General features: G+C 49.5%; 4 protein-coding genes and 1 long non-coding RNA gene across 10 annotated transcripts in view; 2 read left to right on the top strand and 3 right to left on the bottom strand.

Annotated features, from left to right (window-relative positions):
• Positions 1–95,181: 95,181 nt before the first annotated feature.
• On the top strand, positions 95,182–196,624 carry IGSF3 (immunoglobulin superfamily member 3). Of its 3 annotated transcripts, XM_052794369.1 has the most exons (10): positions 95,183–95,666; positions 123,836–124,213; positions 158,887–159,297; positions 160,183–160,572; positions 162,247–162,648; positions 166,294–166,698; positions 184,916–185,326; positions 187,095–187,502; positions 192,417–192,851; positions 193,627–196,624. In XM_052794369.1, the coding sequence occupies exons 1-10, from the start codon at positions 95,624–95,626 to the stop codon at positions 193,875–193,877; spliced, it is 3,534 nt and encodes a 1,177-aa protein (XP_052650329.1). In that variant the 5' UTR covers positions 95,183–95,623; the 3' UTR covers positions 193,878–196,624. The 3 variants fall into 3 exon arrangements, with proteins under 3 accessions (XP_052650330.1, XP_052650329.1, XP_052650331.1); XM_052794370.1 differs by lacking the exon at positions 162,247–162,648 and having other exon boundaries at positions 95,182–95,666; XM_052794371.1 differs by lacking the exon at positions 95,183–95,666 and having other exon boundaries at positions 124,070–124,175.
• A 257-nt stretch (positions 196,625–196,881) lies between these two features.
• On the bottom strand, positions 196,882–207,371 carry ADPRH (ADP-ribosylarginine hydrolase). 3 transcript variants are annotated; one of them, XM_052794374.1, is made up of 4 exons: positions 206,863–207,371; positions 205,918–206,264; positions 199,161–199,521; positions 196,882–198,392 (listed from the first exon to the last, which is right to left on the bottom strand). In XM_052794374.1, the coding sequence occupies exons 2-4, from the start codon at positions 206,213–206,215 to the stop codon at positions 198,005–198,007; spliced, it is 1,047 nt and encodes a 348-aa protein (XP_052650334.1). In that variant the 5' UTR covers positions 206,216–206,264; positions 206,863–207,371; the 3' UTR covers positions 196,882–198,004. The 3 variants fall into 3 exon arrangements, with proteins under 3 accessions (XP_052650334.1, XP_052650332.1, XP_052650333.1); XM_052794372.1 differs by having other exon boundaries at positions 207,019–207,370; XM_052794373.1 differs by lacking the exon at positions 206,863–207,371 and adding an exon at positions 206,666–206,836.
• A 17,606-nt stretch (positions 207,372–224,977) lies between these two features.
• Positions 224,978–251,979, top strand: LOC128144742 (T-lymphocyte activation antigen CD80-like). 2 transcript variants are annotated; one of them, XM_052793960.1, is made up of 7 exons: positions 224,978–225,135; positions 225,293–225,393; positions 238,855–239,193; positions 241,869–242,150; positions 244,168–244,293; positions 247,278–247,401; positions 249,355–251,979. In XM_052793960.1, exons 2-6 carry the CDS (start codon positions 225,306–225,308, stop codon positions 247,382–247,384), a joined length of 942 nt encoding a protein of 313 aa, XP_052649920.1. In that variant the 5' UTR covers positions 224,978–225,135; positions 225,293–225,305; the 3' UTR covers positions 247,385–247,401; positions 249,355–251,979. The 2 variants fall into 2 exon arrangements, with proteins under 2 accessions (XP_052649920.1, XP_052649919.1); XM_052793959.1 differs by having other exon boundaries at positions 224,990–225,135; positions 249,385–251,979.
• LOC128144744 (uncharacterized) lies at positions 239,187–241,872 on the bottom strand. Its single transcript, XR_008236181.1, has 3 exons — positions 241,576–241,872; positions 239,896–239,965; positions 239,187–239,305 (listed from the first exon to the last, which is right to left on the bottom strand). It is a non-coding gene; the product is annotated as an uncharacterized LOC128144744 (long non-coding RNA).
• Positions 251,980–253,713: 1,734 nt separating the features above from the next.
• TIMMDC1 (translocase of inner mitochondrial membrane domain containing 1) overlaps positions 253,714–257,363 on the bottom strand; it is a 7,952-nt gene continuing 4,302 nt past the window's right edge. The window contains exons 5-7 of the mRNA XM_052793961.1: positions 256,794–256,872; positions 255,272–255,382; positions 253,714–254,699 (exon numbers count right to left, since the gene is read on the bottom strand). Coding sequence (XP_052649921.1) covers positions 254,618–254,699; positions 255,272–255,382; positions 256,794–256,872 — 272 coding nt within the window. The 3' untranslated portion in view covers positions 253,714–254,617. The remainder of the gene's footprint in view (positions 254,700–255,271; positions 255,383–256,793; positions 256,873–257,363) is intronic.

The raw sequence follows: 257,363 nt of genomic DNA, 5'->3' as shown, positions 1-257,363 counted from the left end.
CACAGACATGCGGCTGGTGGAGCGGCTGCAATAGGATCACACCATGTCTTTGAGTGGTATGAATTCCTTGGTGTTTGCTTTCTTTAGCTCCCTTTTCATCTTTTCGTTTGTCTCTCAACACACATGCTCGCCTTCAGCTGTGTCATGCACATTTAATTTCACTGCCAGGGTAAATCTCTCATATCTTCTCTGCCAGGGTAAAGGTCCCATATCAGCCCTGCACAAACTCCTCTCCTTTCCCCCTCTCTTTCACACCCTGCATATGCTTGAAACACCTTTGTTTAAATATCAGCCTGGAAAGAGAGGTTTGCTGGTGATGAAGTTGGCCTCCTTATCAAGGACATCATTGCAGCGGGGCTGAAATCATCAAGGAGGAACAAAAACTTTTGGACAAAAGCATCCAGGAAAGGATTATTGTGAAGTGACCTCTGTCCCTTCAAAGGCCTGAGGTATGTGGAAAAGCCAATGAGCTACTGAATTTTTTTTCTTGCTTGTCATTGTTGTAGAAGTCTATCCAGCTTGAAGTCTCATAACTGCCTCATGCAACCCATCTGGAGATCCAGATAATATCTCCAGCACTTGTTATGTATGCACTGATGTTCATTGCTGCCTTTGCTTGCTCTAGAAATGTCAGGCTACACACGATGAGAGTCCCATGGTGTGATATCAAACCTCTACACAAACTGTGAGCAACTGAAACCACACTGCACCAGCACAGGCTGTTCGTGCGACACTTCCAGTCCTGCAGCAGTTTTCAGAATGGCTTTTTCTCACTTCTCTTAAAACCTTCCATGTCCCCACATCAAAGACTCATGGGCTAGACTTATAGCTGTCACCTGGTTAAAGTTGATGGGCGCATGCCAGATCGACTTCCGTTTATACACTGGTCTTCAGATTGAGTCCTCCCACAGCTCCTCAGATGTCTCTCACTGGTCCCATGGACATGTCCTTGGCTTCAGCATGGGGCAATTACCTGAACACCAAGGCAGGTATGGAATTAGATGTGGTTACATTGGCTCTTTCAGGGATGCAGGTTAGGCTCCCATAGCCCTAACTGTGTCCTTTGATGTCTGAGGGATGTGAAAAAACTTCAGTATTTGGAAAGGAGGAGGCTGGTAGGGAATACAAATGAGGTTTGCTAAACCACAGAGGCAGTGAACAGGGAGTTGTTGTTCACCCAGCCCTGCAACACAGCCACTGTGTGACACTCGCTGAAACTCCCTCACCTCTTTGGAAAAAGCATGTCTTCATGCAGCAGGTCCTGGAGGTCTGGCCTTTGCTGGCCCCGGGGAGGCAGGCAGCACCGACAGGCTCGGGCAGGGTGAGAGGCATTTGAGGACAGCAGGCTCTGGAGTGGGGTACTTGAAGGGATGGGAAGTGCCCTCTCCCACCCTTGGCTCTGCAACGATGGGCGCTGTGGGAGGATGGTGGGGACAGACCCCAGGAGTGGTCGACCTGGTGTGCTCTCTCCCATGGCCATGGTGGAAGACCAGGCTAGACTAGCGCATCGGTGTGTCCCGGACAGGCGTTTCCTGGGTGTCTAATCCCAAGAATTAAAACCTTGAGAGAAATCTGCCTCTCTCTGAGCAAAACTAAGGATTTAGAAGCTGAGAGGTAATACTGACAGAGGGAATTATCAGGAGGTTAAGTACATGAAATCACACCAGTGTCCTCGATTTTTCTGCTCCTGATTTCTCTGCAATGTTCAAACTCGAGCGTGTCCTGCTGGCTGACGTCTCATCTTTTCTTGCTGCAACATGGAGGTCATGGTTTGTCGCTGAGGGCCCCACTGGTGGCAGCGACCCAGCAAGAACTGAACAAGTTAAAGCTTCTGATTAAAAATGTCCCTGTGGGGAGGACATACCTAACCATGCCCCAGCGAGCCATAACTGTCTGGTGCCAGCCGAGCAACGGCCAGTGTGCTGACAGGGTCTCAATCCTCTATCTGCTCACCTACATTTGTGGAAATGTAGGATATAAGTGAAGGAGACCTTAATATAGCTGAGACTGCTACCCTCTCAATCAAATTTCATTGCAACTTGAAAAGAGGGCGGTGAGTGCACACCCATGGGGATGGGCAAAATGCTCTTAGGCCTCTTTGCTGTGGAAGCTGGTCTGGAAATAAACCTTGGCTGGAGCGAGGCTTCATCCAGGGATGATTTTGAGGCTGGCAGCTGCAGAGTGGCTGCTAACACCTCGCAGCACTGCTGGGGTGGCACTGCCTGCTGTCAGATCCCTGCCAGACAGGCTAGTGATTGCACTGACACACACACACGCATGCAGGCTGCAAGGAGCAGCACAGAGAGGATACTTTAGCTGCCGAGCACTTGGTTAGATGTGTCAGCTAGAGGAGGAGCATGGGGAGGAGAGCCCCAGCAGCCAGAGGCACCATTGGCCCAGCCCCAGCAGAGACACACAGATGTTTATAAAGCAAGGCTGAAACACCTTCAATCCTCAAATAAGCCGGAAAGTTATACATGCTTGTGCCTGTAGGTTGCAAGGCAGGGGCAGGGGAGACGTAAGGTGGCCACATCCTGAGGACATGGCTGGGGGGACTGGGAACACAGAGTTGGGCTGCCTGCTGGAGGAGGAGGTTGGGATGGTGCTGCTCAGGGAGTGCTTACAGGGAGGAGAGAGGGGCACAGCTCATATGTGTATGAGAGGGCCAGGGCTGTGCACTCCCTGGCCATTCAGGCAGCAGTAACAGCTCAGGAGTCAGACTGGGGAAGGTCTCCAGCATGCAAAGCCACCTGGTCCAGCTGACAGGCTTGGGAAAAGCCCTCAGACTAGAGGGCAGGGTTTGGTGATGCAATGCCCTGTATGAGCATCTGGACTGGAGGGAAGGTGAAGGCACTTGCTAGGTGGGGGGGAAGCAAAGCTGAGCGGGCAGCTCTCTGCCAGACAGCTCCCACATTCAGGCTCAAGCAGTAAGTCCACTCCTGGGGCGCTGGGCTGTTGGTCCCAGTCCTGCTTTCCAGAGGGGCTCTGCTCGCTCAGCTCTCCCAGGCTCCAGGTCACAGTGGTGTGCCTGGAACAGTGGTGTCATGGTTTTAAATAACGTGGATGAGCTCAGCTGTTGGGCATAGATGAGAAATGGGTGGGCTCTCTGCTCTGTAATTTAGAAGCTGACTTTTGTTTAGCTGTGACTGCATCACCACCAGCTGGGAGCACCAAAGCCTGTGTGGTTGTTTCTAGGTCAGCAGTTTTCTGTCCTTGCTGTGCGGCTCCCTGGGGATGCCTGTCCTGCTCTTTGGCGTCTGAGGTATGTGAGTCTGCTGGCAGTCCTGCTGACACAAGGGCATGTGCCCTCCACTGGAAAGCACTCTGGGTTCCCCAAGCAATTGGAAACCTTTAGCTTAGTGGGGAAATGCCTAGTGCTTGCTGTGTGGCATGGACCCACCCTCGGTGCGGGATGGACCCCATGTCACCCTGGGTCACACATCAATGTATTTTTACTTAGAAGGTCTACCCAGGTCAAGCGGACTCTCTTCTCTTTTGCCCGGTGCACTGCTTTCCCCCAGGGCACCGCTGCCCTTTGAGCCCCAACCCCGTCCAGCCCACAAGCCCTGCGAGGAGGAGGAGGATGGTTGAGCTGCCTGCTCCTCTGCCTGCCTGCCTGCCCACCTCTGCACCTTGGGATGCTGCTTTTCCAGGCCAGCCCAGCAGTGCTGGCTATTGAGTTACCCCCTCAGGCTGTTGCTGAAACACCTTGGTGTGGCTTCCCAGGCAGCTGGTCCTTGAGATGACACGGCCTCCTGCATCTTCACCAGCCTCTGGCACAGTCCTGCTTGGAGAGAGGTTTGAGAGAGGATAGCTGCTGTGGGGGCCCCAGGCATCTGTGGAGAGCCTGGGGAGCCCTGTGGTCAGCAGGAAGGGTCCATTATCCCTGTGCTTGAGCGCAGGAAAAAGTCTCCTAACTTGCTGAACGGCCATCAGCACTGAAACTCCCCTCCCCTGCTCTGGTGCTCCTCTGCTGGCATTCGACATGGAAATGATCCTGATTTATTCTGGAATAATAGGATGAAATGGTGCAAAGGAAAATTTTACACTGAGGATCGAGATAAATTGCCCAGAGCAAAGTCAGCCAAGAGAAGGGAGGGGGAAACTCCATTGCTGTGGTCACTCAGAGGACCAAACGTCACACTGGAAAATAAAATGTTGGAAACAATGGGATGCTGGCCAAGGAGCGTTGGCTGAATTAAAAGGGCTGGGTGCTGACCGTCTCACAGCCTCTGGGGTTTTACTAGCGGTTAATGCAGGGCCTCCCAAAATCTCACACCCCTACTTGTCCCCCTTGCCCCCAACTGCCAGCCAGGAGCGGGGAGGCAGGCGGCAGCTCCCGGGGCCCCCAGCGGACCTGGAGCCGGGGCCGGGCTCCCGGAGGGTTTCTGACAGTCTGGCACCATCTGCTGGGGTTTCCCGGGAAATAAACGGGTTTTGGGGAGGCGGCTGTGCCCCGGGGTAGCCGTCTGAGGGCTGGGGACAGCGAGGCAGCAGTGGTTCCCGGGGGCTTGCCTCCACGCTGGCTCTGCTGGGGAGACAGAGATCACCCTCTCCGCCTCCTCCTGGTCTCTGCTTTGCAGTCAATGTGTCCTTGGTAGCATGGTGGCAAAGGTGACTGATGGCCTATCTTTACAGACCCGGGGCCAGCTTCCAGCTTGGGCCAACCCAGTGACACATCACTGGTTAGCCTGGTTTAGCCAAGGGGCTGGGGCCCAGCCACATGTAGCCCCTTTTGGAGAACGATGCCTGCCTTTTCTTGGGCCTGGCAAGGTCAACTTTCTTGCTGCTGAGTTTCCCTTCTATCATTTCCCTTTCTCCTGTCCCTCCTTGCCCAAAGGTGGTGGTTGCGCCTGTCCCAGTACCTGGTTTGCTGCTCAAGCGCTTTTGATCTGTGCTCTGAGGCTGTGCTAGCGATGGGAAAGCGTCCCAGGGCCACTGGGAGGAGGGTCCTGGGATAGATGGAGGTGCGCAGAGGCAAGCGCTTCCTCTTCCAGATGAGCCCCTGTTGGGGAGTGCTGGGGCTTGCATTGCTCCCTCCAAGAGACCTGAGAAGGAGCAGCAGCGAAGCGAGCACATTTCGAGGCCCCTTGCTGGGCAGGTCCTGGGAGCAGCCCCCTGCCCGCCACTTGCAGGCAGGAGGAACCCAGCCCTGCCTGCACGATCTGGCAGCATGGGTCTGGGCATGGCTGTGTTTGCGGAAGCCACCGTCATCTCTGCTGCCTTCACCCTGAGGTAGCTGGGCAGCAGAGGCGGCTCCCTGTTGCAGCTACGCTGCCCCTTTCTGATTTTTGTCTACAGCTCTTGGATGAAGCTGTGCCCGGCGCCAGCCCCTGCCCCACGCAAGCAATAGGCAAGAGACGTCCCAGATTCACATGAGCTTCTCCTTATTAGGGGCTCCAGCGGAGGAGGGAGGGAGGGAGGGAGATGGAGAAAGGCAGAAATCTGCCTCCAGCAAGATGGTCTGCACAAATGGACTGGCTTATAAATGAATTTATAAGTTGAAATTGGCCTATAATGAGAGAGTTACTGAGAAAAAAGGACTGTGCACTGCAAACCACTTAGGAATCTGAGATCTCAGTGCATTAACGCAAAGCCAGAGGGGAAATGCTGGGTCCTGTGAGCAAAGGCATCACAGTTTGCTCCAAGTAGTGACGGGCAAGCTAAGGCCAGTTATGTTGCCTACCCCACAGTTCTTCACTGGCCCTGGGTGCCTTCCCCAAAAAGCATTCCCCTCCTCTGATAAAATTGCAAGAGTATTGGGCTCTTGAAACTGCCACTAAACGCTATCATGAGAAATGGTTTTATTATTTCAAGACAGCTTTTACTAGTAATGGTTCTAGAGTTAGTTATCCAGAAAAATATGGTAGTTTTGAGTTTTTTCTTTCCAAAAATCAAGCAGTCTCCCAAGCCCACTGCTGTGGTTGGGCTTTGTGCTTACAGGCTTCTGTTGACAGGTTGCTTAATAAATGAAGATGTGAGGGAAGAAAAGCTTTTCAATGAGGAAGCCATGTGTTCCAAGGGCTGGAACGGTAAACAAGACGTAAGCAGTGATTGAAAATATGACATCCTCCTCTCAGTACTCCCTAACACATGCAGAATTGGTTTCACCTTTAGAATTCCTTGAAACTGAAGAAGAAGTTGGTGTGCCTCCATGCATGTAACCCATGAGTTATCTGTTTGGGAAGCACACAAAGATTCAGGCTTGTCTGAGTTATGTACAGCCAGTAGGTGTTGGGAAAGTTCAGCCTATGATCTTCCTTCTTGTAACAGTAATCTGACCAACAAAACTGTCCAGAAACGTGTTACCTCTGATTTCATCCTCCCCCAGCAGCTAACATCCACCTTAGTGCTGCCTTTCTGAAGTGCAGGGAATAAACATTTCTCTCCAGGTACCATCCCCAGCTGTGAACACGAGGTTTCCATACTATCCTGTCACTAGTTGTGCCTCACTGGTACCTACAGCCAGAGGGATGAGGGATGGAGTCCAGCCAAGCTCACCAGGACGGTCTGTGGTTCCCCTGTGTCTCCCCACTGCCTCATTCCACGGTAAATCCACTCTTTGCATGAGGGAAAGCCAACCTTCTCTTGAAAAGCTCAGCAAGCCTGGCCCCTTCCTAGCCCGATGTGTCACTGACCTGCTCTCCTTGCCTGTGCAGAGCTACTTCTCCTTGCGGGGCTGCTGTCTCTGGGAAGCTGCTGCCTTTCCCACAGTCTGACCTGACGTTTCTCTTCCCGTATTGGGAGCATATTAGCATATTTTCTCTCCTTACTGTCACATGCAGCAATAAAATATGTTCTCAAACAATTGGCCTGGGAGCTTCCAGAGACCACTAATAGAGAGAGAAAAACAGCATCTATATAAAGAAAATCAGCCTCAATAGTCAGCTGGCATCGCTCAAAGCCAAAAGGCTTACAAATCTCCTCTACAATAGGGAAGAAAAATCTTTGGCAATGGGAAGAAATACCAAGCAAGGAGTAAAAGCCAGGAGGTACTGCTATAATGTCTGTGCTAGCGGTAGCCCGTGAAGATCCAGTGCAGCTCCTATGTGCAAGAGGCACTGAGTGCTCCTACTCCCCAGTACTCACTGGCACCGCTCCGGTCCCTCCACAGCACCAGGCTTGCAGGGCAGCAGCAAGCCTCCTGGCACATCTGCTGGGGTCCGTTTCCCCGGGGAGTACAGTGTACAGACAGAGATCAGCTTTCTGGAGTCAGTTTTAAATGAGTTCTCCCATCAGAAATGGTTCTCCAGCTCATGCAGGATAAAAGGGGACCTGGAGGACGTTGGTGTGCATTGACCCAAAAATGCACACCAAAGAGAATGCATTTGGTATCAGCCAGAAACCCAACAGAAATGTCTTTGTGGACACAAACCTCCTGTGGATAGATGTGAACAACCAAATTTCTTTGGCTATTACCTCTCCTGGGAATATCTGAGATAACACTGAGGCATGATTTTTTCTTTTTCCTAGAAGTGCAGCACATCTGTGTTTTCTGCTGAGGTCAATTAGAGCTATGGGAGAGCAGAGGTTGATGAAAAATGAGTGCCTTGCTATTGTCTTGCCTCCTGAAGTAGCAATTCTTTGATTTCTGGGTTATAGTAAAGCACTTACTTTGGAGTCACATGAAGAGCTCTTGTCTGCTCCTGCCTCTTCCCCAGGGCAAGGAGGCAACCAGCTGGCTAGAACCCCTCCTGCAGGAAGACAAAAGGATGGCAGCTGGTTTGGTTGGCCACCTTTCCTCCATCCCATTCCCTATGCAGCAGCATGTCCTAGAGGCCATGATCCTGTCAGTTGCCGGGGCTTGCTTGCCCCATGGGTGCTTGCCCCTTTCTTAGCATCTGCAGATGCAACTGTTCTTGAAGGATGCATTGGTGCAGAAAGCACTGGTGCTGCACTGGTGTCCTGGTTTCAGCTGGGATAGAGTTAATTTCCTTTCTAGTAGCTGGTATAGTGTTATGTTTTGGATTTAGGATGAGAAGAATGTTGATAACACACTGATGTTTTCAGTTGTTGCTGAGCAGTGTTCAGACTAAGTCAAGGATTTTTCAGCTTCTCATGCCCAGCCAGCAAGAAGACTGGAGGGGCACAAGAAGCTGGGAGGGGACGCAGCCAGGACAGCTGACCCAAACTGGCCAAAGGGGTATTCCATACCATGTGACATCATGCCCAGTATATAAACTGGGGGTAGTTGGCAGGAGGGGGCGAATCACTGCTTGGGAACTAACTGGGCATTGGTCAGTGAGTGGTGAGCAAGTGCATTGTGCATCACTTGTTTTGTATATTCCAGTTCTTTTATTATTATCATTGTCATTTTAGTATTGTTATTATTATCATTATTATTTTCTTCCTTTCTGTCCTATTTAACTGTCTTTATCTCAACCCATGAGTTCTACTTTTTTTCAATTCTCTCCCCCATCCCACTGGGTGGGGGGGGAAGTGAGTGAGCAGCTGCGTGGTGCTTAGCTGCTGGCTGGGGTTAAACCACGACAACTGGTATTTCCACTGGGTTTTTTGTACAGGAGCTAATGCCCAGGCTGACTTTCTCATTAAATGGCTTGACCCCCCCGGGAGCACTGCCCGCATCTCTTCTGACTATTCTCACAAGGGCTGCCTGCTTCTCTGCAAGGCTTGTCAGTGCCGTGGTGGGGGAGGAGGGAGGGAGGGATGGAGTTGCCTCACTGCTGATGTGACTCCGCTCTCAGGGATACAGCTAGGCACTGCTCCGATCTGCCTCCCGCTCTGTGGTGCAGCAGCACCTGGAAGCCTGGAAGAGCACGGTCCTCCTCCCCCCAAACACCAAGGACCAAGCAATGCTTGGCACTCAGCTGACGCCGCGTTCTCCTGCTCCTCATACTGAGGCTGCTGTGTTTTTGTCACTGGGGAGAGCCAGCCAGCTGTTTGCTGTACGACAGCGCCTGGCTGACATCCCAAAGTGTTTTGCTGCTATCTGTCCCCTCCCGACAGACAGATGAGTGGGATTATTTGGCTGAAGGAGGTTTTTCCCAGCACTGGCCTCTCTGGTGGCAGCCTTAGAAGGAGGTCGTCTGTTTGGCAGTGAAAGAAATGCACCATGTTCCCTAGCACTGGTACATCCAACAGGGCAGTCCCTTGGCTGGCACCGACCTCCCAAATTCCACCAAAATCAGAGAGGACCCTGGACTGATGCCAAGTCAGGAGCTGCCAGCTTTCTGCTCAAGGACGCATGTGGTGCGTGCTGAGGGCCTGTCATGGTGGTGCAGAGAGCTTGGTGCTCTGCCTCTGCCAGACAGGCAGGAGGTCTCCTGCGGGCAGCGGGGACCCCTGGCAGCCAGGGGCAGGTGGGACCCAGAACTTCTGGGGCACCCGAGAGAGGCAGTTCCCCTGCTGCTGTGCTCTGCCTCTGCCTGGCGTGAGAAAGCAAGTCACTGGGAGGTCACTCAAACCTCAGCGGAAAAGGGGTCCCTGAAATGCCAGAGTCAGCACTGGGGGAACTAAACACTCGCTAAGCATTTCTGAGAAGTTCTTCTGCTTGGTGTCATGCAAGAAAAAAGTCTGGAGGATGTGTAAGAGGGCTGGTTTGGCTAGAGCCATGTATGGAAAGCTGGAGCCGTGGGTGCTACAGTTAAACCCAAGAGACAGGAGAGAATGTCTGTGTGGTTTGGGGGCATTTTAGGCAGGTTTTGTCCTATTCTGTCTGCAAGTTTAGCGACTGCAGTATCTGCAGGCATGGAAGGAGAGCAAAGCCCTTTTCCTGTGCGTACAGTGCTGGCAGGGACCGCACTCCTCTGCGCTGGCCCCGTGAATCGTGCCCACACCCCTCTCCGGAGAGAAAGGGGCCCCTGCGAGCCAAGAAAGAACTGACGGCATCTGCGAGCCGTTGGTGGTGCCTGGTCTCGGCTGGACCCCCCCTGCTGCACGGGGCGCCGGTAGGAAACTTAACGAATGACTCTGCCTGTGAGCTGGCTTGTGTCACCTCAGCATCGTGGCACGGGGGGGCTGCCAGGGCACCAGGGCTTGGCACCTTCCTCCTGCTTTTGCTTGCAGTGGCTGGAGGATGATACCAGCGTATGACAAGCTGATGCAAACGGCCGTAGATTGGACAGGTTTCAACACGTTTTCAATGCTTTGCAAATCCTCCCGTTCACCATGCTCTAGCCACAGCTGCCTGACAGGCTTCCCTTCTACAGATCCACTGAGACTTGCCCATCTCATCTTTGCCCGGGGAGCCCAAAGCATGTGACTAGAAGAAGCAGCAGACCAGGTTTTTTGCTCTCAAATGCAAATGAACAGCAGCAACACTATTAGTAGCAGGCAGTCTCTCTGTGGCTTAGCTCCCCCTCAAAATCCTCCAGCTGATGCATGAGACGAACACCTGGTGAGGGATGCTGGAGGTTGGACACCTGCTTGGCCCTGCTGCAGCCTGCTCCTCTGCAGCCTTTCCCTTGCACCACCGCTCCACAGCTTGCACCCAGAAATGGCCATAAAAATGGGTAAAGATGTATTGTTTCTGTGCTTGGGGCAAGAGGCAGGGCCATTTCCAGGGAGCACGCGGCACGGTCTGTCACACGTTGCTGTCTCCCCGTGCCGCGCTAGCCACGTGTCAGCCCGGTTTCCTTCTGAATGACAGTGTTCAGACAAGAGAAATCCAGAGGAGAATTTCACCTGCTGGCAGGGTCTTTCCGGGGCTTTTTGCACAGGGTTTAGGGGCTGTACCTGCTCCTGGCTGGCCAGGGAGCCTGTTAATCTCTGGAGATGTGTCCCCTTTATCTATGTTCTGCTGGCACGGTGGCAGCGTGGCTGGGCTGGGCCGTGGTGCTGTGCAGTGCTGTGATGTGGGGTAAGGGCAGTGCTCTGTGTTTGCTTGTGGGGTAAAAGCAGGAAAGGGGGAAATACTGTGAAATACTGACCGCTCAAGGTTAGTTAGTAGGACAAAGGAATCCCTACCTCAGCTGTGGGTACTGGGTGTGGCAGCATCCCAGCCCTTTTTTCAAAACCCCTGACCTCTCCAGCAGCCTCCAATCAAGCTAAAGGGTATTTGGGCTTGCAGCCTGATTGGGGGCAAAGCATGTGCCTGCTGATGGTTTAAAGCTGCACCAGGGGAGGTTAGGAAGCATTTCTTTACTGAGAAGGTGGTCAAACACTGGAACCGGCTTCCTAGGGAGATGGTTGATGCCCCAAGCCTGTCAGTGTTTAAGAGGCATTTGGACAATGCCCTTAATAAAGTGCTTTAACTTTTGGTCAGCCCTGAATTGGTCAGGCAGTTGAACTAGATGATTGTCATAGGTCCCTTTCAACTGAAATATTCTATTCTATTCTGCTCATGCACAGAGCGAGCAATGGCTCCCTCCTGGCAGAAGGCACTCTTTTCCTGCAGTGGTCTGGGGGGCGCTCCCTGTATGCCCGATAATTAAAATAGCACCCCTGAGCTGGTGCAAGGGCTTGCTTGCTGGCCATCTCACTGGCATCCACCCCTCTCCATGGGACAGCGCCTGAGCCAGAGCTGGTGCAGAAGTGGGGCTGTGACAAGGTAAGTCATACTGCTTTTGGCTTACTGGTGTTGGAGTTCATCCTCTTTCGGTTTTGTTGATAGGTACTGTGGTTACCAAATGCTTGCTGTGGGTGCTTGGAAAGGTGCCTTGCCCACTCCAGCAGGTCTGGAGTGGGTAGGAAGATGCTCAAGGATGAGAAAGAAAGCTTTAGCTAATCCAGTGGGTCTGCCCTAAAAAAGAGCAGGTACTCTGAATACTACACAATGGGTATCGACAGGGTGAGTAAGGGAAAAGGAGTTTTATTACATTTGTCACTCGCCATCTTATAAATGTTTCTCACTGCCCTGCTGTTCAGGCAACTCACGGGGTGCTCTAAGCAGGGCAGTCAGAGTACAGGGGAACTTCCTCCTTGTGCTAGATGGGTTGCTTATCAGCCCCAGCTACTTCTCATCCTTCTTGTGTTGCTGTTTCTTCCCCACCTCTTTTCCTTTGGAGGAGACCAGAATTAAGGGTAGGGTTTATCAGAGCATGCCTTTGGGAATGGTAGATTTGCAGGAAGATTCCTTATGCTGTAAAAGGTAATCACATCTAAATAGCAAAAGAAGAAGATTTAGTTCTTCCCAGCTGTCACCAGGTTGAGGTCTAGGAGAGCTGACAGCCTGAGGTGAGAAAGGTGTGGAGAGGAAAAGATGGCTTCTGGAAGGAGGAATGGCCTCCTGTCTTATTTTGGCATGGCTATTATGCTAGTGTAGAAGAGCAGGCCTTGCAGCCCCAAATCTTGACCTTGTTATTAAAGCCTAATGTACACAGCACTTCACAAGATAAGAGGATGCCCATGCTGCGTTGTCAGGGATGAGGTTCGGAGGCTCCCATAGCACTGCTCCCAGGGGAGGAAGGTCTCTGTGCTTCTCTTTGCCCTTGTCCTCTGCTGAGCCCCAGAAAAAAAAAAACCTCCAGCAGTGGGGAAAGGCTTTCTTGCAACAGTCCTTATCTGTGGGGACCAGGATTAAGCTACAGTACTCTGCGACTCATTTACCACACTCCACCAAACAGCCTTTGGTGGGTAATAATTTTCACTTGCTGCCGTTTTGTGTTTGGAGAATTAATTGCTTTAATAAGGAGCTTAATTAGAAGTGCAAAAGTAGGATAAACAGCAGAAATGTTGGATAAGTGCTGAAGACCATTTCCATAAGGAGAGGTGCTGCCCTACCGCCCTCCCGGTAGGAAGGGGTATTGGGGCAGGGGGATTGCATCGCCATACCCTGCAGCCGTGTTTCACACTTTGCTGCTGCTTCTCCTAACAAAAGCTGCCCAGCTGAGTACTATGGTGTTGTACAGGGGGCCTGTGCCAAGGCAAGCTCTGATGAGATATTCTGTGCTGAGGCGAGATCTGATGAGATATTCTGTTTGGAAACAGCATGTTTTTGCAATGCTTGTGGCAAAACAGCATTGCCAGGGAGCTCCAGCTCCCCAGAGGCTTTCCCGACAGGTCTCCATGTGCAGTCCCAAATTTTGTAATGTTCTGGGATGTTAGGACACTGGAGCAAAAGCAGGGGCTGCAGCCCTCCCCGTGCCAGAGTGTAGTGCAAGGAGCCACATTGGGGAGATGCACCTTTGTCACCCCTTGCCTCCAGGCTGATTTTGCAGCCTGGTCATTCCCACAGTGAAGATGAACATTTCTGACTCCAGCTGAGTTAAAGAGTTTCAAGAACAAATGAACTCCAAGGCAGAAATAGGCTATTTTCTCTCCGCCCCCTGAAGCAGCTATCAGCAAGGAAAAAAAACCCTCAATTTTCAGGGCAACTGAATCCATTTGCAAATGCATGTCAAGTTCGACAAATAGTTTGGGCTTAAAATAAGGGAGGGTGGCTTTTTTTCAATCTAAATGTTTTATTCCCACAGTTTCTAAACAAAACATTTCACTTTTTCATTTTGAAATAATGTTCCGTTGTGAAATACGATTTTTTTTAAAAAAGCATAAAGCAAAACACAAGCCCTGAAAATGAAGTAAATGGCACTGAATTTTTGTATCAAAAGCAAGGACTTAGCCAACCCACAGTGTTTATTTTATCCATGGTAGGTGTCAGCAAGCAAACTGGAAAATCTGCATTTCTGGACAACCTGAAATTATTCTTTTTTTCCACCCCTAACAGCGAGCTTAGAAATCAATTTTCACAGGTCCATTTCCTGAGCAATCTCATTGCCGCTGTCAAAATGATCTCTCTACTCTTATTTGTACCCAAAACGGACAGATAAAGAAGATTCCCAAAGTAGAGGTATAGAGGTGCAATTCCTCTTCCTGCGCCAGTCAAGCCCATTGGCATCGCTCTGATCTAAATAAGATGAATCTTTTTCTCCCCTTCCCCCCAGGGCAGCTCACGTTGCACGTGGTGGTGGTTGCAGGATCACTGCCATCGCCTTGCTCTCCTGTAGCACCTGAACTTCCCAGGGCCCTTATTGATTAATTAAGCCTTGCAGTGATGCCGTGAGGTACGTGTAGCTCACACAGCGATTGCTTTCCCTGCTGTCAAAACTCTCATCTGTCAACTCGACGTCTTTTCTCCATTCTTTTTCTTTCTCTGCCTCACTCTGCACTTGGGCTTTTCCAGCCATGGCTGCCTGGCTCCTTTCCGCCTCCTTGGGCAAATCGGCTGATGGCATATCTATCCTGTGCAGTCAGACAAATCACACTGGTGCAATTTATTAGGTCCCCTAAGCATTCCTTGATTAACTTGGTTGGCTGGCGCTATGGGGTCGTCTCACCAGCAGACAGAGGGAGCTGATGACCCAAGTTACTTTAATTTGTGGTATCCCTTGCAAGCCTGGGGTAGCTCCTGTGGAAAACTGCCCAGGATAAATCTCTGATGGAAACCCAGCCACCAGTGAGCTGCTCTACAGCTCTCGATCCAGTCGCCAGCAGGTCCCAGCCTGAGTGGTAGCAGGGCTTTGCTTGGACAGCCTGGGGTTTTAATTGTAGCACGCAGACCATTCCAGCCGGGTAAGTGTCAGCCGGTACCATGGTGCACTAGCCCTGCTTTACAGGGGAAGCAGCTTATGAAACCCTTTGCTGACTTCAGAATGAACGAGAGCCCTTCCCCTTTCTCAACATTTTCGTCAGAGGCTCCCTAGCCAGCTGCGAGGGTCTAATCCTTCGCTATCGAGCACCCGCCGCACAGCTCCTCTGCCTGCTGCTGGGGGGTGTCCACCGCCCTGCGCACTGTACAAGTGTAAATGTCCTGTCCCACGCGCAGAGGAGGGGAAAACGCAGGTCCATGTCCTCTTCTCTTTGTTACTGACACTTAGCCATCAGCTGTCAGAAAAGGGCCCCGCATCTTCCCACCCTCTGCCTGGCCGGTTTTGTATTTGTTTCTCTTCTCCGTGGTCCTCGCTGCTGGTCCCGGCAAGCATCCCTGCCCGTCTCTTACAGTAAGAGCCGTTGGTTCCCACAGGCAGAGGAGCTGAAACGGTGGAAATGCAAATGCAGCTGCCAAGAGAGGGCGTTGAGGCACTGTCAGTGGCGAGGCCGGCTGTGGCCGAGCCGGAGGTCCTCCATGGGCAGCCCCGGCCGGTGGCCCTGCCAGCACAGGGGCTGCTGGCCGCTGCGCTCTGAGCTGCTCCAGCACATGTGGCTCTTAGTTTTGCCTGTAATTTCTGCTCTGGAGACACAGAGAAAGAGTTGGTGCTTTTGTGAAGGGCTCAGCAGCGCTTCACAGCTAAGACAGCTGCACAGCCTGGTCTGCTGCAGCATCCCACCCGAGCGGGCTATGAGAGGACCCACCTGGGCGCCTGCCTACCTGCAGCTGAAATGGTGGGGAAACAAGTGCTCTCTTTCTCCATACACCCCAAACACACGTGGGTGCTCCCTGAATGCCTGCGTGGAGCAGGCTGCTGGTGGAGGGGCAGGAAGGGTGGTTGTCCTCCCATACTCCCTGCTCCCCGCCGGCTTTCTAACACTTGCAGGGAGAGTGCGGAGCGGGGTCCGGGGACAGCAGACCCAGTATGTAGGTTGATGATGATAGGTCTGGGTTCTCCTTGCCTTTCTCTCCTCCAGCCTCAGAGTCAGGGGATGTCCATGTCCTAAATTGCTCTCTGCCTGTGAGCCATGCGAGTGAATGCCGGAGGCAGCTCCCTTTCTGTGGAGCTGGGCCTCACGCCAGCTCCACCTGCACCTTCAAGGCGGAGGGCAGGAGCTGTCACCAGCCGAAGCGCCCATCCACCTCCTAGGCTCTCGTCAGCCATGCTGGTGTTGCTTCCTAATGGAGCAAAACCAGCCAACAGCTCTTTAAGCAGCTATCTGCACCACTGAGATGAACAGCAACATTTATGGAAATGTATATATTATTTAAGGTGAAGCCAAGGTCAGTGTGTACCTCAGAGGAGAATCTCAGCCAGAGCATGAAAAGCATTTCCTGTTGATTTCTGAAATCTTTAACTGTCTTTTCCTCAAGAGAGATGCCGTATTTGAAAGTGCACATTCAAAAGTAGAAAGGCAGGCTTTGCATTTGGGGAAAGTAAGGGCCAGGGTTTGCAAAACCAGCTTGTTCTGCATCCCCCAGAAAGCCACTGAGCTCTGGGGCTCTGCCTTCCTCTTTGGTAAGGGGTGACATTAATACTGACCTAGATGCTGGGTAAGAATGGTAGAGCAGGCAAATCTCTGGACTCTTGTCAGTAAATGACAATAGGCAATCACATGGTAGTATCATTTCAAATGCCAGAGCAAGGAATTTATGTTGGGAAAACTGTTCTGAGCTCATTCTTTGGATATAAGCTCTTGCTGGTTTGTAAATGGGTTTTGACCAGTGGCATATACCCACGGTGATGTGATGTCCCCTGTGTTTGGGTGACAGCATCTGGATGTACATTTGCCTGGTGAAAATTTACTGCTTTGTTTTTTGGCCTGGTTTTCACATTTTGGAGGCTACAGGTGCCTGTGGGACAGAGGGAGAGAAATGTGAGCTAGACCAATGCAATGAGGAAGGAGTCAAAACCAAGGCAGCTGTATTTGTTGCAAGGAAAATGGATGGAGTCTGCGGAAAGCAATCACTGTTAGGAGCAAGAGAGTGATGGTATCCAATCAGGAGACAAGGAAAGAGCACATTTCGGAGCAGTAACTGGTGTTAGCTTCCCGTTAACCATAATAATAACTATATCCTGGAGTGATCGCTGAGTTCATTTAGACCCAGATACAATTATTGCATTGTGTGCAACAAGCACCCTCAATTTGCTGTGCAATATTGAGCTGGAGTCAGCTCCCTTATGGGCTCTGGTTTCCAGAGGCTGGGCTGCTAACAAAGTGTCCTCTCGCTCTCACGCGCCATCACTCACCACGCATTCACACACATCTATATTCTCTGATAAAATCAGGGTCTTTGCAGCTAAATGCCAGGCAGTATTTCTTTCAGAAAATTCTCCGTCTTCCTGGCAGCAGCCTGGGAGTCCCTCATTGTGGACTCAAAGCGCTCTGTGCTTGGGAAAAAAAGCAGCCTGTTTGTCCAGTCCCCAGCTCACCAGTCCCTGGCTTGGGACTGGGGCAGCTGGGCTCTGTTGCAGGTGCATTTTGGCCAGAGAGTCTCAGAAAGCATGATGCAGGGTGCTCATCAGCCATTGGAAATGCTCTCATTAACCTCAGCAGCCTTGGTGTTGGCTCTGCCAGACACAACAGAAGCCTTTGGGAGTAATAAGGCTGACACACCCCAAACTTAAATTTGGGCAAGCTTTTTAATACCCAGCTGAAGAGATTACAGGAATGACCTACTTGTTTATATGTGGCAGATCTGTGAAACATGCAGAAGGCTTTGCTCATTAGGAGAAGTGGTCTGCAGGGTGGAGTTGCCCCAGCAGTGCCAGGGCTGCAGCCAAGTGTGCAGATTAGACGGTGCCTCCAAGGAGCTGGGCTCTTGTGTGTGTTTGGAAATTCCCCATGCTGCCCCTAATTCTTAGACAAAATGCTTTGTGCTGTGAGTCAGGGGTGGCTAATCCCAGCCTCTAAGGCCACTAGAGGTTTGCAAGCAGTTCAGGCTCATCTGCAAAGCCAGTGCTACCTTGTGCAGTGGGCCTGGGATGTACAGGCCAGGCAATGGCATGCCGTGCCCTACAAGTCACTCTGAGTGGGTTTTGTGAGTGCCGAGGCATGCACTGTAATCTGGGATCCACCACTCCTGCATCCTGATCTTCCATATTGGCATTCATTAAAAGTGTTTTGGACACATGCAACATCCTCTCTTTTCTACTACACAGTAACTTCTGTGCGCCCTGACTCACAGCCTCAAGGTGCTCGAGTTCTGGACGATTGAATTCCTGCCCATCGCATGGCTCCTTGGAGATGGGAAAATGCAACTTGGTACAAAGGCAACTTCCTTAAAAGAAGAGTTTGTCCGATCTTCTGGCTGAAGGTACAAACACCTCAGGAGCATTACTATTACCCAGGGACTTACCCATATCTGGATTTTGAGGACTTCCTAAAATTGGATCCAGTGAAGGAGCTGGAAGGTGTGTTATAACTTGATGAATACGATAACTGAGGTTTTCTGTGCAGTGATCAGCCTCTCTCACAGATGCCAGGCTGGAAGGTGCAGGAAAAGGGCATCTGTGGCTCAGCTGATGGGAGCAGGTTGCCCAGCTCATCCTGAGAGCCTTGAATATCCAGAGCCTCTTTGACAAGCAGAGCAGAGTCAGAGGTGTGATTTCCCTCTACATTCACCATTTGCTGGGGTGCCACAAAGTGCGCTGTTCATGGCTACTGCAGTGACTCTCAAACCTCTCATGGTCTTGTGACTTTAAGGAGGATGGAGACATGCAGCTGGGACCTGTCTGGAGACATAAGTGTTCAGCTTGGTGAGTCTCTCAGCAGGGAAGGAAGGTCGGTGTGAACCCTTCATGGTGTTAGTCACCCAAAGCACGCAACTATCTGCATGACTGTATTGACACTTGGTCCTGGTGTCACCCAAGACATGACCCCTGTGCTGTCCCTGTTTGGGGCAGCCTGACCCCAAATTCCGCTGTGCCTGCTCTCTGTCAGGGGTGGACCCCCGGCTGCCCTTTTGCTCCGATACCTCTGCGTGGGGAGATAGGACAGGCCTGCTGGTGCATAGGTGGCACCTACAAGGGTTCCTCCACTCTCACTGCTCCTCCTGCATCCCAGCCGAGTGAACCCAAAGCCAACCCGGCCAGCACTCAGCAGGCAGGGCAGGCGGCATGGGCAAGCAACAACCCGGGGGTCAGAGCAGTGCAGGTACAGCCGCTGCGTCCTTGCACCAGTGACAAGGAGAAAAAGTGTGTTGTTATAAATCTACAGCCTGGTCTTAATAGCTTTGGGCTACAGGCATGTAGATTAAATTTCCGCCCTATATTTCATGGAAGTCACACAGTGGCATGTCAAGGCGCTATAACTGAGTAGCCCTCTGATGTTGTGTTGGACATCTGGCAGGTGGACTAACTAGAGCAATGAAATAAAGCATAACAACATGTAGGCTGAAGAACAGGAGAATTTCTTAGTGGTGAGATCAGGGCTGAAAATGGCATCTTGGGGAAATGATGGAAGCTTCTCCATGATTGGGTTATTTAAAAAAAAAAAGATTGCTAGATGGTGTATATTAACCTAGTGTTGTGAAAATCGTGGCAATTTTGTCAGAAAAAAGGATGACAAAAGGGTATGCTGTTCCATTTTCAGCAACTTTACTCTGAATGCTGTTTACTTTTCTTTGGAGAGTTAGGAGGAAGGTTGGTTCGTTATTTTTTGTTCAGGAAGGGGAGGTTTCTTTTGTTGTTGATCCTATAGAAAAAGAGATATTTTCATTCTCAAGTTTTTGCTTGTGCACTTTCTTATAGACACACGAGGGACTGGAGGAAGGTCACTTGCACCCCGTAAGGATAACCTCCCACGACACAGGTTTAGACGCGCTCTGTGCTAGTTGTGCAAAAGGATGCCTCTCTGCAGTTGTCAGATGTGGGGAAGGTGAGAGGGAGAAGGGCACAGATCAGATACCCATCAGCTGGTGCATGGCACAAGAGCGGGTACCACCTTGCTGGATGCTGCTTGTGGCAGCTTCCTTTGAGGCTGCTGTTTTCTCCATGCATGGCCGTACTGGAAAGCTGCAGCACAGCAGCAGGGCTGTTCTCTGCAGCCGTGCACAGTGGACAAGGGAAGCGACAGCCCAGCAGTTAGGATTTCCCAGCCTTGTTCCCCTGTGAAGCCGTCCCTTATCGCATCAGCCCTACCCCTTCCTACCTGCCCGTGTTTCTCAGTCCCAGCATGGGGCTTCCCAGCCTGTGCACGGTGCTGCCTGCTGGCATCAGTTCAGCCAGGAGGAGAGGCCGGCAGCAAGTGTTTGGCCAGCGAGCAAAGGCAGCCCTTACCCTAGCGCTGGAAATGAAGGGTCTTTCTCTCCAGCAATAGCCTCCTTCGGTCCACAGCCTGTTGCAGACTCTCCTCCCCTGTGTGATGGCAGCAAGGCCCTATATTTTTGGACACCCTGCCACAGCAGCTGGCTCTGCCAAGCCCAGCAGCGGTGCTGTGCCCTCTGCGGCTGCAGGGAGCAGCCCCCGGCCCTACGTGCCTGCTTGCGCCTTACGTCAGCGGTGGGGCGCGAGACCTCTGGGGTGGCAGCTGGTCAGAACCAGGCGGGAAGGGGCCAGCCCCGCAGAACCTGCCGGGGCACACGCAGTGAGTGCAGTTTTGGCCCTCTCTTTTGGACAAATGCTTTTTCCCCTCTGTGAATCCAGGGGACTGCCTGTGGGGCCGCGGCAGGGCGGAGGAAGGCGCCCCTCACCCCAAGAAGCCTGTCTTGGTGTGCGTGTTGGGGGGAGCTCAGTCCTCGGTGCAAAATGATGAGCTGGTAATAAATATTCAACTTATTTAGAATTGCAAATACCAGGGGAAGGAAAACAGTAGACAAAGGGGGCCGCAATCAGCATCCTGGCTAAAAATCAGGAATGCTGAACTGCAGAAGGCAGCGAGTGGCCAGCCAGGCCTGTGTGCTAGCAATTAGACCAAATTCAAGTCTGAGAAAGCAAAAAATCAAAAGGAAGCTGCTTAAGTTAGGCTCTTAATGAGAGACAAATACACTAGAAAATACTGCCTACTAACAGTATTCATAAGCTGCTCCCAAGATGTTTTGATTAAACCACTGTTGTCTTTCTAGTGTACTAATGGTTTTTAATCTCTCCTGATGCCTTGGGGTGAAGGGGTCTACTGATTCACAGCAGCTTGGTGAGCTAAAACTTGTCCCTGGTGAATGCATCTCTCATGCCAGAATCACGGCTTTTAATTTTTAAAAATGTGAGGTTTTAGCAAAGGGAGAACCCTTAGCATGTGAGCAGGGTGTTACTGCTGTGGTGCCACGTGCCTGAATATGAAGGGAGCTCCTGTGGGAGAGAGACACGTACTTCTTCCCCTTCTCCTTGGAGTACACTGAATTACAATGCTGACACTATTTCACTGCTGGGCAAAATCTAATTGCACTCTCCTGCCTGGCTGATGTGGTGGGGAGGAGCAGGGTGCCATGTCACCTGCTGCTCCCGTGCTGACCTGCCAGAAGTGGGCACAGACCCGCAGGGGTTGCACAAGGCAAGTGGCAAAGGAAGGTCAAGCCTCATGTTGGGGGGGTTCACACCTCTCTGACAGCCATAGGGAGTGATGCTGGGGTGGTGGGTGGTGCTGGGGGACCACCGCTACCTCTTCCCTTGTGCAAGGCCTGTCCTAAGTGGAGGGGTTCCGCTTTGCTTGCCAAAGCATCGGGGGCAGAGGCACCGCACGGGGAAGTGTGGGGGCACAGTCGCAGCTATGCCACAGCCGGGATCACCATGGGAGTGAACTGCAGGTGTTTAGCACAGAGGCTTTGTGCCGATCTCTCCCCTTTATAATTCCCTTCTTGCCGACAGTTATGGGATGGACCCAAGCCTTAACAGGGCTTCTCATGTCTCAGAAGTTTGGCTTCATCTTCCCTGTGAGCATCATCTGGTTGCGCCACCCAGGTTCACAGGCAGTGTTCTGACTATTGCAGTTTTTAGTTAGGAGATGGGACATATAAGGGCTGATTTCTGGTGTTTGGTGGCCCTCATGTCACACAAGACTGCTGGGAGGTGAGGGCAGTGAGTTGGGTTTGATTCTTGAGGAACTGCTGTCCTTGAGCTGGGGAAGCAACCCCTTTTGTGCCCTAAAGCCGTGCTCTGGGCTTATACCAAATTCAGAGCACACCTACCTGCCTCCCAGTGGGCAGTGCCTTTTCAGTGCTCAGCCTTCTACAGGGGTGTCCATACACGCCTCCTTTTTACAGACACACCCCCCCCCCCCATTTCACATTCAGCATACCTGGCCACCCTCCCTGCCACATCGCTCTGCTGACAGTGGGCAGCCAGGGCTCGTCACCAGCTGTGACCCCTCTTTCCCAATTCATCCCAAAGCCCACAGCCAGCTCACCATTCCCCCTCCATGCAACTTTCTGGCTCCTCAGTTTCTTCCCCCAGCCTCACATTAGCGGCTTTTACAGAAAAATAGCCAGGATGGGCTGGGAAGGGAGGAAAGGCTTTTCCATCAGCAGGTATGAGGGGAAAGCTCTGCCTGGCAGGGGCTTGCCCAGCACACGGCGTGGGCTTGCCTCCTGTCTGGGCTGGGCACCAGGGAGCATCTCTGATGAGAGCAGACAGTTCCTCTGTCCTCTGGGTACAGTAGCTGCTTGTTGCTTGCGGAGGATGAAAACATATTAAAGTATGAAACTGCTGCACTAGTCATTTTCCAATTCCCCACTCGGAGAACTGGCTTCCCTGGAAAATAGGTCACTTACATAAAAAGCACCTTATTATCACACCACAGCGGTGAAGGAAAGAGATGGCTCGAGAGACACTTTCATTTTGAGCCCCTGTTCCTGGGTACTTAGATATTTCTGGAAAATTGACCCTTTGGGCTGCAATTTCTCATGCTTGTTTTCAGCACTTAAGGTGAATTTCAGGACCTTGTTCCCTCCACTGAGCTGGATGAAGCTAGGGAAGAAAATGTATTACATCGTAACCTGTGGGAGGGTGGTGCATCCAAACTCAATACTTTCCATGGGGATTGGGGTGAGCCATTATCCCTGATTTTTTTATCAAGGGTGGGGAAGACTCCCAAAGACAAGTAGACTTGTGTCCTCCCACCTCCTCCTGCAGTAACCCCCTGCCTCCCACCCTCCCCAGATATTGATTTGCTTTTCTCCTCTAACTCATAGTTGTGCTTTGCACTCCCCAGGTTGGGAAACAGTCAGTGAAGGGCAACTGGAGGAGGAGGGATGGGGAGAAGAGTTTATGCTGAGCCTGGGGGTGTTTGAGATGTGGAAGAGGTCAAAGGGACCATAGGGATGTGCCCTTGTGAGGAAGGGAGAAGGCATCCAGTTTTCAGTAAAGGCATCAGAGCTGAGAGAGGGTAAATGAGTGAGTGGAGAGAAAGGGGGGACTTAATGAGGGCATATGTGGTTGGCCTTGGAGTCAGGTCTTCTTGAGAGGGAAAGGGGAGGTCTTTGGTGAACAGCTTTGGCTTGGCTCGCTTCAAAGCAGTGACATCAGCAAAATGCTCAGCTCTCCTCTGAAAGAAAGAAGCTCTGGCTTTGGTGAACGGGCTGACTGAGAGAGTCCAAAAGGAAATACCCACCTCCTTGGTCCTGGGCTGGGTGCTATGTTTTGCCTCCATTTCAACTGGGAGATTCAAATGCTGTAAACCTGACAAGAGAAAGCAGAGAGGGTTCCCTCGGCCTCTCTGTTTTAATGTTGCTGACTCCAGCCTTGGCTAGCATCTGTTTCCCCTCATATGTTGTTCAGGCTATGGAGTAAGGCACCTTCCTGCCAGACTTGTACTCAGCTGGGCAGGTGGAAAGGGGCCAGGGTGTGAAGAAGCCCCCAGAAGAGGAGGATGAGGAGTGGGAAGTGGAAGGAGGAGCGGGATGGAGGTGGGCGGGAAGGAGAGGATGCAATAATGTGGGCAGACAGGGTGGGAGGACCGAGGGTAACAGCACAGTGAGAAGCTTGTGGAGAGTCTTGGAAGCCAGTGGGGGCAGATGGAAAATGGGCCAACCAAAGAGCAGGTTGCCAGCCTCCCACCCTTACCAGTGCAGCTGCCCCATCCCGAGGAGGAGCTCGCTGCACTGGCACGCTGTGGACAGCGTGGCTCCCATGCAGTGGGGGACATCCCTGCCACCAACACCGCTGCAAGAGGGGGGCAGAAGGCCTGGTGTCTTGGCACAGAGGAGGCGCTTCCAAAAAATATTAGTAATTACCTCCGCAGCAGCAGCAGCCAGTGAGCAGGAGTAATTTACATAGTAAGAGCTGGGAGATAGATGTGTCTTTAAACCAGATCTGTCATTCCCAGCTCTCTCCCTGTCTCTGGTGCTTTGATGTTCCTCTTTGAAGAGCTCTCCTCACTTGGTATTCCTCGCTCCCTTGGTGCCGCTCCAGCTCTCCAAATGCTTTTCTCTGTCTTTCTGCCTGTGTGCCTTTGCTGCTGCACTGGTACGCCTGTGTCTCAGCAGGAAGGATGCAGAGTGAGTGACAGCTGGCACCCTGAAAGCCAGTGCTGGCAGGGGGCTGCAGGGAGGGAAAGCCAGCTTCGGCAGGCACCGAGGCATTTGTTCAGCATGAGATCTAATGCGCCATCAAGGAGGGCAATGTGAAACAATAATAGCAATAACACCAAGCAGCTTTCAATCACTGCATTGGCATCTGACGGAGGATCCGAGCATTAAACCCAAAGGTACAAAAAGACGGAGGTGAGTGAAGGGCTGGAGCCCAGGAGTTCCTGGTTCTCCAGCCCTTCAAGGGCACCGTGGGCTTCCCAGTATTTCAGTGCGTACGGCATCTTTCACTCCACCTGTGTCCCTGGTAGGTTCAAGTCCCTGGAAAGTGAAGGAAAGGAAGAACAGACTCATGCGAGAAAAATGTTTTTGGGTTTTTTGGGTGGTTGACGTTTTAGGAGGGCTGGACACTTGGTGAAACAGGACAGAGGCTCTTCCAAGCAGCAGCAGACATCAAGAAGTCTGCCACAGCAACAAGGACCAGATCAGAGGAACCCTACCTGTGAATGAGGCATAGGGGAACAGAGAGGGGCAGATGGGTTAGAAGAGGTAGGTCTGGGATGGTTTTATATATGTCAAACTAGAGGCTAAGTGTGGCATGGGAGACCATGCAACTGGGGGGGATAAGCCTGTGCCGAAACTAAGTAGCAGTAGTTTTACCAGATACTAAGGTATAGCTACTCAGGTGGGGTTTTACCTTCCGGCAACCCATGTCCCTCCCTGAGCTTTTACATCCCAGGGTGCCAGTGACTGAGGGTTTGGGTTTCTTCAGTTTAGCAAAAATCCCTTCACAAGCTGCATAAGCTAAACCAAAAAAAGGCACTCTAATAACAGAATTAGTGTCTATTCAGGTTCTTATTAAGGGCTAAAAGTTGAAAGAGGTAACAGCAGTGCTTTAGTTTCACCGTTTACATTGGTGAAGGGGTAAAGGAGCCTCAGTATAACTCTTCTCATGTAAAGGAGATCCCTTGTGTGTTAACTTCGTAGCCCAATGGTGTGTTACACCTCAGGATCACCTAACAGGTAAAGCTGGAGAACAAACCACTGTCACAGAAACATGGGCACATACAAATGTCCTGCTGCTGGATATCTCACCTGTAAAATATTTTGAAAGGTTTGTGCTTTTGAAATAAAAATTATTGTGGTGTATGCCCTGTACCTGCAGAAATCCTGGTTCTGTCTGCTACCTGTAGAGATACTTAGGTCTATGTTGCCTTTGAGAGCTGCACTTGATTTGGGCTCAAGGTCCCAGGGCCAAGAGGTGTGAAGCCAGTGTTTTGACTGCAGGGACTAAGCAAGAGTTTCTGTTTCTAGTGCCGATTGGACAGTGCCAATCCAGCCCAAATACCCACCTGCCTAGGAGAATGCGTGTCTCCTTGCACCCCTGTCAAGAGCCTCAGTCTTTTTTGGCATCACAGCCCACATTTCCAAAAGTGGGCTCTGTCTTTCTAGGGCCACTTAGAAGTATGCTAAAGATCTGATTTTTTTTTTTTTTTTTAGTTCCTGAGACAGGACAGAGAGCTGCTTGGTAGCTTTCAAAAAATAAATGCATCCCTTGTAGACAAATTGCCCAGAACTGGAGACGGCCTTTGAAAACACTGGGCAGTGTCAGGTAATGTTGTGAGCAGCCTGTAGTTTATAAGCAAGGACCTCAGCCCTACACAGGGGACTTGGGAACCAAGTAGGATTTCTGTTTCTGCTCTCTGATATAAGCAGCTTGACTGGTTTCACTATACCCCTGGGTTCACCAGCTTGGAGGGATAAAACCCCAGTTGCACTCTGGATGCTCTGGCTGTATTCCCTGCTGTTAGCCATGCTGCAGGGTGCCATCGCTATTTCTCAGACCCAGGTTTGTGTAGTTTGCTGGCTAAGCTGTGCTTGAAAATGCAGCAGAAGGGCTGTTTCCCCTTCTGACTCTTTCTTCTGGCACAAAAACGTGCTGCTTGACCACACGTGGTTAGGCACAGTACAGCCAGTCACTGTGGAGGTCACTGTAGTGGTTTGTGGAGGTGGGTGAGGAGCACAGGCGCTAACAATCAGGAGGCTTTGAGTTCTTCAGGTTTCCTTTTTATTTTCTAAATAAGGACTGTTGCAAGAAAAGGGGGTGGCGGTTGTTTAAGTGTGTGGCTGTCATCATTAGCACAAAAACCTGCCATGCTCAGAGGCTGCTTCAATGAAAAACATGTCAGGTTTCACCTACAGGTTAGGGACCCCTCCGTCTGTTGCTGGCACTGCAAATTAACTCCAGACTGGTACCCAGGGTAACCTGTTCTCCAGCAGTATAGGTATGCGCATGGCAGAGCAGCCAGTAGCAGGGGAAGTGGCCCTTGGTTTATCTCGCACAAGCCATTAGCCTCAGGAACTTGATTTTCTCTGCTGCGGTGTTGGAGCATGACGAGGGCAGAATCTGGCCTCGTGGTTTCACCCTGGAGAGCAAAGGCAAGCTGCAGCATCGATAAAGCAGCATCTCCTATTTTCACCGTGACACCTCGAGGCCAAATAACATTGTCTATGTGCAGGTTTGTGTTAGGAGCAACGCTATGGCTCGTTCTCTCTTTCCTTTGGGTTGCAGAAGACTAGGGAGTTGTGCCCTTGGTGGGAAATGAACCTCTGTGTCCTGGACTCCTGGTGCCACCTGTGAAGCAGAAGGCTAGTCCCTTCCTGATGTGTGCCTGATGCTTCATGTGCCCACAGTCACTCACGCTCAGGTTAAGGAAAGGAGATGGCTTGCTATAAACAGGCTGGTGAGGGAAAAGGATTATCCTTCCTCTTGTGAGTATTAGTGAGTAAACGGGCTGTGAGGACTGCCAAGTAAATCTACAATTTTTAGAAAAACAAGCACTCAGACATTGTCACCTCGCTTTAATCTCCTCTTGCCTTTAGTGATTATTTTGTCCTTGGCCATTGCAGACTATCTGACTAGCAATAAGTATGGCTTACTCCACTGTTCTGGCTCAACATTAACTGTTAATGATGTAAAGCTGTATTAAGCCTGAGCTACTCTGATCATCTCATTCAAAACATCCCTTGAATGCCATGGAACAAATTTTTCTGTAACAAGCTGTTGGTCAGTGGATTCATGCCTGCTGTGTCTTGCTGGTTTTGTCTTGAAAAGAAATTTTTGAGCTGAAAACTGTAGCAGTGTATGTGTTGCAGGAACAGAAAATGCCCGAGACGCACAGTGACCTTCACTACACAAAGTGTTTTCACAAAGCTTGCCTAGTCTTTAGAGGTCATCCTGCATTTTCAGTAAGGACAGAGGGCCAGGACCCCAGTTGGCATAAATCAATTCGGCCTGCCCGAGAAGGGCTGAATTCTTCAGCTGAGTATTTGCTGAATAGTTTTTGATAGAAGTCTATATAATCAGAAGCGGCACAGGGAGGGCAAGCAAGGAACATCCATTCCCTAACCGTTGTCCTAAAAGAATAAAGGGGCACCAGCTGAAGCTAGCATGCTGGATGTTCAAAGCAACAGGGAGTGATTCCTAATACAAGGCACCAGTCATCTGGGGAACTCCTTGCCACAGTATGCTATGGGTTTATGTTTATGTGGTTCAAAAAGCATTTGGACAACCTTATGGGAAAAAAACCTCCTAGGGCTATTAAACACAAGAAAAACACCTTCTTGCTCAGAAAGCCCCCGAGCCACGGGTTATGAGAAACCAGGGAGGAATACATTAAAAGGGGGATCTTGGGCTAGCCAGAGCACAGAAAATCAGGTTAGCAAAACCAGTGTGGGCCTTCTAGTGTGTGGCAGAAAGTGACACAGTAGAATAATAACCTTCCTGCCCTTCCAAATTTTAGGATGATTTTAAGGAGACACTGGCACCATACAACTAAAGCAGCCAGAAATTTCTCTCCCACTCCCTGAGATGGATTACTCAGGCAAAGACCAGCTGTGTTATCAGGGGCTAGTCCATCACAGAGACCTAGGAGAGCATCCCTGGCCACAGCGAAGATTTCTTGCAGGCTTGCTGAGGAGGTGATGAAGTTCAAGCCATCCAGACTCCCTCACTTCCTTCTGGAAGAGGACAGCAGGAGGGAGTGTTGGTACAACAGTGGAGGAGAGAGGAACAGTAAGACAACAAGTGCAATGGCAAGGCAAAGTCATCCTAGGCAGGGACTGCAAAAGGGAATGAGCCACTGGCCTACCTGTGATCTCGCTCTCCTCCTGAGCGGAGTGTTGAGAAACCTTAGCACCCAGCGGACCAGAAAGCAGCAGCCTGATGTTAAGGGGTGAAGAGGCAGGGCTGTGTGCAAGGACAGGCTCTACACTTATTGTCACTCTGTCATGAACTATCCAGAAATGAAGCTTCTCCTGGGGCAAAAGAAAGGTGAGAAAACAGAGGTGTTCTCTCTTCCTGAGCAGGTCCGACCACCAGATGGTGGTGAGAATTATTGTCACTGTAATTAATTCCTTCTTGACATTGCTCTGGCAGATGTCCTCAGGTCTGCAGGAGCAGGGCTGTCTTAGCAGCTGCAAAGAAGTGGAGTAAGAAATAAGTGTCAGGGAGGTTTCCTTCTGTTTTGCAGGCTAGCTGAGCTTGCATGAGAAAGAAGCATCTCTCAGAGGCTGAACAGACTCTTCAGTCTCTGGCCCTGCAGGCTTTCTGAGGGACAGGGACTCACTTTACCCCTGCTGTCACTCCATCCTGGATTACCCCAAGATTGCTGAAGTTGACACTGTCATGTGAAGCAACTTATGCATTGCAAGAAGGAAAGTAAGCCAAAGCAGAGCACCGATCTCATGCAAACATGACCTTGGTGTCCAGCAGCCATTTGACACTCTCCATTAAAACAACTCTACCTGCAATTACAGTAATCTGAAGTGAGGGTTTTGAACTGCTGGGCCTTAGGATTACAGCTGTAGAGGGACTAGTAAATGCATATGTTTTTCCCTTCTTGCATTCTTTTGTGTCCCCCTATAAAGAAGGGTTCTGCATGAGATTGAAGGAGGGAATAAGAGGCACTTTTTGATAGTTTAACCTTTCTGTTTCTAGTGTAGCATAACCATCAACCCCCATCTCTGGATTTCTGTGTACTGCCGTGGTCCTTACTCCCTGTGCTGTGTAGTACAAGGGGAGCCAGAGAGGCACATGGGCTGCGACTATAGACATTTCTGCTGGGATTTCCATTCCATGGCTCTGGTACGTCATGGGGGCATGTTCTGTAATTGTGTGTTGATTTGGGGTTGGTTTCAGCTACAACCCAGACTTCTGATACCGCTGCTATAGGCCTGGAAATCCTGAGTGCACACAGCAAACTAACCTCTTCAAGGCACATACAGGAGACCAAGAGTAGTCTGGTGATCAGAGAGCCTGGCTTGGGATATGTTGGTCATCCCGTGGCAATGGCTTCTCCCTACATGTGGGCACAACTAGCTCTTGCTCTCTCTGCCGGCAGGTGCCCCTATCTGAGAGGGCTCCAATGGCTTCTGACATGCAGGAGATGTTAAGGGATGCTATGGGACTCTGAGTCTATCCAGAGTGATACTGCTCACCTTCCTGTATGTTGCCAATAGCAAAGTCTTGCCTTGGCTGAGCTGTCATTATATAGGATTTCTGAGAAATGATAGGTGAGATGGATTACCGATGCTTCTTAAAAACGGCCAGTTCTTTGAAAGGGTCCAGCTTTCTAATACAGAGGATTTCACTTTTATGAATTGAATTAGGGATTTTATTTTCCCTTCCCTTCATGTAATTCCTGTTTATTATACAACCTCTCCTTATTGACGTAGTATCTTAGCTCATGCATCATTTATTGTTATCTGAACAGTTACTGGAAAGTGTCCCTGGGTAAGCTCTAGGGAGGAACGGTTGCCTCACTAATGGAGGAAAAGCCTAACTACTTCCTAAATCAATTAACCTGAAAGGCCAGAAGACATGTCCAGGCTGCTCTAAGCACGTGCACATGCTCACACTCACACACCACAGTGGTCTCTGCTGTGGGTAGCGGCACAGTACCCACAGACGTGCTTGTTACTCCCCGTGTGGTCCCAGCCTGCTGAACAACATTTCCTACTCAGCACGTATACATTCACTCCATACATCCCTACTGCTGCATATGCGCTCGTAACTCACAGCTCAGCAGCTGCTGGTTCCCCGCCTGCAGCTGACCCACAGGGGATGTGTGCCTGTTCGCTAGCAGGCAGCCCAGCTTTCAGGCTCGAGCCATAAAAATTCATGCTGTTTGACTCTAGAAGTCCTCAAGGTAATGGTCACCTCATGCACGCACATATCCATATAATGTCTTTTTGTTCCTGCTCACTGCATGGAGGAAAAGGCTAACTGCCTGCTGACAGACACCACTGCCATTGAAAGTAAAGGGGAATTTGGCAGAAGTCATTATTGCTAATCACTGACATTCATCCTGGGGCGAGACAGGGGTGTTGTACTGCAAGGGGAGCACATCTGAATGTAGCGCTGCCCGTTGGCAAGCCATGAGAGCGTCCAGTACTGAGCACAGGCAGAGACCAGCACAACGCCTCCGCGCTTCGGGAAGAAGTGGGGCAGGACGCAGCGCGTTTGTCCCCCGAGACCCCCGTACATCCTGCGGGAGGGGGAGAGATGGCATGGATGCTGCGGTGGAAGGGGTTGAGAAAGACAAACGGACAACAGATGTAGAAGATGCAAGAGAGAATATGGTCTGGTAAGTGGGGTGAAGTACAAAGGAAAGAGATGTTGTGGGTTTTCAGAGCATAGGTTATGAACAAATTTGCAGTAAGACAGTACAGGCGCTGAGTGGAAAAGCAAGAGAAAGGGCTGAGCAGAGAAGCAGGTGGGAAAGAAGGTGACAAAATGAAGCCAAGACAGCATGCTCATCTAGAAAGGATGAAGACAAGCAGAAATTACTGGTTGGAGCTGGACTGCACAATCCTTCTTCCAGGAGAGTGTCAACACTGTGACTCCAAAGCTGGAACACCTGGAGGCTGATGAATGAAGGGGAGCAAAGTGTTGGTGGCACGAGAAATTCTCTGTTCAGGTGGAGGAACATTGCTTGGAAGGAAAGAAAGAAAGAAAGAAAAGAGTAGAGCAAGAGTGGGATGGTGGCAGAGAGGGTGTTTGGCAGATGTTTATTCCATAGAGAGTGCCGTGCTAGTGGGAGAGGGAAAGTGGTTAACAGGATGGAGGCAAACTGGGGATAGGAGTGTGAGGTCGGTGCAGCCTGGAGGTGAAGAGAGAGAAGGGGAAACATGGGGTTGCATGTCTGTTGGTGTGAAAGCCAAAAGAAAGAGGACCAGGGCAGGGCAGAGAGTGAGGTGTCAGGGGGCAGCCACGGGCATTGGGGGACAAGAAGGAAATTTCCTCATGACTTTGCAGCTCTGCCATTGTACTACAAAGAAGGAAATGTAGGCTGTAACCTGTGTGTAACCTGCAGAGGCTATGTTTTCAGAAGGCAAATCTTTGAGCTACAAGTCAATCCCTGATGGGGCCCTGAGAGCTTCTCAGGAGACAGGTCTAAGCATCAGCTTTGGGTGAGTCCCAGCCCTGACACAGCCAGTGCATGAGGCTTTGGGAAGGGGTCGGAGCACTGGGACTCCAGCTGGCACATCCCCTGTCACCTCCCAGGCTCTTCAGCTCAAACACCCTCCAGCAAATCCACATGCATGTGCCCAGCAAGGAATAACATGCTCTGCGCCTGGTGTGTTGTGTCCTGTGACTGTGCAGTGGGCCTTGGCCAGCCCCAGGAGCTCCTGGGGAAGTTCCTCTCCTTGCTACCTGTGATAGGAAGAAGGTCTCCAGCCTCATGGTGCGAGCAAAGAGGTTGCTGCAGACCAGACTGAGAAAACCAGCAAGCCCTATTTCCAGGCTTGCACCGCGGACTCTTGGCAGACATGAAAGGAAGCTGAATCACCGTATTATAATTTCAAGCTCCATTAAAGAAACATGGGCATGGGGATAGCAGAGGGAAGGAGAGGGCAGGGAGGGATGAAGAGAAAATTGAACAGAGCAGAGTAGCACTTGAAGGGGAAAGAAACGTTGCTCATAGGCTCAGAAGGGGGAATTGCAAACAGAGATGAGGTTAAAAGGGAACCCTTGAGACCATCTCTTTAAATACAGCAAGATTCACTTACTCCATGCTGAGCCAGGCTTGTTGAATGCTGGAGGCACGGTCCCCGCTGAGGTTTGCCAGCTGATCGAGTGGTGGAAACCTGTCTCTCCCCATATACCAGCAAGTTGCCCTCTTCCACCTATGTTAGCTAGGAAGTCCCATTGCTAATAAATTTACTGCTGAGTGAGCCTAGTGGGGAAGCTTTTTACTTGACTACCCTTCAGCACTGAGCATTTTAAATGATCTTTTATCCAGGGGCATACAGTCACATCAGACTTAGTACCATGTGTCTGGGAGTGCAGCAATGAGGGTAGCTGGGTGGAGCTTCTCTTGTGTAGGGAGGGCTGTGTTCACTTGCTGGCCCTAAAGGTAGGGAGGAGACCTTCAGGTGGAAGAGGAAAAAGAGAGTCTTGAGAGCACTGCCCATGGCAGCTGATCATGGAAGAAGTTACCTGCTCTCAGAGCCGGGGACAGAGTGCATGGGGCAGCTTTGGTGCAGAGGGAAGCAAAATGTCCAACCCCATTAGCTAGATCCTAACCACTTCAGTTTGCTCGGGGGCAGCTGCAAGGACGTTCACATTGCAAGTGTTGGTCTGACTGTGACCTGGAACCAGTCTGGAAAGTCTTTGCCAGGTTTAGCCCCTTATCTCCCATGGGTATAATTTCAGCAGATTTTTTAATAGCTCACAAGGGTTGGCCAGGCTCAGCATTTGGGTGGGAGGCAGATGCTGAATTGCTTGTTGCTGCAGTTGTCCCACAGGGGCTACAGGTTTCTTTCGTCTGCTCTGTACCCAGCTGAGGTCCTGTCTGCTGTGAGGAGTGGCAGTGCTACTGACTAAATGAAGGCTCTAATGGCGTACAGCTGGAGAAATGATGACCCAAATGAGACCTGGTCACCAGAGATGCTCTTGTCAGTTTGAAGCATAGTGGTGTTCAGTCTGATGTCCTAGTCAGATTTAGTGTGTGTAGTGACATTCACGTTACACCAGATCTCCTCACCCCATTCAGCTGTGATTTCAGCTCTTATCGCTACATCCCATACCTTGAATTTTTATGGCCTCACAATTGAAAGAGACTGAATTCCTTGGGACAGTGACCTGTTTCCATTTGCTCTGACAAATGCTAATGGGGCTGAATAAATAGCAAAAAGTGGTCATAATGTAACAAGGCAATCATTACTGCATTTCTTAAGCTGTTGCCTGGCGCTGCTATGTGCCGTTAGGTATCTGCCACATTATGCCTTAGGAGCTCCTGGGTCTTTGGGGTGTTTGCTTTGTGGAAATGAGAACAACTGTCGAGCTCTTCTGGCTTCGTTTTTGTCCGTACAGCCCACGTGGAGGCTCGGGAGATGGGCAGCAGCCAAGGCAGACCACGCTCTCTCCACGCTCTTCTCCTTCCCCACGGCCATGCTGAGAGCCAAGCAGTTTGGCCGGGAGCCCACGGGCTGACCTGCAAGAGAAGAGCTGTTCCCCACCAGCCATGCTCACTACCTTCCTTCTGCGGTGCCAGGGCAGAGAGGTGCTGCCAACCCGAGCATGAGTGCAGCTCTTCTTTGGGTTTGGGGGTCCTGGCAGACTTTATGAGGTGTCTCCTTGGTTTCTGGACTGCCTTTTAATCCTGGGGGTGGTGAGGGAACAGCCAGGATCTTCTGTTAATCAGAAATAAAAGCACTCCTGCTTGGCCTCTAAGGCTGGTGGATCTCAGGAGGTGCCATGTTGAGAAGTGGAAATGTTAAGGCAGTGGGAAAGACTAAAACCCACTGGGCTAGAGACTCTTTTGTATTCATAGCAGCGCTTTTCTAAGGGAGTTTAAGCACACACCTTGTTCCCAGCTGCGAGTCTCCGGCTCAGTATTCCCTGCACCCAGGACAACTGTGTCCTAATCCTAACAGAGGCCCCAGGGCACTATTGTAATGCAAATAATGATAAATAACAGTAATAATAAAACACCACCAGCACTTGTGCCAGCTCCCTAGCAATCCCAAGCCAGCCATAGCAAGTTTCATGTCACCCAGGTTATGTAAAGGAGCGTGAGCATTAAGACTGGAGCTGTCAGGGAGGCGACCAATTACCCGGCGTAGCTGCCTCCTGCAGGCAGTAAATCTGCCGGTGTGCGGGTCGCTGCGGAGGCCGGCATGCCTTCGGGCAAAGGGCTCGCCGCCCTGGCTCCCGGGGCTGCTCTGCAGGTGCCGGGTCATAACTCAGCCCAGCGCTAGGGACCACGCGTGGATGGATGGCCCCGTGCCGCCACGGTGGAGAGGAGTCTGGGGAGAGCCTGGGGGGTAACATGCCTCCCGGTGGTACCTGCACATAGGCAGAGGCGTGCGGTGTAATTAAGCCACCTGTGATGAAGCACCTGTTCAAAGAGCAGTAGTGCACGCTGATGTCATTTAAAATTACTTCAGATTAAAATCTTCTATTCCTGTTTCTTTGGACAGGCAGCTCTTCACGAGGGATGTGAAGGGGGCTGCTGATATACAGCCAGGGCTGGCAGCGGTGGCTGGGTGGGCGTGGGAGAATCGAGGGGGCCTCTCTGGTGCTAAGGTGAAGGCTGGAGTCAGCATGCAGCCTGGCACGGGAGCTGTGGGTGCTGTGACCCACGCTGGCCACCCGGGCTCGCCTTGGCCTTTGGCCAAGCACTCCTACCACACCGTGGTCTCTCTCGTTGGGCTGGTTGCATTTGCAGAAGGAAGCTTAGCGCAGCACCTGGTTGAGGTTGGAGGCGATGGTAGTGTCACGTGTGGAGAGCCACCTCCCAGGTATTTTCCAGGAGTTTATGACTGTCAGTGGAAATATCCCACTGTGCTGTCTTTTCTTCCCTGGAGTCCCAGATCCTGATCCTGTGCTCTTCAGAGCCAGTCTTTTATACTGAGCTGATGAGTATATGGAGGTCGGTGTTTTTATTTGGTAGCATTTTTATATTCTACTTATCTCTGTCGCTTTTAGCCGTTGCTCTGGCTTGGCTGTCAAGTATAAAGTAATAAGAAATTGTGCTTTGGAGTCTGAGTGCCTCCTTGAGAGAAAGGGGTAGATTAAGAGAAACTAGTATCCTAAAATTTTGCCCTTTGGCCACCGAAATCTACTCTTACAGCTTTAGGCAAGTTCAGCCTTCTTCCATCTATACAGTATAGAGCAGCAGAAGACCACAGAAGGGGGCAGACATGTGGAGGCAATTATTAATAATCAGGCTTCTTGCTTGCAGTTTGTTACAGCCCTACTTAAAAGAACATACAAATGGGCATACTGGGATCCACTAAACCAGCATCCTGCATTAGCTGTGGTGTACTGTCACGGACTAATACGAAATGCTTGAGGAAGGAGCATATGGAGAGGGCAAAAACAGACTGATGTGTCCTCAGCTAAACCTTCCCATCTTCGGGCAATAACCAGTGCAAAGGCTTCCTGAGCAAATGGATGTGCCTAGATGCTCTACTGGAATAGCTACACATAGGTTCAGCCTCCATGAATTTGTCTAGCACCTTTGAGCCCATTTGTATTTCAGAACAAGAAACTGGATTATTTCTGCAAGGTACTATAAAATCAAAACCTGAGAAGAAGTTTCCTGCCATGGAGTGCCTACATAGTATATGGGAGAAGTAAGAGAGGACTCCAGGCAGAGGAGGAAGAAGTGCAAGAAGGCAAGAGGACTGTACTGGTCAGCATGATATGTGGTAGCCTCAGCACAGCAGCAGCCTGGGGCTTGTGAAGTGTTTTGCAGTCCTCAGGTGTGCTATAGTAGGGATTTAGAGGAGAAGGAGGAGGCAATTTTTCAGATGTTTATGGGAAGTCTTCTTCAGTGTGAGGGACAACAAGGCAGAAAGCACCAGTAAGCGTGTCTGAAAATATGACACATGAGCTGATGGAGGTAGGAGTTGGTATCTCTCTGGCGAAAGAGATGAGACGTGGAACAGAGGAGGTGTAGATTCCCTCTTATCTCAGATACTCAGAGGAGAGGTTTTTGGAAACTGTGTGGATGTGAGTGTCTCTCCACTCTGGAAAAGAGTCAAGAGCTTTGGGGAGTGGGTAGGAGAGAACTAGAAAATCAAACTGCATCTCCTTCCACCACCACCACCCAAAATCATCACATCGAGGCCTCCCAGCAAAGGGAAGTGGGCTTCTGCTGTATTTTATTGTACATGATTAAACAGGACCCTTTAAGTCTGAAATCAGGATGAGGTGTGAAACTCATTCAAATAACTGGCAAAGGAGGTATCGCACATGTGGGCTCGAGCAACAACATGGCAGGGCCAAGGCGCTCGGGTGGCACGGCGGCAGGTTAAGGCTGGGTGGCTGGGAAGGCAGGGAGAGGTGTGAGCCAGGATGCCCCTGCTGAGACTCGGCTGACACCCATTATGGGTGAGAAGAGCATGTGCCCAGGGGGGTTGCTCTGACTCACCCCCAGCTGCTCAGCTGTGGCCTCTTTTGTGGTCCTCTCTTGCTCCCAGGCTGGGGATTTCATTCCTGGGACCTGCCCATCAGTACCGTCAGAAACCATAATGTAGTGTGATTGGTAAAATGTATCTCAGCCATCTTCCCATTCAAATGAAGAAAACACATGAAGACACAAACAAACTATATATAGAGATCTGCTGTTACCAAGATGTCTGGAAACAAGGTGCGCCCCGTGCACACCCTTGCACCAAGTGTGGTAATTGAGACGGGGAGGGCTGCGCCTATTAGAGGCAACAGGGTGAAGGCTTTTAAGTCTCCTCTTTGACTGGGTTTCCTCCCTAGGGGCAGCCCCACTTTGCGTGCTCGGCTCCACCACAGGCTGAGGTGTAGCTGTGTGCCTTTAGGATAAAGGTAAGAGAAGACTATCAGCCCCCCGACAGTTCGGTGTGGTTGCCCATAGGCTGCCTGGGCACCCACAGAGTGCATGTAGCAGAGACCTTGGGTCACTTCTTTTCCTATGGTCCCTGTTTCCTATTATTTAATTTTCCCCAGGGGCTAAAGTCCCTCTACTTATAAATAGGTGAGCCTTGCGAGGAATGTGAGTACTCAAAATACGCCTTTTATAACAACATTCCCAGAATTTTTGTTCTCTTACTTACCCTGGCCAAGCAATTCAGGCCCCAGAAAGGTGTCCCTCTGTTCCCAGATCTCTGCATTGCACCCCAGTCCTTTTTTTTCTGTCTGGTGAACAGCATTTTTGGGTCCCACTGGCACAGTGTGACTTGAGGAGACCTTGTGGGCTCAGGTACAGGTTTGTGCCTGGGAAGCTGTCAGCCCTGGTGAGGATCTTGGGAGCTGTGGGGGGCCCTGGGATGCCCACCTCAGACAGGAGAGCTCCTGTGCTCCCACCTGAATGCAGAGAGGGGTGGGCAGCCTCGCAGTCATGGGCCTCCTGTCACATGCTGAAGTTAAAATGCCTGGAAGGACAATATAGCTGTAGCTTTTCTTTATAGCTTTTTTTTTTTTTTTTCCTTTGCCACACTTCAAATAATTCGATGTGGAATATTTAAGACTGTTTTGTTGTCTTCAGTTCACCTCATCTGACCTCATGATCTTCAGGATAATAGCAGATGATGAGGAGGATGATAATATTCTGCAGTTTGACAGTGCCACTTTTCAAGGCTCTGTGAGCCCTTTAGCAACGGTTACTTGTTAATGCCTGCAAGCCATCTAAAGTACGTTAATTTATTACTCCCGCTCTGCGTATGGTGAGAAGTTGTGACTTGTTCAAGTAGCTGGAAGGAGATGCAGGACTTGTGGGCTTGAACCACCGGGCAGGCTTCCTCCCTGGGGCAGGAAAGGGACTCTGCACTCTCTCAGCATGTAGCGTGGTTTGTATAGCTACATGTCCTGAGAAAGCGCCCTGCCTGGAGTAATTGGCATGAGGGCACGCAGGAGGTTAGGCTAAACGGAGAGGACAGAAGGTCCCCGAGGGGCTGAAGAAAAAAGCTACAACTGTAATAGTAGATAACAAGCTCCCAGACTTTATCAACCAAAGATTTGTATCGACTGCTGTGAAAAGGATGGTGATGGAGTAGTATATGGATTAGGGATGAAAATGGTGAGTAGGAGGCTGGATGAGCTACCAGGGCTCCCACTTCAGGGGGCAAAATCCTCCACTCCTAAAATAAATGAGGTCTTCCAGTTACCAGCCTGGCCACCCCTCCAGCGCAGCCAGCTCTTGTCGGCTCCAAGGCTACAAACCCTTGACCGTGAGAGCCCCATCCCTGTGTGGGGCAAGAGGCAGGGACCACACGGCTGGGCAGGAGAGGATACCCCGGGGCTGCCAGCAGCCCGAAGGGAACGGCAAGGCTGCGGGGAGAGGGCAGGTCACTCGTATTTCCTCTGGGATGCTGGAGGTGAGAGGCGCTATGCCTGGGAAGAGAAGAGCAGCAAAATGGTTCCCATGACCGCGCATGGAGTGATCTGTTTCTGCCCCAGCTGCGTGGCAATGATGCCTGTGCTGCGGTGTCAGAGGCTGCTGCGTACCAGGCCGCTGGTGGGGACCGGGGGGCTGCCAGCCGCGTGGCTCTCGGGGGGGCTGTATACTTGTTTTTCTTCTCTGTGACATTACATAATGTGAGGTAGAAAATGTTTGCACAGTAGCTGTATCGGTCCTTGGGGCGAGGGGGGAAAGGAAGGAGGCGGCAGATAATTTGAGGTTCTTTATTAGACCAATAAATCATTTATAATGCACTAGCTTTCAGGCTGGTCCCTTATTGCTCATGTCAGCCACAGTATGCTACGTGGCGACTGAAGCTAGCAGAGCACGTGCCGCCTCCCCTAAATCAGGGGGGCAAAGCCAAGCTGCATGGGGCGGGCAAGGCACCAGAGCTGCAGGCAGGACCAGGGCTCTCTGTGCTGAGGCACGGGGGAGAGGATAGCTTGTCCTTCACAGGTCTGGGGGACAAATCCAGCACAGCTGGTGACAGGCACTTGGCCTTGCGTGAAGCATGTTGGAGTAGCCCTGGTCCCCCTGGGGTAAAGGTGAAGCATCAGGAACTAGTCATAACTGAGGGACCAAGTAGTGGCAGTGGGCACCTGAGGGCAGGCGGCATTGGGCACGTCACCTAGCCTTCCCCACGTTACCTGCAAGCAGAGATAGCTGGCACGATATAGGGGTAATATACCCTAACGCCCCTGAGCCTTGACTGGTGGGGAGCAGAGGGCAAGGCAGGTTCTCCTGGTGGCACTGCATTACAAAAGCAATGGGGGTGTTCTAGACCTGTTGTCTTTGTATTTGGGGTTTTGGTGGAGCTTAGTCCCCGAGGTGCTCTGGGTGCCGGTGAGGTTGCTGAGGAGGAATGTCACCCAGTTGGGAAGGACTGTGCACTCACCTAGTTACAAGTGGGTGGTTTTTTGGTGGTTTGGTGGTGGTGGTGGTAGTGGTGTTTTTTTGTGCGTGGAAGTCCCTCGTTTGCCACATTTCACAGTTGTGTCTCGTTCAGTTTGAAATCATCAAGTTCTGCAAAACAACACCTTTCAATAGCCTGCCTGCATTCCCAAGTGCTTCAGAAGGCATCAGTTGGCCTAATGTTTTGACAAATGATACCCGTATCGATTTCCCCCCCTCCTCCTCTTTTCCTCCTCTCTGTCCTCCCCCAGCAAAGAAACCCCTTTTGATAGCTTATCTCTGGAGCTAGGCAAACACAACAGAGGAGACAAATAAACTCTCCTTTCAGGTGAGTTCACACCAGGGTGGGCTCCCAGGGCATCTGAACAAACATGCTTCCCTGTTAAGCAACCAAATGCTTTTGAAAGGGGGACCACTGAATCGGCCAAGCACATATCCTGCCAGTGTGCTGGGATTTGAAACCACCCCCCCAAAAACTGAGCAGCTTCCAAGGAACCTAACGTGGAGAGGTAAATGTAAAAATCCTAACAAACACCATTCCCCGTTATGAAATACGTGTTTGGGGTGGAAGGGAATTGCATGGCATGACTGTTTCTGTGGGATCTGATTTAACTGGAAGCTCTTTAGTATGTTCTTTGCATCCTCGTGGACTGTCTGATGGAAGCAGTGCCTAAAAGCAAATCATAAGGTGAGAGGGTGAGTCTTGCTGGCAAAAATTAGTAGTGTCAGGAGAGAAATATCGCACACCTAACTGACTGAATTATGCATTATGCTGCAAAATCCCTGATGTCAATACGCAAATGCTATTCCTATTGTTTTGCCTGTGATGATTGGCAGCAAAAGAATTCAAATCACATCCACACAGCAATTGTCCTGCTGTAACTAAGTCTCTCCTATCCAGGCGGGTACACTTGTGCAGGCAAAATCTATGCAGTATACTAGGTGCTTTAGGAAGAGGTTAAAAAAGGATACTGAAAACATTTTCATATGTTCAACAATACAAAATGTTGTCAGGTTAGCGTGTACTCACTGTGGCACCTTCTCCTTTTTCTCATGGGCACTATAGGCTAGATGTTACCCCAGACCTTGGGAGCAGTAGGCGAAGAAGTCCATACCCAGGCAATGAAAGTGATTTGAGGCACACACCCCCATGGAAGGACTTTTGTCTCTCCAAACAAGACAGGAGGATGGGAAGCAGAGCCAAACAAAATGTCATCCCAATACAAAGGAGCAGTGGGGTCAGCAGTGTACCCTCTCCACGTTGCAGGACTAAGAGGATTGTGAAATTATCTGTAATAAATGGTAAGAAAATTATTATTTTAATGAACATAAGACTGTAAAAATTCCCTGCTATTAGATCATGCTAGTGTGTTTGCAGAAGAGCAGATAAAGCTAGCAAACAGAATCTGCTTTTATTTGCTGCCTAAGTTGCCTATGCCCTGCTACAAGAAGACATAAATCAGTTACTAATCGCATTCCCAGTTTGAGGTGCTGTGAGTGTTCATATGTTTAATCTGTCCTGAGTGCTTTTAGAAAGAATTGCACTAAGGTGAGGATGTGAGTTGCACAGAATTGTCTTGCCCCTGTTAATACCTTACCTTTCATAGAATAAGGCTGTGTGAAAATCTGATTTTTTGCTTCTTCTCTTTGGTGACCAAATTAAAAATTTGCATTGAAGAAGAGTTGGTATCTATGGTTTAAAATAACATTTTGTTTGCATTCTTTGGATGTCTCTCTCTTTCAGAACAGAACTTCATCTTGAAACACCACCTCCTCAAGATGTTTGGGAAACAACTAAACAAATCAGAAAATGTTTTACCAGTGAACTGCTGAATTAGAATAGTTGCTGCAAAATGGCTCCCCCCCCCCCCCCCTCAGTGGAATAACCTTTCTGCCTAAGGAATGTATCCCATCCCAGGTTATGAGCTCCTTAAAGGATAGTGTTACAGAAGACAAAACATGGATTTGATTAGATCGAGAGTGAGACCTCAGACCCTTGTGCCACCACCGCTGCCTGCCTCCCAGGCACCTGAGCCCGAGGGGACAGGGACGCCGGGGCTCATGGGGGAGCTGGGAGAAAACACGGCAGCCTTTCTCTTTGGGGATGGTGGGTCTGCCTCCCATCATCCCCACAGGGGTGGCGGGACCCCTCTGCCGCTCCAGACCTGCCTCGGTGTTGGCCCTGCTCCCCACAGAGGGGAATGGCTGCCAAGATGGGGCACAAGCTGGTCCATGGTGAGGGGGCTAGGGTGTAGACAAGGTGGGAGAGCAGGGAAGGTGAGGGAAAGGAGGACTGTAGGTCTGAAGAGGAAACTAAATGAAAAGGACAGGGAGAGTGGAAAAGATGCCCTCTTGTACCTATCCCCAGGTGCTGGGGGAGCCAAGCTAACAGAGGACAGGAGAGGATGCGTGCTGTCCAGAGGAGTTTGGGTACCATTAGCACTGTCACACAGGCAACTTAAAACGAGCCTTCTGTTGGGAAGAAAGAGTTAAAACAATTTTGAGCCTTGCAAGACTCCCAATCTCAAACCATAGCTGTTGAAGACCAGCAGCCGAGGATTATAAAGATAAGAGCAAGGAAAACACACAAGAAGGAGCTGGTGGAGGATCAGACCACAGAGGAATAACAACAACTCCTCCCAGGGCGAAAAAGTAGGAGATAATCCCTGGGCCAAGGAGCATGGAAATCACCTAGTGCCTTTGCTCGGACAGAGAGCATCGTCAGTCTCCTTTCTACCCTGAAGCTGTGAGTGTTAGCTGTTGGGTCGACGCCGGAGCTAGGAGAAGCCCCTTTGCGGCTGCCCTCGCAGGGCTTGGTGCAGAAGCGGCGGTGGAGTCACTGGCTCCCCTGGCATCAGGCAGCAGCTCGCCGCCGGCGCTGCACGGCGTGGTCGCTGCCCGCAGCACAGGCAGCTGCGACCTGGCAGCCTCTCACACGCACACGTGCTCCTCGGCTGCTCCGGGTCAGAGCTGTCTCCTCTCATTTCAGCTGCTTCGCTGCATGTCAGGCGCGCTGAAAGGCCAGGAAAAAATGGGGTAATCCAGGTTCACCTACCGGCTTCCCGCCTCAAACGCTCTCACTGGTCCTCAGCCATCGCTGCTTCGGTGAGTGCTCTGCCATGTCCCTGCCACTTGGCTGCCCTGGAGCTAACCAAGGGGTCCTGCTGGCTAGCAGGTCCTGCAAGTGGGCAGTGGTGAGCTGAGGGCATGCTTCAGGTCTGTGTAAGCAGGAGGTGACTACAAAAAGTGGAGCCCCGGACATGGTTGTTCCTGGGCAAAGCAACCTCTGTGTTCGTGCTGGCTTCTTCCAAAAGTGCCAGTGCTGCAGGTGTGCCACTGCAGACTTTCCAGCTCATTTTTCAGTCATTGAGCTGGACCCTGTCTTCACCTTTTGCAAGGCAGTTTTTGACTCTGTAGGCAGCCTGATCTCACTGTAAGGATTTGTGCAAGGAGTCCTGTGGCTTAAATAGGGCTGTAAAGTAACTGACTGCATTTAACCAGTCTAATTCGGGATCTGACTTCTGCTGTTAAAAGCTAAGGGGTTACACGGACATTCACATGGCCCAGTGAGAGAAACCTGTCAGGCTTCTCTCAGGATCTGGACTGACTTTCCTGTACCTTTCAGACACAACGTTAAAGACTCCATTATGGAAAGCTTGGAAGATGGCTCTGAGCAGAAGCAAATCTCCAGGTCTAATCCGGCCGTCTCCCACAGTCACAGTAAGGTGGAATCACTTCCCATTCCCCAGGACCTGACAGATTTGTGACTTTGATAGCACCTGGAAAGTAAAGGAAAGCCAGATCCAGACCTGTGCTCACAGGCAAAGGAAGAAACAACCAGAGCTGAGTTTTAGGCAGTTCAAGGATGGAGAAGGGATGAGTGGCATAAGCTGCCCTCTGCTGCGGGCTGGCATGCTCACACATGCTATTCCCTCTCCAAACTGCAGGGTGCTTGGTCCCCTTGTTTTCTCACCAGAAGAGACGAGCCCAAAGGGAGTGAGGCTTGCTGGGCTGCAAAAAGTGGGTAGTGCTGGCGGACCTGTCCTGCTGACCATGGAGACTTGTGAGACCTGGTGAGTCCGGGCCAGGAAGAGGGCCGGCACTCTGGGAAGAGGGTGCCTCATCCCTGCATCATACACCAGGAACAGCAAGGGATTTGTGCTCTAGTCCTGGAACATCCGAGGTCTGGAGCTTTCAAGCAAGCTTAGGGTAGCAGTCATTTGCCCCTCTGTTGCCTACTAGGCACTAGTGTAGATAGAATATGTCAAAATCATGGGGCAATCCCCTGGATTTCTGACTCCATCACTTCTTGTTAGGAGCGGTTTTTTTCTCTAGTGACAGTCACGCTACATCCAGAAATGTATGTTGTGTAGGTGAGTCAGGGGCATGGTAAATGCTGGAAGGGGCAATGTGGATGTGTTTGGGAAGAGCTGGAAAGGCCAGAATTGTGGACATAGCTGGGATGCTTTGATCCAGGTGTTTAGTGGAACAGCCCTCTGGGGCTGTCACACAAAACAGCACAGAACATGGATGCATATCGAGAGCCTTTTCCAGCAATCCCTTTGTGGAAAGGCTAAAACGATAAAATACTTCACCGTGACTGTGATCTTGCAGCAAGGATTTGCTCTACACCACTTCTCTTTTGCAATGTGCTTTTTTTGTCTTCACAAAAGGCTTCCTTGGCAAAAGGGAACTGCCAGCTGGCCAGATCTGGCCAAGGGGCTAATGGAAGTATTCAGCTCTACGCAGTTGCACCAGCAAAATTGTCTATTCAAAAAAAAAGTCATAGTTTTGACTCTGGTTTTTCATCAGGGTTTATTACTCTAGGACCACTGCCAATATAATTTTTTTTTTTTTTTAGCTAAAATGAAAAAAAAAATCCTAGTGTGTTCAAGTCATACACTTTGAAAGCATCCCTCATCCTGGCTGGGTACCACTGCTGATTCCCCTCTCTTCACTCTTTTTGGTCCAAGTGGTCACCATCTTCTCAGTGTCGCTTTCCTCCTTTCATCCCAGGAGTGGAGAGAAATGGTGACTTACTCATTTCATTAAATTCTTATTTTTAAATGATGAAAGCATTTTAATTCCTGATGGCTTTAATAACATCCCTGCCTCCCTTCCTCTTTCCTTTTTTAAACCACCTCTAAACCTTGGGGATGGAACTGGCTGACAGGATTCCTTTAATTATCCTCACTCCCAATGCTCATCTCTTCCACAGTGCCTTCAAGGGACACCACTATGAAAGGTGCTATACACACAAGCAGCACGTCCAAATTGAAGCAGAGAATAAAAACAAAATGTCAAAAATCCACCCTTAAAGAAATTAATAACAAATACAACTAGGCGCATTTCATAGGTCCCATTAGTCAGTAGTGCTTAGATACCATGGTGATGAGCCTCCTATAAATATTTCCACAGCAACAAAACTGTCTTAAAGGGACCACATAGCAGCTCATGTGCACCTGGACAGAGCGCTTCTCCAGAGGCACCTCTTGTCCTACCCAGACCGCATGGCTGGCAACTGAGCCACACGCCTAAGGAGGAAGCCAGCACCATCTGCTTTTCTTTTGCCTGTCACAAGCACCAAGAGCAGCACAGCCCTGCTATTATGCCCATAATTCTGCAATTTGACCCCAACACATTGCTGGGGACAAGGGTGGTCTACACTTCACTGCTCAGCACTCTCTCAAAGCCAAGGAGCCAGGTGAACGCTGTGTCCTTTAGGTGCACATCCTCAGCATCACCCAGCCTGAGCCCTCACACAGCACAACCACAGACGGCAGCTTGAAGATATGGCTCGTGTGGAGCCAGATGTATGCTTGTTTATCCTCCCAGAGGCAAATGTTTGCGAAGCAGAATAACACCTGATCAGGTCGTTAGGCATTTGGGAGCTCCTGTTCACAGATCCTCCAGAACAAAAAGGAGCAGAGCAAGACGGATGGGGAGGGAGGGGAAAGAAACACACGCTCAGATGTTTAGGTTGCAGCAGCCAACTTCTGCCCACGCTCCAGGAGAGCTTTGAGTTTCTTGCCCTTGATGTAACCACCACCAGAAGATTGTTTTCACAAACCGTTCTTGTCTTGAAAGCTACAACTCACACCTCAGTACCTCATCTGAGAAGAAACGCTTAACCCTGTTATTAAGCTGTGGGCAGCATCACCTGGAGGGTGATTCTTCACACACCTGCCACTGTTCAGAAATAGATGGGAAACTTCACATTGCAAAATAATTTTCAAAGGACAGCAGCTCCAGTGGAATATGGGGCATAAAAACAGAGAGAAATGACTCTGTGAAAAAAAAGCTGACCCAGCCTTGATGCTGAGGGCCCAATGCATGGTTGTGTTGAGGGCCCATACAAAGGAGCTGAAAACCACTTGGAGCTGCTACCTTACAAACATTCCCAGCAGAAAGGCTAGGGGTAGAAAGAAAAAAATGCTATTTCTTGCCTATTCTTTACTGCACCCCTTGCAGCCAGAATTGGAAAGGGGTGGGAGCATGAGTTGATTGGCCTTGTGCCCTCCCACGATAGCTGCAGTTAGTCACAAGATAAGGCAGAGAAGGGCAATGCAAAGGATATGTATATACACCTTGGTGCCTATCTTGACTTTGTTTCTGATATAGTCCTACAAGAGCACTTGGGGTGGGGATCAAACTCTTTTGGTGAAAGTATGGCAGTAGCTGGTTGGACTTGCTATAGGATGGGTGAAGATGCAGAGACCTTCAGCCCTAATCAAGGAACTGCTGCTCATTGATTCCATTGCTGCAGGCAAGTCTTCTTCCTCCCCTCCCACCTCCCCTACCGCATCCTGCACTCTTTCTGGCTTTCTAGCCTGGTGTTCGTATGGTAGCTCCTGAGTGTGTCCTGGGTGTATTTTGTTTCCCTTAATTACACTTTTTAAATGATGTCTTGAGGTCCTCAATAGATGGTGGCTGTCTGGGTGTGCAAGCAGTATGGAAACATAGTGCTAACCCCCAGGTGCTGGGGCATGTTGATAAGTTACTTGTCTGCCCTATTTACATAGAAGCTAATCAGCTCTCAGTGGAGTTTCTTTTTGATCCTTTGGCCTATCTCAAGGGAAGCACAGCACTAACTGACAAAATATGTATATTTTGGCTTTCAAAAACTATTACACTTTGCAACTGTCACCCAGACCTTGAGCTTTTTTGTTGCCAGGGAAACATTGCGGGAGATAACCTGATCGCAGCTGCAAACTGCATCCCTTCCTCTCTGGGTGCTCAACCTGCGCTTCCAGAAATGCTTGCTCTTAGCTTGGGGTATTTCATCTTTAAAAAGCAGGGGCTTGAAAAATAAGGTTATTTACAGCCCAGAAGATATTTCTTTCTGAAATGAAACTATCTGGGAGGTCTTGCTCTTTGGGCTCAAAGCACGTGCAAGGCAGTGGTTCAGCAGCAGAGGGTTTTGTTGTGCTTCAATAATATCGGTGGCTGCTGGAGCAACTGCGACCCTGTCCAGATAATGTGGGATACAGTCAATGAGGGTTTTGTACCATGTCAGCCCCAGTTTGAAAAACTCGGGCTCTCCAGGGCCATCAGCTCAGAGCATCACAAGCTTGAGTCAGTGCTGTCCCCTCCAGATAAGATAAATGGAGCCTCCTCTCTAAGACCCACCATAAGAAGGGGTGTGCTGAGTTGTCCCAGAGGGCTCTCAGGGATCCCGTACTACTTCTTGTCACAGGGGAGCCTCGTGCTGCTGTTCTCATCAGAAACATTTCTTATTCTCCCCTTATATGTTATGTGATGTGTCATCAGGTGGAGGTGGGATGTTGGAGAATCTCACTCCGATTTTCTCTCTGTGACAGCCAGGGCCAAGCGAGTAGGGAAGGCAAAAGCTCATGCTGCATTGTAAGCGATAGTAGCACCAAGCATCCCTGTTTGTTTCTCCATCCCTTGAATAGGTGCAGTGCCCCTGGATGCAGCTTGTGGTGAGCTTTCCGTTGGGGTCAGACCAAGGAGAAACAAGACAGCCTGGGGCTGAGCAGCCGGGGGGACGCAGGCCGTGGGTCTGCCATGTGCGCTGGTGAGGGAGAAGGGGGGACGGGCACGTGGCCCCAGGGAAGCCAGGTGTGTGTCTTCCCCTTCTGGTGTGGCAAAACAGCACTTTAAAGATGTGAGATGCAGCTCTTTTTCCTGACACTCAAAGAACAGGTTGACAAGCTGCTGTCAGGGAAATGCTGTCTAACTCCCTTTCCCCCAATAATTTCCCTGGTAAAACTGCAGTGCAGTGGAATCAAATGGTGACAGAAACCGAGGGGGAATAGATGTGTTTTTCATTTTCCTTTTCTGCCTGCCCCCCCCCCCCCCCCCCCCGCCTCAAGTGTGCTTCTTTATTGCCATGTGCACACCGGTAAATCTCACCAGTTCAAAGAAATGTTTTTAGCATTCAAATTCAACCTTTAGTGCTTCCCCCTCTGCTTATGAAACAACAAAGCCTTAAAGATGCTCCCAGCTTGCATAGTATTAAAAAGGCATCTTGGCTGAAGTGGAAAATAGCATCTCATGTTCTCCTTTGGGTTACATGTGCAGAAAGCCCCTTTGCTACTGTTTTAGGTGGTGTCATGAAAAGTCCCCCCTGCTGAGGAAAGGTAAACTGTAGGTAGAGGAGGGGGAGCGGGAGGGAGAAGAAGGCTAGGATTATAAAACTACCTCACACGCAGACAGCTTGTGTCCTGCGTTGTGCCAAAATAACTGGGAGCAGACCTGGGAGTGGGACTGGCAATGTTGGAGAGCTGCTGTGCACTTGGGCATGAGAGTGAAGCCTGGCCCTTGATGGACACATTACCATTGAAACCACCTGGGAACCTGCTTGCCCTAGTCATTTTCCTCAGGTGGTTGCCTGAGGTTCATTGATGGTTCCTCTCCTCATCTCCGTAAACAGGAGAGGATTTGCTGGGTGTGCAGGGAGAGGGAAGGGGCAAGAAGGCTGCAGCTTTCCATCAGCTCTGTGCCGTGCGGCTGGTGCCTCTCCTCATCACCTGATGCTGGAGTGGACTTGTGGCTCTTCCCCTCGTGCAGTACTTGCGCTGTCTTTCCTCTCTAAGGAAAGTTTTCATGATTTGATTTTTGTTTGAACCTTTTACTGTAAGAGCCCATGTTTGCCATCCTAACTCCTGCCAGGCTTCAATGAGGGTCCCAGTAGGAGTTTTTAAAAGGGGCTTTCCCCACTTCTCAGTCTTTAGTCTAAGCCCAGCAGAGCAGAGGAAGAGCTACTCGCATCCCTCAGAGCTGTAGCCATGACAGGCTGGCCAGCCCTTTGTTAATATTCAAAGCAGAGTGTTTTACTGTTAGGATGGATGTAAATAGTTTTAAGACAAATCCTTGGAGTTTCATTTTGCTTTCCAAAAATGTAACAGCTGCTCAGGCTATGTTTGCTCAAGAGCTGGAAACCCTACAAGGGTTTGTCCATGAGTTCTGGCTTGGGTCATTAGGATTAATCTAAGCAATTGCCTCACCCTTTACTTCAAAGGGCTTAGGTCCATTTCACTCAGAGATGACTTTGGCCCCAAAATTTATGTACCTGCTTCTTTTATACTTCCCATCCTCAAAGAAAAAAAAAAAGAAAAATCAGATGCCCTTTGGTAGAAGGGTGCCAGACTTTCTGCATAGAGGAAATAAAGCAGAGGGACTTAAAATACATTAAATGCTCCTGCTTTTTTTTTTTTTTTTTAATAAATAAGCTACAACAAATTCCTTATCACTCAGTCCTTAGGAGCTGCCTTAGCACAGTGGAAGAATTGATTGCATAAATGCCAGCTGTAACTCTCTTATTTTTGGTAACAAGGCATTACTAAAGGCAGATTAACTCAGTGCCATGCTCCAATGAGACCAGTGTCCTTTTGTCTGGGAGTGGCTTAGGAACCCTCTGCTACCTAGTTTTTGTTTTCAGTCATGTACATGGGGAGTCTAGTAGTGGTTCAAAACACACACCTGTATCGCAGCAAGAAGTCATGACGAGTGTGCACATATAGGTTAATTGTTAAGGGACACTGACTTCAAGTACCATCAGACTGTTTTCAAATGTAATTGTGACATCTAAGAGGATGATCTTTGGGAGATCAGAGAGAGGAAATTATTCTCTTGCTTTGCACATCTGAGTGCAGTTTGGCTACAGTCAAATTAGCTGTTTCAGCCTACACTGTCAGTTTGCTCTTATCTCTTTCCTCTTGTTGTATTATTAATAATAATAAAAAAAGCTAAAGGCAGCGGTAAAGACCTATCTGCGTGAGGCAGGGCTGGAGCCACCAATTGCCTGTAAGTAATTGTGGACAGTGACCAGCATTTGAGCATCCCTCAAAGGGACGTGGGGGCCCTGGGGATGGCAGGAAGCTCTTTGCCACGCTGCCTGGGGGTGTTTGAAAGGCACGACTGCTGGATTTAAGCTAACTCATTTGCTTTGTCTTCCCTGCCTGCCAACCATCCCTCTCTCCCCTTGCACAGCTGCATTTAGTAATGAAGCTGGCAGCAGTAGAAAGTCACTAGAAGTAACCCAGCTGCTTCCGTCGGTTCACGGGGAGAATGACTTTGTAGCTGCTCTCAGTCAGTCCGTTAATTGCACATAATAAGGCTTTTAGTGACAGAAGGATAGTTGATGGGCCTTAGCTGAAGTAACAAGGGCCTGCCAAGAGCTGCGTTTCCTTTGTCAGGGAGGAGTGTGGAGGGTCCTAGGGCTGAAGTGCGGAGTTCGAGTCGTGCAGCCATAAGAGCAGTGGGAACCTGCTGCTCCCTGATCCGGAGGGCGCACGGGTGGCCTGGTGCTGAGCAGGGGAGTGCAGCCCTGCACGCTGAAGCACTAGCGTGGCTGATCTGCCCGGGGTGAGCCCGTCCCTGCGTTTCCAGCTTATGCAGCAGTGCTCGCCTGGTGAAAGCCATGGGGAGCTGCCCCCCTGCCAGGGGGGGCAACCACTGGCTGCACTGCCAAGCACCTGACAAGAGATGAGTTGTTCAAAAAGGGCTGGACGCGGGACCTCCCTCCCTGTGTGAAGGAGCAGGGCAGGTTGCACAGAAATCAGTGTGGACTGGGAAACTCAGGCTCTCTAGTTACCATGATAGTCCTGTTGGGTTTGATGGGAAAATTAGTAATGGGTTGGGGTGGATGCTGGCCCCAGCTGTCAGACGGATTCTTCAAGTGCTGCCGGTAGCCCAGAGAGGAGGAGGAGAAGGAGGAGGAGGTGGGGGGATGCGCTTGGCGGCTGTCCCTGCAGGGAGGAGTGCGAGGAGCGTCTTTGCAAGGCAGGCAGGCTTGAGCGGGGCAGCTCAGCTCCCTCATTAATAAAGCAGCTGTTCCTGCAGCAGCAAGCCGTCTCGCCAGCCTCAGCTCCCGGTGTTATGGGGCTCCCTACACCTCATTGCCAGCTCAGGTCTGTGAGGAAGCAGGTCAAAGAGCTGTCACACGAGAGCCATGCAGCTCCTGTTGGTCTCAGTAGGGAAACAGATAGCGACAGCATCCATGCTGGCAGAAACCAGCCCGTGGAGGCACTGAGGAGCCCAGGGTGATCCCCCGCAGCCAGGGAGCAGGCGATGCGTATCTGAGCACACAAACTGCTGCTGCAGTGCCTCTCTTGCCTGCAGTGAGGGTCACCCTGCAAGGGAAGGTGTGTGTCTCCCCAAAACAGCCAGCCAGCCAAACTTCACGGTGGGCATGTGCAGGTGGTCCCTCAAGGCCCACAGCTGGAGCATCTGCCTTAGTTTTGGTCTGTGCAGCCACCTGACTGGTTGGCACGTCCCTCACCTGCAAGAAAGTCTGTGCTAATGGTTGGCAGGAGGTGTTTCTTTGTCTGAATGAGCACTTGGGAATGTCAACATTTCTCCAGGCTAGTTTACTGTTCTCCTTACCTATTTATTTTGTTTTAATGTCTCAGTCCTGAGCAGCACTACTTCTTCTAGAGGATCTGGATGTTTCACAAAGGGATGTAAATATTACCCCTGCATGGAGAAACAGACACACAGCACAAATGGTTTGAGCACGGGTTTTCCAGCCCCGAACTCTCACTCCGTCCAGCAAGGTCCAGAAGGAGCAGGAGGCAGGTCTGGCACAGAAGCCCACCTGCCGCCGGGAGGGAGGGTGGGTGGGCAGCGTGCAGCTGCACAGCAGTGTGAAGGAAGAGAGGGAACAACAGTTTTCTGGGTCAGGCTACAGAGGTGGATTTTGGCTTGCATGAAAGGTCCTGAGAAATGCGGAGGATTGGCAGCTCTGCTGGCTGTGAGACCCGCATAGGTCTTTCACGCACCCCTTTGCAGTGGTTGAAGGGGACATTACCTGTCCCTCTGCTCAGATGGGCGCATCCTGGGCAGATTGGGGTAGCTGCCCCATGAGCTGAGCGATGCCGTCCGCTCTGAGGAGCGGGTGTTACTGCTGCCACCTTTATTACTATTTTTAATTAACACCTTGTCATGACTTCGCAACCTTCCCACCAGCCCTACACCTCAGGATGTCTGGCCAAGAGCTGGCTCCCTTCCTCCCCAGGGCGTCCCTGGCAGGAAGCCCGGGGCTCGGAGGCAGACAGCTCCTCCATGCCACAATATCGAAGCACACTCTTAAACAGCTGCTCCTGCCTGTGCTCAGCTCTGGTGCTGGCCTTGTCCCCTCCTGTGTCCCCCCAAGGAGAGAGGCAAGGACCTGGGCACAGCTGGCACGTCCCGCTGCTGGCAGCAAGCCTTGTGCTGATGCTTTGGCAGGGAGGAGTGGGGCAGCCTTGCTTTGCTGGTATGCTGTGCTTGTTGTAAAACTGAAGTGAAGGGAGAGGACATGGGCTGATGTCAGGTCCTGACCACCTACCCACAGCTTTTATTTTTTGCTCTGCTTGCTTCCATCTGGAAGGAAGGCTGGAAATCTCTCCCTCTTTCTCTCTCCCCCCCTCTCCCTCCCTAAAGGCTTCCACCTCCCTCTTCTACTCACCTAGTCTAGACAGCCTTGCTTTTATAGGATTTTTGAGGTTTTGCCTTAAGCTTTTCAAAACCTGGAGACCTGAGGTATGCACCGCTCATAAGAGTGAGATGTTCTGTGGCTGGAGCCCATGAGTTTCGTTTCCTTTTTCCGCAGGGAAACATGCCTGCAAATCACCTCACAGCAAAAGGCCTGGGTAGATCTTAGCAGATCTTTGGTGGGATGCAGGGGAGAGGAATGTATTTATTCACAGAAAAATGCAACTTTAGCTGGCAAATTATTTTGGTCCCTTCCAAACAAAGTGTTGCATTTGGTTTGGGTTGGTTTGGGGGGGGGCTTTTTTTGAAAGTTTGGGTGAAAGAGGGAGATTTGTCACACTTCTGCTGGCTAGATTTAGAGGGATAGGTCTTGGCCTCACTTCCAATATGGGGAAAAAAAGAAACATCGAGCTGGCTCCTCCTAGTCTTGCACTTGACCCCCTTGACATCCTGCCTTGGCTGGATGCAGCATGTGTAGAGAGACCAGTTACATTGCAGCCATGCGGTTGGAAGCTTTGGCTTGGGAGGTAGAAATCCAGCTGGGTTTCTGTGCATGTACTGCCATCCTGGCTTTCCCACCTCTGCTGGGTAGAGGAAGAGCTCCCCCAAACACAGCAGTGGCTCAGTGAAGCCCTCGATCTCCAAACTTTGACCATGCTCCTCCCAAAAGGGAGACCAGACATGACTGTGAAGCACAGCCACATGGGTATCATTTAAAAAAAAAATAAACAAAACAAAACAAAAAACCCAGCATCCTGCCTTGGAAACCATTCCAAAAGGGCTTTGCCGCTCCTGCCCCCAGCAGCACAGACTGCTGAGCAAATGCCTGCCCCCAGGCATGCACAAGCAACCTCCTGGGTCCCCCTCACCGCTCCACCTCCTGCGTGCCCGGGAGGCAGGGGATGAGAGCACCGCACCCCCGGCTGCCACAGCTGTACACAGCATCCTCGCCCCCGGTGCTACAGGGCAATGTGCTCTCCCGCGCTGCTGTGTGCTACTGTAAAGTCTGGGTTTAAAAAGTGAAGACTGGCCAGAACAATGCTAAAAGCTCTGGAAATTCAGATCCTAATGCCTGCGTCTGGACTCCAGAAGTTCCTGGTGGGAGGCCCCTCACCATAGGATAGGTCCATTACGGAGAGCTAGCTCTTGGACAGGGATCACTGGAGCGAACTCCTCCAGGAAACGGCCTTAATCCAATAAGTAGCTCTTACCTCCCACACAATGCCAGACCTCTGCCCCCTTGCAGCCATGTTGCTGGAAATGCCATTATTCGGGCAGAAGGCAATGCCGATGCTCTGACAGCTCTGGTCTCAGCCAAGGGGCACAAAAGGGCAAGTGAGCCTCTGGGCTTGCAGCGGCCGCCCAGCCCTGGTGGCACTGAGCCGCTTCTCTGGGCAGGTCTGGGGGTGCCCCCATTAACGCCAGAGACAGACACTGCTGACCCAGGCCTTCCTTTCAGTCGCTCGTAGTATTGTCAGACCCTGAGTGTTGCAGCTGAATATTTCCAAGCCAAATGTCTGCCCCAGGCTAATTTTTTTTTTTTCCTTTAAACAGAAGCTTCAGCAAAATTGGTTCAGATGTTTCTCAGAGCGAGACTAAGGAAAAATATGTTCATAAAAATTCTTGCTATGCTTGAGAAATGTAAGCGCCTCCAGCCCCAGTGGAGACCTCCAGTCAGCCCTGCACCTACTTCCCACACGGACTCGTGAAGTGATGCCCAGCTGGCCACCTCTGCTGCATGTGCTGCATGTTCCTCATGTTTTGGATACTGTGAGGTGCTGGGGTCTCCTCTGGAGGAGTACAGAGCTGTCTGAGCATATCAAGTGTTAGGTAACAAAACTCATTACCTGGGCATTTTGTACTAAAAAACCTAGTAGATATCTCTGTGTCTTAGTCTCACCCCCTCTCCCTCTGCTCTATTTTACAGGGCTGCAGTGAAAATCAACTCATTAATATATGACGTGAATCCAGATGCTGTAAGCATGATATCAGGAGAATAGCCCATGAAGACATTATTCAGTCTTTGGGGAGACTACCGGGCAGCATGCAGAAGGCAAGGGATATGGCCTCACTCTTGTGAATAGCAAGGTTAAACCAATGTTATACCTGCACTTGTCAGGCAGTCCCATCCAGCCCAGCACTAAGTCAGGTAGGAAACCAGGGGGGTAAAAGCATGCTAAGGAGCCCAAGTCTCTCTCTCTCTCTTTTTTTTTTTTTTTTTTTTTCCTCCCACCTCCAGTTTCAGTTGCTATTCTTCTAGTGAGTGAGAGGAATTCAAGCTATTTGTTCCTGGCTGCCAGACCTTAGCTTCTGGGCTGTTGTCTCTTATTTGTTTTTAGTTGCCAGGCTCCTCACAGTGATCTATTCCTTCCTGCATATTTTAGTATTCCACCCTATGGGCAATGATCTCCCCTTTGTCACCAAAATATTGCATTAGCATACCCCTAGTTTTTCTGTGCTAAGGTTGTTTAAAAAAACACGAAAAAGGAGCTTCATCCTGTCCTCCTTTCAGCCTGCCTGCTACCAGCTCCTTTCTAGTCGGGCTGCTACTCATCTTCCAGTGCTTGCACTAATCCTCAGCTTTGCTGGCTTAACTGTTAATTTTCCACTAGCAGACGTGTTCTGTGAAGTCCAGCTAGATGAGATCTACTGCCATACCTTTGTCTAGGAAAGTATTTCACCAAAGCAGTGTCATTTGTGCAGAACACGACTTACCTGTTGTAAAATCCACCTTGTGTTTGATTTTTATTTACCTTTTTCTTCCATCTAGGCCTTCCCTTCACATGAGGTATGCAAAGCTTTAGCGATTATGTGCTGCCTGTGTGCACATGTCTGTGTACCCATCACAGGGTGTTCTTCAGTTTTCTAGTACCATACGTCTTCCTCCTCCCCCACTTGCTAAATCCTTTAGAAACCTCTGCTACCAGCCCCTTGTTTTATTCTGACAGCTCCCTCTGAATTTTGGTCTGGAGCTTGTCTGGGTGTCCCCTTCACCCAGCTAAGCCTTTCACTGGAAATGTTGATGTCCAGATTCTCAGCCCTATTAACCTTTGCACATTTCCTCTTTCATTCCCCATCTTCCTCCTCACTGAGAAGTCAACCTGGTATTTCTTTCCTTCAAGGTCAACTCTCTATTTTTGATAAACAAAATAATCTGAGTGCTTTACATGTCTGCTGGAAAGCTTTGGGTATTTTCCCCCGGAGCACTGAGATCATTTGGTTCCTTTCTATAACCTCTTCTTCTAGCAATCTTTTCAGTGTGTTGTCACCACACTAGAGGCAGTGAGCTGGGATTCGTCTTCCTAACGTGCATCAAAGGTGTATATGACTCGCTTACTCGTTATTCCCAGAGCGTACGTCCGTTATCACCCTCTTGCTACAGCTTTATGCTGTTAGTTCATATTCCACCATGATCTCCAAAACCCTTTGTAGAGCCTCTGCTTGCCAGACATGGCACCCTAGGAGTCTGCCTGGCATTCCTTATGACGGGAACATTTTTTTGTTATAAAATGCCATTTGTTTAAGTGGGCTTTGCTCACTGAGCTGTAGAGATTGCTTTGCATGCTTGCCCTGTGCTCCTCATTGTTCATCACTTTGAATCTCTTTGTCATTTGTGCACTGTAACAGCACTGAGATTTGCATTTTCTTCCCAGTGATGACAATTCTGGAAGGTCTCAGGCCTCAAGCAGCTCCCCGAAGAACCATGCTAGAAACACTCCCATCTGAAGATGATTCACTACTGACTATTAGTTGTTGAGATCTGCCAGCCAGTGCTTAATCCAGTTAACGTTTATTGATATTATATACTGCTGACTTTTTAATCAGAATGTTGTACAGTCACATGTCAAATGCCTTACAGCAGTCCTCCCTAAAGTTGACTTGGAGTCAGCCTTGGAGTCAAGTGGTAGGTGTGATATGTGTTAAGTAAGTGTGTCATCTCATCAGAGAAGGCCCACAAACTAGCAGAGCCAGTTGTTAAACATATTCCTAACGTCTGATTTGCCATCATTTGAGACCCACCATGAAATTCTCAGGAACTTCATTCCAGTCTCGCTGGGCTGCTTGTTGCCTCAGCGTGTGCCCTGCACGTCCTTTGGTGCAGAAGGAGCTTTGCTGCCCTCTGAATGAAGATTTCCCTTTCTGCAGCTTTCCTCCACACAGTATTAGTGTGTGGCCATCTTCAGTTAGGGAGCATACCTGATACTCAAGCCTGGGCAGTACCCAGGGAAAATTGGATGTGTGGCGCATGGTCCTCAATATCCTCTGTCTCCAAAGGCAGTCGAATGTCTAATTATTCATCTAATCCCCCTGCTCCTTCTGGTGTGTGCAAGGTGGAAACCTGGGCTCTGGGGGAGCAGAGAGGACACTGCAGAGCACTCAGTCCTACAGGAGATGTTCACTCATCCCCAGACTAAACCTCAGACTGATGCACCCAAGCAAACATTTCCCCTCTGAAAAGACCAGCGATGCCATGTGCTTCTCTGGACCATGGTGGAGCCTGGAGATACCATGCTCTGGGGGCCTGGTGATGCTCTGGGGGCTCTACATCGCCATCGAACTTGTCGTAACTATGACGCACTCGGCTTAAGTCGGCTGGTAATAGCATACAGTGATAAATAGTAACAGACAGGAGTTTGTCACAAACAAATGAGCCTCAACTAACCTCATTTCCTTTTTTGACAGGATAACAAGCTTAGAGGATAAATTCTCCTTTGCCAGAATTTGTTTCTCTGCTGCCAGCCACCTCGGCAATTAGCAAAACCCCATCCTTCCTCTTTGCTAACTTCCAGGCTGCTTAAAATAAAGGCAGGTTCAGACCACCCTCCTCAAGTTTTGGATTCAGTCCCACAAGCTTTTTCCCCACGGGCTGATGTAGTTGTTCCCTATCCTCCCACCCTCTCCTCTGGAGATGCTCAAACCTCCCCACAACCCGCAGCTTCCAGGAGCACCGGGATCCTGTGCTGCCAGGTACATCGGGCTCTCCTACTCATTACCGGACTGGCTGGGTAAACTTAGGCAGACAGCCTGAAGTTTGAAATCTCTTGGATTTCTCTCTGGGCACTGTAGGGTAAGGTGGGAATGCTGAGCTGAGTGGCGGTGCTAGGGAGGGGATAGCCTAAACTTTGTTCGGGGAAGGCTGCAGCAAAGGAGGAGGTCAGGTGTGCATGCTCCTAACCCGGGTAGCAATGAGCTGCTTCGGCTGGAGGTCACCTGCTGTCTCTCCTTGTGGCCCCTTGGGAATGCCTCTGCAAGGGTGCTTCATCCCATAGCTGTGGCCCCGCTTTTTGTCTGCATGTTCCTTCTATAGCTTATCCAAGAGGACAGCCCAAAGTCCCTCCAGCCCTGTCTAGGACAGCGTCATTTGAAAGTCCTTCCCGATAGCCTTGACTGCCTCTGCCAGCTTAAGAGCACTAACAGGGACAGAGCTGGGAGCAGACCCAGCGGCAGCCGCCTTTCTTCCCAGGGCCAAAAGAGCTCTAGAGAACTGAGCCCAGCTCGCCGATGGCACGAGGGGCCATGCCCTCAATCAAAGCTTTGCATTTCACATCGTCTGCTGCGGCCAGCCTGGTGCTTAGAGGTACTCCAAGGCGGTTTTTGCTGGGCCAGGAGCAGGCAGTTGTACAGCACAGTATGCAGCGCCAGGGTCACATTTCTACTCCTGGCAGCAGCTCCTCGCAGGGAGAGCAAGAACAGGGAAGTCCCTCGCTGACAGCTAAAACTGAGAAACCCTGTCTTAGCAGGTGAACCTGTTTGGGTTTCAACGAGGAGTCCGGGAGGGCTCTGGGGCAATGCCGGGGAAGGACAGCATGGAGCCCACATTTACCTGAGACCCCGTGGCAGAACTGCTGCCTGCTGGGGTGGGGAAAGCCAGTTGGGTACATCAGCAGCAAGGACGCTTTTTCTTATGAACCCTTGCAAGGTGTCTGAAGAGACTGCTCCCCGGGAGCTCAGCAGCACCGGTAAGTAAATTAGCAAGAGAATGATGGTGCTTGGGATCTTCATGTGTCTGTCGGGTGTCGCTTGGTTTTGAGACAGCTTGTTGGTGTTGGACACTTTGGAAGTGGCTTTCCTACCCCTCTGGAAGCCATGAAGGCTCTCAGTTGTGCGCTGTGCCTCTTGTTAAAGGAGCTTTCTCTCAGCAGAACTTAGGGGGCTACTGAGAGTCCAGAAATGCCCAGAAATATTTAACATACTTCACAAGAGAGGCCAGGTTTGCAGAAATCCAGGAAGACCTGTTGGTGGCTAAGGGGCTTGGGATGCTCTGCGTGTGACTCGGAGAGGTTCTTGAGTGCTCTGGACATCCAGCACCTCTAAAAAAATCCAGCCATGAGATGCAGAGCAGCAGGTACACCAGTGTAATGCTCCAGTAACAACATCCTGTTTAGCAACAGCCTGAAAAGACTTTCTTCTCCAGGCTTCAGGTGCTGGGCATGATGCTCATCTTCTCTGGTGGCCCTTTTCACGGTACCTTTGTGCAAATAAGAGCCTGGACCCTTACCGCTTTGGTGAAAGCACTATGTAAGAGGATATATTTAAATAATTTAAAAGTGCTTTTCTCCATTCATTGTCGTGTCGTGCCCTCGCTGAGCACAGTTATGTGTGCAGTGTTAAATGGAGCCCTTTGCCAATTTCTCCCAATTGGTCAAGGGCTTGAAGACTGAAATCAGCAGCATACAAAATGAAGCAAAACTCTGCCAGCATTAGGTTTTGTTACAAAGTCAAATTTGCCCATGGTTTATTTTGAGGATTTGTTAAGGTGCGCAGCCTGGGCCCAGAGCCAAGCGGTGCTGGCAGAACAAAAATCCTCCCTATGCCATGAAGGCATATGTTTCTGGGGCACCATTTGCAATGTGGTGGTCCCTCTGCATAAGGAAAATAGCTGGCCATTTCAACGTAGGCTGACCTACTGCCTGCTTAGAGACTTACACGGCCTGCCTGTCTTTCTCCAGAAGTCCTGAGCATGTACGATTCCTACTGACTCCTTTGTGGGCAAGCTGTGGGTTTGACAGGTTAGATCCATAGTTTGGGGGATTTTTATCACATTTAGTGACATCTGAAAAATGGCAGATTAAAACACAGTTCAACCTTAACCTTGTCTGCAGATTAGCATTTTAACCAAGTTCCCACTGTGCTGGATGAACTGCATCAGAGCGCCTTTCCTTATAAGAAACTACCGTTTGAGTGCAACTCTGATGCAAGAGCAGATCAATCTGCCCCTTTAGATTGTGTTTGCTCTGAAGTTTTGGACTTATCCTGAATACAAATTCAAAACAAAGCTTAAGAGCCTGAAAACCTGTGCAGACTGAGAATAAGGTTTGTGCAGACCCCTGCCAAGCGATAAGGCAGCTCCCCCTGGCTCTGAGAACTGAACTTTCCTCCCCGGCGATGCTCGGGTGTGAGGGGAAGATGGTGCTTCTGTGAAAATGCTCAGTTCTGCAGCTCTGGGTTAAGTGGAGGCTCTCGCAAAGTGCTGCGCTCGGTGTCTTTCACCTGCAGTTTTCCAGTGGGAGGGGAGGCAAATCAACAATTTGCTCAAGAAAATATCTTTACAGTTCAGCACATTGGTTATCAAATGTGTAACTACAAGATGCCGGGTCCACCGCTTGGCAGGTATCTGGGTTTTATGTATCTCGGTTTGGATTCTGGCTCCACAGACGCAATCTGGTTTTCCCAAAGCTTTTTCCTGCTGTGTGTTTGCCTCGGGCTTAGATGGGTCGCTAGTGCTTCGGATTGCAAAAATCAGATCGGATGCTCCTATCTTTGTTTTCAACAACAGGGACAAACTTTGCCCTTTGCAGTGCCTGCAGGGCAGCAAGTAATGAATGTTTGTGGGAATATCAGTTAGTTCTGATAATAACCTGCCCGACCTTGCTGGGGAGAATCCCTTCTGCCCTTGCAAGACAGAATTGAGTCCCCATCTCTGTAGCTGGGAGTCACCTGCCTTCAAGGCCTTTCACAGCAGAGAGCATGGGGAGATGGTGCAGGTGGGGGAGGCTCTTCCCTGCCTGCCTGCTCTGAGGGTACAGAGGTGTAAGCTCTGGCAGGCTTGCCTGCTGCTCACATGCTGCTAAGAGTATAGGCATGACACTCCACAGCCTGTTAGCCTTACAGAAGTTTACCTTAACCCAGGTAAACTTCCTTGTACGGCTAGGAAGTTGTGCTCTATCCTGCTGTACTGCTACCCGAGCTACCTGCTTTCAAATGTGCTCCTAGCTGGTGCCTATCTTGTTCCTTCTGCTCCCCTGCTCAGCCGAATGCTGCCCTTCTCCTGGCTTTGGTGGTGCTGTCCCTTCTGCAGTGAATAGCCTCTTGTCACCCCTGCAAACATGGACCTCAAGGCCCTCAGCTTCTGGGCACAGGCTCTCCACAACGGGTCTGAGGGACTGGGGACAGCTCAGCTCCTGCCTCCATATTCACTGCGCGTACCGAGGGCTTTTTCTGCAGGAGGGGTGGGGAAAGCCATACGTGACTGGCAAGCGTGCTCGGGCCTCACCAGCATTGGAAAGAGCATAGCACTTGCTGGGAGAAGAGAAAAATCCAGTGTGTGCTTCCTATTTGTCTCTCAAGGCAGGGCTGCCATCCCATCACCTCTGCTACCTCTCTGCCTCTTCCACCTTCTGCATCGAGTAGTGCCTTTATGTTCACAGGATGGGTACTTCAGCATATCTCCTCATCTTCAGAGGCTGTTGGGAGGCTCCCATGGAAGGAGAGGTGTTTGCACCTGGACCCCATTTTCTCATTCTGAGTTGCTCAACATCTCCCCACTGGCAGAGAAGGTAAGAACCGGTTTCTCAGACTGCACATGTTTATTTCCCACTAGCCCCTGGGCTTTAATTTTAGGATTCCCTTCAGGTACCTTGCTTTCCCTGTCCATCTCCACAGGACAATGTCACACTGCACCAGTAGCTAAGGCAAGATGTGTGACAACAGGCAACAGAGCTGGTGACCTCTCTTGTAGAGTCCCAGCCACTGGACTATCACAAAGAAGCAGTTAATCAGATAATCAGAGCTGACGCATGAACAAAATACTACCCTCCAAAAAATCCTCCCCTTGTCATCTTCCTGCATGTCTCGGTGCTTTTTGCGGTTTTCTGCCACCACACGCTGCTTGTGCGCAGCAGCCTGTATAACTGAGTACACTTCTTCTGGTATGGTTTGTCCTCTATTCTTCTTGATTAGCTCTCCCTCATTGAATCTGATTGACTCTGAGAACATTGATTTTAAATAAAGTCTTGGGGGAAGGTCTGACGGGTTTTGCTCTGGTTTTACGCAGCAGGTTTTGAGTTCTGGTTGGGAGCCATTGAGCATTACTGCTGTATTAAATGATGGTCAGTGATAGGAATGCAGTCACCACTTAATACCCCAAATTGCTGCTTTTAAGTGGGCAGGGTTTGGCTTTCGGCCAGATCTCTGTGCTCCTGGCAGAATGATTCATTACCTTGTTCTGGCAAATGTATTTTCATCTGCTAGTTTAAATCTGATTTCTAGTACTCTGTGTGGTTCTCACAGCTGAGGAGTTTCCTGCCCTTTATCCGTCTGTTTTCTTCCAATCTAGGCTAAAATCAATACACTTAAATAAATAAAGTCATTGGGCTTGCGAGTACCTCCTGCTGTGTCAGCAGCAGAAGTAAAGCTGAGTGACCAAAGATTAGTTAAGCCATTTTCTTCTTCTTTAAGTAAATTTGCTGTTGTTGAGGCACGCCGGACTGGCCTGGGAGAGGGCGTTTCTCTGTTTGACCACAGCAGGGAGAGTTTACCGGCCGACAGCACGCCTCGGCTTCCCGTCGGTGGCAGCTGCCTCCACGGGGAAGGGTAAGGGTCCCTGTCCTGGTCCATGGCCACCCCTGCCCCTTAGGTTTTGGGTTGGGCATGGTTTTCTGGCATGGATGCTTTGCGATGGGGATGTTCCACCACTGAGTTCAAGAGGATGGAGGCCACCGGGGCAGTCTTAAAGCACCTCCCTGTTGTCGGTTTCGCTTCTGCACTTCCCCAGCAGACATGCTTTTCAGGTCTGCTTCTTTCGAGAGAGTTACACAGTGTGTGGCAGAGGCTCCTTCCCACAGCTCCTGTCGTTCCTGCAGAGGGGTATGCTGGCAGGTGCATCCTCCACTAGGATTCACACATCCCTTCTGGGGCCAGGGGAGAAGGTGAGGGTGGCATGAAATGAGGTCTTCTCTTTCCTGCCCAATGCCAGGAGTTAACCCCCAAGCACTTTTAGTTCAAGAAGCAAGAAACAGATTTGGGATTTCTAGACCAAGCCTTAGGGTTTCTGTAGCCCTGCTCTTGTGCATGGGGTGTGGAGAAACAGGGGTCTTGTTGGTGAGCGATGGGGTATATTCCCTGCTCTGGATTCAGTGCACTGCCATGCCCTGGGCAGGGAAGACCTGGGTGCAGAGGAAGATGGATCCTCTCCTGCCTTCCTGGGCAGAGCCCCCAGTTCTCCACAGAGCCCAGTAACTCAGCTTTGCATTCATACAAAGAAGAGCAGTGTTGTTCTTTGGCCTCTGGTACCAGCTTCCAAATCACAATGTAAGCCCTGCTCCAAAGGTCCACCCTTGACTCAAGGCAATAGTTCAGACATGTCTCTGTTCAGTAGCTGTGGTAACATTTAGGGATAGAAGGAAACTTCCTTTCTACCGTTTTTTGTTCATGCTGGGGTTTTTGTGTTTGTTATTTTGAAAGGAAAACTATTTTGAACTAAATGGAAAATGTTAGTGACAAACATCAAACTTTTTTATTCCTCCCCCTGCCATTTGCTGCTTAGTTTTGTGAGGAAAAACTGTTTCATAAAAACACATCCCACTTTTTCTTCCCTTATCATCTACCCAGCTCTGGCTGCAATTCAGTCTGTGGGAGCAAGTAGGATGTGTTACAACCCAGCGGTTCAGCACAGGCAGGGGAATGAAAGTGCAATGCCTTCCCTCCCTCTTTGCCAATACTTGCAGGGTCTGGAGATGAAAGCAATGGGGCGTGCAGCATCGGCCTCTTGGCACAGAGGTAAGCGGGATGCCACATTGCCCCTGAGATCTTGCGATTCCCTGCCATGACAGTGGGTGACACTTCCAGAGCCTACCATCCCTTGGTCTCTCTGGGCTGGGTTGGGATGCCCTCAGATGCCCGGAGCAGTGAGGGCACTGTGCAGGGAGTCGTGCTGTCTTTGGCAGGGCTGCCCTGGGGAGTTCCTCTGAAGGTGAGTACGGGTATCGCAAGCTATGCCCCGAGCTGGAGAGATGCAACTGAGTGGAAAGGAGACAGGCTCTGTTTACACACAGATACCTGTGCAGCCAGCAGCGTTAGTGAGAGAAAACAGAAAAGGACATGACAGTTACACTGGGTTTTCATTAAATATTAAATGGAGTGAAGTTTTCCAGAGTGTGCTTGGGCTGTTTTCAGTTGCCTGTCTGACAGCAAGAGAGAGAAGACAAGTGGGTGAACCCCGGGTCTGGAGGTGCAGGACTTCCCACTCAGAAGCTGTGACGACAGGCATCGTTGCATGCTGGGCTGCCTGCGCAGCTCCTCTAGTTTCACCCAAAGCAGCAAGCGTCTCTGCCAGCTGTCCCAACACTGGTACGGCCCAAGGAGAAGAGTTAACTCTCGCAGGCATCCCCAGTGAGAGATCAGGGAAGGGAGACAACTGAGGTCCTAGGGCCAGAGCATCACTGGCCCAGGCTGGAGTGGCGATTGCAAGCAGCAGACACCTCCCTGCTTGCCAGCTGGGGAATTAACTGCTCATGTACCCCTTTCTGCCAGGTTTAACAGAGAGGAAATTTCCTGTGCATAGGTAATACTAAACAACTGCTGTAGCCCCTTTTGTGTGCTTCCTTTCCTCTGCTTTCCCCCTGCCGCAGGAGCTGTGCAGCCATGACCCAGCCTGGGCACAGCCCTCCCATCCTTCCCCATGCCCACCACTCCCCCCCCGTGTAGCCTTTCCTTTCCTTGTGCAGGAGCTTAGCAGGGCGGCAAGAGGAATTCTCCTAACTTGGATTGGGTTAATAAGTTAAAATGCAGAGCCTTAATCCCTGCTGCTAAATCGGAATGTAATTCAGCTTATAACCACAGCCCAATCCATGTGAATTACAATCACTTTAAATACAGCCAGGGCTAGCCGGGATTTAACATCTTCCCAAGAGATCCTGAAAATGGAAACTGGGACACAGTGCTGCTCTGGGTGAACCTGCCGTCAGAGGGAGCCGAGGCAGCAGGGCAGAGGGATTTTGTTACCTCCCAGGCTGCCTGGAGAGGAGGACCCTTGGGTGCACCCCTTGGTCAGGGCACATGGCAGGAAGATGGGTGTAAGACTCAGGCGAGAGCTTATCCCCAGGGAGGGGGATGGAGGCTGCCAGCAAACCCACAGCACTTTTATCTTTAATTTAGGATGTTTATCTCAAGAGATTCTTCAAGCTTTAAAACAAACGTAAGGAGATCTTTGTTTGCCTGGCAGCATCTGGCCTCTGAAAGCAGGCACGTACAGTCCCAGCGGCAGGGCTGGTAGCGAGGGCTTGTTCTCTGCCTCCTTCTGCCCAACTTTAACCTCTGTTGGGATGAATCTTGCTTTCCCTTCGCCTGCTCCAAGAAACCACTAGAGAAAATGGGTCTTTCCACAGCTTGAATCAACAGTGGACACCTGGCAAGTGGTCCCATAGGTGCCTAGGAAGGTCTCTTACCACTTTCACTATTATGTTATTCAGTCCTGGCTTTCACAGCTTCATTATTCAGTCCCTGTGGGGAAACAACAATTGTTCATTGTCTCCTTGGACAGCCCTGGCCTGGGAAAGCAGAGGTTTGGGAGCCTGCATGGGAGCAGCTGAGTCCTTCTGCCGCCACTGACCCAGAAGACTTCCCAGGGAGCCTCGGGCGGTGTCTGGGAACAGGCAAATTCAAAGACTATGTAGAAATTGAGGGTCTTGATGGTTGCTCTTCCAAGCATTGAACTGGAAAGTCCCTGTGGGAACAAGGCATTACTCTTGTGGGCTGCCAGGCACAGATACAGAGTTCAAGGAGTTCACGTTACTACATTGGTGGGGAGAGGTTGGAAAATAAGCCCTTCTTCCCAGACTGGTGCCTATGTTTGGACCTTTTCAGGAAGATTCTGATGGGCTTTTTTGCATCACTTTTTTTTGTGGTTTCCTTGTATTTCCTCTTTTTCCAATGGTGAAAGGCTAGTGCTGTTGTGCTAATACCTAGCCAAAATGAGAATTCATGGTAATTTCTCAAAGCCTGGCATGTAAAGTGCCTGGTGTACTGGGCTGGAGAGCTTGTGAGTTTTCTGTGGGTGTGATGAGGGAATGGAAATCATCTGAGTTCTTGGGAGCTTTCCCAAACCCAAGCTAGCCAGTTTTCTATGTTTAGATATGGTTTACTTAGCAGCAGTGGTAGAGCGGAGAGGAGGGCAGAGGGTTTTCAGGCGCTGGCAGAGCATAACCAGAGTATTGTGGACTGGGATAGATCAGCAGTGGTATAGCAAGGACCTCGGGGCCTCCTCCCTGAATGGCCATAGGGGCTTGGTGAGAGGTGAAAGGAATGATGGAAAGGGCTTTGAATGGACTCCGGGGCATGCAGCCCTTCCTCCCTCAAGTGCAGCAGCATGCCTTGAGGACACTGGGAGTCCCCCAGGCCTTTTTTTCAAAGCTCCCAGTTAAAAACTCCTGAAGCCTTTCTTCCATGCCATAAAGGAGGGCAGCCTACTGGGCACAGCAGGAGAAGCTGCAGAAGTGCTGAGATACCAGGATGCGTGTATGGACACCAGAGAGAGGAATCATGGACATCTGGATGACAGAGCAGAGATACTCCTTCGTTCGTCTGACCTGCCCAAGCAAGCAGTGGTGGGAGAGAGGCTGGAGCGCGGGGGTGGCTGGAGCAGACCAAGGCAGATATGAAGGGCTGCAGTGCCCACTCTCTGGAAGGCATTGTCTCCCAGCAGGAGCTGTCTGCAGCCACCTGCCTTAGCACAGACCCATGCCACATAGGGAAATGTGGATCTAAGATCAGTTTCCTTCCAGGCACTGAGATTTTTGGGGTCTTAGGCCAACAAAGCTTGCTGGTGCAGCCTGAGACTGCTTCTGCCCCAGCCAAGGCTGGAGCAGTGCTGGGGCCTTGGGCTAAAAGAGAGCGAACTTCCCAGCTCCTCAGGCAAACAGTGCGTATGGTTCCCATCTACACTGATCTTGGCTCCTTAGAGATATATGATCAGCTGATGAATCTCTTTGCCAGGCAGCTGGGCCAGCTTGGCCCCACAGTTGTTTTTCTGATGTCCTCCCTGTGTCCACCAAGATGTCCATGTGCATCATGGCTATTGCCCCTCTCAGCAGCAGGCTGGGTGTTAACCAGACTTAGAAGTAAGGACATTTTTTTTTTTTTTTTCAGTCATCACAATATTTTGAATTTTTCCAGGGCTTCACAATTGCACTGATAGTTTCCCCAGAGCTTTCAGAGTGCTGTGAGCATGCTTCCCCCTTCTTTTGGTGTTCTAACTGCAAAAGGGAGAGAGATACTCATCCGAGCAAGGCCAGGATGGCACTGCCTTCATTCCCAAGGCAGGGGATCACACCACTTGCCACTGGGTCTGCCTATCCATGCGCACTGCATATCTGAAAGGAAGGTCTCATCTCTCTATGGGTGAACCACCCAATGTGCTTTGAAATGAAGGTGGACCTTGTGCTGCATGAAGAGGCCAAGCTGAGCCTGAAACTGGATGTTTCTTGGCTTTGGCCCATGGTGTTCCCCTTTTTACACTGGTCCCATCAGCAGGGATGTGTCTGTGGCAGGGCAGGAGGTATGACAAAGTCCTAGATGGCAGGCTGATCCATGCAGCCATCTGTCGTCATCGCTCCATGTGATGATGGCTCACGGCAGAGGGATGCAATCTCTGTGCCGTTACCGGAGCAGGCACTGGGTAGCTTGAACCGACCATGCACACCTCCTGCATGCGAGCTGGCTGCTGTGCTGGGTGCCCATGGTAATTAGGGTAGATCACCTCTCCACCTCGGACAAGAAAGCCGTCCTCCCCCAGACGCACCCCAGCATGTGATGTCCCCGCAGCCGAGCCAGGAAGCGTAGCTGTTTCCACCTTCCAGGACAGGATGAGAGAGGGCACGCCGAGTCCTCCCGGGGTGGCGGTATCTTGCCTCAGTCAAAATATTTGCTTTTAATGGGCATGCTGCCCTGGCTGGAGGTTCACGCTTCATGGAGAACTCCACCGTACGGGCCCTGGCAATTATTTCTTCGTGAGATTGCTGCTTCTCTGCATGCCCAAGGATGCCTGGCTGGAGAACAGCTCACAGCGGCCAAAGGGCAGGTTTGGGGTTTGGTTTTTTTAATAGGCTGCTTTGCTAGGTTGCTTGCTTTAAAGCCTCTTCTTATTAGGTTTCCTCTCTGGGCAAATGTTAAAGGGCACCTTTTCCATCATGAACCTGCCCAGCCCCACCAGTGGCAGAACTCGCAGGCTGGCAGCAGGCAGGCTAGCCTTACCGAGGGCACGGTATGGCATTCCTATCATACAGCATGAAATTATCCCTTATCCCACGTGCTGCCATACACAAGTGGGTAATGACAAAATAAGACTTCCAAGCGATTCTAACAGGGAATTACAACATCCACTCCATCCTTCATGCAGGCTGCAATACTGGGAGGACCAAGCAATTTCATGCGAGAGTCTGGCCCCAGCTGCAGTTTCTCCTGTGCTGGCAGAGCTGTGAAGGCCACCACAAAGGCTCCAGGGAGATAATCCTAAAAGAGGAAGAGGTCAGAGATAGCAGGACCACTGTGTGCTAATCCCCTCTCCCTACAGTGGAGTGACTGGAGCAGAGGGTAATGCCAGGACAGACTGAACTCCACCCTTGCCTTCCCCAAAGACGACCTCAGGACCAGAGCTCTCTCATCAGCAACCACACTGGTCCCTGCTGATGCCAAGACATGGGTAGGTCCAAGACTGGCACAGGGCTGGCTTTGCTCTCCTCTGCTCTGGATGTACCTCTCAGCTCTGTCACCGCTCAGCACTGAGAAGCCTTTTGAGAATAACAAATAACCAAAATGCTTTGTCAGCATGGAAGCCCATCACGCCAGCAGTGGCTGTGTTTGAAATACAGAAGCAGCACGGTTTTTGCTGAGGAACTCCCCCAGAGACAAGCAGCTCCTGCATTATTAACAACGGTGCTGATGAATCCCTATTAATGAGACGTGCTCGCTCAGCCAGCCAGCAAAGTGGCCACAGCCCTGCTGCTATCAGCCCCACACTGCAGCGCGTGTATTTGAGAGCGAGATGACTGCTCTGGGGAGCAATTGGCAATGCTGTACTGTAGGATTTGGCTACTTTCCCTAAAATTTGCTCATGTCCTGCCAGACTTGAGCTAGGTAGACATGGAAATCCAGCGCTGGTTCTCTTCTGGCAGCTGTGAAAGGGGAAATAAAAGGCTGCCTTCGCAATGATACAGGCTTGTGACTAAAGAAAAAGATCTGTTCCTTGGCATGTACTCTCTGCTCTGCTCTGCTCCAGAGAGCAAGGTGGGCTGTGTCCTCTAGTCTACTCTTAAATGGCTCAAACAGGGGAGTTAGTTACTTCTTTTATGGCTCAACAGATTTTGCTGTTTGGAAAATCTTTATCCAATTTTTTTTTCTAACTCAAGTTCATCTTGCTCCATTTATCAATTCTCCTTTTGGTTTCTGGATGCAATTACTTTCCCACTGTGGTGATTATACCTCCTAGGATACTTGTACAATAGGATCTTATGCACCCTTAGCTGACGTCTGGCCGGGAAAGACATCTTAAACTCTTTCAGTTTTTGCTAACTCAAACCTCCTCTGAGCTTTCCTAGCAGTATAATACTTTTCTGACGGTATAGCACATCGGATGGTATTTAGCAGCCTATGTGGATATAGAAAGACTGGTCATCCCCCAGTGCATCACATAATGCCTTCGCAGTCCAGCACGTCATTGCCCATTGTTCTAATGTATTGCAAGCAGTGTAATTCCCCCAGCAGCGCTGCGAAGCTATTCGAAGCTATTTTGCTCTGCACTGCAGACACTCTGATGCTTTCCAGATGTCAGAGATGATGTCAAACTTCTGATGTCATTGCCTTATGCTGAATGAATCTGATAACCTAACACGTTCATGCTACAACTTTCCATCTGTTGGTGAGTTTCCCTAATGTGGACGGTGCCAACCTCCAATGTTTGTCTGTGCAAGCAGAGGGCAAAGCAAACCCCACAGGAGCTGAGGGCTGGTTAAGATTGCATAGGAGTAATTGGAGTAGCTTTATTTGTTGTTTTTAAAGCAGAACTTCTTGCAAATCTTCTGAGCTGTCTGTGGAGTAGTCAGGGCAGCAAAATGAGAGAGGCAATGCTGGGAGGGCACAAAGGCTCCTGACAAAGAATTTGCTCCCCTAGATGATTGGCAAAATGCAAAGATTGAAGTTCTCTCTCCTATACTTTCCATTTTTAGGGATGTGATGAGAAGGGATGCTAAAGTAGCCTTTAGGGCCTGATTTTGGCAGCAGAGTTTTGCAAATGTCCCTCTGAGCTCACATAAAAGACAAAGAAACCCTGACAAGACATTGGAGCAGATCTTGGAGATGCCTGCAGTGCTGGGGATCAAACCCAGAGGTGTGTAGGACTGAAACAGTGGGAGGTGAGAGGGTTTGGTTTGGCATCAAGGAAGGCAGAGCTGAACTTTTGGAAGGGATCACACAAGAAGAGGTTCACTGAATGGGCTATCTGCCACCTTAAAAAGGCAAAGTCTTATCTGCATGTGAAGTGCTGCAGCCTCAGGTAGAGCGTTACTAGTGTAGGAGTTGAATAGATCAGAAATGTAATAACTTAATGCAGAAACAGCATTGCTAATGCTCAGACTGCAAGAAGAGCACTGCACAGACCCTCCTGTGCTTGACCCCACCATACCGTGTGTCTCCCAAGCAGCAGTGAGTGCATCCTTAGAGCAGCCCTAGGCCAGGCAGGGACAGTCGCCTCGCAGCATGGGAGGAAGAGAGCCTGAAAAGGAGCTGGGAAGTCCCCAAGTGTGGGGTGGGGAGATGCGAGAAGCAGTCTCCCCCAAGCAGGAGACCAGCTTTCCTCCTTGCTTGCAGGCGTTGTACCTGTAATGATAGTCCATGAGACAGGTTGAGAGTCCTCTGCAGAAAGGAAAGATCTTGCTAATTGGTGGCAGCAGGTTACGCTGTCTAAATTTTGCAAGCCTAATGTAGCGTTGCACATTAATCGTCCTAAACCAGGAATAGGTTAAAGTAAGATGAGGCCTACCACTGATCTCTGTAGCACCCCACCAGACACCTCCTCCAGTACCCCAGCTTCCTAATTACCATGCCCTTTATGCTGTGGTCATCCTGCCAGCTTTTTTCAGTGTGGCAAAGCATCTTGAAAAGCCCCACTAAATTCCTCTTAAAAGTACCATTTCTCCAGAGGGAGCATGAGCATGGGCCCATGCTCAGGAGAGCTGGTATCTACTCCCAGCTTGGCTGCTGACCACCTGGGTAACCCAGGACATGGCCTTCACCTCTGTAACTTAGATATTGCTGCCCACAGCCTTGTGCGTCTTGTGCGGTGGGGCCGCCACCTGCCAAGGGTCACTGTCCCTCCGTCGTCCTCCCCTTCTTTTGGCCCTTATTCCCCGGGCTTTGCACTAGGATGGTCCCTCCCCATTGGGCCAGGTCATCTTGTGGGCAAGCAACCCTGGTCCCCGGCACATCATCTGCGAGGGATGCTGTGAGGAGGTTTTTGGGGCCCGCGAGCCAGGCTGGTGCTGCTGCAGCTTGCCAGAGAGCGAGCTCCGGTTGCGCCTTGCCAGCGAGGATGGCAAGCCTGCCGAAGCAAACCTTGAAGTGACAGTGCGGAGCCCCTGTTTTCAATTAGCGTTGCTATTTCGGAAGGGAGTATCTGCGGTGCAGAGGTAACCCATAGCAACCATCTGCTGAAACGCTGTTCCTGCTGCCGGGGCTGGCTGGGGAGGGGGAGTGCGGGTGAGATGAGGGCCGAGGGCGATGCGGGGGGAACGTCGCAAGTATTGGGAAGGCAACATCTCCTCCCTCCGGGTCCCTCCTGCGCAGGAACGGCATGTGGTGTCCGTGAGCCCCTCCGCATCCCACGCAGCTGGATAATTTATGGGCAGCAGCAGCTCACCGTCGCTTTGTTTGCAATTTGCCTCTAAATATAGCCGCGTTTTGAAGGAGGAAGGCGAGCTCCCGCCTGCCCGTCTGCCCGCATCTCCCACTCACTAATGAGGGGTCTCTCCTCGCTGAGGACAGAAGCGGCCGCGCAGGCTGCGGCTTGGCAGTGCCCACGCGGCGCCTTCTCCGTCCCGCGTCCCCCATTCGCCCTGCCTCGCTGGAAGAAGGCGGCGATGAGACCCAAGCCTCTTCGGCTGGTGGTTAAACCCCAGCCCAGCCTGGTGACAGTGTCCAGCCGAGGCTGGTGGCTTGCCTGGGTGCGCTGAGCCCAACCCCTTCCCAGGGAATCAGCTTTCTTGGGAGGATTCCCCCATCCTTTTTTTTTTAGCAAAAAGTGCACTAATTGCATTAGTCCTAACAGAGGTGTAACACCACGACTGCTGTAAAAGATGGCCTGTGGACATCACTTCAGCTAGTTAACGTGCTAAAAAAAAAATAGGTTCTCATTTATCCCTGTCACACATGCCAGCCTTGGCAGGGAGTGCAGCGTGGCCCAGGCCACCCACCATGGGCAGGGGCACAGGCTGCAGAGCACCCCGGCGGGGACAGCCAGCTGGGCACCTCCCAGCCCTGGGACGGGGCACCCTGCAGCATCCGTGGGGCCAGGTAAGAAAACCCAGCCAGGCACTGCTCATCTGCACTCGTGCAGGTAAATGCAGGGCTCGCCTTTCCAGGTTACAAGTTATACCGACCCTTGCGCTACAGGTGCCAGTGTCGCAAGCTGCAATTTTGACCAGGGCTAACACATCAAGGGTTGAACCCAACTCCAAGGCTGATGGGAAAGGAAAGGCACTGAAGTGCTGACGAGGCTTTATAATAAGTAGCAAGCAGAAATAAGAACCTACTTATGTTTTAAACATAACATTAATTAATAAAGAAAAAGGTACACTGTAGATAATAAAAGCCCTCAGATACTAAGGAGAAAAAAATCTCTTTCTCTTATAATTTAGAAACTGCCAGAACATGGTTCCCTAGACCTGGATAACAGCAGCTGCATGTCACATCTGGGGAGAAGACCCCTCTGCAGTGGCACGCAGACCAGCTCTGCCCCACAGAAGAGCTTCTGGAAAATAGTGCGAGGATAAAAGGAAAAGGTCATTTTCAGACCGCACCACTCCATCACATCAACATTAATTCAGGTTGGTCTGTTACTTTGGATGTAGCTGAATGCAATGAAAAATGACTCTGGCCCAATCTGGCAGTACACTTCAGCAAACCTATCTAATAGTTTTATTATAGTTTATTGAGCGAGTGTTAGACCAGAGTAGATCAGAACAACTGCCGAAATGCTAAACGGCCTCAGGAATGATGGCATTTGGGGAAGAATTATTGTGGCAGGATGGGTAACTCAGTGTCTAGGGCCCCATGCTACCTCCATCCCTGTCAGAAGAAATAATGGCCAAATTTCCTTCTGAGCCTCATGGCCCACTGGACTAATATATAGGGGCCAGCCTGTTCAGCACATACAGTACCTTCAGCTCCCCCAGCCTGGAGGATCCTTTCCTTTACAGCTGCTTTTTAGGAGCAGGTTATTCTCAGCATCAGAAGCCATGCTCCTGCCTCTCCTGCTACACACTGAAGGAAATTCCCTTCTCCTGGTGTAGCAACAAATGTTACTGGGCCCCAGCCCTTGCAGGAAGATGTAGAACCTGTGTCCAGCTCTTGGGAATGCCACGATTAGCTCTGGCTGGGAAAGACTTGGAAAATACTTTACTCTTCCTGAAAAAAGATCTCTAATCCCTATTAAAAAAAAAAGGGACTTGCAAATCTGCTTTATAGAGAGACCACATTTTATTACCAGAGTTAATAGCAAGGTTAGTTTACTATGCCAAAATAAAGTTAAACATCCAATTACTATCTCTGGAAACAAGGTTAGGGAAAGAGAAAACAGCAGAAGGCCCCACCAACATCCTGCCTGCCAGATCCAGATTTCTTTCTGTCAATGCCCAAACCGAGGGTTTATTCTTGCAACGCTCTCCCTGGCAGAGGGAAGTTTCAAGAAGCCACCCCTCCTTTCCTTACAGTCCATTATTTATGTTCCTATCTTTTCAGGAGAGTTGTAGAGTGAAAATAGAGTGCTGAAGGGTATCACTGGGGATTTTACAGGGACTTGTGATGTTTCAGTGCAGGTCTCCAGAATCCCCTTATTTTGTGCTAATTTAGGGTCTGTACAGAGTGGCGTTGCTTCAGCCATCCGGCATTTGTGAGACTACTAATGGAGTACTTGCCAGCTTATTTGAAAACAGATGGCTCTGCTGAGAAGAGGGACTCTGCACTCCTGATTCTTCAGCCTCTGCTTCCATCTCTTCTCAAAGTCAGTTAGTTGAAGGGTACTCATAAACTTCCATTGCACCATTCTCCAAATTACTCGTATACTGAGTTCTTCAGCATCCTACAGCAGTTTCTCTTTTGGATCCTCTGTTCCTCAGCAGAATGACTTGCAACATGCTCTCTTTAGTGGTTTCATAATAACCTGCAGAAAAATCCTGTACTTTTTTCCTGATTACAACCCCTTTCCCCCCCATAATTAATGCACTATTTCTGACACCTACAACCCGAGTTACCTTATGGCATTCCCACAGAGACAGCACCAGACACATTAATGATGCCTCTGACTAATTCAGCCCCCGGCATAGGACCATCTCCCCCTTCTGTCAGGTTATAAGGAACAGAGGTTTCCCTCACATAGCACTGATGGACCAGCTGTCAGCATCAGCCTGGCGTGAGCTTTAAACTCACGGTCCCCCTCTGTGGCTGCCTCCCTTTCGTGAAAGCTCTCTCTAGCATCATCCCACCTTCCCCTCTCCCCTCAGGTCCCATCTTTCTCCCAGCCTTTTCACAACTCACAGCCATGCCCCAAGTCCTCTCTAGTAGAGCATCCCAGCATTCAGTTTTCCGAAACCTAGCTGTCGTACCCTCCTCTGTGCCCCCACCCCAGCAGGAATGCAGCCCCTTTCTACAGCGCACGTTACAAACACCGCTGCTCTGCACCACAGCTCCCACACACCCCACGTTGCGTCCTGGGGGCAGTCAGACACAAAGGTGGCCCCTAATGATGTGCAATGCCACCATGATGTCAAATAGGACCATGTAATGTTCACCTTCAATGGGAGACCAACGTGTGTTGGTCCAGAGGATGGAGACAATGTTGGCACAACACCAATCTGGATCTTTCACCAACTGAACACCTGTGCATTTGGGAACTTCCTTCCTGGTTCTCCCAGTAGCAGGGATATGGTGTGCATGTGCTACCCAGGAGGATATCTCTCTGCCTTGAGAAGTTTCCACTTGAAATACACCAAGATCAGACATAGATGTACACTAGAAGAAATGCAGAGGATGGTAGCAGCATATACACAGCCCTATAAAAATCTGAGGTAACGAATTGGCAGGACAAATTCAAATGACATTTGTGCTCAATGATGTTTCTAAGGAGTGCTGCTTCTGCTGTTTGCAGAACTGGGGGTGCCAACGAGGGGTGTAACTGAAGTCTTTGCTTGGTGTGCCAGACCCTGGTGAGTAATTCCAGGGAAGCGAGGGAGAGGGAAGAAGGCAGGAAGAAATCAAATGTGACCATAATTTTTCCATATATGAGCATAATCGTTAATGTTACTTGAGTGATCCTTTGATAGCACAGGGCCTGATGACTTCTGGTGCAACTCTGTGTTAACAATTAAATTAAAGACCTTCCAACCTTGTCTCGTTATCCCTCATGTTAGCAGCCAAGGGTCTCTTTCCCCTCATCCCCATTTTTTTTCCTCTGGCTAAGCAGAGGAATTGCCTTTTCACCCTGTTTTAATTACATGACCCTTCCTGGAGCGGCTGTCAGAGACCATACAACTGGAATATCACCCGGCCAGCAGGCTCACGGAAAATATGTAAGTAGGTTACATGGGGGTGGGGGTAGACCACTAAACACAGCAGGACCCACTTAACAGAGCACCTGTTAGAGGAACAGAAAGTGGTAAGAGGATGAATCAGGCAGACAGAGCAATAACTGTGTATCTTTACCCTTTCTAACAAACCCTGGCTAGGCTCAAATAGGAGCGTGTGAAGCTGGGCAGTGAGGAAGGCTGGGAGAGAAGCAGCTGAGGGTGTTTTGATGCTCGCTGAGGCTACTGCTGCTAGTGACTGCTTACCAAATAAATAAATCGGAGAGCTCAGATATGCTCCTACAGTCATTGCTCTGGGCTTGCTGGCTGGCTGGCTGGTGGGCTCACACAGCTAATACCTTTTCTACTGTTGGTGGAAAGCCTTTGCTCTGCTCCAGAAGAGCGTGGAGCAGCTTGCCCCCGAGCCCATCCCTTCTGTGTGCAGAGGGGTGCTGTGCCTAGCTGGCTCCCATAGTCCCCAAAATGTTGGGGTGGAGGAACCCTGCCTGCATGTCCTGCTTCTGCACATACAGGGTGGCAGTGGATGTTGGGCCATGTGGCCCATCCATCCCCCCCCTCCTGGTGGACCTGGTCCTTGCAGCCCCAACCATGCTCTGGGCTCTGCGCTGTCTCAGTGTTTCCACTGCTGTGGCCAAACCAACCCACTTCTTCAAACAGCCTCACCTGTGTGCTGTGCCCATGGTCACTGCCTGCTCCGTCCCTCACTGCAGCCGTGACAGAGGCCAGGGCTACATACCCACCAGTCCTCCTCCCCTAGAGCCCACCAAGAGCACCCCTCCAGGCAGAGGCTTGCCTGGTGGCTAAACCAGCATAATGCTGCTGCTGAAACCCACTTGGCTTTCACCTGACCTGCTTGGGGCATTAGTCTAGCAGATAAAGACCCCCTCAAAAAGCAAGTGGACATTTTCCTGGGGGTTTCTTGTAGTGAAACAGGTCAAGGAAGGAGCCAAAGAGGTGCCTCTGCCAGGCAGACTGGGGAACCTGGACAGGCAACACGTGGGGGGCTTGGGCTGTTGCAGTTGCATATGCCAGAAACTGCAGCTGCTACTGGTGGCATGCAGGTGAGAACAGATTCGGGTTTTATTCATGGCGTTGTGCCCGCTTTGAGGAGAGTGTCCCCAGGGCAGGGGACAGTGGCAGCAAGGGAGGAACAACACACTGGTTTTAGATATAGTCTCCTTTGTGAAGGCTTTCAGGGAGTTCAGGCAGATTTAATCTTTCCTCACAAAATATATTTAAATTCTAAGTTATTAAGGGTGGTGTTTTGACGTTGCCCTAAACAGATTAAGGACTGCCTTATCTTTTGGAGACAGGTCCCTCTGGCCACCTGGAGAGCATCTCCAGCATTTGACTAGCCGAGTAATGTTTTCCTTTTCTTGACCCGGGGTAAAACTGCACTTGGTTATATTTCAGTTTGAGGATTTTTTCATCAAACCTTGTATTTATATAATCTGTCTGCTGACAGATATACCCAAATCAAACATCTAAATAGGATTAGTGCAGGCAGCTTATTACTGGCTCTTGAGGAGGACCAGGAATTACAGTTATCAACCATAACAGTGAAGTTGGGGTGTCTGACCCCTACAACTTATTCTTGAAAAATACTATACAAATAGCTTCTGAACCAGTGAAAAGTCATTTCATATTCACTGAATAATAGAGAAAAGTGCAAACTAAAATAGCCAGATCTGAATATCAGAATGTATTTTGGGTTCTTTCTTGGTGACAGGAGGACGAACATAATCATAAGCCAAATAAATGCCAATCTATATTTAACCCTCTCAGCACTCCAGTAAGACCAAACATAACTGTTTCAAGCTTTCCAAATGTAAAAAAATTGCCTTACTGCAGAAAACAATACACTCTGTTCAGTTTTGCGTCAACCTCCCCTATTGCAAGAGCAATATTCAGTGATGTCTCCTGCCCTTGGATGGGTTTTAGCTGCAAAGCCCAGTGAAAACTGTGCAAAAGCTGCCTAGATGGCTCCTGGTTTCCAAAGAGGCAGGTGGAGTGATGTGTCCAGGACTCTCCAGATCAGGCTTATGGATGGATGTGACGGTCCTGTACAATTTTGTTCCAGGGAATGTAGTGCACAAGGGCATGGTAACAGATATACATTTTTCCCCTCCAGATGGCTAATTCAAATTAATCCTATGGACACAGTGACTGAAAGTACAGTTCTTACCTCCTGGTGCTTACCAGCAGCCTGTCTGAACTGTGTTGATGAGTCCCAGGGGTGTTCTTGATGGGCAGTGTCTCCATCTTTTAAAATCATCCCTACAGACAGGTGATTAGTTCCCTTATTGGCACTTTCACCTACGGAAATGAGAACTGAATGGGCTGGATGATCATTTTGCACAGTAATTTATGCATATAGTCCAATATAGCTCGTACGGAGGATCTATTCCTCTCTTATAATTGGGGCAAACTCCATCTCTAGACGCTCTTCTTCCAAGAGAGGATGAATTATCTAAGCCATCACCTGTCTAACACCATTCAGCTGCTATTTATTTCTGACATGTTCATGTCAGTAGAAGGCTTTCCAACCTCACAGAGATATTGGGAGATTTCATTTATACAATACTGTGAGATTGTCTGATCAAAGGCATACAAGTGGAAGTCATTACTGTTATTTTCAGACATGTCTTTAATCATAGACTCTTCCTATTCATCGCAATCATTGCAATTGTAAATCAGAAGTGGGCTCCTTCACCACCTGGCCACTTGGTGCTCTTCTAGTCTCTGCCTGTTGCCTGCACAGTGAGATTTCTCCTGCATCCCCCGTCCACCTTTCCGTGATGCAAACATGTTCATTAAAATTTGCTAAAAATTTACTAAAAATTCACTAAAAAATATATTGCTATGATAGCTTCACTTTATGTGGATTTGTTTCTGCAAACAGAGATGATATTGAACTTTCTGAATCTCTCCCACTAGGAAATGAGGATAATATTTGGAGCTGTCAATGCAAGGACCATTCGTGGTGCCTGACAACCTTGCTGAAATGACTGAATTATATTCCTATCAGCAGAAAGTACAAAATGAGTTGCAGTTACTTAAACAAGGGAATAGAGGAATTTGCACTTCTAACTACAGAAAGGAATAAGCTTGTTAATGCCCTGTCTTCTTGACAAAGTACATCTTTTTTCTCTGATCATGCACTGAGTCCCAGTGCTGTAGTAGCTTCAGGCCAGAAGAACTGAGGTGTCTGCTTTCTGTTGTTTCCATGGGATTTGGGCACCTGATATCATGATAGAGCTGGTCTATAGTCTCTCCCAAAACCAATGCACATGCACTCCTTTTTTCTCCCATCTCTCTCTCATCTCTAAAGACTTTGGGAAGTGTGGCGAGTGAGGGTGGAGCACCTGCAGAAAGGCCTATGTGAAGGAGGCCCACTAGACTGAGATCTCTGCCGGGGATCCTAGATCCCCTAGGGCCAAGGAAGCCCATCTACCGCACTCCTGGGTCAATGTTTTATTCCCAAAAGGTTACAAGCACACCGGATGGGGGGCTTTGCCCAGTAGCTCAGGTCAATCCAGCTTGCAAATGGCAATGGAAATCTGGTTTTGGTTGGTTTTGAGCATAGCGATTTGGGGTGCTGGAAACCATGCAAGTGCCAAGAAAATGTTGGTGTTCCCGACTGCCTCAAGTGACAGCAAATCTCATACACCCCAACCAAGGAAGTGCTTTCATTCCAGCGGCTGCAGGTATTGACTCTGTTTCCATGTGTTTGTCTCATTTGGATTAAATCCCCTGTGTAGTAGCTGTTGCTGCTTTTATGAAGGCTAAGGTGTTTCCCAATTCCCATGCCAGGTATTCAATGGCTCGGGAGGACAGGAATGGGAGGTGGACCCTTCCCACGAGAAATCACAAATTCTAGTCTGGGCCCAGGTCATCTGAAAGTTGTTGCCACCTAGAATTTCAATCTACTTGTATTTGCCCTGCATGATTAAACATTCAAGCCAGGATATTTTGCCATGCACGATGAGAATATTCAATGTAACCTCACTGGAAAGACTATGTTGCAGATGTAGTCAATGTCCTGCTGCTTTCTGAAATGACTTCTGCATTTGTCAGTTGTCCAGCTTCCCTCTGGTGGATGTCAGGACTAGTCCCAGATATCCACATGATCATCCCATTCCCAGAGACTAATTTTTTTTACACACAAACACAAAAAAAAGCCCTCCTTATATTGCCTGATAAGGCGAAGAGTGTAACGTTAAACAGCCTTCTCACTCCCAGAGGTGGGTGATCCATCTGAGAACCAAGAGACTGCTGGGGAGCAAACCCTTTGCTAAGGACCACAGCAGAGCAGCTTCTAGAGCAACTAGCTGATGGCTAATTTGCTTGGGTCTGGCAGCCTGGTGCTTTCAACAGCCTGAACTTCACTTAAAAAAATTACAGTGATTAAGTAAACACAGCTATAATGGAAATCTTTACTCTGCATATTACAAACCAAAATGGCCATGAAGGGAGCAATTATGAAATCTCAGGACTGTGGTGAGGGGAGGAATCATTTGAGCTGTGCTGTTGTTTGTTTTTGTTCATCATTTATTTCCCCTGGGAAGCTTGGCTCTGAAGCAGTCTCTGCTGCATTGAGAGATTCTTTACATTTTTAACCCAGTTTTCCATCCAGTCTTGAGCAAGATGGGAGGAAATAGAAGGGTTTTACATAAAGTCACAAGACATGATGGACTACCTTGGGGAAGGATTCCTAGATCCAGTTTCCGATTCCCATTGTAAGCCCACAACACAAGTTGCGCATAGATTGCTCTCTCTCTTTCTCTGTTAGTCTTTAGTGACATGACTGATTTTACAAAGACTTGAGATAGTGGTGAAGATAATGTAGGAGTGGCAATGTTAAAGGTGTACTAATGGGAACTGCAATGATGATTGAGAGACATGGTCTTCTTCCCTTTCTGGAGATACACGTCAGTCCTAGTAGGTCTTTGGGACTTGCCTGATTCACGAAAATTATAGTGTAAAGCAGCACCAGCCTTCCAGCTTCAGCTGATTTTTGCTGATCTTTGTTCAAGACCAGAGGGAAATTAGCTGGTGGGCTGGTCGGCTGTTAGCAGAAAATTGAGAAATGGAGAACACAGCAGAGAAACAGTTGGTGAATGATGGGATGAGTGGTAATTCCTAGGTAGCAAAAAGGTTGATGCAATCCAAAAACCCAATATACTTCCCAAATGTACATAATAGTGCAAGTTCAGGAGCTGCTTCAAGGGCAGAAACCAACTCGGAGACCTTTTACTTGACTGAACAGGCTTAACCAGAGGGTCTAGCATTTCCTTTTGAGCCCTGCTAAAGCTGCAGATCTATCAGCACAGGCACTCAATGCTAGAGCGAAGTGATGTACAGACATGCTAGCTAAGCAAAGCAACTGGCTACCAAATGATGATTGTTCAAGATCCCCATATGAGGACAAATATTTCTGTTAATGGCTTAGCATGTTTCAGGAATGGAGAGCAACCCACATAGACTCGAAAGAAGGGAACAGAAATGTTTGGCAATTCCTATCACATGGCTGTGTATTAGCTAAGGAAGAAAACTGCCCTGGTAACCATCCAGACTTTCACCTGGTGCCATGGTGAGCACATCCCAGAGAGATGCTCTGTGAAACAAAGGACAAACTTCCAGGTGAAACACACTCAATTCAGGTACAAGTCCTCAGAGCTGAGCCAGCTGGCTGCCAAGGCAGTCTGAAACAGCAGCAGTGGGTGGTGTCTAGGGAAGAAGGGACAAAGTTTGGAGGAAGAGGGAAAGAGGGCTGAAAGAAAGGACTGACTTTGGAGGGATAGGAATAAGTATGGCAGTGTTTTGTCAGCAGGCTGCAGCTATTGCCTTGGTAAGCCAACTGAAGCAAGGGAACCTCAGCGCGCGCACACACAAAAGGAATTGTTACTATTACTCCTATTCCAGGGTGATAATCAAACACATACCTGCAGGTTGGTCTGAAACCACCTCCCCTGTTCATCCTCTCTTCTTCCAGAAGCCAATTAAGTGCTTCCCAAGGAGAGATGCTACATGAAACAGAAGCTTTTCTGAGATTGGTAATGGTTGTCACCCCAGCAATAATCATAATGAATCACACTTGGGCTCTTGTTGAGCTCATATTTTCAAAGAGATGTTGGTTCTAAATCCATTCATTATTATTAATTAGCACAGAGTCATGTTTCATTTCCCACTTATGCATCCAACCTGCAGAATCCTTGTGTGTCCTGTGCTAACTAACCAGATGCCTTTTATGGCTGGCACAAAATAATAATTAGCTAATAGTTGAGGAATACGTATCTCAAGTTAGTTAAATATTTATGCCAGACTTTTTCCATTTTGGCTCCCAGCCCTCATCTGGGGGTTGCAGTGCAATTTAGGGAAGATATGAGAAAGTTTTCACAGTTGTATGCAGCAAGCTTTAATTATATATTCTCCATATGTATGCAAATGTTTGATGTTATACAGGTGTTGGCAACGAATTGACCACCAGGTACCAGAGTAGAAATAGCAAACTTCAGCAAGCAGATCAAAATCTAATTCCCTTGTTGTGACTGGATGCTGCATAATGCAACAGTCACTCTTTTGCTTCTGATCCAGCCTCTTTTGCTCAGTCAGAGACCTCTGCTGCAAAATACTTCCAGGCAAATGAATAAAAAAAAAATGGCCAGGGCTGGAGAGAGGGCACATGTGGCTTGGAGGTAACTGAAAGTCACATCCTGCATCTTCCTTAGAGCTGACTTCTGGCAGTTGGAGAGGTGTCTGCCTTTCTGAGTCTTTGGATTTGTTTATAACATTCCCAGATCCCCAGGGTCCCCAGGTCTTTTGCTTTGTCTCCTGGGAGCCCTCTCTCACAGCGCTGTGCTGTAACATGCAAGAGCCAGGACTATGAGCCAGGACCATGTTATGAAAAGGAGAATAGCCATGCTCGGGGATGAGACAATAACTCCGAGCTGTTGCGTGGTGTGTTTCTGCCAAGCCACTCTTGTGCAGTAGATGTTTGGTACTGTGCTGCATGAAACTGCTGAGCAGAGAAGCATGCTGCCCTGAAAATTAGCTCCAGCAGAGACATTCACCACCCTGCTCCTGCTGGCCGCTGAAGGAGGCTGGGACCACAGAGAAGTTATCAGGAAGAATGAGGACATCCAGTGCTCCTCTGAGCTGTATGGGAGCTGGGACTCCTGGTGTTGTGCGAAATCGAGGAGCATATTCTCCCTTCTGACTCTCGGTGTCATGCAGAGATGTGTTTGTGCGTGTAATTCCTGGTGCACCTCCCACCGAAGGACCAGAGAATGAAGCTGGCAGACAGGGACAGAGCAGGGCTGTTAGCTGGATTTCTCCTTGAGGATATGCACAGAACATCCACTCTATTTACTACTTTATACATGAATGACATTGATATATGAGGTCCTGCTGAAGGCAGATTTTTGCTTAACTAACCTACCTCTCCCATGTCCTGACCTTCCACTCTTTCCAGTGTAGAGAGGCTTTGCTTTTGCCTGCACAGAAGCTCAGAACCCCCAAATTATCTGTAATGTCTTGAGCACATAATTATATTGAGCTAATCACTGTGATACCTAGGCACTTTCACCTTACTGTGCTCTCAGTCAGGCACAGTCCCTGAAGCAGCTTCCATGGGGATACAGTTCTGCTGAAGTTTTCATTTTCTGGAGCAGGTTTGGGCAGGGAAACTGGGGGGGGGGGGGGGGGGGAGGGTAGTGTGAGCTAATGCCTATGTTAGAAATAATACCAGGAGAAAAAGTGCTTGTGATCAGTTCTCACATGAGTATCACACCCTCTAATCAAGTAAGATGAGATGACTGCCTTGTGAGCTGCATCTGGGTCACGCAAAGGAGCAGTGACCCACACCTTTTCTATTTCACCTGCAACCCTTGTGCTCCTGCCTTTGAGCTTGCCCGGTTTCACAGGTAAGCAGAAATGGACTTACTCACTAGGTAGATGAAAAGACTTCTAAGAAACGTGTGGGTGCTCTAGTAGATAGTGTCGTACTTCACTAAACAGAGCCCTTCCCCTTGAGTCAAGGCCGTGCTTTGGCGATCCAGCTTTTACAGGCAGGCTTTTTTTTTCCTGTGGGCTAAATTATGAAAACCGTGAAGGATTTCTCAAGGTTCCAGTTAAATTGCAGTTTTTGCCATTCCAATCTGCTGTTCCATCTCTGCAGGCAAAAACAACTGCATTTTCCCTGCCACTCCTTCTGTGCTGTGAAATAGCTGTCATGCTCTACCCCAGAGTTAGCTGCATTGTTGCGGGGGAAGAAATGTTTTTTCTGTCCATGCACGAAAGTGAATAGATAAATCTCTTGAGATGAAGAGGCAGTTATTTTGTCCTAAAGAGTGGGAAGTGGATGAAGGAAACAGAGAGAAGTCTACAGTGAGCTACAGCTTAAGAATCAGCGTAAGATATTTTATTCCTTGCAGAGGCAAAAGAGAGCAGTCCCACAATTTTTCTTCTCCTAGGTCAGGAACACAGGAGTGACACCACAGTAACTCACTTCTTCCCTCTTGAGAGATGGCTGTAAAGGCAGCGGTTTTAACTTATTGTATTTAATAAGGAGGTGAGAGACAATAAAGCAACAAAATGAAACTTCTGCCCACAACATAGCACAAAGGGGAAAGAGGTTAGACAAAAGTCCAAATGCCGAGTCTGAAAAGTGGAAAGCAGGAGTGTACTGGTTACAAAGCACTTACTCCACAGAGCTGGCCCTGAACACGACAGATGCAGTCTTTCTTTCGTTACCTACAGCTAACATCTCTCCTATTGAAGTTTTCTGCCATGGCAAAAGTGCTCTGCTCTTCGCATTGCCATGCAGAACTGCTGGCACTAGGAAGGAGGAAACCAAAGTAATCTTGGCTCAGGGGTGAGATAGCCCTGCAGGGTTTAGTTCTTTGGAACCTCGTTTGTATACTTTAAGATGTCTGTCAGTAATTTGCAGTGCCTTACTTGAAAGGATGCTTGTGCTGGAACACTCACCAGGGCAGGAAAGCGATGCACAGGAAGGGCTCCTTGGGTCTCAAGAACTATTCTCTGGATAAAGAGGTAGTTAAAGAGTAGGGAGTGGAAAAGCCTGGGAATGCTGATAAGGCAGCTGCTTGTTTTTCCATTGCTCTATAAGCTTTTGTAAAGGTGCAATATAGGTGTTAGCCACACTGCCCACAGCATTAGAGGCCAGATTCTCGTTTGCACTGAGGCTGACTGGAGGCCTGTGCACATTTCTGCTATCCATGCTCTGCACTCAAGGGCAGAATACCTGATCTGCAGCCCCAGGATGCTAATGAAGAACTAGGAGGGGGTTTCAGTGGAGTATGTGCCTTCCCTTCTCTTCTGGAGAGTGCCTCCTCTGTTCTTTGTTAAGTTGGAAAGAGGAAAGCATGGAGGGCCAAAAAACGAGGTGAGCAAGCAGCTCTGTAGCAAAAGTTCCTAAGTAAAGGAAAAAATCCTCTCTTGCAGTTTGGTAAGAATAACACACGGTGCTCTAGTTACTGGGGGCACGGGTGAAGGGAGCTGGTGAGGATGCCAGAAAAAGAGTGCAGCAGGCGTCATTGCATGGTGGTGATCTACTTTTAAGTGATACCAGAAAAACCTATTAAATATATAACCTCAGCGCCCAGAAAAATGTGTTAAGAGGTTTATTTGTGTAGGAAAAGCTTCATCTTATAAATATAGATAAGGGCTTCTTTTTTCCTTCTTCTTTTGGATTTCCTATACAGAAAATGTATTTCGACTGTAATTTCCCTTCTGGGAAGCTCTACCTAGTTATGTTGCTTTCTGTCTGGCAGGACTGCAAGGTCCATGCTGCAAATGGGATAGCTCAGTGTGATGAGTCCTTCCTAACACGTATCCCACTACATCCTGTTCCAAGCCCCATTCTGCAAAACTTTATGCACCTGCTGCACTGCAAAAGGGCTGGTAGTTTCACCAAGAAGATGCAGGACCACTGTGTGCTGAAGGTGAAGGATAGCTGTTGTTCTTTTCAGGATGTACCTGCTGCGGGGCTGCTGCTGACTGACCTGCAAGGGAGGGAAAGATACACAAAACATAGAGCAGCGGATCCCACTCTTTTAGTTTTTCCTTCTCTCTCTCAACACAGGCACTTTCATCTCAGGCCCTGCAGAGCACCTCAGGTGGAAATACTGTCATGGGATTAAGTAAACCTGCTATCCTTCAGGCTGCCACTTTCCTTTCTCAACGACTTTCTTGCCTCTTTGAGAGGGTAGAACAGGACCTGTTTCAGCTCCCCAGCCTCATCTACCAACACAAGTCAACCTGTGTCTCATCTTTACATCCATCTTCTTCTAAATTAAAATTTAATTCTGTTTCTTTGTTGTTTCTTTATGGATGGCTGTCAAAAGCTCAAGCTCAGCAATGCTAACACCAGCCCACTCTTGCCCACAGCCCCCCCACTGATGCCTTCACAGTGTCCCCACACCACACCACATGACCTGCACTCAGGGCCACCATGCACCTGGTTGTTCCACCCTGGCTGCCTTGCTGTCTTCCCAGCCACACAACCTTGTCTTGTATTACATTGCTGATGTGCAGTCTTCCCTAGCCATCTGCATGCTGAACCACTCATCCAGACTCTTGACATCTCATAGCGGCCAGCACCCTTTCCTCTGTCCTCGTCAGGGGAGCTCTGGAGACACCCCTCAGAATGATGCTGGACTTGGTCATCCCCCTCATGCTTGGCTTTTTGCCTCCCCCTCATTTGCCTTGATTTCCCATGCCTTCACAGCTCTTCAGCTGTTCCTGGGCTGCTCTTTTCCAAATGACTTGGGAGGCGTGGAGGCCTGTGCCAGCCTTCCCTTCACAGTTCTTCAGACAAACATTGTTGGGTTGTACCTGTATGACCATTCTTGCCAGGGAGGAGCCCACTGTGGACATCCACAATACTCTGTTGTCATCCCTTTTCACATCTTCTCTAAGTTCCTGTTGTGTGTGTCTACAAACAAGCAAACTAAACTGCAAATGTAGACACTCTTGTGGCTTAATCACAATGACTAACATTGCCTCATGGCTTCTTTATGCTCCTCTATCCCCATCCATCTGCTGTTGCTTTGCTTACCAATCAATAAATGTGAACCAGGGCATGGGGGCCCCAGTCCATGCTTGTTGCTCCTAAGGGCTATGACAGCTTCCAAAATCACCCCATTCCCCAGAGACAGGACAACTCATGTCCTGCTGGCACAAGGAAGCTTCCTCTTATGAATGTTAAGGACCATCCCATCTGTGCGAGTTGTGAAATAACATGATGACACCATGCTTGCGTTATAATGCCATTGTATTTGACTGCTGAGGTGAAAGTGGAGCTAGCTTATAACCAGGTTGCAAAACTCCTGCCTTGCTCCTTCTCGGCGCTGTCACCAGTCTGTGACACGCTTGCAAAAATCCCATTTTGCTATATTTCTACCAGAGTGCTTTGGGTATTTTTTCTGATTGTTTTTTGCCTCAGGAGTATGATGATATCGAATCTGGTCTTTCTTGGCTTTGTCAAGGCCTCTAAAGTGAGGTCTGTCCCTGAGTCCATGCAGCCTGGTCCAAGTGCTAGTGCAGGTACTGGCAGCTCTTCCTCTTCTGGGATGGATGCTTGCCAGAAAATTCATAAAACACGGCAATGAACATTACTTTTTCCTACTGGGGTGGTAACTAAGGTAAAGAGGGGTGCTGATTATCCCAAAGCAAGCCAGGAGGAAAGCCGAGGTTAGAGCGCAGGGGTCAAGCTGACCTCTTCCCTGCTGCCGGGGCCGGCTGTTGTCCTCCCTGGGGTGGGGGCTGGCACTGGCAGACAGGCAGCAGATGACACTCCTTCCTCGGCTCCGGCTCCCCATTGCAGCGTTAGCTCCAGCTTGAAACATGCGTGCGTCTGCAGAGGAATTCATACAGTACTTGAAAGAAAACAAAGCAGAGCGAACGGCTCTTCTTGAAAAGCAGCTGGTGAACTCCACTGGCTGGAGCCAGAAGCCTTTTTAGGGCAAGTGAGGGTTCCCCTTCTCCCTTGGGGAAGAGAGCTCTGCTACAGCTTAGCTCTCAAGGGAGGTTAGCAAGGGAATTTGGCATATATTTTACCAGAGCAACGTTTCAGATTTTTGGTTTGCAGCCCTGTTCTAAATCACATTTCCATATGGACGGGTTGATCTGGACGGCTCCAGCGCTGCAGATGAAAACCTGTCCGCACTGGCCGGCCAAGGCGATTTGGCTGATAGCGAGCCAAAGTCGTCATCCCTTGGGTGTTTGTGAGGGGACCGTGACCAGGTCTTGCCTCAGGGGAACCCATGACCTCAGTTCTCTCCTGCTCTGTCCCTTGAGCTGTCTTTTCCATCGGGGTAAGGTGGGAGTAAGATAACATCCCTAGGATTTGGTAACTGGCTGTATCAGGGCCAGCTTTAGTCACAGCAGTTGCTTTCAGGCAGCAAATTGCTGAGGACAGCAAATCAGCCTAGCAATAAGCATCCTGCAAACCTGTTGCCTCTTCTCCCAGCTTTGCCCTGTGCCCGCCTCGTCTCCAGCAATGCAGCCGCTGCCCGGGCAGGAGGCAGAGCGTGGTGAGGACAGCAGCAGAAGGCTGCCTGGGCTCCCTCCTCCCCATGGCCAGGGCCTCTGTGAAGAAGTGACAGCGTGTGAGGGGGGCAGTGACACCAAGCAAGCTTTCAGACACTGGAAGTTATTTTTTCCTCATTCTTGAGCAGCAAATATCACATCACCTGTGTGGTGGAGGAGCTCTTCTCAGCACATGGGAGAACAGCATTGGGGAGTGAAGAATCATCACAAAACTGTGCCAGCTGTTGATGTTTCATGGGCACCTTGACCGCAGGCTCAGACGAGAGGGCTGAGGCAGCCCTGGAGCAGGGCCCCTTCACCTCCCCCAGGCATGATGGCTATGGGGGTGCAAGATATTGTCAGGTGGGCAAGATGGAAAACAGTGAACCAAGGTCACTGCTGCTCCATACTGAAACCAGTGGCTTTGTCCCTAACACGGCTTCTCATTTGCACAGAATTTAAGGGGGTGACGGTAAAGAGGAGGGAGAGAGAGGTATTCCTGGTTCTCCAGAAAGGGCTTTTGACTCCTTTTCACTCTGGCGGTGTAGGTTTGCTTTTCAATCTGCAAGCCTGCCTGTTCTATTGTTGTAAGGGCAGCACAGGGATGCTTGGGCAAGCTCCTACCTATAGCTCACCACAAGGAGAAGGGGCAGTGTTTGCTCTGCCAGTGCACTAATTTAAAATACCTGGCTGCAGTGCTAATGCACAAAACCTGTTGCCTCCTTCGGGAGACTCTGGGAGCTGAAAAGTCATAGGTGATGAGTCACTTGCACTGTAGTAGAGAAGCCATTCATTGCCTACTTACATTGCAGGCAGGTATCTGGCTGCCTGTGCTGTGTGCTTTCAGTTCAGGTTGGAAGAGAGATAGCAAAGCCTGCTGTGTTTGGGAACAGTGACCCCGTGGAGGTGAGCTCCTTGGACTGAGAGATGAAATGCTAAGGGAGAAAGAGAACAAGCTGGTGGAGGGGATGAACCAGGGAGCAAGTCTTGTAATTTAACGTTCAGTAACCTTGGTAGAAGGTGAGATTCCTGGGCTTTCGTTCCTGCTGTAATGAATATTTTAGGGTTTATATAATGATTCTTAAATGTAAAATGCAAACCTGGGAGTAAGGGCATGGCATCCTGGCCTTCTCCCTCCTAGATATGTCCCAAATCACTTGGCTATTACATAAAGGTGACTAACGCCCACAGCAAAATGCAAGCAGAATTGCTGCTATCTTCCAATATGGCTGCTATCTTGCTGTCAGGCCAATACTGAGAGAGGTATGAATTGGCTTCAGTCACAGAAATGAAGGTGTGTACTCTGAAAACTAATGATTACATATTTCTTTCAGAGTAACAATCAAAGTGCTTATCATAGCTAACTGGATGAAAGAAATGTTTTAAGATAAATGACAGCAGCTGAGAGACTGCTTTTTTTTTTTTTTTTTGTGCAGTTGCCCAGGACTGTTTAGAATTAATTCAGACACACCCAAAGAGTCTCACATTGTTAGATCAGGCCAGGAAGTAGATTTTCTTTCCTCAAAATGATTCTGTGGAAAAATGTGAAGTACAACCAGGTGCTGAAAGTCTTGTGGGATGGGAGGCTAAAAGTGTATTTGGCAAATGTGTGAGGGTTTTTTTTTTTCTTTTTACTGCTGAAACACCCATTTTTTTGTTGGTTGCCATTGAAAAAATTTGATAATGGAAATGCCCATTTGCCCATTTTTCTATGTCACTTTTCTTCCGGGGGGGGGAGAAAACAAAGATAAACTGCTGCTCCATCAGGAATCATGAGGCTTGGAGTCAACCTTTTAATCACTTGCCTTGCTCTGACACATGCTCAAAGCGTGGGGAGGTCTGAATTAACCAGCAAAACATCACAAAACTGGGACTTGAGCTTGGTTTTGGTAGGTAGGATGAGAAAGCAGAAAAGCAATGTGTTCATTCCTGCGTGCGCTTCAGACAGAGCCTACAGAAGCTTGGAAGGTCCCAGCAGCAGCTGCAGGTCTGGCTGGTCACAGAGCAGCCTACAGCAGCTTGCTGATGAGTATCTGGGGCCTTGCCTGTGTCATCCGTGCTTAATGAGCCCAGTCATCTTGGAACCGAAGGGCTCTCTGCCCCTGTAATTTGTGCATGCCCATGTCGGGACCAAGACATTTTACCACTGCAGTATAGAAGAATAGTCTTATGGACTGCTTTCTGCCTGCCCTTAGCAGATGAACGATGCAATAGCTGAACTCCACAAAACACAGTGTCTGAGAATTAAATCAGGAACAAATGAAGTTTTGCATTATTCTAGCTGTTAGCTCTCACGGATCCTGAAGTGTGCACCAAGTTGCACTGCTGCTCCAGCTGTGTCTGGAGGGGACATGCAGGAGGACTTCGCAGCTCTCTAGCAGGGGTTTGAAGCCAGAGCTGACCTGCAGCGCTAGCCCTCTCCCCTGCACTGGCTTTGCCCAGCCTGGAAGCGAGCTGGCAGCTGGCAGGGGTATTGGAGAAGGTGGGAGCACTGTGGATATCTATCTAGTCAGGTAGCTGCCTCGCCTCTGGCCTTTCATCTTCGGGAAACATCTTTGCTCTGCACGTACTCCAAAGCTTGAAGCTGCTGCATGTTTCTCAGCAAAATGTTTCCCTAATGTCATTTCCCAAGCTGGTAGTGTAATGTTTTCCCTTGCAGATAGATCATAACCTCAGGTGGAGCCCAACTTCAGACATGGGGACGTTTATGAAAAAATTGGCACGCTCTTCTGTCAAGCAACAGTTAAAAGAAAATCTGCAAAGGGATTAGCTGCCATACACTCTGGGGCTTGCTGACAGATGTCCTGAAAATCTGGAAATGTGTCGATCTATCTTTACACAAGGGTTTTTTTAGTTCTCCCTCCTTCTCCCTCTCCTCATCCCTCTGCCCAGGGTACACAAATGGGAATTCCTTCCCATCCACGGGGCTGCCTAGGAACTGCCTCGGTGCCATCTGCAGACTGGCATACTGGTCCTGGGGTGCAATCTAGCCTGAGCTAGACCCAAAATCTCAGTCTAGTTACAGATGCCAGCTTCCCTGAAATGGCAGCACTGCTGCTTTGTGCCAGGGCAGTTAGGATTTTCTCTCTGTTCCAACTGCAACCTCTCAGCTCATTTTAAAGGAGCTTAAATGTTGGCCATTAAATATAAATATCTTTTTTTTCCTCTGGGTGAAACTGATGTTTGAAACTTCACAGTGTAAATAAGGTCTGGAGAAAATGTTTTAGGCAATGTTTCAAACTAAATGGCTCTGGCCATTCCTCCCCACTTTAGCCGGGAGCTCTAGGTGTGTCTCCTCTCGCTTTCACAATGTGGCAGCAGGGCTTTGACCTGATTGTGACCTTCCACCAAGCACATCTTCAGGCTTGGAGTAGCCAGAAGACCCTGAATTCTGTGGATTGTGTTGCGTGATCTTGGGCAAATCACGTAGGACAATTTTTTTTTTAAAGTGCTTTCTGTTTCTGGATGGTTTGATTCTGATTGCTTGATTTGAAACGCTCAGGTGGCCTCTGAGAGGAGGGGGATGCAGATGCACGCACACGCCTCTCTGAGAGATACAGCCTTTTAAAACTGTTCTCCAGCTCTGGCCAGTCACTGCCCTCAGGGAGGAAGTCACTCCTGCAACTGCAGTTAAATCTCCCCCTCCTCTTTCCCCCCCCCCTATGTCTTTTCCTCCCGTACAGGAAGGAAATCACTCCTCCTGACTTGCGGAGGAGTCAGGAGTCTCCTGCCTTGCTGAAAACAAGACAGGCCCCTGCCTTGCTTGGTTGAGCCCAGTCCCCTTTTTGCTGTACTCTGTTACTATTAGCCACGCAGGTTACCGCCTGCTCCAAAATCTAAAGGTTGCAAATCTGTCTTGGGCCTTGTTCTCTCCCCTGCCTGCTGATCAGAGGAGCAGGGTAAATACCCACTGGGTCCAGTACTTGAGGGTGTGCAGTGTTTTGTCCTGAAGAAGGACCGGCATTCTTATTTCATAATGTACATATGTTGCATTTCTGCCAAACCTCTTTTCTCTGAGGGCCAGACAATTGTCTAACCTCACTCTTCAGCTGTGGGTCACAGGAAGCCTGTGCACATCGGGCGAGCAGCATATTCAGAGTCTGGGTGTTGATGTCACTTTGCTTCCCTAGGGCAAAGGATGCAGCTCTCGGTCGCAGCTGTTGTATTACGGCAGCCTCTGGCAGCCCAGAGGTTTGGGAGACGTCTGCTGTGATGGCCCTTGGCCACACAGCAGCCGCCCAGTCTCACCTCTCGCCCGGGCTGCAGGCGCCTGTTGGTTGCACTTGTCCTGCTAGAAAAGGCAGGGCTGACATGAAGTGCCTGTGACCCGGTATGAGCACGGAGCAGCTCAGCGAACGGCAGCACGTGGGATCGCTTCCCCTTTGCGCAGAGTGAGCTCCCACTGTCCGGCCTCTACCCCTGCCTGCCGAGGCGAGCAATGGGGAAGCAAGCCCGAGCAGACTGCTGGCAGTGACCGAGCAACAAGAAAGACGGCGGCGGTGTGGGTTGCGACCTAATGTGTATATCATCAGCATTGCTTGAGTCACGCCCATCTGCCTCCAGCTATTACAGCGATCCCGCTGCCAAAGAGCAACCGCGTGGCCCGACCAAAATGATCCGGCTGCTGCTGAGGATGGCGCTCCTGAATGACTCAGTTGTGCTGGGAGTACAAGGCAGCCCAGATCTGTCTTCCTGGAGAGCTGCTTCGCAGTAACCTTGTGCTTGAAACGGTTTTGTCTTTGAGGCGACTGTGGCATTCGTTCCCGCCCAGCCGCCTGAATAAACCATGCGGATGGACAGACATCCAGAGGGAGTCAGAGCCCCACCGCAGGAGCTTGAAATGCTGGAGCCACGCCTGAGGGAGGGCTGGCTGCTTTTTGAGAGAGCCGCCCTGCCCAAGCCTCAGTTTCCCCACTGATGCAGAAGAAAGGCCAATGTTTTCCTCAAAAGACCAGAGAGTGTTTGTGAAGTCCTCTGAAGAAGGGCGCTCTCGTGAATGCCGAGCTATTTTTATTATTGGGGTCAGGGAGGAGAACACGCACAAAGGTGATGAAGCTTTTGAAACGCAGGTTCCCATTAATAGTCTTTAGCACACACAGTTCTTATTATAATCTAATTTGACTGGAATTGGATTAATCTTATAATGCTATAATGTCATTTCCATGGTCTTTTTATATTTTTATTGTTACTATGCATTAATGCAATACCCTGCAAGAGCTCTGAGAAGAGGATGTGAATGTTTAGTGAATATCTGATAACATTTTTGCAGGGCATTTTTATGCTCCTGTTAGGCTCGTACACTGTAAAGTCACACTGTGCCTGGAAATAGCAAGAATGCACCCAAATTCATCTTGCATTATCTTGCGACAGGCCCCGCTGGCGAAAGCAATGTATTCAGAGCCGAGAAACCAGGGGTCTGCTCCTGGCTTGTCCCTGACCTGTGCCAGGAACTCACCTGAATCATGCCACTGTTTTCCTCCCCGTCTCTCCAGCTGGAGATGGAAATAATTTGTCTGTATAGGAATGTAGTGGGCCTGTGGTCTATACCCTTTGCCATCTAGACTAGCTTTCTTGTATCACCAAACTGTAATGCTTCCTTTTTATTGAGGTTTGTCCTGAAAAAAATGCTTTTTCCTGCTTGTGCCCTGTATTTCTTAATTTGCCTTTTTTTCTTTCGCTATTATTTATTTCTCTAGTTATACATCTTTTGAAGCATTAGAGTAAATGATCTTTATCCTGCATCCATTTAAAGATGCTGGAAGTTTACTTCAAAGTAGCCCCACAATGCTTGCTCGTGAGGACTTACAATAGGAGACTGCATGGGAAAAATACTGTGCAAGCTGAGCAATATTACACTGGATGACATTTCAGCCCTCAAATCACCTAAGAGAAAAGGCAAATAGACTGGTATTTTCTATCAACTCTTATCATCACCTCTGTTCCTTTTCCAAGTCTCACTTGAAGGCAGTCTTGATGTAATTAAAGCTTAAGGGCCAAAGCGTGAGTTTCATTTTCAGTGCAAATACAATGCTAACCCTTTCACTCCCACGTCTCTGATTATTCTGTTCTTTGGCTCCTCCGTTCAGAGAGCACGACAAAGCTGCAAATTAAACCTCCCACTCCGAAAATGGCAGTTTAACATTATTAGCCTGCAGAAACAGAATTTGCTGGGTCACTAGGAGCTGGCTACCAATGCATCTGCCATGACAGCCACGTTGGGAAGTGAGTCCATATGGTAATACAGACAGCTTCTGACTTCTGCTGGGTACAGCTTCTAAGGACTTGGCATCTTTTATTAGACGGCTTGGGATTGTGCTTGTTTCTGCCTTTCTGTGGCACAGAAGGGCTGGGTTCCTGCATTTGTATCACCAAGACTTCATTAGGGACTCTGTGTGGAGGCGGAGGGGTCTCCTGCAAAGGGTCCTTGCAGGATCGGAGCACTGGAAGGGTACCTCACTCTGCCGTTGCTGTCGCTCCTGGCCACTTTTCTTATGTTTGTGAGCAAACAAGCAACCGGGGCTTTCATTTGCGAGGACATTTGAACATCTGCACCCTTGAGAAGGGCTTTCTCATTCATCTTTTATTTACAAACAGCATAAAACCCAGTCCCCAGTGTTGCTGTATTTATGCATTTCAGTGTTTCCTGGATGTACTTTTGATGCATTTCTGCCGTTGACACATGTAGTGTTGATTGCCTGGGCAGCATCCCAACTGCAGCAGTGCCAACAACATCTGGCAACCTGGCATTAATACCGGCCTTGGATTCGGGTCTCGGTAACAGCGCATCGCAGCGGGACGGTCACGAGTTTCTCGAAACTTGGAAAGCCCGGCTGTTATTTTTGGTTTGCATGGGAATAAAAGGGAGCATTTATGCCCTTGCCCAAGAAGCCGCCTTTCCGAGGAGCGCCCGAGGACTCTCTTTTTCCCTCAAAACAAAGGAACCCGCTTTATCCCTGCGCTCTTCTACGACCCCGGCCTCACCGCCCCACCCCACGACCTTCCAAAAGCCACGCTCCGCGCCGCCCTCCCCGACCCCTGTCCCAGCAGAGCCCGCACGCCGGGGCATCCCCGGCCCCCGCCCGGCTCCGCGGCCGCGCAGCGCGCCCTGCCCGCCGGCCGGGGGCTGCCCGCCTCCCTCGCCCGCCGCCGGGGGGAGCGGGCGGCGGCGGCGGGGCGGGCTGGGGGAGGAGTTTGGCGGCGCGGAGGAAGCGCCGGGCACCCCGCGGCGGCGGCGGCAGCAGCGCCGAGCGGCCGGGCGGGCGGGCGGGCAGGTGAGGGCGGCGGGCCGGGGCCAAGCCGGGGGGCGCGGCGCCCCGCTTATTTTTATAACTTTTCGGGGTGGGGTCTTTTTGTTGTCGCTTCGCGCCGCCACCCCCACCCCCTCCCGCCTTCCCCGTATTTTTTTTTTTCCGCGCCTCGGACGAGACGATTTCTCCCTTTCCTCCTGCCTCTCCCCCAGGAGCCGGCGGCGCGCGGAGCGGAGCGGCGGGGAGCGGAGCGGAGCGGCGGGGAGGGGAGGGAGGCGCGGCGGCCGCCCCGCTGCGGGGGCGATGCCCCCGCCCGCCTTGGCGCCTCCCCGTGCCGGCCCCGCCGCCTTCCCTTTGTGCCGCCGGGCCCGGCGCGACGCCTGCCCCGGGAGCCGGCGCCCCGCGGCGCTCCGCGGCGGGAGGTAAGGGCGGCCGCCGCCCCGCGCCCCGGCAGCCATGCGGACCCTGCGGCCGCAGCTGGCCTCCCTGCTCCTCCTCGGTAAGTGCTGGTCGCCGGCGGGGGTCCCCCGGGCGGGGCGGGACGGGACGGGACCGGACCCCCGGCGGGTGCCCTCCCTCGCAGGGCTTCCGGGAGGGTCACCCCTGCCGAAAATACCCAGCGCCTTCCCCCCGGGAGTTGTCACTGCCCGCCCTGTTCCTGCGGCCAGAGGGGGGAAAAAATAAATACATATTTATATATAGATATATATATATAAAATAAATTAGGGTTTCATCTCCACCTGCAATACCCCGGTGACCATCCTCGGCGAGCCCCGGGGCGCGGCGCGGGGTCCGGCCGGAGCGGGCTGCCGGGGCGTGGGAGCGGCGGGGACGGGCACCTCCTCTGCGCCGGGCTCCGGCGTCAACTTGGGAAGGCGAGCGGCCGGCCAGGGGCTGCTCCGTGCTGGGGTCAGGGGACGTCTCGGAGGGGAATCGTAAGGGTAGGGAGTTACGGGTCGGTGTTGAGCTTGCACAATGAAGGCAGAGCAAATGCCTGGGGTAAGGTAGGCTGCAGAAACGAAGTCGTCTTCTCGGCTCTCGACGAGTACGTTGAAATGTAGAGGGAAGACAGTCCCTGCTGTCGTAAAATGCAATTTGATTGCTTTGTGCTGTCTCTCCAAACTCCTCCTGTAGTCCCTTCTCTTTTTGCCTGCGTTTTGTACCCTGTGAACCGTTAAACGTGTGTTTTTGTCCCATCCCACAAGTGCCTGCCCAGGGTATGACTGTACGCAGTTCTGTAAAGTCCTTTGGGACCCCACTGTTGGGTGAGAGATGCTGTAGCAATGCAGGATCCCTTCCTACAAATTCGGGAAAAGCAGAATACAAGACAATTAAAATGCCTCTTACGTTTTTTGCGGCAGCCCGTGTGCCTGGCTTAGTACTATGAGTCGGTGGGGACATTTGTGGAAAATACAGTACGGCACCCTCATGCTGTTTTATGCCTGTGCATGCACAAGAGCAGAGCAACCTTGGAGTTGTTTGGATTTGCCTTTTCACTGGTAAGGTTTTCTGCTGCATTAATGCTGTTGAAGGAAGAAGCAGCAAGGCTGGCAATTTTACTGGCTTGAGAATTGTCATATACCTGCTATACCAATCTGGAAACAACACCTTTACTTGAATTGCCGTTGTGCTTCCATGTCTCTACTTTGTGTGTGTGTGGTTTTTCATGCTCTCTGTCTGTCTTTAGGAAGGAGAGATGACTCTTTGAAATGGTTTTGGAGAAGGTTCAAACTTCCCCTTAACCAGTAGCTTTCTTCCTTGGGTTCCCTGAAAAAAGCCATCTTAAAGCTAAGTTTATTCAGGATGACTTTGCTCCACGAGTACAGGCAGTCCGTTGTAGCCCGCAAGATGAGTATAGCCGAATGGCAATCGCTTGCTGCCTTGTCTTCGCACGCTCGATCTCTCCTGTTGAAGAACAATAACACCATTCTGGATTAAGGCTTCCTAATATGGAGCGAGCGAGCGGTTGCCTGCTCGCCGCTCCGGAGCGCGGCCGGCTGATGCGGCGGCGTAGCAGCAGAGGGCATCGTCTTGCCGAAGGCTTCCCGCGGCGGTACAGAAGTGGGACCCTCCAGGCCTGCGCTGTACACCCCGCGGCGGTGCTAACCCCGCTCCTGGCCGGCTGCCGAGGCCGCCCCGACCCTTTGCTTGGCAGAAACTGGCTTTTTGGGTTTGACCGAAAACTGGCTTGAACGTGCCTTCATCCTCCCTGAGGGATGAGCTGCGAAGTGTCTTCTGTCACTTGGAGAATCGGTCGCTTTTCAGCGGTCCCCAAATCCTGTGGACGTACCTAGTTTGTAAAAAAAATTGTGCCGGCCTCCTTGTGTTAAATGCGAGGCTGCTTTTAAGGGGATGAAGTGTACCACGTGCATGCTGGAAGTTTGCTTTCTTTTGGTGTTTTTCACCTGGATTTCTTTAGACAGTTGATCTGCATTTGCCAGCTGCTGGTTTTAACGAAAGTGAGAATGTGTGACTGCTTCAAAGCCTCGTGTTGCACAGAAGTGCTTTAGGTTGCTGTTTGTAAAGCTGAGGCATCATTTGACTTGGTGGGGAAGGGGCTGGAGTAAAAAGCCTTATTTCATAACATAAATCTGTGACTGGCTAGAAAAGGGCTGTTAGTTTCCAAACAAGTAATGTTAATGCTAGAATATATGGATAAGGTACTATGGGTTGAGTATGCAGAAAAAGAAATACAACTCAATTTTTCCTTATCCTTTTGCAAACTCATTGGAATCGCTGAAGGAGGAATTGTGGTTATGGAAGGAGCCGGTGGATGATTTAATATAATACATCAAGCATTAACTAGCTACCAGAATCCAAGTAACTGCAAAAACCAGGGTTTGAAAACCCACATCTGGCACGTGGGTGTAACATTTGTAGATATCTGCTGTTTTTTCCCCTCTTGCTGCAGTGTTTGTTGCAGGGTTCTTTAAACAAGTGGCACTTCATCACAGCAAGTACAAAACGGGAAAATAGAGCAAGTGCTGTAAATAATCCTCATGCAGCTATGAGACCATTAATACTTGTGCCAGCCAGTGCTAATCCTGTGTGTAGTTGCAAGATTTACCTTCTTTTTTTCAGGGATGCAAAGTCTGATACTCCTCATATTTATAGCGTATTATATAGGAAACGCAATAGGCTTCTGGGGAATGCTGAATTCATTCATGTCGGTGACTGGTTTATGAATAGTTCTGCTTTTGAGTCTCGTGCAGTCTCCAGAATACCACCTGTGAATGCAATTTACAGCTCTTTGTGTTCAAACATTGCATATGTATATATGTACATAGACTCATTACCCTCTTCCTCTCTCTATTCGTGCATAGTAATTGGTGATTTATTTGCGATTCCTAGACGGGAGTAGAGCCTTCGTAAGGTCTAGAAACTGCAGCTCACTTGTAAATGGCACGTTGGAGTGAAATAACGATGCAGAGGTGACTCTTGGAGAAAGAAGGGATGATCTTACAGGCCTGTCTCCTGGAGGTGAAAGGGTGCTGGCTGGAAGCAGCAGTGTGCAGTTGACTGCCACTCAGGTGTTGTGCTAGCGCATCCTCCTGCTCTTCTGCTGCCTGCCTTGGCGCAGGGGTTGAGGGGGTCAGTGGCTGACACACAAGCCTAGATGCAATATAGCTGAAGGCTGCTTGGCTGGAGGAGAACAGACGGAGAAAACGGCAGAGTGGGTGTTTGCACACATGGGGTTTGGGGTTGTTTTTGTTTACCAAAGCTAGCGGCCCAGGAATGTTGCTGGCACCTCATCTGCTCCTCGATGCATTGTTAGCAACAGTGGCCAAGATCGTGCTTTCTCCATCTGTGTCTGCCCAAAGTCCTCTGCCGCGAGCTTTGTTTCGCAAGCCGATTTTTGTCACCCTCACCCCTGTGTTTGCTGCCTCTAAATCACCGTGGTGTGCGGTGCTGGACCTGGACTGATCCCGAGTGTGCTGGGGTGGGCTGTGGCTCTGCTGCTTTTGGAGAATGTTGCACAGGGGCTCTGCAGATGGCCCTGGCTGTTGCCTCATTTCTGCATGCGGTTCAGCCGGCTCTCTGGGTTTCCTGAGTGTGGTGGGAGGCTGCTGGGTCCATGGGTGCTGGGCTGGCAGGGTCCGCTCTTGCGCATCCCCAAATGTAATTCTTCATGGGGAGACTCCCTCCCTGCAGTCTTGGCTAGACAGCCTGACATCCTGAGGCTCCTGCAAATCCTGTTTATTTACACAGGAGGTTTTGGTTTATGCGAATTGTCGTCTTTTAGTTGACCTTCTGTCGAGTTAGATGTCTTTATTAAAGCAGTTTTTATTGTAAATCGAATGTGTACTTGGAACACTTTTACCAGACCCATTATATAAAGTGAAAGGCAGAATAAACAGCACTGCAGACCACAGGTTGGGGGGCAGGAGAGAGAAGGTAATAGGGAAAGCATCGCTTCTGTCTTGGGAGGCTTATTGAGTTTTTTGGACCAGAAAACTGTGGGGGTTTTTTAAATTTTCTTTTAAAGTTCTTCCTTTTGGTCTCTCTTGGCTTCTTTCTTACCCCTGCATAATCAGTCATGGATTCAACTATTGACCCAAAGGTTATACAGTCTAGTATGAAGCCAGAGGTGTTTTAGTTGGTCTAACTCAAGTGAATCAGAGTGCTATAACCTGAAAGAGTGCTCTTTGCTATCTGATAGTTAGCACTCTGCAGACCCTAGCCAGAAACTTAGCGCACCAGGAAAATTGCCTGAGAGGAAGGGGGAAGCTTTTCGAGCACAATTCGGTTTTCTTCTTGTTGCTACGGTTCCTCTGCTCGTGATTTGACTTGTCTACTGGTATCAAGAACGTTTAGGCCCTCCAGCCAGTGTCTGGAAAACTGCAGTATTGTGATTTGCCTTCTGGCTTTTAAGTTGCTAAATACTCCTTAATGATAACCTGCTAAATTGGGTTTGACTCCATTTTTATATTGGCATCTCTTTCCTAGTCATATAAAATCCTCTTAAGGAATAGTTCTCTGGTTGAATGTTAGGAGACGTTTAGCATCTGTTTCTTATAAGCTATGGAGAGGCTAAAATGGAGCCTTTCCTGACAAAGTGGGGTTTGATCAAATTGCAAGGCAAAGAAATCGGGTCTGCAGCTGCCTTCGGCGGGTCTAGGATGTCTGCATGCATATATGTCATTTCCAGCTCTAACCTGTTGCTCACCCTGTCTCCATCAGCCTACTAAGAACATGTTTCAAATGATGTGTGTTAGTAAGCTTTTTGTCATTAGGAGGTTTAGTTAGGAAATGGCAATGAGACAAGAGGAAATCTTGCCTTTCTAGTTGCTGCTAAAGTCACATTTCAATAAGCAATTGAACATAAGCACAAAACCAGACCGTCTGAGCTAAGTGACAGGAAGCTTTTCTCAAAAAGGGACAGGCTTTGACACTGAGGACTTGTACTGTTGCCACACAATACTTGCGCAAACGCTAAAAAGCAGGGCTGCTCCTGAAAGGAGTTGTTCCAAGCTGGTTCCTGCCCGGTGTGGGGAGGGTGCAGGCCAGGGTGCTCACATGAGGAACTGGTTGGAGTGACTTGCTTGGTCTGAAAACTAACTTGGCAAAACCAGTAAATACATAGAGGGATTGGGGGGCTTGTCTGATTTGAAAGTAGATCCATTTTTCACATGGTCCTGCAGATGTTTATGGGGGGCCTAGGGGAAGGGGGGGTGATGGGGAGGCAGGTGGCTGGAAGGCATAGTGAATTCATTTGGCTGGGTTACCCCAGTTTGCTGTTCATGCACCAGGGCCTCGGTACCATGGATCCAGGGCGTGTGACCAGTTGCTCAGCCGTGCCGAATGGTTGAGGCGAGTCCAGTGTTTGACTGCAGCCACTCTGTTAACTGTTACCGGCTCCTGACAGAGGCTGCCTGCTCTGTCCTGTGTAGTGTTTAATCTGCAGTTTCTGGCTGAAGCCACTGCCTATACCCTCCTATGGCTCCTTCTTTCTGATTTTACTCTGCTGCTGGTGGTTCCTTGGTGTTTCCAGGTCCATTTCCCACTCTTTTTTGGGCGATGGTCCACAGGGAAGGAAGAGGTGGCCCATTGTTAAGTGGAGAAGTGGGGAAAAGATGAGCCAAGGGAAAGCACTAGGAGGAGAAGGAAGGTGAAGAACCCAACTGATAGGAAAAATAGATGAGAACAGGCTCTAGAGGATGGATCTTACAAAACACTGGGCCTTCCACCACACCCATAGCTTTTAAAGCGTCAAAGACTCCCGAGTACAAAAGAAACGGAGATAGTGAGGATCCATCCCTATTTGTTCTCTTGCTCCTGAGCAGTGTACTTACCACCCCTCTTGGGCGACTTCTCCTTTCCTACCAAGCTGTTGATTCCATTTGGGACTCAAAAAATCATCTAGCGCTTCTCCTTGTCTCTTCTGATCTTGGCAGCCGTAAGACTTTGCCAGTCCAGAAGGGTTGAGGCTGCTGCTGAAGTGCAGGAATAAGGAGATTCCTGTGCAGTTTCTGGCAACAAAGGTGTTGCCATTGGGATCCAGGGCGTATGCCGCAGAGCAGCACACAGGGCAGCTGGTTGTTTGGTTTGGTGTCTGGGTTTTGTTTTTCTGGCCCTTGCAAAACAGCTCATCGGGGTCTGACGTGGTTGGAGGTGATTTTGACGTACAGCTGTTGTAGCACTGCTAAGTTTTGTTTTGTTTTAACTAGTGGCACGAGTCGAATCGGTGTTGTTCACCTGGTGTTCCCTACTCCACACACAAAAGTGGATAGCTTTGCTTCCCAGCAAATGTGTTCCCCTCTGGAGTTGTCGCGATTACAGGGGAATAGCAGGGAATGGGTGATGCATCTGGGTTTTCTGGGGATTTTTTTTGTTTGCTTGCTTGGTGGTTGTTCCCCACCCTGCTGCTGCATCCCTGATCTCTCTGCCTGAGGCACATCATCGCTTTTATGGCTTTTGGGCTTTGTACAAAAGTTGATAAGCTTTTTGAAGGGAACTGGGTGCATGGGGTGAGGTAGATGCGTTTTTCTGTGGACTCTGTAGTGCTAAATGTCTGTTCTGTGTTTGAGAGGGGCTCAGCACTGACCCAGACTGTTGTGTGAAATGGATGGTTTCTGAAGCCTTTAGAGAAATGGAGGCTTGAAGATGAGATAGTGAGCCCCCAAAAAGCAAAAAAAATTTTGTTTGCCTCTCAGGGAAAGAAGGGCTCTGATCTCTCATTACAGCGCAGGTATGAAGATTTGGCTGCTTAGATAAATTGAGATTTTAACTTCTTGGATTAATCTTTCTGTCTCCATTCAGCATCATCACCAGGGACATAGGAATCTGCCCAGGTTCCTCCAAATGTCTCTGAAAGTGGAGCTGGACCTTTAGTAAGAGCCACAGGAAAAGGCAGGTGCTTGTTGCCCAAAGTCTTCCAGAAGCTCTTTACTACAGAAAACCGTACTGCTGGAATCTGGCACTTATTAACTCAGGTTACCCAGTACCTAGGATCTAGCCAAAGCGCTGTGGCTGGCTGCCAGGCTGAAATTACCAGCCTGGGTGTCAGGCCTTGTTGGTTACTTCTTGGTAGCTTGAAATAGGAGCTCCTAACAAGCATGTGTGCCAGCCCTTCTTCTAGTCATGTTTCTTCTTACAGCTTTGTAAAGTGTTCAAGGTAATTATAGTACTTACTAATATTTATTCCCTTCTAAGCAATTATCTGAATGTGTTTATCTCTGGTGTGCTTTCAAAGTACTCTGCCCCCTCTCACCATATCATTTCATCTCCCTGGCTCAGTGCTTTCTGCTCCCTCCCTTCTCATGCAATCCTTGGTTCTCAGCTTCTTCCACCTCCTGAATATACTGTCAAGCTTTGCTTTCCTCTCCTGGAGGTTCCTGTACCCCGTCTTCCTACTCTGCTGTCTAATCCCATTACAGAGGAGGGATGTTTGCTCTGTCTTGCAGGGGATGATTGCTTAACCGCCCTGCCAGGTGCTAAGGCACTTTGCAATGAAGGGCATGGATACCAAGAGAAACTGGGCTGGCATTGTGCCATCTCCCAGCTTTCTGCTGACTGCTTGTGGCCTGCAGACAATATCTTGAGAGCTCCTGCTGAAGGGTTTGACCTTTATGCCTGCAGTGTTATCCAGCGCCTACAGCAGGAGTCACAGCATGCAAATTCCAGTGCTTTCTTTTGACTTGAGATATAATTGTAGGCAAGTTGCTCTGTCTCTGCTCTCAGCTCCTTGAAGTAGAGAAAGTGGCTTAAAAGGTGTCATGGGATTTTTTTGGAGGAAAAATGCAGTGTTAGGGGTGAGGCTTTGCTTGCTGTCATTAAGCAAGCAGGCTGCTTTTTTCTTATACATGTTGGGAGCGTAGTGTAGAGGAGATTGCTATGCCCTGATTGATTTCACTCTTGGTGTTGGGAAAAGAAGAAAATTGATTTTTACTTTGAGCTCTATGGTGTTACTTACCTGCACAAGCTCTCTTGCTTATCCTACATGAATGGGACCAGCCTTTTCTTGCCGCCCCATTATGCTCATGGGGCATAGCCCATGTGACTGTAACTTGGAGCTGCTGTGAGTCATTCCAGCCATCAGTGTTAGAGCAGCACAGTTAATCTATGGGTCACTGGCGTGTAAGGAGCTGTTAGGTCTAATCGGTCCCATGCCATGAGCTAGTCAGCAGTTAAATCTAATCCAGAGTGTGTAGCTGCCAAATGCTTTAAGTCTCCATGCACTTGCTCCTTTCTGCTGTAAATAAGGCAGACTTGAACAAGATCAGCTTCAGATGCCCTGCCTGCAAGCAGGGATCAGAGATCAGCCTCGGATGCCGGTACGGCAGAGGTTGTCCAGAGTCCGAAGGGCTGCAAGGTAGGTGTAATTCTACCTGCTCGTCTTCATATGTAGATGTCAAAACACCTTCCTCTTTCTCATCTCACAGAGCTTTTTCTCCCGCCTCCTTCCCCTTGCCTAGATGTAAGGAGAGGTGTGTTTAGAGGTGGCTTCTCATGTACTGCCATCATCGTTAGAGTGTAGAGGGACCCTATCTGCATTCGTGCATGTCTTGCCTGAGATGCCTAGTTTTTTGTTCTTTTCTTTTTTGTACTGCTCTTACACCCCATCCACTCCTTGAATTTTCCACTTGTGCCTGCATGGTTCTTCTGCAGCTGCAGGTTAACCCCCTTCCACTCCATAGGGAGGGCTTTCCCATGATGTGCTTGGAAGTACACCACCTTCTGCTGCTGAAGGCTAAAAACTTGCTTCCACTGCAGCTTCCTCTGCCTTTGTGGGGCAAATCATGGGAGATCATCCCATTTATCTTTTAAATGGAATAACTTTGCAAAAGTAAAGGATGAAGAATGCCAGTTGCTATGCACAGGGGTCTGCCATTTGTTTGCTTTGGCTTGGGTGCTCCCAGGGAGCTTGGCAGGGGACCCCCACTACCCTGCGAGCACCATGCAAAGGAGTGGCAGTGCTTACTGCAGCGATGTTTTGGATTTGTGCCTGGCCCTGGTGCTCGGGCTGACTTTTTTTTCAGCCTTTGCAGTGGAGAAGGTGGCAGCGAACGTGTGGTGGGAAGGAGGTTGGTTTCCTCCTGGTGGAGGGTGGGAAGCCATCTGAGACCACCCTGAGGTGTGTGGGGTGGTGTAGGGCAGGCAAGGGGTTGGTCTTGGAGAGATCTGTTGCCTCTTCCCGGAGGCCTGCCCATGCTGGGCTGGTGGCACCCTAGTTCTGGCTCTTGTCTGGATCACAGAGCTGTGTAGTTCAGTCTGTCCCCATCTTTTGCCTGGCTTGTTTTGGAGGAGGATGTAGGGATGAGAGGGGTGAGCGTGAAGGAAGATTTACGGTGTGTCAAATACCTAATAGCTGCTCTAGCAGGTCCATGGGGATACGTTACTAAAAGCATCCTAATGATCTCAATGTAATGGGTTTGAGCCTTGGAAACAGGCTTGCTGGGAAGGGCATCCCAGGGCTTTGTGCTTGGCTTCTGGAGGACAAGGGGTCGGGGTAGGCAGCAGGAGCTGGCTCTTTGGGGTGCCAGCAGGTACCCATCCCTCTGTGAGAAGGAGCCGGAGGGGAGCCATATGCAGGGCTTTGGCATGGCAGGGGAATGACTTGGGAAGCTTGGCCAAGCAGCAACTACTGCTGTTACCTCAGAAATGTAGATTACCAGCAATTGCAGCAGTGTGGAGGCCAACTAAATCCCTAAAGAGATGCACTCTGAGGAAAGGGTAATTTTCTTTATGGAGACATCTGGGTGTTGGTGGAAGAGATGGAGATGCACAGAGGAGTGTGGCTGTAGCTGAGGCCAGCAGCCTTTAAGCCTGGCTGCTGGCAGCACGTGCGGGAGGGAGAGGTGCTGGGGGATGTGGCTCCCACTGCAGCTGCAGGAGCAGTACCCAGCTCTGCTGCTCCCATTTTTTGTAACCACTGCTGTTCCTGAGGTGGCAACATCTAGCCTCTTCCTCTGGGCACTGGCAGTGGCCTGGAAAAGAGGTGGGCTGTTGCTTGCCTGCAAAAATGATGGAAGCAAGAGTCACTTGAGAAGGGAGGGTTCATCAGTCCTGGAAGATGCCAGTGGAGCTATGAAGACCCCTGAGATAGGTGGGGGTGATGAGGAAGGAGTAGAAATGAGGGTGGGAGATAGCAGGAATCCATTTTTCCAGTGGATGGACATAAAAGAAGTGCATGTACGTGATCCTAAAAGTGCTGTGGTAGAGGTTCTCTGTAGTTACTGGGGTGATCAGCATCAGTTTCTAAATCGTTCTCCATACGTGGATGTGAGTGTTGAGCGTGGGTAGGGTGAAGCAAGGCTTCTGGGGAAGTATGCTAGTGGGAGGCCAAAAATAAATTATCAAAAGAAAGAATTGAGAAATTAACAAAGCTAAACGGATGTATGCAGCTCTAAGAAAAGGGTGTCATATTTGAAAGCATATTTTTGAAAATCCATTTGCTTAGTCATCTTACAGATAACCGCTATTTTTACCTTCTTTGCTCTGGTGACACTTCGCTGTCTATATAATGGGTTTAGCATCCGCGTTCTTTTCTAGTGTACAGGGAAAATGTATCTGCTAATTTTGAGTTGGCTTTGTAGAATTGCTATACTTCCTGGCTGTGAAGTAAGTAAAATACTGTTCTTAAAACTGTTCTACAGGAGCATAGCTGGCATTATTTCCCTTCTAACCCTTTCAGGTTTTTTTTAACCCATCTCCCATGTCTGCAATCAAATTTGAATAGAGAATATATTCTCTTGCCATTTCAAGTGTAATAAGGACTGTGCCCTCAACTCCCCCAAAGAGAAAAGTAGTGATGTTTGGGTTCAGCACAGTAATCTGCTGGGGAATGAATACAAGATCAAGGGCATTTGCACATTTTTATTTCTGTGTGTTTGCAGGGGCTGTGGCATTGCTAGCAGGTTGCTCACAAATGGTGGCTTAGATTACCTCTCTTGCAGGCAGTAAGATTTGCATCTTGCCATTCCTATTTGATGTGCAAGTGGTGATGAGAGCTGTATACTCGAATTCAGATTTTCTGAGTAGCAGTCTGCAGTCGTTAGGGCAGTGCTTAGACCCCAGAGGCTTTTTCCCTGTTTTCATCCTGTTTCAGTAACTGTGTCTCTTGTTATCTTGTTCCTGAATATTTTAGCTTGTAAGAGGAGACTGTTTGTTGCAGCTGTTAAACCTCAAATGTCTTGAATCTCCCTGAGGGAAGAGGAGGAAGAGTTCCTCAGGTTTCTGTGTAAGTAGACTATAGGAACACCTACGTGTCTTTCCCAAGTATACAGCCAGGAGGTATTATTGGTGCTGTCCTAACCAGCTGATGGATTCTGGCTGGTTCAGCCTGCAGTTCCTCTCTCACTTGCTATGTTGAAGGGGTTTAGTAAGGGAGATGGAGTTTCTTTTTTTGTTGGCGTGTAATGGTATTGGACAACAAAAAGCAACTCTGGTTTCTTTTGTCAGAGCAGCGTAGCTAGGAGGTGTCAAAGGAAATTATGGATGTTTGTTTGGTCTCCTGGCTGGATATAACCATGTGGGTTTTAGTGAAATGTGCCTTGAATAAACATTGGGTAAATCTCCTAGGATGAGCACAGCCTGGAAGCCGGTGTTGGGAGCCGTGCTTATCTTCATGGCAGGATTTAAAAAAAACGTTTGCATGAGAAAAGTTTTGCACCCTGTGTTTGCTTCCTGTTGGTTCGGTGGTTTGTGATGTTCCCCCTTATGTCCTCTTTAAAGCCAGCCGGCCAACCTTAGGAGAGGATTATCCAGGTAAAATTCTCCAAAGCCTGTATTGCTGTCAGAGTTCCTTCTTTCCCCCTCTTTCATGGTGCCGATGGCTAACCCGGGCCCAGGCGTGACCCGTGGCCATGCTAACATGCTGGGTTCAACCCCTGGACTTGCCAGAGCCCCCGGGTCCCTCCTGGGAGACGGGCTGGGCCCCATTTGTGCCGCTTCACTGGGTGGTAGCGGGCGAGCGGGCCCGGCCCCGGCAGAGAGCCAGCGAGGCTGGAGCCCACCAGAAAGCTGCCGGTGCCCCTGGTCAGCAGCTCTGTCCCAGGCAGAGACAACTTGGCGCCTTCCCTCTCATGGCCTGGCCTGAGGCAGAAATCTGAGGCAATGTGTGCCACGGTCCCCTCGCTCCCGCTGCCCCCTCAGGTCGTTCTCCCTCCTCACCGGGAGACCCAGGGGATGCCGTGGTGGCAGGAAGCCCCGGCCAGGAGCCTGGCGAGTGCCAGGTTCTTCAGGGCCTGGCAGGGAGCTGGTGGCTGCGATGGGCCTGGGGGCACCTCCCCAGCCTGGAACGGCTGCGGCTTCGGGCACCGGGGGTGTCTTTTGCATGCTTTGGGACATTTACCAGGAGCAGCCACCTGCCAGTGGTGCCCCGGCCTTGCCTTGTCAGCTTGTGCAGGGCGTTTAGTTTTGCCTCTGTTGTCTGGAGGTGGTATTTCATAGCTGCTGCGGGCAAGCACTCACGAAGCTGTGCTAGTGGGTGCTTAAATGCAATTGGTGTCAACCCTCACCACTTGCAGTCTGCTGCGGTAAACTGAGGAGGAGGGATGGCATCAGCAGCTCCTTTGGGCCTGCTTTTCCCAGCTTCCTGGCCCTGCCTGCCTCTCCCTCCTTTCTCCCTGTCAGTCCTCAACAGGTCTGGAGCGTGTGTGGCGTTTTGGTACGGTTGCTGTATCTGTTCAACTTGAACCAGTCAGTCGCTGTTAAGGCTTATAATCAGTGTGAAATCTCTGGGGCACAGCTATTTACAGAAGAAAACCCACCCTTCCAGACTTGCATCAAACAAGAGTTTTATTCTCATTAATTGAATTCCTCTAGAGTCTGATAACTTGGGCATGTTGAAATCAGATAAATAAAAAGCCTCCCTTCCTGGTAGCTATGTAAGCCTTTCCTTAACTCCCTGATCAGAGGGGACTAGGCTCTGCTAAGTAAGTAGCTGAAGATCGAAACTTCTGCATACGTCTGCTCATCAGGGAGTGTAGGCAGGAGGACACTCAGTGTGGTGTATCAGCAGAGGAAGGGTTTACCTCACCCAACCCCCTCACCCCCCCCCTTTTCTCAGTTGGCTGGGAAGAATTTTTTATTTAGTGACAAATGCTGTTTAGTCACCCTCAGGCACGTAGTCTGTGTATAGAAACTGGGACTGTGCTTTCTCCAGGCCTTCAGATAAACCTGCAGCCCTACGAAGGGGCAAGTCTGCTCTTGCTGAAGTTGGTGTGTATCGCCTTTGGAGAATCTCTTGGGCCATGCTGCCCTGTCTCATCACGTGGGTGCCAAGATGCGTTGCTCTGGGAGGCAGGAAGGTGTTTGGACTTGTGCCCGAGGTGTGGTGTTGCTGATCTGATGCTATAAACCTGAAAATATCCAACTTGCAGCTTTTTCCAGACTCCATACATCAAATGAGACTTGTGGTCATTAAGGTCACGTCCCTTTCTCCATTGCATCTTTTGTGTGTAGTTCTTGACTTGGTGCTGAAGGCTGGGGCCTCTCTCGTTCAGCAAGTGCTATTGGTTAGTCCAGGGTCCTTCCTCCTATGCCTGGATCACCTGTGCCATAATGAGATAACTGGCTTGCCAGCCTGGCTTTTGTTTGTCTTGGTTTTCAGCCAACACCCCCTATGGGGTCTTTCTGCTTTCCCCCTCCCCAGGTATCTCTGGTGCCACCTTTCTTCTTGCACCCTGGACTTAGATTTCCCCCCACCCCTCTTCTTTTGTCAGTATTTGTGTCCCATAGCTGTTTCCACTACTGATGCAGTGGCATCTGCCGCCACCCTCCGGGACACTTTTTCCACTGTCTCTCCCATCTCCCGGCCCCACCATCTGCTGCCTCTGCTCCTGCTGTCACGCAGTGGTGTGAAGCTGGTATGAGTCTCCTGACCGCACTGACCTCCCTGTCTCAGAGAGCACTCGGCTCCTTCCCTCTGCCTTCTTCCTCATAAATGCTTTAACTGCTCCTGTTTTGCTGAATGCTGCTAACGATATTTCCCCACCCCAGCCTAGATAGCCCCTTCTCCACCTTCAGATTTGCTCCTCAAACCTTAGCGATTTTATGAAGAGGACTGACATACAAAAAAGAGCCTGCCTTTACCTGGGGGTTTGCCCTGTACTCCTTCTCCATGCTATTCACAAACGTAAACTTTATAACCCTTTTGCTTGCTTTACAGGTCCCAGCTCATTTTCCCTTGTCTCTGTCGTTTGCTTTGCTACTCGTAGCCTCTATCCCTCAATACAAAGCTGGTTTATCCCCTCCTCCTTCAGCAGCTGCTCTGTCCTCCACAAACCCCATGAGATGCTCTGTCTGGAGCTCTTGCCTCCCAGCTCTCTGCCAGTTTAGTCTGTCTTTGTGATTTACTTTGCAAGGGTTTTCTTAATAGCCCCCACTGCTCTACATCTCAGTTGTGATCTAGCGTTACCTCCTTTACTTAGCAATTGCCCTTGTGATAACCAGTTTTGGTTTCTTTCTGGAACTGTTTTCTCCAAGTCCTGTTGTCTTTGCCTTCTCCGGCCTCTCTGACGAGCTGCTGTTACGTCCTCATGAGTATACTCTGCGCAGCTTCAGGGTTTGGTTTTTTTGTGGCTATAAGAGGCCTATTCTGTGACCCTGTCCACCTTTTCCTACAGTCCAGCCTCTTGGTAATTTTATCCACTAATAAAAATTGGACTGGTTTCTCTCTGCTGATGTTACAAGTTCACGTTTCTGTTCAAATTAAAATCTTGACCTCTGTCTCTGGCGCTTACACACGTGCATGTGTGTGCACCTGAGTCTTTCTGCTTAAGAAGTGTAAGCTGCAGCACTTCCTATCCATTTCTGCCTCTGAAATTTGTTCAGTTTTTTTCCTTGAGTGCTTATTCCCCTGAACTCTTGAATTAGTTCCTTCTCCTCTGCCCTGCCAAAAGCAAGATGCTTGTCTTCTCTTCAAAAGCCCTTCTTAGCCTTGTTCTACCTTGTCTTTTCTAGCACTTCTTCCCTCTGTGTGGTTTTCAATTCCCAGCCTCTGCCTCTCATTGGGTTTCCTCAGGCTGCGTTCTCAGAGAAAGATGGCTTATCTGATCATGCTACCTTGTCTGCCACCCCTTCCTGGATAACCTGGCAGCCCTTTGGCCAATTTCACGCAAATTTGAGGGGAGTAGAGAGCTTGGAGATAAACGAGTTCCTGCAAGTCTTGTGAAGAGTAGGTAGCTGAGCTGGGGTGGGGGGGTGGCAGCGTACTGAAGGGGACTTTCTTCAAGGGCTCTAGCAGTGCCTCCAAGTGACTGTGCCAGCTGTCGGAGAAGCTCCAGCTGAAGCTTGCAGTCAAATCATTAGTCTCAGAGACAGCCTCCCTCCTGAAGGCATAGAAAGCTAGGCTTCATTAAGTCTCCTGCTCTTATGGTTGTTTGCTAAAAATGGTGGCTTGGAGCCCTTTGTTTTCTTCTATGCAATTCAGAGTAACCTGCAGCAAGCACCTGCAGCACTGCTTCACCTGATGCTTTGCCACAAGGCCTGTTAGAGACCCACCATCAGGGTCTCCCAGCAGATAGAGACTGCCGCGCTTCCTCACAGGCTGCCTTGCTCTCTCCTGCTCCCCAGCCTCACTTGACCCGTCTGCTGCCTGTCTGAAGGTGCTGTTTCACAGTATGGCTGAGCTGGTGGAATATCCCAGCTGCTAGTGAAAAGGGTTGTTTGCCCCCATCCCTGAACCCAAAAGAACAAAGCGTTCTTGCTGTCTTAGTGGAAACAAATAACTCTTTCCTTGGGTCATTCTTCTTTCAGCTCACTACGGGGGTCAAGCACAGGGAGAGGAGTGCATATGTTGCTAGGAATAAAGTAAGTGGGAAAGCAAGACTGCTTTTTTTTCCACGGCAGCTGGTATCTAGATCAGCTTAACTGCATTGTGAAACCACATTTCTAAAATGAATTTCCTGGGATGAGGGTGTTTCTGCTGCTGTTTTCTCTGTAGGGGAGCTGGCACAGTGAGGCTGCTCCGAGTAGGTGCTTGGTGCTGAGCTACGGTAAATAAGAGCCTATAGCAGCAGTGAATGCAGTCCTGTTGGAGTGTCCTTCACAGAATGGTTGAGGTTGCAAGGGACCTGTGGAGGTCATCTGGTCCAAGCCTCCTGCTCAAGCAGGACCACCTAGAGCAGGTTGCTCAGGATCATGTCCAGACTGCTTCTGAATATCTCCAGGGATGGAGAGTCCGCAACCTCTTTGGGCAACCTGTGCCAGTGTGCAGTCACCCCTCACAAGTTTGTTTGGTTGGTTGGTTTGTTTGTTTGTTTTAAAAAAGTGTTTTCTTGCGCTTTCTAGCTTGTTGGTTGCCCCTGGTGCATGGGGTTGTTCCTCCCCAGGGAGGAGAATCGCATCTGATTGTCCCTCTTACTCATTGGTAGTAGTATTGTGTTATGAATGTGCATAGAGAGAATGATCGTACCTTTCTCCCTCCCAGACTTGAAGCAATAGTAATGTAAGAGCTTCTGTATCTCTCTTTTTTTTGTTTTCCTTTCCAAATACCAGAAAGCACCTGTCCTCCCACTTGAAATGGGAGCCTTGGTAATTTGGTGACAACTGCTGATAGTCTCTGTAACATGTCAAACTAATAAATTACAGTGTAAGAAGATGAAGAGTTCTGACATCTTAATTAGCAGTAAGAGGCAGCAGGTAGCTGAAGAATCTCTCCAGATCTGTCTCTTTTTCAGGGATGGCGTCTAACTGAATCACAGAGGTTTTGAGAGGCAGCATCTTGCTGGCGCTTAGTGAACAGAGAAGAAATGAGAAGAATTGGGGGGGGGGGGGGAATAGAAACTGTCTGCTATTGTATGGCCATGCTTTGTATTCTTGTGATCCTTTATGGTGGGGTGGGAAAATTGTTTCAGAGAAATGCATGCTTTTAGCCAGTACACTTGACTTTGGGGATAACTTAATTTGCTGTTTACCTGAAAGCTCTTCCTGCTGAAGAAGAGGTACAAGATGGCAGCTTTGCCTTGCAAATTGGATGTTCTCTCATGCTAATGGCTATGGCTGAGGGGCACAAATGTTTCTTTAGCATGCCAGAAGGAAGTGGGAGAGACTGCTCTTGGCTGCATTCATTTCTAGGTATTACACTTTATAACTATTTGCAGTTATATATGCCATGTCTACAGAACTGCGTGCTCAAAAGGAGGTGGGGAGCAGGTGCAGAGCCCATGCCAAAGGATACAGCTGGAGTGCTAGAGGAACAACGTGCTTTGGGAGGTAGGGAGGGATGTGCAGCAGGGCAGTTTGTCATCAGCTTTTCAAACATGTCTATATCTAACAGATTATTGTTAAGTCTCTCTCCTTAGAAAGCAAATGATTTGGGGTTAAGCAATTCATAAATGGCTATTTGAGGGTGCTGATTTGGAAGTTGAAAAGAAGATGCTTTGGCCCTGCCCAGAAGAATAAGCATGCAAGTAAAGGCCCTAGGGAAAGTCAGGGTGCTGAACTCCGAAATGTCATCCTTACCAAAGTAAGGGAAAACCTGGAGTCACTTGGAGCAAGGGGAATGGAAGTAAGCCAAATAAGCAACTTCCAGGAGTATGGAAAGATGGGCCAAAATGCTGGAGTTCCTCTTTGGAGGTAAAGGGAGGCACTTGTGTGTGCTCCCTCCTTCCATTTGCTTCACATGAAGAGAGCAAGCAGCTTTGCTTTTCTTCAGGAAAAGCAAATTTGAGGGAAGGTAAGAAACCAAGCTCTCCGCGGATCAGAATTATTTTGAGAAACCTCTTCATGAAAGAGAGGGAATTCCTTTCATGAAAGGCTGGGTAGTAAATGCTGTTTCCTTTTGGCAAGAATAATGTGAAGGTGAGATTTGGGACTCTACATGCTTTTCTCCTGGGAGAGTATTTTAAGCATCTGGGATGTTATGAGGTGAATTACAGCAATAATAGGGGCATTCAGCTGTTTAATATTGGGAGGGATTGCAGAGCATGCAGGAAAATGAAAAAAGAAGCAACATTAAAACATTATTGACTGTGAAACAAAATGAAGTTTCTTATTGTCTGAGAGTGAGCAATCACACAGGGAATAACATTTGACAATTCTAAGAGTGACCCTGGCTGTTGAACATGTAGGACCTGAAGACTGAAGAACGATAATAAAAAGGAATACAGAGGCTGCAGGGCATAATGAACTATGTCAGAAATTTCCTGCCTAGCTTTGTCGCTTGAACAATTTCATTTCCCCCCCTCCTCTTGATAGGTTGGGAACACATACCAGCTAAGAGTTAAGCTGTCTGAAATGTGTGTTGACGCTTCATAGCTTTGGTACTAGTATGACAACGCTGAATCTTTTAGAGGTCTGGAAGCAGTAGTAGAAATGCCAGGATAAATGGTGTGTCCTTACATGCATTTTAAGAGCTGAAAGAACAGAAGAAAAAACATACATAGGAATCTTGGGAGACTTCACTTTTTGTGCAGGTCTACACTAAGTCTTACAATGAGTACCTGTGGTTACAGCTTCAAAGCTCAGGCTGGGAAGGCATTAATGAAGCCATCACTGCTTTCCATTGGAAAAATATAACAGTAGGCGTTGCCTTGGGCATTCCAGCAGGCTACTGTATATGCTCTTGTGTATTGTAGTGCTTAACCAGACCTGGAACCAGCAGTAGTGATAAAAGTCACTAGGGCATGTATTCAGTGGGCTGTAGGAAAGAAGAAACTCCTGAGGATAAGACACAAGGAGCAGTGCAAGTTAGAAGTAGTGCATGGGCAAACCAACACTTCCTGCCTGCATATTCCCAATGTAAGTATAATCTGCCAGGGAGCTTCTGCTTGCGTATTTTTTTCCCGTAATGATAAGAGTAATGATGGTATGGTATATGAAGAACATGCTGATCTGAGGGTTGGAAAAGGGCTGGGAAGGTTCTGTTCTGACCTTGGAGAAAGAGAAGTAGTTGATTAAATAGATTCATGGGACAGGCTCTACCTGAAGTACAGAAAGGAGTTTATAGTGCTACTGGAGCTCTCTGCCATTCTGTGGGGTTACTCAAAACTGGTATCTCCTTTGGGGAATACAAGGATTGCAGATAAGGGATTCTTTTTCTCAGCATCTTTGCAGGAAAGTAGTCAAATTATAATAAGCAGTAGGTGTGTTGCACAAAGATATTTGAGCCCCCAGCAGTCATTTACCATTATGAATCTGAACCAGCAGGACAGTCAGCTCAGTCTTTCCCTCGTACATCAGATGTTTGTTACTCACCTTTTACATCAGGTACACCTTGATGCACTGGCTTCTTCAAAGCCCGTGTGAAGTAAGGAGGCTGAGCACCACGAGCTGCTGAGCTCAGGGACCTATGTGCAGAACGGCTGCCCTGCCATCCACCTCCCTTTTGTTAATATGGGGTATCGCTCTTTTCTTTGACCACAGGCATGGCTGGCTGGCTGGCTTCTGGATGCTTGGCTCCATGACTTTTCAAAGTAAAGCTATACTAGATTAAAGAGTAGTTTCAGACTTTAGTGCAGCCAAGTAACTTTAAATCTACTTTCTGAGGGAATGATTGAGAACAATAGAACTGTAAGAGCAGGGACATCTTGTGTCGTGTATCCCCTGGGGCAGGTTCATCTCCACCTATGGTATTCCTGAAGAAGGTAAATGTCAGAGGGAGCTGTAGTGTGAGAGGCTTCAGACTCACAAAGCAGTCTTTCTAATGCCTCACTTTCCTTGCTTCTGGGAAGTTAAAAATATACCTAGCCCCCATGTCCAACCTGAATCTCTGCTGTTCAAGTCCAAGCCTACTGTTTCTTGTTTTCTCAGCATCCAACGTAGATAATGAATTATTCCTTCCACCTTCCAGCATTTTGAGAAGTTTGAAGTTTGTAGTAATAGAGATGATCTGTGGCTCAAGAATATGCCATTCTAAGGCAGTGTTAAAACAAGCATATTTTAACATGCCTAATTGTAGACGCAGAGAAGTAGCAGTTAGAGGAATGTGACCTCCATATAGTATGAGGTTTGCTTAAAAAAAAGAAAAATTCACAAGGGCAGATCATATTTAACACTGTGCAGCTGTAGAATACCAATGCCGTACTGGGGAAAGTAAGGAAGTCATCTGTCAATAGAAGGACCGGATCTGAGAAGAACCAAAGGATAAAAAATGGCTCTGATCTTGGTGAGGGGGTTGGATGTCTGACTGGATGCATAATTATAGTAGAGGTACAAGACCTCTTTTGCAGTCAGAACTTGGGAAGCTAGTCACAGGCCAGAACAATCTATGGTGATTAAAAGAAATGTCACCTCTTTCATATTTATTGAAAACATTTTTCTTAAAAGACAGTAAACATCTGCTGTGGAAGTGAGTGGCTGTGAGATGGAGCAGCTAGCAGAGATGAGTGAAAGCAGTTATGTTGGAAGAACAAAGAGCTTCATTGGCGGCTCCTGTCTCGTTTGCCTGTGCTTTGATATTTCCCCGCTGATTGTGATATTTCCATACCAATTATTGTATAAATTGTTCCTGGCTGACCTCTCTACTTAGCCATCCTTAGTTGGCTCAGCAGTGGGAGGAATTTGAATGAGGAATGAATAGCTGTTTGAGTCAGTTCAGGAAGGATGGTCCATGTGCTGGGAGTGGTGGGATGGTGGCAGGAGTGGAGGAGGAGGAGGATAGGGGATCAAGCACCCTTGGTAGCATGATTTAAACATCAAAGCAAAAGGGTGGGGAGGATAGGGACAGAGTTGTTCTGCAGGTGGCTCCAGCCAGCCTTTCAGTACAGTGAACTCTCTTGGCATGACAAAAAATACATCAGGCAAAATACTGTATTTTCCCAGAATGAGGCTTTACAGTAATAAGGGGGGGGGGGGGGGGTTTACCACATGTTTTCTTCTGATAGCATTGTTTTTTTCCATCTGGCAGCAGGTTGCAGTGTACTGAGATTGTCCCTGCTGTGACTTGTTTATGCAAAAATTAAGCTGGAACCTAATTTTTATTTGTGCATGTTAACAGGAGACTTCACAGAATAGCAGGTGCATGTTGCTAGAAGATTGTCTCTATTTTGGTGTTGCCTGTTGGGGCAGAGTCTCCCATATAGATTACATTAGTCTTCAGCCAATGAAAAGTAAGATGGCTGCTTGGGGAAGTGTTCTCAGTGGCTGGACAACGGTGAGCTTGGAAGAGACTTCTTGAAATGAAACATCGTTTTGTGGGGTATCAGTCCCTGCTTTTTCTCTGGACTCCACAGCAGTACTAAGTAAGGGGCTGGTCTTGGCAAGAGCCATCTCTGTCCTCCCCAGGGGACAGAAGGGAGAGAGGAAGGGCCATCCTCTGGGAAGCATCATGACTGAAAAATTAATCTGAACTAAGACGGAACGTGAGCTTGGAGGATGTTAACTGTCCCGAGCAACTTGCTGGAAGCAAAAAGCCTGTGCAGGGCACGATGCTCCTGTTGTGGTGTAGGGGAATGGAAACACTGAGGAGGAGTGAGCTGCAGGGGAGCACTGCTTGCTGGGCTACGATTAACTGCGTGCACCCCGTTACTTTGAAAGCGGCCAACGCACAAAGTGCTGCAGCTGAAAGGCTGCTTCTGCCTGCCCTGCTGTTCCCAGTGGCCTGCTGCCCATGTGCTGCAGGCTGTGGCATCGCCCCGCAGTGCTGCCGTCTTTGTTTGTGGTGGGCTGCAAGTGTATGGGAGGCAGAGGGAAGCAACACATTAACAGCACTGGCTAATAAAGCCACAGCGCCCTTAGACTGGATGAAAACATGGTTTTCTTGTTGTGGGCACGGCATCCTTTCCTCACGCCGCTGTCAAAGCAGGGTGCAGGTATGCCTGCTGCCTCCTGTGGCATTGGGCCAGGCTGAAGGCACCGAATGTAGCCAAAGGAAGAGTCTGCTGGCACTCACCTCGCCTCAAACTGTGCCGTGCCATGCTTTGGAGAGCAAGGGCCAGCTGGGTGGCGAGCCTGGGCTCCTGCACCGCTCTCGCCTGAGCGAGCCTCAGACCTGCGGGAGGGCAGCAGTTGCCACAGCCTGTGATGCACTTGGCGCTTCCACCTGCTCTTGAGTTGTGCGTGCCCAGAGCATCTCTCAAGCTAGGAAGCAGACACTTTAGTATAACTGCTCTTTAGCAATTGTGTCTGAATTGTCTTCATTACTGGGGACTTTCTGCCAGGTCCTGTGGTCTGCTGCAGATGCTAACTTGTCATAGCCAAATAGGATTTATGCACGCTCCCCTTCCCTTTCCTGCACATATGTGCAGGCTCCCGCTTCAGTTCTGAGGGTGTTTTGGGGGAACCAGTTGAGCTGGCTGTGTTCAGAGCAGAGATAGCCATGCTTCTAGAGAAAAAGCTGAAATGGTGCCTTTTTTAGCTTCTGTTGTAGTATAGCCAATGCATAGTCTGCAGACCAGATGTGACCCGTATGGCTGAAGAGTATAGACTGCAATGACACAGGTTGTGAAGAGGCGTGAGGACAGCTGTACCAGTTCAGAGTAAGGGTCCTGCACCTAGCTCAGTATGGCATCTCAAAAAGCTGTAGGCAGACAGCTATGCAATTGTAGCTTGTTTTGGGAGCATCCCGGACCTGGTGTGATCTACCTATTTAGTAGTCCTCTTTCAAGTCCCACCCACATTTCAACCCATGTAAACTTTCCATATCCACAGCATCCCTTGGCAAGGAATTGCCCAGGTCTGCTATGTGTAGCTGCAAGAACTGTCTCACTTGTTCTAAAACTGGATCTGACCAGTTTCAGTTGACAGTCCTTGGTTTTTAACCTGAAGAGACGGTAAATGGTCAATTCTTGACCATCCTCTCCATGGCATGCATATTTGTATAGACCTTTACCAAATCCTGTCCAAGTCATCCTCGCCTGCTCCATTATTTCTTACGTAGAAGCCATTCCCTAGTGTTTATCCTCGTTGTTGCTCTTCTCTGACACTTTTTAAGGAGCACTTGTAAATTGGACAAACAATAGCAACAACAAAGAAGCCCCAAATGTGCTCTGTGTATTTGTGCAAGGGACAGGGAGAGGAGGGAGAGGAGTCTCTTTGGAAATGTTTTCTGTCTAATAGTTGTAGTCAAAGACACAAGGTATTTTTTAAGGGAAATCTAGGATTAGCATCATTGATTATTGACAAATACTGCTTTAGAGCTTCTGAGTGAAGGAAAACTGCTGTAAAGCTGTAGGGGTGGAAACATCCCCTCAAGCTATGTAATCCATTTGGTGTTCAGCACTGTCAGCCCTATGCTTCTGGAAGATATGGAAAATATAAAGACTTTTTTTTTAATTCCTCTCTAGTGATTAGAGACCCAGGATGATACTCCTTCCAGGAGCTCAAGTTTCTCTTTTAGATGAAAGGTCTATTGTCAGTGATAATTGATATCTAAGATACCTTAATGGAACTTGCTGTGGTGCCTTTAGGTGTGGTGCAGGCATAACCCACACTCTCAGAGATGGGGAGAGTGTTTGTGCAAAAGGTTCCTGGTCATTCTGTCCCTAATTTTTATTTATTCTTTTGGTGTGTCAATGCTGTGGCAGAGTTTCTGTGTGCACAGCCATCCTGTCATGGTTTAACCCCAGCCAGCAACTAAGCACCAAGCGGCCGCTCACTCACTCACTCCCCCCACACCTAGTGGGATGCGGGAGAAAATCGAGAAAAGTAAAACTCGTGGGTTGAGATAAGAACGGTTTAATAGAACAGAAAAGAAGAAACTAATAATGATAATGATAACACTAATAAAGTGACAGCAGTAATAATAAAAGGATGGGAATGTACAAATGATGCACAGTGCGATTGCTCACCACCCGCCGATCGACACCCAGTTAGTCCCCGAGCGGCAATCCCCCGCCCCCACTCCCCCCAGTTTATATACTGGGCATGATGTCACATGGTATGGAATACCCCTTTGGCCAGTTTGGGTCAGCTGTCCTGGCTGTGTCCCGTCCCAACTTCTTGTGCCCCTCCAGCTTTCTCGCTGGCTGGACATCAGAAGCTGAAAAATCCTTGACTTTAGACTAAACATTACTTAGCAACAACTGAAAACATCAGTGTGTTATCAACATTCTTCTCATACTGAACTCAAAACAGCTCTGTACCAGCTACTAGGAAGACAATCAACTCTATCCCAGCCGAAACCAGGACACTTCCTTTCTTTCATTACACTCACCTGTCCCTTGCAGTAAGCCTTGAATCAATGTTCTCAGATGTGGTTTTACATGCCTGTTCTTCTGAAAGGGACCTGAAGGTCCACCTCCTTCCCAAAAAGTAAGTGTTCGACACTTTCTGAAATGGGGCATCTTCAAAGTACTTCAAGTCAGGTGCCTGAAATGACCCGTCATGTCTGGAAAACCTGAGCTCTGAGCTCTGCATGTCTCCCCATGGAAAAGTCAGATATTGCTGTAGTCAGCTGACGCTGCTGGGAGGGTACAGATTTTGCAAAGACAAAGCGTACTCAGAAGCTGAGCTACAGCACTTCTGGGTGAGAAGCCTGGCCAGCAGGGATGCTTGATGCTCCTTTGTTGCCTGTAGATTGAATGGAGAGGCATTGGAAGTCCTGGCTGTGATATGACAAGGGAGAAGCGAATGGCTGGGTGACTCTGACATCGCATTTCTCCCTTGCCTTTCACCTGCCTTTCAGAGCTGCTTCACATAATATTGGCCATGGCCCTGGAGCCTGCTCGGCAGGCTGGCGTAGGGGAGGTGCAGGGTCTGGGTGTCTCCCGGTGCCTGAGTCCCACGTGGTCCCCTTGCTGAATGACCTTGAGTCCAATAGCCCGGCTGCACCATCCCCTCTTGCCGCTGCTGCCTTCTCTTTCCCCTATGTGTCTCCTGTCTCCCAAACGGGGCCTGGAGATGGGTAAGCCAGCAGAAGCGTTGAGAGCTGCCTGGCTGTTGTTTGGCTTGCTCTTAGGTCAAAAGGCTGGCTACAATAGCCCTCATCTGTAGGGGATAAGGATCAGGGAATGCTTCCTCCTTATTGCAGGGGATTTACTGCCTTTTGGAAAAAAAAACCAGATGCGCAAACCTATCATTTCTTATTAATTTTAAAGTAGCTCTTGGCTCTCTACCTCCTCCATATCAGCCCTTGCATTGTCAGTAAATTATATTGGATTTGCAATTAAAAGCCAGCTGTGCCAGTGAAGTACCAGCCAAATGCCACCATAACTGTCTCCTGGGCGTCCTAGGGGAGGTGTGGAGCACACAGCTCCTCCTCCAGTGAGCTCTTCTCTCACTTCAAGAGGCAAAGATAAGAGTTCAAAATTGGATCTCAGGCACATTATTTTTGTTAATCAGAATGCTTGCTCGCTAAGAACTGCAGTTCTTTTCTTGATACTGCATGTATGTGGATACAGCAATTCCCAGAGCTTGAAAACTGCCAAACACCCTTCACCATGCAAAAAGTTAACCATTTGAGGAGAAAACTTGTAGTGGTGGATGTCTGTCTCAGGCTATTTGTTTTTCTCCTTCCCTTTCTCAGTTACAATGATACATTGGAGAAGTATCTCCGCTTCCGCTGTGTGGCTTTTCTTAAGTGGTGAAAAGCATTTGTGCCCATCCATGTTGGAGCCGGAGTTTGCAGCCAGGCAGGGTGAAGAGCTCTGTGGATGTGCCGTTCCCTGCCCTTTTGGAGATCCACCCTGTTCAACCAACTGCTGAGCCTTTGTGTCTCACCTCTTGGAGGCTGAGGAGCAACACGCTGCAAGTTGTAGCAAAGCCCCGGCTGTTTTGTCTTCCTTCCACGCTGGGGCTGGGCAGGGCTTTCTCTGCACTGGCTTCTTCTGTCCCTCAGCTGCTTGGGCTCCTGGAGCCAGAACGGGAAGCAAGGAGCTCTTTGGCTCTTACCTCTCTCACTTTTGGCTGGATGAGGGAGGTGCAGCAATCCAGTGCAAGATGGAATAGGAGAGGAGGAATGTAGAAAGTGGGTCTCTTCCAAACCTGGAGCAGGATTCCAGGTTGTAGGGTTACAGGCAAGGTCCCAAAAACCACTGGCAAGGGAAGAAGGAAGCACACATTAGTGCTGGCCATGAGGGCAGTGGGATTTCACATCTACCGAAAGGCTGCACACATCAGGCCGCAGAGATCTGCGCTGTGGGTCCCGGAGGTCATAATCTTGCTAGCGAGCTTCGGAGGGGCCAATACGTGTCTCTGATAAAATGTTTTTCAACTGGGTAGTTGGAAAACTCCTCAAAGAACTCCTATGTAAAAAAAACAGGACTGCATTAAAAGCCTGCAAAACGAAGTTGTGCACTCAACTGAGAAATACCTGAATGAGTGTCGTGGGTACAACTTTTAATTCCTACCACTGCATGTTTGCCTTGTGGCGCAATTCTAATTGTGTCATTGTGTGCAGGTTATCTGTATGCTGTAGCAAGGCTACACGTGCATACAAAAATTGTATTATGAGCTGTCTTTAGGTGTGCAATAAAGATCTTGCCCTTCCTGCTGCTTTAAAAACAGTTCACTTCAAAGGCTGTAGTATTTGCTTTGTCCTTTGGCCTTTACGGGGTGAGAGAAGAGGCTGTCTGCACCCTTAGATGTGTTAGTTGTCTCTGGTGGTATCTTTTCCCAGGATGAAGAGATTGGTACAGCAAACAGTGGGGGAGTGTTTGCCTCTGTTGTTCCTCTCCCTGTTTGTTTCAAATGTGCTAGCTTTCCCTGTTGTCCCCTTAAATCACATTATTTCATAAAGAGTAAAAAGAAACATAATTTGGAGCAGCAGCGAGCTGAGCCCAAGTTAATAGTTTGAATTGCACTCCATCTGTTCAGCTGCATGGCCTGATGGATGAGCTGAACCCGTTTTTCACAATTTGTTTTAAGCTGGTAAGAACCATCTCTCCTGGCTCTGGTCCAGACTGGCTGTGGAGAAAAACTTTTGTATCTGGACATCCTTGTCCAGAGGGCGGGTTTGAGTCAGACATCCCTAGATGCCAGGCTACCTCTTCCACCAGCAAGTTGCTACTTTTTGAAAGGTTAAATTCTTCTCTGGACTTGAACATTGTTGTTGAAAATTAAAGGGGGGGGGGGGAAACCCCAACATGCACGCGCACACAGAGGATGACATTTGCAAACGTGATTAGGCAGGACCTGCTTTAAATCGGCTTATTGCTGTTTTATGATGGCAAGCAGGCAGTCACAGAAGCCAGGGTGATTGGCCTCGCCATGTGCGCGCGCTGCTGGTAACTCAATAACCAATGAACACCCACAGTGGTCTCCAGACCCGGAGCCTTTGATGTAGCAACAAACAAGATAGATTGCTGTAATTTATCAGGCCCCTGGAGGGCTGTGCTGGTAATGTGCCATGAGCCCAAGGGCCAGCTATCCATAATCTGTGTAAAAATACAGCAGATCGCAGTAGCCGTGCTGTGGGATTGTCTTTGTTCCGTGTTGCACGAGTTTGTGTGTGTACAACGCGCGGTACTGGGTCTTGATTTCCAGCAGCCAGGGGCGGTAAGTCTTAGTGTAATATGCCCACTCCCTCCATTAACTTTAATTGGTTTTGTTACGTACTAAATATACTCCTTCCAAATAGACTTGGGAAGGCAGTGCCGGAAATGTGGTATTTCCCCGTGTGCCTTTACAAGTGTAACAGAGAGACTGGAGAAGGCACACTGGGTTTGGGGGAAAAAGAATGGGATTTTGTACCAGCTGAAGCCTCCGGCAGGTTTGCTGACGGAGGACGAGTGCTTGCGGCATTGCAGTTGGGTGGCCCGGAAGCCCAAGGAGAGGGAGCGTAGCCTCCTGGCTTGCAGGTGGGCCTCTCTCCGGGTGGAAGACAGTCCTGGTTGGGCTGTGCCAGGACAAGAGGGAGTCGCTGCCAAACCGGTGAGCCCCAGCAGCGGCTGCCCGTGTGCAGCAGGGTGCTGCAGAGCGGCCGCGTGCCACCTCCCCGTGCCCTCCGGCAGCAACCCGTGCCTGGGATCGCAGGGTGGTAGGGTTGGAAAATAAGAGTGGTACTGAAAACAAAGCCCTGTCAGCCAGAGTTTTTGGCTTGTTGCTGTGTGGTGCAGTACCTTTTCGTGCCTGGACTCTTATTGCTGCCAAAGAAGGGTTTTATGTTACCTCAACACTGCTTTTTTCATGGGGCATTTTAAAAAAACACTTCCCTTGAGTCAGCAAGAAAGCAGCAATGTGGCCGGGGGGGGTGTTGTGCCAGACCCCGATGTGCCAGCTTTAAAATGGGGTGTGAGGGCTTTCCTTGCCAAGCACGGCCACAGAAGGGGTAGGATGGGTACATCTTGGGGGGGAGGTGGGGGGCTGCCTGTCAGGAAGTAACGCTGGGCTCCTTTCCTCCCACAGGCATGGCCTTGGCCCAGCGGCAAGTGGCGGTGCAGGAAGGACCCCTCTACCGCACGGAGGGGTCCCACATCACGCTGTGGTGCAAGGTGAGCGGCTACCAGGGCCCGGCAGAGCAGAACTTCCAGTGGTCCATCTACCTGCCCTCGGCCCCCGAGCGGGAGGTGCAGATCGTCAGCACCGTCGACCCCTCCTTCCCCTACGCCATCTACACCCAGCGTGTGCGCAGCCGGGGGATCTACGTGGAGCGGGTGCAGGGGGACGCTGTCCTGCTGCACATCACCGAGCTGCAGGACCGGGACGCCGGGGAGTACGAGTGCCACACGCCCAACACCGATGAGAGGTACTTTGGGAGTTACAGCGCCAAGATGAACCTCGTGGGTAAGCTGTCCTGCTAACGGCGTGGCTGGGGCAACGGGGTGTCTCCCAGCCAGCGTGCGGCACAAACCCACGAGCCCCCCGTGTGCAATGTAGTCCACATAAGCTGTCAGAAAAAACACCAGTGAGGGAGAACAGGAGCAGAGAGCGGGCGGCATGGTGGTGTGAATGGCAGGAAATCGGCGTATAGAGACATAGGAGATACCAGGCTTCCCCTAGTAATAAGAGAGAAAGACCCTTACAAAGAAGAGACACCAGGCAGCATAGCTGGGCAGAGGAACTTTTGAAGCTGTGGCTGAAAGCAAGAGGGATGTGGAACTGATTTATGCAGAGAGAAAGGGGTAGGGAGGCTGCTCCAGATGGCACAAACTGCAGAGGAGAGAGCTGTGTGCCAAAGGTGGTGAAATAGCGGAATGGGGAATAGAGGAGTGATAACGAGCGTCACGTAAAGGGAACAGGAGAGACGGTCCTCTTCAGGCTCTTAACACAGGGCAGTGCTGAATGCGTCCTGAAACCAGCACAACGATCAAATTGAGCTGTCTGTAGATGAATGTGGGGGAGTTGGTTTGGTGGGGTTTTTTTGTCTGCATTAGAAAAATCGAAAACAGGTCCTTTGAAATCTGGAGTATTTCCACGGCACCTCTCTGACTGGCTGATTTGACCTTTTCAAGCTTCAGCTTGCTTTCTGTGTCTCAAAATGGGATTGGATTTGAAGACTTTAACTTGGCTAATGGCAGTCAAATAGCTTCCGTCAAACTCTTTGGCTGAAGGACTCCTAAAAGAGCTCCTCCGCAGCAGAAACACCCCTCTAGCAAATTCAAGCCTACAGACAGCAGGCTTGCTTTCCTTAGGAGAAGTTTGTGAGCCTGCAGGTCTCTGGTTTGGAAACCACTTCGGCATTATCCGGACATGCTAGCCAGTCAGGGTGTTGCTGGTTCAGGCCATGTTGACACAGGAAACCCATTGTGAAAGGAGCCGAGGTGTGGATTTAAATCACAATAGCCCTCCTCTGGGTTGTGCTTCTTGCCTCCAGCTTGTGTGCACCTTGGCTCCTTCCCTTCAGAGGTACCAGCCCAGCCAATTTCCCAGGTGAAGCCCCACGGCCTGGGTGCAGCTGCTCATTTAGGTGCCTGCTTTCCCATCTGATGTCCATGAGCAGTTGGGAGGTAGATGCCTGAATAATTTTTTCTATTTTTCTTGTAGTTCCGTGATTTGCTTCAGGTGTCCAAGTTTGCGGTTCCCCCTTTAGTTTAAACATGACTGAGTCAGTGCTGCTGCTGTAAAGTCACTTCAGGGAGTGAAGCCCATTGAAAACCAGCACCCAGTGAAAAAAGTGCCTGGGGGCAGGGTGGAGTTGTGGCAGTTGGAGTTTTCAGCTGGGTCACTCTGCCAGGGAGCTGCACCCTGTGGAAACCAGCCCCCGAGCTGGGGTCCTTACAGGAGAGCCGTTAGAGCAAGTGAGAGTACCTGCATTAGCTGCTGGTATGGGATGCAGCACCACGGGATGGGGATGCAGGCGAACGTAGCCAGCGTGTCTGCATGGCTGGGCAGCAGGGAGCTTCTCTGCCACTCTTCCCGGGGGCTGGGGAGCCAGTGCCCTCCTTGTTTTAACTGTAGCTCAGCAGCTGCTTCGGTGGCCAGCCTGGGGCTTGCTGGGTGAGATGCTTTTGCTCTGTCCCACCCTTGCCACTGGTACAAGGCATGTAAGATTTGGGACTCCATAGGCACCCATGAATAGTGCTTTGAGGACATTGGCTTTGCGGCTTACGTGTGTCCAGGATGCTCAAGAAGATTGATCTAAAGTAAATTCTAGTGGATTAGTTAAATCACGTTATGCTCCTTCGTGGATGCTTGCACTCAGGATTTGGGGCCCTAATTTGGTTTAGCTTAATTCACTTCTGAAAAGTCACTTGAGCAGTGACTTAGGGTCACTTGCGTTTTGAGTGTGTGTATCTGCATAGGTGTTTTCTGTGGTTTAACCAAATTCTGACAGAAACTGAATTTTCCAGAGTGCCCCCTGTGATGACCTGTAGACAACAAGCCCTTACAGAGGGCCTTCCCTCTGTCTCCCGTTCATGTGAACCAGTGCTGACTTCAGCCCCGTTGGACCCTGAAGTCCTGCTGGGGAAATGGGCTCCTCTCTGCAGGGCTGGGTAGAACATGCACCCTTTTTGGTTTTGCCTGTCATTTTAGCTCTCAGCTACAGGTCATGGGTTTTCAGGCCAGCTTTGTTGCTGCAGACAATATGCAAGAAGAGGTACACGGGACCTAAATGAGAGTTACTGTTCTCATTTTCTCAGAAACAGAACCAAACCTTTTTTTTTTTCTTTCATCCAGTTATGAATTTTTAATTGACTCATTAGATTGAGTGGCTCTTTTTTGGCAGCAGCAAAGCCTGGAGGGAGGCAGGTTTGTTAGCATCTCTATTCTCTCTGTTTTGTGTGAAATGGATGGGTTTGGAGAAGTGTTGATTTTAGACTTGATGCTCTGGGAGCTTTGAATTGTTGTGTCCTGTGGTTTGAGGGAAGAGCTGAAGGAAGAGTCTCCCCTTTTCACCTAGGTGATACAGCCCTGTGATGGGAGAGCTTGATGGGACACTGGTGCAGCAGCATATGGGGCTGCTGTCTGCACTGGGACATCTCAACTTGCAGCAGAGAAGCTGGGATGTGTCTTTGCTCCTGCTATCCGAGCAAGATGGAGGGCTATGTATCCGGGGCCCTGCAGCTACTAAAAAATAGTCTTGTCAGCTTCAAAGATGTGCTGGTTGGATTTGAAAGTACGCTTCTATACACCTTATGAGCAGCAAGCATGGTTGGTTGTCCCTCTCCCATTTTTGGTGTCTCCACTTGAGGTTCCTTTTCGTTCATTGAGATCTTGGCCGGGATCTAGTACCACTTTGAGGACCTGATGTCTCTGATAGCCTGGAGTAAGAAGTGCTCCCCAGGCACTTTGTGGGACTCTTACGTGAATTTGACCGTGCAGCACAAGCGCTAATATCACTGAAGCTAGGAATGAGGCCAGTAATATGGTTCAAGGGCCTTCTGCCATGGAGAAATGTGTATCAAGGCTTAACCTTTTTCACCAGTCTTCGAGTTCCTTCAGTTGCTTCAAAAATAAGTCTTTCTGTATCTTGCTACTCCTTGTCTCCTCCTAAGCTACATCACTGGGAAGAAGGAGTTATACCAGGGCTGCGATGTGTTAGGAGGAAGAATTTAGGACACCTCAGACTGACTTGCAGGTGCTGAGGGGGGTGGCAAAAAAAAAAAAAAAAAGTGCAGCTCTTTAGGATGTTGTGGAACTGCAGCCTTGTGGTTGATTTATGAGAAAAGGATTAGGCCACGTACAAAGTCTGTAACTCCATAGTTTGCCTTCAGAGTTCAGTTCCCCGAGGCTGACATGAAATTACTGAGGCTAGTTCATGCTCTTTTACTCAAGGTGTGGGGGAAAGATTTTTAGAAGATCATGCGAGTGGCCTGCCACTCATCTAACACCAGGCATGTTGCCTGAGGTAGATGTTGAGGCAATATCTGCCATCAGAGGACAGAGAGGGACAAATCTGGAGAGCAACCCATCTTTGTTTAAATTAAGCATGTCCTTCTCTAAGTTGACAGAGAGCCTAGATGTTAGACTTGGGCTACACAGCTGGTGTTGAGTGAAATGAATTCTTCCAGTAGTGGCTGAAGACTTGGCTGCTTTTGGAAACTTCCTCCATGGCACTCCTAAGCAACTGATGGAAATTCTGGCTTTGTGGTTTAATTGGGAAGACACTTGGGCATACTGAAGAGGGGAGTACAAAACTGGATTGATTAAATGGGATATCTGGGGACCATGCACACCTGACTGGCAATTGTATCAGGGTCCTGGCCTGCTTGTTGCTGGCTGTGAGAAGTATCTAGGCTGTTCCTTTGCTTTTTGAAGAAGTTAAGGACAGCAAAGAATTTGCAGGTGAAGGAAAGCAGCATCCCAGTAACACGGCATCACCACTGGCAGGACAGCAGTAGTTTGAATATTGTCATTAGAATTATCACTTGTGTTAATAACTCTTGAAACATGGGCAGGAGAGATTTCTGTGCAGTAATTTAAGTGGTGAAGCTGCAGGGGCGCTGTGCAATCTGAGATGCTGGTTTGCGCTTTTCATGTTGATGGGTAAATAAACTTGTGTTTTGCTGTGGGGTAGAAGTGAGCACATGGCAGTTACTTCAGAGTGCATGAGTCACTGCAAATTTGTACTCCACTATATCTCTGCAATGAGTTGTTTGTGTGCCTGTATCCTTACTTAGATAACAGCCAAGAGGCCCAGGTCTAACCTCTTCAGAAGCTTCAGACTTTTATCTCCGTGGTTTTTTTACCTGTGCTCCCAAAAACATTGAGCTCTTTTTCAGAGTAAGTGGTTTGAGGGAAGAAATCGAGCTTTGAGGTTTTTCTTAAAGAGGTAGTGATGGAGCAGGAGAAAAGGTTTCAAAGCACTTGAGGAGGTGACAGCTCTTGTACTCTTTATTTTGGGGGAAGCAGCTGTACAGCATCAATCCTAAACAAGTTAAAGCAAAAAGATGAAAGGGGTTTGGACGGGGGGAGAGACCGCAACCTCCGTGGTACCGCAGAGTGGGAAGGAGCAATTTTGGTGCAGACTTGGGAAACAAGCAGCACTCAAGACACGGCTGTCTCGGTGGCAGGCAGGAGCTGCTGTGGAGCTGACACTGCCTGCAGGGATGGTCACTGGCATCTGCTTCCTGCCAGGCTTAGGTGGAAGGGGGGCAGAAAGGATTTGTGCTAACTAGGTGCTATTCAGTGGCTCCCCTGTCCACCCTCTCAGCCTGGCTACATTTCTGTTCTCTGCTATTTCTCGCTGGTCTCACCCTGCCTGTGTAGGCTGGTGCCTTGATCTCTGCCCTGTTCCCCTGGGTCCTGCCTGGCTGTGACAGCTCCCAGGGGCTAGGTGTGGTTTTTTGGCTGTCAGCCCCATTGTGGTGAAGTTTCAGCATCGTGACAGGCTTGGGGAGTGGTGGTGGGCAAGGGCACTGGTGGGATGAAGAGCCAGCTGCCTCTCTGCCTGAGGTTAGTCTGGCTGCAGCTGTGCTCAGTGGGGTCTCGTCTCCAAACACTGAGCTGCCTGTGTCACTTGCAGCTCTCTGCAGACCAGAACTCAGTCCACAGGTACTTCAGCCATGCCTTTAGGAGTATGTCTTGTAGGGGTCCTCTGTGCCCTTGAACTGTGGCACGTAACTGCGTGGCCAGCTGCAAGCCCATGGCTGGGACAAGAAGGATAGCTGTAGGGCGTATCTGAGAGGATTTGGTGGCACAGGAGGTGGAAGAAAGACTTATGCAGCCCAGACACTTAGGACTGGAAGGGAGGGAGCTGCATGTGTCTCAGACAAGCATTCAAGAGAAGAAAGTAGGTCTCTTTTGTTGAACTTTCAACCAAAAATCTCCAGAATCTCTCTGTGGAGAGCTAAAGGATATGTAGCAAGCAAAAAAGAAAAAAGTGAACTTTCATTAACCTGTACCAGCTGCCGCTGCTTGTTGCCAGCAACTTTCCCTCTTCTTTGTCAAGTGCTGCCATACGTGATCTGTCTGCACACAGAGCAGGAGAAAGTCATGTTGCGGGTTTACCATGTTTGGGAGAGCACCGTCTGCTCCTGGGGACCTGGGGGGACTCAGGGCGAGAGCAGTCACTTCTGCTCACGTGGGGCACGTGGACCTCAGTGGCTGCTAGTTTATTCTAACTGTCAACTGGGCTGAACGTAGCTTTGCTTGAGGGAGGTGTCGAAGAGAGAGATGGCAATCTTGCAGACAAGGATCTACTGGTTTTGATAGAAGTCTTTGGGGGCTCTTCTTTCTATGCTCCCTTTTTCTTCTCCTCCTCCTGAGACACAGAGGAAAGCGTTTGTCACTGTACACGAGCAAGCAGCTCCTGTCCTGGGGAGGCCAGACTTCTTGCAGATGAGCAACAACAGGCAAAAATTGAAATGAGCAGTTCAGACTGTCCCAAGAGGTTGCACAGGCTCAATCTCTGGAGGGTTTCAAGACCCGATAGATCAAGCTCTGAGCAGCCTGGTCTGACCTTCTAGCTGACCCTGCTTGACCCTGTAGTTGCACTACAGACCCCCCGAGGTCCCTTCCACCCTGAATTGTCCTATGATCCCATGATGAACCTCTTGGCTGCTGTGCAGTAGGAACCACTGTTAGGCAGCAGTTTGGAGGGAGGGTGTTTAAGGAAAGGTGTAAAATAGTATATAGTGGTGATTTCAGTGCTAAACAATGGCATAACATTGGTGATCTCAACCAGGTGCAACCTATTGTACATCCCCAAATTCTTTTTTTCTGGCATAGTATTTGCATTTCATATGTTTCTTTAGAGAGGTTGCAGAAGTTTGTCTCTATTGCTCTGCTCTGGTGTACAAAGGTAGAACTTGGAGATCCTAAGCACAGATGTCCTAATCTCTCTGAGGCCATCTCAGCAGCTTTGCTACATCCGTGAAGCAAGCGTATGCTTTATTTGGCCAAGCCATCAGTTAACCAAAGTGAGTTCTAGGACTGGTGTTGCTGAAATTCCTGCTTTGTGAGTTACATTCATCTTTGCCTGTTTGGGCTGTGCTTGTTGCAGTAATTAGCTCCCCAGAGGATTAAAATGTCCTTCACTTTCAAATTACCCTTTAGCTGACATTAAAAAGAAAAAAAAAAAGAAAAAAATTTTTAAAAATCAAATACTTTCTCCTAGATGGTCCTTTGCAGCTAGACACAGGGTAGTTTGTTCTTACTGTCCTCCTTTACATGCCTAAATCTCTCTGTAGTAGCCTTGAAAAAAATTTGACGTATGCTGCTCTGCTTTTTCTTTCTGTTCCTGCTGTGGATGGAAAGGGAGTGTTTGTCTGTTAACAGGGGAGGAATGAGGAGGGGTAAACATATTTACCTCTGGCAGTTCCTATGGGCACAGCCTGGGGAATCACACCAGCAAACCAGAGTACCTGGTTTCTGATGCTGTGGAGCAGTGGGGGGCTGCAGGCATCGGGTTCTGTCACGCTGCTGACTCGCTGCGTGTCCCTGGGTACGGCGCTCTCCATCTCCCTCACCATTTTCCAGCTGGTAAAATTAGGGATAATAGCATACAAGCCTTTCACAAAGTCTAAGCTAAATAATTGTGAAGTGCTTTGAGCTCCTCAGATAGTGGGAGTTAGAAACAAAGGCTTATGTTTCAGCTTTGCCGGGTAATGATGCTGAATAGGATTCATCTCCAGTCCTGCTTGGTCATTTCTGATGTCTTGAAAGTATAGCTGCTTAAGCTCACCCGATTTCGCCCTTGCAGAAGCCGTGAGGCTCAGAGGTACTGCCAGACTGCGTGGGCTGGTGGTCCGCGGTGCCGCGGGCAGGTGTGTGGGAGCCGGGTGCAGGCAACCCTGCAGCCGGCAGCTCTGGAGCTGGCAGGAGGGGCTGCTTCCTTACAGCCTGCTGTGGCACGGGGCGAGCGTGAAGCCAGTCCATAGGCTCCGTGTCCCTTCCAGATTTAAAACTCCTGCTGGTAAGAGGAAGGAAGGCACTAAGACCTGTTTAAATTTCCAGTCTTTTTTTTTTTTTTGTCTTTTTTTTTTTTTTTTTTTTAAATCTTGACTTTAGTCATATACAGTCTGGCAACGAATTGCATGGGCTAGCTCTTCCAGCTTATAACAGATCGCTGTACCTGTCCTCGCTTTGCTAGATGAGGTTCACTCATTATTTTGTGTATCTTTATCTCATCCCCTGTTACTATATTTTCCTGCAAAACACTTCCAATTACTCCTGTTTTGTTGCAGTACGCCATCTCCTATTCTTTCCTGTTGGAATTGCTTGCCTAATTTTTAATTTCTTATTGGTGTATTACGTGACATCACTTCTCCACCTCTATCTGCGCAGGAGAAATGGAACAAATTTTAGGCAGACCATGCCTGAAGAAGTGGATAATCCATTGTATCCACTCTCTCCGTTCTTTGCTGTTGTTTTTTTTCCTCCCTCGCCTTCCTGCCCTGTCCCTCAAAACCACAGGCAGCTTGCTGGTGTGACGTGTTTTGTGGGGAGGGCTCTCAGTTGTGGAACTGATTCTTTTTCGGCCTGGTCCACCTACCCGTTTCTCAAAAACCTGGTATTAGACACATTTGGGGCACATCACTGTATTCTCTATGTTTTTCCTACTTTGTCTCTTTTGAGGTAGAGGTACTTTTAAAAATTTAGCTAGCATGTGGAGAAGATTTACAAGAAGAATACGTGTCCTTTTTTTATGCATGTCTGTACATTTGTACCTATGCATTGTAAGAAAAATTTTATTCTAAAATGCATTTCTAAAAATGTAAATGAATACAGCCTCAGGCAATTGCACAGCCCTGTGCTCGCAAATCTAGGCTGGTCTTTAAAATGAGCCTTCTCGCTTCCAGACTTTCTATGTCTCTTACTTCTCAGGAAGGGAGGCGCAGAAGCCTGACTTGTCTTCAGACTGTAAAGAGCTGCAGTGTTTTGCTTGGGTAGGTTTTTGTGCAGTGCTGAGCCTGAATAGTAAAATCAGACCAGTCAGTTAAAATGATCTTTGAAAACTAAAGCAGTTTATCCTGCAAAAGCCTCTTTTCTGAAGGCTCGGAGTCTTGCCCTCTAGTCTGCTCTCTCGCTGGCTCCAGCCATGCTTGGCTCCAGTCAGGCGTCTCTCAGGTTGATGGGACTGCAGCACTCACTCTTCTGCCGAGCCCTTTGCCTCTTTGGTGTCAGCGAGGCTGGAGCCTGCAAGGCTTGGGGTCCTCTGCTGCCCTGAAAGGAGTCGCTGCAAAAGCAACACTCTGCTCAGAACACATGCCCCTTTTGCTTGTCCTGCCACCTCTTCTCATATGCTTTGCCAGTTCCTGGTAAAATGAGGTATTTGGTAATCCTCAATGTCTTACTGATTTATAGGATGCCTCCCAGTCTGTCCCTCTGAGAAGAGCGATCGGTGGTACAGGCTGTTTGTGTATATTGCCATAATGTCTAGGTGTTACGTGCAAAGGTTTTATACTAGGATAGAAAAATCTTTAGCTAGAGATCCTGGTGCATTTGAAGGCCAGCTCTACCACAGGTGGGTTACTTGGGACCCTAGGTTCGTATCTCCATCCTTTCCAAGAAAGTGAACTGAGCATGTGAGGGAGCTCTTTCAGGTCAAGCTCTGCTTGCTAATCATGGGCAACAAAAGGTCTTCTGGTGTTAGAAACAGTCTGGTGCCACCTTCCATCCTGAATTTAACATTTCCTCCCAATGTGCTCTGGGCAGCCCCCCGCCTCTCTTTTTTCCCCCAGATGATCGCTTTTTCACTAAGTGCACAACTGAGAGAAGCTCTGGCAGATGAAAAAAAATACAGAGCACAAAAGGAGAGCCAGAAGGAGCTGGACTGGGTCGGGTGAGCAGGTGGTGGAGCCAGCAGGCTGTAATATGGGATGGGCAGAGCCTGGTACCTGCCTCCTACCTCCTGTGTGCTCGGCAGCTTTCCAGGGGCTGCCTCTGGTCTTACCAACCGCCTTGCTGGAGGGTGGCTGAGGGGCACCCATCTCTTCCCACCTGTGCCTCCCCGCTTGTGACAGGTACCGTCGGGACTGAGTGGCCAGCACAGCCTGGTGACTCTGTGGCACGGGGACCTGCTCCTGGACTCGCCAGCAGAGCCTGTTGGCATTTCTGGCAGCTTTGCCAGAATAACGGGTGGTGGGGGAGAGGCACGAAGTGTGCAGGTTTCTCTGTTTCTCTGCCTCCAAACAGTCTCTCAGTGTTAAATGGGGAAAGCGATAACTGTGAGCGCAGCTGGTAACATATGGCACCCGTCCCCTGCCTTAGCAATTGCTCAGTGAACTCTGAAAGTGTAATACAGTCCCTGTGGCTCCAGCCAGCTGCAGTGCTGAGAAATCCTGCAATGGAGCAGCCGTTATTCGATTACCAGCGAAAATTTCACATTCCACCTTGCCTATTTTTCCTGCTGCCTCCCTGGGGAGGTTTTTGCTGTGCTTACTCCTTCCTCCCACTCCTCTTTTTTTTTTTTTTTTTTTTTTAAATTTCTTTTCCCTGGAGGACTGCTTTATTTGTTCCTTAGTTACAGCCCCTCAGACTTGGTTGCTCTGCATTTCTGTTGGTCTGCGGCCCTGAGAGGCAGGGCCAGCTGTTTCTGCCGTTGATGCTGATGCTTTTCTTGGGTCGTCTTGGAGAACAAGTAGGTCTGGTGGTGAACGATTGAGTCCCCGTGTAGCAGAGGGGAAGCGCAGTGCCCATTGCTGAGCTAATCTGCTTCTGTGCCACAAAGCTGCGTGCTCATTGTGTGGATGCGCATCTTTTTGTTGAAGAATTACAAAACAAAGTCAAACTTTATTTGGGGGCCAGTGCTCAGGCAAACTGCAGAGCAGCAGCAAACCCAGAAGCCCCTGGCAACATTACCAATCATACATCAGATCCTTTTTGTCCTATCAGATAGGATAGCACAAAAGTTGAAAGCCCACTGCTGCCATCCAACCCCTGGGAGGGCTCAGAAGCATGAGTGGGTCCCCTCTGATTTGGGCTCCTTATCTGCTAATTTAGAGATGTTGCTATTGAGCATCCTGGGGGGGATTTCTTCTGGTTTAAAGCATCAGACGGTCTCTGTTCTGCTTCTGCTGCCTGCTTGGGGGGGCAGGGAAGGGAGAGCAATCCTTTGGTGCTCCAGAGATAGGCTTTGGGTCCCAAGGCAGCCTATCCCTCCTCCTCCTCCAGCCCAAAGCCCTGGCAGGACTGGCCTTTCCCCCTTCCTCCAGCTCCTGCCAGGCAGTACAGGGTTTTGCTTCATGTGCTGAGAAAGAAGCCTGACCTGTACTGGGACAGAGCTGCCCCACAGTAGGGAGAAGCTGAGAGGAGAAATTTTCCATCTTGATTCTGTGGCTGCCCTATTGGTTTAGCCCTATAACAGTTTTACAATCTTTATCTGATATAGGTTTAAGAGGATTTCCCTGGGCGCAGTGGGATTATTATAAGTCAGAGAGCAGTCTCCAGCTGATATTCCTTCGGCAAGTATTTATTTTAAGTGGGTTTAACAGTATTTAATTTTTTTTTTTTTTTTGCATGGGTTATAAGTAAATTGTTTATGTTATCAGAGAAGTAGAGCCTGGATAAAATGAAGAAATGTATTATTGCTTTCTGGGCTGGGGGTGGTGGAAGGAAAGCAGCAGCTGGAGGTGGGGAGGAAAGAAGATAAAATAGTAATGTTGAGGGAAACATAACATTATTCCACGCGGTACTGATTAGTAATACTGCCAAACAGCTGTTTATAGATAGGAGATGTAATGGGAAGGAGAGCTGCGAGGAACGTGAGAGTGCTGCAGGCAGTGCTGGCTCATTATTTGGGGAGGGGGTGACTTCTACCAACCATGTATCTGCCCCCTGGGGCTACCAGGTGCTGGGGCAGCCTCTAGGAGCATGGGGGGTTGGGGTGCCCCATGCACCCTCTCCAGCCCTTGTGGGATGGCGCTCAGTTGGGTTTGCACTAAGGTGTTCCCTCCAATTTAAGGTTTTCATGCCACCTTCAGAAAAGAAGAGCAGTGGCGACCCTTGGCATTGGGAAAGCTGTGCTTGTGGGAGAAAAGTCTCCTTTCGAGCCATGTGCAGGCTGTTCCTTTATCCTCTCCCTCCCTCCAGCAGGCTTTATTGATGGCAGACAGCTCTGGGGCTGGATGTGTATGCACACATCCAGAAGTTGTACTGGCTTAGCGAGAGCCGCCTTCTGGCCGCCCACGCCCAGACAGTGTCCATAGTCCTTGGAGTATTTCAGAGGATGCTAATGGGGTGGGATTAGCCGCCCCACTTGCCCTTGCCATCAACAAGAGACGTTTCTAGAGAGCCTACAAAGAAGAGCAAAGCCTGAGCTAGCGAGGCGAACCTGAACAAAGGCACTTTTGAATGCAGAGAAAAGTGTGATTTTACCCTCTGGCCCTACGGAGGCAAGAGGTGGGGCTGCTCTGCTCCCCATTTAAAATCTGAATGAGCCTCTGCCTTAAGGGATCATCCTTTGCTGAGTTGGTACTAAATGGGCTAGATGCCCATCAGTGTCCCTGCTCTGTCCTGCTCCAGTTCCCTGACGCTGTGTTTCAAGATAATGTGCCCTTTAGGGCTTTATTCCTTACTGTGTACTAGTTATCATTTTAACCTAGGGCTCTGCAAAGAAATGTTGTAGCTAGGGATGCCTGCCTTGGGAGAGTGTGTCACAGCGGGCAGGGTTTTCTGGACAGTGATGCCTCTGTCCTAGGCATGATGTGCTCTGAGCACTTAATTTTCTCAGACTCTGTCATTCTTCATTTTTAGCTACCTATTCAAGAGAGCAAGATTTTTTTTTATAAAGCCATTCCTTACCAAAAGCATTTCACAACTGTAACTTGTAATGCCAACTTATTGAGGGTGAGAACATTTAAAGAGACCAGGTTTTTATGGCATTGTGCTGCTGCATGGAAACTAAGAGATAGCAAAGCAGCAGGTTACTTATCAGAGGGTTAATGTGAGGCTCTTGAGCCTTGTCGGCTGAAGAATTGCATCAGCATGCCACAGATGACCACAGGCGCTCTGGCAGTCTGTTGTCACCTTTTGAGCTCTCTCAGGTGTACCGATGCCACCTGTCTGCAGATAGGACTCCTTGCAAAACTGCAGGTGATGGTCATGCACAACGGATGGCCCACCTGGCACTGCGGCTGGAAGGTGGGAGTGCTGGCACAGGAATGCTAACCTACAGGGAAGGAAAAGCTGGTGGAGAGGTGGGGTTGCCAGAGGCATGGGCCGTTCATTTGGAGAGACTCTGTGCTTCGGAGGAGCTCCCTGGCTGCGGGTGCTGGCCAGAAGGGCCATCCTGAGAGGGGCAGCCACTCTGGGACAGTGCAGAGATGCACTACAGCCACAGGAATGCTTCCAGGCTCTTCCCTTCTGCAGCGATATCCTGGGCCAATGTGTCACTATTGAGGGATGCTGCTCAGGCCACACGTGTGCGGTGGCACTGCAGAGCTTATCTAACGAGTAAAGTTAGGAGCACTGCCCATCATCCAGAAAGCCCCGCTCAAGCTGTGCAGCAGCTGAAGCCACACGAGTGTCTGAGCATATCCAGAGGACACCGTGGCTAGCGCAGGTGGCCCTGGGGGATGAGCATTGCTTTGCATGAGGGGCTCCTGCCTCCGAGCTGGGTCCTGGGGTGTGGGGTAAGTTGAGCCGAAGATGGAGCCTTTTGATTGCGGTGTGGTCAGGGGGAATCAAGGGGCTCCTGCCCTTGCTGGGGAAAGGGAAGGTTGTGGTCGTCCTAGTGCTGGACTAGGCAACCTCAAGGTTGGAGAGGCATGCAAGGCAGAGAGTGAGTGGGCTGAGGGAGACTGGAGGTGAGGGAGTTAAAAACAAGCGGGGGGGGGGGGTGCGGGAAGAGAGTGAGCTGAAAATGGAGCAGGAAGGAAGGCAGGAACAGCAGCACTGGGAAGGCAAGAGGAGGAGGGAGGGTGAAAGTGGCAGGTGGGAAGACCTTGGACAGGAGGTTTTGTGTCGTGAAGAGCAGCAGGGTGTGTAGGAGGGTGGCATCCCAGAGGTGCTGGAGCAGGGAGAGCTGCACGTGGGGATGACCGGTGAGGGACTGTGTCTGGGGTGGAAGGAGCATCATTGCTCCCTCCTGCAATAGGAGGAGGCCCCAAAGCTGCTGGAGACATGAGTCCTGGCGGCGTCCTTCTGCAGGGGCCTTGTGGGGGCCCTTCCCCCACCCTTCCCATGTATCCTTTGAGTGCCCTAGATGCTGTTTCAGGCTCTTGACTCCAGAGCAGGCAATGCGGTTTCAATGCTGTCTTCCATCAGAGCCATTGGGATGCAGTAATTACCTTTACGCTGCTGCCTCCTACCCTTTATTCCTCTCCCGTTGTGACTGGGAAGTCAGAGGCAGTGACGGTGCTTTGAGGAGCTCCTTCTGAAGTGACTTTGTGAGTCACAGGGGCTGGCAAGCGGTGGGGAAGGAGATGCTGGTGCCCAGCACTCTCAGATCGTTTTGGCTCCCTTGTGTTTGTGGCCAGAGCAGCGCATGCTGTGTGCGCATCCTTGGAGACATGGGGCTCCTCAGATCTCATCTGTTTCAAGAGGCTCCTGCTGAGGGTCTGATGTGGATGGAGGGAAGAGGAGAGAAGGATACAGGACACCAGAGGCATACTGGGCTGGGCGGCAGTGCAGTGGCTTTTGATCATGTCCACGGGGTCAGGCTTAGCCAGAGCCTGTTGCTGTAGATAAGCGCAGCGCCAGCTCAGAGTGCTGTATGGGTGCTGAGGAGCCCTGTGGCAGCAGTAGGATGAGTTTCTGTAGGCAGCCCTGTTGCAGACCATGGGTACAGGAAGATGGACTTGTCATCTCCTGTAGTATGTTCAGGCCACAGGATGCTCTGGTAGGGCTAACTGGATAACTGTTGACAGTTTGCACTAATAAGGTGTTTTAGATGACATGTGTGCCCCAGGAGCCACCCGAGAACCCTCCGCTCCTTGGACCTCTCCCCGAAAGGCTAGAAGGTGCTTTCCATCGCTGCTGAAGTGTAATGGGTTTGAGCCAGCCACCACAGTCCCAGTCCTGTTACTGGTCAACTGGACTGATGCCCAAAGGGCCACCCATCCTGTCCCTTACTATCTGCTGGTTGAAGTTGTCAAGACCGAAATGCAGATCCTCCTGTTGACTGCCAGGATGCAGCACTGCTGTTGAGTATTCAGGGACGCTGTCTGGAGCAGCAGGACAGCCAGCCTGCCGGTGAAACCTTTGTATGCCAGGCAGAGCAGAGCCTGATTAAGCTTATGAAACCTGACAAGATCACAGCCCAAGGTGTTATTGCTGGAGGCTGCTTTACTGGGAACTGTGTTCCCACTGCACCAGCATGAACGTTAGGGATGTGTCGCTTGAAGCCTGTCATGGCACACATCTAGCCATTGAGTAGGGAGCATGTGAAAGTCTCTTACAGTTCTTAGCCTGCCAGCAGCATGCAGGAAGAGCCTCCTGCCAAAAGAGGCACTGGCTGCATCCGCCTGCAAATGAGGAGCAGCCTCTTGTTCTGTGACGGGTGATGCCCCATATCGGCTTTGAACAGGTGGTCCCCTGAACAAGCAGATGCTGGCCAGGACACAGCTCCTCCACCTCTGCAGGTCCAGCGATCCCTCCAGCTTGGCTGGTGTGTGTCCCCCCCCCAAAATAATGAGGCTCTGTGACCTGCAAAGGACATCCGCACAGCCCTGCTGCTCCATCAGTAGCCTGCGTCACTTTGACCCCAAGCGAGAAGCTGTTGCCCGTTTGTCAGGGCATGGCAGTCGGTTCCTGAGGGTGCTGCGTGCTGCCTGCTGTAGGTCTGGCAGCTGGCAGAGCAGGGGCTGGTGCATGGGGCCTTGTGGCCTGCTCACCATCAGCTAAAATAAACTCTAAAGCAACGCATCCCATGGTGCAACCTGAGTAGGAACCTACCTGGCTCACCACCTCTGCTGTAATAGCTATTGCAGGGATCTCCGTGCTGCTTGTTGTGGGTCTGCATAAAATCAGAGGCTTATATTTCCTAACAATCAGTATTTCTCATGCAGGCGCTGCCCTTGTTCCTGCTGCTCAGATTTGTGTTTGTCTGGGAGAAGCAGCAGCAGCTTCTTCAACAGACTAGCTCTTACGCCTTTGTTTCCTTCAGTCCCACAGGGTTAATCTCCTTCTTGGCACCTGATTATTTGCCGCTGCAGGGAATGCACATGGGTTTGCCGGATGCATGTTTGAAATTCTCATTTTGCTGGCTTTAATCCCCGTCTGGGAGCTGTGGCCAGGTCCCAGGGGCCAGGGGTGGATTAATACCTGAGCCCCCACCGGGCCAGAACCTGCTCCTGAGCAGCTCTGTCGCCTCTGCCTCTCTCCATGGGTGGGTGGCTTTCAGGTATCTCCGAGGGAGGTACTGTAGTGCATGGACCGCTTCCCAAACAATTATTAAGCGTTTTGTGTTCCCTGCGAGGCCGGTGAGCATCGGTATTGCCGGCTTAGCAGCAGGCCAGCTGAGAGACAGGGATGAGGGCTCCCAGGGCTGCACGGTCAGGCGAGGGGTAGCTCGCTGTCTCCTGCTCCTGCTCCTGCCATGAGCTCCTCTCCTCCACCTCTGAAACACGGCTGGCACAAACGTTGCTATACCCCTGTGAGCCACCAGCTTCTCTTCCCCTCCTGCAGCTCCAGCTCTTTGCCCAGTGCTTCTGCAGGAAGCAGTCCCCAAAACTTTTCAGGCCTGTTCTCCATGTTGCTGCCGTCTTCTGCCAGGACCCCTGGAGATGCCCACAGTTGCCTTTTCAGCGTTCCTCTGCCACGCCATTGCATTGCTGCCTGGGCAGGCCTGTCACACTGTCCCCTTCCCCTCTTCAGTGCCCTTGCTGCTGTGGGGCAAGACCCTTCCCGGTGGAGTTCAGGGTGCTCTCTGTCCCCGCCATGCGTTACCCCTTCTCCCCCAGCCCCGTGGGAAGCAGGTCTGGTCTCCCTAGCTCCTGGCCCCCCAGTAAGTTATCCATTGGTTTTTAGGATGCTCGGTTTCCTCTCTTTTTTCATTTCCCCCCCCCTCCAGGTGCTTTTGTCAGTGTGTAATTAGCTGGCACAGCACTGAGGCGTCGATCCCTGGGGTGCTCTCTCGCTGACATTAGCAGCAGGCTGACATTAGCAGCAGACTGACATTAGCAGCAGACGGTGACTAAAACAAAGAGACAGCTCAGCGCGTGGTACACGCTCACTTTGTACGTCTCGTACTCCTCGCTGCTGTTGGGAGCTCAAAAGGGATCGCAGATGTGGAATAAACGGGAGCGCTTTGAACAAGTGGCACTGTAATCCCTCCCTGCCCCCGCCCCCCACTCCCCTTTTTGCAGACATTAGTGTGATTAAAATTGCATGAGGCCACACACGGGTGTATTTTATTTTATTTATTTATTTCCTCCTGGTGAGAGACTGGTTTGAGGTCTGCCCTGTGGGAAAGCAGCCAGGGGGATGCTGGGGAATTCAGGATGTTTTCAAAAACTTTCCCTCTGCAGAGTTTACAGCCAGCGGCTATGGGGCTGGTTGTACTGGCGAGGCCTGCTTTTCCTGCAGGACTCTAAACGTGAGCACCTTCTTCCCTGTGGAGCCTGACATGCTTGCTGGTGATGAATGGGTGTGCACTGGGCAGGTGGGGACCTCTTCCAGCACTGGCATGGGGCAGCAGCATCTGGAAGGTTATGGTAGGCTTGCTCTAGCAAATCTTCACCCAGGGCTTTCCAGGTTACTGAGGGCATCTCCATGGCTGAGGGTGGGTGTAAACAGCCAGTTTAAAGCCTAGGTGAATGGGAATTAAATCAAAATATTGATAAAACAAAAACAGATATATTCTGTTTTCCTTTTCAGCCAGGTTTATGCACCCAGGTTGGCAAGAAGTGGTCTTCGCTACCATTTGCAGCAGCCTTCTGTCCCCTCTAGAAACAGGGAGACGACACAGAGTTAGGAGAAGACTTCGTACTCTAGTCCCATTCCACTCTGCAAACACAGTATTTTTGCTGATGCTGTGGCAGTGCTATGTCAAAACCATTATACTCCTTGATGGGCATTTATAGGATGGGCTCTGTCTTACTGCCTCACCCAGGGGCATGTACGATTCAGTTTTTGCATGTTTTCCCCTGTTTTGGAAAAGGAAAATGCTGTTTTCTTCCCTTCAGGGGGGCTTACTTTTAATGAAATGTTTGCAAAGTGCAGTGAGACTGTCCAGCAAGGGCTCTGTTACACTCCAAGTGTGGTTTCTTTGTCTGCATCCTCACCATGCCCTCCTTGCGCGGTGTGCCAGGCTGGTGTGGGCCACGCTTTGCCCTCCTTATGCCTCTGTGTTTTTGGCTGGGAGGAGCAGCGAAAGGGGCTGGTGACTCCTGCATGTGTTTATCCCAGAGCTGCGTGCGGATTTAATCTTTCTTCTTAGACGTCAGTGCGTGACACGGGGCTCTGGGGAGTTGGGCCGGGAGGAGCTGGCATCCTGGGTGCCAGCTGACTGCTCTGCCCCGAACTCCTCCATCTCGGCTGCTCTGCAGGCTGTCTGGTCTGGCTTGCAAGCCCACGTGCTTTTCAGAAGGTGGAAATCTGGTGGGAGCTGTGCCTTGCCAGCAGGAGATGGCTTCCTTTCCTCCTCCCCTCCCTCGGGGGTGAAACGGTAGTTCATGCTGTACGGAGGGAAGCGAGGTTGGGTGCGATGGAAGCGCGCGAACCTGGCAAGTGCTCTTTGCAAGGGTTTCAAAACCCTGGAGGGTCCCCCCCGAAGGCGAGAGGAGCCTCCCGCGGCCCTTCTTATCAGCTGATACGCAGTGTGACCGTTGCCTGGTGTCCCTTGGTACTGAGGCCAGCCTTTAGTGACACCCCCATATCTAAGGCCCTTTAGGAGGAGGAGCGGCCCCTCTGCTTGGCGATGGGACAGAGACGTGCCCCGCAAGAGGCTGTGCCGGTGCCGCCTCCAGCAGGTCTTGCTGCAGGGTGCAGTTCCCCGGGTTTGATGGGAGCGCGGCTGCTTGCCTGCACTCTGGACTGGAAATTTTAGGCCAGCCAGGAGAGGTTAGCATAACAAAGTGGCAGGTGAGAGGGAGGCATTGAATTTCAATAAACCAGCAACTGGGGAATGAAATCTCCTCGCTTATAATTCAAGCGCTCTGCTCAGGCGTCCCTCTCGCTTACCTTGGAGCAAATCTGCTGTAATGCATAGGAAACAGCTCAGCAACTGCAGTCCTGGCTGTCATCGAGGCGGAGGCTGAGCTTTATTAAAGACCTGCAGAGCTCTGTAAAAAAAAAATATTATGATCTTCTTGGACTTAATCATTACAAGTCAAATATTTGAATAGGTAGGGGCAAGCGTTTTGCTGAAATTGGATGATCCCTTTCATATTTATGCTTGGTTACGCTTGCTCCACATGTATTCGGATGCTTGGCCGGGGGCGAGACAGAGGTGAGGGATGAAAGGGACTTAGTACAGAGGGGGGAAAATGGGAGCACAGAGAGATTAGAATGGAGAAGAAAGCAAAGGAAACTACTGAAGGTTAAGAATAATAACAACAATTAGGCTGGGGGGACTGAGAAGAGGCAGAAAAATAAAGCAGGGCCTTTGAAGAAAAAGGAGATAGTGAAGCCTCTTATTAAAATTTAAATGGCTGAGTCCAAAGGTAGATGAGGAAGCTGCAAAGAAACAATGAAAATAATAATAAAAAAGTGGAAGACAGGAAGGAAGGAAATATTTAAAAGGAAAATGAGAGGTTTTTGCAGGTGTTCAGCAGAGATGCTCCATAATCTCCTAATAATGCGATGGGTACTAGGGGGGTTGTAAAAACAAAGCTCAAACCTTGCAATTACTTTTTCAGTGAGTTTCCTGAGAATGTAAAGCTGACGGTGTCCTCCTTTTGCGGGTATCCCCGGCTGCGGGTTACAATCCAGCCTTTCCTTCCCAGGGGACTATATGCCAGGAGCTGCTGCCGCCGCCGCCAATAAACACAGCCTCTCACAGGGCATCGCTGGCTTTCACTCCAGATGCGGGGAGACTGGAGAGGCAGTGGTTCAGTGCTTGCCTGCAGTTGCACAGCCAACAAGGCGCGCCCCACCACACAGCGAAGGAAAAGGACTTTGTTCTTACCTTGGGCAAATGCCGCCATTCCCCACCCAAAGTGCTGGGCACCGGGAGGCTGTTTGTCATGGTTTGGTCTGTTTTGCTGTGTCCCAGTGGAGGTGGTTGGGGGTTTGGGGAAAGAGGGGACTTGGTGCCCTGCTTGTTAAGGGGGAGCCAACCTCCCATTGGGCTACTGGAAGGATTTGTAAGAAGGTCACCTCTTTTGTCCCTACTTTAGGTCCTTGGCAGTGTGGGGAGTTTCCTGGCTTGGTGAGATGCGGCTCTGATAGATGAAGATGTCAGACTGCTCTGAGGAGGTGTGATACTGCTTGTACTTGTGGGTGGTCGTATCTAACCCATAGGCAAGCAGGTAGAAGAGTGTGGTTGCTCCAAGCCTGCCTGGCATCTTCAGTGCTGACTGACTCCATGAGTAGCCGTGCACAGCAAAATGGAGAAAGACTGAGTTCACTGACCTTGCCTTTCCTCCTCTCCCGGTGGAGGAGTTTCTTTATGATGTGCCTGACGCCCACCAGGGACAGTCTTGCTGCCATCCACGCTGTGCATGCATGGATGGGGCTGTGTGTGTCGTTCCCTCCACGGAGATAACAGTTTTCAGGAGGGAGCCAGTGCTGCATAGTTTAGTGGAAAGTCCTGTCTCAAAACCTATCTGAACGGTGTATTAGTCAACACCCAGGGTAAGACCACAGCAGTCACCATGAACTCTAGAGGTAGAAAGCAGATATACAACTCTTTTCCTTAAAGGAAAAAGGTTGAATCACAGGGACCTAACTGACCATAGCTTAAAATAAAAAAAGGAAGTAGGAGACTGGTGGAGGTGAAACTCAGCAAGCCAGTCATCGCTCTTAGCCCCTGTTAGGCTGCACATCTATCCCCCCCAGCTCCACTGCTGTGCTCAGGGTGAAGGTGGTACATTGGCTGGGGACATGGCTGCCTCTTCCCCACTCTCAGCCTGTGTTTCCAGGGTGCAAATGTCTTGCGGGCCATGGGAAAGGGCTTCTGCATCAGACTTAACTGAAGCTGCTGGAAGGCCATGCTTTCAGTGTCCCCGACGTGGTGGTGTGCACCTCACCAGCTCTATGGGTAAAGGAGGAGCATTTGTCAGTCTCCTAGGAATTTAATCTTCACATTTTTCTCATATTGTTTTTGGGCACTCTTGGGGGTTGAATTTGCTTTGGTAGCATGAAAGGAATTGGCTTTTCACTTGCAACATGTGAGGTAGTGAGTTTTGCATTTGGCCTGTGTGTCTTTTCCACAATCCTACTATGAGGACACCCTTAAATTCCTTAAATTATCAAAGTAGACTGTATGGATTAAAGTCTGCTGCAAAACTATTTTAACAGACAAGTATAAAAGGCTGCATTAGTTTAACTGAAATCACTTTGCATGGATTTTTCTGGCATAAACCAGTCCTTAATATATCCAGAATGTCTGAGGATGATCGAGTACTCAAATAAACTTGCAATGAATTTTAAGGGGAAATAGTTTTCTGTCTCTCTTATGCTGTTTTTTTTTTTTCAGTGAGGGCTAGAAGAATGAACATTTTTCTTAAACAAGGGTTTTTGTTTTTTTCTTTTTTAAATCACTTCCTTGCTTATTTATTTTGGGAAAGTAGTGTGCAGTGTTGCTGTAGAATTCATTTTGCTATAGAGTGTGGCATTTGGATGAACCTGCCTAGAAGAGCTGTTTGGAGCCTCAGGTGTGAGCAGAGAGTTTTCTCCCATCTCTGCCAACAGCCCACAGGCAGCGAGTCTTCCCAAGGAAGTTTTCTCCCAAATGTGCCTGTTAATAGGAACAAGCCAGGACTTGGGAGCTCGTAAGAGTCTGACTGAAGCTCCCTTCCCTTATTGCTTTCCCCATTCTCCATTCTGTGCTGTTGTGATTCCACTAGTTCTTCAGTCACCCTTGAGTCTGCCAGGGCACAGGAGACCTGAATACCTAATGTGCTCAAGCAAGGGTTTTGGGAAAAAAAAACAGAATAATTAAGGGAAGAAAAAAAAAGTCTTTCTTGCCATTTTAATGTAACAGAAAAAGGAACAGGCTAAAGCTCTTTCCTTCTTCCTTTTTGAAGGTTGTGTTTGCAGGAATTTAGCTGTGATCTGAGATACAATAGCCTTTAAAACTGTCCCAGTTTGTATGTCTAGGCTACAGGGGACAAAACACTGATGGGCAAGGAGGGAGGACATGTCCTAACTATGCCACAAAACAAGGCTTCTGAGTCTACCTTCAGTGGCTTTTTTGTTTGAGTGGATCCCCTGTTTTAGACAGGATAGTGTGCTGGTACCAGTGGTGAGTTTGGAGAAGACTTCTTTTATAAAAGAAAGAAGAGTAAATGTGAGCAGAGGATCTAGTGAAGCTTGGTTTCCTGTGGGTTTTGCTTCATGGTTGAATTCCTAGGTATCTAATAAAGTGCAGTCATTGCTCTTCCTTGATTGGGGTATCCCCATGGTTGCCTTTCAGGTGACTTCTTTGGTGTCTTAAGGGTTGACCAAACATTGCATTGTTCCCCACAGAGAAATATTAATATGTAGTGGGTATCTCCTCTACTTCTCCAGCTATTTCATGAAACCTGTGAAACTTATTCTGAGACTGTTATCCAACTCTCAGTATTTGTTTGAGAGCTTTAGCCACTCTCAAAGCCATAGCCACTTGCTAAAGTTAGGTGGGAGACAGGCACACACCCCCACACTGTAATTGCATACTCTCATTTCATGGGTGGGGACACACAGTTTCCTGCTCTTCTTTCAGCTAAGGCAGAAGGGTAGTGCTTCTGCAGAGAGTGCAGCTTGAACAGCAAGCCAGTCATCGCCTGGGTACTAAGCTGTGCACAGGGACTGTGTTGCAGCAGACTCCCAGTCCCCATGGTGGTACTAAGAGGGGATCAGCCAGGCTCCCACACAGGCTCTGTTTGTGTGGCAGAAGAGCTGTTAAGTGGGTTGTGGGTCCAAGCACCTGCCCTGAGTTAAACAATTAATCTGCTCTGACCATTTGCCATTGGTGTGCTCTGCTTTTGGTAATGCATCGCTTGCATCAACTAATTGGTCATAATTCTGCAGATTGACCCATCTTGATTTCCAGTTCTACTTGCTTGTAAAAAAGCCACTTGGATCAGATAGCTGTGAGAAGTTTATTCCCGCCACAGACCGTACAGAGCGAGGGTGATGCAAGAGTAAGTATCTTACCAGGATCCCAATATGTTCTTTATTTGCATACCATAGCTCATCTGCATGAGAGATCTTGGGCTTTCAAACTTCAGAGGTGCTTGTGAAACAAGCCGTTATCTTTGTGCAGGAGAAGGTGAAACAGGCCCTGAGCAGGTTCAGCCTGAGGTGCAGATCAGGCAGAGCTGGTGGCACTTCTGAATGTGAAACATAGGTGGCTGAAGCACTACAGGAAAATCTTTCCTTGTCTCCTCTGGAAGTCTAAGTATCTGTAGGAGGAGGTTAACCTGAGAATGCCTGCTAGCCAGAGGCTGATAACAAAAGGTAGAGATGCAAGAAGATACTGTCCAAAGGTACTGCAGTGCTGAGAAACCCATCCTGACGACTCCTGTCTTTCAGCAGTCTTGAAAGCATTATCTTTGGGTCTTCCTCCCTTATTTTTCTTTCATAGGAGCCCAGGACATTTAGAGATCCCTTCTTCCTGTAACTGCTGAGAAGACCTTCCTTCTCCCTTCTTCCACTCAAGAGTATCCAGGCTGATACGAGTTGGTGACACTTCCATTTTGCTGTGCTTTCCTCAATCTGCTGCGCAGACAGCAATCAGCAGAGTATCTGCTACTGGTCCTGGGCATGCCTCTCTTGGTGTCTCAGCCAGTTAAACTTCAGAGCCTACCTCCGCCGAGGGCATTCCCGAGAAGCAGCAGCGCAAGTGAAATGCTTCATACTGGTCGCTTTGCCATTTACCTAGAGGGTAGCGAATAGCAGCTGGGAAGCTGGCAGCTTGCAGAGCCTTTTGCACTCAGATGCAATGGTGAAACAAGCACTGACTGGGAAAACTGGAGCTATCTGGAGACCTGGGGACAGTGGTGTGTCAGCTGTGCTTGGCTCGCTCTCAGAGGCTTCACCAGTAGAATTCTGGAAGTGCTATAAATAAAATCCTGGATTCTGCTGGAGTCAGTGATATCGATCCTGCACTGGAGACATCATGGAAACTTCCTATTTACTAGTTTTATTTCGTGAATTATTTTCCTTACTGTTTTGAGTGGGTTTTTTAATGCACTACTTTGATACAGTGTGTGCCTTTGAGTTAATGATAGGTGCACCAAAAGCATCTTCTTATTTTAATATGAGATTTATTTCCTGAATGCTTATTTTTAAATACCCACTGGCTCCTGCAAAGGATTTGAGGTATCCTGGAAAACTTGGAGCAGTGTGCCCTAGAAGACCTACCTGTATTTTGCAAGACTCAGACCTTCCTTTCTGACTGTAACCATCAGTGGTGTGCATCTGTGCTGCTGGCTCAGAGCGAGCCATCTTCCTATGGGGCTGCTCACTTCATGGGGGTCACTTGGTGAGCAGGACAAGCCACCAGTGGCTGTAAAGCTGGAGAAAGTGTCCATCTGTTTCTGAAATGATGTTGCCATTCAGCATTTAGCGTGTGTCATGGAAGACCACCTGGTGGTTTCTCTGTGGCTAACTCTGCTGTCAGTTCATTGAGGTTGCATGGAGCGCTCACTGCTGGGGAAGAGCAAAACTTCCCTTGGATAGTCGTTGCACCCCCTCCACATAAGAAGGTTCTGAGGGCCATTCCAAAAACATTTGGAGTACAATTTTTATGGCAGGAACTAACTGTTAAGTGAATCCTTTTGGCCTGTCTGTCTGGTTTAGGAGCTGCTGCCTTAGAGGTGGTGAACAAAAGGGTTTCTTCACACACCTTGCCAAGGCAGTGCAGAACTTTGTGACGGAGAGCCATCATTATTTCCATCACCTGATTATTGTTCACAGCTTTTCACACTGCCTTGACGTGCCCTGTCATCTTCCTCAACTCCTTCAAATATAGTACGGTTTGTAGGGAAAAGCGATGTCCCCTTGTGTAGCTGTGTGTGGGGATGCTGCTCGAGCCTTGCCGACAGTGCCCTTTTGCAGGGAGAGCAATTTGACGGTGGCCATCTGTCATTGGTGTGATAACGAGAGAGGTTCATAGAAGTCTGCGAGAAGGTGGAATGGGAGAAGGGGGAGAAAGGAAGAGCACTGTGTGCTTTGAAATGCCCAGATCGATGAATATAAAAATGAATACATTTATTAAAAGATTTCACTATAAAGATGCCAAGCACTCTCACGCAGAAAGTCAACCAGTTGTGCGTGCCAGACTAGCTTTTCCAGATTAACTGATTGCTACACTGGAGCAAGAGAACACATTTTTGCACAGTCTCAAACATGCTTGCAAGCACAGCATTTCACGTCCCCTCTTATCCTCTGTCCCCAGTCACCGCCACCTGAACTAGAAGAAACATGGAGCATGAAGAGCTTAAAGAGGAGAGATGACCACAGCCGCGTATAAGAGGCAAAATTGCAGAAGTACAGTAGAAGAAAAACTCATCAGGAAAATAGATTTGCAGAAGTGGATGTTACCTGGTTTTATCTATGATACCTTGATCAGATGGCAGAAGTCTGTCAACTGGCTGAATTTGCATTACTCGTCTTAATTCTGCTTTCCACAGTCTCTAGTGCAGGAGGAGAGCAGGTGGTCCTCGTGATTGCAGAACTTGGACTCCATCCTGCAAGAGCCAGACCATGCCTTTCATTCATCACAAGAGTGCCATCACTTCAGAGTAACAGTTCTGAGCTGCCAAAACCTTGTTGGAGGAAGGTAGCTTGGAAATATCCAAAAGATCCAACGTCCTTCATTCCAGCTCCCAGAAATCCCTCCAGCTCATGTGGATTCGTGGCTCAGTAGATGGTTGTTGTCTGGTGAAGATGTACGTTTGTATAATATGTTATGAACAGTTTTTATGCTTTAAACAGGACCGATAGAGAAAGAAAAGATTTCCAGTGCTTTAGTTTGTATGGGGGATTTTTTTGTTCTTGGATTTCAAAACTTCTCATCTACTTATTAGCCTCCCTCTGTCTTTCAGTAATCTGCATGTGAAGAAGATGCGACTCTGGTCTCTCCTTCCCTGTCTGTGCATCAGGATGCCAGCATTTTCACTTTGTCTTCCCATGGGAACTTAAGACCCAGACCTGGGCTGAACAGAAATTTGGGATGTAATAGAGAATAAAGCCTAATTCTGTGCTTCCTTCGGTGCTTTTCTTGTGAGGGCTGAAATGCTCCGTTCTTTGTGTTCAGCAGGAAGGTGGGTTTTAGAGGGAACGGACTCAGATTCTCAGTTTGGGAGCCTTTAGAGTCCTTAGTTTAAGAACTGCTTCTTGCAAAAATTGTCTCCTAAGTGTGTCTTGATCTGTGTCATCTTGCCCCGGAGGCAAAAATAAATCATTGCTGCTGAGCTTAAGGAGTGACTGGCCAGAAGGGGTTGTTGGAAGCTCTGGTCCTAGGCTTTGCAGCTCTAGGGACAGGTCACGTCCCCAAAGGCAGATGGAGAAAGGCACTTGCAAGGTCTCAAATCCTTCATTATTGCATAAATGAAGGAAAAACAGTTCTCACGTGCACACCTTGACCTCCTGTGTGATCTCTGCTGAGCTCTTGAAACAGGGGCACTAATCTCTGAAAGCAGCTCTTGCACTCTTATCTCCAGTGTTGCTCCTGGTCTTACTTGTATAGTTGAAGTAGAGGAGAATCCTCCTTGAAAATTGATTTTTGAGAAGGGCGACTCACCTGACTATAAAGCACCACAAACATCATTATAGTCCAGGGGGAATATGGCCTGAGATGCATTTTGATTGTTTTGAAACAATACTACACGACTCTCCCTGTTCAGCTCTTTGTATTGCCTGCCTGCCTAAGTGTGCTAGGTTGAATGAAATAAGGCTTTTAAAAAATTGCAGAACAGAGGATTTCCTAAGCTTCCCATTTCTATAATTTCTTAATTTCAGTTTCAGACATGTAAAACATTAAGATAGCGTTGCATGCACAGCTTCAGAGGAGCTCCTTGACTCCATGTTTGCTGGGTTTGTTATTTTTGTTTGTTTGTTTCCCTGGCTGTCTTGCAGGCTCCAGGAGGCTGTGGCTTAGCAGGTTGCCCTGTGCTGGTTTAAGCCACAGCAAATTTCCATGTCCCTGCTCTTAGCTCAGGAGTACTCTTAAGTAAAACGCATCAGGTTAACCCTCGGTGGAACAGGTGCATGGTGATGTGCTCTGCCCTCATGTTTGCAGTGGCTTAGGCTTGCCTTAAGCTGCAGTAGCTTGCTGGTGGTGCTTTGGATCAGCAAGAGAGCTAAACCCTCACAAAGGTGAGATTGTAGAAGAGGGAGGGAGATGGATAGGGAGGGGTTTGTGAGCTGACTCACCTTGGCTTGCTGCTAGAGGTTGTTGCCTCCACAGGTGAGCGGTCAGTGTGGTGCATGGTGGTCTGCCCCCTTGGGCTGCCTGTCGTCAGGGTTTGCTCCACCAATGGTCCAGCTAATTTTTGTTTAATGAACAAATGATGACTCTCACTGCTGGGTGCCACCTTGTCCTTTTACCACCCCTTTCTGGTTCCTCTTCTTTTTTTTTCTTTTAATGAGGTCACTTGAATTTTTCCACCTAAATTAGCTGTCCTAATAACCAGATGCTCCTTGGGGTGCTTTGGGACATGGTGGGTGGAAAGAGGAGAAGGAGCTTGTTCATGGGAGCATGCCTTCCCCTGCTCCCCGAAGCGGCTTTAGCTGAGGGCAGAGGGACAATGAGGCACAAGGAAACAGGGGCAGTGGATGTGAATGTGCTCCCGGCATCTGCCACACTGCACCCGAAGCAGTCAAGGGAAGGGGACCAGCAATTTTGGAGGACCATCCACCGCTCGCGGGAGGAGGGTTGGAGAACTGCTCTGAACAGCGCAGTGCTGGCGGGGCTGGAGCCCCAGAGTAAAGCCCAGGGGGAAGGTGGAGAGGGGTTGTCCTATCTCCTGGAGCTGAAGCACTCTCAAGCAGCTGGGAAAGCTGTAGCTCCTCTGGGTCTGTAAAGGACAAGCTGGAGCTGGGGCTGAGCACATCTGTTCCCCTTGCACACTTGCCGTGGGCACACAAGGAAGGGGTTGCTGGTGGGGCCACAGGGCGCCTGCTGTCAACCCCTGTGGGTTCGTGTGGGGCTTGGGAAGCTGTGGGAAAGCATTGCAGCCCCATGTGCCTGGGGTGGGTGCGCTGGCTTGTAACTCCACCATCCAGCTAGGGAGTGCTGTGCAGCTCTGGTTTGGCTGGGAAGCTCCTCGAGCAAGGTGCATCGTGATCCTCTGCCACTGCCTGGGAGGGAGCATGGTGACAGCGAGCGGGGCAGGCTGGGTGCGTCACTAACGGAGCCTGCAGCGAGCAAGAAGTTCAGGCCCCGAGTCGGAAAGCTGACCTAATTTCCAATTTTTGCATCTTCTGTCAGATTCTCTTTTTCCTTTTTCTCTGCATTAGTTACTTTTGTTTTTTCCTGTGCCCTTTCTCACTGGCTGCTTGAACTCACCCAGTTGCTTTGGGAGATGCATTTCTATCGGCATAATCGTTCCAGCCAGTCGTTAATGTACCAACAAGGATACTATTGTAATTGGAGGATTTATTACTACTTCTGTGAAACAACTGCCATGCCGTCTTACTTAACTCTTCGGCTCCCCTCTTGCCTTCTGCCAGCAGCTGCATCAGTAACAAACTGCCCTTTTAAAAAGCTGCAAGCGTGCAAACTGGGATGCTTTCTTTTCTCCTCTTCTCTCCTCTTCTCTCCTCTTCTCTCCTCTTCTCTCCTCTTCTCTCCTCTTCTCTCCTCTTCTCTCCTCTTCTCTCCTCTTCTCTCCTCTTCTCTCCTCTTCTCTCCTCTTCTCTCCTCTCTTCTCTCGTCTTGCCACAGAATGCTGCAGTGATACAATTGCAAGCAACTTTAGTGCTTTGCCGTGCATTTCTTAATCGTGCAGCAACTGAAAGTGACTTCATAGTTCAACTTCTCATTTAAAATAAGGCTTAAATATTTGCACAAGGATGAAAATTATATTCCAACTGCTTTTCTTTAGACCACAGTGCAAGTTCTGCTCACCCTTTCAGGAACTTGAAGTAAATTCACTGACTAATTCAGAAAAGTGTATGACTTCTTTTTTAATTCATTTAAACAATTAGTAGTCTTTTAACTGCCTTTCATTTAAACCTGTCTTTAACTGTCCTTATTTCCCACTGCAGGTGGGGCTTTACTGAAGGATAGTAATCCCCAAACCAACCAGATTATTAACACTTGCTTTATGTTTTCCCCGTGATACCAGGAGCCTCTTGCTATATCTTGGTAGGCAAGGAAGAGAAGAGGGAAAATTTTGCACAGAGACCCCACACCCTCAGTCACAGCGAAAGTACATCTTGGGGTGGTAGGTTTGCCTCCTCAAATTCTGGTCTCAGGTAGGACCTTGGGCAGTGGGGGAAACTTATAAGCAGCAACAACAGGAACAAAGCTTTCCTCTGCCTGCCCCAGGCCACCTGCGAGTTTCTAGTCAGGACTTAAAAATAAGGCAAGCAAAGGACACCACCAGCAGCATGATCTGCTCAGAAAAGCTCAGTTTTGTCCACTTGCAAAGGTGACATTTGAGGGTCTTCATCAGTTTTGCAGCATAACACAGCATGTGTTTCCCTTCGTGCTGAAGGCATTACGCGAGCTTTTGATTGATGAGGAAGAGTGGTGTCTGGTGTGCTGCAGCAGGTATGGATCGGCGTGTATAGCTAATTGCCAGGCATGAGGGCTTGAGAGGATTATGTTGCTAATCTAGATATTTTTCCTGCCTTATTACCACCCCCTTCCTCCTGCCACACGCATGCACATGTAAGGAATGGAAATCAATAGCGCTGTGGAGGGGGTTATAAGGAGCATGGCTCTCTGAGAGCTTGCAGTGTCTGGGAGAGGACAGGTCCTTTCCAGCTGTTTCTGTGGCATCGGGGTGGCTCTGGTGGCAGATCCTCCCTCCTTCCCTGGGGTGGCACGGGTGGCTGCAGGAGGGTTGGCAGATTGCAGAGGGTAATAGCAAAATGCTGCATCCCCATGCCTCGCACTCCCACCCACGGTGCCGTTCATGGTGCCATTTGGTGCCTGCCAGTGCTCACTTCTGGACTGGTGGTGCTGGCATTGTGGTTCCTCTTGAGCAGCTTGTTTCTGTCTTGCACGCACAACCAGAGGGGTTGTGTAAGGAGGTTCGTGGTGCTGAGCTGGGATCCCTGCAGGGCAACAAGATGTTGCGGGGCAGATGGAAACATAACTCTTGCACTAATTCCCTGCAAAATCCAGAGCGGTATTTCTCAGCCAGAAGCAGCTGCCTAGGAGTAGGGAGTACATGTATTTGTTCATCCTAAATAGTTCACACTTGACGCTTGGCAAACTTAGCTCTGTCCAGGTAGTACGAAGTGGGTGGGTGCGGACACAGGGTAGCACCATAGGTTGCCTCTAAAGAGTATCAGTGGGTAAAAGCTATAAGGAAATCCAAGGGAAGAAGAGGTTGGTGTGTTTTGCTTGTCCTAAAGCGGCTCTGAAATAGTCCCACTGTGCTGGGTAGCCCGTGTAAGTTGTTTGACTCCTGAAGAGCCTGCAGTGTAAGGCTGCCATGGTGCTGAGTGATTTTTGCAGCATTGTTTTACCAGCTCAAGCTGGGGAGCCTCTGGCTCCCAGCCTGACACTCTGCCTGCATCGCTTAACAAGGAAGCGGCATCTCAGGCAGGTTTGCTGCCTTGCCTGGGAGTAGATGAAATGCTGGTAGCTCTCTGGCTTGTGCCCGGCACATAAAAGCTGTGATAGCCTACCTCTTGGAGGTGGTTGGGGTTTTGGATACACAAGGATGAACCAGAGCCAGCCTGGGGAAAAGGGAGATGCCTTGGGTCATCTTCGTCCGTGTGGGTAGAGTTCAGCAGGGCACCAGGAGCTGCTGGAAATGGAGCTGGTCCTGGAGCTTGGAGGAAAGCATGTTAAGGTGTGCACCAAGTCCAGACCCAGGAACTCCAGTCTCTGCTCCCCGCTTGTTTTCTGGGAGACTGTAAGCCAGTTCCTTGTCCTAAAGTTAGCCTTAATTAGCTCGCCAAGTTGTCGTTGACTGCGTGTTATTGAAGTGTGTGCATTTGAGGTGGATTTGGCTGGAGCTGTGCGTGCAGGCTTCCTGAGGGAGGATGCCCGTGGGCGCTGCCCTGGCAAGAGTGGAGCATCTCCGGGCTCCCCCCTCCTCCTCCTCGTCCTGGCAGCAGGGCCCTGGGACTCTCCCTAGCTGGGTCCCTGACACCCTCTAGTGGCAGTATTTACATTTAATATTTCAGGAGCTTTCAAATCTTGGCGGGGGTTGCGAGCACCCTGCGCTTAGCAGCCCACCCACCACTGAGTACCTATCCCAGTGTCCTCTGCAGGAACCTGTGGCTTGGGGACGAATAGGAAATGCTGTATTTCGTGCTCTTTTTTTCAGTGCTGTAACTACAAGCTCAATGCTGTCAGCTATGGTTAGGCTCAGCAGACTGGCTCAAGGGTGGCAACAGCACAACAGGTTTGCTCCCAGGAAGCGTTTTTCAGCTGCTCATCTCCCTGTCCAGCCACTCGCTGCCAAATCTAACCTTGATGCTGGGGAGAGGGGAGCTCTGCTGACACCTCCAGGAGGTCACGACAGCTGCAGGGGTGGACTTGTCTTGAGGGGCAAGAAGGAGGCAAGGCTGGATGCTGGAGGAAGTGCAAGGCAGGTTGCCGGGATGGCACGTTGAAAAGGGAACAAACAGGCAGGAGCTGGGTGAGAAAGAGCGGGCAAGAGGATGTGCCCTGCAGCCTCCCTCTTGGCTCCGATTCAGATGTGGCCCTGCTCCCCTTCACACAGTGATGACTCTCATCTAAGCTGAGCTTTGCTTTCAAGTGAAGCTCAGCTTGCAGAGTACCCCTAGAAACCCTGGTGCTTCCTGCAGCAGGCGGCTGTGGGATGAGTGCGGACAGCTCAGCAGTGTGATGGCTGGCAGCGGAGCCAGGGCTCCTGGGTGAATGCCACGCAGAGAGTTACTCATGTCCTGATACGCAAACTGATGTCTTTGAAGCCTGAGCAGGGTGACTGGCTTGGGAGGAACTTCTCTTCTGATAGCGCACCTCCTCACGTGCGGTGTCGTGCCCTGGCGAGTGCCTTTGCAGCATTCCCTGCTTGCTTTTCTCTCCATGACTTCCGTGCCTGATCTGCTCCAGCCTGATGGGCTAAGCCATGCCTGTAGCCCTCTTGTCGGCGCAGGCCAGTGGGGTCTGTGCTTTGGGGTGGTGCGTGAGCCCCAGCAGACCTGCGGCCCCACTGCGGGAGTCCCCGGTGCTCTGCAGCACTCAGAATGAAATGCTCGTTGAGCTTCTGAAATGAGCTGTGACCTGCTGCCACGTTCGGCTGCTTCTTGAGAACGGCGTTTTCCCCTTTCTCCTACCCGCTTCCCCTCTCCCCAAGCCTGGTACCCCAAGTGCATCTTGCTGTGTAACTAAAAAAGTTGTTTGTGCCTCTTTGGCCAAGCACGAGAGTAGTGGTGCGAAGCATGGAGGCTTCCCGCTGGTCTGGCCAGCTCAGGGCTCTTGCCTGTCCCTCCCAACATCTGATTGTTCAGAAACTGCGCTTTCATTTAGCAAGCAGGTCTCTAGTCTTCCTGATTAGGAAGGTGACACCAACCGAATGTGTACCTATGCCAGGCTGATTTAAGACAATACCCTCAAGGCTGCGTGCAACCCAAAAGGTCTTACTGATTCCTCTAACCAGAAGGAACTTGGCTGGCTTTTTTAACCAAAAGAGCAGGAGTAACGCAGCACACCGTATCAGGTGTTACCACAGTTAAATTACAGCTTTTAACAGCACGCCGCTGCCTCGTGATTTTTCTCCAGGAATGCATTTTGCAATAGCTTGCCCACGTGGTGTAAAAGATGCTAACCCTCCAGCCAGGTTATGACCTGGAGATACAAAGTCATGGTTTAAGCTGGTGAAATGGTGCCTGTGCCAGCCTCTAATCTGCTTGGGGAACAGCGTGGCAAATGTTTGCTTGAGGCCCAGCCTTTGGACAGACTTCCAGGCCTTACTCCTGGGGAGCAGGCAGCTCCACATCTGGCAAGCCAAGTGCTTGCCCTGTACTCGCCCCGCAGAGCCAGGCAGGCTCCCAGGGTAAGAAGGGCACTGCCTTGCCCATAGCCAGCAAGCGGCCGTGCTGCTGAACAGGGCTGGGGAGGGCACGCGGGCACCCAGTGGGGTACCCAGGTCTCTCAAATTGGGGGAAGGAGGATGGGCACCCTTTCTTCATGGACAGCTGCTTTCACCCCATAAGCTGTCATGTGGAGGCTGGTGTAGCAGGGAGCTCTGCCTTTGAAGCAGCTCAGCAGGAAAGTAACTCCAGCAAGATGATGATCAGGTTTAATTTATTTAAATAACGTAAGAAAAGTTATAAGATCCCGTGGCTGGAGGGCAAAGAGAAAGGAGCTGTGTGGCTCTGGAAATTATTCAGAAAGGTTTGAAATGAGAAATTTAAATCTCATCGTGCAGGCAGTGTGAACTAGCAAGGTTGGTTGCCGCTTTCACCACTGGTTTGGGAGTCGGAGGGAAGGGGGAAAGGTGAAGTGAGGCAGCCTCTTGGCCATGGTCAGCCAGAGGCTATTAAGGTGGGCAGGGGATGGGAGCCCGGTGAGGAAGAGGAGGAGAAGGGAGGGAGGAGGAGATGTGGCTGTGGGCGACGGGGGCAATGGCCTCCAATGTAAATGGCCTTACCAGGTACTTTCCCTGTAAGGGGCAGTAAATTCCCTGGGTAGTGAACGCATGGTAAAAGTGAATGGCCCCATCCAGGCTGGATGCAGGAAGATTTCCCTCTCATTTACTCCATCTCGTGGCTTTTTTTCTTTCCTTTCTTCTGCTTTGACTTTTCTGCTGGCAATAATGCCAGCGATTGTCTTTCCTGCAGCTCATTGCATTCTGTAGCCATGCCTGAATGAAACAGATGAAGCTTTCGGCAGCACAGCTAATTTCGTCAAACCTTCCAGTGCTGTCAATGAAACTGAACTGAGATATGTTAATTATATTCCACCGGTACGCGGTGAAACCATTGGGCATTAACAGGCTCGCTGGCGCTGCCTTGTCTGCAGAGCTGGGGAGAAGGTTTGCATTCTTCTTTCCACATGATGTTTCTTGAGACAACGAAGTCTAGAAAGGCTTCTTTTTAAGAAAGTCTATCTTCTGGCAGTAGAGCCTCTTGCTAAAATTAAGCAGCTTGCTAAAATCAAGCAAGGTTGAGGGGGGCTGCAGATTTTTTTTTGTCCTGATTTTAGCAGCTGTACTTCCTCTCCTCTGGTTAATCAGCTGGAAAAGTAGCCAGCAGTTTCATTACCAAGTGCCTTGATGTGGCTGTGTCCCGGGAACAGGCTCTGGGCATGTTGCAATTGCATTGCTGCCCTCAGAGGAGCCAGTTCCCTCCGAATGCAGAAACCCCTTTGTTTGGCCTGAGGAGGCCATTAAAATGTGAAAGGATGTAAACAAAGGAGAGGGGAATTGGATCTCCTGACTTTTTTATGAGGGAAGATTAAAGAAACTAAATATATTTAGCTTGGCCCCAACAGGGACCGGGGGCCGAAGACCACGGTGCAGGGCTAATGAGTGGCTGAAGGATGTGGGCAGGAGGGGGGTCACGAAGCATGCTGGGTGGCACATGATGAAGGGGATGCTGCCTGTGAAGAAATGCCTTCATGGGAATTGGATGTATTAAGCTGTGCTGCTCTGCGGCATGGTGGAAAACCCTGTGCAGTTGCTGGGACCATTGAGCAGGAATTTAAGCACAGCACTGGAGTATGTGCTGCAGGTCGCAGTCTTTCCCAACCAAGGGCTTTGGGGACGACTCTCCTCTTTTTGGAGGCTAGATGTGAGCTAACAGGGCTTTGCTAATACTTAATGATTAATTACGACTATAAAAAGAAACCTTCCCCCTAGCTCTCCTTTAACGCGTCTGGGCTTTAGACTCAGCATTTTGGCGTTGCTAACTCTTGGGCTGTGTTTCCCCGTTCCCCTTTGCTGCAGTGATCCCTGACTCGCTGCGAGTGACAGCAGTCCCGCAGACACTGAACAAAGTGGAGCGTGACTCCCTGGAGCTGAAGTGCGAGGTGTCTAAGAGCACAACCCAGCACAGCCATGTCTCCATCGCCTGGTACCGGCAGCGAGGCAGCGAGGCGCCCGTGGAGGTCATCTCCCTCAGCCGCGACTTCGTCCTGCGGGCTGGCAGTGCCTACGCCCAGCGGCAAGCCACGGGGGATGTTCGCTTGGACAAAGTTGGGGAGACCACCTCAAAGCTCACTATCTACAACCTCCACCCATCGGATCAGGGCGAGTTTTACTGCGAGGCAGCGGAGTGGATCCAGGACCCGGACAAGTCTTGGTATGCCATGACCCGCAAGCGTTCCCAGGGCGCCATCGTCAACGTGCAAGCCACCGGTCAGTGTCTCCTCTGTCTTTTCTCGCTCGGCTGGGTGGTGGGAGGAGGCAGAAAATGGGGCAGTACCTTGTTAGGTGGCTGGGGCTGGTCTCCCTGTTTTGCCATGTGCCCCACTTGGGAGGCTGCTGGCACGGTGAAGCAGGGCAAAGGAGAGCCCAAGCGCTGCCTGCAGGCAGAGCAAATGTCAGCAAAGAGCAACCAGGGGACACCAGAGCAGCAAGGGGGGTTGGGTGGCAGGCCCCATCTCCTGATGTGGTCAGTGATCTGGGGCTGACACAGGAGCTAAAACATACACCTTAAGCACTTGGTGCTAGCACAGGCAATGAGAATTTTGGTAAGTGAGGAAGTTGAGTGACACAGCAGAAAATAAAAATAAAACTAAAACTTTCAGCAACCACTTCTGTGTTAAACAAGGTCCATTTGCAAGTCAAAATCTTTCTCCCAGCCCACAGCACAGGTTCCTGCTAGGGATCTGAAGACCCAGTGGAGCTCTTTCTTCTCTCCGATATACCCAAAGGCCCTGCCTCTTGACCCTGGCTGAGCAGGGTGTTAGTAGGACTAGGCTCCAGGTCACACCCTGCAGCGCCACTGGATGCTGGTGTCACAGCAGAGCTGCTCCCAGGAGTAAAGGCTGGAGGAAAGGGTTATGACTGGGGAAGCCTTGCAGCTCTTGCATGCTGGGCAGCAAGCTGTCTTTCCTGCAGCACGGCCAATCTGGGCTCTCACAGCAAAAGCAAGCCCCTAACCCTTTCACCTGTGGATGCCTGTGTCCGAGAGATGTTGGCTGTGCAAGGAGTAGCAAGTTGTAAATACCTCGCACGAGGTGTGCTGGTTTTCCTGATGAGCTTTGCCATGCTGATGCAAGTTGGTCTGTCTCTCCCCAGATAAGGAGTTCAGTGTCCGGCTGGAGACAGAGAAGCGGACGTACATCGTGGGTGAGCCGGTGGAGTTTCGGTGCACCCTGGAGGCCCAGAACATCCCCGACCGCTACTTCTCCATTTCCTGGGCCTTCAACAGCTCCCTCATCGCCAGCCTGGGACCCAATGCCGTGCCAGTGCTCAACAATGAGTTTGCCCAGCGTGAGGCCCTGGGCCAGCTCAAGGTAGCCAAAGAAAGCGACAATGTTTTTGTGCTGAAGATCTACCGCCTCCGCCTTGAGGACAGTGGCAAGTACAACTGCCGAGTGACTGAACGGGAGAAGACCGTGACAGGGGACTTCATCGACAAGGAGAGCAAGCGGCCAAAGAACATCCCCATCACTGTCCTGCCGCTCAGTAAGTAGAGACTTGTCTGTACCCTCCTGGGACCATTGCTCTACTGGGTAGCTAGCTGGTGAGGCCACGATGTGCCCACACTTCAGCAGTGGGGAAGAGGGAGGATAAGAGTTTGCATGCTGTGGAGGCAACTGGCGAGATTTTTTTTTCTGATGCGAAGGGAATGATGGAGAAGGAGGGATATGCATCAGGTTCGTAGGTGGGGAAACATGCCCCTACCTTGGTAATAACACCAAGCTGGCAGTTTTGTCCTTGAGCTGAAGGTGCATGTGACAGCCTGTGACTTGCTCCTTACACCTCTCTCCTCACCTTGCTCTGCAGGGAGTTGGGTGCTCTAAAGTACTCAGCGGGCGTAATGGGGAGACTGGCTTGGCCTTGGTTTATCCTAAGAGCTGCTAGGTTCCTGCAGGCCGTTCAGTGGCTGTTGTTCAGCTGCCTTTGCAAGACAGCTGTACTGGAAGAAACCAGGGTTCATGTGCTCCTCAAGCCCCGGGTTGCTCTTCAGCATAGAGCTCTGTTGTGGTCACTGTGTGTCTGCCAACCCTGGTGAAAACAACCCTGCTGGAGGCTTGCCTGAATGCCTTTTATGTTTGTCAGACAAATGTGGGAAATAGAGAAATAACAGGGTGAGAGGAAAGGGTCCACTGACTCATTCCTTGTTTTGCTCTCTGAAACTCAGGTAGCTGTGGCATGATGAACCATGCACGTGTTGCCCAGGCTACGCTGGCAGTGGGCTTTGATCAAGCAGAGGGTAGCTGTGAGAGGATTTTGTGCAATGTTTGTCTCCTATCTCTTAGGTTTGTAGGTAAATGCAGCCCTTTCCTCTAGTTTTTTTTTTTTCCTCCTCATTTCTCCAAAATAAATTCTATTTCTTTTCTCTCCTACCAATATTTGGTCTCATTTGTTTGGCTTTGAAAATTACTCTAGCTAGAAATCTTGCACTGGACAAATGTCTAAAATGTAGTACTTACAGGCACAGCCACCTTTCAGACAGATTTCATTCTTGCCATTTGATAAATCACAAATGTGATGATTTTTCAAGGGTGCTAAGTGTCCATAACTCTGACGGAAGACAGCAGGAGTAACCAGCACTCAGTATCTCTGAAAAACCAGCTGTAAAGCCTTACATCTCTGGGAAGCTCAGAATAACAGGGTTTTTTGATGTTACCAAACATTGATAGCTACCTCTAGTGTCGCTAGCAATGGGAGTTTGGGAGAGCTTCTCCCAAAAGGTGTTGTAGGAATGGATGTGGCAAGATGGTGATCAGGATGACGTTGAATCGAAAAGCCCAGGGAGCTGGAAGCTTTTTTTGGCCAAGCTGGTTGCATGCGGTGCATGTTGTAGCAACACAAATTCCCTCAAGCTTTGCTGAGATCCCATCCCGGACCTGCGACCAGAAGATGCAGCAATGTCTCATGAGCCATAGGCAGAAAGATTTTTCCTAGCTTTGGCCTACACCTGCTTTGAGTGTGCGAGTCACCAGGAGCAGCTCGCTGCCCACAAGCTGGTTTTGGATGTGGTCACGCATGAGGTTAAGACGTGCCTGGACCCAAATGCGTGGGCAGTTTCCTGCACCTGGTAGAAAGCTTCTCTGGCCGGCAGCGTCCTTCTTGCAGACTGAGAAGTGGCGAGTGTGTATGATCTCCCCTGTGTGTATGCGTTTCTCTCCGTAGAGACCAGCATCTCCTTGGAGATTATCAACAACGCCAGCAATGTCTTGGAGGGGGAGAGCCTGCGCTTTGGCTGCAATGTGCGCTCAGGCTTCGGGCCCCAAAGCCGCTTCTCCGTCGCCTGGCAGCTGGTTGACAAGCTGAACCGGCGCAGCGAAATTGTGCGTCTGGATCGGGAGGGCACCCTGCAGCCGGGCCCCTCGTACGCCGAGCGCAGCAGCTACGGGGGCATCCAGGTGGAGCAGGTCCGGCCTGGCTCCTTCACGCTGGAGATCTTCAACAGCGTCAAGGCAGACGAGGGCCACTATGAGTGCCGGGTGGCCGAGTGGACGCGGACGCTGGATGGGGAGTGGCAGATGGTTGGGGAGCGGCACGCGGGCACCCCGGTGTCCATCACTGCTCTGGGTGAGTACTCGAGGCGCGGAGGGCTGCGGGGCCATGGTCCCTGCATGCCTGACCCCCCCCCAGGAGGTGACCTCCAAATAACTGGGGCTGCTCTCGGCACTCTCATCCTTGCTGGCCGGAAAAATGGAGGTACCCGGCAGCCCGCCCGCAGCTCCTGCTAGGTTGGTGCAAGATGCCTCCGTTCCCCGTTGCGTGTGGGGGCAAAGTCTGAGGGGTGGCTGTGGCAGGAGCAAAGCAGGAGGTGGCTGAGGAGAGGGGCAGTGCTTCCACCATCTTCCCGAGGACAGAGGCTGCCAGTCCCATGACGTGTCCCCCCAGCATTGGAGCCGGGCTATGGGCAGTGCAGTGGTGGTGCTCCATCGGCAGCCCGTGGGCATCAAAGCCTCCTTGCTTGCCCAGGGTAAACCTTACCTCCGCTCACCAGACCAGGAGAGCAAAACACTGGGCATCTCTTGGCCCAGCCACCAGAAATTGCGAGCATCTCTGACAGCGTCAGAAGCCTGCAGAAGATATGGGTCAGGAACGGTCCTCACTGCCTCTGCAAGGAGGCACTGAGCTGCTGGCCCGGAACCACAACGTTGTCCATAACCAAGCTGAACTAGGACCTGGGATCATTGCAGCTGGTACTCTGCCCTGCTAAAGGGCTCCGCCATTTCAAACACAGTGAAACCAGATCAGTTTAGGAGAGGGCAGGTAGGGCATTAGGCATTTTGCATGGATTGTGAATTACTTTGGTCCCACTCAGGCCTTGCTGTATTAAGTCCTGGACTAGTTCCCAAAGTGCTCTGGAGGAGACTGAAGAAGGGATGACTGTTCCTATGAGGCCATCGATTTGCAGAATGCCAGGGCTATAAACAATCAGGGAGCTCTATTGAAAGGTCAAGGTACGAATTTGGGGGTTTGTTGGTTTGGGGTTTTTTTTTTTGTTCTCTGCAGTATTAATCTTAAGCTTTGGCAAGATGTGTGAGAGACCAGACTTCAAAGTTGTATTGTATTCTGGTAAAATCTTGCTTTTTTCCTCCTTTCTTCCCCTTCACTTTTGACTTTCTTTCAGAGGCTGTTCTGTCTGGAGCTAGAAATCTTTGCTATATAGCTTCCAAAAGCAGGTAGGGACATTAGTTTGTTAAGAACTAAAGGCAGGTTCTCATTTGGTTTCAACGGCGTCTTGCTTATGAGGTCAGCAGCATTTGGCCTGCTCTAAGTCCACGTATTGGCCCTTCTCTTTACTCTGCCACTTGTAGAAGTGTTGGGATTAAGGGTTGGTATTTTAAAATGTATTACTTTTATTCCTGTTAAAATTTAAGATGCTCAGAATTGCCCAGCAGTTCCAGAAGACGTGTTGGAGAGGCAGTTGTCCCTCTTCCACTTCTTGTCCCAGAGAAATCGCTGGCTGTCGAGCATGTTCTGTCAAGTCCTAAGAAATGTCTAAGTCCTCTTCCTATAACTAGCAAAGCTGAAATAGCTCATGAAAATTCAGTGGAGAAAATATTGAGTGTTGTTTCGTTGCTGCTGAATGTGATATTTTTTGTTCAGCGTAATGTTTTTGAATTGTCCTGAGAAACTCAAATGGAAGGTGCTAAGAAAGAGCAAGAGGGGTTTATGGCTGCAGAAAATTGCTAGTGAAAAAAATGCAGTAAATTTAGTGACACTCACATTTCAAGTTAAGGTCTAATCGTTTGCCAGTCTGCCAAGGTAAGAAACTGTTTAGCTGAACCAGCACAGATGATGTTCAAATGCATAAATCTATCTGCAGGGTGGTTCAGAAGCAATAGCCGGAAGAGAGATGTGCTGTTGGATGAGACCAGATGTCCCTGAACTTCTGAGGATCTCAAGTGCCTGGCAGGGACTTCAGTCCCCCTGGCTGGGAAAAGAGGGGGCAGACAGGTTGAGGGGGGGCTGCTGTGTTCTTGTAGGGAGGTCTTGCAGAAAATCTGCCCACTTTTATGCATGGCTTCTCTCCTTTCGTACCAAGTCCCGAAGGAAGAAGGGCCTTTGCGTGTTAACCTAAGTGCCATGAGTGTGTTGGCTGAGTTGAGGACCTGAGAAACGCACCTGGCTTTCGCATGGCAGTCAAGAGAAGTCCCTTCATGAAGCTTCCTTGCCCAGGCCAACTGGAGATAAAACTTGATGAGGTCAGCTGGTCTTGGTGAAATGATGTTGGCTTTCTAGGGCCATTGCTGGCTCAGCGGTGCTCTGAGCTGGGCCCAGGAACGCACTTGCTGGGGCAGGAGGGCTGCTGCAGGGTCTGAAGGTGAGAGTTTATGTGGGGATGAGATGCAACAATCCTGCAGGGGAGACAGCCTGGGTCTCACTCTCCTCTCCTGGGTCATCACTGAACATTTTGCAGGAGGCTTTAATCCCAAAGATTGACCTGTTTTCTCAGTAATTTCACATCCCGGAGCTCTGGCACAGTGACGCCATGGGGCTGCGGGGGCACTTGCTGGAAGCGTTGCAGATACGGCGGTGTCTGTGCTGTGGCTGGTCTGGCCTGTGGCGGCGGCAGCTCTGCAGGTTGCGGTGACCTCCCAGCTCATCTCTCAAAGCGTAATTTCGAGCCAGTGGCAGGCTGAGGCTCCGTGCTGATCCAGAAGACGTTCCTGTTTCTACTGGGCACTGGCTGGGGTCTCCCCCCACAGCAGCGGCTGTGCCAGGTGCCAGGACGGTCAGCACTGCAGGGGGAGGGAGGAGACCTGCCAGCTGGTGGGAAGGGAGCGCTTCTTGGGGATGTTACCGGTAGGAAACAAGGCCCCTGCTAAATCTGCTGGCCATACTGAAGCGATTGGAAGAGAAGAAAATATTTCTCTCTGCAGCTTGGAACAAATAAGCAATGGAAACACTCTGACCCAAAATGTAAGCCAATCAACTGGGAATATGTTATCTTCAAATTACTAATAGACTGCTGGTTTTAAACTCCCCTAAACAAGCAAAGTGCTGGGTGTAGACAAGTCAAAATATATGGACCGGCTTGCAGAGTGGTGGACATGTGAGGATAACTGCATAAAGCCATCCTGGAGCCATGATCTGGAAGAGAACAAAAGCCATGCTGTGTGAAGGAGCAACCAGCTTCTCTTTCAGTTGCCTCCATCCTGGGGTCTTGTAACCGCTGCCACCTCTCCGATGCATGAACAAAGGCTGCTACTTCTCACTTTCCTCATCTTTCCTTCACTTGCAGCAACCAGCCACAGACCTGGGGTGGGGGATGGGGTGGGGACCCCTTGCCCGAGAGATGGATGTGAATTGCGGGGCCTGCGAGCGGTCAGGCTGGTGCTGGGTAGCTGCTCTGCGTGGTGCTGTTCCCGTGCCACTGCGCTGCTGCGTTTCCATACGGGGCTTTGGCAGCGTTCAGCGCTGGCTGCTCACCCTCCGGGTCTCAGGGGATCTTGCTCCTCTGGGCAGAAATTGAGTGCGATCCTGCTGCTGCTGCAGCCAGTGCTCGTGCAGGTGGTCACCACTACGCAGGCAGCTAAGTGTGTTTTTGCCACTGCTTTTCGTGTCACTTTGCAATTGCAAACGAGGAGCCAACACAATGTGAGCGGCTGATTATTCCAGGCCTGCAACTGGATGACTACGCTCTAGCTTTTGCATGCTAACAGCAGGGCCTCGTTAGGCAGGTGTCTCTCAAAGCCTTTTTCTTTCTTTCCGCAGAGGCTGGCTTTGCTGTCACAGCTATCTCCCGCACCCCCGGGGTGACCTACAACGAGTCCTTCGACCTCCAGTGCATCATCAAGCCCCACTACCCATCATGGGTACCGGTGTCGGTGACGTGGCGTTTCCAGCCGGCAGGCAGCACCGAGTTTCATGACCTGGTCACTTTCACACGCGATGGTGGGGTGCAGTGGGGTGACAGGTACGCAGGTTTCCGGACCCGCACCGCCATCGAGAAGGCTGAGTCCAGCAACAACGTGCGCCTGAGCATCAGCAGGGCAAGCGACACGGAGGCCGGCAAGTACCAGTGCGTGGCTGAGCTCTGGAGGAAGAACTACAACAGCAGCTGGACGCGGCTGGCAGACAGGACCTCCAACCTGCTGGAAATCAGGGTCCTGCGGCCGGGTGAGTGCCAAGAGCGCATGAGAGGGGCTGAGGGGTGTGTTGTGGGGACAGGGTACGTACCAGCGCTGTGGTGGTCCCTCCAGAGTGAGGACTGCTCTTGTGGCTGCAACTGACATCTCACACTTGCACATGGCTCAGGAGGAACTGCTTGGCTCTTCGGCAGTGGATATGTTGGAGTTCCCTTATTCTCCTCTGTGGAACTGGGTCCTCTCATTGCTCCTCATACGCTGTTCATGGGGTTTTCTTCTGGGAAGCGAGGTGACCGAAGCTCGGTCCAGTCTCTGGGCTGTTCTTGTGAGATGGAGGTGGCTTTCAGGTTGCCACCTCCATTCATCAGAGCAGACTAACCTGGGGAAGATAGGAGAGGGAGGGGGCAAACAGGATCAAAGAAGAGAGATGTGCTCCCACCAAAGCCTGCACGTGCACGTGCACCATAGGTGAGGTGCTGCAGTTCTTGTCTAGTAACTGGCTGCATCTCTCGTTCTGCTGGAGGCATCTTCAAAAGCAGATAGTAATCAAAGAGCCTGACTTTCCTCCCCACCAGAAGTTGAGCTCTTTCCAGCTGGAAGTCACTGAGGCCATGGGTACCCACACAGAGTGTGCAACAGCTAGGCAACAGACACCCGACTTGGCAGGGAGGGTCAGAAAACCTACAAGGTGCTTATGTTCCCTGTACAGCCAGTGGAGAGAGTTAGGTGCCTTCTGTAGGCCTTGTCACTGATATTTTGGTAGTGCCTTCTGTTGTCCATGAAGGGTGCAAAGATACATGGTCAGAGCAGCTCTGGGCCATCGCTGAGCTGAACGGTTTATTGCTGTCTCGGCCTTAGGGCTGGAGCTGATGTTTGGAATGAGGCTTTTAGCACCTTCAAGACTCTTGGCTCAGGTCCTTGCAGCATGGTAGTCCTTCCTTCATGTTCCTGTGCAGGGGGACTCCTTCCTAAGGTCTGTCTTCTGGCTTGGCTTTGTGTTTTTCCCCTTAGTTTTTCATACTCTCCTCCATCTTCCCCAACCCTTAGCATATCGTCAGAAAAATCAGGGCATGCTGTGAGATCCAGGCGCCTCATGAGCTCTCCATCATCTTTCTTCCCTCTCTCCTTCCTTGCCCTCATCTCCAGGTTAATCTCCTCCATTTATCTTGATTATCCTGCCTTGTAATACATGTTTTATTACTCACAAGGTCAGGTTGGTGATGTTCATCATTTTAGCTTATTTCCCTAGGAAATAGCATTGACTGGATATGGTCCCTGGAGTAATATGCTTCTTCATGGCACATATCTGTGCATGCATATGTGTGTGAGAGAGAGAAAGAGAATTCCTTGATAACAGCTTCCAGAAGAGAGCCTCCGTGTCACAGCTCAGGGTGTCGAGGGGCACATTTAAAGGACATTTAAACCGTGCTCTGGCAGCCAGTTCTTTACTGGAGCAGTAACCATCAAGTGATGCCTTAACAGAACAAGTTGTCTAGGTCTCCATGGTTTTTATCTCTCCCTATCTCCCTGCTGCTCAACAAACTACTGCTACACAAATCTTAGCTGTCAGTCCAATGAGCCTTGCATAATGTTTGTGGTTTAATGGCTCACAAGGGGGGATGGAAGAGAAGAGAGGCACTCCTCAGAGCGTCCCCAGCACCATGGTTGCACTCTCTCTGTGTTTTGTTTCCATGTCCCAGGCAGCCTCTGAGAGCGGATGGTTGATGTTCTCCGTGAATGCAATGCTGGCAGTTGTACCAGCGACTGCTGTGGTTCCCTCTGGTTTTGCAGGCTGCAGAGGGTCATGTCATGTCGTTGCTGGGTCTTTGGCTGGATAATCTCCAGAGAGGATCCAGGATGATGTGGGAGGTGCCTTCCTCAGACACCACTGAATGAATATGCTAGAGCCCCCGCAGTCAGACCTGTGATGATGAAGCAGGTGCTGGTTTTCAGATTAATATCCAGGGCTGCTTCAGAAGAGGTCATTCAGGACCTCTGAATGATTGAACACCTGAGAGCTCTGTCAGTCTAATTCTGTGTCTCTGTAGTCACCTTAATCTGAGATAACTTCAGGCTGCTACTGGGTGTCTTAGTCTTAGTTTTCTCCTTTCCCTTGCCACTAGCCATGGGTTCCTGCCTTGACACATGCCAGTGAGTTTGGGGTGAACTATCTCCGCTACCAGTCCACTAAGGGATGCTGTAAAGAAGGCTTGTTGGGAGGTCTTTTGGTAAATTGAGCCACCGTGTGTTTCCAGATTGTAAGTTAATGTTGGGATTCTAGTTTCTTCTTAAACCCCTGCTCCCCGTTTGTTAGAGTGACCTTTCTATTTGACAGGTTCCAGGTGCAGACGGGGCAATCGATATATGTCAGCCTTTAAAGTGTGTTCAGGTGCGAAAGGTAAAAGTGTGGCTACCTGATTGCTTCATTAATCTCTTTGCTTTGTGAAATCCCATGTCCTCAAGGGACAGGGTGCTGGAGCTTCTCCTGGTGTGTCTGTTTGCTGTTTCAGTGCTCAGGCTGTCTCTCCTTGACACTCTTGCAGTGGGTGGTGTTTGTAGTTGTCATCCATGCTGAGTGGTAACTGCAGAGGTGGCAGTGCTGGTTTTGAATTACATGCATTAATGTGGCTGCAAAGTAATTTCACCTACAGTGTTGTGGTTTAACCCCAGTCAGCAACTAAGCATCATGCAGCTGCTCGCTCACTCCCCCGCCCCCCCAGTGGGATGGGGGAGAGAACTGGGAAAAAAAGAAAGTAAAACTCGTGGATTGAGATAAGAACGGTTAAATAGGACAGAAAGGAAGAAAATAATAATAATAACAACAATAATAATAAAATTATAATAATAATAAAAGGATTGGAATATACAAAACAAGTGATGCAGAATGCAGTTGCTTGCCACTCGCTGACTGATGCCCAGTCAGTTCCCGAGCAGCGATCTGCCCCACCCCGGCCAACTCCCCCCAGTTTATATACTGGGCATGACATCACATAGTATGGAATACCCCTTTGGCCAGTTTGGGTCAGCTGTCCTGGCTGTGTCCCCTCCCAACTTCTTGTGCCCCTCCAGCCTTCTTGCTGGCTGGGCATGAGAAGCTGAAAAATCCTTGATTTAGTATGAACACTACTTAGCAACAACTGAAAAGATCAGTGTGTTATCAACATTATTCTCATCCTAAATCCAAAACATAACACTATACCAGCTACTAGGAAGAGAATTAACTCTATCCCAGCCAAAACCAGGATATACGGCTGTCTCGTGGCCAACAGGTAATGTTGAGGAAACGTCAGCAGCTTGGAAACGTCAGCAGCTTGAAACACTCCAGTCCTTTCCTACTCATAGGAAGAAATGAGCAGTATTTGAGAAATGAAACACATAGCTCCTGAAGGAGGGAGTGAATAAGGCAGGCAATGGCAGCGTTAACCCAGCTCTGAATACAGGGTCTGTGGGTGGGATGACACAAGTGTGCTGCATGGCATCTGGAGCCAGATTTGGCCTTTTGAGTGTGATGTTCCCGGCCCCTTGGGCATGAAGCTGTTAAAAGGACTGGCAGTGTGAGGAAAAGCCCTATAAAGGGTGCTGGCTGTATGTGTGAGAGCTTCTAGAGAATTTAGATATCATGAGGGCATGGTGTTCGTCACTTGCTGGTGTGTGAAAACTCACCAGCAGCAGCAGTAGGATCTGAAGCTCCCTTTCATGGCCTGCTCCTCAATGTCATGCAAGCCTGCGCACTTTGGGTTGCAAAGTAGAGGGAGGGTTGTGCACAGGTGGGGGCACGCAACCCCAGATAGCTTGTGTGTGCTTTGCAGGGAGAGAGACCTGCACTGCTGTAGGATGAGTGCTGGGTTTTGACTTCTGTAGGCTGGGGCAGAAATCTGGGCTGGTGTGGGGGTCTGTCGGGCAGGATTGTGGACCAGACTGGCTAGATTGCTTGTGGGCATTTCATGTCCTTACAATGCAGTGCTCTCCTTTTTACTTCCATCTCTCAAGCTGCCTGTTGTTTCTTTGTCGCTGAGCTCACATTGCAGCAGAGAGGGAGGAACAATAAAAGTACGGCTCAGTTCATGCCAGCTGCTTCCTTGAAGCCAAAGCTGGCAGGAGACCACGCACAGGACCGCGAGCTAAGCTTGGAGCAAGCCCCAAGTGCAGGGGTAGAGATTTCTTCCCAACCACATCCTTGTGTTTGGGGCTCCCCTTCTGCTGCAGTATCTGGCCTGCCTCTGAAACCCCGGTTCTTTCATCCCTGAACACTGGAGCTTGCCCCGAGGGCTTACCACCCCTTTCCCTTCTAGTGACATTGCCTTGCCCTTTGCACACTTGCACCTTTCCAGGTGGTGAAGAGCATCCTCCATGCAAGCTTTACCAGGCTGGTCTGCAAGAGGTCAGTCAGGACAGATGTGTCCTGTGCTGGGAGGGGACAGGTGTGGTGACTCCCTGGCACTTGCTGATCTCTCAGGTTTTAGGGGAGGCAGAGGTGCGGGCAGTTCCTTTTGAATCCAGATGACCCTGGAAGCGTTTGGATTTGGGCTGAGCTCTCGGTGTGAGGATGCTGGCTGAGCAGTACCCCTTCGCTGCTCTCTGCCCGCTTCCTCAGACAGCACAGAGGGGGAATGGTGCCTGGGCTCTGGGTCCTGCCCGAGGGAAGAAGGCGGTAGATAGATGCATGTGGGTCAAGGGGAGACCTGAGGGCTGTGAGGCAGGCTCTGTTGCCGGCTCCTCCTCGGACCTTGCTTCTGCCTGCCAGGTTTTCGGGGATGGAGCAGCTGAGACGGGAGGCGCTGTCTGGGAGCGGCATGTGTCCGTGCAGTCTGCGGGACTCAGACAAGGGTAGCAGACAGTCTCTGGCGGCACAGTGCATGATGGGGACTGCGCAGTGATCTGGGCAGGCTAGGACGTCTGGATAGGACTCTTTTGGCAAGGAGGCTTGAATAGATTTGTGCTGGTGTATTAAATTGCCATTGTCCTCGTGTCCATTACTGCACTTATCTTTCCCCTGCAGCACAAGCAATGGGGTGATTCGGCAGAGCTTTGAGAGGGCCTGGGGTCTGAGTGCTGGGGAGTCTCTCTGGCAACAACAGAACAAAAAAGCAGGGCTTTCACATAAGCAGGAGGTTGTGGCAAACCCCCCGCCCCGAGCACCCCCCTCACAGCACAGACCTGCCCATCCCGACCTGCAGGGCACCCATCTCCCCATGCCTCTGCAGTCTTCCCACCCCTCCGTCCTTGCGTCCCTCGGCCAGTTCCTTCGTGACTAATCCTGGAGCAGGCACACAGGGAGAAGATGCAATCGCCTCTATAAATCTGCTCTCTTGCTGACAGGTTTTTGACAGTAATGAACATGGGAGGAGGGATGGGGAGGGGTGGTGGAGGATGACAACTGAGCAGACGCCAGGGATGCTGGGCTCCTTGCTGCTTTTTTACAAGCCGTGCTACAGCAGATTGATTGACCTGGGAGCCGTCAAGCAAACAAGGCAGTCAGGCTCTTCATTAGAGCATTAATTAGCTTCCACGGGCTCTCTAGGGGCTGCTTCGTAAAGTTTGGTTTATTAGGAGCTGTCAAGTTGAAACCATTGTGGAGGGGGAGGGTGGAGGCTCCTCAAGCTGGCCTTGGAGAAGCTGGGGGAGGCTTGTGCCTGAACCTTACTTTGAGAGCAGGGTGAGCCAGAGCTGTGCTTCCCCTGAAACCCTGTGCCCGGGTGAGCGCAGAGCACTCTGCCACTCTACTACTGTCCACAAGAAACCACCACTGACATCAGCCTGGCTGCGTTGGGCTAGCGGTGGCCGGAGGAACCTAAGGAGCGGAGAGCAGAGGTCCCTTACCTCTTTGTCCAAGCCCATCCCTGGCAACCACAGAGAGACTACTCAGTATCCCGCTCGTCCTTCCCTCTGAAGACTCACTGAGCAGCCAAGCAGGGGATGGTTGTGGTTGCGCAGGCTGGGGATGCTGGGAGGATGAGGAGGGGATGAGGCAGAGGAGAACTGGAAAAACAGGTTGCTCTGTGGCACGCTTAATGCTGGGAGAAGAGGACTGATTTTCAAACAATTGCAAAGACACTTGTAGAGTATAAGGAGAGGCTTTCCCTAAAAAATGAAAATCAGATATTACTATTAAGTACGTTCTTCCATCTCATTTGTTAGTAAAGTCCGCATGTGAGGAATCCTGTCATGGATGGATGTGAAAGGTGCCTTTTCTACAGTGGGTGGCCAGTGGGGTACTGACCAGACTCTTGAATGGAGGCTCGAACAAGTGTTTCCAAGGGCCACAAAGTGCCTACTTAAAAACCTGATACTTTTTGCTGCTGGCAGCATCCAGCAATAAAGTTAAACAAAGAAAGCTAATGAGCTGGAAACTTCCTTACAGAAGTGAAGTCTGGAAACTTAAGTTTGCTGCTTGCTTCATCCCAGAGTGGTTTTGCTCTGTAGAATAGCACTGCTTCTCTGCTTTACAGCTGCCTGCTCCATCTGGCAAGTAGTTGTACTCTTGCCCGATTTCAAGAAGTGCTCAGGGGAGACAGGAGGCTGTTCATCAGCAGCTGCGACTGTGGCACAGAGCAGTCTGCTCTCCCCTGGGTGCTCGGGGACTTGCCCCTTTCCCTTCACTGCCAGTGGGGTAAGACCTGCTGTTCTGCTTCAGAGCTGCTGCTCTTTCCTGTCGGCTTCCAGCACACTGAACAGACGAAATGAAGGGGTTCAGTGTTGCGTGACCCAGGGCTGTCCCCTTGCATAGACCTGCATTAGCGACCCAGCTGGAGCTCTTATTCTTTTCCAGGTAACACAGGTGAGTTTTCTTCTTCCACCTTGTACCCCTGGTAGTCTCTTACCCCTGCACGTTTGCCCTGGGGAGCTCTGTCCCCACACTTGCCAGGTCCTCTGGGACAGCTTCCCCACGTAGACTTGCTGCCACCTCCTTGGCACAGTTATTTATCCCAGGCTGGCACCCCAGGGTGCTTTTTCTCTACACTTAGCCATCACACCCTGCTCCCAACATCCTCGTCCTCCCTCCATGTACTGTCACTGTCACACACACCCAAGAGCCTCCTCTTATTGCTGCCACTGTGGTGCATAACATACCCTCTAGTGTTTGGGCACTGGTTTGTAAATACAGATTTGAGGCGGGGTTTCATCCATGGGCATGTATCCATGTGAGGATGCTCTCCCTGCCCCGCTCCAAGCAGGGCGCTTCCTGACTGGCCTTGTAAATCCAGCTGTGGTTTTGAGCTCATGGGTATCGGAGAGGTGCTCCACCATATCACTCAGCCAGGCAAATCTGGCCCAGTGCAGGTTACACATTGGTGTGAGGTTACATTGGTGCCAGCAGAGCCGAAGCATCCAGAGCAAATGCCATCTTGATCCCACAAAAAGACTGCCACGTCAAAACGAGCCATCAGCCTGAACAGCAGGGGAGGGAGCTTGTGCTGGATGTGCTGCAGCGTTCCCAACCCCATGCTGGGAATGCCGACACTGGCCTTGCAGGGTCAGAGCTGTGATTCACCTCCCCCTGCCTTCGGTTTCCCATCTGGGATACTTGGCTCCTCTGCAGGTTTGCCCATGAAATGTTTGTGTCAGGGCCAAGTGTGTTGAGCTGATTGCAGTCAGTTATGTTCAGGGTTTCCCTTGGGGCTTCAGCCTGGAAAATGCACCCAAGGGCATAACCTGAGAAGTTGGACTTTAAATGTATGAAGCATCTTGGATGCATTTCATGAGGGTGAAGGGGGTGGGAATGCATCCTTGCACCTAGTGGGACCGTAACCTGGCTCAGCCTGCTCTGTGTGTGCCCATTGATCTTACTGTGGGCAGTCTTACTTTTCAGCCCCCTGACAAGACTGACAATATCAGGAGACCTGGGCTGTATTCAGAATATGCTGCTCTGTTCAAATTGACTCTCTTCACGGTTACTTTTTGAGGAGCAGTTTTTTCATTTCAATTTCAAAGCACTCTCTGCTTCTCTCTTTGATACCTCCTGAGCGGTTTTCCACTCCCATTTGCAGCATGCATATACTGAACCACGGTGTCAACCTGTTTGCAGTCTGTGCACATGCAACTTCTTTGATGTTGTCTTGAACGTCTTCTCTCCACACACTTTAGCTTCTCATCGATTCCCTATTTGCTCTCCTTGGACTAAAATACTCTACGGTGAACAGTAGTTAGACATTGTCCAGCTCTAAAGCTTTGTGTATCCCTCATGTCCTTGAAGACTTCAAAAGCAGAGTCAGCAGGGGCAGCCCTTGGGGGATAGGGAGCACTGGTGATAAGCGGTTGCCAGCCAGGTGTTGACCACCATTCTCCTTCCCCAGTCCATGCATGGAGCCCCAGCCCCTTAGCTACCCCACTGGTCTCCACAAGGTGAATGGCCTCAGGGCCAGCAGGCTCAGTGCTGCAGCAGCATGATTTTTCTCTTGCTGCGCTCTCAGCCCTCCAGTCAGAGCGGTACCCAGCCCAGGTGTCTCTCCCAGCATGCCCAAGCAGCAGCTTAGGCTGTCCATCCTTGTGCATGGGACCTATACCATTTTTCTAGCTTCTGCATTGCGTGGGATGCTTCTCCTGGGTTGAGAAACTACATATTCTCCATCAGTCCTTTGCACAGCCAGACCGTGTCCTGTTTTGAGAAGAACAGTACTGAACAGCCAGGCAGAGAAACGGCCCAGCCCCAGTTACAGTAAATGCCCTGCCTCTTGCCTTCATGAGCATTGGTTTGACTGATCGTCTGGGGGTGTCTTCCGCTGGTGGGACACAGCTGGCTGGACACAATGGCTTTGCTCTTCAATGCGACAGTGACCTGCATAGCCAAGTGGTGTAGCAATGCCCACGTAAAGGAAGCAACTTCAGTAAAATAAACCCAGCTATTTCTTCCCATGGTGATTTTACCTTGTAAGATTAATACCTCTGTGTCAGCAGAATAAACAAGGACAATTTTTATCTGAATGCTTTTCTAGAACTTTGGTTCATAAGGGGCTTTTGGGGTTTCTACCTGTTCTGATATTGGTCAAAGAATAAATTCCTGCCATCTGCTTCCTTACAGCAAAATGGCAGGCTCCAGACATGCTGAACCTATGGCTCAGGGTCTTTTAACATGTATACATAAAAGTTGGCTCCCAGGGCTGTCTTACTTGCTTAAATACACATTTGGGATGCTGTTAAAGAAAATTCCTAGAGTTTTCCCTGTCCCATATAACAGAGAAGCAGGGAGTGCAGATAATGATAGAGCTGTAGCCCATCCTGCTGTAATACTTCCTTGGTCCCTAAGAAGTTCAAGACGACAATTTCTTAAGAAACGACAGATGGCTCATTTCACTTGGTTGTTCTTCTACACAGTAGTTGAACTTGCCAGTTAATTTATGGAGGCATCATCATCATCATGAGCATTTAGGGTACAGGTGGAGCTGATATAGCACTTGGTTGTACATGTGCTGCTGGCTGCATGCTCCTGTCACATTCCTTGTGCCAGCATCGATCCCGCTGTGTGCCAGCTCAGTTTACTAAACCTGCAGAAAATTAGCCTGGTGGAAGGGAATAGTTAAAGGTGAGTGGAGTGAGCTAGCTCTTGGATGGATTCAGTTAGGTTGTTCTCAGGGGACTTTTATCTTTGCACGGAGGGCAGCACTGACAACCTGGGGCTGGCAGGGCTGGTGTGGGCAGCATCCAAAAGAACTCATGATCCTGCAAGAGGTCTGTCTGGAGAGCTTGCTCTCTGGATGAGCTGAAAATGCTCAAGTCAAATACAGTGCATGCAAAAGTCAGCCATGCACTATAAGGTGCAGCTGTACTCTTAGCGTGCACCTACACAAACTCCTCAAGTATTTTTCTGACACCCTGTTAGGAAATTCGGCCGTTAATGGCCAGCCTCCAGAACGGCATGGGAGTTTGTGTGTGGTGCTGCTGTATGTGTTATGACTTGCTCTTCGGGTACATTTAATTACTTTTTTTTCCTAATTGACAGAGCACTCCTTTGCTTGAAATCTTTCTGACAAGGAGTTGATTAAATATCTCAGTATGTTACTTTTTTCTTTCTTTATCCTCTGTGGCTGTAGCTTGGTACTGAATTTATCTTCCAGTGATCCTATCTCCATATTTTAATTTACAAGTGATCAGTGAGCCGTATATTGTTTTCTGACAGCAGGCACAACTCATACTGGAAATCTTTTATTCCTCCCTCCCCTCCTCTCTCTCCTGCAGAACTTTTACATTCATTTCAGGGTTTGGCAGGAAGGTTTCTAGTTTTAGGTTTGTGGGTCATTTTGCTTTGGGGTATATTTGTTTATTGCTGTCCTTCAGAGAGACATGGTTTCTGTTTCTTGGGGAAGCTCTTGCTTTTCCCAGGCCAGCGGCATGTCCCAGCCAGTGGTCTCTGGCTTATCCATGGCTGGACCTGGAGGCTGTGGGCTTCCCAGCTTTCTCCATCCCTGCAGCTACACACACAGCCTTTTCTGTATATGCTCACAGATGTATGGCTTCTGGGCTTTAAAGAGACTTTCTGGGTCACATATGCATGCTTCCTTGAGGCCCTGCTTGGTAACCTGCTAGTTTGTTAGCTGCTCCGCAGACTCCAGCATGGCACGGCTGGTAATCTCAGGCTGTCCCTTAGCTGAGCAGATGTCCTTGTCACAGCCTGCAGTCTTTGTGCCACAGCATGAGGCATGCAGCAATGGTCTTGACCCGCTACCTATGTGTTTGGTAAGTCAGCAGTCTGATTGTGCGGCTTTTGAGGAGGGGGGGGCATCAGGCTGCTTGTCAGTAGATTTGGCTGGGGCAGTGCTCACCTTCTATGAGGCTGAAGCTGGTGGGGGTACAGCAGAGCAGGCAGGTCCACCGCAGAGTTGAGGAGAGATGCCTGTTCTGCTTTGCCACGGCCACAGCACCCTATAGTAGCATTTTGAGTGCATCAAGCTGCGCTTCCCCAAGCTGCACTTCCCCACGCTGCAGTAGTAGAGTGTGCTTCAGGGCACATGCCTGTGCTTGGGACTGACTTTTGGGCTGGGGCTGTTGGAATGGGTGATGGTCAGCATGGATGTGCACAGCTATTTAAGTACCCAGCTTTGTCTTGCTGCAGCAGCAGGCTGTGAGGCGAGGGAACATCTGCACCTACTGGGCTGTGGACTTTGCAGCAACTTGCTGAACATACTGAAGTGTGGGTCACTTGGTGGTTTATTCCTGGCCTCTTTCTGTCTCTGAGAGGAGGTGGGTCACAGCCAGCTCCTAGGTTTGCTCCTGGGGCTGGGAGCACCCCCCAGTCCGTGCTGCAGGAAGCACTATTTGCAGCGTTCATACAAGGAACAGTAAATTTGGGGAGAAGTGTCATGTAGCTGTTTTTTAGCAAAAGTACTTGCAGGCAGAGTCAAGCCTCTCAAACCCCAGGGGATTGGGGGTAGCATTTGGATGGCACCCAGGGTGATACCAGGGGACATGGCCTGGGTGGATGAAGGCATGCCTGCTCCTTCCCGCTCCACGCAGGGCTTCTGCCCTGGCACAGCCCTCTGTGGAAGGGCTGTCATACCATCTCTCCAGGGGAGTCAGGCAGGAGAGAGCAGAGTCGGATTAACAGCCTGTCTGATTGCAAGCAGACAATACTGACCCTGCAAGGGAGGAGGGGGGAAAAAAACGTGACCCACATCTATCTAGACTAGCAGTTATTCAGTTTGGTGGCTTGTCCAGGCACCTATCTTCTCTATAGCAGAAAGTAGGAGCATGCAAAAATGAGGATTTAGCTTTACGAAATTAGTAGGCTAGAGAGGTTGCAGGAAGACCTGCAAAGATGGGAGAGCTCCAGCTGTGGATCTTTATCGCTGCCACAGGCAGACATACATTCTGCTTTTGTTTGCGTGTCCAACCCAGAGCAGCCCACCTGCAACCAGGACCTGAGCAGTTTGGGGACCATAGAAACTTTTGGCATCGCTCTGAAACGAGCACTGCTGAAGGTCAGGTTGGCAGGTTGGTGTTCAAAGTCGAAGCCTCTGGTCTTTTGTCTGCCCGCTTGGGAGAGGGCAGCAGCTGATCCTTCCTCAGGAAACAGTTAACGTTGTCTCTCCTTCCCATGGAGCTGCTCTCCCAGTAATTCAATCATGTCAGCCTGTTTGCAGGCAATAATTCATTGTTATAGGAACACTACAGTAAAGTGACAAGTTAATAATGGCAGTAATAATGGCAGGCAAAGTCTAATGCTATTTCCCTTTCTCCTGCTCCTGTTGCACCAGCAGCCTCCTATGTTGGCTAATGCAATTTGCAACCTTGCTAATCCAGTTTCAGGAGGAATTGTGTTCTGTTAGAATAGCAGGAGTCGGGAGCTGTGCTGCCATGTTCCTGCCGTCTCCGGGGAGGCTGCCCTGGTGCTGGAAGTCTTTGTCTCTACTTTGCTGTGATTTCTATGCCATGGTTAAGCCCAATGAGCAAGGTTCTCCTAGGAGCATCTCATCTTCTTCCCTCTGTGAATGCTTTTCCTCTGATGCCTCTTCTCTGAAAGGGCTCACCCATCTTTCCCTTTTGAATGTTGGTTTGCTTTCAGCTAACCTGGTAAACATGAGTCACCCACCCCACGCCATGCTGAGTCAGAAGGCTGGCATGTACTTGCTTGACTCCCTAGTTCCCCATGGTCATGAACGCTGGTGTCCTTGTAACGTGTGTGGAGCTGGTGGAGGCTCTTCAGCCCTGCTTTGTGGAAGGGAGAGGGGCTGGCACAGGGCTGAGTGTTAGTGCATGTCTAAGCCAGTGGCCAGGCAGTGACCTGCGCACAGGTCTCTTGAATCCCAGGTGAACATCCCCTGGGAGGAATTTGGGCACTGAGTGCTTTTCGGGCCCTAGTGAGGGAAGCGATGAGGCACCTCTGGGTTGTGACCGCAGGCTGAGGCATTGGCTGAGTTTATGCCAAAAGCCTGGCCAGTGCCCTTCAGGATTGTACGCTGAGAGTGCCGGGGAGAGATGGGTTCCTCATAGGAAGAGTCACCTTGGGGCTGTGCTCCTGGAAATGAGTCTCTCCTGGTTGGCCTGCTAAATCCCATGTCTGGTGGTAAACTGGCGATGGGTTCGGGTTGGGTTGGCCTCGTTTCTGCTCCCCACCACCACACACACACCTCAGCACAGTGAAATCCCAATGGAGGCTTTTAAAAGTAGGACATTCCCCAGGAAAACGTTTTGCAACACTTCATCAGTTCTCTCCAGGCAAGAGTGTCTTCTGGAGGAGCTCTCTCCAGAGGGCAGCAGCCTCTGAAGTGGGACACTGTCTCCCTGCTACGGTGACAGGGCTCCCCGGGGACTCTGTGGGCTGGTGGTGACTGTCCTCCTGCCCACTCCTTCTGCACCATGGCCACTGGCTCCTGCAGAGCTGGCTTCTTCCCCAGCCAGCGGCCCCCTCCCCCTTCGCTGCAGAGCAGCATGCTGGGGTTTTGTATGGGGCTTTTTTAGGGGCAGGGTATCTTCCACTGCAATTAAACATCGCCATTCCCAGGACTCAGTAACAGTGGCTCCCAGGTGGGAAGTAAACTCCTGCTGTTGTATTTTCTTGCTGCCTAGAAGGGAAGATGATGTAAGGAGTCTGAGACAGAGCATCTTTTTATCACATCATTTTTAGGTACAGATTGCAAAGTGCTTCAGTAAAGGTAAGTGTTATAACCCCTGCTTGATGATTAGGAAACAGAGGGGAGGGAGCCAAGTGGATTCACCATGGCAGTGAGTCAGCAAAAAAGCTGTGAATCACCTCACTGCCTCTGTCTTCCTCCTCTGATAACTGCTTTCCCTTCCCCCAAATATTTGTATAACTGTGCTTACCACATGCCAAGCTTGAGGAGACTGATTGCCTGCTTGATGGTGTGTAGAAAACCCCTACCACATATATCAGCTTGTAGAGCACCTAGCTATGTCATAGCCTACTGTGATTGTAAGGTGTGTCTGACCTGGCCCCCCAGCCCAGAGGTGCAAGCTTTGAGGACCAGAGGCTGGTCCCGAGACAATGCATGTCCCTACAAATGAGTGGGGACATTTTCCTTGGCCTGGGAGGTAGTGCAAAGGGACTGTGATGCTGGAGGATGGTCTGCGAAGTGAGGTGTCTAGTAAGTGTATCGGCTTGCTGTGGACACCAAGTGTCTTTGCCAGCCTCTCCACCCGAAGAGGCATGTAAAGTCCCCTGTGTCCTGGCCAGGCTCCAGCATGAGTCATCACCCATTTAACCTCCCGGAGCTCCTCCAGCCGATGCGTCGGGATACCCTCAGCGGTGCGGGAGTGCATGTCACTGTGCCATCGGAGAGCTGATGTCTTCTGCCTCGGCGCAGCCTGCAGGGCCCCTGCCCGAGCACCACTGCAGAGTTCAATGCCTGCACGTGTTCTTCACACAGGCTGGCTTAAAAAAAAAAAAGAGGATTGTAACCATGACTTGTTGCCAGTGTAAATTGAAAGCCTTAATAGCGTACGTAAGGCCAATTACAGTACATCAAGGTATGATATCCTCTTTACTGGCACCCTCCAGGGAGCCAGGAGACATTGTGGCAACAGGATTATGGTTTGCAGATGATATGCACGATAACTTCACCTAGACACATGCACCTGCTTCCATCACTAAGCAGATGTTCAGGAGGCTGTTAAGAGAACATCAGCCTCTTGACAGCGCAGCAGAAAATGCCATGTAACCGTGCCTGCTCACATCGCTGCGCCCACCACCTTCACTGCTTGACAGAAGGCTGGAGCAGCCCTGCCCTGGCACACCAAAACCTTAAGTCCTAGGGCAGACCGGATCACCTCAGCATTTGAAGGCCGAGCCCTCTCCTGGCTCTCTGCCCAGGCAAATCCCCAAGCCAGGAAAGGGAGTTTCCCCCCTGTCAGGAGGGCGAGGTTTGGCTGGCTCAGTGCCTGGGGTGTCAGTCTTCTTGCAATCTCATTCATGTACCAGCAGCTACAACCATTTCTATGTCATGGCAGGCATCTTTAAACATGACCTGGCAAGCTGCATGGGACGTAGAGAGACCCACTTTGCGCTGGAGTCGACTTACCACCAGGACGGAAGGAGATGGACTCCCTGGTGTTCTGTTGTACCATTACCATCACCATCACCCTGGACCACTAACTTCAGGATTTTTTTTTTTTTTCCCCCTTTTTAAATCATTTTCCCAAATGCAAAGTGAGCCTTTTGGATTAATTTGCATATCTGTGAATGGTGGCTGATGGTCATCCCTGTGGGAGAGCAGAAGCGTGAGCCACCCCGCAAAGCTTCCCATGTCTTAACCAGACTGCAGGCAGAGGATCTCTCCTCTACATGAGCAAGCAAACCAGCCTGCAGCCTGAAGGTGAAGCTGCCCCAAGGTAACCTGTGTGCCACAGTGTTTCCAACTCAGCAGTTTTAAGCCTGTGGTCTGTAAAAGCCGTGAATTATTCCTATAGGATCTGCAAAAGGTAATGAAGGAGAGGTAGGTGCGCATTTACTATGCAGGAGCCAGCACCTGGATGGGGAAGCATTTGGTGTTCACAGATTGGAAAAGACTGAGAATTTCCTCTTTAATTCTCTGGGAAGGAAACAAAACCTGCACTTGCATCTTCTGTGGTGTGCCTCCGTTAGGAAAATAAGTCATGTTAGATGAGAAGTGCATTGGCAGAGGTGTCATTACGTATCACTGATACCTCTAATCTAGACGAAACTTCACACATGGTGTTACGAACCTGTGCAAGTGCGTGCAGTCTAGCAAAGGGAAGACCTGTAATTCCCTGCCAGGGCCTGCTGCTCTGACTGGTAGCAGCAGTAGACATGATCATCTCATCAAGATTTGGGGGACTCTGTGCATGCGTGCACAAGTTCCTGAATGCTGGCTGCAGTGGCTGCCAAGGAGGGCTTGGAGGGCTGGGGTGCATGCGTGAAATTTAAGAACTCATTTTTGCCAGAGTTAGTAAGATTTCTTGCCCATCACCCTCACCCCCACAAAAGAAGAAGTCTTCCCAAGTGTCGAATGGGAGCAGGGAGAGCTGCACAGAGGCCATCCCAGAGCCCTTGGATGACCTCAGGGGTCCGTGCTGTTTGTACATAGTGAGAATTGCTGTGATTATGGTCTGGGAACAGGCCCTCGCTGCTTCAGTGAAATACATCTGTTAGCGCAAACATGAGGCTTAAAATTACTCTGTGCCCATCCTCCTCATTTTTTTCTCCTGGAGGTGCCACGGTGTGGGAAGAGCACTGGGAGGGATGCTTGCATCTCAGCAGCTCTGATCTGTGCGTACCCTGGCTTTGTCTCTATGTGTGTGTTGATATTGAGCAACCCCACCACACGCAGCATGTGTATATACTGCATTTTAATAGATATAGGGCTACTGACTTAACATACACACGGTTGCTATAGTAACAGAGGTTTCCTTAGTAACGGTTGCAGAAAATAATCCAGTACCAATTAAAAATAAACTGTTTGGAAAGGGGGTTGGGGGAGAAAGGCAACTGCTGAGAATCACCTTCCCTTTTATTGGTTCATCTCCCAGGGACTTGGAAGATTGATTAATGCTTGAAATAACCTTTCTTAACCAACAGTGAGCCAAAAAGGTGAGACAAGTGTGGGTGTGGTGGCTAAGGCTGCTGTCCTGAAGCAAAACAAAGGGGAAGGAGTGTGTCTGAGGTATGGCGGAAATACAACAGGGTGATGCTAAATCTCTCCATTAGGTTGAAGTCCCTAGGGAAGAAAAACAAGGGACTGTTTCCCTCCTTCCCTCCCTCCACTGTCTGCGGGGTAACACAGCCATCGAGTCTTTATTAGCATACTGATTAAAGCCACAGGCAATCCAGGCTCCAGGGGAACATCTAATGCATTACCAAGATGCCCATCTCAGATGCTGTGTTAGAGCAGAAAGCGTCGCTGTGGTGGGAGTTCCTCCCTCCCATGTGATGTTGTTTGCCTGTGCCCATCCTCTCCCTTGGTTCTGTTGCTCATTGCCTGTGCCAACAGGCAACCGAGACCCTTGGGCCCAAGGGAAGCTGGAAGCAAAGCATGATGCAAAGCGAGGATCCCGTGCCTCGGTGAGAGAGAGGAGACAACGTTGCTTCCTCGCAAACGTAGGATGCGTGGGATGTGTTTCCAGGGTACGGATGGGCAGAGCTCCCCTGGCAGCCTTCAGTTGTTCATGCCTGTGGTGCCATGCTTCTGTCATGCCACTCGTGCCCAGGGTGCTCACTAGGTTTTGTTAAGAGGTTTGCCGGCTGTCAGCAGAATCCTTTCACCTGGTGGCAAGACAGCATGCCCCCTTTCAGAGGGAAGCTGCCACGCAAGGAGAGGTGAAGGAGGGGAGGTGGTGGCAGAGCCGCTGGGAGGAGTGGTGTGCCTGGCCAGGAGCTGCTCCTCTCCTCGGGTCTGTAGCCAGGAGGGCTCCAGGGCACACCAAGCACAAGTGTCACAGGAGGGCACTTCACGTCCTCCCCTGCGGACGGTAATGCCCTGGGTCAAGACTTGGGCAACAGGCACAGCCTGAGCACATACAGGGGAGGCTTTATCTCCTGCTCCTGCAGGGAAAGAGGAATTGGAAACCAGTGTGTCTCTCCCCCTGCAGGGACAAGAGCTAATGACACTGCCTGCCGTGTCACCCTTGACGCTGTGCGACCACTTAGCTGCCCACATGGGAGCTGCAGTTGCACTTGGGAAGCCGAGGGAGGTGATGTGCCTGTGGCTTGTCCCAGGCTCTGCGGTCCATGGTGGACCTGGAGCCAGATCTCCTGGATGCTGGAGCAGAACTTGCTCCCTGCTGATCCTTTCCACTCTGGTGCTCTTTCTTCTTTTCCAGTTGTGCCTGCGTTTGCTCCCCTAGCTATTGCGTGTCTGTGGGTTACGTGTCACTGAGATGGCTGGCATGTGACAGCAATAGAGTCTTGTTTAATTCACTCTTCCTGGAAATGGTTTTCTCTGGAATGGGTCAACAGCTCATTGCCCTGAGGTACAAGTGGTATGATTTCACTATGAAAAAACCCACTGAGTTTGGGTGTAGTCTTCTTGCTAGGTTTGGTGCCTCAGACCACGGTAAATTAAGAAAGGGAATCTTTTAAAGGACAAACTGTGAAAAAGCAGCCTTTTGCTGAGGGACGTGGTGGGAGGATCCAGGAGTAGAGTAGGGGTGAAAGAAGAGAGAAGATTAGTTAGGAGAATAACTAAATGCCTTTCTTTTAAAGGTCCAGTGCAAGTGGGACCCAGGCAAGAGCAGCCCTGCCTGTAGTTGGGGGAGGACTCTGGTCCTCCCCAGATAAGGTGAGTTTCTTTTCTGTGTTAATGACCCACCTCTCCTCATCCTTCTCTGTTCCTCCCTCGCAGTGACCAAGCTGCAGGTGAGCAAGTCGAAGCGGAGCATCACTCTGGTGGAAAACCGGCCCATCCCCCTCAACTGCTCAGTGAAATCCCAGACCAGCCCCGACTCGCACTTCGCCGTGCTGTGGTACGTCCACAAGCCCTCTGACGCCGATGGCAAGCTCATCCTGAAGACCACCCACAGCTCGGCCTTCGAGTACGGCACCTACGCAGAAGAGGAGGGGCTGCGGGGCCGGCTGCAGTTTGAGCGCTCGGCGTCGGGGGGGCTCTTCAGCCTGACAGTGCAGCGGGCAGAGGTCCGAGACAGTGGCAGCTACTACTGCCATGTGGAGGAGTGGCTGCTCAGCCCCAACCACGCCTGGTACAAGCTGGCAGAGGAGGTGTCGGGGCGGACGGAGGTCACCGTCAAGCAGCCAGGTACAACGTGCCACGCCGGTGGGGTCCTCTTCACATCAGCTCTTGCACACGGCTCGTGAGCTCGCCGAGCTTTTCTGGGGCAACAGGGATCCTCTGCTCTTCTCTCCGCTACAGCCTTGTCACCCCCTCCTTGCATCCTCATGCCTGCATGTCCCTGCACGAAGAGGGATGTTTTCCCCCTTTGATGTGACCCTTCTCCACCTAGGCTGAGTTGGCGTGCATTTCGGTGTCCCCACATGAAGGTTGTCCATCCCCCACGATCTAGAATGCCACTGTATCCAGCCAGGTTTCTTTATCCTCAAGAGCATCGTGTAGCAAGAGTGTCGACTAGCGACCTACTGAGAGAGAACTGGTGTGTGCCTGCCTGGGAAAGCATTTTTATGTTTTGCACACAGTTGAATTTTACTCCGTGCCTGTATCCTGGCAGGCGTGGGGAGCCTTGTCTCTTTTCCCTCTGCACTGTGCACGAGATGTGAGTAACAAGTTTAATGAGGTGGGGAGCTAGCTGCCAGAAAAGGAGAAATCTGCTCTGCTGGTGGTTTCCGTGGCAGCGGACATCACTGGTAAAGGTGGGCTGATGGAGGAGCTAAAGACAGCCCCCACAGCCTGGGGACAGAGCCCTCAGTTTGTGCAAAGGGCGGAGGCACGGAAGCAGGCACCATCTCTGAGAGCAGCCTGGACCCCATGTGTGCTGCTGAGGCAGAGCATTGGTACTTCACAAGGAATCCTGCCTTGTCCCCACTTGCTCCGGGTGACTGTTTCTGGAGGATAAAATCTCTCAGGCAGGAGGGACGCACCTGGATAGCAGGGCTCGACTAAGATGCTTAATGCATTTTCTCTGTCTGGATTTGGTTGGCTCGGCACAAGCTCTGTGGATGGGGGTACAAGAGGGATATTGAGTATGGTCCCCAGCACAGCTTTGCCAGGTCGCACAGGAAGCGCAGCAGGCCACAGCATTCTGCTCGCTGCCGGTCCCAGCTCCTTGTTTCTGTCTGCAGTCCCGAGATGGCTGTGGGGTGGTCAGGGAGGGGGGAGCTGTGATCTGCCCCCTGCTTTGCATCACCCACCTCTCTCTGGGAAGTATGGTGCCTGTCGCTTGCTGCAGCGGCCGTACCAGGGAAGTCCAGACTGTGCCCCTGGAAAGAAGTCATGAAGGAGTTAGGAGTGTACAACACGTCATTTCACATAAAAGAGCTAATTGCAGTCACCCCCCCCACCCAGTGTATCAATGAAATTGTGGAGCGAAAACCAGGGACATTCCCAAGGCAGCAAAACACCATTTGTGACTTTGCCCTCATGCCACTTCTCGTTTTGCAGTGGTGGTTCCCTATAATCAGCTGTCCATTCTCTGCCTTGCTTTTTTCCCTTTTCCCACAACAGGAGGGCTTACTGGTTGGGGTGTGACCGAGCTACTGCTCTGCCCCAGAAAGAGGACGAGAAAAGATTGAGGTGTGACCTCCCCTCACAAGATGTCTGTGCACTTAGGACCTCCCAGGTCCTACTGGGAGATTGTGGGTTTCCAGCTCCCTGTGCTGAATGGGGCGTTGTTGGTGGGTAGCCTGAGATTTTCAGAAGACCCTAAAAACCACAAGTCCTATTTTCATTTCCTCCTCTACATTCTTTTTTTTCTCCCATCATTTTTTCCCTCACCTTCCTTATTTCTTTCATCACACCCCAGGGTTGTGGCCATGGGGGAAGGGTTTGTAGGGAGACAAAGGACCCTTGCAGTCCTCAATCACCTTACATTTCTAATGGCCTTTTCCCATAGATAACCGCCTGCAGGTAAACCAGACCTACAAGAACATCACAGTGCTGGAGAACCAGTGGGTGACCCTGGAGTGCCTGGTCAGCAGCCGGACCAGCCCCTCATCCCAGCTCTCGGTGGAGTGGTACGTCTGGCGGCCGGGCCACCCAGAGAAGGAGGCGGTGGTCCGGCTGAGCCGGCAGAGCACCCTGCGCTATGGGGACCTGGCAGCGCTGGGTGACCTGCGGAGCCGGCTGCACCTGGAGAGCCCATCCCCGGGTCTCTACCACCTCTCCATCCAAAATGCCACCGTGCGGGACAGCGGGGCCTATGACTGCCGTGTGGAGGAGTGGCTCCTCGACCCCAGTGACCGCTGGTACAAGCGGGCAGAGGACCTCTCCGGACTCATCACCCTCACCGTCAAGCAGCCAGGTGAGGAGGATCTTGTGCCAACAACTTTGAGCAGCGCTCTGCCCTCTTGGACTGAATGCATGAGTCACCATCTGTCTGCCATCAACAGTGGGTCAGGGCAGAGGGCAGGACCGCTGCACTACAGACCATGCTGATGCTTTCTTGCATGTCTTCTTGGGTGCACCCTTACTTTTCTGGAAGGAGCACAGGGCAAGCCCTGCAGACACAGCTAGATGGGCTTGGAATTTTGTCACCACTGCATCTGCAAATTTATTTTTTTACAGTACTTTTGGCAGATTCAGTAGGATATGCTTCCAATTTTATTCACATTTTGATTGGGAATGAGATGGGAGAAGCTATCTGTGCTTCCCAGGCATGCACTCCAGGGGCAAGGTCCTTGCATGAGAAGAGGGTAGCAGAGGAGATCAAAACCCCTGCTGGTGTCCAGGCAGTTTCTCATGCTGCTGCTCCCCATTCTGTGGGGTGTGCAGCTCCAAGGGTTCATCTGTCGGTTGGGACGAGGGCTCAGGCTTCTTGATGGGGCAGGAGCTGGCTATCAGGAGCCTGCCTCTATAGGGACAAGGGGGTACTTACAGGCTTCCTCGCCACCCTCTTGCTGGTGGTAGTGGTTCAGGCAGATCCTGCTGCCTAACACCACCGTTTTGGCCATGCCCAGACACAGGGAGGCAGGCGTCAGGGATTGCCACAGGTGCTTCTTGTTCTTTCCAGGATCTAGTGGGGAAAAAAGTGCTACAGAAGTTCAAACCAGGGAGGAAACTCCAGTTTCAAAAGATTGTGAGTAGAATAGCATAGCATAGACTAGACTAGACTTCTTCAGCTGGGAGGGACCTACAATGATCATCTAGTCCAACTGCCTGACCACTTCAGGGCTGACCAAAAATTAAAGCACGTTATTAAGGGCATCATCCAAATGCCTCTTAAACACTGACAGGGATGGGGCATTGGCCACCTCTCTAGGAAGCCTGTTCCAGAGTTTGACCACTCTCTTGGTAAAGAAATGCTTCCTCTTGTCCAGTCTAAACCTCCCCTGGCGCAGCTTTGGACCATTCCCACACATCCTCTCACTGGATCACAGGGAGAAGAGATCAGCACCTCCCTCTCCACTTCCCCTCCTCAGGATGCTGCAGAGAGCAATGAGGTTGCCCCTCAGCCTCCTTTTCTCCAAACTAGACAAACCCGAAGTCCTTAGCTGCTCCACATAGGACATGCCTTCCAGCCCTTTCACCAGCTTTGTTCCCTCCTCTGGATGCATTCAAGGACCTTATCATCCTTCTTAAATTGTGGGGCCCAGAACTGCACGCAGCTCTCAAGGTGAGGCCGCACCAATGCTGAGTACAGCAGGATAATCACCTCTTTTGACCAGCTGGCTATGCTGCGTTTGATGCACCCCAGGATGCAGTTTGCCCTCTTGGCTGCCAGGGCACACTGCTGAACTTATATTGAGCCTGCTGCTGACCAGCAACCCCAGACCCCTTTCTGCAGGACTGCTCTCCAGCCACTCCTCTCCTGATTTGTACTTGTGCCTGGCGTTACTCTGTCCTAGGTGCAGAATCCAGGACAGAGTTATTAAATTTCATCCCATTAATCATTGTCCAGTGCTCCAATCTGTCTGAATCCCTCTGCTAGGCATCTTGTCCCTTGAGAGAGTCAACAGCACCTCCCAGTTTGGTGTCATTAGCAAACTTGCTAATGGTGCATTCAACTCCTGCATCCAGGTCTTTGATAAATATATTGAACAGGACTGACCCTAGAATTGAGCCCTGAGAAACACCACTGGTGACCGGTCACCAGCCACATGTAGCCCCATTCACTACAACCCTTTGAGCTCTGTCCTTCAGCCAGTTCTTCACCCAGCACACTGCTCATCTCACAGTTGGACAACTTGTCCAGAAGGATGCTGTGAGGGACAGTATCAAAAGCCTTAACTAAAATCCAGAAAAACTACATCCACCACCTTCCCTTCATCCAGTAGGTGGGTGACCTTATCATAGAAGGGTATCAAATTAGTAAAACAGGACTTTCCCTTTGTGAACCCATGTTGACTGTGCCTGATGATTGCATTATTCTTTAAATGCCTTTTACCCAGTGTAACTGTCTCCATTATTTTTCCAGGAACTGACATTAGACTAACAGGTCTGTAGTTCCCTGGGTCTTCCCTCACGTCCTTTATGTAGATTGGAAGATCATTGGTTAGCTTCCAGTCAGCTGGGACCTCCCCAGGCTCCCAAGACCTTTGGTAGATGATCAAGAGGGATCCTGCCATAACATCCGCTAGCTCCTTCAGTACTCTGGGATGAATCCCATCAGGCCCCATGGACTTGTGAACATTCAGCTGATACAGCTGGTCCCTTATGGTTTCAGTGTCCACAAACGGAAAGTCACTGTTCCCACACTCGTGGTCCTCTGACTCAGGGGGAGAGCCCAAGGTCTATGAGTATTATTAGAGACTGAGATAAAAAAAGCATTGAACGCCTCCGCTTTTTCCTCATCCCTATTAGACGGGTGACCATCTTCAACAAGTATTGGTCCAATGGTTTTTTTTAGACCTCCTCTTGTTGTTAACATACTTAAAAAAGCCCTTCTTGTTATCTGACACAACACTGGCCAGTTTCAACTCTTAATTGAGCTTTGGCCTTTTGTGTCTTCTCTCTGCATATACAAACTAGAGCCCTGTAATCTTCCTGTGAAGCCTGACCTTGCTTCCAGAGATCATACAATTTCTTTTTCCTCTTGAGCTCCACGAGGAGTTCCCTGTTCAGCCAAGCTGGTCTTCTGCCTTGCTTGCTTGACTTACAACACAGTGGAATTGCCTGCTCCTGTGCTTCTAAAAGGTGGTTCTTAAAGACTGACCAGCACTTGTGGACTCCTAAGCCCTCAAAAGCGGATTCACAGGTACTCTGCTAAGTTTCGTCTGTTTTAACAACAGATAAGCTGCAAAGACAATTTACCTTGGAAGATACGGATTCCCTGCTTTTGAGACAAGTGACTCAAGATTAAATGTCTGTCTTAAAGGCTGTAGGTCAAATAACAGTTATGGTCCTCATCTGCTGGGTACTTTCCAGCATGTAAAGCAACCACTCTGCAAGTACTGCTGTGGTGCTTTATGCCTGCCCATTTCAGCAAGGTGTCAGCCTTGTAACTCTGCAACGGAGCTGGCAGAAGGGTCAAATTCTGGAAAGGTTTTAGTGGTCACTCCTGGCAGAGAAGATTTGTACTGTGAAGGTGGAACTCTCTCAGGACAGCACAGCCCTTATCCACCAGGTCCTTGCTTGGGAAACTTTGCTGGCCAAGATGGCTTGAGCAGAGACACCCCCCCACCAGGCAATCCCTGTACCCTGCATGCCCACACGGTTGTAAGTGTAGCTCTTCATCCAGGCTGAGAATTGCCAGTCCTGATGGAGGGGGGCAATGAGAGGCAGGGGAAATCCTTGAGGCTCATTTTGAATTGTGGAAGGATGTGGAGTGGGAAGAAGAGAGGGAGTTGCAGGTGCACTAATTCAAGATAATTTTTTTCTAAAAGTGCTTTGTTGTTGTTTGTTTTTCTTTCATAGCAGCCAGTACTTAACAAAATGACTAAACTTGCTTGTGACTCATGTCTCATTAGTGAGGATCTTCATGCTCATCATTCAGGACTATAATCATCCACAAAGGGGGGAAAAAAACCTCTCAGCACCTTCAGACAGCAGTTCTCTTTCTGCTTAACCTGCTGAGGTGGGGGAGGCTTTGTGTTGGTTGTGACAAGCCATTTCCTTCCCTTTCTCCTTTTTACCTCAGTAGTCCCTGAAATCTCAGGACATACCTCATTCCTGTTTCTGCTGAGTCTTCCCGGGGAAGATGTGAACTGAAAAGGCTCGTGTTGCCTGTGGCCTGAAGAGCTCTGGCCTTAATGAAGATTTTCCTTATGGGACCATTTAAAAAGTGTAGGGCAGGTGCTGTAATGAGAAGCCCCGCTGGGCACAGCAGCCCCACAGCTGATGAGAGCTGGGGGACAGCAGCCCCCTCCTGCAGGGATGCCCGGGGTCTGCGCAAGGGAGGGCTTGCCCAGCCGTCTTCACCGGAGGAGAAAGCTCCTCTCTCTTTGGCAAGCTATCGGCTTGCCCTTCCTGCTCAGCTCCCTCATCAGAAAGGGCTTTTTAATCTTTAAATGAAAGCTTAGATCCAGACTGATTGCGATCCCTGGAGTATGTGTTCCCTGGCATGATGACTAAACCAAATGTTAATTGCTCTTGAAGTCAGCCTTTAATCAACTCATCTTAGATTCTGGCCACTGTATCTCAGTTAGGTAAAAACATCTCTTTAGCCTTGCAGCAAGCACTAGAGGAAAAAAATGAGAGGGAGACTTTTGGAAGCATCCTTGCTGTGTCTGTGCTGAGGACGTCTCCATGGAGGAACTTCTTACCTAAATAACTTCTCAAATTGCTGCAAAAAATCCTCTCCTCTTCTGTCATACTGATTTTCAAATCCTTTGAGCACTCTCGAAGAAATAAAAAATAAGCATGGAGTGCAATGCTCTTTGTATTGGTAGCTGGGAAGTAGTAGTACATTGCTCCTCAGCGCATGCATCAAACCTCGGTATTTCCTGCCATGTTCTTGCAGCACATCTGGATGAGCTGCAGCAGCTTTCTCCTTTCACACGCGTGCCTGTTAGTTGGTGCGAGGGTCCGCACTGGCAGGGCGGTAGCACGGCACTCACAGCCAGCTCCCGTTGGACCCTGTGCCAGGCGGCGTACAGAGAGGTGAGGATGCTGAGCCTGCAGGGTTGACCACAGAGGTACCTGTGGGACTTGGCAGGCCTTGGCGAGCCTTTGGGTTTTGCCCAGCACCAGGGCTGTGACAGTCTGTTTGTGCCGGGGCAGGGTGCCTTTGGTAGTAGCATTTTGCTCAGTGCTCACCGCTCCCCTTTTGTCATCTCAGATCCCACCTTGCAGGTGGACACAGCCACCGCCAACCTCACAGTGCAGGAGAAGGAGTCCTTCCCACTGGACTGCAGCATTCTGTCCCGCTCCAGCCCAGAGTCCCACTTTGCGGTGACATGGTACAACCTGCGGGCCAAAGAGGCGGGCAGCCGCGCGGAGGAGGACGAGGAAGAGGAGGAGGAGGAGAGGGAGGCGGTGCTGAGCGTGGGCCCCGATGCCGTCTTCAGCCCCGAGGCCGGTCGCTGGGAGGGCCGCCTGCGCTTCCAGAGGCTCTCGGCGGTGCTCTTCCGGCTGACGGTGCTGCAGGCTGGCGGTGCTGACACCGGCAACTACTCGTGCCACGTGGAGGAGTGGCTGGCGGACCCCAACGGCCTGTGGTACCGGCTGGCAGAAGAGGAGTCGGGGACAGTCGCCGTTCACGTGCAGGATGCAGGTGAGAAGAGGCGACGACCCTCTTGGGGGCATGGCCCTGGCATCCCCTGCGTCTTTGGTTCAACCAAGATAAAAGGCCGAGTGAGTGGGACTAGGTCTCGCCTGCGTCAGGGCAAGTCTGCGGTGCCGGCGCTTTTCCAATCAGCTTGATGGCTTGTAGCCCAGCTCTTGCTTGGGCTTGAGCATCCACGCTGCACTTAGCTCTGTGCCGGGGCTGCCCGCCTCACAGCACTTACTGCCTGCTGTCTCTGGAGTCAGTGGGGGCGGACATTGCCCCCCACTGGGGTTTAACCTTCCCATTTGGGAAACACCCTGGAAGTTGGCTGAGCTCTGCACAAGGGTGCAGGCTGTGGCACAAGGGTCTCCTCCCAGCAGCTCTTGAACACATCGGATGGTTTAGAGGCCGCAGAGATAACTGAGGTCATGAGAGTTTTGTGGGCCCTTAAGGGAGATGCCCTGGGGTGCTGCCTATGTGTACCACCGCTGAGGGAATCAACGCTTTGCGAGGCTTCCCCACTTTATAAGATACCGTAAAATCTGCACCAGGGAGGACTCTCTCTAGCACTCATGAAACTCTTGGGGGGGATAAAGCCGAAACATGCCCCGCAATAACTCTTCTGCTGCTCTGTTTTCCGATACTGGTATTTTTCTCGGTGCCCCACCTCCTGCATTGACACAGATTTATGAGCATCTGGTTTTGTGTGTTTCCAAAGAAGTTTGTAGGCCCTGCGTTGCAGAGAAGCCATGAAATTTGACTGTCCTGTGTCTCTTTCCAGGCTCCACCCTGCAGTCTGTCATCTGCTCCAATGACGCCCTCTTCTATTTTGTGTTCTTCTACCCCTTCCCCATCTTTGGCATCTTGATCATCACCATCCTCCTGGTGCGGTTCAAGAGCCGAAACTCCAGCAAGAACTCAGAGGGCAAGAACGGGGTCCCCTTGCTGTGGATCAAAGAGCCTCACCTCAACTACTCGCCCACTTGCCTTGAGCCACCGGTCCTCAGCATCCACCCAGGAACCATAGACTAAAGACGCAGAAGCACCTGGGGGGACGTGCAGCAAGAGAGAGAAGCAGAGACACACCAGGAACCCTGAGAAACAGAGTGGGTTTTGTTGTTCTTGTTTCATTTCTTTCAATGTCTGTGCTCTGACATGGCAGCTGAGCTCTGCAGAGCGCCCAGCCGGCGGAGATGGGAAGGTCCGAGGCTTCCTCCAGCGCCTGTGGGAACGAACCCCCTCACCCCAACGGACAGAGGGTCCCTGCGCTTGCTGTATATAGCAGATGTTCCTCTCGGATTAATTTTGCTCCCATCAGTTGCTGTCTTTTGGGCCATTACTTTTTTGTTGTCATTTCTTTTTCGGTCACTCAAAGAACTGTAGGCTTCCCCCGCCCTCCACACAGCGAGATGTTCCCAGGGGGTGTTTGGTCCTGGGACGATCTCTTTGGAAGTAAATGTTATGTGTTTTCCAAAACAGACTGGTTTTCCTCCTCGGACTCGGTGCCACGGTGAAGAAGGTCTTTTCCCGAGGTGTGCTGAGCTAGCTCCTCCCTCTTCCAAAACAGATAAAGCTGGGTCCACCTCTGGAGGGGCTAGCTGGGCTATCGGGAGGTCCACCTCAAAGACTGGCTGTAGCCTCAGCGTCTTCTTGCCTCCATCTTACTGTTCTTTCAGGAGGGAGCAATTCACCTTTTGGGAACATTCACAGGTCTTGGAGAGACTGAATATTCGGTGCGCTTGCGGTCAGGACAAAAGCAATTTAGTTTGTCTCCAGGAACTGAAGGGGGGGATGGAGGGAGGACACCTGAAAGCCCTGACTTTGTTGGTAGCAAAGAGGGTCCTTGTATGGTCCAGCTTACCAGAGTTGTGCTCCTCCCTGGTGTCCATGCTGCCACCTCTGATGAGGCGGGTCCCCTCTGTGCCCCAGTCGCATGGGGACGGGTGGCTGGATCCAGTCTCTGAAGACTTCAACATGACCAAAGTAATGACTCTAGGAAGGGGAAAAGGGGAAGCTCCATGGGTTGGGTTCACGGCCCCTGGATGGTTCAGCCAAGGTCCAAGCCCAGCTGCAGCCATGCCACGCAGCAGGGACATGCAGTTCACCACCTTGTGTCACGAGTTTCCCTGTGGCTTGCACTACTTCCCAGCACGAGCTTGGACAAGGGAAGGAGCCTGCACCGCATCAGCACCCTGGGGGCTTCACTGCCCCCGTGGGCCAAGAGAAATCTTCCCCTGCGTGTGCGCGTGCATCTGCTGGTTTTCATTTCTGGGGTTTTAGGAGGAGAAACCATTTCTCCATAAGCTCCCCCTCCTGGCAAAGTCACCTGCTCTTGTCCTAGGCAGTCGCTGTGGCAGGAAATGCTGTTCTTTCTGTGAAAGATAGGGCTCTCGTGAACCAAACCAGGGCTCTAGCCGTGTGGAGCACCTCAGCTCCCATACCCCGTGATGCCAAGTACCCCTGCCCTATCCTGTGGAGGAAACCGCCTCCTCCCCCATACGCCCTAAGCGTTATGTCTGGCGGAAGAAAATATTTGCCAAAAATGGCCTTTTGTTGTCTTCCTTGATGTCTTCCTGGCAAATCCGGCCATTTATTTCTTGCAGCATGGCTGAAGCCAACAGGGGTGGATGGGCACAGCTGCAAGGCCACCCTGCCTTGTGTGAGAGAGGTGCCATACCCACAGCCGCCATCCTTTTCAGGAGGGTTGGACTGCTCTTTGTGAAGAGAAGGGGACCTCAGCAGATGCTCTGTAGCACTTGTCGGTTAGACCCTGATGCCTTGATGTTTCAGAGGTGGCAAAGCCTCAGGTGGGAGATCTGCACTGTGCATCCTCTCCCAGCTGGGAGAGGACCCACATGGCCGCAGACCATCCCGTGCCAAGGTGTTCGAAGTCAGCCACCTCTGCTTCTCCACCAGAACGGCATTGGTTTCTTCTTCTGCTGGGAAGCCCAAATTTTACTCCTCCCTCTGCAAAGTCTGCCTCCTTGGAACATAACTGCTTACTGGCCCCAGCATATGCATAATATCACACTCCTATATATATATATATATGTATCAGACACCCACACACTTGTCTTCCCGTTCTGGATAAGGCATCTGCAAAGAGAGGAGTGGGATGAGAAGTGAATGAGAATGAAGAACCTAGGTGCAAAGAGCAGCAACTGCAGCCAGTGGGTATTGTTTCGTAAATGTAGTATCTCCTGTACATACTGCTCCCGGGCAGGAACTGTAACTCATTTCAGCTTTAAAGGAAAAAAGAGAAAATGAAGTCGGTGGGAGCCGTTCTTTCCTGGGAGAGTACTGTGCTGCGTACAAGCCACATTCCTCCTCGACAGTGTGTCTGCCCCAGAGCAGGGTTCTGCTGGATGGCTGTCTCATGGCCCCCTCCCCCTGGCTGGAACGGGTCTCTTCCCAGCCCAGCGGTTCCTACACTGAGCCCAGGCTTTTCCGGGAAGTCTCCCCCACGGTGGTCCCTGAATCTACCTTGCCAGTGACATTTCTCCGTTGCTCTGGCGTGTTGCCCAGTCTCAAACTTCTGTTTTTATACGGCAGACTCTTCCTGTAATGCGTTTTAACACAAAGCTTTTCAAACCACTCTCTCTGCTGTAACTTTCTGTAACGAACCTGAGAAGAGAGACACCCTATCCATGCATGATGTGGAAAAATGTTTGGGATTTTTTTAAAAAAAAAACACAACAAAAACTTTGTACTATGTTGCACTAAAACATGTTTTATACAACACACCTGAGAGCTGTAGTAAACTGTGTTGAAATTGTGAATCCTATTGCTGCTGGTTTTTGTCAGATTTGGGCTTTCATTATGCTTTTATGTGCACTCCCTGCATAAAGGTGTGCTGAACTCCCATGTTTAGGCAGCCTCTCCCACCACCCCTGTTCCCTGATGCATTAACTCTCCTCCGGGCCCAGTAGTGCATCTCCTCTCTCTTGCAGGCTGGAGCTTGCAGACACCTTGCACCCTCTGGCTCTTCATAATTCTTCTTCCCATCCCTCAATTCATCCTATAATAGAATATAACATTTAAGAGAGGCATGTCAGGTCTATTTATTGAATGGGATACACCGTTCTTGAAATTGCTCTGAAAATAATAAGGAAGTACTTCGCTGTGTCGTAGTCTGGATTTGAAGAAAAAACCCATACTTTATGGAATTATCCATAGCAAATGGTAAGCAAATGATCTTTAGTAACCTTGATGTAAGCAGAAGAATATAATTCACTACAGAAGTTGCTTAAGTTGATGTAAAATGCAACCTTTTAATTCTCATTACCCACTTATACCTTGAATAAGTGTTTGGTCAGTAGTCTTGAACTCCCACATTGACTGAAATAGGGAAGTAGCGTGATACATTCTTACCTGTATAGCAAAAGTGCTGTGACATTGTGCAAGATGCACGGCTGACGCAGCCATAAGGTTGGGTTTGGGTTTTTTTCCACATTGATTTAAAACAAAAAATATCCTTTGCTAAAATAATTGTATGAGAAAACTCTGTTGTCCCCAGACACAGCTGGCTGTTTGCCCCCTGCCCCCAGTAGGTCAATCTGCTATAGCCCCTGTGCTAAGAAGCAGAGGTTTTAGCTCTACAAATGCTAAGTCCTATACGGCAAGTGGTGTCCCCGGCACTCCCTGTTGACAGTACCAGGCAGTGAGCGGGTTTGCTGGAAGGTATCGCTGCCAGCCCATGTACAATCCCTGCAGTCAGGCGTGCGTCCCTGACCCCCTCTGGCGTGCTTGTAAGGGCAGGATCCTGGCTTGGGGCAGCTTGAGTGGGTTTTGCTGCCTGTCCTGCTGCTGGAGCATAGCTAGCAATGCTGCAGCGGGTGCTCCTGCTCCCCTCGAGGCCCAGACAATGTGCAGCCGCCATGCAGCAGAGGAGGGATGCCTCAGGGCTCGGCTGCTTGAGGGACCATTGTGTGCTCCCATCAAACCACCTTGTAACTGCTCCCCCCCACCCACAAACCCCTAACTGCTAGCTCTGAAATGGCCTCCCTGGTGAAGCCAACACACACAAACAGAAAAAGGAGGCCTGGCTCTGGCTTACGTTTGTAAGCCAGTGGGTTCGCAAACTGACTTTGCAAACCCTTGAGTGAACAAGGGGCGGCAGGTGGGGTAAGCGCGCCCCTGGGGGGCCCTGCCGCCCCCGCCTAGGCGATGTGGTACAAGTCCTTGGCCACCTGCTCCAGGCGGTCCCTGTACTCCAGGTGGGCATAGAGGGAGGCGGGGACCCCCCGGAAGCCGTGCATGGCCCCCCACCAGCAAGCCGCAATGGTGGCAGTGGAGTCGCTGTCCCCCCCGTGGAAGAAAGCCCGGTGAGCCAGCTCTTCCCAGGAGTCCCCTGCGCCCAGCAGTGCATCGTAGGCAATCATGGGGGCGTCGTGCCCGCTGCTGCCCCCCCAGCCGTCGTAGCTGAGGGAGGTGTAGAACGAGTCTCTCTCTTCCACGCCATACTTGGGGGGGAAGGTGGGCGGCGAGACCCCGCCTGATATGCCTCTCTCCGCCAGGTATTTTTCCCATTGCTCTTCAAAGTAATGCCTGCAAAACAGGAGACAGGATGGAGGGGCTGTAAGAGATATCCCATGGCAGAAGCATATACCCGAGCTGTCCGCAGACACGCCGGGCGCCAGCTGAAAACATGCCACATCAAAAGCTCGGAGAGATGGCTTGACAAAATGGTAGGTGTCTCCCACTTGTCAAACTACGGACATGATTTACAGTAAGAGGCACAAGGACGTGTTTCAGTGAGTTAGATTTCCCCTCCCTCCAGCCACATGGGAGAAGGCAGCCCAGCACCTGCTGCTGTCGCACTGCACAGGAATCACAAGGCTCAGAGCGAGAACTGAGTCATCCTCCCAAATTCAGAGTACCTCTACCCCTGTCTGTTTGTGCCCCTGTGCACAGAGCCTCACTGAATCTGCAGCCAGATTTGGTTATAACTTTCAAACTGAGCTCAGCCCTAAGCCTGGTGCTGTTTCCCAGCCCTGCTTCCCATCTTTCATCAGGTCACAGTTGCTTGAGATGACAAGTCTAGGTACCTCATACTGGATCCAAAAAATGTTACAACTACATGACCCAAACACAGTTTGCCTCTTTTTTTTTTTTTTTTTTTTTCTAAATAAGCTGGAGGTATTTTTCCCCTGGGGGACTTCAAAGACTTTCTGAACTGATTCGATCCCATAGCAGGCATGTGCTGCTCTAGGAGTTTACCAAAATGTGATTACTGAAGCTTAAGTATAAACAGAGCTCACCCTCTTGTACGTGAGGTTTATTTTAACAAAACCCAGTGCTGGAAGTGCAGCTCACCATTGCCGCATGTTCTCCTCCACAAAGAAGCCAGTGTCCCGCACATAGGCTTTTGCCCGCGGCAGCACCTCGAGCAGCCCCTTCCCCCAGGCTGGGGTGGGCACGCCGTTCACTGCAAAAGCCGTGAAGAGGGCCGAAGCCAGGGACCCCAGGTAACCAGTGGGATGGTGGTGGGTCATTCGGCCGCTCTCGATGCTGACTTGTACTAGGGTGTCCAGCTCAGCGGGGTGACAGAAACGCAGCCCAATGCACATGGAGCGCATGGCAGCCCCACAGCCTCCTGCCCGTGGGCTGAACGGGATTCTCCAGCCGTCTGGTCGCTCCGGATCCAGCTTCAGCACATTTTCCTTACACGTGGCACCTGGACAGGAGCAGCAGAGCCCAAGAAAGAAAAGAAATAAACAGAAACACACATCAGTAGGAGATAGGGTCACATAGCTTGAGAACCAAGAAAAGACAGGCAAGGTAATGGGGAAGGAAGCATTACTCTGCATAAGGGATACAAGCTTCCCTTTAAAAGCATCAGTTGTCTGCTCACATACGTATCCTGCCTTAAGTTGCTGGTGCGTCCTGCATACTCCCAAGTAGACCTGAAAATTCCTGTTTGTGAAAATAATTTAGAAGTCTAGAGGGGGTAAGAAACACTCCACTGCTGATTTATTTACATTGTTTATATTTACATTTCATTATATTTATTTAATAACTTACTTACAAAATATATATACTATATATATTAGGTATATTACATACACATCTATCTAGATATCTAGATAGATATATAAATAGAACCAAAAAGGAGGTTTGGAGGATCCCTGACCCAAGGCAAGGCTAAGTACCTCTGCTTTTTTAGTTGTTTAGCCTCTTTACAAAACATTTAAAGGCAGAGACCCCACAAGCTCCCCAGGAATCTTTCCCACTGCCTCACTGATAGGAAATGTTTTCCAGATCTCTCTTGCTGCAGTTCATCAGAAAGCGATGAATGTAGTTATCTCCCTCACCACAACATGTCTGCATAACTGGCTTTACTACTGTACTCCTCTTCAGTAAGCTGAAGAACCACTGTACTAGGTAAGACCAAAGGTTTGTCCAGCCTACCAGCTCGTCTTCAAACACAGCCACTAACACAGAACTACAAAAAGACTATAAAAAAGGAGGTAAGTACAATATTTCCCCAAGAGGGCCCGCCTGGCTTCCAGCAGACAGAGGAGCACAGCCTGCCTGAATCAGAAGATGGATCCAAAGTGGTGTGTTCAATAAGCCCCAGCAGACCTAGCCACCATGAGCTGTTCTCCTTAGCTTGAACCCATGCATGCCTTCAGACTCCTTGTACATCCCATGGTAGCCACGATTTTGTTATGCAAAGCATTTCCTTTTGTTTTAAGCTGCCATTTGACAATTTTCTTAAATTCCCCTCTAACTGTTACATTACAAGAAATAATGACTTTTCATGCTCCACTCAATTCAAGATTGTATATACTTTGTCCCTCTTCCTCAGTTTTCTCCTGCTCTGAGCTGACACCCTAGTCCAATTTTGCCTCACTTCTGGTGGGAAGCCACACCATAACTCCCCCGTGCCCACCTCCATCTCTTTCATAGTTCTGCTATTTACTTTTTAAAGAAAATACTCTGCTTCTTCCAGTGCTGCTGCTTCAGAAATTCACTTGTTAGTCCAGCACATTCATAGGATAAAGCCATCTCCACACACACAACCAAATTTCAGAGCCCAGCCAGCTTCCCCAGCCAAGACCGTGAAACATGTTTTGAGAGCTACGCCCAAATGCTTGTGTGCAAGGAAGAGGTAACAGGTTTGAAACATTAAATTATCTTTGATTCTCTTCTCCCTTGCCTTTTTCTCCTAGTCTTCTGTCCTGGCCAAATCTGAAATACTTCTTTTCCAGCAAGAAAGATAAATCAAGGGCAGGTTTCAAGCAACTTCATTTAAGTTTTAATGTGTTGGACAATGGCAAAAGTGGACTCAAAAGACTAGTCTTCTAACCACAGCGTGCCCAGTCCTCCCTGACACATAAGGTAACAGCAGCAGTTGGCATCTTCACACACCCAAAATTAGACCATTGCTCCTGTACTTTGCTGCCTAACTGGGACAGGTAGGTGATAAACTTGCAGATGCTCTGTTACTTTGAAAGTCAAAATAAATACAATCGAGTAGCAAGCAAGAAGCCTGGTCAAGAAACTTCACCTAATTCTACAATTCAATTACCTTTGGTGCAATTCAATCACCATGTTCTGGGACCTTGCTAATCGCAGCTAGGTACTGCACTAAGTACTCTGCAGAGCTCTTCACTTCTGCACTTTCACGTATATGCTTGGCAGTAGGATTTGGTATATGGCAGTCTATTTGACCTGCACATGGCATTTACAGCACCCTTATAACTGAAATACCTCCATATCCAAGCACAGCTTTAAGACTGGCTTCTGGACATATGGTAAAAATAAATAATGGCTGGCTGCTGCCGGGAATAAGGTCACATGCTGGTCTAAGTGTCCTCAGTGTCTTTCTTTTACAACAGTGTTGTTACATTATAGGCTTATTAGATCAGTGCAGGTTACAGCCCTCCGTGCAGTGTGAACAGGTGGACCAGCTCCCCATGAATGGTTGTCTCAGGCTGAAAAAGCAGCTCGGTCCTGTAGCTGTGGGGCTATTTGCCCTGCACAAGCCTGTCACTGAAATCAACTTTGAGAATGGAAATGACCTATGCAAGTCTCCCGCACTGGAAAAAATGGGTTGCGATCAGCGCAGCCCACAATGTCAGGCCACTTTAGTTCTCATGAATTGCCTACAGTTTGACCCAGGCACGAACCAGACCTGCTATTTCACCAGCCTCCTCCATGCCTGCTGTGCTGGCACACCATCCACTTGCCACTGTCACGCCCTTCCCAGTAGATGAGACCTGCTGGTTTTGCGGTGCCACACAGCCAGCCAACTGCTGGATCTATCCACATGTTCCTTACGCATCCTTCTTCCCAGTGATTTACAGAGTGAAAATTGTAGGGCCACGTTTCTCTGCTGGAAGAAGCAGCAGGCAGGGCATTTGGTCTAGGCAGCACCGGGCTCTGCCAGGACTGATCGCCACCAACCTCTAACTGAACTGCCTGGGAGTTTGTTTTTTGATGCCTCAAAGCGGGAACGTGTTCAGGCCTCTAAATCTGCTTTTCATGTAGTTTATTAATTCAGTGCTGGCTGCTACGTATCAAAATCATTAAGAGGGATACCAGTGTAATTTCCAACTTCATGATGATTAATAGAAAATTGAGGCATTTTTTCAAAAATCTGACTATACTAAGCATTGCACTTACAACCTCTAACAGGACATTAAAAACATCTCAAACAAAGCTACATTTTTAAAAAGCTGTGCTGACTACCCTATTCATATGTTCCTGGTAAAACAGACCTTCTGCCAGGAAGACAAGGGGAAGGGGAGAGAGCAAAGAGAGTAAGGTAGCTTAAAATCAAAATTTGCATAACAAAAGCAAAACGAACTCAGTAATCTTGCTGGAACTTTGAGAAAGACATTTCTTCAGGACATGTTTGGGCAGATTGAGACCAGGCAACTCAGTCCTTGATAAAAAGTGAGATTGTTCTTGCATTAACTGTAATCAAAAGAAAATGAGGAAGATGACAAGGCTTAAACTGTAAAGACAGACTGGTTATTTTGCAATACAATTTGCTTGCAGCTTTAAGTCTGTGCATGTTACTTTAGGAGATGACTACTGATAACCTGCAAATGGAAAAAATTGTGTAAAACAGTACACAACAGCTAAGACTTGTGATTTATGTAGTATTACAAGTTTTATCCTCATGCTTCTAAACAGTTAAAATACTAAAACATTTGAAAGCTGATTTAGGAAGACTAACCTGAAATCATGTTGTCAGGTCTTTTTTTAAAAACAGGTTTAAAAAAAACAAAAACTGCTGTAGGAGTTTTTGAATCAGGAAATTCTGATTTGGAAATCTACCAAATCCTGGTTAGGAATCCTTTGTACTAACAGTAAGAAACTAAAAGTAACCTGAGGAGGGTACTGGTCTAAGGAAAGAATACAAGCAAAAAGCAGTGTGTGAAGAAAGACAACCTGAAAAAGTTTCAAGCACAGCTGGATGCTATTTCTGGAATAGGCTTCCATTCCACTTACTTAGACTCTTAATGAGCACAGATAATAACAGTTGTTTGGGATCAATCAATACACATTAAAAAAGTGAGTTAAAATGACCACATAGTGGTAAATAATTCCACATGGAGAGAACTTGGACCGACAGAGTTCTGAAGCAGAAGGTTTCCTGGAGAGCTGTGGGGGCAGATGTAGTTGTACCATGAAAAAAGAAATATGTCCATGCTTGTGTCCCTTAATTAACTGGCTTCGTTATCTGCAAAGAACAATGAATTTTTGGGGCTGCAGCACATCACTAATAGCAATAATGGATGTAGGGATGAACCTGCCATTGAATTAAAACAGTGAGTTCTCTCCTGGGGCTGCATACTTGAGGGACCCTGCCGTGGCCAACTGATGACTCATAACATTGTGGGAATCCCTTTGTTACTGTGGGTTTTGGTTTTCAGGTCTGGACTCCCTTGTGTGGGCGAGCAATGTGACTTTCCCCCACTGTTCTGGGGGAATCTCTTCTCTGTTGGGTGAAAGTTGCAGCAGCAACTTTCCATTCTCAACCTTAAGGGCTGCAATTCCCCAGTGAGTACTTACTTTGGCCAGAACAGCATCACCTTGGGTTATGCTCTCAGTTAAAATCAATTTACTCTGAATGGCTGGAAGAAATTATTGACATGCAACTTCTATCATTAGGATTTATCAATATAGCATGGAGACTCCAGGCTGCAGGCAGCTTTTCAGGATGTGGATTAGGTATTCCCTTTGGTAGTACGTCAGTGGGCATTAAACTGTTAAGTGTCAGTATTTAAGCTTTCCAGCACTGAGTGCCTTTCCTGCGGCTGCAGCAGAAACACTCCAGGACACTGTTGCAAGAGCATCCCCAACAGACTTCCATTTTTTCCATGTTACTTTCCCCACTTCCCCCAAAATGTTACAAGTTTAAGTGTCCATGGACCCACTAAAGAAGTTGCATTTCTTTGTTTACCTAGGTAACTTAACCTTTCCTTGTCACTCCGATTAGTGTCCATAGCAAATTTACTTTAAAATTCTTCACTTCTAAATGGGAACTGCTTTGGGGCATATTGCAGCTCAGTTACTCACAGGACTGCAGCAGGTGTGCTATTAGCCTTAGCTATTAATTACTAACATTTAAATTTTAGGTTCTTCTCCTTTTCATCTCAGCTTTTAGTCACCACACTTAGATAGCTGAGGCAAAAATAGCTTCCAGGTGCTGTCTTACTGCCAGCTGTGGTTAGTCCACCTTGGCAGACCCCATCAGCTGGTGGAACTATAAGATGGTCCATTGCCAAAACAGCAGCAAGTCTCTCGGAAGTTTAACCTGCTGACTTCTGCTATCCTGGCAAGCATCATTACCCCTTCCTAAATATTTTATTAATTAGGCTACTCCAACAACTGAGACTATCTGTGTTAAAGAATACTGATAGCTTAGTTCTTCACAGGAGGAAGAAGGTAGGAGGTCACTGTGGAAAGGTAAGCAGAATAAATTCCTGCTCAAGTTTCCAATCTGGTTTACCTTGGAAATGCACAGCTCTGTCACACCACGCTCAGTGGCCCTAAGAGACCAATGCAGGATTTGGCCTTTCCCATGTTTAATGTCAAGCCAGAAAATTCCTTATATATTCTGGCCACTCCAGATAGGCATGTCTAGGCAATTTCTTTTCGATGTATAAACTTTGCATAGGATTGCTGAATGTAAGTGTTTCCTGGATACTTCATGCTGCCTGCACTAGTCAAATTAGAGGCCCAGCCTCAGTAGCTCCAATTTAAGTTTAATTCAAGCATCTGGAAGAGGCTGGGCCATAAGCGCAGAGACAGTCGGGGTCCTCAGGGAAGAGTTGGGTCAGCAGGCCTGGGTGAACTAGGAACTACAGGAATGTGTCATATGTGGCTTGGCTGCTGCAGCCTGCCAAGGCGCCTTTCCTGAATACTGTGACACACTGCCAGTCCCAGCTCCCTGTGACGCAAACTCGGCACCATTGTGTCTATGCAAAGAAAAGAGAGATGATGGAAGTACAGGGTTCAGAAAAGGCAATTGTGGCCTGACTGTCCTGTCACAGAAAGTAGACATACAGAGCTAGCCAGAAGTAGACTTGGGGTTCAATAAACTTAATTATTCCAAGCAAGGATCTTTGTGCCTTTAAATATATTTTATGTGTAATTTATTGCATTTCCTACGAGAAGTTCTGTATTAATTCTCTGTTTACATGTGTTGCTTTAACACAGCATCTTAGGGTGTGCATTATACATGGTTGAATTTGTGTTTTTCATCCACTGAGTGTAGGAAAAGGCACATCCCCAGCACAAATGCCAGCACCTTCCCCCGAGTTCAAGGCCAGGCCTCAGACATGCCTGTAAGAATGTTTTGTAAATGTGGGCAAAACAGTATCTTTTTCATCTAGTTCAGAGAAGCCCAAACCACTTCAGCTTGCCTTATTCTGTTCTCTTTAGTTCATCCTGAAACAGGTACTGGGTGTGGAAAACTTTTGCCTTTACATGAAATACAGTTAACACTATAAATGGCCAAAAGCAGAGCCAGGGCCTCAGCAACAAGCTGCAGGAAAGGGAGAGATGTTAGTGAGAGGACAGCCCTGCCCAGACAGTATTACGGAGGGGTTACCTGGAGCTCGGCCTTTCATGTCATTCATGCACTCCTTGTAGTTCTTTGCAATCAGGGAATAGAGATGTGCTAAACTTGGGTTTTTCCCAGCAGCTACCAGGGCTTCGGCCGTGGCCAAGTGCATCACTGTATCATCGCTGACTTTCCAACCCTGGATGCTGAAGTTGCCGAGTCCCCCCATCTCCGCCAGCTCCTTGTGGATGGCTGGGCCACTCTGCAGGAACTCCCATTGCCCATTGTAATAGCCCAGTGTGTCACCAACTGCGCTCAGCACCATCGACGCCACATAGTTTTCCATTGCCTTAGGACACAGTTTTTGCCCCAGGACCGCTTCAATGCAGAAAACGCTGTGAAAAAAAAGACAGGGAGATTGAAAATAGAATCTTTCCCAGCTCAGTACAAGCCTCTACTGCAAAGCTCCAGCAGGCTGGATACCCAGCCTAGCACCTGCGTCTCCCTCGGACGATGTATTTCTTCAAAGCACGTGCTTCCCCGTGGACCTCTGGCCGCGTGCACCCACCAGTGGGTAGGGGCATGGCAGCTCTCGGGCAGCCCAGCCCTGGGCCAGGGGCAGCCGGCCACGTCCTCCATCCAGGAGGACACTGCACGTCATGGCTGGGTCACGGACCGACAAGCAAGGGCAGGACTGCAGAAACGTGTGCAGGTTACGTGACTGTACCCACGTTCACCACGTTTTTGAGCGCAGCACGAGCAAGGAGGTTAGATCAGCTCCCAGCAGCTTTCGTACCCTGGGGATAACGTGAGGCCGAGCTCGTCTGTTTTCGCAGGGCCTGGCAGAGGCAATAAGCACAGGGGGCCTGGGCAGTACTTGGCCTTGCTCCACGGGCCGGCTACACCAGCGGGTGCTCATGCAGGCAGAGCTGGCTATCCCAGCGGGTACTTTCAGCGATGCCCGCCCCCCCCCCCTCCCCAAAAAAACCCCACCCCACGCTCCTCCTCAGGGTTTGCTGCGCCTCACGGCGAGGCCGTCTTGCTCGGGAGAAGCGGAGGCCGGGAAGGACGGCAGGGCTGGCCGAGCCCGAGCCGGGGGTCCGCGCCGGAGGCTGAGGCGTCCTCTCCCCGGCCCCAGCGGGTACTTACGCAGCCAGCCCTGCGAGCAGGGGCCGCCGGGGCCTGCCCCTCCTCGGGAGCGGCAGGCGGCTCCCCGGGGACATGCGGCTCGGCGGGGCGTACGCAGGCCTCGGCGGCCGGTGCCGGCCTGAGGCGCCTCCGCCCGGCCGCTCACCCTCCGCGGCCTCCCCCGGGGCGGCGCGACCGGCCCGGCGGCAGAGGCCCCTCCTTGCCGAGCCGGAGCCGGAGCCCTCCAGCCGCCGGGCCCGAGGGTGCCGCCCCGCGAGGAGCCCGGCACGTCTCTCGGCGGGCCCCGCTCTCCCCCGCCCGCTGCCGCCTGGTCACGGCCGCGCCGTCCCCTGCGGAGGAGGAGGGTTCGGTCCCCGGGCCGCGGGGCCGGGAGCGCGGGAGGGAGACGGGTGTTCTCTTTCACTGGGGGGATTGTCTCTTTCTTGGCACCCTCAGAGGCACGACAGTCAACTCGGAAATGAAGCCGCCGCATGGAAATGAAGTCGCCGCATGGAAATGAAGTCACCGCATGGAAATGAACCATTTTATTTGATTTTAAAACAAGTAAAAATGAAAGGCACTTTCAGCATTTCCCCTGCTTTTTCTACTGAAACCGTTCACTCGTTGCATGAGCAGCCCCCTTCCTCCTGGCTGAGCCCCAGCCTGGGTGGGAGCAGGGCCGGGTCTGCAGGCCCCGCTCAACATCTGTGCTGGGGGGAGACCTTGGGGGGGCTTTCCCCAGCCTCGGTTTTTCTTTCCCCTCCTTTTTCAGCATTCATTCACTGCAGCCTGAGCGGAGCCTCCAGCCTTTTTACTGGGAGTCTTTGCCTATGCGCCTGCCCTGTCCTTCTGTGTTTTGGGGTCGTGCTCTCCCCATGGCCCCCAGCGTGGCCCAGCTCAGCCTCCTGGTGACCCCAGCCTCTTCAAAACCAGGACTAGTCTTTGCGATGTCCAGCGGTGCCGCTTTATGTCGCGTCTCGAGGCGCTTGGTGATCCGGTTGCCTTGCTTTACCCTTTATATAAACGATGGTGGTGGTTAGGTGGCCGAGGGCGTCTAGTGAGTGTGCAAGGAAGGGACAGCAGCAGGAGCAAGAAACAGGATTGACCATGGCTGGGGTTGCATTTTGCGGAGGCCGAACCATTTTACCGACCAGCCATCACTTGACATGCCACACACCAGGTCTCCACAGCCCCGGTTCACCCCAGAAGGTACCAGTACCTCTTACTTGAAGGGAAAAAAAAAAAATCCCCCCCGTGCCTATGAGAGAAAGCAGTGGTAGTTTTTGAGCTGCAGTCCTGGGGGATTTCAGGGCAATCACAAATGTAGCGTTGGGTCAGAGCTGAGTCCCTGGGGAATTTGGGGGCAAGTGAGAGCGGGGGGCTGGAGCGGGGTCCCGGGGGATTTCAGGTAGCTGAGAGCGCAGGGCTGCGCAGGAGCATCAGCAAACCCCAGCAGCTGCGGTGGTTTGGTGTGCTGTGCCCATTCAGATAGCTGCTGCTCCTCTGCACCCCGCTGCAAATGTGGAGTCTGAGAAGCATCTAGTAGAGAAAATAGTAAGAGAAAAGGAAGTGGGAAAAGAAGCTGCCAGAGTCTCAGCACTGCCAGTGTCTCAGCACTGCCAGCGGTGCCTGCTGACCTTTTCTGCTTCTTTGCTTTGTTTTGTTTTATACAGGACAACTCTGAATTTACTCGGCTTGGCGCAGTGCTTGAAAGCAAAGAGGGGTTTTTCTCTCCTAAGGTTTCAGCCTGAGAGAGGGAAAACCCCTCCCACCTTTGGGTGGCTATCTGTGAGGAGCGGCTTCTGCTGCAGCCTGAAGGGCAGAAGAGCGGAGAGGAAAGTTGCACGATTCCCCAAACGGACAGGAAGATGGGAGAACGCCTCCGCATCAGCACAGAATGCCTGTGGCACTGAGTTCTTTGGATCTCGTCATTGTTTCCTGGTTCCTGAGCTCTTACAGCTTCCTAAAAACTGAAACCAAGACGTGCAATGCAGTTAAGTGACATCTAAAGATGTCACAGAAAAACGTTGAGGGCTCCTCGCTGACAGAGGATGATGAGCCAGCAGCAGGAACCATCAGCAGGAACCTGCAAACTTGGGGTGGGGCAAGCAGCAGTCTTCAGGCTTGGATGCATGCGTTGATCCCAAAGGGATCTCCTTGTGCGAGTCCCATGGGATGCCCATGAGATGCCCATGAGATGGGTGAGGAGAGTGCTCTCCATCAGGGAGCACCTCCAGCTCCGAGATGGTGCAGGGCAACATTGCCCTGACTCACCCCATGGTGCGGGGAGGAGGGCTGCCCTTTGCAAGGATGACCTTCTGGTGCTGAGCTATGCAAAGAGTTAAAGACTCACCATGTTGCACCTTTCTGGGGTTTTTGTTGTATTTTTTTTAATGAAAATTTAGGCTGCGGTGGACCAATGGCCAGGATATGCCTGCTGGAAAGTACCACCTTGGAGCAGCTCACTGACATGCCCCTGCCATGTGTTGGACGCTGTGGTTAGCACTTGCTTAGGCTCAGAATTTTCCTTCATATTCATCTGGAAAAAAAGGGTAATTCTTTGTGACTAAAAAAAATGTGCCTTTCTAGATGAGCCCAGGGTTGAGGGCTCCTATTTGCAGAGGCTGTGAAGGGTAGCATTGCAGCATTGGAGCTATGTACTGGTTTAGACCCTGGGGGACATTGCCTCAGGACTACGAGGTGTTCGGGCCAAGAGCTGGAAGGTAAACATTAAAAATGCACGATGCACCCTCTTAAACATGGCAGTGCCCCTGTTCTAGATCCTACAGCTGTCCCCAAAATGGGGCTGCATGGGAACATCTAGAATTCTCATTTTTCACTTCTCCTAGTCACCTTCTCTTTGCCCCCCAGGTTCAAAGGTGACTTTCCACAGGATCTTCTGGGGCCCTCAACCATGTTCATTTTGGACCAGTGCCAACCCCTTAACAGTCTCTCATTCTTTTAATAGCACTTTTTTCTCTGTAATGACAGCAGGCATTTTTTTGAGTGGGGAATATTTCTGGGCTTACCCTAATTCTCAGTCCCCAGGTGCATGTCTGTCTTTGTCACTGGCCAGTAAATAATAATACGCTGTAACAGGGGCATTCAAAACAGGGGCAGAAAATGCCACGTGAGGTCTGCTTGGGACCTGGCTGGCAGCGATTGCTGGTGAGGCAGCGCTGCATGACCCCACATGCACATGCGAGGGAAACACTCGCCATTGCAGGATGCTCGGGGCTGCTGCGCTCACTCTGGCTGGATGTCTACAGCAGGACATGGGCACCCAGTGGCAGCGGGTGCTTCTGGCTCTGTGCTTCCTTCGTCCTAGGCACGGCTTTCTGCCTTGCTGTGTCTGGCTAACCCTGGTGGGGTGGTGACCCTCACTTGTTGCCTGACTTCCCGTGGTAATGATGGGGGGGGGGGCTCACCTCCCTCTGTCCTGTCCAGGAAAGCACAGCTGAAAAAGGTGGTGAGAGCCGTGGCTGCAAACACAGCCCATGCTTGGGGTAAAGCCAGTTGCAGAGATGCTTTTGCTTAGACATGGGGTCATGCAGGGAGTAGCAAGAGAGGTTTTGAAGGACTTGGCTGAAGCAAGTTTTGGAGATGACAGCAGAAGAGGTGCCTCTGGGCAACCAACTTGGTTTCAGGGAATACTGGACTTTGGCCTCTTATTCAAGAAACCAGACTTCATTGCAGAAATATCCGCCTTTCTTTCCAGGCTTGCTTCCTTCCACAAACTGTCCTAGAGTGGGCCTGGCTTGCTGCCCAGGGTGAAAGGGAAATGGTAGAAAATGAGTGTGATCTGTTCATTGTGGCACCTACCACTGCCCTCAGGATACTTCCAAAAGCCCTCTTTAACACAGATTTAAAAAGAAAAAGTAAAAAAATACACCACCACCACCCCCCCTGCGTCTAACTGCTTCAAATAACCATAATTCTGCAGCGTAGAAGATAAGCAGGATAATTGCTTTTCCACAGAAAGAAGCCCTGCAATGCCAACTTGGGACAACCAGCAAGGTCAGTGACACAGGGAACATCTCCTGGGTGAGCCGAGGGCTATGATCACCTCTCCCATGTCTGCATCTAGCAAACTAGGAACTGCAAACTCATCTTTACTGCCCCTCCATTAGGTTTATAGCTGACATTTTGGCAAACAGGAGTGTGTGGGGACAGGGACCTCCCCAGCAGGCTGCAAGTCCTGCTTTCGAGCCTGGGGACATCAGTGAAGCAATCCCAGCTGGCTCCTGTGGACGTGGGGTTTGGCTCGAGCAGTGGATCTGAGGCTCCAGAGCTGACAAGCCGGTTGCTTCTTAATGTAAATCAAGTGACATTTTCATTTTCAGTTGTGTGCCAGTGCTGGCACTGTGCTCCCCACCTGCAGGGTGAAGGCATCTTGCGGGCCTGCGTTGCTGTCCTTTCTGCCACTTTCTTTCTGTGAGCTTCTGGCAGTTGCGGCCGTGTCCTTTCTGAGCATATCGGGGCAGGGGGACTGGAGGAGCCCATCAGAGGGGTGTCGTGCCTGCAAGCAGAAGGGCCCGTCAAGTCTGCCTTACAACCACTCTCAACTCACCTTACAGCCACTGGCAGGCTAAATTTGGAGGTTCTTGCCAGTTAAGATAAGCCCTAGCGGGATGTAGTGGGTTAAACATGGCCAGCTGCTTGGGGACGAGGTTTCATCATGCTACAGGCTTTGAAACAGTGATGTTGTTCCTGCATTGTGGAAGCAGCAATATTTAAAGTGTTGAAAGTGGTTTCTGCTTTGAGAGCAGGTTTCACCTTTCTGTGTGAAAAGATACAGTCTGGGGGATATAACTGCAGTCTGTGCTGTAGAAGAGATGTGTCAGGTGCAAGGAATATGAGAAATAGCTGCAGGAGAGGGAGTTTACCTTCTGGGACAGAAAGAACAGCACATCTTGAAATCCCAGCCATAGCTCTGCTGAGGATCCTGGTGTTGGAACAGCAGCAGATGTGGCCAAGCACGTGTGGTTCACACAGTCAACACGTGCTTCCACACTACAGCGGTGGCAAATTAACTACTGGGCTCCTCCAAAAACTACTGCTCCTCCTCTTTCCCTCCAGCTTTCCCTCCTCCCAGCTGCATGCATCCACCTCCTGCTATGAAGGTCATCTGCCTGCAGCGTAAAGCCCATTTGGCCCTCAATCCTGCCCAAATAGAGTTAGGTGAAGGTTAGAGGTAGTGTAAAAATAAGGGTGGGAAAGGAACTAGGCTGGGGAGTAGGGTCTCCTCTTTCTTCTGCCAGCAAGTTGCAAGTATGTTGAAGCTGCCTAAGGAAATCACAGGTTGTGTACAGGCACGAGAGCTAAACTTAAGGGAGGAAGAGCTGGAGGCACTAGCTGAAATCTGGGGAAGCAGGCGGATGGGAATGGTGCTCAGAAATTCCTGTTAGCTTATCGGGGAGCACTTATAGCACCAGGACCTGCCAGGCTGAAGGATGACCTTCCTCAGCTTGAATGACTTAAACTGAGACTAGGCAAAATCCTAGGTATGATAGGTTAGGAAAAGCCCTGTGGTGGCTTTGAGTTATTTGATTGGGTGGTTATTTTCCACCACAGGGATTTCTCTGATGCTGGGTTGTGACCTGAGCCTTCTCTCTTGCCTTTTTTTTCTGGCTATTTCTTCACCAGCTCCCTCTAAAACACTGCTGTTCCTGGGAATGACTCCTACTTTTGGCCATACACTAAAAGAACCAAGGGGCATGAGAATTAGTGGGAAAGGGCTTAGGGACAGCAAAACACAACATTTGAAAGGTTACTTCTGCATTTGATTCTTCATGAATTGAATTTCAGAGAATTGGGAAGTGCTGGTGTGTGACAGAAGAGGAACATATGAACAAGACCACTGAATGCTCTGTTTTGCCCATTGGTCTGACAAGGCTTAAAAATATCTGCCTGCTTCCTTTCTGTACTTACGGACTTTGCGTGATGCAATTCAATTTGTACATTGCCTTGATGCATGGAGAAGTCCTCCTGGAAAGAGGAGCAGGGAGGTGTTGCAAGGACGTCGACTGCTGGCCTCCCCTCTTCCGGCGTTCACCCTCACCCCGTGCACGTACCCAAACCAACAGGGGAACGAAACCTTTGGAGGAGGCCACCAAAGATACCGCTGTGCTGTGGTTAGGCCTCTGGTGTGTTCCCACAATGGCCCTGGTCTGGCAGAAAGGACGGGCAAGCTCTTGACAGCAATCGCTAGGCAAAGGAAGCTGCTAACTCTGACACCTCTTGCTCTTAAAACTGAGATAGCATTTGAGATCCGGGAGGTCTGTCACTGATCTGCCAGTGTGTGGCTGCACAAAGCTGCAAGACAGTGTAAGAGGATCTGGTTTGGGGAAAAAAACCCAAACATATTTGATCAGTGATATACATCAGACCCCATGTTGTCGAAAGTCAGTTGAAAGTTAAGAAAATCACAACTCCAGGAGACAGAGGGAGGTATGGGAATAAGGATGTTGCCTCTCTTGTAGGTCCAATATTACTGTGGTCATAACCCCCCGCTGACAGTGGCTCTGCCCTGCCTCCGAGCAGTCACTTCTTCTTGGAGCAGAGGAGAAAAAAACACTTGTGTTTTCATTCTGTATTGAAGACCCCTTCCCTGTGCTCCACCCCAAACCCTCAGCAGCAGGAGTGCAGGATGGCTTCTTGTTTGACATGGATGTGACAAGAGCATGAGCTCAGGGGTCAGGCTTTGTGTCAGAGCAGGCATTTGCTGGGTGTAGGAAACGTGTTGGTCTCTGGTCTGTCAAAGCGGCCATCATGCTGGAGTAGCTGGGGAGCTGTAAGAGGCAGTGTGAGATCTTTTTGCATGCTGTTCAGTCATCTGCTTGCACTGGGACTGGTGCTTGGGAAGTGAAATGTTGCTTATCCCATCCTCGGTCTCTGGAGCCTTCTCATTTTTTTTCCACTGAATATCCCTGACATGCCAGCCACTTTGATGTAACCTAGCCATGCGTGGCTTAAGTTGTCTTGGGTGCGATAGTGAAACCTGTGAGGCTACGCTTGGACTGACACAAATGTGTCCAGCCATAAACGAAGCTGGTATGAGGAGCTTGTAGGCACCTTCTGCTGTGGCCAGGAGGAAGCAAACCAGAAGAGCCGATTGCGCTCCTTGCTGAAAAGGCAGTGGTTGTATGTGTAGGTGGTGGTAGGGGCAAATGAGCAGTGACATAATCCCCAAGTTCAGGAACTGGCATGTGAAAACAGAGTCCAGTGGTAAGAATTTCTACCGGTGGAGAGGCATGTAGCAAAGGTTGTTGCTATCATTAAGAAACCAAGGCTGGAGAGGTATGTGAGCTGGGATCTCCAAGCAGCCAACTAGCCTGACCTCGGTAAATGGAAAATGAGATAAAGTGCAAAATAAGTTTACCAAGGCTGTCTCATGCCAGGCTATCACAGTAGGTTTATTTTGGTAAAAGAATTGACTATGTAGACAGAGGACTTCAGAAAGGCAGTCCTTACAGTGCTCCAGGCAAGGCCATTAACCTGGAGAAACAGGGGATTAATCTGAGTGTTGTAAGGATTTACCTAAGGAACGGATGTCAGGGGGTTGTGCTGCAAGGGGAGGCGAGCAGGGTGGAAAGGGGTTATTAACAATGCTCCTCAAACGGGTGGTCTTGTTTACCCAGCAGGAAAACAAGCTCTCATCAGATTTGGTCAGGTTTGAAGGGCTAGTCACCACAGAGATTGCTCAGGCTACAGCACAAGAAGAGCTGATGGCACCAAGGTCTGGAATAGGGGAAACAGGATGAAAGTCACCAGCACAAAGTGCAAGCTTGCGCGTACAGAGAGTAGCTGTAAGATGTTTTGCTCCCAGCTTGTCCCCTGCCATTTGGAAATTAGAGAGGAAGGGGAGTTTTGATTGATTGATGATGAGTTCTCACCACAGTGTAGCCCAGAAAAAGAAGAAGGTGACCACAGATGAGATCTCCCCAGCTGGTTTAAAGGCACCTGTGAGTGGCTACGGAGGCGCAGGGCCCCTGCAGTGCACATGCAGGGTGGCTCTAGGCAGCCCTGCCAGGCTGACAGAGGGCAGGGCAGAGACAGGCTGCAGGGAGAGCCCACTATGTGGGGAAAGACCCAAACAGCATGGCCAGCGCCCAGAGCTGTCCAGGGGCATGGCTGCTGGGTGGGAGAAGCTCCATGGCAGTGACAGCAGGGTGCTGATGCTGGAAAATGCACAGTGCCAGTGTCCCACCAGGGTGTGGGGGCAGCGAGTCCGAGCCTGCGCCTCTCCACAAGCCTGTTGCAAAGCCACGCTCACCCAACAGGGCTGGTGATGCTGGGTGTGCACTGCTCAGCGTGCCACCTTACCCTGGGGTAGATCTTTCCCTTGGTAGCAGGGACAGGGCTCAGTGCTCAGGAGAGCTCCTCCAGACATGCTTGCTTCAGACACATTTCCAAAGGCAATCCTAGGGTTGCTGGTAGTGCTTGCAACCTTCTAAAGGTCCTCACTATGGTGCAGCTGCCTTCTGAAGGTTGCAAGCTTCTGAAAACCAGGGCTCGGCTGTGGGATGCCAGAGAGGGAACCTGTGTGTATATGGGTGCGGGCAGCACACCCGCTGAACAGGTGAAACACAGCACCTGTCCTGCGGGATTGCTTTGTCTCTTCTTGTGGATTTTCATGAGCACGTTTAGATCTCGGGCCTCCCCTCAGTCTTCGGCCTCTCCCAGTGCCCTAAGTGGAAGATGAGATATATTGACAAAGGAGCTGAATTCAACAGACAGGCTCACCTGAGCCTCACAGCAAGTGGATGGTGCCTCTGAAGGAAAGTACAACCAAGTAAAAGGTACCCATGCCCCAGAGGTCTGAGGGTTTCCATCAAAAAAGTGTGATGCCCATGTAAAGGGGGAAGTCCCATGGCTCGCACTTACAGAAAATCATTCTTTTTTAGGTTCGAAGGGAAAAGAAACAAACCAAAGCTGGACACCACATTTAGGTTTGAGGTTCAAATGTTTTCAGGTTTGGTTCTTGTTTTAGGCTTTGGGGGCTTTTGGTTTTGTTTGTTTTCTCCTGAACTCCCCCTCCCACCTTCAAATGTCAACCTGGCAGGTTTCTGGAATTGAGTCCTTTTGAGCATTGCTTCCTGAAAGCCCTGAATTTGCACTTCCCATGTTGCCATCTGATTTGTGTGTACACTAGAGTGAGCTATGTCTGCGGATGCATCAGCAAGGACAGATACATCGCTGTCTCTAAATAAGCAAATCTGCCAAAAAATGTTGTGTTTGGCAAGAAAACTACTCCAACGTGAGGAGTGGCCAGTCCACAGTTTGCCAGCACAACCTTGCTGCAGATGGAGGTTTTGGAGGCTTTCTGTACTGATCCCTCTACTGAGCACACGTAAACTGAAACCAGCTAATGCTTTTTAACACACATATGGGCATATTTTTTCAAAAGGTTGGAAAAAGCAGGGGCCCTGACAATGCTCTTCTGTACCATTGAATTTCTTGTTCCAATGCAGAAACAAGCCAGAGCCCTGTAAGAATATACAGGCACAATCTCACAAGGACAAGGAAAAAAAGCTTCTTATTTTCTTACTGTTAGTCTTAGAAATAGACGTTTCTTTTCTTTTCTTTTTTTTTCTGGTGGATTTTTTTAATAGATCAGTCTAAACGATACCTGGTGTATAAAATTTCATCCCAGCAGTGCTAATGCCTTTAAAAGGAAGCCTAACCACAACCAAAGCAGAGGACAACAATGCCTAGCAGCGCTGATTACAGGTAGTGTTTTCAGGTCTGCTTTTAATGGAGGGTGTAATTCTGCTCTTTGGGCATGACTCCCATTGAAATCAGTGTTGCATTATATATAAAAATCTGTGTCAGAATGGTAGTCACGCTTACAAACACTGTGCTTGTCCATATGGGGAAATTGCAGGTAGGAAGCTGGGCTGCAAGATAGCAGCATGCTCATTGATTCTAATTAACTCCTCATTTACATGCTCTTAGTAGACACCAGGTGTGATTTGCCTTACTCCACTCTCAAAGACAGGAGAGGTCTGAACCAATGGTTTGGGTGAAATTATATATGACAGTCAGAGCTGGTTTAATGCCTGGCTTTTGCCAACAGGGACCTGTCCCTTCTCTCTGCCCTCAGTCCACCAGATCCCGCTGCTGACGTTGGTTCTTGGACTTGTCTGATATTCCAGTAAATTGATGCAACGCACAAAGACGGCCAAGAAAAGCAAGTTTGTTTAAATTTTTTCTTTGCTGGGTTAGCATGTTGAACCAGATTCCGAGGGGGCACTGAGAGATAAATGTTCCAGGGTGAGATTTGTCCCTCTCTCTGATCAACTGTATGGAAGCAATTCTTGGGATTTTTGCAAGCCTGCATCTTAGAAACCAAGCACTATGTGAATCAACCGTGGATTACTAAAATCAAAACACCATTCTGACAAAAAAACCCACTTACAGGTTGTCAGCCCTTAGTCATATTGACAGATTCCTCAAATTGGCAGGACAAATGCTCAGCAGACCTCATGTAGAAGGCAGATCTAAAGAGCTACTTCTCAAACATGCTACTTCATACCTTGATTCATTCCCTTTACACATGCATTTTCATATCCGCACATCATCATGTTGACACACATGCTTAAACATTTACTTGCTTACGTTTGCAGCGTGTTGGTTTCTCATTGTCACTGTGGTTTTGATTAGGGCAGATTGAACTTCCGTGGACCTCTGCAAAACCTCTAGGACTGAAGTCCTCAGACCTCGCCTCCATATGGTCCGTGCTGAAGCCAACTCAGAGCCTTACACTTTTTTCCCCATGGATGCAAGGGCAGGCTTTTTTCCTCAGGTAACACAGAGCAATACTGTCCTGTCTGGATAAGAACCAGATTGAAAATCATCTTCCCCACGATGCAGTCACTTGTGCCAAATAGCAAAATGCCTGATTAGGCAGGCTTTCCAGGGACCTGGCTGTCCTCAGCTGCACTCCAGCACTGCTGATGCCCGGAGCAGGGAGCACAGGTGCCCTGCCTGTGGGAAGAGGCAGGGCTCCAGCAGCTCTCTGAGGCAGGAGAACAGGGCAGGAAGCATGCTGTAAACGTACACCCCGACATACCACACAGCAGCCCGCTGAGGTCAGGCAGGTAGGTCCCTTTCCAATGCTTGGGCATTTCTGCATTTAAATGTCTTCCGCGTAATAGCACAAAAAAAGGAAAACACAGCCCAGCATGTACTCCGACTGCTGCATTTCAGCGGTGTCTACCAGATCGTTCACCTGGTGCGGCAGCCAGCGCTGCTGCATGTGGTGCCCTGTGGTCCCTGCTCTCGGTGCCGGGGCCACAGTGAGAGTAGTCAGGACGAGGCCATCTCAGCCACAGTCATGCTTCCGCAGAGCTGCCGTGCCCTGCCAGCCTAAGCTGCTTGTGAAAACAGCACCAAGGCTCTCAGCCCCGTATGAGCCAGCAGAAGCCTATGACGCAACCAGCACAAAGAGTAACGTACAGCACGGTACAGCCAGCAACAGACTTTGAGCCACTCATGTGCTGAAATAGCTGGTGCGAATGTTGGAAAAAAAAAAAAATCAGCCCATGTCTTCTTTACAGCCTGCTACTGCCAAGGGCTGTGACTCCTTGGCAGGGAGGGCTGGCACAGCCATTGCAGGCAGCGCAGCCTGCTTTATTGAGGAGAACCAGTGTATCTGCTGCTCTGTCTTCACAAACTGGGGTTGAAACCATGGGAGATTGGGTTCTCCTTTATGAGCAGATGAACCACCTCTGCTGCAAGGGAAGCGCTTGCAGGAACCAGCCTGGGTGGGGAGAGGCAGGGGTGACTGTGAATCAGCTTGTATGCCGTGGGGCAGAGACCCACTCAGTCTTTCCTGTGTGGACCATGTGAGCACGCTGGGCTCTTTGCATGGTGGTTACAGAAACAGTAATGCCTCACAACAACAAAGTACAGTGATGGAGTGGATCCCATACAGCAGTTTGCTATGAGGGTAATTGAAGAAGGTTAATCCCAGATTATTAAGGCAACATTGTTTTTGGCAAGAAGCCCTGCTGCTTTCAGCACTAAAAATCAAGTATTTGCGCAGTAATCAGAACAAAGTTACACTTGACAAACAATGTGGGTACATTTTGCATTTACCTTACTTGAATTAATTTCCCACATTTCCCCCTCTCTGTTTCTGAGTTCAGAACTTTTTTTTAACTTTATTCATCACTCCTGACTTACCATGGCACAGCAGACATACTGCCCGTGCTTTCTAACGCACCATGTCACCAAAGCACATCACCTGTCTCTGCATGGCCAGTCCAGCGCCAAGCAGTGCTGCCTTGCCCTGGGCGTTGCTGGACTCTGGTCCCAGCTGGGCACTGTGCTTGTGATACTTGTCCTGTCCCCAGCACACTTTGATAGCAGTGACTCTCTGCCTTGGTCTCATGAAGGCAGAGTTTGGCCCTTCCAATTACTGATATAAGGAATCTGTGGATTTGACTAGCTGAGTGATAATGGGAAACAGAATCTGTCTGCTAGCTTGGATGTTATCTGATTGCAAAGCTCCTAGCACTCTGAAAAGCCTGCCACAGCATACAAATCACTCTTGGAGGCGAGGACTGCTGATCTCTGAGCGTGCATCACACTGGACGGGCTGCAGAGTAACGGTGCACCAAGCCCAGAGCACCGTACAGGGGCAAACACTGGCTCTGAGCCCATCTCCCAGGTTTAAAATGGCTTTCACAGGTCCTGTGAGGCCTTCCTTGGGCCCAGGGTGGTGGAAGAGCACAGTACCTAGGGGTTGATGCCAGGGGAGGGATCCCCAGCAAACATGTGTGACCTTTGCTGAACACAGGGAGAGGACTGAACACAGCATGGGGACATTGCCTGAGGTTTCCTCCTTCAGTTGGCCTGAGCACTACTGTGCATTGACTGCCAAGCCCCTTGAAGTGGGCCATCACGCAGCAGCACCTTTGGATGAAATTAGTTTTGAGACCTCTCAGTGAAGGGTCTAAGACACGGGAGGGGCAGGGTCCCTCCCATGCTCTGAGGGGTCGATGCCGTCTGTCCTGCTGTGCTGAAAGTAGGTTGCACAAGTGAAACCTGCCTTTGTTTCCTAAAAGTCCTCTTTTTTTTTTTCTGTAGACAAGACCATACTTGAGCTCTAATCTGTGCTGAGATGAAGCATTTAACTTCTTCAAATCTTGCCAGCTTTATAGTCTGAAGGTTGGGGACGGCTAGGGGGAAAAACAAGAACAAGAAATCTCTTGAGCTGTGGGAGTTTCATTATTGTTATTTTCCTTTGTAAGATGAATGTGATTTTCTGTAACCTGAAACTTGAATTTTCCTCTTTTCCCACAAAGTTTTTTTGTTTTGTTATTGACATTGCGTAGGAGACAGTCTATCTTTGTGTGAACGGCTTAACTTCTCAGGACACTGGGACCTCTTTGGTAAGGCTGCCTTCTGCCCTTGTCTTACATGAAAAGAAAAAAAGGTGTCATTTACTTCCACTGATGAACTGATAAGTGTTACCAGCTGAATTCCGTTAATTACTCCATATACCTTGTATTCCACATGCTGGTGTTGGAGCCATCAAATGCTGACAGAGCAAGAGGAAATGGCCTCAAGTTGTGCCAAAGGAGGGTTAGATTGGATATCAGGAAAAATTTCTTCACCGAAAGGGTTGTCAAGCATTGGAACAGGCTGCCCAGGGAAATGGTTGAGTCTCCATCCCTGGAGGTATTTAAAAGACATGTAGACATGGCGCTTAGGGACATGGTTTAGTGGTGGACTTGGCAGTGTTAAGTTAACGGTTGGACTCGATGATCTTAAAGGCCTTTTCCAACCTAAATGATTCTACGATTCTACGAAAAAAACTTCCTAAAAATGTTACTCTGCTTTGCAATGGGATCATTTCTCTGACAACCATGTTTTCAGGACACTTACGCAACCATTTTTTGGTGATGTACATCTCTGGAAACATATCTTGGATACTTCCCATTCAACATGGACATTCTTGTACTAAAAGCATGCAGATGTACTTTTAGTTGGGATTAACACAGAGGAGAATGTCCGTTCACATTAAAAACAATAGAAGGGATCCTGGTTCTACAGGAGAGAATGTGGTTATGAATCCTCACCAGAGAGTAGGTGCTGTGTTTTGGTTTTCAGTATTTACCCAGTTCTGCCCTTTCTGATACTTCTCTGAGATGTCAACTGAGAAATAGGGGGAGGTTGGGGGTTTTTTGTTTTTACCAATCACTAATTGTTTAAAATAACGATGTTTGACTGCGCTGGAAGTGTGTTTCTGCAGCGGTGGCTCTGCCATTTGGAAAAAGTTGGTGATGTCAGTGGGTCTACAGGAAAAATCTAGCAGCGATATACTTGAACAGCCTTCCTTTTGAGTGCAAAGGATTTCTACCACAAGTGCTGATTTCCTCTACGTAGCACACATGCTGCAAAATTTCACTTGTCTTTTCTGCTTTTTTCCTAATGGTTTTGTGTGAAAGCAAAGGAAAAATGTGGTGTGTGTGATGCTCTCACATCTTCCTCTTTTCCACAGTAAATATTTTTAGCAGAATTTAAAGGCCCTTTCTTATTAAATCCAAGCTTCCCTTTTCAGGCTGCAATGCTGCTTCTACCCATTTAAGCCTGTTCCTGGAGCACATATAGGTGAAATGCTGAAGGCACATTAAAGTGCGCAAGAAAGCTTATTGCTATAGGGGTTTTGCCGTGAATTAGTGGGCTTATAATACCTGCTACAGTGCTCATAGGAAGGAGTCTCTTCTGAACTTTGACTTCGATATGTATGAGTCCTTCAACTTTGTTAGCATCTTAAGGATGCATAGTACCTCTTCTCTTGAAGAGATGGTGTCGTGGTTTAACCCCAGCCGGCAGTTAAGCACCACGCAGCTGCTTGTTCGCTCCCTGCCCCCCCGCAGTGGCGGTGGCATGGGGCACAGGGTATGCTTCCAGCCAATCCCCAAGCCACGGTGCCCCCCTGGCCAATTCCCCCCAGTTTATGTACTGGCATGATGTAATATGGTATGGAATACCCCTTTGGCTCGTTTGGGTCCGCTGTCCTGGCTGTGTCCCCTTCCAGTTTCTTGTCCACCCCCAACCTCCGCTGGCAGGGCAGTATGAAAAGCTGAAAAGTCCTTGACTTAGTACAAGCGCTGCTTAGCAACAACTAAACCATCAGTGTGTTATCAACATTATTCTCATCCTAAATCCAAAACACAGCACTATAACAGCTACTAAGAAGAAAATTAACTTTATTCCAGCCGAAACCAGGACAGATGGCTTCCAAGAATCAAGGATATGTGCTTAGGGAAGCTTTAAGTGATGGAAAAACTATGACTTCTGCCTCTCATCAAAGCAGAACAAAGCACTTGACCGCTACACTCTCTCTGTTATTGCAGTCTCCTTGCAATCAGGGAGCTCTCTAATGGAGAAGATACCAAGAACCATGATACATAGAAAAAGAGAACGAGCTCTGACCAAGAATAGCGTCAGTGAGTTCAGCTGTCTATCTAAAATCTAGGCAGCCTTAATGAAGCAATTAGCTGCTCCAGGTTCCTCTGTGGGTAGAAGGCGTTATGATGTCTCCCTGCTACAGACTGGCAGCTGATGACCTCAATTGCTTTCCCTGGGATTGCTCATCTAAAAGCAGGGTTAAACCCTGAGGAAGAAATGCAGATGTAGATGTAACAGGCTGGAGTTTCCTATGTAATATGCTAATGGCAGAAATATTTAAAAAAAAAAAAGCTTGAATTTAAAATGAAAGTGAGATGATAAACTGTACAGCTATAATAGGGTTGCCAGTAACCCTATAATGATGCAGGATACACGATTGGACTAGGAGTAGAAAGTACATGGGCCCATCTGACTTCTAGAGAGGCAGTCCCAGCCTGAGAGCTAGGACTGTGTCTTGGTTTAACCCCAGCCAGCAACCAAGTACCATGCAGCCGCTCACTCACTCCCCCCCCACCCAGTGGGATGGGGGAGAAAATTGGGAAAAGAAGTAAAACTCGTGGATTGAGATAAGAACGGTTTAATAGAATATAAAAAGAAGAAACTAATAATGATAATACTAATAAAGTGACAGCAGTAATGATAAAAGGATTGGAATATACAAATGATGCGCAGTGCAATTGCTCACCACCTGCCGATCGATGCCCAGCTAGTACCTGAGCAGTGACACCCCCCCCCCCGCCCCCACTCCCCCCAGTTCCTATACTAGATGGGACGTCACATGGAATGGAATACCCCGCTGGCCAGTTTGGGTCAGCTGCCCTGGCTGTGTCCCATCCCAACTTCTTGTGCCCCTCCAGCTTTCTCGCTGGCTGGGCATCAGAAGCTGAAAAATCCTTGACTTTAGACTAAATATTATTTAGCAACAACTGAAAACATCAGTGTGTTATCAACATTCTTCTCATACTGAGAAGCACTGTACCAGCTACTAGGAAGACAATTAACTCTATCCCAGCTGAAACCAAGACAGACTGTGACTTGGGAAAACAACATATGAATGACTATATTAATGATATTTTTTTTCTTTTCTGAGTACCATGAAAACACTTGTATGTAAACACATGGTCCTACTGTCACCTGCACTTGCAAACCATGCCAGTGGTCCTCTTAGAAAATGCATGGGTAGAGTACAAATGTACAAGATTTAAATCAGAGCCCAAATCACAAAACACATGTGCTAGAAACCCTGCAATGGAGAGACACAGAGTCCCAGTCTGACTCAATAGCAAACTCCTCTCTGCCATTTCATATAGAATGATTTTTTTCTGTACAGAAAAGTTGTAACCTGTTCTTGCTCTGGTATGTGATTTCTCTATAGAATACCACCTGGTTACTTATGTTAAAATGAAACTCTGATTTGTATTACAATCCAATAAGACCAATTCAACTCTACATCAGTCCACCTAATCCATCTAATTCAAGGAAGATAAACTGAAGAAAAACTACAGCAACACAGTTTAATATAAACAAATATAAACAAATAATTTTTGATTAAAAGGATGCATTTGCTTTAAATCAAAGTAATTTAAATCAGCAAGCCAGAAATCTCCATTTAAATAAACTATTTTAATCTTGGTTTGCATTTGCACTTTTCTTCCCCCTCTCGAAGAAAATCAGGTTTTCATTGGCGTGCAACCCTCTCGCTGTGATTATATCAGCTAAATATAATCCCTTACACTGTACCAGGGTTCGTTTTACTTTGCAGGAGGCTGTGCGGTACCTGTACAAACCTACATCGCTCAGCATGTATTTACTCCCTCGGGCTCTTACTTACTAAGCGGTTTGTTTTTCTGCGTAGGACTTGCTTCAGGCGGGTTTCCTTTGGCCGCCCGGGTCCCTCAGGGTTCTGCCCTTCCAGGCTTTAGGGCAAGGACGGCCCGCGCCTCGCCCCTGCCCCGCCCGGAGCCGGGGGGCGAGCGGTGGGCGCCCGCCGGCGGAGGGGCGCCCGGTGCCGGGCAGGCAAGCGCCGCCCCCGCCTCTCCCGTTGGGCGCCGGCGGGCGCGCTGCGGAGCCCGTCGGGGGCCGGCGGCCTGGCCGGGGGCCGCTCCCTCCGCGGGTGCTCGGCCGTGACGGCCAGCACGTGCAGCTTAGGCGGTCTGTCTGGATTCTGTTGTTTTATGTAACTGAAGCTGGATTACGTCCGGCTGGGCCTGAAATGGCGGTGGGGGGGTGTGTGTGTGTGTGGGGGGGCTTAATTTCAAACGCAATGCCGTAGGATTATTCCCGAAGTAGCGTCGGGTGTTTAACTTGGTTGCACTTCTAAACGCCCGTTTGCGAAGCCTTACGCTCACGCTCGATGCCCGCCGGGCAGGGGCAGGGCCCCTTTCCGCCCCCTCAGCCCGAAGCCCTCCCGCTCCCTCGCCGGAGGCGCACCCAAACCGGCACCGAGGGGCGAAAGCGTCACCCGCGCCCGTCCCCGGGCGGCGGGCACTGCGGCGCTACGCACGCCCCGCGAGGAAGCCGTGGGCGGGCGCGAGGCGACTTATGAGGCCGAGCGCCCGCCCGCCGCCCGCCTTCCCCCCGCGCCCCGGCGGGGAGTGAGCGTCTCGGCGGCCCTGCGGCGGGAGCCGGGCGCCCATGGCCCGGCACTGAGCCCCCTGCCTCCTCCCCGCCTCAGGGAGCGGCCTCGGGGCCGCTCGCCCAGGGAAGCCACAGGTATCCCGGGGCACCGGGCAGGGAAGAGGGCGGGCTAGGCTTGCGCTCCTGGCTTTCTGGGGTGGCGGCGGGCAGGAAGGAGAGGGGTGTGGCGGTGGGTGCTGTGGCTCCTCAGGCGCCGTTCCCCTAACCGTGTCCCCCTCTCCTCCCGGCCCAGGAGCTACAGGAAGATGGCGTGCCTGCCCGCCGCCCCGCCGGCGCTGCCATTGAGGAGGTGCCTGGGGCTCGGGCTCTTCGTGCTGCTCTGCCTTAGTTTAGGTAAGCAGGAGCGGCTGGCGTGGGGGGGGGGACGTGCTGGGCCCGAGCGGGCAGCGGCACCCGTGTCCCGGTCGGCAGGGGACAGCGGCCCCCGGGGCGTCTCCTGCCAGGGCTGAGGCTGGGCCAGGGCTTGGGGTGGCTGGCTTCGCTAGCCACGGTGGCGAGCGCTGAGGACGCGTGAGCTCTCGGCTCCCCCGCCCAGTGGCCCCAGGCTGCCGGCTCCCGGAGGGGCAAGGTGGTCGCCCGTCCCAGCCGGGGCGAGAGGAAGGAGGGTGTTTGGGGGGCAGCTGGTGTCTGCTGGGAGCACGTGGCACGGCCCCTCCGGCTTCGGCTTCGGCGGCGGGGTGGTTGCTGCAGTTTTTTGGACGGCTAAAAGTGAGTGCGTGGTGGGGCAGGGCGGCGGGTCGGAGGGCTCTCCACCGCCCAGGCAGCGCAGCCCGCAGCGAGTGCTTTCTCCAGCAAGTCCCCGTCGGAGGACTGCGAGGGCTGTCCCCTGTCCTTCTCCAAGCACCTGCCGCAAAGCTCGCTGAAGTCCGCAGGTCCCTCCTGACCTCGAGAGGCTTGGGATGAGTCTTCTCAGCTGTGTGAAATGTTAACCTTGAAACCACACGAAACTCGCTTCTGAAGCTGGGCTTCGTTATGGATGCAAAATAGGTTGTGCTTATTGGCAATTTTAGTGTTTCATTGAAGCTAACAGTCCTCTAGAGCAAACCTGGGCTGAACTTGGGGCTTTGATTAAAAATCAAGGGTTGCAAAATGAGGAGTTTTTCATGCTGATGTTGTGAAACCAGGAGATATTTGATGCTGAGTTTCATTTTGAGTTTCAGTCTCAGAATCTTAAAACAAAACTCAGAGAATTTAACAGGGATTGAATCGCAGAGCTCACTTGTAAAGAAAGCAACCACCTCAAACGCTGCGCGTGACATCTCTGCTCTCCTGTCTTCCCCTGCACTCCTTCCCCTACCTCTGTGCTTGCAAAACACGTGTCAAGCACAGATGTATTTTGCCTGTACTGCAATGGGCAAACAATCTATCATGTGCAGAACTGTTTCTCTCTCTGTACTTTAAGAGCTTGTGGTATGTTATTAATGTAATTACGAGCATGTGGTAATTCACCAGTCATGTAGTTTCTCTAAAATGGATGCTGATTCCAAAGACGGGCAATACTTTGATATACAGTCTGATGCATGCTAATATCCAGTACTAGAAATTGGAGTTTGATAATAGAAAACTAGATGTTCCTGTAGTTGTACTTTTTTTTTTAATATGGTTTACTGAGGGAATGATAGTTTATCCGGCTTTCCATCTCTCCATCTGTGTCTTAGGCCCCTACTTGTAACTTTCAAATCCCCTGCCCAGTTTCAACCAATTTTGTGAGGAAGGCAGAGCTGGCAGAGATGTGGCATCCTTGCCCACAACATGGAAGCCGCTGGCTAGCCACGAGCGGCACCCGAACAGCTGGAGCCCGTGCTGCCTCTCGTCATGCCCGGCCGACAGAAAGGGCAGGGGACAGCTGTGAGGGGGCTCTAAGGACCATGGTGGCACCAAGGGCTTGGGAATGGACTGGGAGGCTTGGCAAGAGGTGCCTGGGCTGGGAAACACAAGGCACAAATCCATAGGCCAGCAGGACGATTTGGCCATCCTGGTGCTGAGAAGACTTACTTCTCCAAATCTGATCAATTACAAAATCCTAGGGTTTAATTCTGCAAGAGGCAGAGTGGAAAAAAAAAAAAGCTCTTTTAAAAGCATTATATCAGTTTTCATAATTGTTAGATGCTTCCCATGCAATGAGTCTGTGAAATTCCTGGTGCCTCAGGAGCAGGTTGCTTGGCCGACTGATAAGAGCAGCACAGCCGATGCACTTCCTTTCTCTCTCTGTATGCACACTTACACACTCTGCCACCTTTCTCTCCAAAAAGAGGTATTCCTACGTTAGTGACCCTTGAAAATACATGGCACAGTACCCACAACTGAGTGGTTTGAAAAGCTTTACTGGGACTTGTAAGTGATGGCTTCCCTAGGTCACCCACAGGGACCGACCTTGTCACGGCAAAATGGTGAAGCCCTGGGAGTCTGCTATCGCCCTGCCAGTGACTTCCCATGCATTGTTAAGCGAGTCACCAAGGCCAACATTTACAGAACTGACACCACGTGGGACTGCTCATGACCACATCAAGGCACAGTTGAAGCCAGCACCCAGAGCCTGTGGCTACATCTTGTGTCCTTGGGTTTAGCCTGGGTGTCCTGGTGCTTGCACATCTCTGTGCTGTAGCACTCTGAAAGGTTAGGTAGCATGCTAGCATAAAAGCAGGTGTTCTCTGTATGCCCAGTGTGAGTAAAATAGTAATTAGGGAATGCTGGGCTGAAGTTTTACATTGTAGCAGTAGGAGGCATTAATGGGGGGCTTAATTAAAAAGGATGATTTGAAGGTTGTATTTCATAGGAAATCGTGTATGGCCAACCTACTTAGATACGTTTCCCCTTGAATTGAAGTTTGCTACTCTGGGGTTCACCTGAGGTGATCCACTGAAATGCCAGTGTAATTTAGAGCTGCTTCTGAGATGTCATCTGCTGCTGGAGACACTGATGTGCATGAAAACCCTGCTGTCTCGGCACAGCAGAAGAGTGGCAGAACAGCCTTGATTACAGCACAGACTTATTTATTTACAGTCTGAACGCGTTGCCGGTATCCCCATGGGCTTGTTTTTCTCCTGCTATTGGACCTTCACACCTACCTACAAATTGCAGGACGTTCTCAGTCCCAGTTTGTTAAACTAGGAAAATGTTGCTAGAAGTTGCTCAGTATGACTTTTCCCTGCCCGTTGTGCAAACATGGCATAGGCACTGATGGCAGGGACCCAGCGAGCCTGGCTTTGTGTCCATGGACTATTCCTTTTAAGCTTCCGTGGAGTCTTTTCTTCTGACTGAGGACCACCTAGTTCTTGGCTTCTTCCCAGTGGTGAAATTTTTGGGAAGTTTTGAGGAAAATCCCTCCAGCTTTTCTGAGTTATTGGAGAGTTGAGGGAGGGGGGGAAATATCCACTTCCCTCCGCATTGTGAGCGAGCGCTGGCTCACAAGTAACTCACTCTGGGAATCCCCTCTCGCGCATTGCTGCCAATAAAGAGCTCAGAGTGGAGCTGGGTTTCAGAAGGGGACAAAGAGGGCTGAGAACAAGGAAGATTCCCTATTTTGTGGCCGCCCCCAAATATTGAAGTGTCTAGCAATTAGCTTTTGGTGCTTGACATCCAGTTTCCCTGCCAGCTCCAGTATGGGTTGTGCCCAGGGCAGATTTGATGACAGAGATGGCAGAAATTTTTCTTTACGTACTGGATTTGCCCACTTGATCACTGGATGCAAATTGAGTTTCTGTCTTATTGCTCTTGCTGCCTTGCTGGTTTCTTAATTTCTTTTTTCGGATGAGTTTCTGTCTCCTCCTGTTCCAGACATGCAGAAAAGAAATGTCTTTGGTTCAAAAACAAGAGCAGTGGAACTAAGGGACTCCTTTGTCTGTCTGTCTGTCTATCCAGAGTGAAACCTGCTGTAACAGCTTGTCTGGAGAAACAGAAACCCAACTAAAGGCTCCTGGTTTTGCTTATAGACTCTGTTTTACTTCTTCTGTTGTGTTTTTTTAAATGAAAGAATTCTTTAGGAAAAAAAACACAGAAAATTAAACATAGACAAACTACATTCTTATACAGTCAAAATACAGTTATAGGCCTGCACACCGAGTTTGTAAAGCTGCTGGTCCAACGTTCATTTCACCCACATTGTTTCCTTTTTCCAGTTAGATCAGAATGAACCCAGGTAACTTTGGTGAGCTCACATTACTCTGAGGGCAACAGCTTTTTTGCATTTCTTGAATCACTGAGACATTTGTAACTTTTTTGCAATGTGAATGTCAGACATTCCTGCATTTAAACATGCAAAGTCTGGGGCTAAAGTTTTTATGCACTGCAGTAGGTTACCACCCTGTACTCCCTCACACCTTTCCTGCTGATGGCTGCCTCAATTCTGAGTTACAAGTGTGGTTTAATGGACGTAATCAATCTGACAAAAATGAAGGCTGCCACTGATGGAGTTATGACCCTGCGTTGCTTGTGATGAGTTAGTTTTCTGCAGGGGTCAGCCCGCTCTCTTCAGTGCCAGTTTGCTTTTACGCCCGCAGCTGTGTACCCTGGAGGGACGTGCAGACGGATTGCACAGCTGAGGGTGCCGAACAGGTCATTGCCACAGAAAGGTGCAATCCTGCTCCTCTCTCCTCTGCTACTGGCTATGCAATCCTTGTCCTTTGCAATAGTTCTGGTATGTGTCTGATCCTTGGATGATCTAAGTAGTCTTCCAGCTTAGCAGAAAGTTTCTTTTTTTCCCCTTGTTTTACAGCAATGTGGTGTATTGAACCATCCTCTGGAGAGCCCTGCAAGGAAAGCAGTGGGAGCATGTGGGGTTGGAAGGGGAAGAGGAGCCAGATCCCTTTTGCTCATGTGGGGAAGGCATGGGATCAGTGCCAGTTTGTCATCTGGCTGCACCCCAAGGTTGTGCCAAGCTGGAGGAGAATTTCCATGTTCAGAGAAACTCTCCTTCCTTTTAAACATGTGTTTCCTACTGTAAGCGCTGCACACATTTAGATGTGGTATTTTTCATGAGGTAGCAAGGCAAATGTGCTGAATGCAGTGAAGTCTGTTTGCTTGGCAAAAGGAGATTGGTTTTGTTTTTAAATAGATGAACTTTATGTTTAATTGTACCTCTTCTGTCCCCTTGGAGGGACATCACCATTGGGAGTCTCAGGAGGTCATTTAAGAATATGTAAGTCTTTCCCAACGTGGAAATGCCACAGGCTTTGCTTCTGCTTTTTCACTGTTATGCTTTTAAAATATCATTGGTCCCAGGGGACTCCCTGACTGAAAATAAAAGTGCTGACTGCTGGGTAATGGTGGCATCTCTAGCTATACTGTGCTCAAAAGACATACACCTTTTGGCGAGCCCAGAGTGCTACCATATCACATAAAAAGTTGTTAGAAAAGACCATCGAGGCAGGTCTCTGCATACTGCTGCTCTCGCCATAGCAGATACCCTCCGGTGTAGTTTTAAATGCCCGGCAGACAAGGGTTTTATCCCTGTGCTGGGGGAAGTGCTTCAGTCTGAACAGACCTTGCTGTCAGACACTGCTTCCTACCAGCCGAGAGAGCCCTTTCCCCGCATCACCCTGCCCTGCGATGCTCCCAGCCGGTGCTTCCAGTGGCCCCTGCCCAAGACTCTCATTTCACTCACTCTGTGGCTTTTGTAGCTTTCAGACACCTCTGGACTGCTTTGGTCTCATTTCCTTAGTCATCCTTCAGTTAATTACCATTTGCCATGCTGCACTCTTATATAGGGCTGTTTAATCTCTCCTCCAGCCAGTCCTCCAGCTGCAGGGTTATTGTCAAGGTTGTCATCTGCAGAGCACTTGTGAGTTAGTGCCTGAGCAGGGACCAGGTTTTTATAACAAGATAATGGCTGGCAGGCCTGTAGCGTTGTTAGCTGCACTGGTGAACATTGCTATGGCTGTGGGCAAGTACTTTAGAAGAAAAAAAAAAAAAAAAAGTAGTTTTTCTAATTTTGAGTGGTCTTATGTGAAAGGTATCATACTTGATTTTCCTGGTTACTGGGCACTTTCACCTTCTATTAGTTTCAAGAGTGGGCTGGCTACTTCGGGATCATGTGAGGCAGTGAGATTTAGCAAGCACTGAAGAAAACTGTGGCCTTAAGTGGTGGGGAGGACCTCAACTTCAAAAGCTGTGCTGCAAGGACAGTAGTATGCATGGCAGTGGTACTGGAGGAATTAGGAAAATAATCTGAGAACATCTTCAGCTGGGAGATAAATACAGAGGAAGTACAAAGTGATCCAGTCAGCAAGAGACAGAGTCTGCAGGGGAAAAAATTAACAAATTTATTTTTGTCTTTTTGTGCAACAAATCTCCCCCAAAGTCCTGTCTTACACAACTGCCACATCTAGTTTCTGCCCTCAAACTGGGAAATCGTAAGAGTGGTGAGCCAGCTGCAGGAATTTGATCTCGAAAGGAACTAAAATATGCAAATCCTCTGAGAACATTCAGATTTAGTGTCCCTCCTGCCATTTTTTATTCTAGCAGGGTCACCCACTCCACATGCTGGGAATGGAGAAAGGGGAAAGGTTCAGAAAGATTCTTCCCTTCGCTCCTTTCCCCAAGTCAAAGATGTCCTTTTGTCCCTGTTGCTGATGTCCCTGCCAATATGCAGCATAGGAGATAAGCAAGCACTCCTTCCTCTCCTCCCCGAGCGTGCAGCACCCATGTGGACGGCTCCACAGCAAAGGGCAAGATCTTAAGATGCAATATAGTCCCTGTTCCACACCCAAGTACTTTGGCGTCTCATCTCCAGCTCCTTGCTTGGATCTGACCTCCTGGCTACTGCCAAGATTAGAAATTTGCCAACCGAAGGGTTGCGATCTTACTTGTGTTATAAACAAAGCAGACTGGACATACCCAGGCGGTGGGCTTGTCCCGGCTGGGCAGTGGTGACTCAGAACGCAGTAGATCTTTATCTCAAGAAGTACTGAAATATAAGCTAGAGCAAAAGGGTGGGGTACCAGCTGGCTGGAGCTGCCCCAGTGCTGCAGTGAGTCCCTTTACCAAAGTTATTTCAGATTCCCTTTTGTCTTCTCAGTTGCTAATTGCAGATCGTGGAACTTTTTTGTGTTTAATGGAGTTTCCTTCCCTTTAAAGCCAGGTTTTTGACAGAGTCGTGACTCAGTAACAGCGCTTCCTTTCATTCCCCATCTGGCTGGGTTGCCCTGCTGGCTTTTGTGGCAAAAAGGCTATCGGGGGTGTGTGAAATCTGCTTTCTGGTGAGCAGCAATTAAGGCTGGAGAAAGCAGAGCATTCAGTCTGCAACCTGTAAAGGAAACCACAGTCGGAGGGAGGGCTTCAATGGGAGTAGTGAGTGTCTAAGAAACTGGGACCACATCGGACACCAGCATGTGTTGAGAGCCCCCTGTGAACCACTCTAAAATGAGTGTTACCTACCGTACATCACTGCTTATCAAAGTATTCTCAGGGAGGCAAATAAGATTGATAATTTCATTTGTCATCAATAGGGCCTCAAGTTAACAAGCTGCTGGGAATAAAAAATGGGATTAGTCAGCACCCCCAAAGATGGGCTTTCTGTCTATAGACGCAGGCAGGTGTCCTATGGGTTTCACAGTCACTTCGTGATTTCAAGGATTTCTTCGCTTAAGGCTTTGCACGTGAAACAAAACAGCATTAAAATGGAACGAAGACTGCTGAAGGAGTCAGGCACCAAAACACCATGGGGATATTATAATAGTTGCCAAATCACGTTGTATAGAGCTGGGTGAAGCAAGGTTACTGTTTTGTTCAGGAGGAATGTGGCAATGTGAAGACGGGAAGTGCATAAGGCCAAGGAAGGGGTGCCATGCCCTTGCTATACCACTCAGTACCCCGAGGTTACGGCATAGAAGCAAGCAGAGCTGAACTTTTAGAAAAACCTCTTTAAACTGTTTCCCTATCTCAGGCAAGTCATGACATCATTGTAAACTAGGATTAATCCTGTCACTTAATGGCCATGGACATGTTTGACTAGCGTGAGTGGGTACAGGGAAGTGAGACTGAGTGGAACTGCTGCTGAATTAAGTACATCGCTGTTTTTCTTCGGGAGCAGCTCTTCTGCTCCTCTGTCTTACTGGATTTGGGATGAATAAGGGAACATGACCTTGCAAGAAGTCACCATGACATGAGTAAAACAAACTGGGTTTGCAGCTGCTTTGCTTTGCCAGAGCAGCCTAGAGCAGCTGAAGGGTAGCAGCAGGCCTGTAGTTTGTGACTGGAAGGCTGGGCTTGGGGTTGTGCAAGGGCAAGGGGCTCCTCCTTTCTCTGCATGCCGAGACCTCCCTTTGCATGTCTCTGCTTGCTGGAATGGAGTCTGGGTAGAAGGAGCCTAGGAGGCTTGCCAGGCACTCGTGCCCAGGTTAACATGCAGTCAGGGACTCCTTAAAGAGAACAGCCAGCAGGGCCTGCCAGCACCCACTTTCCTCTGTTCCGTCCCATCTTTCTCATTGCATGGGGTCTTTATAGTGAAAGGCAGAGGAAGATAGTGTTTTTATGCACTGCTGAAATGACGTCTCCACATAGAAGTTATTTGGGCATCTAATGGGGTCTTTCTGTGATCAGTGTATTCACAGGAGTCTGTCACAACACTGATTTAAATACAAAGCATTTCTTCACGTATTCCAGTGTAGTATAGGATGTTTGCTGAACTTTAACTCCATGGAAAGCTTTGGGAGAATCTGATTCCTTACTGGTAAAATCACCTGGGATAAAGAAAAGACCAAGGGGGAGTGTCTAGTCCTTTAAAGACAGCTTTTCAAAATTTCTCAATTTTTCAACTGATTACCTGTCTTGCTCGGAAATTCCCATAAAACACTGTGTTGTCCTCACAGGATAATCCCTGCAAGTTTGGGGCAAATGTGCTATGCCCAGAAAACAAGGGGCCTGAGCTGCAGAATTACCTGGGGACTGTTGGGTGCGATTCCTGCACTGACCCCAGGGGGTGGCCTCCAGGACAAAGCCACAGCTCCATGAGATGTGTTTTCCTCAGCTGGCCCAGCCCCAGTTACCAGAAGTGCCCTTGCCTTGCCATGACATGATGTGCACCTCCTCCCAGAGCTGCCCCAAGCCCCTTTTTCCAGCCCACGCGCAGGCGGAGGGCAAGAAAGGTGTCAGCACCCCAGCAGAGTGGGAGTCCCAGGTGCATGGACCTAGGCAGAGTCAGTGATGCCAATAATTAAGAGTAGAGAGACCAGCTGCTGTTGCAAAGATAAATAGGGAACCTTACGGGGAAAAAAAGCAATGCAAGGCTGTTTGGACCTTCCTGGTTTTGGAGGGCAGCTGACAATTTGCCTCAGAGCTTTTTGCAGGACTGTCAGTCAAAAAAATGTGCAGGTCTTACCTGCTGCTTACACAGGGGCAAAGGATTCGAGGCCCACAAAGAAGGATCGTTCCCTTCACACGTGTGGCTTTGTGGGTTGCTGTCATGGTTTAACACCAGCCAGCAACTAAGCACCATGCAGCTGCTTGCTTGCTCCTCCCTGCCAATCCTCCCCTCTGCACCCCACCCCTGCAGTGGGATGGGGAGGAGAGTCCAGAACAAGTAAAACTCATGGGCTGAGATAAAAAGTTTAATAACTGAAATAAAAATAAAATAAAATATTCTAATAATAATAACAATAATAATTGTAATGAAAAGGAAGATAACAAAAAGAGAGTGAAATATAACCCAAGAAAGACAAGTAATGCACAATGCAGTTGCTCACCACCCACTGACCAATGCTTAGCCAGTCCCTGCGCAGCCATCTGCCCCTCCTGGCCAACTCCCCCCCAGTTTATCTACTGGGCATGATGTCACATGGTATGTAATGCCCCTTTGGCCAGTTTGGGTCAGCTGTCCTGGCTGTCCCCCCTCCCAACTACTTGTGTCCCTCCAGCCTGCTTGCTGGCTGGGCATGAGAAGCTGAAAAATCCTTGATTAAGTATGAACACTACTTAGCAACAACAGAAAACATCAGTGTGTAACCAACATTATTGTCATACTGAACCCAAAACATAACACTATACCAGCTACTAGGAAGAAAATTAACTCTATCCCAGCCAAAACCAGGACAGTTGTTTGCAAAGCAAGGTAACACAAGGTAAGACCAAAAAAAGGCAAAGCAGTTCAGAAGGGCAGAGAAATGGGAGATAGAGGGGAAAGAGAAAGGCTTTGGGGTTTCTGTTCACCAGGAATTATCTGAAGGTTTCCAACAGTTCAACGCTGCTTCTCTAGAGCGTTGTGTGGTCTTTTACTGCCTTTTACAGTCAAATGTCTCTGCAGGACTTCTGCCCCAGAGGCAATCTGCTCTCTCATACTGCCTGACTGTATGAGTGGTCAGGATAACCAAGCTGTGGCTGGGGAATTTCTGAAACACAGCTTGGGCAAGGAGTAAAGGAAACAGGGACAGAGGCTCAACAGCTCTCCTGCTTGCTGACTCTTGGAGCATACAAGAAAGGATGGTTTTCTTCTACACTCACCTTTCAGTTCTAATTAGCCCTGCCATATGAGGCATCTGCAGCACAGGCATAGTTTGAATGAAACATGTTTTTCTGCCTGGGGAACAGAAAGTCAGCCCTTTCATTAGTTCAGCGTTGCCACATGCCATGGGCTTCCAGAGATGGAGCAATGTGAGTACGCAGCAAGGGAGCGGGTGGGCTTCAGGTGGGTGGGAAGAGGAGGGATCTTTTTTTTCTAGAAAAGTCATTAAAAATTATTTCCATGGTGGATACCTCCCCCACAGCCTGGTTACAGAGAGCATTCAGCACACAAATGGGACAGAACTGAATTTTCATTTTTGCTTTGCAGTTCACCTTTAAAGTGAAAGGGGACTTTTGTGGGGCTGAATGACTCTTCGTGGACTTTGGTTCCTTCAGGCTTGCAGCATTCAGGTTGCAGTTTCAAGGGTGCAGAGCCTTTTAAGGGTAGATGTGACATCAGCAGGAGTTTCCAGCCCCAGCACATGTACTGCGGAGAAGGTTTTTGTTCTCCTTTTGGTTGCAAAGGAGACTCTTAGGGGCAAGGCGTGGAGAACCTCATGCAACTCATGATGCGATGTCACCCTGACATTTACTGTACGCCTACTCTTCCCCTGTTGCTGCAAAAGAAAATAGAAAATTGTCTTTATCGGGCTCCACAATCCCAAAGTTTGACAGGCTGCTCTTGTGGGTCTCTCCAGCAGTAGTAGGAGCTGAACTGTGAGAACAAGCGAAGATGTGGTCGAGGGAAAAAACACACACATGCACAAATGCATGCAGACATGCAGGAGGAGGAACTTCAAGAATCACAGTGTAAAGTGGGCTGCTTTTAAGGTGAACAGAAGGAAATGCTTTTTCACACAGCATGTAATCAAACTGTGCAACTCATTGTCACAGGATGTTGTGGAAGCCAAAAATATATGTGCATTCCTGAAGGGTCAAGAACTCTCCCTGAAGGGCAGGTCTAGCAGTAGCGATTAAACTGCTGATGCCGAGAAATCCCTAAATTCCTGGCTACCAAAGGTTGGCAGGGTATGGCAGTTTTTATCCTGTGTGGTGTGGAAGAACTGGTTTTCTGCCATTTTGCTACCCGTTGCTGGCTGACACAGGTCAGCGGGCTGAGTGGGCTCCTGGTCTGCCCCCAGTCTGGTTGCTCAGAGTCTGCGATGCATTATAAGGGGAAGTACAGGTAGTGGGGGGGGGACGACTGAGTTTGAATCTTTCCCTTTGGAAGACCAATGAAGTGGCTGAGTGGAGGGAAACCAGTTAAATGAGAAGTTGCTCATTTAATTATGTATTCTATTTTATTTAATTAATATTAAAACATTCCATAGTGCTGCCAGGACTTCCCCAGTATTTTTCAGTGTGTTTCCTACAGATTTAACGTAAAGCATGCAAGTGGGACAGGGGTAGGTGTGCTGCAGGGGAGCGGGGTGAAAGCTTAGTTCATGTTCTGTCCCAGGCTCTCTGCCTAGGCTTAACTTCAGCAAGCAGCCCCCACTGCTGCCCCAGGATCCAGCTGTGCCGATGCACTGGCTGAGCATCTGCTTGTCTCCCTCCAGCACTGGCAGCTGGGGGATTGCAAAGCATCTCATCAGAGTGTGCTGCTGGGCACAGGTCAGCATGCTGCAGGGGTCTTGCTGCCAGCTGTGTGATGGCATCCCAAGGGTCTGCGAGTCCATGCTATGAAAATGAGTCCTGGCCGGCAACGAGCATGTGGCAGTTTTGGACACTTCAGCTGGTCTGAATGTCATAGCATCCCAGTCATAATCTGAGCACTGCACTCTATGCCTGTGTATAGCGTGGCTGTGGTTAGGCATTAGCTGTGACAATAATGTGTGAGCCAGCATCAGCCAGACTTTTTTAGGGTTGGGTGGCAGATCTTACGCTCAGCTTTGTCAAGCGTTCGGTTCACGCTTCAGGCAGAGGCTTTGCATGTGGGGTCTCACCTCCACCAATGGGCGATGCTGCACTCTCCCCATCAGTGGCACACCACCTGGTCAGGACTTCCCTGCTTTCTCTCTCAGACATGTTTACTGAAATCTGTTTGGCAGGGAAGGAAGAAGTAATTTGAATCTTCTCAGTCCTGAGGCCAGCTATTTCCTTGTTTTTCCACTCTCAGTCAATGGAGTGCAACAGATTGGTATCCCCTTTCCGCTACTGGAGATGGGTGCTAAGGTAGTGAGGCCGAGACAAGCAGGGCAAATGTAAAGCAACCTGACCTTCTGGACTAATAAAGCAGGGTGCGCAGAGATAAGCATCATCCTGAAGGTTGCACAAACCCAGGCGAAAGCCCAACTATCTGCCCTGGCCTTGGTGCAGCACAGGACCGCACGTCAGTCAGTATTGGGTCACTCTTCCAGTAACAGCAGGAGCTCCTTGCTAGGCTGCACCCTCACATATCAGGTCCTGGCTCCTGCAAGCACCTACCCACTGGAAAGAGGAAGGAGAGTGGGAAAGCAGGGCTGATTACAGGAGTGGAGTGCATAGAAGTTGTAGTGCGAAGCAGAGGGATTACTGCTAACCTGATCAAAGTTGCACCTAATTTTCCCCTGCAAAGGTCTTGACTTGTTACTGTAGGCACATGCCTGTATACGAGGTGTGGCACTGACACGGTTGCTGGGCAGGCATTGGGGAATGCCTGTGCTGGTTTGTAAGTAATCCCAAGGGAGGCCCATGGGCTTTCGCAAATACAAATTTGTTTTAGCTAGACTAGGCAAAATTGTTCATTTGCTAATACTAGGAGGCTGATGACAGTGTGGCTGTAACCTTTGTTTATCATTGTAGGGTTGCTTCCAGCTTCTGGGATCTTGAAAGCTTTGGGTTGGTTTTTTTTAAAGAAACAACCCCTTCCCCAAAAAACCCTGAACCCCCAAACTAATAGTCCACTGTGGCCTTGTTTGGCATGCAGGGAACCCACTGCAGGGTGACACAGACGCTCCAAACACTGAGCTCTGAAAAGGGAGAGCAGAGGAGATAGCAGTTTGGGCATGTATGTTTTTATCCCCATACATGAATAATGGCAATTTTTTACTCTGAGGTGTGGGTTTGTTTTTTTTTTTAAGGGGCCAGCAAAATTTCTGTTCAGGCAGGTAACTCTCCTGCCTTTACCTTCAGTAAGCCATGCAGAAATCATTGTGTGCCCTCTGGCTCAGGATCCTAAGTAGGACTGGAGCATCACATAAGAGGCAATGCCAAGGGAAGCCTCCCCTCAGTGCAGGGCTGAAGTTGTAAACAGCTCGGTGGGTGGTGAAGTACATTAGCGGGTACAGACAGAGCTGAAAGAGGTAAGCTCTATGCAGCAGGTCCTGGCACAAGGCTATACCACTGTGTCACTGACTTTTGTTTGCCCCCCACCTACAGGCTATGCACTGGAGAAGAAAGTAGTCAAAAGCAAAGTGGGAGAAAAAGTTGGCCTGCCTTGTTGTCATGAAATTCCCAGCTCGGAAAGCCTACATAATTACCGGGTCTACTGGCAGAAGAACACTACAGAGGTAGTGCTTGCCTATGCAGAGGGGAAGATGATCTCCAAGCACAAGCAGTACGGGAACCGGACAGAGATGGATGCCAGGAACCTCACCCTGTGGATCTCCCCAGTGGAAATCCTGGACAATGGCCCTTACCAGTGTGTAGTTCAGCACCTCAGATTTTCGCAGAACTCAGTTGTTGTGTGTGATGAGCCTGTCACCCTCTTTGTTACAGGTAGGTGGATTGCCTCCCAATATCTGAGGCTTTCTAGTGCCAGCCTCTGGTGGGTAAAGGATGCTCCTCCAAGCTTTAGTCATAATGTAGCAGATAGACTTTCACAGGAAGTCTAAAAGAGTGCCAGAAGGTCTGTTAACTATTTCCATTATAGCAGCCTCCCTCCTTACCTTTCCAAAGCTACCCCAGCTACAGAAAATTTGCCTTTCCCACCACGCCAACAACCTCCCCTTGATGCCTCCCTCTTGGGAAAGGACCCCTCCCAAGACACCTCCCCAGGTACCACTGCTGCTGGGTGCCCTAGGCCACCTCTGCCCCCTGCTGTCTTTTGGGCAAAGCAGACACCCAGTCCTTGGTGCACGGGAAGCATCCAAGCCGAAAGAGGAATGGGGTGGCATTGTTCTTCTGTGGCTGCAGCAGCATCCCAGCCCTGCATCCAACCCCTGGGGAGCCCAGGCTCTCTGGGAGGGCTGGCCAGCTGCACTGCAGATCCACAACCTAAGGCTGAACTCAGCTGGAGATTTGAGGCTTTTTACCTTAAAGAAACAACCTGAGTTCCTTTGCTCAAAACGAATCTGAATCTTTTCTTGGAGGCTACAAAAAGTTCCGTTGACATTATTTTCCATTTCTACCACTGTTTTTGTGGCGGTTGGTTTCAACCAGAAGCAGAGATACTGGTAAGATATATAAATATATACACACATTTGAATACCTTTAGCAGCACAGAGTTCCAGGAATCTTCCAGACAAGTCAGTGAATGAATATTCCCCATCTGGAATGAGATTCAACAGCAAAAATAACCAGTCTCCTGAGGTTTGGCCATTGCCTGCTTGTCTGAGGGCATGGTGGGCATGTGTGCAAGGAAATAAATTTAGTGATCTTTCTGGGAACTGACATGAAAAAAGGGAAGTGCACTGCCAGCACCCTCTCTAGCTGTGAGGGCCGAGGAGTTAACTGCATGAAAAATGTGAAACAACAGATCTCTTTTCCTCCCTGCAAATACTCCAGTTTCTTTCTTTCCAGAAATCCCCTTGCTGTCTTTACAGGCCAGTTGTAATAATTATGGTAGACTTTGGCTCCCTTTGGTAAAGTGGGATCAGTTATTGTGGGGATCAGGAAAGGGAAAGCTCCCCTCACCCCTGCTGGAATCAGGCTAACCTTAGAGAGGTGGAAAGGTGTTACTCCTTGGTGACTGATCAGGGAGCCTTGGTGAGGCCAGCTGGGATGTTTGAAGGGACTTTCCAGACTGGATGTCAATGCTGTATTGCTCAACAGATAGTGGGCCTGGAAGGAAATCCGGGTCTCTCCTTGTGTGCCACTGTTTGGCTGTGCAATGTTGAGCAACTTTCTTTCACTAATTACTAGTTACTCGCAAGCCTAGACCATGGGTTTGTGGTCAGCACAAGATGCACAACGACCGGAAGGCTGTCTGCCTTGTGCAGATCCCAGCAGTCATGTGGTCAAATGGTGAGTCAGGCAGGGAGCAATCACAGACAAAACCTTAGCTGCTCCAAAAAGGGTCATTTTGCAGTGAGTTGAGCTACACGCTGCAGCTCTCTGCCTGGCCTTGCCGTGGCTGGGGCTAGCATCTGCGGGGGTGTGCAGGCTATGGACCTACAGCTGGCAGGGGTGGGAGGGAGAATTTGGTCCCTTTGGCAGCAGCGGTGTTGGTGTGACTTATGCCCACCAGGAAGCCACACGCTGAGTTTCTTTTTCTGACTGGTGCCTCTCTTGCTAAAGATGTGGTCCCATGGAGATTTTTCCAGTGGGAGAGTTGCCTTAAATAGTTCCTTTGCCACCCCTTGCCTCCTCCTCCTCACCCTGGGCTCTTCATTGCAACCTATGGGCATCCTCAGTTTTACCAATGCAACTGTTTACAGTAACATGGTGAACCAGATTGGCAAAGGGAAGCGGGCTAAAAAGATCACCACCTTTCTTCTCCTTCTTCACTCATTAGTCCTCTCATCCATTTCACCATGCAGCCTCACAAACACTTACAGCAATACATCTGACCAGGCAGAAGGGCATGGAACAAGCTGTGTGGCTGGGAAACCTCTGAAAACTGTCTTTGGCAATGAGAAAAAAGTCCAGTGAGAACATGGTCTGAGAGGACCTGTGTATTGCTATGCATTTTTGCAATGACTAGTATGACTTGGTCTTGCTCTCAGCTGAGCCTTCTGGAGGGGCTCTTATGCAGAAAATGTAATTCAGTCTCTTGCTGGCCATCCCAGTTGAGAGACCAACATGTGACTCCCCTCCTTTCCCAGCAGAGATGGACCCACTGTGAGCTTCTGGCTGGGAAGGGACTAATGGGGGGGGGGACGACGACTGTCTACCATTACCTGTAATACATATTTTTATTCAGTCCCATATTTTTCTTACCTGTTTTATGATTCCTTCTGTTGTTCCACAGACTGCTCTATGTGGAGGGAAATGGTGGCATTGGAGAGGTGGGGTCATGAAGTCTGTGTACTACCCAGGGAGGAGAAGCAGCAAAGGCCAAGGCTGTAGCCAGTCAAGGCTGTGGGGAGAATGCTAAGGCACGAGAAAGGCCAAACAGGTTATGACAGAGGAAGAATGCCCTGTGGGGGAGTCTTTGCTTTGACCATGGGTGATCAGGACTGCAGCCCTCACTGTAATCTGACAGAATGGTAACTGAATCTTTCTTGCTTCAGCTGACTTCAGTAAGCCGAACATAACAGCAGAAGTATTGGCTAATTCCTGTGAATCAACTGAGATGGTGGTAAGATGTTCTTCTTATGGAGGTTTCCCCAAACCCAAACTCTCTGGAGCTCTCGACAACGTGTCCATGGTGTGGAATGCCAGCTGGGTATCCGAGTCCAGCCTCAGCCCGTACAACGTCACTGGCAAACAGTGGCTCAATGTGACCAAAGACATCAGCATCACTTGCTCCGTTGAATACAATGGCTTTGCCGAGTCCACCAGTTTGCTTCTGAGTAGGTTTTATTAATAGTTTGTGTTAAAAAACCATTTTGCTGAATCTGCTGAGTTGCGTCTCTGAGAAAGCAGTAGATTTTGTGTATCTGTTCATGCAAAGATGACCCAATGATCCCACCTGTGAGCTGCACACCAAAATATTTCAAAGGCTGTAAGACAGCAAGGGTGGGAGAGGAGAGTTATGACAGTGACTGACAAACAGAGACAGCTCTGTCTTTCTGCTGCTCTACCGTGTCACAGCTGGGCTGAGAGACCAACTGGATCCTGTTGTGATCTGGTGATGTCAGCCACAGTGGCTCCCACAGGTTGGGGTTGCCACCATTCAGTGCCCGTCTGTACCAGCATGATCTGGCTGCCAGTTGCGTGGTACAGACCTGGTATTCGAATGGAGGGACTTGAGAAATGTGTGTGCCTTAAAAGCCACAGGTTGCACTTAAAAAGAATTTCCTCATTTAACAAGCATGTTTGTTCCTGCTTCAGTGACAGAAACTGTCAGCTGGGGTCTAGACAAAATTCTGCTTTCATACACATATTTAATATAGGGTTAACTCATACAGAAAAAAAATCCATCACTGTGCGTGGCTTAAAAGTGATAACATAATAGATGAGTCTGTGCTTTGAAAAGCTTGAGGCACAAGTGGGAACAGCATGGGGGAAGGCAGCACACTACAGTCCAGATGTTTTGCAGTAGAAGGGGATTTGCAAGAAAATTCTTAAAGCCAAAAGGATTCTTTTTTTTTTTTTAATGTTACAAAAAAAGTATTCTGAAATGTCTCTGGGTCTGATGTTTTCATCAGATAAGGGCACCTTCAAGGGAAGCTAGAGAAGCGCTATTTTTCCTAGGGAATCGTACCTTATTCATCAAGGTACCTTATTCATCAATCTCACTAAAATCAAAGGGGCTCATGAGGAGAGGTGCCATTCAGCTTCAGGACGAATGCCAGAAACCAGTGCTTTATGAATATTGGTTATAGCTGGATGTAGTGCATAACGTCCCTAGAGATGGTAATGGAAGAATGTTATGACTATCATACTACATACAAAAGGAGGGCAACAAAAAAAGTAATAATAGAAATACACTTTTGTCACACATATTCTTAGAGGAGGGTGCAATCAGCAGTGACAACCACAGTCACAAAACCCGCACTTTTGGATTTTTAAAATGTGGAACAACTCCCATTTTGGTATGATGGAAATGGTCCTCCAAACAAGTCTTCCATGAACACAAAGTTCCAGACAGAATACAGCCTCTGGTAAACGTAGGAGGCAAACCCTACAGTGGAGGGGAAGATTGTACAGCAGATCAGGCTAGTGTCTTAGAAGTTGAATGATGCTTAATTGTGCCAGAGGCAGACAATGAAAATCTGAAGATCTATGAACATGCACCAAGTCTGTCCCTCCTGTTGAATTAGGGTTGTCCTCTCCTGTACAAGAATGGCCTGTTATCTGCTCTAGTCTCCAAGTGGCAGAATGGGCATCTCCAGTGGTAAAAAGCCAAAGGCTCCAGATCCACTGAAACTGAACTCTGCCACAACACTCTTTTCCTGCGACGCAGAAAAAAAATCTATTCTAGTCTGTTTAATGCATCATTCTCCATCACCTGTGAATTCAGTGGGAAAAAATTAGGCATAAATCTGGTGAAAACAGTAAGAAAAACTGCAGAGTACCTTTGAGAATGGAAGTTTTCTAGATATGGACTCAGACTTTTCCACCAAGCCTAACCAGTTTCTTTAAAAACAGCTTATGTGTTTTTAAATATTGCCTGTCTCAGTCCTGTTCTGGACAAAGACCCATCATTTCTGATTCTGTGGATACATTAAAAATTTCAGCACAAAGCAAATTTGGAGAATGGAAGAAATTTAGGTGCCAGCTTTGTTTGTTTACTGAACAGGTAAATTTTCAGGCTGAATATCTGAGAATTTGGCCAGAACCACCAAAATTCATATAGCTGCTCTTACGTGAAAATGCCAATATGTTGTTGGGCCCTTTATTTATGTTTTATTTCTTCTGTCTCAGAAAAAACAAAGGAGTGCGTTGTCCCTACTGTGCCTCCATCTTATAATGTCATTACTGCTTCAAGTATCATCATAATCACCTTCCTTTTGGCTATCACCCTTGCAGCAAGATACCTCCCAAGGCATGGTAAGTATAGCTCCTTTTTGAAGAAACAGTCTCTTACTGCTTATGGAGTTTCTATGCAAAATACACATTTATAGAAACTATACTGACACGCTAGGTATTTTTGTACCTTCTCATTTCCTTTTTTTTTTTTTTTTTTTTTTTTTTTTAATGCAGCATCTACTGTCACAAAATCTAAGTCCAGCTCAGGACTTTCCTAAGTTTTGTGTGCAGGCAGCGCTAGGGTTCAGGTTTGAGAGTGAAGGGGTGATGGGGAGTTTTGACAGCAGATCAGAGTATTTCCAAAATCAGGGGTATACAGAATTGAAGAGATGCACAAAGGTCCCTTTTTATATATTAAGATGCTTGAAGATGCCAAGAATCTTGGTGATCATGATAGATAGAGCTGAACACAGTTTCAGAATGAGATCTCTCTACCACCCTACTTAGACAATCCCTCAGAAACAATCCCACAGAGCCAAAGTTACAAAACTGCATAGTGCTAGGTCCACAGAAAGGACTTAAGCATAGCAATGTCCCACTTTTAGGAGAACCCCAATCAGGAGAGATGGATTTGTCGTCTTTGTGTGGCCAAAACCAGCACAGGTGAGGTGCCCTGTCCCACCCTATGAAGCCTTCAGTAACTCCAGACATGTCTCCAGGAGTTTTTCAATGGCAAAGGGGACCTCAAGCATCTCAGGGTTAGCTGGCAGCTGAGTAGACTTTTTTTTTTTTTTGTGGCTCAAAAAAATCTCATCTATTAGCTGTTGCTCCTAATCATGTCTAAGGTGACCTAGCCAGAAAGCCCCTGAAGATGAGGGTAGACATCTATTGGCTTTATAAAGGCAGCTAGGAATCCAGCCAATATTGGAAGTCAACAGCAGTAGATGTCCTATCCACACCACATTAGCAGCTTTGAAAAGCAGCCCTGGAGAAAGACAGCAGGCCTTGCAACACGTTACAAATATCACCCAATCAAGTTCTGTCAGTCACTGGGGAGGTCAAGTCTGGAGACAAGGATACCTCACTGAGAGCGCTCTGTGTTCAGCCCACTTAAACCAGAAGCCACCAGTCTGAGCGTCTTAACTCATCATGATCGCAGTGGTATCCCCAGTTGGAAAGTTATTTGCTAGGCAGCAGGGACTCACTTCACTTAGGGGCACTTTTAAGTTTGTCATGCTTGTGTCTTCTGCTACGTCTATTTCAACTTCAGACAAGTTCACTCTCAAGTCAGAGTTGTGGAGGTAGCATTTTGTTTGAACATTTTTTGAGCATTTTTCCTTTCTCCTGCTCACCAACCACATCCCTTCAAAAACCAGTGTGACCACTAAGTCAGGCTGGGCTAATTTTCTTTTTGGTGTTTTATCACAAAGAAAGGAAGCTTCTGGAAGGCAGTGACTCTTGGCTACACCTGTGCACCTCCTCATTTTCCACTCATGTGCCCCTATGACACCAGTGCTGGTTCTCCCCTGCTGTTCCCTGGGGCTATGTCAATGGGAAGGCAGCAAGCAGGTTGAGACCAAGAAAATCACAGCTGATCACAGCCTGTGCTGTCAGCTGCATGGATAATGAACTTCTAATTATAGGAGAAAATGAACTGGAATTGGAAGATTTGGCTCTAAACAAATATAGGCTGGAAATTAAAAGGTTCCTTACCATTAAATCAGTAAGATTCTGGAGCATTCTGAGACAGCCTTTTATATAGAAACCAAATTGCTTTTAAAGTACATGTAAAAAGCATACCAATGTGGTAGAATGTGATCACCTGCAACAGCACAGGACATGGCTGCATAAACTGGAATTTCCCTTTCAGTCCCATTTTCCTAATATGCACAAGGATTAGATTTGCCGAGTTAGGTGGTGCTATTTTGTACAGCGACTTTCCAGACCAGGCGTATACTGTAAGAAACTGAAGCTAGAGCTTCAATCCAACTTCCCAGTTTGCACAGTTGTCACATTTTCATGCTGCTTTGTATTGCCACCTGTCTGGGAAGGGAAATACCTGTCCTCAGAGTGCTTCCTGCTGGTGTTGCTACAGGTCACCTTTCAAGAGCTATTGTGGGAGCTCAGAATAGGTCTGAGAGTACTTCTGTTTTTCTGGCATATGGAAAGCTGAGTTGAGAGCTGCCTTGATGCTAAGAGTGGTTTCTGAGCTCAAAAAGCCATGCTTCAAAGAGCTGAAGTGTGGGAGGGAAGAATAGAAAGATAGAGCAAAACGGAAATAAGAGTTCTCAGATGCATGATTGTGGTGGTGACCAAAACAGGTAGATGTTTGTTGAGGTTCAGAACCCTCTACTTTGAGGAGCTCACAGCCTATCTTTGCAGTAATTTAAGAATGGAAACTCTCTAGATTTTTTTTTTTTTTTTGGCTCTTCATTAATTTAACACAAAGCAGCAAGAGTAGACTGAGATTAGAGGTCACTTAAAGAATAGCTTAGAATCCTTGTTGTAAAATTTGTGCAAGTACAATTTGCTGTAATAGTACAGAAAGATTCAACTTCCATTATTAAAACAAAATCGTTCATACATGCTGACATACTAAGGGGACCTGTTTAATCTGAACTCCTTTTAAAGCACTGGAAGAGTTGGTTGGCTGGTTCTAACACTGGTGTTCTTTCACTTGCTTGGTAAACTGCATTTAGTGACATGTAACTTTTACCATTATTTCCCTTCTGTCCTTATCTTAGCATGTAGCAACCTGTCTTTGTGCCAGGCTGAGGTCCTAGCCCTATGCTAATGAGAACTGTTTTATCCATATGACACTGTATAGATAACATTTACATATAACAGAGCTTTCTATCAGATCAGGCTATGGCTATGGGCTAGCCATATTCAGATGTACTGCAGGGATGAGTCCTGCCAATAGAAGTAACTAGAGCTACAAGATTTGTTTTTCTTTAATTTCTTCTCTCCTTTCTTCCCACTCTCAGTCATACTTCACTTTGTTGAAGAAGACATTTGGATTCAGCTTTTTTATCCAGATACTAATGAGGTATCTTCTTTTTCAGTCTGTTCTCACTGTTGTAAGCATCAGGATTCAGTGGAAGAGGGTGTGAAAGAATGTATGAAGCCACCTGTGAGCTCTAAAGTGACATCTGAAACATCATCTGTATGACCAGATTGCATTTGCAGGTAGTTTTCTTCCACCATTCTTCTCTTGGCAAAATAGCTTCTCAAATACTATTAGATTCTAGGGTGATGTTAGCTCACAAAACCACGTATGGCTTTTAATATGAGTGTGTGCTGTCCTTAAGGGTAAATAAAAGCGGTAGGGCCCTATTGCCAACTCGGACACATGGTGTTTCCCGGTCAGGTGTTTCCCAGTCAGGTAACTAGAGGAATGATGCTCATGTTGCTTGTGGGGCATTGCTTTGTTTGGGTTATTTCAAATTTCTAGAAATGAATCTAGCGAAAAATGTTAGAGAACCAAATTTCCTGGGCTGCTAAGCTGCTTTCTCCACAGAATTGGCCCTGCACGGATGGTGTGCAAGTTTTTGTGGCATTCATTTCCTTAATTAACATTAATTTTTAGGGACTAAATGGGGATGGGGAGAGAGAGAGATGAAAGAAAAGGAACATTTGACAACTTTGACTGTCAGTGTCTCCTCTGAACCTGTGTAAGGAAGCTGGTTAATATGAGAGGTGGGTTTGTAGCATGGTCATGCATCTGTCAGGATCTGCAGTGACATCCCCTGCCACTGCCCTTGTGCTCATTTTATGGGCCTCCTAAATAAGAATGGCACAGTCTTTTAGTTCCTGTCCTGTTGGACTCATTTGTGAGTAGCTCATTGCTACTACAGGTCTCACATGAGGCTTCATCCCCTAGAGGTTATTTCTGGCTGATGCCCTGTGAGCCATGTGCCTGATCCTATACATAAACATGGGAACATCCCTGATGATAGAAATGAAGGATTGACCAAATGGTGGTGAGGGAGAGGTGAACAAGAGAACAACTGCATCTTTTCCAGTAAAATCAGCAATGCCAGTCCACTTCTGAGATATCTCCCATTCCCTTCAGCAGCTGGAGGAATGGAGAAGGAAAAGTTTCCCCTCTGAGGCTTGCCCAGGAAACACTCATATTTTAAAAGGAGTTACGTTCGATAATGTGTTGTTGTGAAGGATGGGCTGGGGAAAAGTCTGGCTTACCAAGGTTTTATGACTACAAAGCATTATATTCATTTTGGCTTGAAAGCTCAGCAGTGTGCAGGGCTGTGTCCTCCAGAAAGACATTTTTGAAGTCAAGAGACTTAAGGAAAGATTAGCAGCTAACTGTTCTTACTCACATCATTATCCAGGTGACTGCATTTCCTGCTCTCACCACAGCATGCTGAATTGCCAGGGTAATGCTGTAGAGTAACAGCTGTAGAGTCCTAGAAGTCATGAATTTGTCATGCTGTGCGTTGCAGTAATCTAAAAGCTTAACATTTTTGAGATGGAAAGGAGGGGAAACTATCATTGAGGCCACTCATCTCATTTCCAAACCTGACCACCCACTCATGTTTTCCTCTGGGGAAGGCCCTGTCTGGAACAGATACTAGAGCCTTGGTTAGCATGAATTCCGGGGGCTTTTGTGATGGGAGTGGCAGGAGTTCACCTACTGAATAAATCCATTCTGCCACATTCCTCTTTAATAATTTTTATAAAAGTTTTCCAGGCTTTTTCTGTAAGTGGCTTGTGTTTCCCAACTCCAGTGCCTGGAACGGCTGCTGCCTGTGGACCGGGATGGAAGCTGTGCTTCCTTAGTGTCTGACTGTCACCTTGTAATGATGTGATATGCTGGGCCATGTCCTATCGCTGCTTAAATAGGGTAGTGCAGTCATTAGTCATCCTCACTTCGCAGAGAGATAGCACCTCTGTACGGTCCAAAGGTTTTCACAGTAAACGTTCAGCCAGTCTGTAGCTCACTGTAGTGCCTGTCTAGAGCTGCCTAGCTCTGAACAGCTCTGTCTTTACTGTAATAGGAGCCCTCTTGTGGAGGGCTATCGCAGGTGATCCCTGTTTGTCTCGGCTCTACAACATTCTGGCTTACATTTAGGATTAAGAAGTGGGGGAAAATCAGTAAAATCTTTTCTTTGTGTCCCTCAGGTTTCTTATCCTTTGTATTCTGCACTGCAGTCCTCACTGTTCGTTGTACAGCAATGCTTATTGCGTTGACCCTTTCGCTCTCTGAAAGGGGATGACAGCAATAGAAAACTCTGCTCAAGAAGACTGACAACATAATCTTGTGTGAATGAATACAAAACCCTACCTACGCCACAGAAGCTGTCGGGTACTCTTGTTACAATGGGGTCACTGAATTCCAACTGGGAGGACCCTCTGTGTTCCTGCAACGGGGCAGAAGAGGAGCGTTGTCAGCATCGACATACCAGTTTAAGAGTTTGGGATCACCCGGCTTTGATGCTGCCTCTATGAAAATCAGGGGGCCTGCAGAGCCCTAGCAGATAGCCCACCCCCATCTACCCCTTTAGTAACGCAGAGCTGGCCTTTGGGAGACCCCAGACCCCGACACACAATCATCTCAGGTCAGGCTGTGCCTCCATGTTGCAACTAGGAGCAGCTAAAACTTCTTTCATATTCAGCCTCACACGGGTATCTACCAGTACTGTTCTTTGTGCTGGAGGACTTCGGATTTGGACTTGACCATTACAGATATATGTCCTTCTCTGCTAAAGAGGCAATAATGCACACACTTTTCATGAAAAAGCACCTTGAGGTGAGACTATATGCCTTATGCTTATTTTCAGTGCTATGAGACTTTTTAGGGAATGATACATACTGACGGCACACCTAACAGCTAACTAATATTGCTTATCTACAGCAGTGGCACAAGTTCTCGTAACATTTCTCTCCTGAAAGGATGGCCTTGACAAGCCAGGTACCACGATACAGCTCCTCCATGAAATTACTCAGAGATACAGGAGCACATCTGACGCAGCGCAGCCCGCTGGTGGTGTGTGTGTGTGAGTACACGCATGTGCACACCTTTGCGCATACACATGTAGAAGCTTTTATATGCATTCCTTCCTACCCACACTTGTAAAGCCCCATTTAAATTTCTGTAACACTCGGTGGTTATCTCACATGTATCTACTGTAATGAAATGTAACTCAGGGCCTTGCTTCATAAACATAGGTCTGCTTTGATTTGTACATTTGCATAGGAATACTTGTTAGTGTAGGCTCTCCAGATTCTTGGGACTCTCTCGCAGCGACACAGGGATTTACTGTGCATTGAATGCTGCTGCTTTCTGCCAGCATTCTCTCTACCCAGCCAGGACTTGAAGGAAGTTCCCTACAGGATGCTAACATTGGATAGGACTCATCTGATCTGGGTGATATTCTTGCCTACTGTGTAGGAAAAAGTGGTTTCTCATTTTGAAGGGAAAAGAGGAAAAAGCCCCAACAAGCTTCCTAAGCAACTCTGCATACTAACCTAACTCAACCCTGCCCTGAGTTTTACAGGTTTGTCCTGCCCTTTTGCTCTGTCCCACTGCAAGCTGTACCCATTCCCTTACTGCTCTATCCATGTGTGTAGTTAGCAGGGCAGACCAAAGTCTTAAAGCACCATGCCTCTTTGTGGGATGTTTTGTTGCTTGAGTTGTTTATCTTGCTAGGACACAGCAAAGAAATATTCTGTTTCACTTCTTTCTAGCAGGTACATATTGAGAGAGAAATTGCTGGAGGAAATAGGAGGACTAAAAGTGGTTTATAGAGGATTGAGCTATGAGAGGCTAAGGGATCAAGTCGCTAGTAAAAAATAAGACACTGCTCCCTTTCTACTCCTGCAGAGTCATGCTGCCCCATCAGCTTTTTTACTGCTTTCCCATTGTATGAAGTGAAATGGGAACTTCAGAACATTCTTAAGGAGGGTTTTTTGACAGAGAAAAGGAGATAAGGTGGGTCATAAGGAAGCAATACTCTTTGCACTTGTGCATTCTGGTTGCAAGCAGAACATAGGTGACACAGAAAGCAGTGTTTCCAAAAGGCAGCCTGACCTTATTGCAGGACTTGCTGTATGGTCAATGGTATCTCATACTTTTCAAGTTTCCTTTTCTTTCAGTCTATGCTTGTTCTTCCCAGCACAAACTACTAGCTTCTTGCAGGCTGAACACCCTCTTTTTTTATTTACTTTGCTCATTTTCAACATTGTGCTTCCTTCCCTCCTATAACCACGATGCATTTCCACCTTACCAACCACACCAGAGCTCTGACAGTTGTACTGGCACAACCATTTTCCCTCTGACTATCTCATCCTCTACTTCTGCTCCAGACTGACAATTGCACAGCCTCCTGGAGAAGGTTTGTCTTTTGCACTGTGCCAAACCTTTCTACATCACCGCAGACTCCTGTGACACTTTAAGTAACTCCTTCTAAAGGAAACAAAAAGTTTTCACTGACAAGTATGTCTAGCATCAGTTTATTTTTATATTCTTGATGGGCAGGTTATTTTGTTTATTTTTTCCTTAAGCACTTATACTATGAATCATGTTTTCTATTGCCTTATTCTGTATTCAGTGAATTGCACACAAATGGTTTCTGTGAGACCTTTTCAGCTTAATATCTGGGCCTTTGTACCAGGTGAGCTGCTCTGTTATCACAGGTATTTTGTACATAACATTTTTTCCTGGGGTTCCTCCTTTAATTGTATTAAAAAATACATGGTAAACTCAAGTTTCGTTTCCTCAGTAATAAAAGATGTCTGTTCTATGTACTGGGAAGTGGTAGAGTCTTTCAATTAGTCACATGAGCCCCAGCCACCATTTCACAGCTGCTAAAAGCATATGCTCTGTAGCATTAAGGTAGGTGATGCAGCTGGTTGACAAAGCTGTAACAGGTACAGCTGGCATCATGACACAGCAATGACAAAATGGCACTCAGGTACCCAACTTGTAACTTCCACATATCTCATATCTGTCAATTTGTCAGGGACTAACCGAGCAGGGTAGCTATGGTGCTGGACACTCAGTTTGCAACAGGTCTTCCTTCTCCCTCCCAAAAAAAGGGAGGTTCTCTGCAAAAGCAAAATCCAGTGTAAGGTGTTCTTACTGTATCCCTGCTACTTGTGAGGACTGATAACTTTAGTGCTGTGCTTTTGCTGGGGGTGGTGGGTGGAGTGGGGGTGTGAAGAATCCCATACATTAGTATTTAAAAAATAAGCTCTGAACCAACTCTTCACTCCCCATTTGGACAGTGACTTTGAATACAAGAAATGAGGAAGCGAGGGAACTAAATTCAGTGGGAAACGGAGCAAAAAATGGCTGCTGATCTTGAGTGTAGATGGAATTCTCTGCTTCCCCTTGCTAATGTGCAGCTACGGACATCTAGCAGCCCTCCTCTCCTTACATGGAAAGAAAATCCACACAAGTGGTACACCTCGGCTCTGCCTACCCTCCCATGGAAGAACATCCCTGCATCAATGGTCAGACACAAGAAAATTAGTATTCTTTAGACATCACATCAAATACCACTGGATAGGAATAGAGAAAGACTGAGCAATGACACAGCTAAATGTCATCAGAACTGCTGTACAGATAAGAGCGTGGGATATTGTGTGAGGATGTAACAGCAAGAAAAGAACGGGGGGGGGGGAAGAAAAAGATAAAACACAATTGTGTAACCACAATGGCAAAATGTGACTCAGAAAGGCCTGCTATTTTGTTTTTTGAGGGGCCAGAGGACAGTAACACTACTGTCACCAATGTATGCAGAGCTTAAAACAGGAAGGGGAGAGACATCCATACCTTTGCTTATTCAGATCCTTCACTTGCACCTAGAAAAGGAAAATCAAAGCTGGTTGATGACAATTTCAAAACACACATATTTCTTCAATGGAAAAGTGAACTACACTGAGGTGTTTAAAAAATAAAATGCTCATTTCAGAAGTCAGAAAACATACCACCTTCTTGGAAGCAAGCTGTGCCAAAAATCTGCTTTGGGTGGGTGGAATATGCTCTGTGGAATCAACTGTTCACATTTCAAGCAACAGTAATTAGCTGTCCCACAGAAGAGCATTCAACCAGCACAGACTGACTACTCTTTTCTTGTGGGAAGGAGCCCCAAACCCCCTGCCTGGATGTCATTCCCTTTAATAGGAGAAAAAACTCCAACAGAGAAAGGGGACCAGAATTCTGACCTTCTGCTTTGAGGGAAATGGTGATGGCCCACCTGGCCCTTCTGGGTACAGAGCATTATTACATTAACTTCAGCCCTACCCATGGGTAACAGCTATGACTTAACAGTTGATCTATGGTACAAAATAATAAATAAGAGCTGGCGCTCTCCTGGCTCTTGTCTTTGTTACTGCCTGGATAGAGGACTGTCTGACACTGCCGCCAGACTTTATTGCTCGCTGGTGGGATCTTAGAGCTCTTCTCATGCAGTATCACTCAAGTAGGTTTCTCTAATGCAACTACTGTACTAACATAAAGAGCTTATGTACACAATCACCACTGCTAGATGGCTTTATTGAGTGTCTTGAACCACATTTCCCCCAAAGGTAATCCCCTAATTTCCAACCTTCAAATGAAATTAGAGGCCTTTTTATTGTTAAAACTGTCCACAGTGCCAGTTCTTCTACCATCACCACCAGAAACAAGTCATCCTTTCTGTGGCCCCCCCTCAGTTACACTTCTATTGAGAAACCCAAAACATGTCTTTTTCAGGATATTTCTGTATCATTCCCAGCTCCTCCACCATTCCTCAACATTGATTGCAAAATACCCCAAGTACTGTAGGAACCAAGTGTGTTTTTCTGCAAAAAGCCTGAAGAAACCACTGTCAGCAAAACAGCATTGGTCCCAGCCAGGCCAAGTCAAGCTGTGGGAGGGGGGTGGCGAGAGGAGGAGAACCGCTTGCTCTGGTGCTGCTTGCATTGCACTTCGACAGCAAGTTCTTCAGGCACTGTCTGAAGAGCAGCTTTCACCAGAGCATAATTAGCTTTTAGAATCGGGGTATCTTTAGCATCCAAACTATTCACAGACTCCTTTACCTTGAATATTTTTACATCACTGGTGGTTTGGAGGTTTTCAGCAGTGAAATGGGTTCTAGACGAGGCTCTGGGGCTGCCCTCACCCCCTGCCAAACGTAGATGACACTACCTAGTCTGCGGAGTCTGCATTTCCACCTTTTCAAGTGGAACAGGTTTGGCCCTCCAAAGCTCTTGTGCAGTGATAGGCATCCATGAACAATGTTTTCTGCAAAATGCTTTTTCACAAGTGCACAGGCTGTAACTGTGTTCACAGAAGACTTCCGTGACCCCTTGACTGAAGACTTTTTTATGAGCAGAATCAAAATACTTTGTAGCTGCTCACAACAGAGATCTAGGGAAGACTCAGTAGCTCCTAGAATTCTCATGCTCTCTCCGTCTCCGGTCCTCCCTGGGTGTTGCTTTCCATTTCGCCTAAGACTTCAGTCACACTGAGTCTGGATTGCCTAATGAGAGAAGAGAGAGTGCAAAATAATTTTATGCCTGTATCCTCCTGACAAAGGCATCACTGCTGGATCCCAACTCTTGAAAAGTTTCTTCTAGAGCTGGCACTATTTGTGAGTTTTAGTAAGTCATGCAACTAGTGTCATAGCCTTTTCTCCTCAAAGCCTCCAGCTATCCTTCTTCTTTCCTCTCTTTAACAACGGGGATGGAAAGAAGGCAGCAATGAAGAAAAGGCCAGAGTTCCAGCCTCTCTCAGTTTTGGTAAAGAAATACTAATGTGCTCGTCCTGCTTGTCTTCTTGGCCACTGCTAAAGTGAAAAACTAATGCAGAGTTACTGGGCCGGGGCGGGGCACGAATTTTGAACAAAATACCTCGTTACAAAATAAGTAGCAACATCTAAGCTGGGAAGACTAAATCAGCAGTTCTCAGACTGATATGTGAAACACATCAAAAATCAAGAGCAGAACCGAGGTTTAGAAAACCTAGTGTGTCATGGTTTCTTCAAATGTTTGAACCACACAGACCTAGACACACTTCTAGTCAGAGACTCGAAGAGGCAGAGCTGTTCCTTACCACTCTGCTAACTTCTGTTCATACAGCTCCCTGCGCTCACGATTTCTCTTCTCCTGCAAGGTCTCACCAGCAACCTTCTGCATTATCATTAAAAGGGCCCCTGCAGGGATCCTAGAGGAGGAAGCAGAAAAGTCACAAGTCACCCAGGGGACACACAACAGTAATAACTTACCGGCGTCGGCAAAAGGAGCGTGCGGGGGCCAGCCACCAGATCAGTGGCGCGTAATATTCCCCAATACTCACATCACACCACAGACTAAGGTATTCCTATTGTCAGCCACCAAACACAGCCGTCTTCAGCTGTGACTCACTGTAGCTCTTTTGATTTTTTGAGTTTATTCATTGACAGGCACACATAGGGCAAAGGGGTAGAAGGATTTAAGGTGCCCAAACAACCCCTGTAGATCACCTAGCCTATAATTTAGATAGTCACACCCCTACTTAGCTTCAGTACAGCTCTGGAGGTACTTGTGTTTTCATTGGTAAAGCTCCTTAGGCTGCTTCCAGGCTCGCCCACAGCTGACACCATCCTGACAGTGCTAAATAGCACATATAAAGCTCATTCTCTTGTCCCAGCAAGATCCCCAGATTCTCTTGTGAGGATATTCATAAGTCAGTACTTTGAGAAGAAATCCCAGTTCTGCTTGAAAAGTCAGACTTCTCCTGAGTTAAGAGGTCATTGTCCTGATGGACAGAGCCCCTGAGAGAGAACCATGGGTTCCTCCATGCCCCAGGGAGCTTTAGGAGATACACGGCCGCAAGACATACATGAAGAGATGTCCCATCTTACAGCCTTGGGTTGTGCAGCCCAACCACACAGCTTCTTCCTCAGCATTTCCTAGTGACTGCTGCTCCACATTTTAGCTTTGATGGAGCCTATTTTGTAAAAAAATAATGTTTACACAGATTGCTAACCTAGGGGCTGGTGGTTCCCCAGGTCCCCCCTTCTTCAAAAGGCATCATCATGACATCCAACACCCCTTGTGTGCTGTCTGGATTCTGAGCTGCTACAGAAGCAGTTGCTGATGAAGCTGAGGAGCCCAGAAGCTGTGTCTTACACTACTGACCTTATCCACAGACAACACAGTTCCTTAAAACAGATGTTCAATGGTTCTGCGCACAACCATTGGGCTCATCAGTGACCATGCCAAGGAAGGGGGACAGGAGACTTGTCTATAACCCATCCTCACAATTTCCTATTTAACAGTAGTTAGCATCTCCTCTAATAAGCAAATAGCAGCAGGTGACATGCTCTATTGAGAGCACCGAGTTCTTATCACTGAGGAAACAGCAAAACACAAATCAAGAAAAAAAGAAGAAAAAAAAAGTTTAAAGGTTGGAAGAAAAGTCATCATCATGAGGTCCCAAGAGAGATACAGAAAATCCCTCAAGGCAAGAGCGGAAGGGAAGCTTCTGTAGCCCCACCTACTATTCATGGCTTGGTGTGTGAGACCACCGTCTAACAAACACCCTTAAAGAGTAGCTGTGTCTCGATCACTCATTGGCAGCAGTCACAACTCACCCAAATGCTGTTCCAAACATGAGGCCTCCTGCCAGTCCCTGCAGGCCCAAGTGGATTCTGAAAAGGGCTCCTGTGAAGGCTAAAAAAACCAAAACCCACTGAAACCAGAAACAGCCCCCCCCCCCCCCATCACATACAGACGGAGGGAGCTGCTTTGCTGCATTTCTCCTCTCCGTGAGCTGACATCTACTTTTAACAGAGCAGAAACCAAGCACTGTGGCCAGCAGGAGGGACCCTCACCATACAGTCACCACAGTCTCTGCACTAAAACATTGCACAAAGCTCCTTCTGCTTCAGAAAAACTCCCCCAGAAATGCTAAGAGGTAAAAGTATCTATGAAAGTAAAACTGAGCTCTCTCCAGGCTGGAGCATGACTTCCCCCCACGCCCACTTTTTTTATTCTGTTCAACAACAGCTAATAATAGTAGCTGCCATGTAAGGCAGAAAAGATCAGTAAAACAGGTATCCAACTGTAAGGGCAATGAACAGTGCACTGAACTGTTCTAAAGAGCAGAAACAAGAAGTGCTTTCCTTGCTAAATAGGTAGTTATGAGAGCAGGTTATGCACCA

This window comes from Harpia harpyja, chromosome 8, assembly GCF_026419915.1.
Source record: "Harpia harpyja isolate bHarHar1 chromosome 8, bHarHar1 primary haplotype, whole genome shotgun sequence".
NCBI lineage: Eukaryota > Metazoa > Chordata > Aves > Accipitriformes > Accipitridae > Harpia > Harpia harpyja.
Note: the sequence above shows the minus strand (reverse complement) of the source record. Positions and strands in the feature narration are given on the sequence as shown.

What these genes read in the sequence shown, in the direction of transcription:
- ADPRH (XM_052794372.1), bottom strand. Translation starts at nt 207,092, where the DNA reads ATGTCCCCGGGGAGCCGCCTGCCGCTCCCGAGGAGGGGCAGGCCCCGG. An exon ending in CATGAAAGGCCGAGCTCCAG is followed by an intron (nt 199,522 to 205,917) that starts GTAACCCCTCCG and finishes GCTCCTGTCCAG; the next exon opens with GTGCCACGTGTAAGGAAAAT. An exon ending in GAGGAGAACATGCGGCAATG is followed by an intron (nt 198,393 to 199,160) that starts GTGAGCTGCACT and finishes CCTGTTTTGCAG; the next exon opens with GCATTACTTTGAAGAGCAAT.
- IGSF3 (XM_052794369.1), top strand. Translation starts at nt 95,624, where the DNA reads ATGCGGACCCTGCGGCCGCAGCTGGCCTCCCTGCTCCTCCTCG. An exon ending in GGCCTCCCTGCTCCTCCTCG is followed by an intron (nt 95,667 to 123,835) that starts GTAAGTGCTGGT and finishes TTCCTCCCACAG; the next exon opens with GCATGGCCTTGGCCCAGCGG. An exon ending in CGTCAACGTGCAAGCCACCG is followed by an intron (nt 159,298 to 160,182) that starts GTCAGTGTCTCC and finishes GTCTCTCCCCAG; the next exon opens with ATAAGGAGTTCAGTGTCCGG.
- LOC128144742 (XM_052793960.1), top strand. Translation starts at nt 225,306, where the DNA reads ATGGCGTGCCTGCCCGCCGCCCCGCCGGCGCTGCCATTGAGGAGGTGC. An exon ending in TGTCACCCTCTTTGTTACAG is followed by an intron (nt 239,194 to 241,868) that starts GTAGGTGGATTG and finishes TTCTTGCTTCAG; the next exon opens with CTGACTTCAGTAAGCCGAAC. An exon ending in GTCCACCAGTTTGCTTCTGA is followed by an intron (nt 242,151 to 244,167) that starts GTAGGTTTTATT and finishes CTTCTGTCTCAG; the next exon opens with AAAAAACAAAGGAGTGCGTT.